Here is a 288,358-nt window from a genome sequence, read left to right on the forward strand (position 1 = left end):
ATGCATCTAGGCACGTGGCTGCAGTCATCTATTGCTACCTAGGCACTCTGCAATACAAATTAGCCCTGTTTTACATTATGTTGTCATATCTGAGCACCTTTGGCTTTTCATAGCTTAGCTGGGGGCCAGATACCCCATTCACGTAACCTGGATTCTGGATTACAGCCACAGGAGGAAGGAGATACTAGTTTGTTTTAGAGCAGTTCCTTTGCCTGTGGAAGATCACACAGGGATTTCCGTCTTTTTCCACCACAGCTTAACAAAGACTGAGATTTTGAATGAACCTCTGAATGTATACAACACAACTTGCACTGTGTATACAGGAAGGAGAGAGTGGGAGTCCTCTCGGTCTTTTGGATAAACTCAAGTGAGATTCCCAGTGGTGATTTCAGTAAAACCACTTTGAAATCCCTAGCTCTGGCAAGGACGTTAATGGCATCCCTCACCTGCCAAAACTCAGCAGCTACATCCTGCAGCTCTGCCGCAGGTCAAAGCTGTCCCTGAAGTCATCAGGAGCTCTGAGCTGGACTCCATACTCCCTCTGGGCAGCAGGAAAACCCAGAGATAGGCAGCTATGAAGGTGTCTCTGCACCTCGGCAGCCCTTCCCTGGCCCATCTGTGCCCCTGCTTCTTTTCTGATTCTGGTCTCCTTTGCTTTTGGGAATTGCATTTTGCTGTAGGGTGTTACCACAGGAGTTTGCTGGTGCAGTACCTGAAAACCAAGTAACAGGTATATGGGTACATACTTGTATTTTTGCCTTATTTCCTGCGTACTTCCCTCCCCCCTGCCCTGTGCACACACAGGGAACATAACTGTAAAGACATGGAGAAGGAGGTGGGCTGTGAGGTGAGAGAGTTTGCTCACGATGAGATATCCACTGTAGTAAAGACAACAGTTGGCTGAAAAAATACAGTAGAGCATTACGAGTCTGTAGAGTGACAGGATGGGGAAACAGACTGCATGTAGGTGGATGTGAAGTGATACACATAGGGAAAAATAATCTCTGTGTCCCCCCTTCAAGAGCAAAATGTTGGGATTTCTTCCATGAAAATATCAACTCAATGCTTGTCAGCAAGTCAAATGTGTGGAAGTATTAGGAGAGGACTAGAAAAAAAAGACAAGGACGTGCTGTATAAATACTGCTATATGAATCCCTGGGTTTCCTGCTTTCGAATGTGACTCTCATCTCATCTCATCTCAAAAAGGATATAGCAGAGTTGGAAAAGGCCCAGAGAAGGGCAGAAAGGATGACCAAAGGCAGGGAATAGTTTCTCTGTGGAAGGAAACTGTGGAAGTCCAGTGGGCTGGAATCCTTCAGCCTGGACAAAATGATGTTAGGGAGGGTGTAATAGAGGTCTACAGCATTAGACATGCCATAAAGAAGCGACCGTTCGCTGTCTCTGCCAAGAGAAGAATTAGACGCCATCAACTGCAGCTGGCCAGAGGCAGGCTCAGAGCAACCACCGGGAGCTGGTGCCTTGAGCAGCGGTGGAGACCTGGGGAGCCCCTCCATCTGTGGAGGCTGCATTTACCAAAAGCTGAAGTGGCCTCAAGAGGAGTCTGGGCAAGCGCTGGGAGAGCGTGACGTCCTCTGCAGGTTACTGACTCAACAAATCAAACTGAGCTGCGGAAGACCCTGAGCCCCTTTTTGGGCCCAGGCTCCTTTCAAGGTGAGCACTGCTTTCAGTCAGAGGGAAATTTGGGATCTTTGCCCCCCTGCCCCACTGTGGGCGAGTGCTGTACAGCTGGGTGGCCCCTGCAGGGGCTGAGCACAGCAGCACCAACCAGGACCGTGCACTCCCAGGGGACAACAGCCTGTGCTCTGGGCCAGCTGCTGCTGCTGGTGTTTTCCTCCTCCTTCCTATGAGGAGGATGCAGGAGGTCTCCTGAGAGGCCTGTTTGTGCGGAGGCAGCCATGAAGATGGGGAGGGAGGCTGTCGGCATAAACTGCTGCAGCCTTACTTACACTCTCATATGTTTCAGCAGAGGAGAATAGAGTTTAAACTAGGTTTCCTGGGTCATCGAAGCCAAACACTTTCTACTAGAGCCAGCCTGTGTCTTATGCCTTTCACCTCAAGCTCCCCCAGCAAACCAGTTGGGTTTCCCATGCAGGGCTCGGGGCTGGGAAGAGGACGGGGTGAGGGTGGCCACAGCTCCTAAACACAGCAGGGCATGGCCCCGGGAAGAGGGAGGGATCCAGACTATGCATGGAGCACTGCGCAGGAGAGACCGCTTGGGCATCTCAACACAAAGCTACTGCTGGATGTGCTTCAGGCACCATCACAGCATCCCCCAGGCTTGACCTGAGCTCTCGCCTCGCCACAAAACTCACACCGCTTGAGCTAACACAGGTTTTGATGTTGATGTCCTTAAATTGTTTGTCTCTGTTCGTAACAGGCTTGTATTGATTTAGGCTAATTTGGTTACCCAAAAAAAGGGTTGTGTTGATTGCTCTAAGTGGATTAAATAGTGATTTTAGCTAAACTGATGGCAGGGTTGTGTGTAGACAGGGCCTGGAGCTTTGTAAGCTAATGACTTGGCAGTAATGCAATGAGTTTTTTTAGACAGCTGAGACCAAGCTGTTGTTTTAAATATAAGACCGTTAAGTGTTACTATTCCAGTAGATGGTTCCCAAATGTGATAATATTCTACTAACTTGGGCCCCTTCTGAACCCTGGCAGATCTCTTTGCTAACTCTCACTTTTCTGATAAGAATTTGGCGAGTACTTTTACTCCAAATGGATTTTGGATTAAATCCAAGTGTAAAACATGGAAAATTTCAATTTTTTTGGCAAGATTTTCTAATTTTTGTTCACCTTCCCAGCCTGCTAAATTTTCCACATTTTTGGCAATGGAAAAAAAGTTTGTATTCATTATTTATAAAAAATCAGATGGAAGAAAAATGCAAATGAGTCCAGCTCCTGCCAACAGCAGTAACCTTTCCCCACAAGTGAGACCTGAGAGGAGGACAGGTCCAGAAGCAGTCACTGTTTAATTTCTTCATTCAAAAAAGAGCAAGGATAAGATTAGATGAGATTAGATTTATTAGGTCATTAAATCTTTCATGCCCATATCATCTCAATGGGAAGAAAACACTGTCTGCATAAAGTCTTTCCTGCCTGCCTCTGAACCAGCCAACTGAGCTTCTTCCAAGTGAATCAGCTTTCACAGGTCTTTTCTCTAGAAAACTGCAAATTCCATTTTGATCCATCTGCTTTCTCTGTTGATGTTTTTGTCTCCAGGTTAGGAGTGACATTTGAAGAAACCAACGAGTCACTGAGCCTTGGTTATTTTCGATTTGGAAGGAAGCCTACTGAGATACTGAATAAGCCTTAGCTCAGAAAACAACAGTCCAGCAGGTAAGCTGTGATCTGTTCCTGTCTTAGGCAGGTTTATGGAAACAGAAGCAGAAAGTTGGTGGCAAGAATGAGAGGACAGAGAAAACGAGGAAGGAAAACTCAGGGCTACCAGCAGGACAGTGATTGGAGACCAAGGATCTGAATTACCTAGAGAAATGAGTACATGGTAACCTAGCGTGCACTAAGACGAATTTTTGGCAAAGAGGTTTCTATACCACTAGTGTATGTTGGATCCTGGACTGCTTTCTGCATTCCTGGATCCTGGAAGTTGGATCCCAATAACCTCTAGCATACATAGAGTTGAAGCTATGGGAGAGGGCCAAGACACAAATCAGGCAAATCAGGGGTTAGAGCATTTCTGGAGGAGCTGAGTTACCCTGAAGGAGTAACAAACAGATTCTCTGTCTAAACCGTAAGCCAAAGAGATCAAGGAAATAAGCACCTTAAAAGCAAGTGGGTTGTGTGTGACCCAAATGCAGCAGCTTCCGGGGGGTGGTGGTCAGTAAGGGGGAGGGAAGCACAGTACCACAACTATAAAGTTGCAGTCTGTTTGTAACCCTTTGGCAATAAGGACTGTGCAAGCCACCCCCATCCTCACTGACCCCTCACCAGAGCAAGCTGCTGGTGGATGAATGCCCTTTCTCCCAACCTGCAGTGTGTCCTCAGCCAGTTGTGTAACCCCTGGGGCTGCGATGGCACTCATCCCTCTCGAGTACATCCTCAGTGCCTGTGACCAGGGTGTATCAGTATCACAGGAGCACTGACACATTGTCCTCATGCAAGGGAAAGGGAGATGATGCACTTAGGATACAGATACAGGAATACTGTGGCAACACAGGGCCCTGGATCCACATCCTGGATCCCAAAGCCCTGTTCATTCCCATTCAGCACCCATGATGTAACGTCCAGCACCCATAAAGCAAACCTCCAGTAGAAGCCAGGTGCTCTTCCCCATCTTGTACCCAGCAAGGCTCAGGGGCTGATCATTGACACATCTTCTCCACAGACCGTGGAGTCCAGGGGCTTGGGGCCAGAGATATTTGTCAAATAATAATTACAATATCATCGTCTCACCTTGAATGCCTGAAATGTGGGTGGATGAATCTTAACCAAACTGACCAAAACACAGAGCTGATGGAACAGCTAGACTGGGAATGAGGCCATTTATCCCCTCTTCTCATTTGCCATCAGGTGGTGTCTAAGAACTCCTTCTGAACAGCTTCAAAGCTATTCTGGCCTCACAGCAGCAAACTGCTGCCCATGGGGGATGCCCTGCCCTGGAACACAACCCTTCCCGGGCTATGAGTCGTAAAATAAACTCTCAGATCAGAATGGCTGGCTTTACTACAAAAGACTACAGAGCTCACAATGAGTAAAAGAATATCCTACAAAATCCTTCTTCAGACTTCCCTGAACCTCTTCCATGAAACAATTAGTGGATGCTCTTGTTTTGAACTCTGTGACTCACTCCTGTAATTCAGTTGTGGCCTGTGATCACTGAGTCGCTTAATATGGTGTGGGGAAGCAGGCAATTGTGAGAATTTCCTCTCTCCCTCCCTCAGCCTCTCATTGTAGCTCTGTGGCACGTTATACTGCAGTTCCATGCGACCGCAGTCTGGATGCTCGCATCCCAGATGTGCTGGCTCACCCTTCAGGCAACACTCCCTCACAGTATTAAATGGTGATCAGGAAGGTTTCTCAAAGAGAAAATGCATCTCACTATGTTTGACAGACTTCATAATCCAGCTGCAAAGGCAGTCCTTTTATCAGTGGTCTTAATAGTTACATTGTGGCTTGGCTCTACTAGAGTTTTATTTCTAATTTGGTGTCTTCTCTGTGTGTGCATGTGTGTGCGTATTTATAAAAACTCCATTAAAGATAATAGACTCTATTAAAGCAATTACACTGTCTCATATCTCCCACATTCTTTTCTATCACCCATGTTTAACTTTGCCAGTCAGCAGTATACTTACTGTTATGAACTAGTAAGTGATTTTTAATCACTGGAGTTGCATAACATTTGTATAACTTTCCAAGTACATGGTAGATACAAAAGACATTTAACAATTAAACCAAAAGCATTTCCAGAGATTGCCAGCACCCACAGAATGGGTTTGGAAGTGCTTACTTACTCTGTGCTTACCTTGCCTTGGTCACGCTGTGATAACTTTGGCAGCAGAGTAAGGAAAAAGCCCTCAATAATTTGCCAACTTTTTCACGTCTAAAAGAGAATGAAAACGGAAAACTAAAAAATCCCTCCTGCTGGTACCATGCACCAGAAACCCTGCCCTGTGTCCATTAAACAGTGCTGTACATTTGTCATGAGGAAAAGGCTACTTCATTCTCTGGCTGCTGCCTCCCAAGTGCTAAATTTCAGCTGTTAGGAGGAATGGGAGAAAAGGCTGTCACAGAGTGGCCCGGACGGAGCAAGCTCAGTGTCCTGGACGCAGGGCTCCCTCCGGCCCCTCAGGAGGGCTGAGCCAGTGACTCCTGCGGCCACAGGCAGCAGCTGCTCCCTTGTCAGGGTTTGGGGACGAGGCCTTCTCCACGTGATGCTCAGGCTTCTTGCTTGTCTGCTTTTGACTTCCCTCTGCTTGATCTCTTCTCTCAGACACTTTTCCCCCCTTAGTCTCTATGTTATTTCCTTTCAGTGATTGCTTTCCCTCTTACCACCCATTTTCATTTCTTTCCATTTCTCCCCCTTTTCCTCTTTTAGCTTCCCTATTTCTCTTGTTTTCCCTCTTGCTTTCTGCCAAACCATATTCACCACTTTCTCCCTTTCAGCGTTTTCACAAGTGCTGAATCACAGCAGCTCTGTTTGCGTGGCTGTTTGTATGGCCCAGAGTCATCTCCCACAGCTTGGGGCACTCAGCTGAGTGAGGCAGGTGATCTTCCTTGGCTCCCTCCGTAGTCACAGTGGAGATACAGGAGCCTCTAGAAGGTGACCCAGATTTTAAAGGTGTTGAAAGACCTTGTGAAGACTGATCTCCTGCCATGGTTTGTCTGTAAGACAGAGGAATATCCTAACTTACGGGCTTCGAACTGGGGACCAAAAGTTATTTAGTAGAAATCCTGCTTTTGCACAGTATTTTGGCACATGTCAGATGGATGGGGAGCACAAATCCAAGTGCCAGAGTTCTGCCCACACCCTGATGGTCAGCACAAGTCCTGCCTGCAGCACAGCAGCAGCCTTGCTGACAGAGCCTTGCAGCAACTTTCAGCCACCCCAAAGTCCTGTCTCTATGCCAAAGACAAAGCAGTTGGTCTGACTTCAATAAGCCAAGAGAGCATTTTTGCTCCTGTTCCTTTTTTTTGCTCTAAATATAAATATCATGTAAGGAATAAGGAAGTAAAAGTGAAAAGGGAAGCAAGACTTTCATTCTCACGCGACCATTTAAAAGCAGGCGTCTGCACAGTTTCCACGGCTTTCGTTTTGCCGGCAGAATGTCTCCCAGGGGCTAACTTTAACATTTTGAATGGAATCATGTTTAGCCTTTTCAATAGCAAATCACACAGGAACTATAAACTGCAAATACAGCCTTATCTCCACCCAGACATTTGTTCCCAAAGAGATTTTTCCAGTTCTCTGTGAAAATACAGGTGACATTATAACAACCCTCCCAGATTTTCTCTGTAGTCATGCTCTATTGTATACTGAGGTTGCTGACAAGCTGTTGTATGGTGAAGGTCTATTTTCTGTGTAGAAATCTGGTCCTACGATCTGCCTGTGAGATTTTGTCAATGGCTTTCCTAGGATTTCACCCCCAGCCTGGATCACAGCTTTTCTGGATTATAGCTTTTATTCCTTGCTCATCCAGGAATGCAAAAATCTGTCAAAGTCACATGCCCCCTCCCCTTCCCTGTGCATCTCTGCCCTCCCTTCCCTTTTAAACACTTGTGGGCACAGGAGGGATGGATGACCACCATCCTCATGAAGATCCCTTGTCCCCCAGGCAGGCTCAGCGGAACACTGTTTCCCACACTTATCTCTTCTCTACAGGTCACTGTCAGAGGGAAAACTGGGTCCATGTCCACATGTTCTTTGGCCCAGATAGCTCTTGGGAGTATTTTTGGTTAATTTTTATTACTGACCACAGGACATGACGTAACAGAAAAGTGTAATACCTTGGCCTTGTGTCTGACCAAGGTGGCTGTTGTGGCATCGGCTCCTACAACTCACCCTCTGTCCCCCGACTGCCATTCTGTATGCAGCTGATCTGGTGGCTTTGGTAATCAAATTTTTATTAGCCTGTTAAGTAAAATGCTGGCATTGAGCCACTGGCAAGTTGTAAAGCTAGCCAAATAATTGGAATAATAATTCACTCATATTGAATGTCGTCCATTTAAAGGTGGTGCTTATTTCCTGAATGGAAATTAATCTCTTCTAAGGATTTGTTTTAGATTAGTTCACTGCATGGTTTACTTCAGCCCTATAATTTTACCACTGATACGTGAAGTAGGTTCATAAATAGAGCGATAGAGCCTTGGCTGTGCTAGGAGATAGTGCTATGCACTAATGTAAATTATAAATGTAGAGTTAGAAAACCTAACAAGCCCAGCTGGCAAACTTCCATGTATTATCTCACAATAATTGCTTCCAGCCAGTAGCCATTTTTTGTACAGCAGAAGACGGGTTATTTATATCATATATTTGGCCTAAAACTGTAATAACATCCTCTGGCAAAGGTATTATCTGATGGTGTCTGAAATGGAACCAGCTTCCCTCTTTCCAGGCACTAACAAATGAAAATCTTTGTGTCATCTCATGGCATTTCCTGAATTGGAGAACAAAATGAGGAGGATTTTTTAATTCATATAGTTTATTTCTTAAATAGTAAATCTATTTTTGACAACAAGGTTTCCCAGAATTATTACGTGTGGTTTGTATCACCGACCAGAGAAATATTTCCTTTATGATTCTAATCAGGCAGAAACAACAGTACCACTAGCAGGACTGGCTCTTGGCTTAGCACAGTCAGAAAAATACCTGTGAACAAGCAAGGCATGCGAAGGTCACAGAAGAGAGTATGTTTTTTCCTGTTGCCACAGAAATGCCTGGATGCCTTCTATGTTGCCCATCCACACATTCTCAGGCAAGCACTATAGTAGTGAGGATGTGAAGTCAATGATTACGAAGACTTATAAGGGTATGTTTTAGAAATCCTAGGCAGAGACAAATCTTAGTGATGGGCGAGGCTCACTACTCAATGTAGCTGTTCAATCTGCTGGTGATGACAAAGAATGAGAATGCAGGAGGATGGTACTTGGGATTTATGAAGATCTCTCAGGTGCTTCCCAGTTCTTTGGTAACTTGGGAGTATGTCATGAATATTAAGAAGCTGGTTAGCCTGAGTTGCCTGCTCCCTTCCCAGTCACAGGTATTGGCTGAGGAAGTCCCTGCCAGTGTTCGGGTTAGGTGTCTTTTGGGTCCTGGCACAACCCCAGAAGGTCAGGCTGTGCTAATGACAGCCTCTGTCTCAATAAGGGAGGCTGGCCTCAGGGAACACTAGGCAGGTTGACTTAACCTCTGCCCTGGGCAAAGTCACTAAAAATAATTTAATTACTGGTAAAGGACCCAATCAGTTGTGAACTGAAGATGCTGATGTGGAAAGTGTGGAAGGCATTAATGAAAACAAGCCTTGTCAGGCCTGAGGCTCAGTATTCATTGTTGATGAGAGCACAAGTTAGGTGGTTATGGACCATCGTTAAGTGTCAGAGTTTTCTGTCAGTTATTTGAACAAGTATCACACAACAGCCTGATTTTTTAATTTATTTTTACTTTTTAAAAACAGGTAGAACTATGTAAGATCAAAATATTCAGTGGTATGAGACCTGGTAGATCGAAAAGGTACAGTTGTCCAAGGAGAACTGTTAAGGAATGGGAGTTACTGTAGTGAAGTCTGCATGGAGCAGTATAAGACTTATTGCTGTTCAATGTTTTTGTCAAGATCTGAGAATAAACATATTTCTGCTAAGAAATTGGATAGTGCAAACACTGGCCAGGTGACAAATAAAGACGAAAAGACAAGCTACCTAGAGTGGCCAGGATTGCTCAGTAGAGAGCCCACCCGGGCAAGTGATGTCTTAGTACAGTCCTAAGATATCTAGCTAAATTAGATATCTAAAAAGCAGGAAGAGAGGCTGTACTTACAGGAGGTGAGTTTCAGAAGGTAAGCAGTGACTCTGAAACACTTTGGAGAGGTCAGAACAGAGAAGCGACTCAGTAGGAGCTCACAGCATGATGGGAGAAAAGGTGTTGACTCTCTTTGGATACACAATTGGTGAGAAGTCGGTAGGGATCAAAAGCCCCACATGAAACCATTGCTGGAATATGTATTCCGCTGGAGTGTTCACACTGAAAGAGAGCACTGAAGAATTTTCTGCTGGCACATCAAAGAGTCACAGAAATAAATCAAGAACCGCAAAAAGAAAAAAAAAAAAAAAAAAAGGCCAGCTGCTGTAGAGTTCACTTTATTTAGTTTGTTCAAAGGAAGAAGATATCAGCCTTCATCACTAGTGTATAAACAGTTATATTGGGGTAAAACCCCAGGGTGAGACTCGATCATCTAACCACGTCCACTTACAGCATGTTAGATGCCAGGTGCGTGACTCTTCCTTCGGGCAGAGGGAAGGATGTGATAAACTCTCAAGGCCCTGCTCAATCCTGTGTCCCAGAATCTGCTGGATATGCCACAAGCTCAGAGTTAGCCACAGTGTGCACTCCCTGTACTAAGCCCTTCGGTCTTCCCATGTCAGTGAGTTCCCCCAGCTGCTCTGCAAGCTCTGCAGGTAACAGAAGAGTTGTTTTAACAGAGCAGCAAAAATCCTCTGCAGTTACTACTAACGTAGCCACAAGCAATCAGAGGATAACCTGCAGTTCCTGCTGTCAACGCCAAGGACAGTCTCAGGACAAACATACATGGATCAAGCTGGATTTGAAGCCAAACCCCAGCCTCCAGCTGGAGACACAATGCCTGGACTGCAGTCTTGCTCTGGCACCCCTTGGGTTCCTGGCATGCAGTTCCCTGTCTGGCAAGGAACATCCTTTACACATTTGCACTTTAAATATCTTGTATTTGTGTTTAATACATCATTTAAACGCTCCTACACTTATAAAGTATATTGGCATGAAAATGGGAAAAACAAATGCAGCAGTAGCTCGTTGCCAAAGCTAACATGTTTGAACGCTCTGTGTGGCTGAGTACGTGAGCAGCTCTGAGGGGCTCCGTACAACCCAGGACACGCACCGTGTCGACCAGCTGTGGGCAGGTCATTCCTCAGCCAGCATTTTCCCCTGCACCACGGCACCGGCAGGCCATTCGATAGCACTGATGCAGTTAGCCGGGGACCAGCAGGAGCATGGGAAAGCCAGCAAGAGCAGCCATGTCCCAGTGCTGCAGGATGGGACAAGCTGTTGCCACAGCTCCGTGAAGGTGTGAGGTGTCTGTGTGGGACCCTGTGCCAGAGTCACTGTGACTGCCCAGACCCCAGGCATGCCCTTCTATGTCATCCTCTCAATCCACACAGGAAAATGGATGTATACAATGATCCTCCTATGGGTAAGGTAAGTTAAAGGGGTAAGGTCAATTAACATGAATGCTACAGCCAAATAATAAGTTCAAATCCAAACATGTGTGCTGTGAAAAACAACATCATAATCACAGTTCAACAGAAAACAATTCCAGATCCAGATGCAAAAAGATGAATGCAGGAATAGTTATTTACTTAGTGGGTGTACTGTAATGTTTAAATCCCAGTTTCTGACAAGCAGTAGATACTGAAGACTGTGAGACAAATAAATTTGGGGCAGATAGGGATTTGGGGGAGTTAGTATGGTAAAAAGGATAGTTGCCGAGAAAAATATGTTTATTCTGCTTTTTAAACCACCAGTGCTCCTGCTTTCATTTCTCCCAGTTTTGTTCTTAGTTGATCTACTGACTTAGAATCACCGTTGGTCCACAGTACTATGAGTAAAGGTCCCTAAAATCCATTTTTGAAGCCCGGACAACGGCAGTATGAATCCTCAGCTTGTTTGCTAGTGATGAGGTGTCTAGGGAAACTGATGATTTTCTTGGAAGAATTTAAGTTTATAGGAAGACATTCAGTCAAAATAAACATCCAAAGACTTTCGATTTGTATATCCACTGGATTAGGATTTCAAACATTTTGAATTATATATAATACATGATTCTTAATCCCATAAACATTTTGCACTGAGTGGTAATGAACTATCGGCTTTACTCTTGCTTTGAAGTCTACCCTGACACTTGAGTCACTGTCTGTGGAACAGGATCAGAAAATGATGCCAGCAGAGTCAACCAGCTGCTCCGCAACAGCTGTACGTGAGAAGCCAAAAAGATGATATGGAAAATGAAATGTATTCACCGGTAACAACAATCACATTAAAGTCTTAGCAGTTTCTTTCAGATTTTCATGAGTTTGTTTTAAAAAGTTGTTTAATTTTTTTTAACAAAATCCTGGCTTAGCTGAAGTGTCTGGGAGTTCTGTGGTTTAATAACTGGGACAGGGACTTTTACCTTTTGCATTAAGCACTCCAATTTATTTTATTTACTTATCTATTATGAAGATTACCTTTATGCTAATCATATCACAAGTACGTTCCAGAGTTATTGTAAGTACCCACAGAGTTAATTAAAGTGTAATCAAATTTAGAACATCTCACTTTGGAGAGAGCATGATCATATATCGAAGATAAGTACTGATTAAAGCTGTGCAAAAAAATTTGCTTCAGTTCTGTGGATGAGCTAAAATAAACATAGTTAAAAGTTCTTCACAGATTAACCCAAAATGCCCTTACTTTTACTGGTTTTTGATGGAAAACAATCCTTCGGGGATGAACTTTACCACTGAAAGTGAAATGAGTTCTTCTGGTTTTGGCCATTTAAAGTGAAAATGAAGGAAAAGTGGAAGAAAGTGTTAGTTTTCCCTGCAGAAGATGTTACTGAGTGGAAAGAAAAGGTGGTGAGCTGAGCTGTGAGGGTGTGCAGGTGAAAAGGAAGCAGCTCAGAGGTTGTGGTTTCAGCAGGACCAGACAATGGAAAAGTATTGGCCAGGTTCTGGCTTGTGCAGAGGACAGCAACGTGGGGAGCAGGAACCTGCGGCCATATCAAACCACAGAGCTGAGCTGCTATCTCCCAGCCTCCTGGCCAGTTATGGTTATCGTCATCCCTTGTTCTGAGTCTCCTGGTGTGATATGGCAGCTTGGCTGGCTGCTCTACCTCCCCATGTGCACATCTTCCATCTCAATCTGGTCTGCACCAGCCCATGCTGCTGCTCTGCCCCAGCCACCCCTTCCTGGCCTCCCACCCCATTGCAGCTTCCCTAGACTATGCCGAAGCCATGCTTCAAAAGGTGCCATGTAAATGCTTTGTAAAGTGAAGGAGAGATGAGGAGAAGAACAGCTTGAGAAAATCTATGTTGGAACATAAGGATATGAGCATGATGGTTATTTACTCTTCTGCTTTGTGGTAGATGCTGCAGTGCCACATGTGAGCCTACATTAAAAAGATCAAGATGTCTTGATCCTGGCGAGATCAAAATTAATAAGTCTAACATGTCTGGGCTTTCCTCATTTTTATGCTAGGCAAAACCTTTTTTTTTTTTCTTCTGAATTTGACTTGAATTTGCAAGTAGAGTTGGCTTCCCTTCAGCAACATGTTTTGGTGAATACGTTATTTACTACTGAAATAGAAAAGGTCTCTGGTGCAGCAGTGATGGGATAGGGAGTAAAGAACAAAGATGAATGCAAGAAGAAGAAAAGCAGGGCTTGCAGCTGAGCTATGAGATGAACCAGAGGTCATAAGGGACAGAGCTACAGGAAATCTGTTCATGGTGGCAGCAGGTGCAGGGGGAGCTCTCATACACTAATGTCAATTGGAAGCGAAGGTACCACACAAAGAAGCAGCCATGCATAGACAATGAGAAGCAGAGAGGCTGAGATGAGGAGTGGAAAACAGAGGGGGCAATTCTGAGCTGGCACGAGGGCTCAGGAAGTCATTTTGAGGAGGAAAGAGGCAGCAGCACTGCCATCAGTACACAGGAGGGATTGTCAAAATTTGGTGGGATTTCTGATGCAGCATGTAATGCTGTAGTTTCACAGTCGCTTTCAACTGGAGAAAGGCTTTTGGTGAAAAAAAAAAGAAAGGTTTAAATCCACATCTGTTCCCAGTTTACTGTAGAGCCAGAGAAACACTCTTGCCAGCACAAAGCAGGCAGTAGCATGGGGGAAGGGAAGGAAGGCACAACTGGAGAAGAAGTGGAGGGAGCAGGCAGACTGTTTCTTTTGGCAAGTGTGCCTGTATATGCCATCAAAATGAAAACTGGAAATTAAGAAATAGCAAAACACTCCAGCTCCCTCCTGTGTAATCTAAAATAGAGGATACCCATATCATATCTGCTGTTAGGTATGCTCTCCTGTGTAATTTCTTACTTCATCCATCTTACTTCATCCATCTCACTCCAAACACCGAAGTACTGCCCAAAAGTGCATTAGGGGAAACCGCAGGTGGATAGATTTCTTTGTAAGCTCTGGATGTCTCACTGAGTCATTTGGATCAGGTGCATCAGAAGGGCACAATTCAAACAGCATTAAAACCCAAGAATTCTATTCTCACCTACTAGTATTTGCTTCAAAAGTCTATCTGCTTCCTGCACCTTTTTCTCCAGGTATGCTTAAAGTCCTCTGTAGAAACTATACGCCATCTCCCTCCAACTCCTTTCCAATGGTCTGGCAATTGAATGAGGATGATGGTCCAAAAGCATCTCCCCTCTTGATAAAGGAACAGATTGCCATGTTGAATATACATATATATACATACACACACACATACATACATTCAGACATACTACTGATTATCTAACAAGGCAATGCATTACAGTCTGCTGAGTATTCTGTTGTGGTGGGACTTTTCTGTTAAATATACACATTGATGTGAGTAAACATGAGGTAAAGCAAAGCCACCTGAAGCAGAAGGGTTGAAGGCTGGGATAAAGTTTAATTCTTGGAGTAGAATCAGAGCAAACACAAACAACCCATTAACAGGGCTTCTTTCTGAGTACAGATTATGCCATGCTTCTTCTGAAAATTAGTTTAGAGAATAGTTACCTTTTGGTAGCTTTGGACTGATTAGCATCTCCAGAACCTTTAGTTGTTCACCATAAAAGCACTTGAAGCAAGTCTGCTGATGACGCCAAGTTATTTGAAGTAGCAAGAACATGGGCTGGCTGCAAAGAGCTACAGAAGGACCTTATGAGGCTGAATTACTCAATCAAACAACAGATGAAATTCACTGTGTATAAATTGAATCACCTACTGGTAAGGACAATCCTAGCCTCTCATACAAGCTTAAAAGCCCTGAGATGGTCGCTGCTACTGAGAAGGAAACTGTGGGATCAGTTACATATCAGAAAATATCAGCTAAGTGTGTGGCAGCAGCTGGAAAAAAATCCAATGTTACAGACTATGGTAAAGAACAAAACAGGAAACATGAAGGTGACACTGCTGCAGAAATCCATAGCTAACCTGCACCCTTACTTAGCCCTCTCATCCCAAAAAGCAGAAGTAGAGAAGGGCAAAAAAGATAATCAAAGGCTTGGAGCAGCTTCTGCACAAGGTCAGTCTAAATAGATTAGCACTGTGCAGTTTGGAAAAGGGATCGCATCATGTGATAACACATATGGAAATCATCAGAGGCACAGACACATAGGGAAAAACCTGTTTCTTCAAGCATAAAAATCTAGCAGCTCTCAAAGGCAGCTGGCCACAGCCAGGCTCAGAGCAAGCACCGGGAAGTGGTGCCTTGCGCAGTGGATGGAGACCTGGAGAACCCCTTTACCCATGGATGCTGTGTGTGCCAAAAGCTGAAGTGGGCTCGAGGGGAGGCTGGGCAAGCACTTGGAGAGCATGAGATCCAGTGCAGGTTACTGACTCGAAAACCAAACTGAGCTAAGGAAGTCCCTTGGGCAGAGGGTGGGAGAATCCAAAGGGGAAGTGGTGTGTGTGCTGCCTTGTTCCTACTCTTGCTGAGGCTGGAGTTGGAGGCAAGGCTGTGCTGGATGGGCCCTTTGTCTGCACCACCACAGCTGCCCTTTGATAACACGTCTCTCTCTGACTGATGGAAGCTAGCACTGACATCATCTGAATCAGACACACAGCAGCAGGGCTGAAGGAAGAAGGAGAAGGATGTGTGGCTATTTTTGGCACACGAGGCACAGCTGCTCGCTATCTTCTCTTACAAGTCAGGAAGGGCACGGACTGGAACATGAGGTCAAAACTCCTTTAGCGTGTCCTGCATGTCTTAATAAATGAACTGAAACCTGGGAACATCAGTAAGCTGTCAGTTGTTAGATAAAACTGGGCTTTTTTTTTAGCAACTTTTCTGAATGTTGTGAAAACTTCCCAGTGCATAGGATGGTATTTTAAACTTACAATAACATTTGCTGTATCTGATAGAGAGAAGCATTTTTGAAGACTAGGATGCACGGAGGTCATCTTGAAAAATGCTGATTCCATGTACATAGCTAATATAGTGGATATGATGATCCATGACAGAAGCAGGTACTACTTCAGCCAAGTTGATACAAAGCTGTATTCAGTGGAGAGTTATAAGTTTATATAAAGCTCCTACGTGTGGGTATCAGTAGAAATAAAACTGGCTGTCAGTAGAGAAATGCTCTAGTGTGTTTCACACTAGGGATAGTGTGAAATACCAGGTAATACATGTGTTAACTAGGAAGAAGAATCATCGAATCATAGAATCATCTAGGTTGGAAGGGACCTTCAAGATCATCTACTCCAACCATCAACCTAACTCTGACAAAAAAAACATCACTTAACCATGTCCCCCAGCACCATGTCAACCCGTCTTTTGAACACCTCCAGGGATGGTGCCTCAACCACTTCCCTGGGCAGCCTGTTCCAATGCTTGATAACCCTTTCAGTGTAAAAATTCTTCCTAATATCCAACCTGAACCTCCCCTGGCGCAACTTGAGGCCATTTCATCTTGTCCTGTTGCCTGTGACTTGAGAGAAGAGACTGACCCCCGCCTCTCTACAATCTCCTTTCAGGTAGTTGTAGAGAGCAATAAGGTCCCCCCTCTGCCTCCTTTTCTGCAGGCTGAACAACCCCAGCTCCCTCAGCCTCTCCTCATAAGACTTGTTCTCCAGACCCCTCACCAGCTTCGTTGCCCTGCTCTGGACCCGCTCCAGCACCTCAGTGCCTTTTTTGTGGTAAGGGGCCCAAAACTGGACACAGTACTCGAGGTGGGGCCTCACGAGTGCCGAGTACAGGGGGACGATCACCTCTAGAGTCCTACTCACCACGCTGTACCTGACACAGGCCAGGATGCTGTTGCCCTTCTTGGCCACCTGGGCACACTGCTGGCTCATGTTCAGCCGACAGTTGACCAACACCCCCAGGTCCTTTTCTGCCAGGCAGCTCTCCAGCCACTCTGTCCCAATCCTGTAGCGCTGCATAGGGTTGTTGTGACCCAAGTGCAGGACCGGGCACTTGGCCTTATTGAACCTCATCCCATTGGTGTCAGCCCATTGATCCACCCTGTCCAGATCCCTCTGCAAAGCCTTTCTACCCTCCAGCAGGTCGACAGTCCCACCCAACTTGGTGTCATCTGCAAATTTACTAAGGGTGCACTCAATCCCCTCATCCAGATCATTGATAAAGATGTTAAAGAGAACCAGCCCCAGTACCGAGCCCTGTGGGACACCACTCATGACCAGTCACCAACTGGATTTAACTCCATTTACCACCACTCTCTGGGTCCGGCCCTCCAGCCAGTTTTTAACCCAGTGGAGAGTACTCCCATCCAAGCCATGGGCAGCCAGTTTCTCCAGGAGGATACTGTGGGAGAGTGTATCAAAGGCCTTGCTATAGTCCAGGTAAAAAACATCCACAGCCTTTCCCTCATCCACCAAGCAGGTCACTTTATCATAGAAGGAGATGAGGTTTGTCAAGCAGGACCTGCCCCTCATGAACCCGTGCTGGCTGGGCCTGATCGCCTGGGTGTCCTTCATGCACTGCATAATGGCACTCAGGTTGATCTGTTCCGTGACCTTCCCAGGCACCAAGGGCAGACTGACAGGCCTGTAGTTCCCTGGATCATCCTTCCGACCCTTCTTGTGGATGGGCGTCCACAAGAAGATACATGGGAAATCATGGGGGACTAGGTTTACCTACAGAATGAAATGGAGGAGGAAATTTTAGCAGAAATTCCTGTTGTTGCAATGAACTTCAAGAGGACAGCCTCAGAAAAATCTTGAAAAAAGGACTATAAATGATTTGCTGTATATTGTTGTGTGTTAACCCAGCAGGCAGCTGAGCCCCACACAGCCACTCAGTCCCTCCCCCCCAGGGGGATGGGATAAAAATCAGAAAACTTATGGATTGAGATAAAGACACTTTAAGAGGGAAAGCAAAAGCTGAGTCTGCAAGCAAAGCAAAATAAGGAATTCATTCACTACTTCTCATCGGCAGGCAGATGTTTTGCCATTTCCAGGAAAGCAGGGCTTCATCACGCATAATGGCTACTTGGGAAGACAAACGCAGTAACTTTGATCATCCTCCCTTTCTCCTTCTTTTCCCTGACCTTTACTGCTGTGCACAATGTCACACGGTCTGGGATATCCCTTTGGTTGGTTGGGCTCAGATGTCCCAGCTGTATCCCCTCCCAACTTCTGCATCCCCAGCCTACTTGCTTCTGGGCCAGCGCGACAAGCAGAAAAGGCCCTGACTCTCTGCACACACTGCTCAGCAGTAACTAAAACATCCCTGTGTTATCAGCAGTGTTTTGGCCACAAATCCAAAATGCAGCACCACATTAGCTGCTATGAAGAAAATTGCCTCTATCCCAGCCAAACCCCATACATATATATAAATGATAGCACCTTGCAACAAAATGAAAAAGCTGTGTTTCCCACCAAGAGATGTGAAGCTGTACAAAAGTAATAAAAATAAATACAGAGTAGAGATTGATTCCACATTTAAGCTACAGAAAGCAAACGAATACCATACTATCTAATTGTACGCATGCCTTACTGAATCCAGCAAGTATCTGACACATAAGGCTGTGCCAGAGAAGGGCCCGTGAGCAGTCACCCTCATGGCTGTAAGACCCAAGCAACCCACAGTATGGCTACGTTTGAAAACTAATTGTTTCACAGTGGTGTTATTTGGTATGTGTATTTGGCATAGCCATATCCCCATGATGCTGGGACTGCAGGTCCCCAGGACATGTGGGATGGAGGCCGCACAGCTCTGCATGTGTGGCAGAGGCAGCTTTTTCTGGTGTGCTGGTCCCTTCAGGTTTGGCCCCCTCACTACAGGAAAGACTGAGGTTCTGGAGCGAGTCCGGAGAAGGGCTACGAAGCTGGTGAGGGGTCTGGAGAACAAGTTTTGTGAGTAGCAGCTGAGGGAACTGGGGTTATTCAGCCTGGAGAAAAGGAGGCTGAGGGGAGACCTTATTGCCCTCTAACAACCACCTGAAATGAGGTTGTAGCGAGGTGGGGGTTGGTCTCTTCTTCCAAGTAACAAGCAATAGGACAAGAGGAGACAGCCTCAAGTTGTGCCGGGGGAGGTTTAGATTGGATATTAGGAAATTTTTTTACACTGAAAGTGTTATTAAGCATTGGAACAGGCTGCCCAGGGAAGTGGTAGAATCGTCATCCCTGGAGGTATTCAAAATACGGACAGATGTAATCCTTAGAGACATGGTTTAGTGATGGTTTTTGTCACTTTTAGGTGGATGACTGGACTCGATGATCTCAAAGGTCCCTTCCAACCTAGACGATTCTATGATTCTATGATGCAGATAGAGAGCAGGCTTGTCTTCCCCCCTAACTTCACGCTGGTGTCCTGCAGACCTGGGGGAACAGAGGCCGGACAGCCTTAGACAACTATACGGGCCTTGACATGGAGGACACCCCTCCTCCCGCCCCGCAACACCCTCCAAAGCCGGGCCCGCCCGCGGCCCTCTCCCTTCCCCGCGGCGGTGGAGCTGCCAGCGGCCCGCCCCCGGCTGGGAGTGGCCGGCGCCACCGCCGCTTTCCGCTCCGGTGAGGAGTGAAGTGGAAAAGGGGGGGGGGAGGGACCGGGATGTGGCGGCCGCAGCCCCGGCCGGGCGGTACCGGGGGGGAGGCGGCGAGCTCAGGTGAGAGAGGGCGGCCTGAGGGGGAGGGCGGGCCAGGCCGGCGGCGTGAGGGGGGGAAAAAGGGAGGGGGGTAACGGCGAGAAACTCGAGTTTCTCGCCGTTACCCCCCTCCCTTTTTCCCCCCTCACGCCGCCGGCCCGGCGGGGCAGGTGCCCGGCCGGAGGGCTGGAACGGGTGTGAACCGCCGAGCGAAGCCCGGGAACGAGTAGGGGGCGCGGGGGCGCGATGCAGAAGCCCTGCGGGGCGGGGGCCGGCTGCGCTTCTCCCGGCTGGAGGGGCCGGACGGGTCGGCTGGACGCTTCCTTCAAGCGGGGAGGGACGGCAGCTCTTGAGGCGGGGAGTCGTGTTGAATGCGGGGGAGTTGAGGGCTTTTAGGTGAAAAAAAAAGATGACTCTTTCATTTCGCAGTCTGAAAGTTTTGCGGTTTTAATTTTTTTTTTTTTTAAGTCCCTAGTGAAGTTAACATTTATTTTACAGTAGATGTAGTCTAGGAAACTGTGTTACAACATTGAAATAATGTTATTGTTATTTTTTTAAACTCAACCTCTCTGATTTCACCTCTGCCGGTGTGGAAGCAGTTATATTGATAGAAAAATGTATAATATTTCTTTTTTTTCTCCTAAACAACCAATTGCAAAGAGGGAAGTAATAGTAGAAAAGCCACCCACATAATACCTCTAAGCGTGGCTTAAAGGAAGAAAAAGGAAACTGTCATCTTAATGGAGAAGCAGTGCTTATATACTTAATGAATAACTGAGTTTTAAAAGACCATGACCTCTTGTGCGGATGAGCTGCTCTCCTTCTCCTCCCTCAGAGTAGCACCCATCAGCTGCCCCAAGCCAGGGCTGCCTGTCCTACCAACACTGACGCTGGCAAAAGGCTGGAGCTGTGGGGAAATTCTGGCAAAAAACCCCACTTCATCGTTCCCAGGAGAGCTGGAGAAGGCAGGCGTGTTGCTCACCGGGTGCATCCGCTGCTTTTTGGGTTGTTAGAGATATATGGTTCTCCGAGCTCCATTAGTCCAGCACCACTTTCTTCGAATACTTCAATTGTCCTTGCTAACGCTTCAATGAAAACAGCTCATTCATGTTTTAATGGTCCACGTTAATCTTTGCGTACAAGTGCTTGTGTATTTTTTTGCTATGCTTCTGAATAGTGATTGAAGACCTCTGCAGTGAAGTGCTTTTATAATAAAGGCTTTTGCAAAATATGCTGTGGAACATATACTAGCAAGTGCTACTGGTAATTAAAAGTAAATGAGAGTTTTCAAATAAGTGAACAAAGTCCACTGGGATGCATTATCTCTGGTGTCATTCTTTGGTATTTGTTCGTTTACTTGCTAATTTGCAATAGGCTTTGCACTAACTCATGAAAATGGGAAAAGTTCTACTTTATTAAACTTTTCTTGTTGTTTAAGTACTAAGTCCCTTTAATTATGTTGTATGCATATTCGCTCATCTCATTGCTGAAGTTAGAGTTGTTGTGATTCCTTCTAGAAAGGGATTGAGACTGGTTTTCCAGTTGAAGCTACAGTTGATTTTTACTATTGATAGGGCTTTTAGGCATGTATGAAAGTGAGAAGTAGGGATGTTTAAAATAAATATTTGATTTAAAAAGAAAAAAGTGAAGTTTAGGGGTTTGTGGTCACCTAAAATCTTGTTATCATGGTGGGTCGAGGGAATGTAAACGAAGCCCCAGCTGCTTATGAACAGTGTTTTTTATGTCTGAGATTAAGATCATGTCCAACTACGTCTTTTTTTTCTTACTTCCTAGTGTTTATACTATCAAAGTTACCAATTTTCTGTATGGATCTTTGAGATTGGGCAGTGAAAATAATCTGTTCTCATACCTGATACTGATGATTACAGTGTAGCCGCATAGACCTCTAAAGTGTGGTCAGAGGCGAGTATTGTATTGCCGCTGGCTGGCTTCCTCCCTCTTTAAATTGAGATAAATCAGCCTTTGTTCTCCTCAGTAAAGTGAAGCCAAAAGTTTGGGCCTAAGCTGCTGCTGCTGGAATTGTAGTGGGGCCATGTAAGCAAAGAGGATTTATTAGCACTAGGATAAATTGTGACAAGCAGGGAGACAGAAAGCACTGCGAAAGATGTTTTGTATGCACAAAAGCAAAACCCTAGAGGTTAATTCTGACTTTGTTCACAAATTAGGCACACTCGGTTAGGCTTTTTTTGCTCGCCATTACCTGGGTCTCTGACAGCTACTGAACCACCTGACCTTTCAAATGAGATCTACTGGAGTGTGTAAAACCTCTGGAACGCTCCTTGGGAGATATGATTTTTTTTTTTCATTTTAGCATTGGGTTTCCTCGAGCAAACCTTCTTTCTGATTGAGTTGCAGTCAGGCTGCAGCCTTTTCTGGTTTCAGCCATAATGCGTATTAGCGACTCCTGTGGAAAGCGGTTTTCTTGCCTCCTTTGGAGTATCGACCTCGAAGGTGAACAGAAAGGAACCTGCGGAGTTGCTATAGCGATTTCCAAGTTCATCCTTAGCATCTTGTGTCTTTTTCCAGAGAGCAGCCCTTTCATCCCGTGTCACTTAGATTAGGATTGAGCCCAGGGTATGTTGTAATACTATTCAATATTCTTGAAGGAAAACTGCTGCAAAACCCTTATGTATTCGGGATGAATGTGCCCTTTGTAAATCAGCAGTCACATGAGGGAAAACTTGGCCCTCTGGCACTGAACAAAGGCTACTGTGCTTATGTTAAGCACGGTAGTATCCTTATTTGGAGGTGTTTACTTAATTCTGTATAATGTTAACTATTTAACATGCCATTGAATTTTCTTTTTTCTTCTAGCATATAGGCACAGATTCCATTAACTGCTCACCTGAGAAATGCTTTCAGGGAGAAATGTTTCTTTCTCAAGCCTCCTAGCTACTGCTGCTGTGGAAGCTGAGGTCTGCTATCGACATACTTTGTTTGTTAAACATGGGTTTTCTGTATGGAAATTGAATTAGCTATTGACATGGAGTTACTTCCCTATTTACTGATGCCGAGAATGTAAAGTGGCTTAATGACTAATCTGAAGTCTGCAGGCAGAGGGGTGAGATCATGTGCTTCCCTTAAGTGGGGTTTCTTTGTTCAGTGCGATTCCTTTGGGGCATGCAGAATCTGGGATTCTGCCTCCGCTTTGTACATACTGTACAATCCTGTTCTCTCTTTTTCAGACTCTCCTTCATCTTACAGCCACACTTCCTTCCAGCACATCTCTTGTTATCTCTGTGTGATAAATTACTAATTGGGACCCTGCTGTCTAATGAGTATGATCGGTGGCACTTTCTCTTCTTTCTCACCCCCTCTTCCCTTTCCTTCCTCTCTTGCTGCCTTACAAATAGGTGTACTAGTTGTGACCCTGGTGTCAGAGAAAATCATCTAGTTAGTCTGTTCTTTTTCCCTTCTGTCAATATATTCATATGTAACAAATATAAAAAAAAAAATATCTAGATTTTACCTTGAAAAGTAAATATTTACTACATAAATGTCTGTGTATGCAGAATTAGGGATGGAAATCGGAAAATGCATTTTGTTAATAGTGCTTAGCTAGCTCCTTTCATTTCAAAGGTGTATGCCTTACCTGTATTTATAGATCAGATCAAACACCACCTGAGTTGGAACCGTGAACGTAACCATAATTTGCTAAACACAGTGTATGTATGCTCAGATGATAAAATCTCCTTGCAGAGAGCTGCGTGGGAAAAGAGGCCGCTTGAAGCTCGGAGCGGAATGGATGTGATACATGTAAACTTTCCCTGTTCTCTGTGATGGCAGAAGACTTGCTTGTTTGGAGGGGTTTAGTGGACTCTAGTTGAAAGGTTTCTTTTGCTGGGCTGAGAGGTCAGTGGGGCAGGAAACCATTATGGAGGAAAATACCTTAGTAGAGCGACTTTGAGGCAACCTGTGGAGTGAAAAGTCAAGAAGTTGAAAGTATTGTAAAGCTGATTAAGAATGAAAGGATTAGTATCTGTGGGAAAGGCAGGAACTGGGAGTTGATATCATCACATTTTCTGAATAGTTTTGCAAGTCTCCAGATCTGTGTAAGGTGAGGCAAGCGGCATTGATGTAGCTTTTCAAGACCTTGCTAAATTCTGCATCATAATAATAATAATGGAAAATTAGAATAAAATTATAGTGATATTTTCAATATGCCTGTAGATAATGAAGTTTGACAATGGCTTCACGACTTTGCTGATTGATGGGGTGAGCAGAGTAGTCCCTAGCTCAGCTCGTCTATCTGGCAGCACTTTGAGCTTAAATGGCCAACCAGGCCTTTGGGTCTGAAAAGTGTGTTTTGAGCATTGAAGGAAACCATTCTTGGGGTCTTTCTGTTTTGTTTTCGGAAAGCCATAAAATCTCCAGAGAGCCTGGGAATTGGAAAGATGTTTTTTTTTCCTGCTAGTAAGCTGCTTTCTTGCTTTTTTAGTGGGTTACTGAAAGTATTTTGTTTCCCATCTGTAGTGATATGGTGGGAAGCATCCTTTCCACTGACATATCATCTTAGTTTTATGGATTATCACTACTGCACAGATACACAGGCACCTGGAATGGTGCTGGTGGAGACTACTTGCAAGGCCAAATGCTCATAGCTGCAGGCTTTTTTTCTTGTGGCTGTCTAATTCTTGTGGTCTGGTGGTTCCCCTTCCCACACACATGGTTTATTTCAGGGAGATACCTTGAGGTTCCAAGGAAGGAGCATCACCAAACCTGTTCTGTGTTGCAAATCCAGGCAGCCTCAGCCCTGTAAAATATCTTACGTTTTGTTGCTAGGGCTAAACTGATCATATCAGAAGGGCTTGCTTTCCCCTGTTGTTGGAGAGCATGGCTTTGGGAACAAGAGCTTTCCCTTCTCTGTTAAGATTTTGGCCAGAGATGATTACTGAGGCAGGGATGAGGTTGAATTTCATGTGCTGGGCTGAGGTCCAGGTGCTTCCTGTTGCTAATGGTCCATGGAGACCCAGGTGCTGGGGGGAATGGGCAGCACAGCTGTTTGCTGGGGCTCGGCTGTTGCCATTTATTGAACAGCGCATTAACCTGTCAGTATTTGCACTAATAGCTCAGGCTGTGATCTGCAGGAGCTGAGCTGTGGATGTGTTGTGTTCCCAGCTCCATTCTTGAAGAGCGATAGGCACGCCAGTCTTGGGAGAGTGGGCCAGACAACTGCTGAGTTTGGTGGTGTTTTACATTGCTGTAGGAAGATTTCTTTAATTTTAACATCTTTGTGGTTGTTGTGTCCCCAGTGGGAGTGATGCGGAAAGGGTGCCGACATCTGTGCACCAGCAGTGGTGTGGAGTCCCAGGGGCATGAGATGCTCTCAGACACCCTGGCTATGCTGCCGCTGTGGTTGGGCAGCACTGTTTTGACAGGGCACCATGCTGAAACTTTGCTCCTGTCCTGCCAGAGCCCTTGTTTAGGAGAGCAGTATGTTTTTATTTGCATAGAACCGTGAAAACCTCGAGAGACCCTCCTTGAAATTGTGTGAGAGAGGCCTGGTTGCTGTTGCCTGGAGTACAGCACCGGTGCAGCTGGTCCTCCATGTGGTTTTGCTCCCCAACTAGTTAATGATCAACAGGTATTGCATTTCCCCTTTCCCTGGGAAACCTGAACATGGTCATGGTGAGAGAGCTGCTGTAGTGTTCTTATGCTGGTAGTCCACCAGGGTCTTGCACAGACTTGACCGTAAGAAAGGCTGCTCCAGTTCATGGTTCCCCCGAGCAGTGTGCCAGTGCTGGCTGTCTGCTTCCTGTGAGAATGAAGATGGGGTAAAAATCCTGCTTTGTCAGAGGGTCTCAGGTTGCTCTAAGTAAAGGAAAGACACATTTCTGCTGCTTGTTTTGTATACAGCAAGAACTAGTAGTAGGGTATTTGTTGTTTTGTCAGATTGAGAATTTTCCTGATATGGCAGCAGCTTTTACCAATGACAGAATTTTCCATGGGATCATCTGCTCTAGGCCCAATTTAAGAACGTTTTCATGTTAGCCAAGGTATAGTTATGCTGCTTAGTTTTTCAGAAGTACATTTGTTATCGTCCTTTTCTGTATGAGTTAGGACTGGGAACTAATAACCAGTGTTGCCGTTTTGGGAAGAACAATCCATAGGACTTTGTGAAGTCTGGTGGTTTGCCCTGTTCTTGTTCAGGGCCTTCTGTTAATCCCTTAGAGCGCAGCTACTAAGGTTTTTTTCATCTTGGCTGAGTTGACCAGGCTGTGCATAGGGATGCCACTCGCTTTCTGAATTAACTTTGTATTGTTTTAAAATAACTTTGTTGTAACTAGTGATAACAGTGTACAGCAACATTTTTGCTGTTTCTGGCGAGCTTGGTGTGGCACTGGATTTCTTGATGAAAGTCCAGAACTTGCTACTGGGTCTGGACACACACGTTTCTTCTGTTACTGCTCTCTGTGCTGCCAGGTCTTAGTGAAACTCTGTGCTTTGCCTAGGCATTAAGTGTGGCTGTGGTTTTAATATTGAAAGGCCAGTATGACTGTTCAGTTCAAGCCATGTGAAAAATATGTGGGATTGCTGTGTTCTTTCAGGTCTCATCTTAGGAGCAGTTGTTCTACATGTTAGCCGTCTAACAATGGGCTCTTGTGACTTGAAAATCATGATATAAAATATGAGAGAAGTTTTTAAAAGGAGGATTACAATGCAGGGAGCTAAGTAGGGAATAATAATAGTAGTAATAACAATAAAAAACCCAAACAGACCAGGTAAAGACATTGTAGAGGACAGCTTAAGGCTATTCTAAGGAATTCTTAGCAGCCTGTGTATGTATTGTAAACACCAACATTGCAAAGTAGTAGAAGAAACAGATCAGCCCCAGAAATCCCTCAAGTTCTAAATTAAACTGAGTAAGTGAAGGGGAGATACATAAATAACTATATTTGTGCATTCAGTTATATAGAACATACATCTGTGGCACGGTTATGGCTGGCTGATACAGCTGTGTGGCAGTGTATTCAGGTTTGCCTTTTTCCATGCCCATGTTATAATTAGACTTCATGGACTGGATAGGGTAGAGGCGGTATTCCTTGGGGAGAGGTGGTCTTCCTCCTTCCTTCACCAGGAAATTTGTGCAAGAGGCAGGTTTTGTTGCAGCTGTTCAGAGATGATGTTAGGGGGGTGTGTGTCTGTAATGCTCCTGGCACCATTTAGGCATTATGTTTTTGAAAGGCAAGTGTCTTCAGACAGTTACAGTCTAGCAGATGTCTCTGTCTTGTCTTCCAATTGGCACGCAGCCTAGGAAAAGGTATCAAAATAATTTTTAATATAGCAAACTGAATAATGCCTTGAGAGAAATGCTCTCCAATGTTTTGGCAGCCAATAAAAAAAGCCTCGGTAATAAACATTTTGTGAAATAACTGCAGTAGATCAAAGTGACATTTAAGTGATGCTCATGAGCATCATTTAATCACCAGCTAAGTACTAAATGTCTGCTGCTGTGGAACAATAGGAGTTCCTATGTTATTATGTCTTACTGTGTCTGTCTTGCTTAAGGCATTGACCATCATTGAAGCTTATGATTTCTGTGTGTGTGTATATGCTGGATGCTTAAATGCTGGCTGAGAACCTATTTATTTCAAGTACTGAACTTTATTCTTAATTTTGTTAATAGAAAGTCAGCTGTTTCCGGCTTCCAGGATGTGATGAAACTATTGTTTACCAACTTCCTTGTGACTCCTTTGTAGAGTTAAATCAGATAAATTGCTTTCTTGCAAAGTTGGATGCATCTTCATAGATGAAACTCTTGAACCTTTGTTGTGTGTATAGGTAACTAGTGGAATACTGCAAATCCCGAGATACATATTTAAAGCTTTGATGTGTGATAGGGTAGTTTGGGTTGGAGGGCACCTCAGGAGGTCTCTGCCCAACTGCCATCTCAAAGCAGGGCTGACTCTGAGGTTGGACCAGGTTGCTCAGGATTTTATCGTATTTGCCTTGAAAACCTCCAAGGACTGCATGTCCTCTCTGGGCAGCCAAGAAGTGGAGCAGGCTGCTCTCAGGGTGAAAAGTTATTCTCTGTATCCAGTCTGAATCTTTCTTGTTTTAAGTTATGTCCAAATCTCTCTCTCTCCTTTTTTTTCTTTTTCTTTTTTTTTTTTTTCTTCCTCCCCGCCCCTGTGCACTGCTGTGTATGGAGTGCTGTTATCCTCACTATTGGTATGTTGTTGCTAGAAGAGGGTCATCAGATGCCACTTATAACATCTTTAAAAGTTTTAGAGTAGCACACATTTTTATTTACTTTTCGTCCTATAGCATAAAATAGCAATGTATTTGCTGGTTTACTGTTGCTGCAAATATATCTTTACACCCAAAGAGGGCATTCTAACCTTAAAGATGTCCTTAGTTCTGTCTTCATGGCTTTCTCTGGTACAGAAGTGCTTGCTTATGACTTGGACTTTAAGGTAATTTAAGACATTTCCTATTTTTTTGTTCAGTAAAACACTATGACACTGTACAGAAATGAAAATCCATGTGTCTTCTCAGTATCTCACAGTTTTATTGGCACCTCTTTGTTTTTGTAAGGCTGTGCGTGCAAGATGTTCCTGCTCTCTGGGGGCTGGAGGGAGAGGATGCTTTTTAGGTTGTGAAGCTTTTGCACAAGATCCCTTCAAGATCCTGCGAGTTTCCTTCCCCCCCGCCAAAGCTGTCCTTCAGGAGTCCTGTGTAAGTCCTTGGTTCTGTCTTGGGTGTTCTTTGCCACTTGGGTAGGTCATGTAGCTTCTCATGTGGTCTGTTTTGACCATGAGCTAATGCATCAGATTGCTGCTGTACCTCAGGACTGATGAGATCAAGTGTCTCTGATAACACTTTGCTTTCCTTGAAAGGAAGCTACAGCAGTTCTGTCTGCTGCTTTTTAATACTACTGCTTGTCAGTACTGTGTGTAAATCTGAAAAAAGCAGGGGAAGAAATCCCCTGCTGCTACGACACAATGTTACCCAGAGGCCTGTCCCATACAACTGAAAGGGATAGGCAAATGCAAGTTACCTTGCAGAAGACACTGATAATCCTGGATTTCTAAAGCAAGTAGTAAATGTAAAAAAAAAAAAAAAAAAAAAAAAGAAGAAAAAAGTGTTGGAAATAACGAATTAATGATCTATATTTATTCTGAAAGACAATTTGAATGATGCTCAAAGTTTTCCTCTGCCAAGCTTCTTGTTACTGAAGCAGATCTTTTCAGGTGTGCACATTTAACACCATATGCTACAATTGCCACCTTTTTTTATTCATTTAAAATGCTAAGCTGAATCCAGAATATGCTGACCCGAAAAACTGTTTCATTGGCTTATTCAAGACTGTCTCCTTTTTATTTAGAGAATATTTTTGAAAGGTCAGTCTGATTTTTGTGTTTACTTCTCATTATTTTTTAATTTGAAGTATTTTGCTTAAGACTTTGTTTCATTACAATATCACACAGTCCTTGGCATGCAAGAAACACCCTCAAGCTAGCTCACGAAAGCATACGGTATTTTTGAAGACTAATACTATGCTTTCATTTACTTGGGGAATAAGAGCAGACAGGTAAGGTTCAACAAAAGGTGGCAGATCCTATGGCCTTGTACTTAGATAGGAATACTTAAGTGAGTTACAGATAGCATGTGACAGAAATACGCTAAAAAAAAACCTGTGGCAAAAAAGTGTGCATTTGTTGAGCATTGTAGGCATATGTTAATAAGTGTAACCTGTATTATTAGCTGATATATGTTAACCCAGGGAGACTGTCAGAGTAAATTGTGGCAGGTAATTGTCTTGATTTCCTAGACATGAATAGCAGTGATTTACAGTCATGAGGAAAAAAAGCTCTTACGAGAGTGTTTCCATTGAGATGATCTCAAGGGGATGAATGGAGCTAGTGTGCCTGTAGAGCAGGGTTTAGTTTAGATGCTCATACAAACTATGTGTGTGCTCTGAAAGAGGTAACAGAAGCCCTGAGAACTGTCTGAAGACCTGGTAGCCAAAAGGCTGAGCACCTGGAGGCAAGCAATGAAATCAGTAGATACAGCTGAAGTGGGGTTGGGCTCCTTTTAAATGCACCTGGAGAAGCCTAGAAACTTCTGAGCCCTGCTGATGGGGAGTGTGAAGTAGGAAGGATCCCTACCTAGGAAGGGATGGGGTGGTCTGAGGGCACAGGGGAGCTGGAGGGCCTGGAACCTCATGTGAGGAGGATTTTGGGAGGTAAGTTGAGACATGTTTGTTTGCTTTTTTGAGGCGAATGTTGTGGGGGAGACTTGTACTTGTTGGGGTCATGACAGAAAGGGTAAACCAAAAAGGACCAAAAGGTGGTATTGAGGGGCGATACTGGGGAAGAGGGTATCTCTGTGTGGCTTTGAAAGTTGTTTGGGAGCTCTGTGGATGGCTATCATTCTGGACTGTGTAGCGTTAAGTGTTGACCCACGCAGAGTTTGGTCAGAGGTCCAGAGCAGCAATTGGAAAGATTTCTGGTTCAACTGTCTTTTTCTCTTACATGAAGAGAAATGAGCAACTGGTTTGTGAAAACTAATTAGGGACCAAGAAGAGAAGTTGGTGGAAAAGAAGGCAGGGTTTGATGGGAGCAGTGGAAAGCATGGTTATTGGCAGAGTGGGGATGAACAAAAATGAGTGAATGACAATCAAAGTAGATCTGTTGGTGTTGATGATGCCCTCCCTCAGCATGGGGGCAGGCTGCTGTATCCCCTTGACTGTATCCTCTGCTCCTTGTCTGCCTCTAGTGGTCGTGGCTTTCAAATCTGTGTGAAGACAGCGCTTTAGTTCTATTGAGTCTTTGGTCTCCAGTCATGGTGTGAGGCACACAGTTTAAGTCTCAGCTTCTGCCTGGAGCTGAGTAGGCAGTCGCTCAGATCTGATGTGAGTTGTCACTCCGGTAGTCTGGTTATGGAGGCAATGTTCCTGCAATACCTGCTGACATGGGTAGGAAATACCATGTTTGGATTCTAAAGCCAGGGCTCTTATTTGGGGTGGTATGGGCTGCTAGCTATCTAGTGCTGGTGGGTGCCGCCTTTGAGTTCTCTCCAGCCCTTTCTTGAGGTCTTCTCATCCTCCATATCGATTGCCATTGTGGCTCTGTGCCGGTACCTCTGCTAAATTCTGTAATTCAATGCAGCTAGCTTCTAGAGAGAAACTGTATTCTTTCCTGGAATGTTAATTTTTTGGCTTTTCTTTTTAAAAAGATCTAACTTGCTCTAGAAGGAGTGACTTCTGTCCCACCTTATTTAGAAGGAGCTGTGATTTCTGCTAGAAAAGAAGTGTTCGTGCCTGTGATTAGCAGTCTGCTGCAGTTTCAGCAATATCTGCTATACTACTTCTTCCATAGCTCATTCATAAGGTAATCTCAGAATTTCACCTGAACCATCTACTTTTCTCCTGCATGCTACAGGAAAAGGATATAGGTGATGTCTTCACTTTTGTGCTCTCAGGCCCAATAAAACAAACTTCCAACTTCTGTTTTGTCTGTCTACGGCCTTGGGTAAGGGTTGTAAAGGTCGAGCCATATTCTCATTGAAGATCTCAAAAGGGTTATCGTGTGCATCTTTCCTGCTTGCCTGTGTAGGTCTCTAAGGGAACTGTGCTTGCTTTGCTGGAGCACAAAGTTTGACCCCTAGCAGGCTATGGCATCTGCAGACTGATGATGCTGAGGAAATCTGCTGGCCTTTAGTAAGAACTTGTATTAACTGAAGTCTGTGCAGCTGTTGAGGACAGAGAGCAGTGCTGCAGTCTGTGCCTCGTGGTTCACCTGAGAATGTTCATCTCACCGCTTGGAGTGGTGATTTGTTGTCAGCCAGCAAAAGCACAATCCACACAATTGCTGCTGTAAAGAGCAGAGAATACCCAAGTACAGAAATTTTGTGGGAGCATAAAGAGTTGCAGGGGTTCATGCAAAGCCCTGAGATGTTCTTTCTAGGGGAGGGAGTGAGGAACCAGCGCTGCTCATTTGCCTGCCTCCTCACTGCACGTGGGCTCTATGTCCCATGCATTGCCATAACTGCAGTCTGTGTACATGCCTGGCTTTTGCAGTATCTTGTCTTTAAGCTGCATCCTGAGATGCTGTGCTTTCTGTGGGAAGTTATTGCTCGGCTTTCCTCATGTCTGGAGCTCCATTCCATCTCCATTGTTGTCTGGACAGCATTGACATCCCATCCTGATGGCCCAGCTGGGGCTGTAAGGTAAACTTCCTTCAGCAGGCAAAGGAGGAGTATTTGTCCTGGGACTTTGATACTAAATTGTAAAGCTAAAAGCATTCTGACTCCTCACCCTTGGCAATATAGGAACTGCCACGTTGTTTTATTTTCATTATATGTGATCACTACTGAGCTGTTAAGAGAAAATTACTTTCTATTTCAGTAAACTCAATTCTAGTTTCAGACTGACTGTGCATCAGATGCTTAATTTGGAACCCACTCTCTTGGTGAAATTAAAAATTCAAATCTCCAAGCTGGAGCACTCAAACTGTGCTTGAATTAGAAATTGACTGCTGTCAGTGTGCTCTCACACTTCACTCTTTTTTTTTTTTTCTTTCTTTTTTTCTTTTTAAATTTTTTTTAATTCTTCCTTCCCTCCCGATGAGTTTTATATTAGAGTCTTGCTGTAGACGATCTGACTGAGCAGAAGTAGTGGGAATCCACACTGTCACTCCATAGACAGAGTGATGAAAGAGAAGTGTGATGTGTTAAATAGACCGTTCTTGATAAGGACTGCTGTGTACTAATTTCATAATTACATGCATGTTTTGTGAAATACTTTTATGGGATATGACTGCAAGCCTATTAAGTGTGTTTTGAAAATTAATTTAGGACCTAACCAAACTTCACAGTTTCTATGCAAAATCATCGCTCCTCTATTTTTGTGTAATATTTAAAGCTGTTTTCAGAACTTGACTGTAAGAACTGGAGCTCTTTCTCCACTTGAGACATTTGCATGGACTGTCCCTACAGACTTTTGTGCTGAAACTGGGAACAAGAAGTTTTTTCCCTAGGAAGAAAAACAGCAACAAACCTTAAAAACCCCAAAATTCCTAAAATAAGCTTTAGTTCTCTGTTGTGAATGTGCTCTGTATGCTTGCAACTTCTGTGTCCTCCTGCCTCTTTGGGAAGTGGATCAATTATTCTCAATTATTTACCTATAAGTTAAAAAGAATTATGTTGACGGGTGTAAAACAGATTTGGGCTGGATATTTATGGGGAAGCTAAGTGTCTTCTGTTATTGATTGTGTTGAAGGCACACAGTGATGGTGCTGGCTTGTGTTCTCCCTGGTGTGCTTGCTTGTCTGTTGGTGGTTGACAGGATGGATTGCAGAGATGGGTGTAGGGTAGGTGATGGCTAGGGAGGCTGAAAAGGTAGCTTTTGTTAGGTGGTTGATTATGTGCCTCTGGCAGTTCCAGCTATCCTAGGCTGATAGCAGGTGGGTAGGGTGAAATACGTGAGTGAGCTGTGTTAAGGAGGTTTGGAGACTCCTTGGGCTGAGGCTTGTCAACCAGAGATGAATTTTGAATGTGAGATGTAGTAACATAATAAGATGTAGCTGGAGAATGAGATGTGTTAGGAGTGTCTGTGACAGGAGGCTGAAGTTTATTGCAAAGATCTTGGGCTTCCCTGGCTTTATTCTTTTTTCTTTTTTTTTTTTTTTTTTTTCCTTGGGACTTCTGTAACAGTAGCTGACTGCAAGAAAACAGAAATGAAAAGAGCAGAAATGTAATTTTTTGACAGTATCATGCTATCTAAGTGGTCCTGCTTTCCTGAAACAGCAAGGAGTCATTTGACTGTTCTACAGCAAGTCTGACCACTCACTTTTCTGGCCAACAAAATGAGTTTCCTTGTAATCCTGCAGTGAAGTTGTTGGGTGGTGTAATTTTCATTCAGCTTGGAGGAATGCAGTTTTCTATAACAGCTAAGCCTTGGGCCTTGGGTCGCCAGCCATAGGGTGTTGATTAGTTATCAGATAGGCCTTCACAGTGCAACTGCATGCTTTCACAGGTTGGGTAGTTAATTGTATTTTTAAAAAGGTCAGGAAGGCATATTTCTTTTCCTTTTTGTCACATCAAGGCACTTAGGCCCTGATTCAGCAAGGCGCCTGCTTGTGTGTGTAGTCAATGCGCTGCTGAATACTCATGGATGCAGACAGGTTTTAAAGTGTTATCAGTATTGAACACAATTATAATATGTAATTTATGAAAGGGGTGCTTCTTGTATTCCACCTGACTAAAGAGGTAATTGTTACTGACATAAGAAGTGTTTCTGGTATTTACCAACTTACTTTTTAATGTTTGGGTTTTTTTTCTTTTTTCGTAGTGTTAAGGCAAAACCAGATTTAAAACACTTTTTTTCTTGAGGGTAAAAAAGTTGATGGGCTTATTGAAACTGGTATCAGCTAATGTGATTCTTACTCTTGAGAGAGGTGCTGTAATTTCATCAAATGGTTTAAAATGAGTTGTTGCATTAAGGAGGTAAGTGGCTCAAATGTAACAACTCAATGACATGCACTTTATGGGCATGTGTCGATAAAAATACAATTATTTAAATACTGGCTAAGAAAGCCCACTCCAACTTCTAAAATGCACAATGCTTTGAAGTGTTGGCTTTTTTTTTTAAATGAAGAATAGAAACTGATGTGCATTTAATGACTTCAGAGAATATTTTGTACATGATGTCTTGGAAATTTAACAGTCAAATAACTGAACCCAGCCTGCAATCTTAGAAATCACAGGAAGAAATAATTGATAAATGGTATCAAATATAACGTGGCTCAGCCATTGCTTGTCTTCTATAGATACACTTTGTAAAATGCTAGATAAATCAAGGTATAATTAACATTCAGTAAATAAGATGAAAAAGCTGAATGACACCTTTGCATTTTAAGAGTTATAAAAATCTGTATTCAAAAATAACTTTCTTTGAAAGCTTACTTGTGTAAAGAGATGGTGCTGGTTTGTTTTAACATAGGCTACATTGACATCAGTGCCAACTTATTTTGAAGATTTTTGTGGTATCTTTGAAATTCAGCAAATGAGTCAAAATATAACTATTTAGGAAGCTGCAACATTTTATATGTTTTTATGATGCGAGAACTGAACAGTAATGGTTATTGTCATGTCAGATTGGTTTATTTTTGTTAGTGCTAGGTTAAGCTTTTTTTGTGTCTCTGTAAATGATAAATATTTTCGTTTAACTTACTTTTGTTTGCATACAGTTAATGCAGGTGTTTAAGGCTTCCTTGACAGAAACACTACAGAAATTGCTTAGAGCAGTGCTTTGATAGTTGGCTTTGAATATGACCAACTATCTTTTCCTCCACACCACGGTTACCACCCGTGAATGCTCTGAAGGTGAATTTGTTATTCTAATAAAAATCAACCATGTGTAATATAGGTGTATTCAGATAGTCGAGCTCTCTTTAAAACTGCATGTATAATTTCTCAGTTACTTTCAGGGAGAACTTAATGAGCTTGGAAGCACACTGTGTTGTGCTCTTAAAGTGAGGTACTCACTTCAGAGTTTCTGCACCAATCTATAAAATCCTTTGTGGACTTTACAAAAAAGTAAGGTAGTTATGCCTGTCTGTCCACAGATGCTACTAGAGCATTTGATTAAAAAAAGGGAACTGCTACTTTTATGGCTGAAAACAAAGACTGATTAGCTAAAATAAATGAGAAGACTGTTCTACTGTCCTTTAACATCAGGTTGGGCACAAGAGAATGTGTTCTTTCCATCAGTGGGAAATGCTCTTTGGTTTCACCTCTCCCTCTTTCATCTTATCTGCACAACTAAGACATGAACAGCATTGCTGGTCGTACCTTGTTTTGGAACGCTAGATTTTTAAAAATTCCTTTCTTTTTTTTGTGCTCTGGCTCTGAGCTGTTACTCTTTATGAAGCGTTGGCCATGAGGAAAGATTGCTATGGTGAAAAGAGATGTTATAATTAAGTTCTTTCTGAGCTTTCATAATTTGGATTTGAAGCAATTTGCACATAATCTGACATTAAAATAAACATTGCATCTTCTAGGATTGTAACATATTTTTAAAAGTTGATTTGTAATACTACAATTGTAAGAACCTTCTTCCATTTTTGATTTGTCAAAGTGTGTGTCTCATACAATGCATGGCATGCTATAATGTAATTTTTTTAATTACCTTCAGTTGTTTCACAGCGTTCCAAAGTGCCATTTTGATAGTCCTGTAGTTAAATGCCATGGACTTATCAGTTATTTGACATGCTTGAAAGTAAGGCAATTAAAAGAAAAATATGAGGCCTGTATTTTTTAACATGCTAGCTGAATTGTTTCAGTGTAGTTTGTCTGATATGCAGACAAAGCAAGCTGTGGTTGGAAGGCTATGTGGAAAAAAACCCAACCTTTGTAACCAAGTTTCACATATGTGGTGATAAACAACTGTAATGATTCTAAACTTCCGAAGAGAGACATGTCAGAAGGGTAAACAGTGCACAGACAGTATAGCCAAAGTCGTAGTAACATCCTGGCTGGCTTTCGTGATGGCTGAGGGCCCTGCGACCGCTCTCTGGCTGGGGGACAGCGGTCTGGCTGCGGCCATTTCTCCCCTTCCTTTCCTTTGGGGAAAGCATATATGTTCATGCTGAGGTGCTGGCCCCAGTACTCTGTGGGTCCACTACTTCTCTGCTTTGTGCTCAAATACAGGTATCCTGGAGCTACGGACCTGCAGCCCTCTCCTGGTAGCATCCTCTGAATGGCTCGTGGCTTGGACTACAATCTTGGGTATCATTCGGGCAGTGGTGGCACTCTGGTAGCCAGGTGAGGGACTTGTGCTGCTGGACTTGCCAGGAGGCAGACCTGGAGCCCACAAAGGAGCTGAATGGTAAACCTGTCTAGACGGATACCTGCAAACGTGGGGAGGAGTGTGGAGGTGTGCGATTCTTGTGTGGACTAGTTCAGGATGCTGGAATTGTACCACTTCGACCCAAATAACTTTTAGAATTGTGTCTAGTTCACTTGGTGTGAATAGCTAACACCTCAGCAAATTTAAACCTTACTTAGCTTAGCTTAGTTTAAATTTGGTTTTTAAGGAGCTGTAATTATCTGTCTGCTTTAGAAATTCATAGTGATTTAGTGAGATCAATTTTAAACTGATTTTAATTAAACTAAAGAACCTTTTCCATTTTCACAGACGAAGCCTGTGACTAGCCTTTGTAAATGGCAATAAAGTATGTCCAATCTTAGAATGACTTTTTTCTGCATGGCTGATTTCTTCTGCTGAAGGCAAATTTAGACTGTTATTTTGTATATAAACTAAAAGAATGAAATTCTAAAGAACATTTTGTTCAATTTTTGTTCCCTTACTCCAAGAGTGGTTCCTATTTGTTAAGACTTCTATTACATTACTCCCAGTAGAGCATTTCACTGTCTTTTTACAGTAGGCACGCTTATGGACTCTGTGACCCTTCTTATTTCTGATTTCTGTGATGCTTTCTCCTCTGACAAAAGAGAACGTAGGAGACAGCTGGGGTATTCTAATTTATGGTGATAGGAAGCAGAATACAGAAGCTTAACTGCAGTCCCATGGTGAGATGTGCTGCTATTCTAGTATGTGGAAAATGTATAAATTGCTTTTGTTGAAGGTTATTTGGAGAGAGTGTAGTGAATGTTGGGAAAAGTCTCCTGGGAAGTTTCAGATCTAATGCTTAAATTTTTGTGTAGGATGTCATTGTAGTGAGGTGTGTATGAGACCTGTGTTAGAAACTGCTGAGGTGCTTAGATTACGTGCACATCTCTCAATGTAAAAGTTGATAAAGGGTTGTCATTAGAGATGGATGTTAGATATATTGCATGCAAGAAATTTTTTTTTCTAAAATGTGTTTTTGAAAGAGCTCAGTGTGGGTGATGAGAATATTTCTAACATCTGAGATTCTGGCATTTGATTCTGTTTCAAGTGAGTACAGGGCAGCTAATCGAGGGCATAATTCAGCTAGTCAGCAGAGCCCTTAGAAGAGTGATTCATGCAAATAGGCCCGTTCAATATGTTTTTGTGTTACAAAATGGATGATGATGCAGGGCTTGTATTCCCATTGATTGTGTGCAGCATAGAAGAATGGAATACCTCTTTTACTAGTAGTAAATCCATAAGAAACTGAAATTGTCACCATGTAATCTTGTAGATCTACACGTAGGTTTTTTTTGATGTTGTGTTTTTTTTTTTAGGTAGAAATGTACAGAAAACAAAGACAAGATATTACATTCTGATCTCCCACTTTTAATGTTTTTTGTGGGTTTTTTTAGTCTTGGTTCTTTCTATTCTGCTCTGCAAGCAGGAAATCTATCTTTTCATCTCCATAAGTAAGGCATATGTGGGGAAATTGAATAGAAGGCCCTTTCTTAATGGTGTTAATACTACAGCAACGGTAGCAAGCTTTCTGGGACTGATGATCCTGTGTGCAAAACTTTTCCTTTAACTTCACATTTTGGTCAACAGGTAGTACCGTAAATCTAAATGAAAACTTATAAAATATCTCATTAGACTGACAGATATGCAGCCATGGAGTGTCAAGGGTCTTGCATCTGTTCTGGAAGCAGAATCTGAAACACTCGTATTAATATGAGCGTTTCATATGAGTGATTAATATTATCGTATTAATAAAGCAAGGATATGAACACAAAAAACTGGACATGAACAACAACAGATTATGCATGAAGTTTCTTTGCAAGTATGGTTCTCACCTTTTTGATGCAGATTCAGTGCTATCCTAGATGTGCTTGTACGTCTGAAAATCACTCTGGATCAGAGAGACTTGAGCAAGGTCTGTGCTTTGGTGTGCTGCTAAGTGAATTGAGAATGAAAGTGCAAAGCATTGCTACGAACAGGGAAGATGATGTGGTTCATCTTACCCAGGTTTGTGTCCTGACGGATGTGATTATTAGTGAGGTCACTTAAAAGCAGGTGCAAACTCTTTAGAAAGTGGGATGAACAAGCAGTGTTCTCTGGTAGCAACATTTTTCCTCTATCTGCAATATGGTCCATGTCTTTGTTTTGTTGAAATGGAAACTGATGTGCTGTTTGACATTCCTGAAACAATTATTTTCAGATGCTACAATGTGTTAAGCCTAGAAAACTGCAGAAACACTTTAATGACTTTTTCTCTTTCCTCCTCCCCCCTCAGATGGTCGGGAGCAGTTAATGCCTGCAGGCTCTCTTCGTAAAAAGAAACTGGCAAAAAGACCTGGATACATGAGGCCAGAAGCTCAGCAACAGATAGAGTTTCAGTCCCTGGGTGCCTGCAAGCCATTCAAGCCAGAAGAGCTCAAACATGGCAGGCAGTATTGTGGAGACTTTGAGAACTGCTCTCTACGCAGACAATACAAAAATAACTTTGAATTCTTACACTGTAGTTCAGTTGCAAATAGTGCTGTAGTTCCCGCTAATGGGGTAACAATGTTGGCCACTACTGGAAATATGCCACGGAGCTGCAAAAATCTTTCACGTTACAAGAGTCCGCGATCAGAAAACTCAGTGACACCAGTTTATCCTGCAGCAGCAACGAGCAAAGATGATGTTTCTGGTGTATGCTGTACGTGGCAGAAGAGTCATGGTGCTAAAGTGAGCGAGCCCCAAAACCTGTGTGCTTTGGATCAGACAGAAGTGAATAACAACTGTGAATATCAAAACAGAGATGATGTTTCTTGTTCTGTTGGTACACACGATAGCTTTAGTTCAAGTTTCAGCTTCATACAGCTTTCCTTGAACTCATTTTCTGGAGTAAGTGTTGCTGAAGGCAAGTCAACCATCAAGGAAGCTGAGTATGTTCTGCATCCCGGCACCACAAGAAATCTGCAGAAGCCAGAGGAGACAGCGCAGACTCATAAGCACTCACGAGCTTTGCATTGCTTCTGCAGGCCCAGAGAGGGTTTGGAGTATGAAAATGAGACCACAGTGAATGATAAACTACAGGACTGTGAGACTGTCTCTCTCTCAGATACAGATGCAACGCTTTCATATTCTACAGATTCCTCAGATGCAGCATCTGCTGGATCTTCTGTCACCTCAGGCTACGAGAGTAGCTTTACTGTTAGTGACCATAACTGGGATACTTTGATGAAAAAATATGAACCAGTGCTACAGGACTGCCTGCTTGGCAACCGCAGTACATTAAAGGTTAGTTATCTCACTTCATCTTTGTCTCCTCCTCCTGGCCCCCAAAACATTCATGTTTATAGTGCCAAAACCAAAGTTGATGTAGGAGTTGGGATATTAATGGCATTTGTGACGTTTGTTCAAAGAGGTTTACAGTAGCAGTCTGGGTGATAAAAGTGAGACAACCAGCTTCCTTTTCTATTTGTTTGTTTTGTTTTTTTTTAATTTAAAAAAGTCGATGTTGTTACAGTACCTGATTACTAGGGTCTACTGAAACTGTGATCCTCTCATTTGTAATACGTCACACATTAGTTTCTGAATTCAATAGATACCACCCCCAAATTTTCTACTACATATACTCCAAACTGCAGGCAAAACAGCCACCTGTGAAAGAAAATGGTAAGAACTCTTTTCTTGAAGCACCATGATTTAACAACACTGAACTTTGTAATTGGAAATGTGCAAGTTTAGCCAAAGGTTTCTTGGATTGAGGCACCTGGATGAGAGTAATCTAGTAGATGAGTACTCTCCCCTCAGGAAGAAAAATGGGGATCAAGTCCTTGCTCTAACTCAAACTGGGAAATGAACCTTTTTTTTTTTTTTTTTTTTTTTTTAATTCAAGCCCAGAGGAGTTCTGGGCTGTTGTTGAATCTGGAATTTTTCTTTTTGCGCATGTGTATACTGACATGTATACCTACCACAGACACTCATTCACTGTGCTCTTTGTGGAAGAGGAGTGAGGAAGTGGAGAAACTTTAAGAGGGATCAGTTATGTTTTGTTATGCAGTTTTTTGGAATGGTGGGGTGGGCATTGGAGGGAAACCATTCTGAGCTTACCTGTGATAAGGAGCCAAATATTGGCTTTATTGTGCATGCAGTAAGCAGTAATGTGGAGATTAGTGTGGACATGATGGATTTCACAAATTTGTTCAAGATGCACTAAGTGGGCAGTGGGATTTTCTTGGTGTGGTGAGAGTTTTTGGTGGTGTGGTTTTTTTGGGTTGTTTTTTTTTTTGTTTGTTTGGTGTCTCACTAGTGCCCTGAATTTCTGGAATGCCTTTCTGAAATCCAGGTTCTTGTCACTTCTCAGCATAGATGTACCTGCTGAGATGCACTGTATTGTCTTTAGGCCTGTTGAGACAACCTGCTCTAGGAAGGCTTTGCACAACCCTGCTGTCTGTGTAAGACAGAAGATTGAGAAACTTTTATTCTTTCCTCTCCATGACATCTGACCTGGGCTTACCATGCTCTCTAATACTTCCTTTTCTTAGAGGATGCATGAAGGACTCAAACTAGGTTATCTTATTTACAGACTTCACACACATTGACATGAAGCAGTTTCTTTGGCTTCATGCCTGGAATGACAACGTGCCCGTATTCTGGGATAGTTTGAGAAATTAATTTGCAGCAAATCTGGGAATATATAACATAATCAAAAATAGGAAATTATTTTTCTGTCTTTTCAGTATACTTTATTTGATAGGCACAAAAGAAACATTGCTATCTTTAATTTCTGCATTCATTAATTCATTGACTGGAGACTTGGGGATTTGTGCCCTCAGATGTCTTTGCCCTTGGTTAGCCAGTCGTGTATGTTTAATTTGAAGCACCTTCCTATTGTAATGATAGTGAGCAAGTCTCAGACTTTTCATAAAGGAACAAAGGCAACTGTAGTCAAGAAATAATACTAAAGTTGTTAAAATTATGCTTTTTCTGTATTTGTTAACAAAAAAAAAAGTGGTCATCACATGGTACAGATACAGGACATGCTGTGCTGAAGCAGCTCTCTGATTAGTTGAGCTCCAAACATCTTCCCAGCCTGTAGACAGAAAGCACTTTACTATGACAGTATCAGCCAGTTTGCCGTGGGCATGCCTGGGCTGTGGTACCCAAGCAGACTTCAAATGACCTGCCACCGTGAGCGTGTGATGGGATAAACACTGCAAACGGCAGCAAAGCTGTACTCTTGGTAGAGATTGTTGTTATACATCACGTATATGAAAAAAGTGTCATTTGAACCATTCCTACTGCAGGCTTCTTTAAAACTCTATCAAAAGTATGGCGTAAAATACAGCTTCTCCAATATGTTATGTCTTCCTCACCAGCCTCAGAGAAAAAAGATTGGACAAAAAAAACCAAAATAAAATAAAACCTTGAGAGAAAGGGAATACATACAATGTTGGTTTTTGTTTGCTTTCATTTTTCCTCTAGGGCATCCTATAGACTATTATTAATCAAGCATTTTTTATTCTTTATAGTTAATTTCTAACTAGTCCACTTTCACATATTATGAAGGGATACCATTAATTTAAATGTCTTGCCTAATTTGTGTGTTGATTGTGTAGTCATGATAACTGAGTGTTCCTATTAAGTAGTTCACTGGCTGTACCTATTTTTCTTTATGCAATTTAGAGCTTAAATACAGGTATTTAAATATGAAAGAGTTTCAGGGAGGAGTGAATTTTTTTTATAAATGCAGAATGTCTACAGTATGGATTTTCTTGTGTTGGAAAATGCTTTCCCAAGCACTTTTGGGCTTTGGGCTATGAGAATGAATATATGCTGCTGCTTTTTCCAACCTTACCTTTTGCAGTGATGATAGTGGCTCTTTTGGTACAGGTCATGTATAAATTTAATAAGAAGAAAACATTTTTCAGTCTTTTAACTGCAGCCATGTTAGGCTGTGGCTGGCATAGCAATGAGGAGAGGATTGCCTACCTTCTAACCAAATTCTCCGAACAGTAAAAGCTTGTAATGGCCTTTGAATGCACACCTGGCCTTATGAATTTTTAGTAAATTCAGAACTTTGGTCCAGGCCCTTCTTGGGTTAATAAAGAGAATGTTAATAAAAGAGAGCCAGTAACTTTTGAAATAAAACTTTATGGTAAGGGTTTTTTTGGGTGTGAAAGGGCACTCTCCATGTGGTATAGGTGTTTTTGGTGTTTTGCTTTTTTTTCCCATCTAGCACATTTGCACTGTGAACATTTCTGAAAATGTAAATGCCAATGTTATGTAGATGAGGCTAAATTATATTTTAATGAAGCTTCATTGGCTGCATGTGAACAGTTTTCTGTGCCATAACATGAGTATACTTGTTCCAAAATATTCATACTGTATTTCCTTTTTTACTTACAGAAGAAAATGTGGTTTGAATATGGAAATTCTGGATTTGTTCTGTGCGAAACTCATATAGGCAAAAAATTGTTAGAATGGGCTCAAGAACACACTGAGTACAGTATGATCAAGTGTAGATGTCATGCTGACAGAATCCTCTAATAATCATTAGATTTATTCAAAGGGTGAAAAATATCCTACAATCACATGATCTCTTTTACTTTCCAAGAAATATTGTTTGTTATTCTCTGTATGTATTTGGACTAAAGTCATGCTTGGCTCAAGTAGCTGCAGTTCAGCTGACTTCCTAATAGGTCTGTCCACTTAACAAATGATGGACTTAAGTCTCAAAATTGGTCCTATGCAGTAATTCATTAAATTTATATTATGTAGAGGTTAGTAGTCTAAATATTTTTAAATGCTGACTTCTTCATAATGAACTTTTTTTTTTTTCCTCTTTGCATAGATAAAATCCTTGATCTTACGGCTTCAGAGGCTTCAGGAAAAAGCAATAGAGGAAGATGACTATGATAGAGGTGAGAGTTGCTCCCCCCTTCTCCCCCACTGGATCATGCTGTCTTTTTTTTTTTTTTTCCTTCTCCATCCTTCCTCTATTAATTTTATTTTATATTTGCTGCATAGCAATGGCTAGCTGTGGAAGACTAGTTCAATGAACTGTATCATTTATTCTGTTGTATGGCAGGAAACAAATTAAAGAAAGAAGTAGGTCAGCAGCAGGTAGCAACAGTTTTTATCTTCTTGAGCCACATCACCATGTGGGAAGGTTGAAATCCAAATATCCACCATCTGGATCAGCTGTTTTGAAGCAGCATGACTTTAAAATGCAGAAATGAATGAAAGCTTTGAAAGGAGAAAGGACAGGCACTGGCTGCTGACGGAGTGTGATTTGTTGCCTGCCACATTTAGTCATGACACTACAACAGGGCTCAAACACAGAAATGAGGTCAGTAGCTATTATAAAAGTGAATGATACTGTCCTGTGGGATTAACTTGATGTCCAGTGAGTTGAATCAAAACCAGCTAGAGAATATGATAGTGATACAGCTGCTACAAAAGTCTGTATTTGAATAGTGCTTTTCCTTTCAAATGCCTTGGCACTTCTGATAAGCTCTGTGTATGCACGCATTAGTAATTGGAGCATCTATTAACACACATCTCAGGTTTCTTATTGTTTCCTGTTACGGTAGTCTGTGTTCAGGTATTCATATTTTGATAGTCTTGAGGCTCTAGATTAAATTTTTCCCACTAGATGTCTCTTCAGTTGGTAAGCCCTGCAAACATTTCAGTAAAATCTGGATGGGTACTTCAGAGAATAAGGCTGGAAAAAGATAGCTGAGAATAAAAGAGTGGCAGGAAATGAACTTTTAGGGGTTGGGGAGTGATCAGACTTGTGCTTTGCCTTTCAAAATTAATGTGTGAAGCTTTGCAGCTGTACCATGGCTCTGCTTCCCTGCTCGCAAGAGTGTCCCTCAAATCAATTAAAATGTGTTTTAATAGTGTCTAGGGTTTAGGTATGTAGCCCTTTTGCAAGAGTGGTTCTGTTGGCCTCTTAAAGGCTCACCTATGTATAGGAGAAAAGTCTACTACTGTCACAAGTTATTCTTTTAGTGTTGCATCTCCCAATGGGGAAAACCTTTAAGTACGTTAAAAGCTGAGGATGTTGTACATATTTGTAGGTTTAATCTCTGTCAAATAGACATTATTGATATGTATGCTTTACATGTGTAACACTCATAACTCTTCAAGTGCCTGTGGGTTGAGTTCTCAGTTGGAGGCTTCCCGACAGCTGTGTACTCAGTGCGTGTGGTTCCCACGGACTCCAGCTGGGATTCTCTGGGCAGTCAGCCACTCTGACAGCAGTACTTTAGTATATCAGGTGTGTCATGTGCATGTGATGTGATATATAGTTGTTGAACACAGTGGAAAATGATGACTTGTCTAACCTTGCACAGAAAGTAGTTTTGTAGTTGTGTAGTTTTCCTGGGTGCTAGTCTTGATTCTTCAAAACAGGGCCATTTTTCTGTTGACCGTCATTTTATCAATTACCCTTTTCAGTTTTCACCCTAGGTATCAGGTAGATAGAATGGGCGGTTTGCAGAGTCTTGCATTAATTCCCCTCAGGAAAATGGTCTGGCTGAAATGTGATTTCGCCAGTTATTGCAGAGAGCAAAAGTGGCAGAAGTACAAAGGTGGAGAGGTACATCCATAGGTGACATTGCTGCTTTCTGTGCTAAGTGACATATAGGCATATATAGGCAGAAAGAATTTGTCCTGATATGGGACTAGGTACTGGGATGCTTGAGACCCTTTGCCTTGGATTCCTCCATCCCTTTGAAAACTGGAACTCCGTCTTCACACAAGTGTTCTCAGAAAATGCCACATTCTGTGCATACACGTGACCATGTGTCTTTAATTTTATCAATTCCGAATTTCTGAGTCTTTGACTCACTTTCTGTCATACTGGTCTTTGTTCCTCTTCTAATACAACTGTCAGCTGGGCTTTTTTTTTTTTTTGTGACTGCTTTTCATTATTTTTGTTATATCTGAACTGGCTTCCTTAGTTTTTTTGGAAAGACTCACATGGAGAAGGTGCAGGGCTGCAAGAAGAATTAGAGCTGTGACCTTCCCTCCTCCTCTTGTAGAGGCAAGCTTCCCACCTCTGCTTTTAGAGCTATGTCGCTGCTCCTGGTGGAGAACAAAGTCTTGCCTGGCATGAAGTAAAGTTTGAAAGCTTATTAAAGAGCTTACAAATTGGCCCAGTACCAATTTCTGTTCAAGTGAAATATGTAATTAGCCTTCTTTAAAGGGATCTTATTGCCAAATATTGCTAGCAGGGAATGGAATTGCTAAATGTGCAGAGCTATGATGTGGGGCATAAATGGAAATATATTATCAGGGAGTGGGAGAAACTGACACGGTGTATGCAGAGGGCTGAGGACGTTGTAACTATAATGCTAAAAAGAAAATTACTGTCCTTGTAATTTGGGGGACTTCTTTGAGTACAGAGCAAGTCCTCTGTTAAGAGCAGAACTGTTTTGAACTGGAGTCTGTGGTAGTGCTGGTTGTGGTGGCAGAATGGGTCTTGCTGATTTGGGAGGGCTGCAGGAGAAGGGGAGATCTAGTATGATGCGAGTAGCTGCAAAATGCCTTGTATGTGGAAGAGGTGAGTAGAGGGGAAGGACAGCAGGTGGAAGTGGAGTGTAGATGGCTATACATCTGAAAGGAAAACTAAATTGTCAATAAATATGTTATCCTGTGTAACTATGTTATCCCTCCAGTGATAAAGGCTCTTCTCCAGCTTCAGCCATAGACAAGAACTCAAGAGATTTTCCGACTTTGGCTCTCTAAGAGCCACCCAGTCTCGCAGGAGAGGATTGCTCAGTGAGAGGGAGATGCGTTAAAACTTAAAACTCCTCAAGGTGCTGAGCACTGGTTTCTGCTGTCTGACACTGCAAACTTAGCAACTTAAGGAAAGGCAAGCATCTACTGTCTGCTGCTTTCCTGCTCTCCAGAGCTTTCTGAAAGTTCCCATAGTTTATAGTAACTTTTGAAGCTAAAGTGTAAAGGGGTGCCCCTACAGAAAGGGGAAAGTGGTGCACTGTGTTTTCCCTTGCGGCAAGGAGACTAGGAAATGGCACAAAAATAAAGGCTCATTTTTCCCACTTACGAAGTCATGAACAGATACCTTGTTGCAAACAGGTCAGGCATAAGGATATATTTGTTTTTCCCCTTTACAGAAACACAGAACAGGTGCTTGCTGCTTGTGTCTGTTAGAGAACATGTATGTTTTCCAGCTGTGTGTTAATGAATTAGCTTGTATTTCCTGAACAGGTAATTTATTTTTTTTAAGGGATATTTGGAACCACAACCCTCCATTGTTGTTTAGGAGAGAAGTGAAAGTTTTCCTTCATTTAGATTAATCTATTTCTCTGCCTTCCTCTTCCCCTTGAGCTTGGGAGCTGAACAGCAGAAATGGCTTTAGCCATTGCTTGTTTACCTGTGCTGTGCCTTCTTAAAGACCTGCCTTGGCATGGTTAGTGTGTTGGTGTAGAGGAGCTTCAACCAGTCATTCAAGCAACTACAGTTTCTTCCTATACTTCCTGGCAGTGCCGTATGTATGGAGAGGTGGGTATGTTCGTTCTGAGTGTCGGGGGGCAGCTTTGGGAAGGGGCTGCTCTCCTGTCCCATGTTAATGGTCATCAGAGCGTGGTGCTGTGGGACCTGCAGGGTGCTCTCTCTTCATACTGTAGCAACTGCGGGTTGTTTCAAATGCAGGTATTCCTGGGCTGCGAAATGTTTGTATGAAATGCATATTCAGTGAGACAAGTCTCTTGCTCACTCCTGGGTTTAATTTTAAATAGGATGTTACATGTTTCATTGCTTGTTCTCTGTTTGTAGGTGATGAAATATCAGAAAGTAGCTTATTTTTTCTGTATTTACTTGTGGTCTCCTCTTGATGGCCACATTACTGTATATTTTCAAAGCAGGTACAGTACCATGGGAATACAATAACAGTGTTTTGCCTTGTGTAGCATATAGTAAAAATTGGCCTGTTCTCCAAGGATCACTTGGAGTGTTGTCATGGCTCATTATTCGTGATGGAGCTTGACAGCTCCAAGGTTAAACACACTGCTGAATACAGGAGGAAAAAAAAACCCAACAAGCCAGCATATTTTTGTGTCTGTGGGAGTTGTGCTTGCAGTGGAAGTGAGTGCATTTTGCTCAGTACAAATCTATTGCCCAAATGTTTAAAACCCCTTTCCTGTTCTTTGCTTCTTGAAGTCCTCACCATTGCCTGGTGCAAGGGGCAAATAGGTTGGTAACTAGGTATCAGGACTGAGTCTTGCTGCTGAACTCCACTGCTGGTTCACATGCCCTCTTGTTACTCAGAAATAAGTTTCTGCAGGACTACAGACTTTTTTAAATTTTTTTTTTTTTTAAATTATTATCTGCAGGAACATGAGTACAGATTCACTGCTTGCAACTGGTATGGAAGGGCAACTTCCCTATGCAATTAGATTATATTCAGAGTTAGGCTTTTTTAGTGAAGTTCATAAGTTCATTGATTTGATCAGAGCAACTCCTCATCAGTCCAACATGGCAGCCAGAATATAGAAACTTTTACACTTGTCATGGCAAAACCTATCCTATCTTGGCAATGAAAATTCGTGCTGTAAATACATTTAACATCATGTGACCCTTCAGTTATTTCAGTTGAGGTCTCAAAGCCTGAGCTATATGAACTGGTGAGGTGCCATGGGCTTGTGCATTGTGTGCTCTGCAGAAAAATAGTGTTTGTATGTTGTTTTCTTTATCTTTGTGTGTGCTGTTTGAGACCTCCTCATACCAATTGTCCTTTCCGTGTCTCAGGATCTGCATGACATCGAGGACAAAACCTTGTGCTGTGTAGGAGTTGAGGAACCTTATTTCACACATTTTCCATTGATCTCAAGTGCAGGAAGGGAAAGGAAAGACTTTGTAGCAGTTTGCCTCCCTTACAGTTATATTGGAAGATGTGCTGTTGCTCACTTGAACCAGCTATTTGTTTTAAGGCAACTACAAAGAGAGAAAACAGTAGAGTATAATGTTAAGTAATGTCTGGGTTGAAAATATCATTTGTTAAATGGTATCCAGAGGGAGGTCTTGGCCACTTCTTATAGTTGTGTTTGCAAATGCTGAATTATGCAATAACCCCAAACTCCTGGCGAGATGTATAGTTGTTTGGTCTTTCCAAATTTCTGTTTGAAGTTTAAAGTGAGAGAATATTTTTCCAGTTTAAAGTGCTATTTCTAGTCATAGCTCTTAAGCATTTGAACCAATTTGATCTTCAAGCAGGTGGGTGGTGTGTTTTGGTTATTTTTCTTTCTTTTTTTTTTTTTTTCCTGGAAGAGCTATTTGCAGACGAGGATTGGATAAGTCCCTGTTTCACTGTACTTCTATTATTTTGAACAAAAATGCCTGCTTGACAGATGGCTGTTATAACAGGACACAGAAACGAAGGCAAGTTAGCTTCTTTCTGAGGAAGGACAGTGAATTTGAGAGAGAAGCTGTGTGTGGAAATAACTCAAAGAACCTGTTACTTTGGATTGTACTTTTTTCAGGATGGTGTGTACCTGCAGAAGTAAAATCCTTAAACCTAGCTGTATATGAGCTCTATATCTGAGGCTACTGGTTAAATAAATGGTGGTGGATGCTGGAGGGCCAGAGCTTCTCTGACACAAGAGACTTACTGGGAACTTGTAACTTGCAGTTGCAGGCCATTGAGTTGGAAATGGGTTTGGGGTGGATGGGACAAATAGGGCTTTCTGTTGTGCTATACTGTCAGAGCCTTGTTCAGTCAGAAGCTTGTAGAAGCTTCCTGAAATCTGTGGATAAGTCTCTCTGGGTTTCATTTTTATAACTTTCTGGTAAAGCTATTAAGAGGATGGGGGGAAGGGCTTGTGCAAATTCTCAAAACCAAATCTTCTTTGCATGGATCTTGCTTATCCTGTCTTTCTCTGACAAACTCAAATAACCTCCACAAAAGGGCTTGGGTGGTTAAGGAAAATATGTGCTTATGTGAAGTATAAATTAGACTTAATTTTCCTTGCGACAAAACAGAAGCAGCACAAGCCTTGTAACTCTTTCACTTTGCCTGGGTTTTGCTGTTTAAGACACTAGTCTGAAATGAAAAGATAAGACTTTTTTTGTCCATATCCATTTATTGTTTGGTGCTAGCTGGAACTGTGGACCAAGATGCTGTCATTCAAATACTTGGTCTTGGCTTCTATCTACTAGCAGCAGTAACGACATCACCATTTCTTTGTATGCAGTCTGTATCAAGCTTATCTAGTTGCTATTGATTTTTTTTATCTTTTTATTAAAAAAAAAAAAATCACATAATTGGGACAGGAGTTGAGCCAGTCACAATTTAAAGGTCTGAAACTCCTTATCTTACTGCCAGGTAGATAGCTGGAAAACTGTCAGACTTTTTTTTTTTTTAATACTAAAACAATATAGTAATGACCGATGTTTACCAGAGGGAAGTCTGCTATACATTTCTGGGTACTTTCACTTCTTGTGTTTGCTTATTACATGTGTAGCACATACATCTTCATCAACTCGTGGAAACATTTTTGATGTGAGCCCTCATTTTAGCCCAGTTGTTCTGTTCCCATCACATAAGAGTGCATCTTTGAGGTCCACCAGGATTTTGCTGTTGATCTGCTTATGCCCACACATTGAAAATGCAGTCATGTCTTCTGCATTTTTAATTCCCTAGCCAATATTGGAGAGGAAGCTGTTGTAGTCATGCAGTATCTGACTTAGACTGTACAGCCTAAATATTTTTAGGAAATGGTAGTATTTTATGGGATTCTACTATGCTCTCTTATTTTAATCTTGGCCAGCGTGTAGAGGTTCAGCTACATCTTGTGTTTCTGGAAGCTGCTTGACAAAAAGAAAATTGCTGAAGTTTTGGCATACCATGTGCTTGGAAGCTTTCTATACTCCCGGCCATCTGCTGTCTAAAACTGACACCGCGGGCTACCCCTCCTATGATAGTTGGGCTCTATTTCTCAGTCCATGATGCAGCCAAGCTGTTCCCAGACAGCCTGGCTAGTCTTTTACAAACAAACAAGCAATGAAAAAATCTGAACAAAATAAGCAATTATGGATAATTTAAGAGCCTACTTGCTGAATTGCAGTTTGAAGCACAGAGCTCGGATGGGTGTAACTCGGGAGAAGTGTTGATGTGCTATCTGGACAGTACCCACTGAGTGAGTGACATGGCTCTCCTGATACCCAGCCCATCTGCTTACTTTGCACTTGCAAAATCATGCAGCCCAATTTTACATTCAGGACAGACTTATCTTTCCCTTGCTCTTTAGAAATATTAACTCCAGATAAGAAAATTGTCTTTCATTTGCAATGTGACCACTGGAGACGGTAAGACTATTAATTCAACCAACAAGTAGAAATTGGTTTTGCTGCCCTTGTCTCACACTTAGGATATAAACATTTTAAGGGGTGGGGGGACACCTGCTCTTTTTAATTATTGTCTGCTTAAAAAATGATTGGACATGGACAGAAGCTTCTAGATGGCATGGTAATGTGACTTCTATGTAATTGGGGATTTAAAAGATGCTGAGTGACTGTGACTACTATTTGAAAGCAAACATGAAAGTCTTCCAGCGTGAGTCCTCTGTGGGGAACTGATAATGCTCCTTGCTGATTGCAGGGTGGTATCTGGTCAAATTCCTTAATAGGATGCTTTTATTGGAGACCTCTGCGGACCTTCCATCGCTTGTCAAACTCCTCTGCAAAGTGGGATTGCTTCTAGTCAATTAATTGCTCCTTTCTCCCAAGGCTTCCCTCCTGTCCTCCCTGCCCACATGCCCAGACCCAACTGCCCACGCTCGAGTATGTTCATAATACCGTAGGCACGTGTGTCCTCTCTGATGCTTCCCTGCGCTGCCTTTGGCCTATGCAAGCTTTTGTGCATTTCTTTGCTATCTTTAGCACGTGGAAGGTAAAAGTAGTAAAAAGTGCTGTTTTATGGAGATCTTTAGATCTCTTAAGAGAGTGAGAGGGTTGTAGCAATAAGTGTTACTCAAAAAGGTGAAGAGGGTAATTTTAAAATTCCTAGCACTCTTACATGTTAACATGCTTTGGGCAAAGAGTTACTGAATCTGAAGGAAATGCTGTCAGTGGGAGCATCCAGACTGATGCGAGGTAATGTGAGTTTTAAAATTCTACTATTGATACCATCCTACCAGTGTAATACTAGTCAGGATTCCTGGTAGATGCTGATTTGAGGAGTGAGAAGTGATTGGGACATCTCCAGGCTCACTGAGATTTTTCAAGCATGGAAAAGTAAAAGAAGTTAATGAGTTGGATTGGTTTGATGTAAAGAAAAGTTGAACAAAAAGCAAAATGGTGCTGTATATCAGAGACATAATTCAGACATGACAGTGGGACCAAATACAAATAAAGTTGTACAGCCTCTTCAATAGTAGAATGTACTATTTATCTGACTTACTTGTGGGTGTTAATTCATGCACACCTCTAGTGTTCCAGAGTGCCTCTTTTTCTTTCCCTTTTAGTGATATTTCACTGAAGAGTTAGCATCTTGGAGAAAATACTACAATGTTTGAGTTGCTAGAAGCTGTCCAGGATTTGTTCAACTTTTTAAGGAGCTGTGTCAGTGGGGGGTAAAGAGAAAAACTAGACTGGGTTTGTGTATGCTATGGCACCACACAAAGCATCTGTTGCATTGCACCAAAGTGTCAGGAATAGTGTTGTAGACTAGACCACCTGGGATAATGGTCTCAACAGGAAGACCTGCTTATTGGTGGGTCTCTATTGGATTTATTATCTTTTTCATTATGTGCTGTACCTGAAATACTTCTACGCTGTTGTAGTGTCCAATCCTAAACTTGGAATAGGTGCAGCTAACCTAAGATCTAGAATTACAATATATAAATTTCAGACAACCTTGTTTTCAGTTTCTGCCTCTACTTGAACAAACTTTCAAAAGTATCTTGCAAGGAGGTACTAACTGATGCGTCCAGAAAAGCCAGTGTATGTGAGGCATGATAAGTGAAATAACACAGGAGACAAAGGCTTGAATTCGATATGCATAACGATATAACTTCAGTACTTAATCAGCACTCTTGAGTAAATGTTCTTTTGTAACTTTATTTTTTCCCCTAGATTTAAGATTTCAATAGTGCAAAAGATGATGTCAGAAACTTTTTCTTCGTTCTCTTCCTGTTTTGTTGTGAAGTAATCAGGTAAAATTAGTCTAGCGTTGTAGACACAGGTGTTGACTTTCTGGAGTTAAATACTCAGGGTGGTATTTTGCAGGGCTGTTATGATTTCCAGAAAAGGTTTGTCACTAGGGGAAATATCTTTAGGAGTCTGACCATAATCAGACAAGCTTTTGGACATACCAGCTTGAGGAAGGGCTTGTGTGCCTGGAATTTTGTCATCTTGTTCCAACTTAACTAGTTGCCCTAGCTGACCAGTTAGCAGGTCAAGCCTTGAGCTACCTATTTCATGGTGTCATGGTAAAATGCTTTATAAGCAATGTTGTGTATGGTGTGGTACTGTGATGGGAGTGGGGAACAACAGTTCCAGCTTTGCTTTACAAAGTGGTAGGCTCAGTGCTTACCAGTGAGACTTCATGGTGAAAACATGGTGGTTGCTTCTGTAAAAATGTCAGCTTGGTACTTGGCAGTAGTCATAAAAGCTAGTCATGTTAGGAGAGTAACAGGGGACAAAACTGAAGTCTTGTCGTGCCACTGTTGTACTTTGTGCATACAGTTCTGGTCGCTTCATCTCAAAAAGGATATAGTCATCCGTTAAAGGCCCAAAAGGGGACAGCAAAGATGAGCTAGCGCAGCTCTTTTTGTTACTACTTAAATGCAGCATGCAAAGTGAGGTATATTTAATATATGTGTATACAATATGTTCTTCAAATGAAAAAATAAATCATTAAATATTTTTATAAGAGTAAATAGTTAAGAAGGGGAAACAATTCTGGCTGGCTTGGAGTAGCAGTTGATAATATGCAAGTTACAAATTTTACCTGTTTCATTGTATCTGCGTAACCAAGAGAATGTATAGATAACTAAAATCATCAAGTAAAAAAGGTTTATTTTTATGAAAAAGAAATTCTGATTATGCTTTAGAAAACTGGAAATTCAGAATCAAGTAGTTTTGGAATTTCCTGTTATGCATACCAGTACCAGTAAAAGAAATGCTGCTGGAATTAAAAAGATTTTTTTAGGCACTTCTGAATGAATTATTATTATTAGAAAACTATTTGTTTTGAAGTCATGCATAAAGTTCTTGGGTGTAGCAAGTACTGGGAAAGCTGTTTCAGTTTTATTTTCAACTAGCATATGTCTTAGAAAATGTTTGTTTAAGATAAAATAATTATGTGGAAGTAAGACCGTTTAACTTTGAAAAACCAAAAAACATCTGTAGATGAGAAGTACGTCATTTAGGCTGCTGGATTTCTTCTGAAGGCACAGATGGAAGAGGTGGTAGCACTCAGTGTGTGACTTTTTCATGTTTAGTTTTCTTTACGGGGTGAAGATCAGCCATGCAGTCACACCAACGATCTGTCACTTCTAGAATTGTAGCTATTTTGAAATGAGTCATGGTATCAGAAAAAGGCATATGAGTAGGTGTGTGAATATCAGTCTAATTCTTGAACTTAATTCTGCTTTATCTGTTTTTGGAGTAATTCTTTTTAGTCCCAAGAGATTTTATAGTTTTAAAGGAAAGCATATGGTTTAAACCCCCTAAACAATACAAACTGTAAGTGAATTTTTCTCATCAAATGCGTATGAAATGCTCTCATAATTTTTATAATGGAAACATTACAGGTGCTTCACTATTTTCATATTTCACCAATGAAACTGTCCTCTCTTCATGTGTGGTTCTCCTGTATTTATTTTTTTTTATTTTTTATTTGTATTTATGTTTTGAGATAACCATTTTTTTTTCAGGAAAAATGCAAAGCAACCGTCTAAATATGTACGCATACTGTCCACTGAGGATGTATGCCCAAACAGTATGTCATTTAGTAATGTGATGGATAGCAGAACACTTTTTCTTTTTTTTTACCCCCATAAAAATTAATATAATGGGGGCTTGTGAAGTACAGTATAAATTCACAGGGAGTGTAGGTGATATAGCAGATAGAGATGCAAAAAGAGGACCATCAGCCTCATCACGTGGAGGAGATGCTTGCCTTCTGGAATGAATTGCCATTCTGAGAGTTCTCTTCTGCTTCAGCTGTGGGACTGTGTGCCTGCCCAGCCATCGCCCTTTTCTGTCCTTCACCCTTAATTGGCTTTATTCTGAATCATTTCAGAAAGATCATGACAATGTAACTGCTCAGAAGGAGGCAAGAAGAACACTTTGAATAGAAGACTCGCATAAGCCTTCAGTCTCAGGTGGAGCAACCAAGAGCTTTAGAATGGTAATCTTCTCCAAAAGGCCAGCGTTTCTTTAAGCTGACTGTACTGATGTTCCCACTGTGTATCTCTATCTTCCACATAATGTATAAAGTCCCTGTGAACTTGAACTGTGTGTGTTTAAGTCCCTGCATGCATCATCCCATCCATTACATCAGTTCTTGGGGAAAAAAAATGCTTTGTTTGCTTGCCACAACCACCTCATTAGTGAGACTGATGGCAGCTTCTGGAGCAGGATATGAAATGATTGCTGATGGAATGCTTTAAAATAATGGAGAAAAATGGCAGAGGCAGTAGGCCTTGCGGTACAACAGAAACTACGTTTAGTTTCTTCCGAATAACCATCGAAACCAGTCTGTATTTGTTGGCTGTGGTACTGCATTGAGTGGTTTGATCACGCTGTGGTTGGGCCTGGCATTGAGGAAACTTGGTGTAGATTTGAGCATCGAGGCCCTTGTTAGAAAAGAGGAGAGGGAGTCTAGGTGAGAGCTATAGGTCTGTGGGCATGTGTGCACTGGAGCAGATGGCAGGATTTGAGTATCTCTTAGGATTGTGGGAGGAGAGGAAATTCTTTAGCCAGGAAGGATGGTTTAACATTAAGTTTAAATCCATGGGTCGAGTGAAGTCTTGTATATAGCTTAGCACTGGATGGAGGTGGCAACTTATTTCCACCTCTAAATGAGGTCTAAATTATGAAGAGATGTCACAGCTAGGCTTCAGGAAGGAAAGCGATGAAGTTGAGTTGCAGGAAATCATCAGTACAGTTGGATTTTGTGGAGGCAAAGAAGAGCTCAAGAAACTTTAAGACTGCAATGAATCAGGCCTGCATAAATGCAATGTATGTGACTTACTATTTGTTGGAGCTCAAATAGCTGAGGGTGTGGTTCTGCCCCCAAAATGACATTCAAATGTTTTACCAAATGAAGTTAGTTTTTTTTCTTTCTATTTTTCATGTTTTGACCTTTGCCTGCTCAGTCTCAAGGGTATGGGTGACTCCTAGTACTGGCAAATACTCTGGTGTTGTAGTGGAATGACTTTCGGTTGCTGTTCTGTGCTAGGCTGAAGCTGTGCTCTTTTCAGTAAGAATCCTGAGTGACAGCAAGAACTTTCTCAGTGGGAGTCATCTGAAATTAAATAATTCTCTTAATGATGACCATATAGGAATATAGAAAGAAAAGGTTCCTGCTGTATGCCATAATGTAGTGCAAAACCTGGTAGTGGGGTTTATTGCTGAAAAAATCCTCATCTATCAAATACCATTCAAGGGCAACAACTTCTCAACCCTTAATCTGAGCAAGAGTCAAACTGGTGAACTGGAAGCAGAAAGCTCAGTAGTGCATCAGTAATTCTACTGAAGTCTTGTGTTTACAGGTTTAAAAAAGTCACTCTGGTGACTTAAGGGTGCTACACTGATCCTGACCTTCTCTAAACATGTGCAAGCAGTATCTGCTACTCTGTATTCATAGACCAAATGTCATGCTTTGTTACCCAAGTTCATAGAGAATCTGCTGTCCTGCCCTTTCAAAGAATAAACAAAAAGAACAAAAAAAGCTGTGCGCTTGGAAGAGCTGAGCAGGAATTAAAATCAAACCCAAATTCATATTAAAGTGCAGGGGGTGTTGGTTTGAAATATTTTAATTATGACCTTTACTTGCTAGGGAAAACGCTTGTGAGCAAGAGCTGAAATTGCCCCAGTCACGTGCAGGCTTCAACAGCTGCCATTTTAGTACCATCTAACTAATAACAAGAATGAAAATAGTGAGTTCTGAACAAAGAGGTTCCAATCATGCTGTGTCACCTACCTTGCCTCACAGGACCTAGGGCAAGAAGAGTCAAGATGTATGAGTGTATTTAAAAAAAAATAAATACTTAAAATTTTCCATAATGTTGTATAGAACGGCAAGATCCTCCAGGGAAAGAAACACTAAAGATGTTGAGGAGGAGAAAGAACGAGAAATACTTGAGGGAAAAAAATACCCAAAAAAGAAGTAGAGCTATTCCAGAATTAAAATTTAATTCTGTTTCAGAGCACTGTGCCTGCAGAAGCACTGCTACTGGAATAGCTTTCTGATATTAATTATTCTGCCTTCACAAGTCTGTTCATGTCTGTAGATAAGTCTCCTGAGTTTTGTGCAGTTTTATATTTCCTGTCTCAGGTGCTTTCTTTCCCACCTGTAACTCCCAGGACTTGTAACGAGGAATACAAAGGATCCAGTAGGATCTTGTTTTTTTCCTTTAAATGGCTCTTGTGTTTCTTCTTTTGGACGTTTTCAAAAACAATCACGCAATTCCAAATAAGGAGGAGGAGATAAATCTGGCAGAGGAACAAATAATCTTCATTCCCAATGCCATGTACTGTGTTTGTGTTATTATCAAATGTCTTAGTTTTTGTCATTTATGTGCCACTTGTTGGTTGAACCTGCCTGTTATTGTATACAAGGGGTGTTTCTCTCTTCCCTCCTCCTGCTTTCAAAATACTTAAACTCTGATTACAGGTGTTGCATTGACTGACCCATTCAATCTGAATATTTAGGGGCAGCCTTACATGCTCAGCAAAACTACTTCTCTTGGGCTGGGGGGAGGGAAGGAAAAAAAAAAGGAAAAAAGCCATTTCCTTTTAAATCAAGCAAGGATAAGGCAAGGCTGCATGTCTCTGTGTGGATGGCTAATGCCTCCTCAGTGCAAACAGATGGGAGTTACTCAGAAACAGTGTGGGCAGCAAAGCAGCTGAGCTGTATTTGATATACTTGCTTATCCTGTGGCACACTTATTTGCTTAATGTAGGAAAAAAATTCTTCATTATGTCAAAAAAATGTGAAACAAAGCTTTTTTAGTTGTTGAAGTGTCCTGAAAAATGCTGCTTTTGCTCATATGATGAAAAAAAAAAAAATGAATTCAGCTCCTATCCAAGCCAGAGCTCAGTTATGTGATGGTAACAGGAGGTGTATGTTGTGTAAAGGCTGGAGTCATATGGGGGAATAACGCAGCAGGCCTGGTTCTGCTGGACGAGCATCTCCTGGGTTATAACTTTAAGGAATCAAACTTGGACTTTGCCTTCAACAAGCCTGCGGTGAGAGATTTTCTTGTACCTCTGTGTATGCTCCTACAGGGACTGTGCTATTAGTGGTGTCAGCCGTGTTTCCTGGCCTCCCTTGTGTGCCAGCAACAGCACCATGTCTCCTGTCTCTCTGGAGTTAGAGGCCAAGTCTGACTTGCATGCCGTGTCTGCTTTAATTTGTCTAGAAGCCCTTTTTTCACTGTTTTAATTTTACAGGGTATAATTGCTTAATAGAAACTTCCTTGCAAAGTGCCTCTAATTGTTGTTCAGAGTGAATGCTGTTAAGGGCAACTAATAACAAAGTGAATGGTTGCCTACAAGATCAATTTTTATTTCAGAAGTTAGGAGGGATGGAAAATTAGTTTTTCAGAGAAGTTTACCCTTGTTGCTTCTAAAAGCTTTCCCAGCTCTCCCTTTCCTAAGAGGCAGCCTTTCCTCTACTTCTAATAGAATAGTGAACTTCTGTGCTCCCAGCTCCCCGCTCCAGGGTTCAGTGTGCTGCCTGGCCTTCTCTGCTCTTACCCAAGTTATTTCTTTCTATAACAGCTGTGGGCAGGTCAGTGGCTTTAGTGCCTTCCCTACTGCTGAAGAAGGGATCCTAGAAGCTGGGGTCTATTTAGCCAGGATAGATGTAGGTTTTTTAATTTCTTTCATGTAAGTCAGATGCCTGTGGGGGTCATTTTTTTTTTTTTTTTGTCTGTAGGAAGATCTAGGGGGTTGTTGTTTGGATAGTTGGTTGTTCAGGTATGCATAGTTGATGCTTATTCGTTCTAAGTAACATCTTCTTTCTCATGTTTTTTTGTATGATCTCAATTTCTTTTTCCCCATCCATTACAAAGATATGTTTATGTCTGCCTAAAATTACTAAAGTCCATTTTTAATATTCAAGATTCATCTGTCATGTAATGCAGCAGTATACGTTGTTCATAATATCTCCAATGCCTACTTAAATGAAGAATTGCTAAATGTTACCTGTGATGCAGAATTTCTTGAAGTACCATTGAGAAAGCAAAGAAAGCATTGGTAAGCAACCAGAAAGGCTACCTAAACCAAAGTACATTGGATAACCTTTGGAAAAATCTAGAAAGAAATGTGAAATACTGGATTTTTTTTTTTCAATTCTCATCTGCAGGCCAATTGATTCTTGACAGTTGGAGGTCTTTTTTTGAAGTGATGTATAGCACACAAACCTATCATCTCAGCTTCCAAGTGAGTAGACAGAAGATGCTGAGGCCAGCTAAAGGTCACAAAAAATACCAATTGTCCCTTCTATGCAAAGGGGTTTAAAGAAACAGCTCAAACTTGTAGAAGACAGATACAGAGAGGCTGGATCTTCCTTGATGGTTAATATTCTGCTTGGCTAAGATTAACTAACTGCCGCAGATTTCTTTTGAAGGTTAAGATGAAGCTGTGGCTGGCAATGCTTATTTCTAGTCAGAGAATATTCTTCTTGGGAGCTCAGGGTAAGGTCAAAAAGTGGAATGAGCATTTTATCGCTGCCAACTCTCAGGAAATTCATGAGTGTCCTGCTTCCTCCTGTTAGTGAAGAGGTCAATTTGGCCTTGAATACCTGTTTGAGAAACAACCTGTTGATTTGGAATATGTTTAGCAGTACTATGATGTATTCAGTGCCGTACTACCTATGCCATGTATCACTGCAGGTGATGCTCTTGCCATGCTTGTTTTTAATAGATATTTAAACTGCTTCTTCCTTCCTTATTGCTTGGCTGCTTCCAAGCATAGGTGGCTGCTTGCTACTGAAATCTGTGGGAATAACCATAATGAAAAAAGGAGTGTTAATTACCAGGGTAACCCCAGTGGGAAATAAGGATCTGTCAGAACTGCTGTCCCCAGGTGGATTCTGTTACTCTGAGGTTTTGCACTTGTTCATTCGGAAATGCGCTGCTTGGGGTTCCTTTCTGGTGAAAGGGCTAACAAACGGCTATTATTTTGGCCATGAGGAGTTTTCAGGGTTCCTACTGTGCAAATTCAGCTCCAGCAGATGATGTTTTAAAAATTAAGATTTCCAGTCTTTGAGACATGGGAATTGTGCATGAAGAGCGCATCCTGCATGCACAGGACGATATGTGGAACTTCAGTGATTGTAAGGCAAGAAGTTTACTTTCCCATGTCTTCCACTCTGATGTCCTTTGTTCCCATGCCCTCATCTTACAACATTAGGATATCTCCTAGGAGTAATTTTTCTTCTCTCCACTTTGTGTTTTAGGAAGGTGCTTGGTGAGTGTCTTTTGTCTCCTCCCCTCAGTTACAGGTTCTTCCTCTCCTGTGCCCTTCTTAGGTATTTATTCAGCCAGCAGCCTTCGGTAGCCCGTGCTACTGTTGTTTCTGTTTGTCGTCTGATGAGCAGGGCTTGAATTTGCCTCTCACCTGTTAATTGTGGTCCCCTGGGGTTGGTAGTGGATATATCAGCCTGCTGCTGTGCTGCATTTCTCTGGTTGTAACAGTCCTCTGGGATCCAGACTCCAAGATAGTCAGTCTGCTGCCTCCCTGTAATCTGAAGTAAAGATTAGGCATGATGACAAGGTGCATCTTCCTTGTCCTTTTCTCTCAATGAGTTAATTTTCACCAGACTGGAAAGCTATTGACCTTTTCTTAGCAGATGGTGTTTCTGGGCATTCCTTTATTTGCAGCAGCCCCCCAGGAGCCTGAGGAACATCAGTGTATGTATGAAAGGAGCTGGAGGTCAAACCACTCTGCCCTTTAGTATGGGAGGGAGCCTCACACAGTATATCTACTTGCATCAAAATTAGATGCTGGTGGTTTGAATCTGTGCCCTCTGGAAAATAGTAAAACTGAGTGGTGGGGTGTGTGTGTTTGTGTGTTGTTTTTCTGCTGGCTGTGAATAGTTTGGGTCAGATTCTGCAAGGCCATCCTTGACTCCTAATGATATTTCCTGTCCCTTCCTGAGGCTTCAGGCTTTTATCTGCGATCACAGGAGAAGAACTTAGCCTTTGCTGTCCTGGTCTGTTGGGAGTGAGAGAACAGGATTGTACTTCTGGCTTGCTCTTTGCCTATACTTTTTGGCAAAGACCTTTTTGTCTTTGGTCTTGTCAAAGCTTCCTACTTTGGAAGAACAGTGGGATTTTTTTTTTTAAAAAAAAAAAAAAAGGAAATATTTACATTGAATCATATACTTCTTGCTTTCTCTTTTTCCAAGAGACTAAATGTCTGGCCTCAAATAGTCTACTTTTCTTCTAGTTTTCTTGCTTCTTTCTGTTATTTCCCAGCCTAACCTCTTACCCCAGAGTGCATTCCTTGAAACCTCTCTGCTCACTGCCTGCAGTCATCCTCTTTTGTGCTTTATGCCATACTTTCTGCTGCAGCTGGTACCATTTGCACCTTCTTAGTCATTTGCATCACCGTTCCTTTCTTTCCTTCTCCGTTTCTCTTAGTCCCATGCAGTCACTCTTCCTGCCCCAAGTATCTCCAGGAAATTCCCAGCTACCTTTAGTATTGTGAGTTGAACACCTGTATTGAGCTATTGTGGGACATCTCCCTCAACCTTGCTCCTGAAGCTCACACATTTTTGTTTTTTCCTTTCTAAGTAGCTGCCTGGAGCTAAAGCTACTGGTGATCTGATTGTGTCCATAGGCCTGAAGTGACAGCAGGTGTGCTGGCAGCCTGCAGCTCTGGGGTTCAGCTGGAATCGCCCCTTACTCTAACCACACTGTGTTAGTTTCACGCTCTACCCTGATAAGAGCCTCATGACCAGCCACCAACAAGATTTTAATCCCGTTACAATCTTTTTTTTTTTTTTTTTTTTGTCAGAATTTGAGGAAATATCTGTACTTGTTTCACAGCTAGGGCTCATTGTTAATGGATTTAGGTAAATAAGCTGAAGAGTTGTTTATATGTGAGGGGAAAAAAAAGCTGGGAAAGGAGAAGAAGCCATAGTGATAGAGCATATCTTAATATCTAAATATCTTAATCCTTTCCTTAGAAAATAAGTAACTTACAGAGCCAGGTTAGGTGTAAGGACAAATGGTGGTTTGTTTGGTTCCCAAAGGAAGATTTGTGAAACTGGATGGAGTGACCAGGAATATCTGAATTGGAAAAGAGATATTTTTGTTACTTATAAAAGATTTTATTTATAACTTTTTGGGAGTTTTATGTTACTTCTCTTGTACAATAACAGTGGAGGAAGAAGGTGAATATAAATTAGAATGATGACAGTGCAAATTTTGCAGCATCAGGGAGAACTGTAGAATTTGTTTGAAAAAGTAAGAAAGGCTTTTGATCATCAGTGAAGATCAGTAACAGGGATAAAAGTAGGAGACAAGGTAGTTGTACAGAGGGAAATATTCTATAGGAGTTTTCTGAAAGAATAACATTCAGACTTTATTTGAAACTTTATGCAAATACTTTGTTGCATTTTTATTATACTCTCATGTATTTGACACATTGCCTGTTGTACCCAATTGCACCTTCTGCTTAAATCTGTTTAAAAAAGTATTTCTGGAAGAGGTTTTGGTTATATAGCACAATGGGATTTTGTTTGAGGCTTTATTTTTTATTGTTCATCATAGCATAATTGCATTAAGTGTAAGGTAATTCCTGGAGCCTCCTGAAGGGATCCGTAAGGTTTCCTGGCACCAGAAGCACGTGCAGCATTCCGGAGGCTGGCAGGCTGCCCCTGTAGGCCTTTCTATCCTTTGAAATGTTGAAAAATCCAGTTGTCATTGCTGCAGGCAATGATGGACGGACCTGAGTCTGATCTAGCCTGGCAATTCTTGTTGCTTCAAGACTGTTTCTGTTTCTTCTCCTAGTGTCATGTGCCCGTTTTTTGTTGTAGGTACTTACGTGCTGCTGGATTGTGCTTGGAAAGGTATAAGGTATTGTCTGTATACTTTTCTTTCTAGCCCTCTAATAAAAAAAAATAATAAAATCAAATATTTTTATACCACACCTTAGGCCTTTATAACCACTCCAGCCTGAAAATAGGCTGCACACCCAAGAGTCACAATGACAGTGGATACTAGATTCTTTAGGTTATGGATTTTTGAGCTTTTGCCTCTTCAGGTAGGATACAGCTGGCCAAGGGCAAATTTTATTTACACAGTAATGCATCTATTTGATGAAGTTTCCAAGTGAACATAATGTTCTCCAGAATGGGGGGGATATATTATATTGTGTTAATGCAGTTAAAGAATCCACATTTCAAGGGGCATTTGTCAAACATGGTGCTTTGTTAACCTAAAAGTAAAAGACTTTAAAATGGTATTTCCTGTCTGTTACTGAGCAGCAAGAAAACAAGGCTCTTTGAGACTAATTTTGTGTGTGTGTGTTTTGTTTTTTTTCTGGATGTGCTTTACTGCAGCTACTTGCAACCTAACGCTGCAATGCTGCCATTGTTCATAGTGCTTGTCACTTGCCACACCTCATTATGGCTTTCTAAGGTCTTAATAGTGTTGTTATTGAGTATCTTTGAATAACTAGTTGAATTTAACAGGCTTAGGAAATGTGCCAGAGGGTAAAACAAACATCACTCCCGTTCTTGCATGTGGCAGTGAAGAGGTCTGTGAAGAATGCCACCTCGTCCCTTGGCCAGCTTCCAGTCTCCCCTTCCCTGTGGAAGTGAACATCTATGAAAGGAGTTATATGTTACTATGCTATGGCAGATTATTGTTCCATTTAAAAAAACAAAACAATGCTTTGGAAGAGAGGTATGTGGCTTCAGATACCTGGACCATATCTCTTACAGTATTTATTGACAGGATGGCCTGATTCTGTTATTAATGTTGATGTTATAATTTCCATCAGCCTCATTCTGGAGACAGGTAGTTAATTTTTATTCTCTATCTTAGGGACAGAGTTGCAGCTGTCTGCGGTTAACTTTTTGTTTCTTTAACAAAAAGTTATTTCTCCTTGTTTTAACTTACAGCTTGCTTAGGATGCACAGGGTTTTTGGTTATATTCAGCTGGCATCTGGGAAATCTAGTAGGACCTAAGCAACTTTGCAGCAAATCCAGAAACCCAGTGCTTGCAATCAGAGCACTGATTGCACACTATGGTGAGAAAGGTCCTTGGGTTTTTTTTCCTTTTAGAGTCTCATGTGTAAAATATTTCTGCTTGTTTTCCCACTAGCTGTGAAATTTCTTCCAAACTTGACTTGATGAAACAGGTTCTGAATCTTATGTGCTAGTGTTGTTTTTTAATCTTTTATTAATAATGGAAACTGACAGTACACTGAGTTGTATCTGAATTGCTTTTGTATTGATGTAGTGAGACAAGGTGAACCCGAACAACTTTCTTCCCCTTCTTTTCCATTATTGCACTACACAACCCAGGCTTCCTCAGGTGATTAGGGCTGTACATCTGTGTAAGGCGGGTTGTTGCCGACTTAGCCGTAGAATTTCAGCTCCAGCATTGAAGTGGCCTAATGTTATCTTCTGTATTTGTATACATGACTTTTACATTTTTCCAACACACTGACGATAGTGACACTTCTTGGAGAAGCAGAAAAACATTTTGATGAGAGAGAATGAATTATTATATAGGAATAGGGAACTAAAAGAAAAAAACCCAAACTGCAACAGATTTCCTTTTGTGTTTTTTGAGTTTTGGGTGGTGGGGTTTGTTTTTTTGTTTTAGACTACACGATCATGTTTGCTTCTTGCTATTCTAAATGTAGGCTACTGCAGTCTGTTTCAGATGAGCTTTCCATAAAATGGGTATATCCCCAATTGCCATACTACAGTATTTGGAGTTTTATTAAAAGACTGGAAAGCCCACTGATCTCCTATCATGATTGGCGCCTAAGAGTTGTAAAGTGTTACTATCAATTAATGCTGACATTTTAATTTTCATGTCTTTACAGAAAGGTTGTCCTCATGTAACTTCATGTATTGTAATTGATGTACTCGTGGAAGCTGTAGAGTCTGTAGGTTAAGCTGTTCTCATTAGGCTGTTTAGGCTGCAAGGAAAGTGCAGTATTCTGTTTGTCATGTGTTGGAAAAAAATGAAGGAGTTGAACTGCTTTTTTTGTATATCATGTATATTACAACAAAGTTATTTCCTCTAGTAGCAATTATTGGATAGAGTGACCTTTACCGATTTATGACATTGATGTAGCGGAAGGGACATTTTTCCACTTGACCTTTATGCAATGTGTCAGCTTGTCCTGTAGCACCAAATGAGTTGCAATTGACAGATTTGATGGAACACTAACTTGACGGGAGCTTATTGTTGGGAAGAAGATATGTGCTGAAATGTGGAGCCTCTAGTAAATAACAAGTTATTTGCATATCTTCCATCACTAAGGAACAACTTGCTTAGAAACAACCGCTGTCTAAATTGCAATTTGAACACTGATTAACTGAGATTCTAGCAAAACAGTCATCAAATAGTGTTATTTCAGAGTAAAATCCATTGCTTTAACTCTTTTTCCTCTCTTTGTTGTTCTGTAACCAAAACCAATGGTTTTCTATATTTTTAACCTTGCTTCTTGTCTCAACACCTCCATCCATAAAAGGCAGAGGAGTAAAAGTCAGATAAACAGTTGTCAGTATATAACAAGGAAGACATGTCTCCCAAGAGGATGGGAGTGTGTGTGTGTATGTATGTATGTGTGTATATATATATATGTGTGTGTGTGTATGCATGCAGATGGATATTATAGAATACCAGGTTGGGAGGGACCTCGAGCATCATCTGGTGTGACCTTTCTGGCAAAAGCATGATCTAGACAAGATGGCCCAGCACCCTGTCCAACAGAATCTTAAAAGCGTCCGATGTTGGGAAATCCACCACATCCCTGGGGAGATTATTCAAATAGCTGATTGTTCTCATTGTAAAAAATTTTCTTCTTGTGTCAATCAGAATCTCCCTGGGAGTACCTTGTACCCCTTGTCTTTTCCATGTGACTCCTTGTAAAAAGGGACTCTTCATCTTCATTGTAGTCGTACTTGAAATACTGGAACATGGTGATAAGGTCTCCCCTAAGCCTTCTTTTCTCATGGCTGAACAAACCCAGTTCTCTCAGCCTTTCCTCATATGGCAGGCTTCCCAGTCCTTTGGTCATCTTTGTGGCCCTTATCTGGACCCTCTCCAACCTGTCCACATCATTTTTGCATAGTGGGGGTATATATATGTTTATGAGTAGTTGCTTTGGTTATTTATTAATATATTAAATAAGTAATGGTGAGATATAATTCTGGGAAGAGAGAAGCCCTGGTTGTGGGGAGGAACGAGAAGCCATAAGCACATGTTGGGGTGCAGTGGATAGTGTAAAGAAAACCGTAATGGAGGGCCAAACTGTCTCTGCCCCACTGCTCCAGCTGGGAAGTGCAGAAGTCAGCTGCTCTGCAGATCTGTTGAAATTAAGCAGGGAGAGAATTATGCTTTTTGAGGAGAAATTTAAAAGCAAAGAATATAAGCCAGTTATTTCAGGTGTCTTGTTATAATGCATTATTTCTTTCTGCCCTGGTTGAAGGTTCTGATACTTCTTGTAAGTAACAAATTACAAAATGGGTAAGACAAAGTTGTAGTGGAACCCAGGATCTATCTGAGACTATTCAAGTGATGAATTATTGTGGCTTTTTAAAACTATTGAGCAGCAGGATTGATAAAAGAGCAGCAAATACCATCTGTCTGATCCACATATTTTACCACAGTTCTTCTCGAGTTGTCCAGTTGAGGTAAAGTAAAAAGGAGCTGAATGGGTATGGGAGGAGAAAGCAGCTCAGCTATTTTCTGTTGCATTTGCAAGAGGTATTTGGAAGGAAAAAAGATATTTATAGAGGTTGCTCTTTAGACACATTAATGTAATCCTTGCTTCATATTTCAAAGACAATCTGCTCAAACAGTTTCAATAGAAGGGGATGTGGCTGGACGGAATCAAGGTGGGAAGTCTGGATAGAAATGTATATTTTGCTATGCTGAAACAGGTGTTGTGGGTGTACTAGCATAGAGTGAAATTCATAGCAGGATTCACTACTGTAGCAATACTATTTAATTGTAACTCACGAAGAAAGTAGAGATTAGTTATTGTGAAGCTGTATGCTGATAAAAACTTATTTCTTGCAGTGTCTTCATTTGTAGTTGACACATGCTACAGAAGATAGGCTTTAATGCATTTATTTTATGTGCTTGCGGGAGATGCATAGAAAGCTCAGCTGCAGGGCTGGAAGGAGAACCTGCATCTGGTGAGCTGCAATTCTGGGATCACACTTGAAAGACGTCCTGTCTTTTGTGTGTGGGTACATATTAAAGTGGCAAGTCCCTTGTCCATGCTGGAGCATGTTTTTTTTTCCTGAACCCCTTCTGAAGAGCATGGGAGCAGCCAAACCTCTCTCTCCAAGCTTGTTTCTAGCAGGTGCTCCTGCCCTTGCCTCTACTGGCCAAGTCCCATCAGAGTTCCACTCTGCTCCTCTTTCCCCTTCCCTCCTGGCTCTGATTCTCACCTGGCGCTCAGTCAACACACATACTTGTCTGGCAGCTTTAATTTCCAGCCTGAGGAGGCTCTGATGAGCAGGTGGAGAAGCTGCTGGAGGCAGTGAAACTTCGTGGGGTCAGGCTGGAAGGCAACAGTGAGCCTTACAGCAACAGTGAACTTTAAAGTTTTCAAGTCTTGTAGCTTTGAAGCATGGAGTCTAGTGAAGGTGCCTGAGCTGCTGCGCTCCTCTCAGGTTGGACATGTGAGAGGCTCTTCTGTGGGTCTGCATGCTGGAGGTGGTTGGGCTTCTTTGCAGTGGCTGTCATTGGGTGGGCTTCACTGTCCTTATGTAAAGGCAAACCAGCCAGGCCTCTTGACTGCATCTCGTGGTCGATGCGATGTTGTCTCATTCGTAACTGCTTTGCTGAAGGGAGACCAAAGTGGAGTTAAAGGGCTGTGGAACTTGCTTAGAGAGCCTTTTGGCCTTCTCCCCACTGACCTCTGCAATATCTTCCTGGGCAGCTCTGCCTGCTGCCCTGTGTGCTTGAGGGGTAATTCTGATACCTGAAACACTTCTAGGAGCTCTGTGCTGGGACAGTGGGGACAGCTGCAGAGCCAGGGTGAAAAGAATATCATAGATGTGAAAAAAGTAAAGGTGTGTGAAAGGGAGGAAGGTCAAGAAACAATGATTAAAAAAAAAAAAAAAAAAAAGGAAGACTCCAGGATCCCTTTTGTTCAAATAGGAAAGAGAGGCTGAGCTTTATCTGCTTGTGAAATTAGAAAATTAAGAGGTGACTCCAGGAGGTAACAGTCTTTTATAGGAAATAGAATCCTATAAAAGAGCAAAAGGGCACTAACTTTTAAGAAAAGGTCAAATTACGAAAAGGATAATGCAAAGTTTCTTATGCAAGAAGCATTTTAGATTGTGTAATTACAGCAATCCTTTTATCTGAAGATCTCACACAGGTGTTAATTAAGCCTAATGAGGTCCCTATGGAGCAATTGTTACTATCTACATTTTTACAGATACAGAGGACCTAGAAGCTGAAAGAAATGGGGCTATTCATCTGAGATCGCATAGTGCAGCACTAGAATCCGCTCGCGAAAGAATATGCAGAGTGTAACTTGAAGCCACCTGGCACAGTCATAGGCAGAACCCTCTCCATGAAACCGTGCTGTGTATCCCTACTGCCTTTTTTTTTTTTTTTCCCTGAAAACATAGGTACGTGTAGATACATAAAAATAAACTGTGGGCTAAGAAAAGTTACTCTTTCTAGATGGGCTGTCTTGATTATGCTTGTGACTACTCCTGGTTTTCCAAATTTAATTTTTTTTTTTTCTAACACCGATTTGTGAGTTCCTGTGATATTTTGGTTGGCATTCAGTGTTTTGAGAGCCGTATGGGAATCACCAATAAGGAAAATATACCTATGTTGATGAAGTGTTGTATCTTAATTCCTTTCATCTGTTCGTGTCTGCCTTTCCAATGCAGAGCAGACAAATAGATTGTTTTGTGAGCTCCCTACAGGGAAATCAAACAGTTGTTAATTGTTGTTTTTCTTCCTATAATACTCCTGAGCTGTTGATAATTCCACAAGAAATTCTGTGAAAGTACTGGTGGATGGATGAGGATGCGGAAACGGAGAATTTTGAGGTACTCTTACAATGCTTGCTTTGTAGGATGCTGGACTTTTAAGTGAGTCATGTAAGCTTTTCCTCTGTTTCTGACCATACCCTACATAGAATCACAGAATCTTCATGGTTGGAAGGGACCTTTGAGATTAAGTCCAACTATACACGAAAAAAACCAAACCAAAACAAGAACCAAACAAACACAAAGCAAAACACCCAACCCAACAATCTCGGGCACTATAGCAGGGCATGCTATATAGAGCATATATTTGCAGTGAGATATGGCTTTGTTCCAGTTCAGCTTCATAACCTGTTTCTGTAGAGAAGTTTACTTTGCACAGTGCTCTGAACCCCACAAACTTTCTGAATTTTTTACGGAACTTTGGGAATGTCAGGAAATATTCAGTGTTTTGAAATGGGAGATCAATTGGATGAAGTTTGCTGGAAATAAAATTCCTAGAAAAAAAAAAAGTGGGGGTTTACAGCTTTTGCATTTGATATTCTATCCTTTTTTTTTTTTTTAGAGTTGGAGGATCCAAATGTAGTTGTCACTGCCCAAAACTATTTAAATTATTTTGTGTTTACCCCAGTTAAGCTTTGGTACCCAAAGCAGTCTAGGAAAGCAATGTTGAAGGTGGTACTTAGGAAACAAGAAAGAGCTCAGTATTTGTATATGTAAGCTAAATAAACTGCATGTGTAGGTCAACTCCTGAAAGCTTTATTTTGTCTGGTTTTGTGTCTCTGTGCCCCACCAAAAGTTAACTTTATTCTAACCTTTGATCACAGTCTGGAGTGTGGTGAGGGAAAGGGAAGTCTGTGTAAATATGGCGGTATAATTTGAAGTCTAGCAGAAATCCAGGAGGAACTCAAATCACTTCCAGGAAAGAAAGAAGACAAAGAAGCAGATGCAAGCCTGAGGTGTGGAGCATGTGGGAAGGGAAGAGGATGAAGGCACAGAAACAGAGTGAGGAGAAACTGGGATGTAAGGGTGCCTGTGAGCTGCTGAGGAGAGGGACTTGGTTCGTGAGGCCAAGTTCAAAGGGAAGGGCAGGAAATAAGTCGCTAGATATTAACAGTCAGCAAATATTGTGTTTAAATTATTTCCTTCGCCATTGAATTCCGATTCCTTGATCTGGTGGAAATTATCTGATCTAACTAGATACTAAGGAAAAAATTTTTTACAGTGAGGGTGGTGAAACACTGGAGCAGGTTGACCAGAGAAGTGGTAGATGTCCCATCCCTGGAAACATTCAAGGTCAGGTTGGAAGAGGCTCTGAGCAACCTGATCTAGTGGCAGATGTCTCTGCTTATTGTAGGAGGGTTAGACTTAGATGACCTTTAAAGGTCCCTTCCAACACAAACCGTTCTATGTTTCTATGACACTTCAAAATTTGTGAACTGCTTTTTGACTTGCAGCAGGCAAAGTAGTCCCAGAAGAAATTGCAAATGTAAACCATTACCTCTTACTGCTTGCTTTCTTAGAATATGGCCTTTTCTGGATGAAGTAGAACAGCATAACTTCTGGGCGCTAGAACAGTGACAGATGGTGGAAATTGGAAAAGTGGCTAGGCCGAACTAAGCTAGTACCTTTAGTAGTTTTTAAACAGTTCTTGGGTTTGCATCTACTGATCCAGAATGCTTGGGGAAGGTATCAGCTTAATTCAAGGGTCAAGTTTTAATTCTTGAAGCATTTCGTATAAGGAAGGAACAATGAAAGAGGAGATTAGATGTATGTACTTGAGATCATGTAGACTACTAAATGTGAGAGTGGAGACCTGGAATACAAGAAAACATTGAGCATTGTTTTGGGAAGTCATGAAGGGAAATGCAGGGAACAAAAGATGAAGACAAAATATTTTGCTTAAGCAAAAGCAAAATTCTGGCATCCAGGTACTCATTCATAATGAATGGATGTACTGTTTTCAGCTCAGTTGCCACAAAGACTTCCTTTATCTTCTCTCTCTCCTTTTGTTTCTAGAGCAAAGCTTCGAGTTTCCTTGTAGAGTTCCCCACTGCAGCTTTCAGAGCAATTTTCTGGGATTGTGTGCACATACTTACAGTCTTTTTATAGTTCCGTGTGTAATATCTATTCTATAAGAGAGTATTTGATAATTTTTCATCAGTGTGCCTTGCCACAGAAGAAAGATAATGTTGTCAAATTGCATTTTGGTGGTGCTGATCTGTAGCCAGTGGCTTAAGCAGAACTACAAGCTGATTTCTTCACATATTGTAGTCCTTGGGGAACATTGCACAATTTAATATACACCACATTTAAAATCTGTGTCACTTTCTTTTAAACTTAAAGCAACTCTATACCTACTCACTGGTGTTCCTTAGCCTAGACTTTGTGCTGCTTTGTGTGTTTTTACAGCATGGCTTTTACAAGTATGAAGAAAAGTCTTTGCAAAATGCTTCTTATATTATCTATGCTAGTTTTGGACTTCCATCACAAAAAAAAAAATCTTTCAAATGGTGTGCTTTAGGATGGTATTCTCAATATATTCAGGTTAGGCAATAACAAAGGAGCCTTTTCTTTGACAGCTAGAAAAAAGCATGTTAGATTCACAATATGTGCTTAAATAAAACCTGGTACCATAAAATTCCAACATAACCTGACTGTGTCTCTAGTCATAAAATCATTGATATAAAAGCCCAGATATCATCCCTCAGACTTTTAAATTTCTTGTTAGAGCATTTGGAACTTTCTTTATAAAAATGACTGATATCTCACAATGTAATGCAGTTAGTTGTAGAGTGTTGCATTGTTTCACTATTAATTGACTGGCCTGTCTTCTAATCAACCCATAGCATTTATTCAGAGGTGGTAAAGAAAGGCAGATGTTGGCTTAGAGATTCCTGCAGCAAGGAAAGGGGTATAGTGAACTGGGACAGAATCTTCCACAGTCGACATTAATATATAGCTGACAGTTGTTCATGTATGTGAACTGTGCTAACTGGAAACCTTTACCAAAACTCTTCCTCTACTATCTCCAATAAAAGAAGGGTCTGTATTGCAAGCCAAGGAGCTTTGCATTGCTTTCTGCTGGCTTCCTTGTCTTGAGGGATCTTTTTAAGAGTATAAATTAATTCACAATAGGCATGGATGCCATTGTGGTGCATAGCCTTCCTTTTTTTAAAATGCAGATTCAGCCTGGAATCAGCGGTAGGTGTTTTTCTTTATTTCTGTACAATTTCATTTGTAGTGACAGTACTGTCAGCACTGCTTAGAGAATAATGTTGATATCAAATAATGTGCACCAGTAATCAGCTTGTTTTTTTCCCTTAATGTATCTTTCGATGTTATTGTAAATTATTTTTATTGTAAGGTCATATTGAAAATGTAGGCATCTCAGTGGTTTCATTGGAAACCTGATGTTTATGAAAGACTGTGCAAAGCAAACAGTTAACAGGGTATTAACTAAATTGACTAAACCAGAAATGATGTCTTCAAAAAATGCCTATGATTAAAACTCTGGTGGTGTTTGAAGGAATTTGCAAATGCAGCAAATCTGAAGATAAGGACTATATGGGATAGACACTACATGGAATTGTACCTTTATTTTAGTGCAATTACAAAAATGAGTAAGGTGTTGCCATACACAGAAAACTGTCCACTATTTCAGCAACTTTTATGTACGTCAGGTGCTTCAAAAAATCTAATTGCTCCAACATTTAGAAAATTATGAAAGTAGCTAGTTGATGCTGCAATGTAAAATACGAAGCTCTTTGCTATAAAAAATAGTATAAAAACTTCATGTTTTTCAGAAGTGTCAGATTAAGAGCAGTGGAGATTAAGCTACTTCTGGTACGCTGAAATTACATCATTGTACATCATTTCACTCATATTGTATGTCTGATGCTTTGTCATCTCCATTTGTCTCTTTGGTTGCCATTTGTTTTGTTGATTGTAAACTTATTGGAGTAGGATTTTTTTTTTTTTTTTGCTGTTGTCTGAGCCTAGTATGACTGTGAGATGTGTAATGGCAAGTAGTAACTACTTTGCTTGCAGGATAGTCGTGTAACAGGAAATTGTAGTGTAGGTTGATCCAGATAGTCCTGATGTGCCTTAAACACACCCCAGAAAGAACAGCTGTGAGGGTAGTTCAGCCTACATCATTGCCAGGTGATAATGAGAAAGAAACATGGGAAAGCAAAATTTTTCTAATGCTGGCCAAATAATTTAAGAGATTAATCACTCAAGTCAGGACTCTGACATTTCCTGCTGGGCTTGCCCTCCTCCTTTCCCAGAGGTGTGCTGTGCTGGAAGAACCTTTCTGGCTTTGTGGCTTCTTGCTTATCTTCCTGCTGATGTTGAAAGTAACTGTACCTACACCATCATGAAACCCACTGAGTCCTACAGCTTGTGTTGATAAATCACTGTTCCCTTTAACCATTGTTACAAAGAGACAGAGAATGTTATAGATATGAGTGGCAATCTGTCAGCCCTGTTGCTGCTATGGATGTTCTACGAAATAGGGGCACCTGTCAAAATTTATGCTGAATGTGTACACTAGGCTTGCACCAATGCCCTTCTGGGAAGAAGTTTCATACACAGGATAGACTTTTTCAGTGTTACGATATAAACTGTAGGTGGGAAACTTGGTGTTGTGCTTTGGGGGAAGCATCAGTGAAACTTCTGAGGACTTAAGCTTTTTGTTCAGAGCCTGAATGAATGCTCTTAAATTCAATATGAATTAGAGGGGAAAAAAATCAATATCTGCCAATGTGTCAAGCTTCTTTTTATAAGAAGTATAACAGCTGAAATGTGTTTGTTCTTGTACTTTTTTTTTTTTTTAAAGCTTTCAGATTTCCCAACTCTGCTGCAACACTGACATTTAATACATTAAATTCTGAAATGTTATATATGTTTTAAGGACACAGCAATTTTCTGGCTTGTAACTGGCATGGACTGATGGTGGCGGGGGAGGAAATGCAGAGCTTGCTGGGAGGTAGAGAGTCTGCTTGAGCAGTCTGTGTAAGAAATCCTTCAGGCACTGTTCTCTGCTTCTCTTGCAGGGACTATTCCAAGTACCAGCTTTCCATCTCTTTCCTTCCCTACCTGATTTATGTATACTGGTCTCTCATTACTACGAAAGAAAAGGGAGTGGAGAGACGGTAGACAGCTGATGTTACCTACAGGAGAGGAAGCTTGTGGCATCAAATGTGACATCAGGTCATCACTCTGTTTTGGCTATTCTGATGTCTTGAGTCTGGCTGGGAATGTAGGAGACCTACTCTTGTATTCTTCAGGTTACTAGTCTTTTAACTTTAAATTGGAGGCAAACATTGATCTAGCATCCTGGTAAGGAAAAGCAGGAATTAGAAGGGTTTGTCACCTATACTAACAGTGTCAAATAACTGAGGAATACATAGCAAACAAAGAATTATGGAGTTGTAGTACTCCATACAGATTTTGGCCCTCCTGCTTTGAGGTGATTTCTGTAGCAGTTGCTTCCAATTCCAAAGGATGTTCAGCAGCCAGGAGTTTGATTTGCTCAGTTCTTCCCCAAGGTTGTCTTGATAATTCAGGAGCACAGGTAGAGTGCTGAATTTCACAAAGGTGCCTTTTTGCTTGGAATGGAAAAAATTAAGTGGTGGGTAAGCAGGGTAATTTAATTTGCATTTTGCTCTAGCAGCCATTATACTCTAGCTTTTTATGAACTCAACATGAATGCTTTGCTGTGGTACCCAGGGGTCTTATAGTCTTGTCAGGAGAGCTTTAGCCTCTGCTTACTGGCCTTTCCAGGAGCTACTTTTTCCACTGGCTGCTGGAATTATTCCAAGGACCCTGGCCCATATAGCATTTTAGTTCGGATTAGGTGTGAGCCTTTGAAGGGAGTCTCCCAGTTGTCCCGTTTACAGTACTTTGCATTGTAGAGCAGTCTTGGAGTGCATGGATTGGCTTTCTTTCAGGTGGAAGAAAGTCTGAAGATGTGCTCTAGAGGTGTACCCGATTGGGCTCCAACCACTCACTGGCCTTCGGTCCATGGAACTACACTAAACCTAGTCTGAAGCAAGACCCTCTGAACTGCGGATGTTGGTTGCTCAGTGCTGAACTGTTTTGCTCTGCAGATGTGGTCCTATTAGTCTACATAGTAAGGGTAGGCCTAGCTCTGGGGTACAGCTGCTGCTTCTATCACTCCAACAGGGTCTTCCAGTGTCTGTCCCCAGGCCCATGCCTTCTTGGAGCCAGTCTTGCCTGGGTGTCCAGTTTTACTCTGCACTGGGTTAATTCTGTTGGTTTCCATATGCAGGGCTGAATGGAACTTAGAAAAGATTCTGTTTTGTACCAGTGACCAGACAGGACACGGTAAAGGCTAGCTGTTCAACTGTCCAAATGTAATCTGAAGCTCTCTTTTTACATTATCTGGTGTGTTAGGACTTGCACTGAACATCTACTGTGTGTATGTCTGGTACTGTTAAATGGTTAATTATTTTATTCTTAAATTTGGAGAGCATGCATTCTCCAGTTACTTGTAATGCCTTAATTTCTGATCATGGTTTATGTCTTTACATATCAATATGTTCTGTAAGTCATTTTGCTGGACACCAATGCTAGTATTTGGGCTGTAGCTCCCTTTTTACTAGACTATTCTCCAGCTGTATTTCAGTCACGTATTCAAGCTCTGAATTAGACTCCTTACTTTCTAGCCTTTGCAGCATTGCTTTAGCTAATCTAAGTCTCTCTGTCCTGGAAAATGAGTGGTGCAATTTAAACATGATAATGCCTAAATTATTAATGTGTAGAGAAAGTGACGAAGGAATGTTTTGCTTTATTTCCAGTAAAAAAAGAAGAGAAAGGAAATGCCTGATAAGGCCATCAGACTTTAGGTTTAAACTTACCAAATAGGGTATGTGTTTATGTAATTCGTAATTCCATTTTAAAATTCTCTGTCATAGTATATTTTGGGGACCAAAAGCATAGATAGCCTGAGAAAACAGAAGCTTCTTGTGGATAGATGTCCACCTGTTAGTGATTTTTTTTCTTTTTTTCCTCTCAAAGCAGTGAAGTAATCTACGAGTAGTGTCTTGCTCAGGAATTCTTTCAGCTGACAAACATTAGAGGTTCAGGAGCAGTACCAAGGTAAAGGGGCGCTTTGCACCCTGGTTCTTAGTCTTCTCTCTAAAGGTCCGCTACTGTGTGCGGTTGGAGACAGACAGCTAAAAGAGCTGTCTTTGGATCTGAACCTGGGACTTCTTTAGTTCTTAAAGAATAGGTGACAATATCTTTAATGCTGAGCATACAAAAACACTGCAGTCATCTTGGAAGCTTTAAGTTTTTAAGAAAGTGAATACTGGGGAGATTACCCAGCTCTGGAAGTATCTAGCAGGTAAGAAGAAGATTTTTAGGGCTGCAGTGTGTGATTTATGCATGTAAACCCTGCATAAATCCTGGTTTAGATCCTTCAGATTTTTGAGGGATGTGAGCGAAAGAGGGAGGGGGTGGTTTACAGGATTGTGGGGCAGGATCAAATGGCTTTCTATAGTTGAAATACCTGAAGAACCACTTCCTTAATGTCCAGCAATTTGTAGAATAGCATGATTGATTGTCTCCTCACCTGTCAGCAAAGAACAGACATAAATATATGCAGGAGGTGGCAAATGAGGTTCTACCCTTACTGTCATGATTTTCTTAAATGTTTTTTAAATGATGATAAATAGTTCTGATAGTGAGCCTTCTCTTCAAGGGAATAAAACCAGTATCAGAATATGTAGGAAGTAGAGGTAGCCAGATGTTCTCATATGGTCAATTAAAAATTATGGAAATTGCTTCCTTTGCTCAAAGCTATTACAAAACATGATCTTTGGAGACAATGCAGTTCTCTGACTGCTGTCTGTTTAATTGAGAACAGCAGTTAGCGTCTTCCAGGTCTGTACCCTGGGTTGGCTTTAAATTGAGTGGGGTGTCTGAAATGCATGAGGCAGTAATGGATTGGGATGGAAGGTAATTTAAGGGTTGACTTTTGCTGTTTACACTGAAGTAGAAGCTTCTTCTAGGGTATCCATAGGACTGCTGCAGGGCAGCAAGCTAGGGATAGAATACAGTGAGATAAAAGGCTGGTAAAGAAAATTAAGCCTTATTCCAAATGCTTGTCTGTAAAACAGTATGTATTGAATACATTAAAGTTCCTTCATTTAAGAACTTCATCAAATGGAGGGAGTGCTTTTTTTGCATATAAGCTGTGTGTTAAATGACTTATTTTGGACATGAGCAGGCAATGTGCACTCGCAGCCCAGAAGTCCAATCACATCCTGGGCTGCATCAAAAGAAGTGTTGCCAGCAGATCCAGAGAGGTGATTCTGCCACTTTGCTCTGGTGAGACCTCACCTGGAGTACTGTGTGCAGGTCTCAATATAGAAAGGACATGGACCTGATGGAGCAGGTCCAGAGGAGGGCCACTAAAATGATCAGGGGGTTGGAGCACCTCTGCTATGAGGACAGACTGAGGGAGCTGGGGTTGTTCAGCCTGGAGAAGAGGAGGCTCCGGGGAGACCTAATAGCGGCCTTCCAGTACCTGAGGGGGGCCTACAAGAAGGCTGGGGAGGGTCTGTTTACAAAGGCCTGCAGTGACAGGAGGAGGGGCAATGGTTTTAAGTTGGAGAAGGGGAGATTTAGATTGGATATTAGGAACAAGTTCTTTACTATGAGGGTGGTGGAACACTGGAACAGATTGCCCAGGGAGGTGGTTGAGGCCCCTTCCCTGGAGATATTCAAGGTGAAGCTCGACGAGGCCCTGGGCAACCTCGTCTAGTTGGGGGTGTCCCTGCTGACTGCGGGGAGGTTGGACTAGATGACCTTTGGAGGTCCCTTCCGGCCTGGACCAATCTATGAATCTATGAAGTATGGGACAAAGGAACAAAGTTTTAATTCTTTGTGTGTGATGGAGGTATCTGAGTGCATGAGATTTCTTTTGGTGTCTCAGTCCATCAGTGAGATCTGGGATTCTATGAAGGTCTTTTCTGTGTTGAAATAATGTGCTAAAAACACTAAAATGAAGGTAAAAGAAAGTGGTGTCCTTGAGTCTGATAGCTTACAAACAGCAAAGGCCTTCTGTGTCTGCTTCTTGGCTGGAAAATCCTAGAAAATATGGTGGGAGGGGATCTCAGGAGAACACATTTCATCTTGCTGGCCTCAACCTTATAAACTATGCCAGAGCTATTCCCAAGAGGCATTTGACCTGAAAACCAAGGCTCGTGGAGACTTACTGGATGTTCCAAGCGGTTAGTGCTTTACTATCTCCAATAGTTTTTCTTCATCTCCTTTGCTGCACCTCAGGTTTGTTACTGAGGACTCAAGTTCTGAGGAGAGGTGAAAAATATTGCTGCTTTCTTTGCAGCTTCCTGGTATGTAATAGTACTAGAAATTACTCCCTTCAGTTTTTATCTCCACTAGATCGAGGAACCTTGTTTATTGCCGTCTTTTTCGTATGTCCTATTTGTTAGACTTTTGATCGCTTCTGTTACATCTGCTTGATCCAGATCTCTTGAGTTGCAGCACCAAAAGCTGGACTGAGATAAGCCTTATTTGCATGGTTCCATGCTCTGCAGCTGGCACTGGGGTGCCTTGGTCCCTTCATGCACTGAACACGTCAGCCAGGTCAAACCAACGGGTCTCCTTTCCAGGAGAGGAGCCTAAAAGCTGAGTGCTGCAGTGTTCAGCTCAGTGGTGGTGGAGTCTTTTGAGATGTGACCCCTAACTGTAGTGCTGAAAGGGTAAACCATCTTTTAGTGCTGAGTGATAACGAGCAGATATGGCCAGCAATAGCACTTATAAAATGCCAGTGAAACAAATTATTTAGAAACGTCTGTTAGTAGAAACTAATTGAATTCTGTGTAGACTGGAGTATGTGAAGCAGGATGCAGCCAAGAATTAATGAGAGAGAGAATGAATTGGCGTGTGGATCCCCTCATCTGTTTTCCTTCTCAAAATAGCCTGTTTCTAGGGCCAGGATGGGTAGGAGTAAAATGATGAACAACTGGACACACAAACACAGCGTGAGCATAATTATGTCGAAGCACAATTGTTTATTGGCTGTAGGGTGTTGTTACAACTACTTGGTAACGCATGAAGCCCAGTAGTGAATGGTTTGAGTAAAAGGAGGTGTTTCCGTGTGTTTTGGCATTCAGTAGTCATTGATCACAATCCAACCCTTACTTTTCTGTTTGTAACTGTGATACTTTTGATGGCCGTGTTTGAAATTCCACACAATGTAAATGCTGATGTTTTTCTCATCAAAGTATGGGCTGAGAAGTCTCTTCTGGGCCCAAATTCCAGTTTCCTTTTGGTGATAGGGATAGAACAACTCTGTTCAGCCATGGTTCCTGAGAAACGCACCACAGATGTAGTTCACCTCCACTGCCCTGGAGTGCCTCCCTGCCTCCTGCTGGCCTAGGGATAAGATCTAGTCTCATTAGTATGTTCTGTCTTTATTCCACCCTGTTGGCACAGAAGCAGAAGGGAGATCAATGCTAATGATAGATTATTGTAAAAAATGGATCATCTCACTAAACCAGCAAATGTAAAAAACCCCTCTTGTTAAAATTCTTTTGAGGATAAAGAAAGAAAATAAGCAGTGAAAAGCATGCACAGATGGATGTTATTCTGATAGTAACATGTTGTATTGAAAATGTTAGAAGGGACGGAATGCTAATCATGCAAAATTGTAGACAGCGAGGTCACAAGGAAAGTACCGATCTGTAAAGGTTTTCCATTTGTGAACTAGCTCAAAGCTCTCTGATTTGACTAATGTATCATCAAAGATGTTCTGGCTTGGACCAGCCAGGCTTGTTATCTGTCATGTATGTAATTTTGCTAGTATACTGGCACTACAGAGAATAGAGAATATATATACCAGAAATAATAATTTGTAATTGGAACTATGTTCCTTTGTTTTCTACACAGGGAGAGAAAACAAATAAGAACTAACTTACTTAGAGAAGTGTTTAAGAAATTTATAGAGTTATGGTAGAGTCAAAGCAATCTCTTAAGAACCACTGTTATTTTTATTTAAATTGAAAGTAAACATTTTTGTTGGATGATAAAATAAGCATAATTCAGGAGAGCCTGGAATGAGATAACTGTTTAATTGCTATAATTGCACGTGTATTTTCTGCTGGAATGTATTGCTGAGAAACCATATGTGATTCTTCAGTTTTTGACCTACTAACAATGCAATTTTTTAATAAGTCAGACTTTAAATGTGTAACTGCCATCTAAGATTGTTTAAAAACTGGAGGAGTGAAAAGAAGGAGTTTTCATAGAATTGAATTCAGAGCTGTTACTCTAGGAAGAGAGAACAGATGAAAACTTTGAGCAAATTCTTTGGAGCCTTACCAAATTAAAACTCTGTGAAAGTGCTAGGAAGCCTGCAGTTTTGTCCTTGTCATAAAAGAAAGTAGCTTAGCATCCTGGTTATCTGATGTTTTCCATTGTAGTCTTAGTAATTCATCTTTGAAAAAAACAGACTGATATATTTTATTAAAAGGGGAAGAATTGTCTGTGAGGTGGATTTTACTTTTTGTTTATCAACCTTTTTTCTTCTTCAGGTAAAATGGAACCTTTTTGTCACTGTTAAGTAACTTTTTTTCTTAAATTTAATTTCTAGCTGATAAATTTAGACGGAAACTGGAAGAACTGGAGAAAGAGAAAAATTCTTTAAAATTTCAGCTTCCTTCAAGGCATCCTTCAGTTAGCAGTTTTTTGGATAGGTTCATTACCCAGGTTCAAGCAGCATTGCGCTGGGCTGCTGATCATCGGTAAGTTTTTTTATTCCTTATTATGTAAAGTGCTGCTTCTGTTTGTGTCAAAATGTGGAATACAATTTATGAATAATTTTAATAGAGAGTTTTAAGGACCTTCTAACATATCGATATGGAGCTTGTTTATGAAAATCTCCCCCTCGCGCCCCCCCCCCCCCTTTTTTTTTTCTTTCTACAAGTCTTTCAGAATTGCCCTGAAAAGCATTGTTCATGAACTGGTGAATTAAATGGAACGCTTTTCACTGATGTTGAGTGGGAATGGGATTGAATCCTCAACGCAGCAGCTTGAGCATATGACAGCAAGGCAGCTTGAGCAATGGTTCCCTGTGGAGTTAATTCTGATGCTCCTTTTCATGCAATGAAAGCATATTTAAATATAAAGTAAAAACAGATTCTTTTTTGATATGAATAGATTTTTGGGAGCTTCCTTTTATGCATCGCTTGTTAGGTGGCAGTAATGTGCTCAGCACTGTACAAAGTCACAAAAATAAATTCTCAGCCTTCTCTTGAAGGGATAACAACTTCAAAGGTTGGGGGAATGCAAGATGCGTTGGATGACCCAAGGGAGGTAGTTAGCTTAGGAAGAAAAAGTTGTCTCAATTTCTAGGTCTGTCTTCAGCTATGCTACTGGTTACTATTGTTAGAGGATTCTTCATAGGTATTGGAAGCTGTCCTCAAATGCAATAGCACAAATGAAAGAAGAAAAACCTTTTGTTTTCTGGCAGCTTGTACATATAAAAGCTGCAGTGTGCTAGCCGATACATTTGGGTGTAATTTTTGATAGACATGAAAATGGGATAAAATCAGAAAATAAGATTTTATAGTGAAACTTGAGAATTTTAAGGGTATTTTTAGCCTCTATTTATATTATATACTAGTGAGGCAGGTTTAAAACAAACTGCACTCCCTCAGAGCTGTTTTCTTCTACCTTCTGAGGCTCTAAGAAGCTGTTTTATCATTTCCAAAAGATTAGGATACAACATTCTATATTTTGTCATTAAGACATGTTTGCTGTATGTATTAATATGTAATAATGATTTTGGCTTTAGAGGTGGTGTTGTCTTCAGTTTCATAGAAATTGAGTCAATAAAGCATGTTTGAAATACATAGTCTGCTTATTTTTTCCTATGTATTATATTTTTATATATAAAATATAAAATTTATATTTTATTATGTTATTAAAATTTATATATAACATTTATGAAAGTGTTTCTGTTCTTCGGATGATTATATCTGTAACTCTTCTCTTTGCACAGGTCTGAGAGCAGTGCCATTCTTCAGGGTCAGATGAATATCCTCTTTGCTTTTCTGTCTTGTGCACACTCCTTTCTTTGAGCTTGAGTTTGACTGTTATTATGACACCTGTTCTTTTTCTCGCTTGACTCTTGTAGCCTTTCACATGACTTTGTCTGTGCTCTGACACTCTTGTTGATGTGGCAAGTGTACCCTTTGTCTTCAGTTGGGGTGTTGAAAATTTTTCTGTTCCGACAGTATTTTTTTTTTTGATAGTACAGGGTGGAAAACATGACCACTTCTTCAAGGAAAATTTGAAGGCTTCAGTTTTTATTTTCATTCTGAATTGGAGCAAAACCAATATACCCAAGGTTTCTTTTTTCACCTGGATGATCAGACTAGCGCCAGAAGACCAGATCATTGCAATTTTACTGTGGTTCATCCAGTCTCATCTTTTTCCAAATAAAGAACTTTTAAAATAAAAAGTGTGTATGGCAGGTTATTTGTTCAATACATGAGACTGAAATTCATGTCCTAGTTTTGTTTTACTTGATTAGATTATGAGATAAATTTTTAGGTGAATGTATTTGGTGTTGACACAGGATATTGGGGGCAGGTGGTAGGAGCCAGGTTTGGTTAGGTTTAGCTTGGGAACAATGCTGTGTTCATGCAGTCACCCAGGTTTGGTGAGATAGAGAGAACTTGTCTCTGTTTCCTTAGTACCAAGTAGGCAGGTGTATGTGGGATTTCCAGTGAGGTTCTGATAACAACCTATGTTTATTGTGGAATGTTTCCTAAATTTTGACCAGCCATTCATAAATTTCTGTTGCATACAGCGCTCAGAAAGCTGCAGCTCTTACTAAAAGAAGGCGGCTTCAGAGCTGCTGGGAAGTGTGGCTGGTTGGAGCCACAGCAATCTATAATGATTGTACGGCACAACACAGTGATGGCCTAGCACCTCACAATATGCGTGTCTCATGGATCTATTTTATTATTACAGAAATACAGTTACACTGCAATTATGTCTATTTTGTTTAACTATTAATGCCATTTATTTTAGTGCCAGGGTTTTATTTTGCTTTTTCAGTACATTCTTCAGCCCATAGAGAGGGACCGTTTCCTCATGGTCCTGCAGAAAAGACAGGAACCTCTTGTTCTACACACTTGTTAAACAGCTGTGTATGGAAATCATAATTGTGTGATTAATCATGCTTAAACCAGACTTGTGAAGCGTGTTTTGTATATGGCATGGATGTATTTGCTTTGCAAGATTACAATGGGAAATCATGCTTCAAAAACATTCTTTGTTTAAGACAGTGTATATATATATTTTTTTTTTTTTAAAAAAACCAAGATATTGAAATGCATCTGTATCCTTTATGTGGAAACACACGAACTTGTCTCTAGAGCTGGACATAAGAATGCAACTGGCTTTGCAAACATGCTTGCCCTTATGCAGGAACATGCAAGACAAAATAGGTTTGCGTTGTTTGCAGGTGCGTTTTGAGAAGCTGATTATAGACTTGACTGTTAATGTAATGCACTAATTACCTTGGGGTCCAATCATGCAAAGATTTACAGCTGAGGGTTGTACCGACCACTGTGAGGAATCCCACTGACTGCGATTTTGAAAGAACTCGCTGTGCAAGAGAGAAGTAAAATTTGGCATTGTAGAGCAAACACTCCAGATGATCTCTAGTGTAGTCTCCAAAAGCTGACAGAAGCTGCAAAAATGGTTTTGGCAAGTTTCTAAACTTCTGTCTAAGAGAGTTTTCTCTTAGTTGATAGAAATTACATGCCTTAGTTTTGTCTCTTTCAAGGCAGTGATGGATAAATTTCTGAAATATGAAAAAGCTGAGGGAAGCCTGAAGCTATACAAGTTTTCCTTTTTCCTCCTTCAACGTGTTGTAAAAACAGTATAAATGTTTGAGATAATAAAGGAAGATATGCCAAGGAAAAATCTCTTGTTCTCTAACTGTATCTGTTTAAGATCTAATTGTTCTGGTGATGGGGTGTTATGACTTTGAAGGTAATATCAGAATACCATCTCTTTAAGACATCAATACTCAGTTATAATGCTAATTTTTAATTTCTGTCACTTTTTTTTTTTTAAGGGTTAGACATGAAGGAACCCAGCTTTGGCATGAAAACGAATATAAACTTTTGAGATCCACTTACGAGGAGAGGATGCAGGTTTCGGCCACAAAACGAAACCAACTTTTGCAAGAAAAGAAATGGCTACAGGTAACAGGACTGCAAAGTTGTCTGTAAGAACCAGTGCTGTGTGGGAAAAGCTTGTAAGCTGTCACACAGAATTAAATAAATTTATTGTAATACTGACTTTGCTTCTGTGCAGCAATTAGAGCCTTGGCTGTAGTCCAGTTGATAATCTAAGTGATGATTGGAGATGGCAGCCACAGGAGTTGTGTTAATCTCATTACAGAGAAGCAGAACTGGAAGGCTCGGTGGCTTGTGTGCATGCTTTAACTTTCCTCATTATCTTTTTAAGTGTGCTCTTTATGTTCTAATTTGCCATTTTAATATTTCACTGATCTTCAGAAGTTTTTATTTGAAGACAAAAAGTTTTGAAGGAAGCGATCTTTCATCCATTTCTGGTTAGAATTGGCTATAAATACATGATTTACCAGCTTTTGTTCCTGAAAGATGATTGATGCATTTCATAAGGATGAAGGAATCATCATGGAGCAGTTGGCATTTGCCAACAATAACTTAGCACTGACACGTGATGTCACAATGTGGTAATTTGGCAAATGGAATGTTTTTAAGATGGCTTCTGTCCAATTTTAAATTTACAAGCCTTTTAAGCAAAATTTAGCTCTTTCTTTACAGTGTCCTTCAAAAATCTTAGTTTACTGTCTAGTGCAAGTCTTGATCCACCGCTTAAACCTTGGTGATTGCACTTGGCAGTGTGACATCCTATAGAACTAGTAGGTATAGTTTTCTTTTTTTTCCTGTGTTCTTGTCTTGAAATATCATTATATTTGATACTTTTATTCCTTTGGTGGATCTGATAGTATAATGTTCTTGAGTGCGTACGCATAAATATATATTAAAAAAAAAAAAGGAAAGAAATGGAGAAAAGCATCTTAGATGGCCATTGCAAAATATTACTTAGATGAAGAAATATTTGTTGGTTTTTTTTTTTTATCCTAGTCATCACTTTTTGTATTCTTTGGATTTATTTCATCAACATAGAAGAGGAGACATAGTCTAGTTCAACATTATCAGTGTTCACAAAAATATTTTGGGTAATCTAGACATTAGTCAGTGACCTCAAGATGTTCAAACTGAAAACTGCTTCCTTGCAACTCCATGCCAGCTAATGTTTTTGTACTTGTTCCAGGTGAATCTTTATTCCTAGGTAGTTGTACTAGGGACAAATTAGACAAACTGATGTGCAGGCCTGCTATTTATGAGCATTTGGTCAAAATTATCATGAATTTCAGGTTCTGGAGAAGTCTGACCTATGATGTGTGGTGGCTTCCAGCATCCCCTAAGGATTGCTTCTGCCCCAAATCAACCATGATCTGGAATCATCATTATTATTTTTTCTTTTTTTCTCAGCCTATTTTCCTTTCCTTCTCCCTCTGCCCTCTCTCCTGTTGGTTCTGCATTTGTCTTCAGGGATTTGACAGTATCTAAAATTTACATATTAATCTTTCTACTGCAATCTGTACTTCATGGAGAATACCAGCCATAAGTGAAGCTGGAGGTTTACAATCAGTACTGATTAGCTATCGTGTCAGAAATTTCAGTTCAAATTCAAATCCAAAAAGTAAAACTTCATCTTATGTTTAGCGAGCTGAATATCATCTGCTGCTCCATGCTGAGACTTTTAAGTCCTGTCTATCTGTCCCTGGAGGCTGACCAAGAGCACATTAAAGGCTTCTTGGAATTTCTGGGAAAGAACACAGGAGAATTCCAGTTTACTGACTAAAATTTCTATTCTCCCAAGAACGCCTGTGAACTATTCCCGAGCAGAACAGCTTTCTTTCTGTGAATGCAGATTATGTGCTTCTGGTATCTATTTATGTTGTAAAAACATTTCAGTACTAAAAGTGTGTTTGTTAAACCAAATTCTGTTCGTCTCCCTTTCTTTTCCCGTGTAGGTTGCTTATTGCAGTGATTGCAATTACTACGTTTTCACAGAATATGAAGGTCTTTGTATTAAGTAGGGCCTATTAAGATTTTGGCAGCATTCCCAAACCAGTAACACAGAGACAGAATTGTCCTTTGTGCGCACTAAAAGCCTAATTTGAGACTGAAAGAAACAAAACTGATGTTTTTGGCGTGCTGACCTTTCTGTCCTTGACAAATGCCTGTGGGTTGAAACATGGGCCACTCTGTTCTCTTGTCTCTAAATCTAAAACCAAAAAAGGAGGAAAATAATTGATCAATCCAGTGTGCAGCACTAATAAGTCGAAATTTTTGAGCCAGTCAACCTTTTAACATGCAAGGACTGTTTCTTCTTGTTTAAAGTGATACTTAGGGAGCTTGTGGTGCAGCAAACCTGAAAGTATGTTTGTTGACAAAATGAGCATTAGTGAACTAAACTTCACTTAGATTACATTGAAAACATTAAAAGAACGTTAAAGTTTCAAAATGAGGTACTCCAAAGGAAAGAAGTGCCAAAGTCAGTTATCTGTGCAGAGTATGTCTGTTTTATGAGAGTCTTTAAGCATACCTTTTTTTTTTTTTTTTTCCTGGATCCCTGCCTCATACATTGCTGAAGATGGAAAATGCTTGTTCAGATATTCATAATGGCATTTTATCTTCATTACTTGGTATTCGGCCCCAAAACCCTTTTACTGTATCCACTCAAACACTCTTTTCGATGCAGATTTATTAATTTGTGAATGGGCTTGTTTTACAGCATTAATCAATGTGGCATCTGAGTGATTCAAAACCACTTAGTTCTATCTCTGTAACATCTCTTCGGGTGAAGAGATATTCTTAGTGCCATTTTACAGATAGAGAAAGTGAAATTAGAGAATAATAAAGAAGTGAATTGCCATAAAAAGCTACGTGGTCGTTTCTAATATCAGTTTTGTAATGCCTAGTTACTTACCTGAAAAAGGTTTTGTGTGTGTGGGTTTTCTTTTTTTTTCATTTTTCTTTTTAGCTGAATTGAATATGGTCAGAGCATGGAATTATGAGCTTTGACTTCTGTTGAGAGTCTATAGATAGCACTTCAGAGACCTCTCTTGTTGGTTGTATGGAAAATGGTAAACATCCACTCTGTGGCTGGGTATTGAGATAACAGTTTAAGTGGCTTGGGAAGTTTCACAGAGACTGTAAGAAATGTAGGAATAGAATAAAATTCTCTACTATGGTATTTAACTACTGTGATAGCAAGTAGCCCTCCTTTGAATTTTTTTTTTTTAAACTCACTTTTCAAATTCTGGGACAAATGAGCCAAGGGCCGTATATTAAATAACTTTATTAGCTTGCACCCAAGGAAGGAGCACTTCCTAGAGGAGTCTGGGTTGCTGAGCTATCTGCTGGGTTTTCAAGGAAAAATTAGGAAGTGCTATTGCAAGAAACATCAGTATCATAATGCACAGAGTTTGGACTTCTGGCAAGATGAATGCAACTGAGATTGAAGCTGTGGCCATTTTAAGTTAAGGGACAGATTTTGTGCTTTTAATTAAAATTAAATATTAATAATAAAAAGGACATCCAGACAGTCAGTGATTTACCACTTGCATCCTGTGTCTGATGTTGGATTTGAAGCCAGGAGGAACCGTTGCAGGGATATTCTGCAGGAGGGCAGATAGATGGTTGATCACTTTAGCTGCCAGTCTGTAGAAAGATTCTGTTGTCATGGTGGAACTGAGATTTTTGGGGGGTTTGGGGAGGGATTTTTTTAATTTGGGAAATACCCATGTATTTTAAATGTAAAAGGTGACTAACAGTTGGTTTTGGAAGAGGAACCTGGAATTTGGTGTTGGAATGGAGGTAGGGAGTTTCAGGCTGTAGAAGCACTAGAGTTTCTAAATACAACAGACCTAAGAATTTTTTTCTGTCAACAAAAGAATGTCTTCCTGTTTAATGTTGTGCTAAATTGTACAACCTTAATTCATGCTGCTTCTGAGACTTATACTGCATTTTTCTAGGGGCAGAAGGGTTTCTTTTACAGGGTTCATAGTAAACTCAGGTTTCTGTTCTATGCAGAAAGAAATTGAAGACCTCCGAGCAAGACTGGCCATATTAGAAGCAAAAGATCAACAGCTGAGAAGAGAAATTGAAGAACACGATAGGCTTATTCAGTCACAAGACTGTGAACTGACTGCTTTACTTGGCTGTGTTTCTTTGAAAGAACTACAGGAAATAAGCAAGGCTGTGGATGACACTTTAGCATCCTCCTATCAAATTCTATTCACTCTGGATCTTCCAAGGACAATAAAGAGGTATTTAAATTTCAACATGTTGCCAGTGATGTAGAGTCTTTTATCTTCTCAATGTACTGTTGAATTGGCTGTCAGTTATTTTCTTGATAATTGTGCCATCTAATTAGCTGGATTCAGACACTTTAAAATTTTTCTAAGAACAGATGCTGAAGTTCTAATGTTAATATACTTTCACAGGAAGGAAGACTTTGTAGTTATTTGAAGGTCTTGCACTTTTTTTTTTTATGGTATAGCCTCACCTACAGAAAGCATATGTATCCATCAACTCTTAATATCTATTATGAGTTTAAACTATCTCTTGTTAACTGGTGGAATTTTTCCCCAGCTTGGTAATACAGTCATTACAAGGTATTTCTCACAGCCTGAAAGTGTGTACTAGTTACCATCCAAATAAATATTAGAGATGCTTCAGTAAACTTCCAGTCATAATAAAATCTGATGTTATGAGGGTTAGGCTCAGGCTGTGGACTCGAGGTAGTGGGGGAAGGGATGCAGCATGGAAGCTTCCAGGACACCTACAGTTAAATGCACAGTGTATGGCTCTTTTAAATGGAAAGGTAGCTACTCTTGGTAACCTTTTGGAAACCTCATCTTTATTTACAAAAGCAATAGAAGCACTTTGAGGCCTAAATTTTAGTGGCAGTCAATGGGATGTTGGTGATGGAACTTTGAAAGTGTTACTGCTGCTGTGTTACCAGGACAAAATAAAATTCCTGTTTATCCTAACTTGCATTTCTTCCAGATAAGCAATAACTGTGTTGCTTGCATTTTTTTTCCTCTCTTCATGTTTATTGGATTTAGTTCAGTTATATTAACATTCATGAGAAATTGCTGCTCGTGTGTACCAATTTATACATACTTTTTTTAAAGTCAGCAGAACTTTTCATAGAGGACACATTCCTCTTTTTTGAGGTTTGTTTAAAATTTGAAATTAGGTTATGGGAAACAGTTTCTTGAATTAAGTTTAGCTTGTTTTAATAGTGTCTTACACCTGTGTTTCTGAGATTGGGGAATAAAAAGTCTCAAGCAGTCTGTCTGAGAACCTGTGCTTTGATTTGAGTTTTCTCTTAGTTTTGGATTTGCTTGTGAAAGAATATTCAGATTTTTTTTTCTCTCACATTGCTGATGCAGTATTTGACTTGTACTTAAATCTTTGGGAAATTATTTAAAGATGAGTTAAATTAGTACTGGTTCAGGAGGAACTTGGAACAAGTTCTTCACTCGCAAACACCATGAATAGCACAATCACTTGAGGGAATACAGGCATTCATTATTTGAAGTGGGTTCAGAACTTTAATGAAGACTTATAATTAATTTATTTCCTTTCTGTTCATTTTTAAAAGATGCCTTGAATGGAAATTTTCTGGTTTAGTTTTGTTTGTTGATCAACTTAGTGTCACCAAGCCAATGAGCAGGTGCTTCTGCTCTCTTTACCATAGCTGGAGTTCCCGTATTGCAAGTGGGGACAGATAAATGCTAGTTTGGGCTGCACAAGTAAGCACACTTAAGTGGTCATCTGTGACAGTCTTCAGGAACAGTTTAAATCTCCTACGTCAGGTTATAGCTGTGTGCTTTTGTCAAACCTCAAAGCCGTTTCTGATCAGAACTAGTAGCAATGATTGTAGATGCCCACCTATGGCATGGTCACGTGGAGGTTAGAGTCCTTGGTTCAGAATATGGAAGCTCTGCATTTAGGTCCTCTGCAGCCTGTCTGGATCTGAACCTACAGCCCCAGAACAAGCTTTTACCTGCCAAGGATATCAGTGTCCTGGCAAGGAGCATGCTCCATCACAGTTCTTAAGCAGGGCCTTACTGTATCCAGGAATGCAAAAACAGAAATCTGGCAAAAGGCCAGAAGGCTAACAGGCAAGAGGAGATCTGACTCTGGGAGAGTGAAAGTGGAGAGGACTAATGGTTATAGCACTCAGCTGAGATGAGAGAGAGACCTGGTGGCCATAGTTGTGGGGGGAGTGGCAACTGTCCATTGATGAAGTGCTAGATTTTTATTATGTTTTTTCTTCTTCTTTTTCCCAACTTAAAAGCAAAGTGAGCTGGTAGGAATGTGTCACAACCTGGCCAATGCAGCCTTTCAAAGCAGCAAGATAGAAGTCACTGCCTATTCAGCAGCTTCTCTCCTTTCTGCAGGAGATGGTAGCTTTCTCTGAATTAAACACACCTTGGAGGTGTTTTCTCTACATGATGTGGCTTCCTGGTCTGGTAAATTCCATTCAAAATCTGCCTAAGTCTTGTGTACAGGGCGTATGCTATGCCTGTTGATCTATTGAAAAATGCGCAAAGTGCCTTGAGAGCACAGACTGAAGTCTCCAGTCCAGGGATGTGATTCAACCACTTGACTTTATCATGTCTCCCCTTCCTTGCCTTTGGTTCTCAAATCTCTTCCCTCAAACCACTTGCTACTTTAGGTGGCTGAAAGCATCCCATAGCTGCGCTTATGTGATGGTCAGCAGGCACGTTTCCAGCATGGATTCTCTGCCACTTCTTGCTTTCGGGGCAGGCTATATATCCAGAAGGGCTGGGGGGGAAGGATATGCTCCTACAACAGTTGTGGTTAATTAGCAGTGAGAGTTAGGCTCACTTTTAAACTGAACAAAGTGATGAGTGTCTTCCTTTTAAAGCTGTGAAGTCCATCATACCTCAAGCACAGTAATCTTATGTCTGCATCCAGTTATGTTCTGTTCTCTTTCTGTAAGATGCAAAAGCGTCAAGCAGGTATTAAGGCACCTGGTGTGGATATACTTCCTGTGTACCTATGGGCATCCCCTACACTGTCATACAATTATAGAATAATTTAGGAAGTCATCTTGTCAAACCCCTGCTCAAAGCAGGGCCACAATTTTCAAGAGAGATCAGGTCACCCCATCTCTCTAAGCTTTGCATATCTCCAAGAATGGAGATTTTGCAGCCTTGCTGGGCATTCTGCTTTTCACCACCCTTGTTGTAAATTTTTTTTGTCTCTTACCTACCCAGAATTTCCCTTGTTGCAACTTGCATTGGCTTATCCTAAATCTGTACTTCTTGTGAAAGGCAATTGTATATTAGATGACAGGTTAAAATACTTGATGAAGCCAATTCAGCATATTAGTGTTAAATTCCAGAGTCTTGGGATATTTAATGTGAAAGAGCTTTTACTGGAAATGTACACTTTATTTCATGAATCACTGCAGAGGAAAAAAAATATTAAAGTTTCTAAAGTTAGGGTTATCTGTGTGAGAAATAAAGCTATTACTCATGCACAATTACTAATGATCAATGCTTATGTAGAAAGTTGTTCAGTATTGATGGCCTGTAAATGACAAGCTCCTGGGTATTGGGTTGCAAGATACTATGTATTTATTCTAAATGCATTGTGCTAGTCAGTAAAGTACTGCTATAATGTGCTTTTGCATAATTATTTGTAGAGTACATGAATTGCATTGAGCACTGCAATAACACAGGGCTGATGTGAAGCATCTCTTAAGACAACCTGTGCTATAATAAATCATATTGAGTGGCTTACAGCTCACTATGAAATACAAATTATTTTTATTTTCTTGGTCTAAATGCTATTAAATAGCAACTTATTAAAGCAAGCTTCAGGGAGTGTAAGAGAACATCTTAAATGAAGAATAATTGTCCAGGTGTAGAAATGTGCAGAAGCAAGAGAGCAAGTCAGTGTAACTTTGGGCTGAGCATTGTTTCTAAGCTTATTTTTCTTGTCAAACGTTATATTCAGGAAGATTAATAATGCTTTGTTTTGTTTATCTTCAGTGCCTGGTGGACTTTTTGAAAACAAAAAGCCTTTGTCAGCATGCTTTGAGTCTGAAGAACTGCGAAATGTTAGATACGTTACCCTAGGACCTTTCTTGAGGGCTGTTGGAAGCCAAGGTTAAAACCTGGCCGGTTAACGTGCTAACAAATATGTTGGCTTATGTTTTGACAGGGATTCTCATTGAGGCTGAGACCACAGAATGTGGTTGTTTTGCTCATCCAGACAGGCCTAAATGCTAAACTAAAGGGCATAATCGTTATTATAAAACAAGGAGATAGCAGTGCAAAATCTCAGTTTGCTTGTGTGGGGTTGTGTGGAGGTGTGTTTAAAAAGTGGGAGCAGCTGGTGGTGTGTGCACCATGACATGTCTGTGTTTTAACTAAAGACGACATACCGAAATCAGAGGATAACAGGTCTGAGTATTTCAGTGTGAAGTGCTTTCTCCTGGAGATTGCAAAAGGTGGCAAAATATATAATTTCTGTATCCTCTACTGAAGAGGACACCATTTCAGAAATATATGTTTTTAACTAGTGTAACCTGAATCTTCTAATTATAAAATAAGACCATGTTAATTATTTGACTTACTCTTTTCAATACCTGTTGTTTCCCTTTCTTGTTTCTTTTCATTTCACAATGAAAACTGATGAAGTCTGTTATACTTCTGTTCATATTTAGTTTCATTTAGCACTTTCTGTTTTGGTTTTATCCATATCTACAGATGCATGTGACTGTATAGCATGTCACCATTAAAATAAATTGCACGGTTCCATCTGGACTATTGTCTGTGCACTGAATGCTGGTTGAAAGAAAAATTCAATTAAATATCTTTCAAAATATTTGAATACTCCACCTCTTCTTCAACCCTTCCCATGGAACCATTTTAATTAGTAGGAATTTGTTCCAGAGTGGGCGTGGAGAAGATAGGGTAATTCTCTATTCTGTGTATTAGTTATTATAGTACTGTCATGGCCAGTGGCGCAAGGAACTGAACTTGAAGTTTTATGTAACCAGTTTACTCTGTTTTAGTGATGCCTGGAGCTTATCTGACAAAGATTAATTCAAAGTGAAATACAAATGCTCAGGGGGTTGAAAACCTGATTAGTTGGAATATACTCAAAGGGTTCAGCAACTTCAGTTGACGCCAAAGCCTGATAAAGCCAGAAAAGGTGAGTTTTTTAAGAGGAGTTGGTTTACTTGGGAAAAGTTGGAAGAAAAAGACTTATATACAGTTTCACGTATTAAGTTAGCAAAAGTACCATTCAGAATGGGCTGTCACGTATTGTCATTAGGAGAGATGGCTTTGTGCACATTTTATTATTCTTCAAAGTGTGTGTCCACATGGAATTTCTAGTCAAATTAGAGGTTAGCAAGCTATGTGAAATTACTGAAGTCTGAATGCAGCCATGTTTATTCACATCAGCCTTTCAACAAAAATCTTAGCTTTAAAGAGTTGTATTTAGAAGCAGCAAAGCAAATTGCACCTTATGCTTTCAAAAAAATATCTGTTGTTTGCTAGATAACATGCAATCTTGCCAGGGAAGTCTTTCTTAAATATGTGATTTGAGGTTTTCTTTGGCTATTTCTGTGAAAATGCATACATATTAAAAATATCCTCTGGGAATAGAAGGGTAGCACAAATACAAAGAGCAGATGGATGAAATGGCTTTATAGCATCAAAAAGGTTTTAACAACAGTGCACAGGCTGCTAATCATAGAATCATAGAATGGTTTGAATTGGAAGGGACCTTAAAGATCATCTAGTTCCAAGCCCCCTGCCATGGGCAGGGACACCTCCCACTAGACCAGGTTGCTCAAAGCACCTGACTGTTTGCTGGACCTCCTGTGGGACAGCAGAGAACAGAATTGTGCTTTTAATGTCAGCTACTTTCAGAGTCTTTACTTCTGGATTTACTTATTGGGTTTTTTGGTTGTTCGAAGCTTTCTTGTTGTCTGCGCTTTCCTGATTTCAGAATCTTAGTGGTGCTTCATTACAAGTAGAAACCGATGTTGGTATGTTAGAGGCAAAATAGTCTAACTTTTTTTTTTTTAAATCTTCCTGAATATTTTTCAGGAGAGACTCCTGTGCTGTGTTATGAGTCAGATCATGAAGACCCCAAAAGTTTAGTAGACCTCTAAGCACATTGCATCATTATGTAACATCTGGCTTCGTTTGGTGCTGGGGAGGTTTTAGCTTGTCCTGAGCCTGGGTATACGTGGAACCATTTTCAGCAAGTCACTGTTGCTTTCCCCTCCTTGTGCTACTTAATTTATTTCTGGGTCTTTCTCTTGGTGGATGATGTTCACAGGCTGCATCATCATGTTCTGTTCTGGGAGGATGTCTGCAATCCAGTGGTGCTCCCTCAGCAGAAGGGCTTTCTGCCCTTCTGGCCAGACTTTCTCCCTCCTGCTGTCCGTTGTCACTACCTGATAGCCATTTGCCTTCCCAGGTACAGTTATATTTCACCAATAATGGTGTAAGCATGTGTGTTTGTGTGCATATGTGTCTGATCTGTGTAAGGTTTTTGCTTCTGTGCTGCGTGAGATGATAAAGCTTCCGGGCTTCTTCTGTACTGTTCCCTGCTTCTTATGGCAAACTTTCTTCTTTTTCGCCTTCTTAAAAATATCGTGCTCCCTCTCACACCCCTACCACACTTTCTGCCCACATGGTATTGCTGTAAAATATCAGAAGTCCAGGAAAAGGATGTTATTAAAAAGGAATGCAAATAAGTAAAATAGATAAGTAAGAGACGAGAATTTTGCCCTTCGTTTCCCTCTTATAAATATGCATGATGAAATAAGCATCTTGAACTGTCAGATGTGCAGACAAAACAAGTAAATTGTGTAGTGACCACCACAATTAGGTCTTCATCACTGAATAATAGGCACGAAGAAGAGAGAGCTCTCAGGCATCTCACTAGTTCAGTTATTTTAGCTTTGCAGGTCTGCAGAAATTCTGAAAAATAGTGTTTGCATATGAAATACACCACATGAAGAAGTGCTGCACAGCCCCAGAAACTGCTTTTCTTGTTGTTCACTTCTGTCCCAGCCATAAGCTCTGGGCATGGGAGTCTTCAAGGCTTCTGACAGCTGCTCTTCCCCTCCAGGCCTGTTTGTGTTGACTTAATTTCTGTGATGAATCATCTTCCATGACATGAGGACGATGCACAGGTCACTTTGAGTATTTTCCTTGCTGCCTTGACTTAGGGCCCTTTCATGCTGCTCTGATTTTCTTTTCTTTTTTTTTTTTTCTTTACAGCTTAACACAGAATTTTAAAACTATTCTCTGTGGTAGGAAACATATCTCTGTCTATGCTACATGAGATGAACGAAAATTCAATTACCGGGTTCTTAACATATAGCCAATACCACTGTTGCTACTATAGCAAGCTCTAATGAAGGTGGTACGGTGCCCTTTCTTTTTATTTTTTATAGTTCTTTTGTTTAATGATCCATTGATCTATTTTATTCTGCTTGCAACAGCTTCACAAAACCTGCAGCAGTGGGCTTGCTGCAGAGGAGCAGAGCCAGAGAGGAGGTTCTTCGGCACCTGGGGAGGACTCTGCCCTGGGAATTCCCCAGACCTCCTGCCCTTGGAGTGACTGGCTGCACAGCCTCTGCCACAAGGGGCTTTTTGAGGGAAACTCCAAATTTTATGTCAAATGTCATAACCCAACCCAAGCTTTGATAACAGGATTTTCTCATTTTCAGCTAGTCCTATGGCTGGGTTTGTGTTTTAAGGAGGCCATGGTCTCAGCTTCCTCAAAGAAGTTTGCTGCAGGTTTTTGATAGATGTTAAGGCAGGTGAAAGAAGAGGTCTCTTCCTTTGTGATCTGACTGATTAGGAGTCTCAGCTTTCTTTTTGTAGATGGATAGGTGTCTTCCTCTCCACTTTGTCTACCTAGGATTAATTTCATTCCTTTGTTCTCTGCCTAGGATTGAAGGGTAGATTCCTTGGGCAAGTGGCTTTGATTTTTTGGGTTTTTTGTGTCTCACTTGTGGGAGCAACTCTAGAAGAAACTCTGTGCTGAAAGCTTGGCATGACACACAATGTCTGTGCTTCAGCACATGAGGTGAATTTGCTTCCTACAAAAGTCACTGGACAAGAACTGCCAGAGTCTGAAATTGTGCCAGAGGACTTCTTGATTGAGTTGCCTGTGTCTGAGCAGAGTCCTTTGTTCTGTGGCTCAGCAGTTCATAGTGACTCTGATCCTACCGGGGCTAGTGGAGACCCCTGTTGTAGGGAGGAAAAAGGGATTCTGCAAAGTCTGCTCCCACTGTAGGCACTGCCATTCCTTGGGAAGAACAGGAGGGTTTGGGAACACAGCAAGGAAAGGAGAAAGCATGTCTTCCAGCTTGGAGGACAGAGCCACTACTTAGCAACTTAGCAACTACTTAGCCACTACTCAAATTCTTGAGCAATCTTAAAAGCAGGTTTTTTTTCCTTCCAAGCAGCATTACAGAAGGAAAAAGTCCCAGCAGAAAGATGAGAACCGCCCGCTTGAGTACCCACATGTGCAGTGTAGTGAGGAATCTGTTTTTTTCCTGCTGAGCATCTGGTTCCCCCTGCTTGCCTGAACAGCATCTAGTGGGATGTAGCAGCCTATAAAGTCCAGGCTGCATATGTGCCTATTCCTCTGGGTATGCATACGGTGAGATTTATTTCTCTTTAGGGAAAAATGACCGGCTGTCCCAGTCAATACTGAATTCATTTGTATATAATAAAGAGAAATAGCTAACAACAGTATCCAGGGACAGACCCTTTCAGTCAGTGAAGTACAATGGATGTTATTCTTGGGAGAATAATTGCAGCTGCTGTGGGCAAGCTCTAGTTTTTGTGCACTCCAGACAGATGTAGCAGAAGAACGGGCATCCCTTGATACATCAGAAAATGTGGGGAAAGCTTTTGGATGTGATGAACTGCTGCTGCAGATGCTGTTTGATTCTGCCTTTGTTTTCAGTCTGATGCTCCTGTTTCAGGTAGCAGCTGGAGCAACAACTGCCATGACCGCTCTGTGGCAGCAGCTGACAGAGGAGCGGTGGAAAATACAGCACCATGCGAATGGTTGGTTGAAACAGACGGCCAGTTCAGCTGTCTGAATGGTGTGTTGTAGGACCAGAAGATTTCTCAATATATGGCAATGAAAATTCAACTTGGAATCACCATTAAAGATGCCAGCAGCATCTTGAAATGGACTGTGAACTAGTTGCTTCTGTTGGAGTGATTTTATCTAAAAAAAACCCAGCTACTACACTATGCGGACTGAGGTGCTGCTTCAGTCCTCCTATTGTGGGCATTTAAAAAAAATAAATCTTGATTAATCATTCTTACAGAATGTTGTGAAGTCTCCTCTAATGCTCTGATATTTCTGCAAGCTTCTCATAATTAGGGCTAGTCTGATAGCACAGCAGGAAATAAGGGTCTTCTCAGTTTAGAGTTCTTGTGTAAGAGCTTCTGGGCAGGATGACGAGTTAGTATAGTCCATTTCCTATAGGTATGACTCTTCAAGAGTCAGCAAAGACAAGTGCAGTCACCCAGCAACCTGTGAGTCAATGGGAAACCTTACTGGTAAGCTGAGGTTATACAAAGACATGGGGAAAGTGTACTTCTGGTTCTGCTTCTTGATAAGTTCTGAGTGGGGGAGCACGTGTATTGAAGCAATCCTTGACACAGAGGAGCAATGAAGAAATACTTCTCTGCAAATGATAGCTGGAAGAAGAGCAAATTGCTGGAGCAAAAGCTGCTCTCTGATGGTTCAGAGCTAGGTGCATAATTTTGGGTTCTTGTTCATGTTCCTTGGAGATCTCTGTAGATTGAAATGTGCAGAAGGTTCAATGCTCCTGTACCTTAAAGTACATCTCTTGATAATTTTTGTCTCAGATCAGATTAATTTTTGAGGTTGGAAGCTTTCCAAGGTGACACTTTGCATTTTACTTCTAATTCAGGTGACTAGTCTTTGCAACTGCTACAAATTTCATTTTCAGTATGAATTAAACACAACTTTTTTCTCCTATTTAGTGTCAAAGTCCATGCCTCAAGAGCACTGACAGGTTTAGATAGAGAAATTGGATTTTCACCACATCAGTTCAGCAGAAATTTTGTGGTTTTGTCATTGTTTAACCAGCTCTGTCATATTATATAAGTTTTCTATAGCCTGTATTATCTAGGGAAAAATCAGAGTTTGTTTAGAAAGCCCTGACTTATGTTTAAAGCATGATTTTGCTTCCCAACACAAAGATATGCTACTGTGAAAATCTCATTGTTTAAAGTCCTATGGATCATTGCATGAATGAAAAGGAACTTATGTGCTGGTCTGAAAAATTGCTTTCCTGGTATGGTAATACCCAGATATGTACCCTAGCCAGGCTTATGAATAGATCATGTAGAATGAAAATCTTGTTAACCAATGTCTTCCTTGATAAGGTAGAATCCAGCTTTGTGGGGGAGAGTTTAAAAAGAAAACAAAGTAGTGTTTCCCTTCAGTGCATTTAATGCAGTCTAGCTCTGAATGTTCTTAATTGAGCAGAAGTGTAGGACCAGCAACACCCTTGTAGCTCTTGTGCTGGTAAAAAAACACCATATGGTATCTGTAATAATGAATCTGTTGATTTTACTCAAGAAAACTTTGGGTACAAGTATGTTTCCTTACTTTTAGTCCTAGCTGCACATGTTTAGCTTAAAGCTGCCTCTTGTTAAGTATAGTTTTGTTCAAAAGCTTTTTTTTCTGACTTGTCTTCAAAGATTTCTGAGATACATACATCAAAGGAACTGTAAAAGTGCAAGAAAGCTATTGATTGCTTGATTTGATTTTCTATTGTGGATTTCTTCCTTAAAGGTCCAGTGAAGACCCTAGGCTTAAGATTTTTTGGGGATTTTTGTTGAATTTTTGCCTTGATGTGGGCTGTAACAGATGTTTACAGCAAATGTTTCCTGAGTAGCACTTCTGATTTCTTCTGCCAAGGACTATACGAAGGGTTTTTTGGAAGGTCAGCTTCTGTTTGCTGTTAAAAGCAAGATTACAAGTGTGGGACTTGGTTTATATATTTTCATCTTCTGAGAGAGTACAGCTTCTTGTGACTTCAGAATCAGAGAAGGAATCATGTTAGAAGACTTAAAGTTGGAAAAGTTGTGCTCTCTGCAGACTGTGACCGTTAGAATGAGGTTATCCTTTGCAGGCAGTCTCCTTATTCTGGGCCAAATTCAGACATACTGTAAACTTGTGGTGGGTTGACCCTGGCTGGATGCCAGGTGTCCACCAAAGCTGCTCTATCACTCTCCCTCCTCAACTGGACAGGGAAGAGAAAATACAACAAAAGGCTCATGGGTCAAGATAAGGACAGCGGGAGATCACTCACCAGTTACGGTGACAGCCAAAACACACTCGACTCAGGGAAATTAGTTTAATTTATTACCAATCAAATCAGAGTAGGTTAATGAAAAATATAACCAAATCTTAAAAATGCCTTCCCCCACTCCTCCTTTCTTCCTAGGCTCAATTTGACTCTTGAATTCTCTATCTCTTCCCACTGAGCAGCACAGAGGGGTGTGGAATGGGGGTCTTGGTCACTTCATCACACGTGTCACCTCTGCTGGTCCTTCTTCCTCAGGGGGAGCACTCCTCACACACTTCCCCTGCTACAGCATGGGATCCCTCCCATGGGAGACAGTTCTCCACAAACTTTTCCAATGTGAATCCTTCCCACAGGCTGCAGTTTTTCATGAACTGCTCCAGTGTGGGTCCCTTTCACAGGGTGCAATGGAACAGACTGCCCCACTATGGGTCCCCTGTAGGGTCATAAGTCCTGCCGGCAAATCTGCTCCAGTGTGGGCTCTTTCCCCTGGTCCACGGGTCCTTCCAGGAGCCTACTCCAGCATGAGCTTCCCACAGGGTTACAGCTTCCTTCAGGCATCTGTCTGCTCTGGTGTGGGGTCCCCGAAGGTATGCAGGTGGCAGAGGGGCTACAGGGGTTGCTGCATGGAAGTGCTGTCACCCTTGCTGACTGGATTGGCTTTGGCCAGTGATGGGTCTGTCTTGGAACCGGCTGGCATTGGCTCTGTCAGACATAGGGGAAGCTTCTAGCAGCTTCTCAGAGGAGCTACTGCTGTAGCTCCTCTGCTACCAAAACCTTGCCATACAAAGTCAGTACAATACCCATTAATAATCATTTGGGATTATCATCATCTAGGAGGGAATACATATTCATGTGAATTGAGGGTTCGGCCCATCATGCTTTCTTATATGTATACAATCTGAGTGTAGGCTTCTAAGCTGCTGCTCTTGAATTAGAAATTCAAATATGAGTAATTTTAAATTATTCTGACTTGTGCTTAGTTTTAAAGAAATGTAAGTGCTTTTTTACTTAAGCACTGTATTGTGGTGTGGAGATAGGGAGTGAAGTGACAGGATCTAGAATAATCTTTTAGGTGACAGTAAAGTAAGGAAGAATATTTGCTGTTAAAGGGCATCCTTTGGTCTTTCACTCTCTTCAGGCAAAGATCAGAGATGGCTGCTTAGTTTCTGTATGAAAATAAGAATTTACAGAATTTATTTATTTTGCACTGGTACCACGTGTGTGGTATATTCAGTTATGCAGTTATGGAAACTGCATTCTGAATATAGTTTTTTGGGGTCGCTGTATATACGTTTTGTCATTAACACAGGAACTGTTTCTGTTTAAACAGTATGTATATTTATATATCTTGAATGTAAAGAATTTGGCTTTTGCCTGTTTTCATTCTTTGAATTTTTTCTTAGGAAGCAAAACATAAATACACAATAGCCTGGTATGCCAAGGGAAGTATACTAGCAAAGTGGAAGGAAAGACATTGAGAAACATGCCTTCCTTTTGTAGAAAGCCATTCTTCCCAGTATAGCGCTACTCAGCCTTCCTCTGAACAAAGCCACTTCCATAGTATCTGCAATTCCTGCATGTAAATCGTAACTTCTCAGAATATTCTTTAAAAGGCTTTTAAAACATTATCTGTAATATCATGACATGTAATATCCTCTGCAGTCATGTATGAACCAGACCTCTCAATTCGCGGTCTTCCTTCTGTCCCCTATTGCATAGAATTGGCTTGCTTCATTTTGCCAGGGCACCATTCCTGACTATGAACATTGTTGTCTCAGCAGGCTCTCAGCTGTGTTATTACAATTCAACATACTCAGTACCTATATTTCTTTAAGCTCAGTAAAATGAGGTACTTAAAAGGCACTAGCTGTCTTTAAAGCATTTGGATCTTAAAATTTTTCCCATAGTTTGTTATTACATGCCAAGTCAACCTCAGCTCCTGAATATGCAGCATTCCCACATCCTCCTGCAGTTCTCCAGCTGAAGTCCGTGTTTTGCCAAAGTACTATTTCATTCATCATCCAGAAAGGGTAACTCCTCAGCTCACGCTTTCCTGTTCTGGTCTAGTGTGCATACAAAGAGGCTCTAGGATGTACTAAGTCTACATTCCATTTCTATTCTTCTCTCCTCATTATGGATCTTAATGTGTGTAAATCCAGTGCAAGCCATTTAAATGATATGCCTATATGGCCATCTGTGTGAATGAAGAAATTACACATAATGTATAGATTGCTGTCAATTCTGCAAGTGTTAAAAACCTTTATTTACCTGCCTTTAGTCAGCTAAATTTGTGTTAATTGAATTCTTGTCTTATTCCAGTCCTTCCATCCACTGGCTCAAGAACTTTGCTTTCTCTGTGATGGAGTTAGCTTATATTGAATTTGAGAAGTAACTTCTAAACGGTCTTTATAATAGATTGCAGAGCCTGTGAGGAAAAGCAGTCAAATTCTTGATTAGATTTTCTGCCAGAGAAGAATAGCAATGAGTCAAAACTATGGATGTCTTCCCAGGCAAGAATTTAGTGTTGTTCCAAGGAGCTCTTTTGAAAACCATTTTCCCTGGTAGTAATAAGTAAAGCAACTTTTAAGCAGACAGAATACCTCTCTTAAAATGAAATACGGTGCTCCAGGGTGGTGGTAAAAGAAAATAGTATTTATGGTTCAAGTCACATGTAACAGATCACGGCTGTTAAAGCCCTTTGTCGGTAGAATGAATTGGTATTGACTGCCTGGTTTCTCTTGCGGGTCATTAGCTTGTCAGTTAATTGGAAAGCTTGTGAGGGGCTTCCCCATGACAGTGTTTTGTGGTAGAAAAAAACAACCTGGGAATAAACTTAGTTAAAAGCTGTTCTTAGTTGGTAACTGTGGCTGGTTCGTACATGGTTTTGATTGCTGTGTGTGAATTGTGTGGTAGGTTGATCTCTAAAAGGGATAAGGGATTCCTACGGTATCGCTCTGAAGGCTAACAAAGATTCAAAACAGGGATACTACTGTGAAATTTATACTATAAGTAATACAAATACACTTGTAAGAGTCTGTGTGAATGCTGTAACTGTAACAAAAGGATTCTTCAGGTTCAAGCCCATGGTTAATGTGGCTACCACTAGCTTGAGTCAAAACGATGATTTTCTAATAATATTCTTTATTGATGTGTCCCAGATTAATATAAAATTCTGTTAAAACTACAGTTCTGCTATCATTGAAATGGCAGTCTATGATTCCTTATTTATTTCTCAGTGACTTGATAGATGCTTATGAAAAAAGAAATCTGGGTATGAAGGTGTTTTTTCCCACTCAGCACCTGGACCTGAAAGCCCACATGAGCTTGTGCATCCTTGTTAGTGGTATGGACTCTACAACTGGGTCTTAGTTTGTAATGTTGTTTTGGATGTATGCTTTAAAAAGAAACTGATCTCTTTCTGTTATCCCTGTGAGTTCTGCAGAGGAGTGAAATGTTGTATAAACCTGGGGGGGGGGGGGGTGTCTGTGAAAAAAATAAACAGGTAAGAGAGGCACACAGAAGAGATTTGTTAAATAGAGGTGCCGTCTTTATACTGTTGTTCTTCTGGCTATAACTGCACTTTACATTTTATTATGGCCTGGGTCTTCAGACTTGAATTTTATAAAGCAGTTTCAGAACAATTGGGCCAGTCAGCCGTTATCCATTCAATTACACACCGCAGCCTTGTTGCTCCCCGTTGACATCTGTGTACACAAAGCCCAGCTCTTTTTTACATAACCTGACCAGCTCAGATGCTGCTTGTGGGAGATACTGAAAGTCCTTGGAAGCTCCAGAGCCTGAGAAAAGAAATGGCTAAATAGTTCGTTCCCTCTGGCATGCCCAGAGGCAGGCGGGAAGCTGATAATGACATTATTGCACATGTAATGTTTTGTGTTTTGCCCATATATTGCTGTAGAAAAGGGAGAAACAGGAGGCTGCTATGTGGGAAATGTTGTTAATCCAATTTTACGTAGCTAGCTAGCTGTATTTTTGTTTGTTGCCTTAAGCAGGTGTTGACTTACACTGTGATGAGCTATTTCTGGGGGGACTGCCTTGTCTGGAGCTGGAGGGACCCCTGTGTGCTGTGGTGGTAATGAGGTGACTGGCCTTGCTGGGCTGTAGATTGAAAAGGTGTGCGCTCCGTGGAGCAGAGCATTAGGGAAAGCAATGCAACTAGCTGTCTCATTAACGCGATTAAATGATAGGCTGGACAGCTAGATTCTGCCTCTGAGGCCGTCTCACTCCTGTGTGCAGATGGTCCAGCCAACCTTCCTGTAGGTGATCAGTAACTGACTGCAAGTCCAACTTCACGTGGTTTGGGGTTCAGACTTGCATAAATGCTGACACTTGAAACAGGACTCAGTAAGTGCTGTGCATGGAAAATCTGAAGGAGCAAGTTCTCAAAACTGAAATGCAGAGAGGTAGGCAGCAGGGACTGTGTGTGTGTCAAAATGTGTTTTCTGAATAACAGTGACTTGTGTTTCTTCCACTTGTAAAATTAATAAAATACTGCCTCATCTTGTGAGAGTATCCTTGAAATAAATCCAGTGATGTTTCTGAAATGTTTGGATGCTTCAGTGCTGAACGCTAAAGAAAAGCTCAGAAATAAATTATTAGTTCTTTACTTGGGAAGAACACCAGTGGTTGGTTGTGAAAGACATACAGTTTTCACAATGCAGCTAAAAGGAAGAATGGCGATACTGCTGATGGGGAGCACTGACTGTCATGTAGACAACGATAAAGTAATAGAGCGCTGTATAAAAGTGTATGCCTGTGAAGTAGGAGAGAGGGAAGTATTAACGTTGCAAAAATAATCTCTGTACTAACTCCTAATGTTTGATTTGACTTGGAAATTTGAACTTTATGTTAAAAATGTAACTTGTGAATTAATTTACAAGCACCAAAGGCACAAGTTTATGTTAGGTTCGGTAATACCAAAGCAGTAAGCCTACCTGTTTTCACATGTGGAAGAAAACCTTGAATTTGTTCATATATGCGTGGACGATGCCTCAATTTCAGCCCACTGTTGAATCAATTTGGTACAAATTTTTTTTAGGTTTTTATGAAACTAAGCAAACTGAGTAGTGATATTTCGTACAAAATTCCATGAGAATAAGTGACTGCAGTTGAACTTTTCCTGGCAAACTTGGAAACTGGGTTGTAAGAAACTCCTTTGTGTTAGGCATTTGGATGGTAGCTTAGCGAAGCACCGGTCCTGGACACTGCTGGGAACTTCTAAGATTATATGGTTACACAAATAATCATAATTGTGTTTCAGATGGTAAGTAAAATACATATGAACTCATTAATTAAGAACTGTAAAGCTAGTGTACAAAATATTTTGTAAACAAACAGGATTAATTGACTAGAAATTGGGTGGGAAAAAATGTTTGTTAGTCACTAGCAACACTGAAACCAGATATACGGATTTTATCTTGGTATTGGCTCTCTTGGTATTAGTATGAATCATCTTAAAGCCTATGTGCTTCCATATGAAAATGTATCTTGTGTAGCAGATCGTGATAAGCGAAGAAGGTCAACTTTATTTTATTTTAATCCCTTCTAGCCTTCAGGAAAAAGAACAATTGTTCAGCATGTCCATTAAAGAAACTACTGCCAAAGTAAGTACACATCAGTTTTCAGTTCTTCAGAACATTTAGAGAAGCAGATAATAGCTTGCATCTTAATAAACTGTCCGTGTTGTAGAAATTTGGGGTTGTGTTGTTTCTTCTAAATAGATTTTGCATGTAAATATTTTTAAACACACTCCAGGAAAAAACCCACCAACTTTTATATTTGAACAGGCCACAGAGATTATGCCTAAGGAAGGAGATGGAGTAATCTATTGTTTCTCAGTTTATGTTTACTAATGATCAGTCTTCTTGCTGGTCTCCATTTTAGGAACAGATTCCTCAACCTCATGAAATGAAAGTGAACTCTGGTCACAGCTGAATGTTTTCATTCTTGATACAGTTTGTTACTTTTCTAGCTGATTAGTTTTGTTGGTGTGAAAGAAGAGCATAAATGACGTACCTCTTTTCCCCACGCTTTCACTAATAATAAACCAGCAATCTAATTCTTACCCCCCTTTAAAAATATGAAGAAAACTGATGTAGCATATCTAGCATACCTTTTGTTTCTAACCAGAGATATTAGTACTTTTCCTTTACTTTTCTCATTTTTCATGGCCTCCTTCCAAGAAAGAGAATACTAAAGTTTTTGTTTCAGATTGGCTCAGTGAGTCACAGAGCATCTTTGCTCCAGGACAGCTCTAGGAAAAAAGGTCCATTTATTGTAGCTAATTCATATATGTCTATATGGAACAGGGACTGGAAAATATTTCTGGATTCTGATCAGTGATGAATTTATACTCTGAAATAATTTTATTTCTCATGTTTTTTCTCTAATAACCTTTATAGTCTATTCTTCCTAATCTTCTTGACCAACACTTTTAGCATGCACTGTTGAAAAGACCATTTAAAGACTACATCTCAATATCCTTCTCTCCTACTTTCTTTTGAACTCATTCATCTCTATTTCTTGCTTATGCACGCATCCTGGGAAAAATTAGTATAGACCATTATAACATGATGCTTTCCCCTGTATTTTTTAAATGACTGTGAAGGAAGTATCAAGAAAAAGTGTGTAATTGACCTACAGCTCATTTACTAAAATGAATGTTATGTTCAGTACCTTGAAGTGGTGTGTTATTTCAAGCTACCTGCAAGCTAAAACATGTTACAGATTCTGCCTTCTCCCCTGAAAATGTGTACCTCTTGAAGGTTTATTTTATAACCGTAGTATCTAGAGACTTTTCTGATAAGAGTTGAAACATTGAGTCACAATTGAGAAATCTGCAAGGTAGAATTCTGCAGCCTGTTTCTTTAAATATTCAATAGATAAAATACTATTTTAATTTTGTTCCATTCCTGTGTGATGTCTTTTATTTATTAGAGAAGATAAGCAGGAAACATGTAATGAGACTCCTCCAAATCATGTATTTTTTTATTTATTCAGATCATCTCATCCTATTCTTCTCAAACTGAACAGTGCTGGTCTTTTAAACCTTTTCATTGTATGGGGAAAAGACTACTTTGTCAAAGTTCTTTTCTTTCTCCTGTGCCACTAATATTTATATGGCCTTTTCTGCCTCATCTGTGTTTTCAGCTGAGGCTGCAAAAGCTAAGATTCGCCTGCTAATGAAGGGAACAATCTCCCTTATTCACCTTCCTTCAAAAATTAATATCTGCTTGTGCTAATGGCAAGATTGTGCTGTATGGGGAGATACAGGTGGACTGTTCTTTTCTTCAGGCAGTGACAAGAGAATTTCTCTCTCTCTTCCAAGCTGATGCTGTAAAGAAATGTGAAGGTTACTCAAAACTTATTTTTCCTTGAGATGGTTGGAGGAAGAGTAAACTTCAGTGCTTTAGTCAGTGTCCTTGTCCCTCTTTCTGCCACTTTAGATTAACATCATATGCTGGAAAGATGGAAAAGGATGACAATGGGCAAATTTGCTTTTGATATTTTGCTGCTTTTCATCTTGATTTCACATATCTTTGCTAACCAGCATCCCACTCGTTTCAGAAAGACTGCTTTTTTGAGTAGTGTTTATGTGTCTGAACACAGATTTGTAAGGTGTATTCTTAAACAGGAGCGCTTTTTTTTTTTTTTTGGCAAGTCTGCTTTAAAAAACACCCAAAAACCATTAAAGAGGATTATTAAATAGATACAGTAATATTAGTGAAGAACTCCCCTGAAGCTGAAAGGGAGTTTTATTTAGACTTGGAGCTTGTTGGTCCATGGGCTGCAGCAGAGCTGGTCACTGACAACAGGGAAAGGGCTTTGCTAGGGCCACAAGCAGAGGCGCTTGCAACCAGACTGGTCAGGGAAGGATGGTGTGCTCCAGGGGAGAAGAGAAGGACACTGGCTTTGTGAATGTTCATCATCTTTGTTAGCTAAGAAATAACCTTTCCTCAGTGGCTGAATAAGTTACTGAAATGAATAATGGTAGCTGTTATTAAGATAAAATAATTAGAAAAAATGAAAAGAATTGGAGCTTGTAGGGTAGAACTGATGTAATGTAGAAGCAGTGCTATTAGTTTAGAGGACGTTACATTATTTTGCCTCTCCCAGTTGCTCATTTAGTTTTGTCGAACTGTGCCATGTAGCTCTGAAGATTAATGTTGTTCATTTATCTACAGAAAACACAAGACATAGATACAAGCAGAGGCTTGGTAACATACTTATCTCGTGTTCCAGAAGAATCATCTATGTGAGCTACAGGAACTTCCTTTCATCCTTTGGTTTCCCTGCATTTGGTCCATTAATGAAGAGTGCCAGTGAGCTTCGTTCTGACAGTAGTGCTTACAAAATTCCTAGTGTTTACTAGGAACTGATTAAACCTCCCAGCTTATTTTGCGTAATTGCCAAACAGCTGTCTACTGGTAATGACTTTAAGTTACTACCAGCATGGGATATATTCATACAGTTTTCCTGGAGCTGAAAGATTCCCCATCTAATTGCAATTCACTGAGCCATTCAGTACCCCTAAAGAGAGTGCTGCTTAGAAAGAAGTCATTAAAAACTTTCAGATTTATTTTGGATGTGTGAGACAGAAATGGCCTTTGGGTTCTTTGGACACATTTATTCACCTCTGACAGGTTTGGGTTTTTAAAAACATTTTAAGTGAATTAATAGGCAAGTGAAAAGTGAAATATCTGGGAATTGAAAAATTATAATAGGTGCAGAAGTGATGAGATATATGTGTTTTTAAACTAATAGAAAGACTGAGTAGTCTTAGATGGTAACAGTTACTGCTTGGAGGATAAGTGTGTTGACTCACGAGAAAATATGACCCATTTATGTCTAACCAATGCTCTCAGCTAAAGCAAGAGGGTATTATCCATTTAAAGGGATTTACAGTTAATGTCATATCTGAATTATTATACTTTAATTGTACCAACAGATAAGCCATTAGAGCTGTAAGGCTTTTGCTCTAAAAAGTGAAGCAATAGGTGTGCTTCTGTTAATAAAGATGGTATGTATACTTGTTTTTAACAAGGGAAAAAAGAAGTCAAGGAGGGCAGGGAAACTTTCCTCTGGAGATTGTTTTGCATGTCATCTGTTCATAACTGGCCTGTGTCTTTCTTGACTGTTGCTTTATCCTTGGTTCCAATGAATGCAATGTTTTCTCAAGTGTCAGTTACAATTTTAAGCAAATGTTTGACGTGTGCCTTCAGAACGAGAGGTTTATCCTTGATGAGGGATTCTTCTGTTTGCAATATGGAGTAAAAATCAACATATTCAATATGTGGGAATTGTATGAATTATATATGCTATATAAGGTCCTCCTGAGGTGGTAATGTACACTTAAATGTAAAGTAGGGAAATAGTTGAACTTTGGGTTTTTTTTCTCTCTCTCTCCATGTTTTTAATACCAGTCCTGATTCATTGCTGAAGGAACTTCCAGTTACAAAGATAAAAAAGAGAGAGGAAAAATCAGAAACCTAAACCCCAGTCAGCTGCATCTCCTGATTGTGAAACAAAGTACCGTATTGAGCTGGTATAGCCTTATTTATTGCCTGTGCGGAGAATTAATGATGGCTGCTTTGCCTTTTTTCAGTTAAGATGTGCTGCATGGTATATTTTGTATAAAATTTGCTGTACATTCTGTGTTATGACACTTTAAACTCCAAACTCTGGCTTAATTACACTCAACTCCAGGTATCACTGCTAATGCCAAAATTATACAGAATTCGTAAGATGGCCTTTCTTCTATGTGCAGCCTTAGTATCTCATAGTGAAACGTTCTTTCTCCTGCAGGTAGCTAATGCTAATACCATTCCTTATTTTTATAATAGAGTGTGCGACAAAGACTGGAAATTTTGATTCATGTTGGGTATTTCTGTAAAGACATCACTTTTTATTAAGCTTCTTCACCTTGCTGTAGGATGTTATGTCATGTCTGTAAACCAACAATGTTTGAAGCCCTGTTTAAATTGCCTTATACTTTTACATGAATGAATTATATATCATGGCTGTCTGCCTCAATCTAGGTTTGTACGAGTCAGAAACTCTGCAGTACTTTGAGGAGGAAAGTGAGTGATATTGAGACCCAACTACCAGCTCTACTGGAAGCCAAAATGCTGGCTGTTTCAGGTAAGTTTTAAGTGATGAGAGGACTAATGTTGAGTGGTGTGTTAGAGCAGTTGTTCACCTTCTCATAGCTGAGACTTCTTAGGAAATGTCATTGATATACACTTGTCTAGATTCCTTGAAGTCACGGCAAGTCCAGCAGAACAAGGCTGTGTCATACCTTGTGCTTCAGGCTCATCTCCATGGTTGGGAACTACTGACAAAGTGGCTGCTGTGTGGTAGGCAGTAAATATGCAAAGAATGTGATATTTGCCCATAGGTGAAATGGATAAATAATTATCGATACCTGTTCCTGGACCTTACAAGTTATATGCCTAGATCTCTGTAGCTAAAAGCATAAATTTAGAACAAAGGTATAATAATTACAAGGTGGCTTTAAATGACACTTTAAAATGGAATACAATAATTGGCAGCTTCTGCTGTTCAGTTCATTAAACAACTAATGTTGGCAGCGAAAGAGCAATTTGGTCCTTGGAGCACTCGTGCATATTATTTACAACCAGTAAAACATTTAAATGTGATTACAGAGCCTGATACGTAGCAGCTTTATATGTCACTTACTTGGGACTGCTGTGCTTTTCACTAAGGAAAGAAGGCAAAGCATGGTTCTGTCTCAAGTTTGAAAAGGTTTGTTTTCTAATTCAGCAAACTGTTTGCAGATGTGTAAGTCGGTGTCTCTTTGCTAGATGCCTGCCTCAGAGGAAGCTGAACAGGAGGGAATATAGACTTGACTATAAGGAGTTTTCCAGTGTTAACCAAGTAATGAAAGGCTAATACGTGTCAAGGCTGTGTGTTGTAGCTATCTGTTGATGATTTACCTTCTCAATTAGATACAAGAATCTAGTACTGGCACACACGAATTAGTTTAACATGAAACCTTTTGCAGTGTCATATGATTTGTTTGCCAGAAGTGGATAACATGAGTTTTGGGTGAAATCATGAAGGAAGTTAAGGACCAGATGTTTTGTTGGTGCTGAGCTTGCTCAATTTCCTTGCTTCTCATAACACCTTTTCAAAATGGAAACCCTCTCTCTTTCTCTGTGTCCACCTGGGAGAGGTAAGGTGAGCAATCACCCTCTTTGCCTGTGGGCTGTTTGAATGTAGGTGATTTTCTCGCTTTCAGAAATGGGGTCAAAGTTTTCCCCAGCCATTTTATGACGCCCTTGAGAACAAAATAGCCCATAAAGTGGATGTACAACTGCTTCGTGCTGCCAGGAGGAAGCAGTTGGCCAGAAAACATGTACCTCAGTCTGACACTTCAAGAGAGTAAATGAAAACTTGAGGACTATTTCCAAAACATTCATAACAATATTTTATACTTGTTAGCTCTTAAAAGATGTTGCTTGTTTCAGGAATGAATTCAAAGACAATTTAATGCTGATGTTTCTGTAAACTGTCTGCACAGTACTGCGACTATGATTGCCTTTCTATGCTTTTTAAGAAGTATCGGTGTTGTTTCTTAGTAGTGATAAAAAACATTGTTTCTTTTTTTTATTGTTACTTTGAAAACCTCTTACTTCAGGGAATTTTAATGACTGTGAATGGTACAATCCTAACTTGTTACTAAGGCAAAATTCTGGAGGGAACTGGTTGAAAATCAAGGATGAAAGGAAACTTGGTGACAGTGGATACTGTAATTTCTTTACCTTATTTTAAGAAATGGATAAAGTTGGGATTCGTTAATGCGGAGCAGTATGCAGAGGATACAGGGGAAATACAGGAATTAAAAAAAAGCTCTCTAAAGACCTGAAAGTTAAAAAAAAAAAAAAAAAAATTCTGAAATAATGGAAATATTTTAGTCTTAGACCATGAAGTAATAAAATCAGAAAAGACAGGATGCAGGATGAATTGCAGCTAGCAGAGAAACAAGTTGGAAAGAAAACACTTGGTAAATGCAGAAGAAGAAAGAGGAAGGAGTAGCAAAAATACTTTTTTCTTTTTTTTTTTTAGCTTAACAAGGCAAAAACAGTGAGTAGTAGATAATTTAGAGAAGGCTGAAGTATTCAGTCTCTGTGTATTCTTGTTTTAGAACAAGAATAAATGAATGGCAGCTCTTAAATAAGGCATAGTTAAGAAGTAGGTCTCAACTTATTAAATACTGGTTAAGATTTAAGCAAGATACTGTATATATGTATCCCCTGAACTGTCAGGCAGCTATCAGAATGTTAATCAACAGCCTGGATATATTAAATTGCTAGGAAGTGGGAGAATCTTCAATTTGGTAATATGCAATTGTTTAAGGGCAGCCTTGGTATAGCATGAAATTCAGAATTATATTGTATATATATATACAGTAAGAGTAAAGTTCAGTGGTCATAGAGGTTTTCATTCAGTTTGGAAGCATCAGGCAGGGATAAATATCTGTCATTTCTGCTTTTTTACCACAGCAGTTAGATCATTTGTTCAAACAATTTCCTCAAACAGCAGTACTAATGGACACTGAGAACAACTGTTTTTCACTAAACAGACGTTGCGTCATTTTTGTTTAACGTAGCATTTTCCTTCAGGAAGCAGTCAGAGTTAAGGGATTTTGGAACAGTGTCAAAGCAAGAAGGTAACTGAATGCAGTTGCACACATCTGGATTCATGTATCCCAAATGTTAAATTAGAGGAGCTTAATATTATAGTTAAGTGATGTATTAGTTTCAGAGCACACATGTGATGACTTAATGATGTGGTGACTTGGAAAGCATGATATATACCTCAGCCTTTGATGGCTACCTTGATAGCTTCAGACAACATTAATCTTCTATGTGAACTGTACTTTCTATTCCAAACACATTAATTTACAGTATTCTTACAGAAAATGTAAGAATATAGCCATTCTTGTTTTGAGATGCAAATACTACAATAAATACAGTGTTAAGCATAACAATTTTATTAGTCCTGTCAATACAATTCCTTGGATTTTAAGACTGTATAATAAATGATACTATAAAGACATAAGAGATGATGCTACATATGTAAATCTCTCTTCTCCCTATTATTTCTTCCTTGGAAGAAGTGTAAAATTAAAATTGGAGGAGAAAGAAAGGTTTGGGAATCTTTGGATTACTGAAGGTTGTAGAATAAATACAGTAGACTAACTAAATCCCAGTGCGATTTCATACGAAAAAAAAAAGCGCCCATACATAACTGTTCAAGAGGTATTTTTATCAACAGTAATAATTCAGATCCTTTATATCAACAATTCCCTTACCTTCTGATTGACACTTTCCTGTTGTGATAAATAACTTGCAGTTAATACTCCTGAGATGCTAGTCCAGAATTTTTCTCCAAACATAATTAGTGGAATGTTATTACATTGTTCACGGTTTTTAAGTCAGTAGCTTTAGGTTAATTATAGCTAACAAGTACTCCTGATTGCATGTGATGTTACTGTTGACACACACATTTGTAAATACTTATCGATGAAATCTTATGGTTTAGCATCTAGTAGATTTTAAAAAAAGAAAAAACAAAAAAAAACCCCACAAAACACCTTAATGTCAGTACTTGGAAACCTGCATGTGATTATTATAACAGTTGCTTCTTAACACTAGCTCTTAACATGCTTATAAAAATTTTGTCATCAGTTATGGGAAGAACATGGTAGTACATGATACTCTGTCCTTTCTCTTAGCATTACTTCTCTATTTAGCATGAATTTTGGTGGGGGGGAATAAGTTGCAGATCAAATAACCCTAAGCGAGTAAGAAAATTCAAATAGGACGATATGTAAGCAAGTGTGCATGGAACTGTAGAAATACTATTAAAATTTATTTTCCTACTTGAGGCTGTTTTTGTAGGAGAGCAAATCATATGTGAGAAATGGTGTGTTTCTCATTTTTCCTTAGTGAGAAAATAACTTGGGAATAGGAGGGAGGATGTAAACTGAAAAGAATTTTTAGTTATTGTGTTGTCTGTTTCCTATATTTGAATAAAAGAGGTTGTTTGATATATTTTACAGTGTTTTCATATACTCTGTATGATTTTTTTTTTTTTTCTCTTGAGAACATGTATAGTGTGGGACTAGATAACCAGAACGTGGCTAGCAGGGAGCTAAGCAGATGTGAATGAAAACCTGAATTCATTATGTAGTTATCTGAGATGCATGTCATTAACTTTCCCTATGTCTTTACAAATACAAATTCCATCCACAGAAGTTAGAATGAGGCGACTTGAAAGTAGTTTAAAAAAAAATAGAAAATTCTGTTCTTATCTCTTACTGGTGTAGACTGGTGTTTTCTTGTGTCATTGTTCTGTAATTAGGACTATCTCTATTTCATTAAATACCTGCAAGTGGGAGCTGACTGGAAATACTGTTGTGGGATGATTCCAGCAGTACAACGAAAAGGGTTTTTGCCTTATGTCAATGTGTAGTTTATAAATAGCAAAATAAGTGTTGTTTATAAATAGCAGAAAATAAATAGTAGATAGTGTATTTTCACAAAACTTAATTCTGTTGCCTCTTTGCGTGCTCTTTGATGCTCATTTAGGGCAAGTTCTGCAGGCTCAGAAAGCATCTGTAACAAAAAAGCCCCCAGTTTTCCAGCTTTGGTGCTGAGCATTCCAGTTGGGAAGGAGTAGGATAGAGAGGGGACAGAACAGTCAGGCTGGAAGATGCCAGTGCAGGCTGAAGGACATTTTCAGCCATACATACGAGTGTTTTGGTAACGTGGATGTCTTGTTTTCATGCCTGTGCTGTATTCTGTCACTTCATGCAGAAATATGTATCGGTTCTTGACATGATGTTGAGATCCTCCCCAGATGTTGTACATACAGCTCATAATTTGTCTTTCACTGGAAGGCAATGGTGCTCCTGGGTTTTTTGTTCTGTTGTTTTTTTGTTTTTTCATCTTCTCTGTATCTGAGAACTGTTGTTTGTTATTAGTTGGAGAACTTGGCTAGTCTTAGAAGCAAAAACATACCTCTTTGTGCCTTATCATGAAGGCTTAGTTTTTTTGATAAATTGGAGTTTGATAGACCTGTGTCTTGTCAGATGGCATAGCTGGTTCCCCGCTTTCAGATTCTTACTTCTAGCAGTGGTCTTGGTTGATGGCTCAAGGGCACATTGAGATTAATTCTTCTTCACACCTGTATCTCAATGTCTGGCTCCAGCATACAAGGCTGTATATTGGGGTGTCTTCCCACAATGATCACTTTGTTCTGTGAAATAAAATTTACTACCGCGGATTGCTGCAAGTGATGTACTTTTGGGCAAGCCTGTTAACTCATTTACAGAACAATGCCAGTGACCCCCACTAATCCAACTCCCAAACAGTCATGAAGGCTGCAGACAGCTAAACTGTTTGTCTTTTAATCTCATTTCCAAATGAGACTGCTGGATGTTACAGGCTTTCGGTGAACTTCAAGGATAATTTGTTGTAGCTGAAGTTCCAGCATGATATGTGACCAGACAGCAGAAAATCATTGCTTCCGTTGCAGAAGTCAATCAGTCATGTAGCAACTTACTCTTTTTCTCCCCTGTTACCTAAACTACTGTCCCTGAAGGGGAGAGACGGTCAAGTAAGCTCATTGGCAGTTCCTTTTCTGGGATTTTGTGGTCAAAGGAGGAATGTTAGATGGGGAGAGCTGTGAAGGGAAGGTGCTCCTGCCCCATGGAAAGTCTGTGCTGTGGTCTGGAGGGGACGTGAGAAAACCTCTGTGCAGTCTGTGGAAGGGAGCAGTGATGTCCTACTTTCCACTGACTGTCCAGGGAGCCAAGGTGACAAACCTCTGAACCTTGGTGCATACACTCTTGGTACCTAAACCTATATGGCATAAATATTTCTCTCCCTGATCCTTCTCTGGTTGGTAAAAAGGAGAGTGATGATTTCATGCAGCCCTCAAGATCGTGGAGATTGCTTCTGGGCTATTTCCCTTCTTTCAGCGTGTCCCTTCCTCTCCACTGGTGGCAGTAGTGGGTGGAGGCAAAGGCAGGAGAGAAGGGAGGTGCAAAAGCACCAGAGATTGAAAGGCATAAGGCCAGTGGGAGCTATGAGGAGGGGGAAGTGATCATGTAGGGAAGCCTATGTGCACGTGTCTGTGCTGTTGGGTGACCCTTGAGCCTTGGAGTCACTTCAGTTGGGCATCCTTTACCATGTTGGAAGAGAATTATACATGACTTGCAAGAACCATTTATTGGCTAACGGACATAGTAAATTGCTGGGACTAACGTAATCCTGGGCTATACTTGTCACCCCCAGTGCAGGCACTTGAGAGCATCTGGTGGCCCAGCAGTTATTCACCAGTAGCTATTGCTTGTTGGAACTGGTTGTGTCTCAGTATTGCTGAATTGCCGTCTTCCAAACCTCTGCCTTTTAATTCAGGGGTTTTGTGCTTTTTCTCACTGAAAGTTTCCACTTGAGCCTTTGATTTGTTATTACTGATTAAAAATGTTATTGTTGTTGGGGTTCCCCCCCTCCCCCCCTTTATTTTTTTGGAATTCCTGGTTTGCTCTGTGGTAACTGATTCAGGCCAGGTACAAGAGGCTTTCTGTGGCACAGAAATCTTCCTCCAAACGCAGGCACAGAAATCCTCCTCCAAATGTATGTCTGTGGGGTCTTTTGCCTGCTTCTTGATGGGTTTTCTGACTTTACTGTTCAGGATCACATCAATCATTCAGTTACATTATGCTTCATAAAAATGTTGGCACGTTTTATTGCTTAAAAACAGTAATTGTTATTCAAATATGCTGGAATTCTGCAAAATGTTTCAGGAGATGGTAGACTGTCCCCCATTTGCTATTTATTTTTCAGAGGTGCAAAAACACTTGGCAGTGCTTCAAAAATCTTACGTTTCTGCCATGTTTTTAGCTTTTTCTCTTTTCTTTGTGCGCAGCTGAATGATATTTATTTTCTTCAATTTCTTTTCTGGTGTTGGAATCAGTTTGTATTCTTATTAATCACAGGGATTCAAGAATTTTCAGCCTTGAATTCCAGTGTTATTGATAAATACCGTGGTGGCAAATGCCCTAAGCTCTAAACTGTAAATTTTCACTTTCTTATGTATTATTAAAGGTACTGTTAGTTTATGAAGACATAATGATAAATAATGACCAGTCTATTCTTTCCTCCATTCAAGCCAATATCCAGTATGTATGCTTTACTGTTATGCAAAAATTGCTCCTTTACTTGTACCACAAGGAAGATAGTTTCAGTAGAGGCGGGGCATATCTCTCAGCTTCAAGTATGGATAACGGAAACTATGAGCGTATGCAATTTCTGGCATAAATATGAGAAAAAGCATGAGTAAAAAAGTTGTGGGCCATAAATTTTGTCTTATATTTTGAAGGGGAAATATTTAACAAAGCTTAAATAATAACACATTTGTTGGTTTTTACAAAATGGGACTGATGTCAAACCATTTTTTTTAGTCAATTTGTTGCTGGCAAATGGTACCAAAATAATGGTATGTTAGTTTGAGGCTACTAAATGGGCAACGATCTGCCCAATATAGTAAAATCTGACAATGAGCTGTTATAATGGACACGAGTTTGTTGCATGTAACTATGTATAGAGAAAATATATGTAATATGCAGAGTGCTATTTAGCTGTACTATGTAGCTATACAAGTAAAACTTTGGGAAAAGCAGAAAATAAGTAAATATGCTATTCATGTTTACAGTGAGTAAAAGCAATTATGTAACTACATTGTGCCTGGGGCTAACTCTTTTTAATTTTATTTTTCCACTTGGGATGGTTTTGCTTGATTTGGCTGGTACTTTTGGCCTTCATATCAAGCTGTTGGAGCTTACCTGATGTTACTATCTGTAGAGAGCGGGGAATGAAGGATGTATGTGAGTAGAGAGCCCCAGAGGGCAGAATTAAGGAGGAAGTTTAAACTAGGTTTTTGTTGCTGTCTTTTGAGATAACGGTAAGGTTCAGCCCCTCAAAGCAAAGTGTATGTACTCCATACTCAGCTCCTTACAACAGTGTAACGCAAGCATGTTATTCAACCTGTTCGGAGCACTGGATACTTCTAATTAGCTAGCTGCAAAGTGAAAATACGACTTTCCAGTGTTGGTCTTGTAGAAATATAATCAGTTTCACCAAGTTCATGTCAAATGATTTCAGATTTTATTATAATCCCAACTTCACTTCACATGGTTATTCTTCCCCTTCCCACCCCTCCTGCCATTTTATCCAAGCACTCTTGATTCCCTGTATTTATTCAAGTTAAAATGGAATAGATTTAAGATTCTGATAGAGCAACAGACTTTCTATCCTGGCTGTTTTCTGAATTTGTGGGTTTGCCCACTGGGTGTGCCAATTTGCACCCAGTGCGTTTGTATGAACATGTATGCAGTGACTAAAATTGCACTTTGCTAGTAAGCGTCACTGCAAGACAGGAGGAAGGATGGGAAAAGTGGCATTTTGCCCTTCAGTCCACTTCATAGAATCTCTGTCTCATGTCTTGATTTAGACCAGAAGCTCAGCTTTGGTCTTAGACTCTTAATTCCTCTTTTTTTTTTTTTTTTTTTTGTTTGCTGTGTACAGATGTTCTGAGTGAGCAGTCCTGTTAACTTCAGTGATGTTTTTTCAGTTTCCTGGGAAGAGTTAGGAATGACTTCATTTATCTAATGTCACCCAACTAGAACTCTCCCAGCAGTATGGCTATATAAAACATAGCTCTGATGAGTGGTTGACAAAGTAACAGTTATTGTGTTTGTTTAAGCAAAATAATTACTTTGTCATAAAAAAAAAAGGATTTTAACATTTTCAGGATATTAGCAGAACAAAATATTTTGACACATCTTCCAAATGTTTCTACAGCATCCAATGTGACTTTGTCTCTTAACAAAAAAAAAGCCCCAGGAGGGCATGTTTTTTAATGCTGGCAGCTAGGGACTATATATTAATTTTTAAATCAACGTTCTTATGGGTTTTAGAAAGCAGTTATTTTGGTTGCTGTGATTGAGGTCACTGATGGCACTTGTGGTGCATGAGTTTGTATATGCTCTTCTGACTTTTTGCTGCAGACTTCCAGATGTCTCTGCTGTCAGGAGGAGCTGCATCAGGCAGTTTTGGCTTTGGAGTATATATACTTGATGCCTTTTCCTCATAGCCTCAGTTTTGTTATGAGCTTCCCCTCTGGGAATTAAGATCCATTCAATATGTATAAAACTTTCATATGTAATATCATACCTTTTTCCTTGCTGCCTTCTGAAATGTAAGAGCAGGCTCTAGATTCTAATGAAGAATCTCTTGCCTTCATGTTTTATTAAGGCTCTTGTGCCTTGATGCTTCGAATGAGTTCAGGTGAAGTAAAGGAGCACTGTTTAATTTTAAATCTTGTTGCCTTAGAAGTATCTGAATATCTTCCATTTTTCCAATGATTTTTGCCTTGCTTATCTTGCTGCCATGTTTTGCCCATTTGGAAACATATGACAGATTAAGATAATAAAATTTGTGCTACTGTTTCCCAATAAATGGACTGGTAAACCATAAGATGCTAGTATGTGTAAAGCATGTTTATAGTTATTTAATTGTGTAATTCTTTATAAGATAGAACTGGCAAATGGGGTTTTCGCTGAGGAGTAGAAATAGGGGAGTTTTGAACTCTTAAAAAGAAACAAAAAAAGGTCAGCTTTAAGCCAAGAAAAAGGTTGACTGAAACTACCATAGGCTCAGAATTAGTTAAAAAAAAAAAAACAACAAACCTCCACTAAACAAGACTACCATATTTAGCAATGTTCAGTTGTTAAACCTGATTTATTTGGTACAATCTTTTCCAAATTTTTTGAAAGCGCGGTCTCCTTTTGGCATACGTGTCCTCACACAGACACTTGAGCTTGCAGCATCTTTCCTCCAGGAGGATGGTTGTAATTATTCACTGGAAGTGCTTCCATTCACTCTTATGCTCTGGAGGAATGGATCTGCTCTCAGCAGCTCGTGGTGGTTTGCCATATTCCGACCAGTGTAAATACTTGTGTCCAATTCTTGCTCCTCTGTCCTGAAGGAAATGAACAGCACCCAAACCTTTCCTGTTTCAGACTTTGTGACTAACTCTTTTGAGACAGCAGGTAAAAAGGATGTAACGCCACAATTTAGGATACTGTAATGTGGATTTGGTGTTTTGAATTATGTCCTGATTTTCAAAAATAAATTTTTAAATTGATATCTTGTGTATAAGCAGTAGTTTATTGGATTCCTGAAAGGAAAAAACAAGCCGAAGGATGCCTTTATATCTGAATAATGCTGGTAGTATTATAAAATTATTTCAGGAGTCTGAAGTCATCGCACATACTTCAGAAGCTGATGAGACATCTTATATGTGTGATGGGATGTGCTTTACATTAATATTTGCTTGAAGGCTAAATTTTCTAAGTGCATTTACTTATTAGATGCCTTTACGTATTAGATCATAACACCAAATTTTTGCTAAGTTAGGATGATGCTAGAGTTTACATCTTCTGCTAGAGATCTTTTGTGTTGTATTGGGCAAAGTCTAGATGGAAATTATTTTTGTCAAGTATTCTTTAGATTGCAATTTTTTTGGTAGGTTTTTGTTTTCTTTTTTTTTTGTTCCAGACAACTAGCTGAATCATTGAAAAGACAGAGGTACAGCTGTATGAATGTAGCACTGTAATAGTTACTCTACTGTTATTTAACAATCATTTAATAGCTGAGCATCTAACTGTTATTGTGCATTTAGACTTCTCTGTGAAGTAAGGAAGCATTCCTCTCCAGGTTCTTATAAAAATGGTTTTAAGAAAGGTTAAGTGGGCAAGTGTTACTAGACTATGCTGTAAACCAGTTGGGAACTGAGCTTTTGCCCCTGGATCCCTGTCCAAAGCAGCCAAACATTTTTAAAAACTCCAGAGCAGTGTGAGCTGGTGATACTGAGGTATTCTGCCCGTCTCTGAGGCTTCATGCTTCAGGGAAAGCCAGAAGTGGAGAGTTTTGACTTTTAAATATATTGTCTAAAAAGAACATCTCCTGATGATCTTTGCACTGGGTACATGCTATTTAAGAAATGCAACCTGTCATTTATAAACAACCTTCTCATGCTTGTTATGAACAATGGCATAGTGCTGATTTTTTCAAGGAGGAAGTACTTCAGGATGCAGCAAACTGATAGTATCTACTTAAAAAGTATTGTGAGCTGAGGTGTCCTCCAAAACAAGCAAATGGTCTGACAGATCACACCACAGTGATCAGTGAATTACAGTATAACGCTTTCTGAAGTGTGGACCTCACAAAAGTTTTCTCCAAAAAATGTAAATTGTATCAATAATGATATTAATAAAAAAGATTATTTCTGTGTGTATAAGGTTAAATGTGTTACAATTATGATTCTTTTTGTAGTATGTTAATGAAATGGATGCTTGTAAGGCAGTTTTGTTTGTAGTTCCCCCCAAAATTAGTCTTTCAGTTGCTGTTGGGAAGTATGGTTGCTTCATTTCCCTTGTTTGCTGTGTAACCTACTGATGTTGCAAGTGCCTGCCTCATTGTCTCTTCCTTTCCTCTTCCCCCTGCCCCCACAAAACATGTAGGAAGTAATTTTGGGACTGCAAAGGATCTGACAGAAGAAATAAGATCATTAACGTCTGAGAAGGAGGGGCTGGAAGGACTTCTCAATGAACTGCTGGTTCTGAGTGCCAGAAATATCCGAAAATTAGAGAGAATTAAAGACGACTACACCAGACTTAAACAAGAACTTGAACAAGGAGAAGCTGCCTTTGGTAAGTAGCTCACAGCCTGTTACAGCTTTTGCTCAGTCATGAGTGCCTAGAAGTCTACTGGGTTTGATAAACCATCCTGTGTTTTGCAAAACACTGATTTTTCTGAGGAAAGCTTGGCCAGGGCCTATATAAGCAATATGCTGAGTGTTTCTCAGCTGTTTCCACTAGAAGTGGGAGAGTCTGAGGGGGAGAAGGGATATCCCAGCAATATACAACTTTTTAAGGTCTATCTTAGCCCAATTCTCAAAAACTTTCTTTTCTAAGCCCATTTTTCTAATAATGGTGATGGTACTGTGCATTTATTCATATACAGAGAAATACATGTAGTCTATATGTATGTTGAAGCAGCACATGCAGTTTGCCACGACAATAGAACCATATTTAGTATCTATAACTAAATATTTGGTATATATAACATTTCATGATGACTCTGAACGTATGAGGTGCAAGGGATTCCTGGTTCTGAAGGCATGAGATTCTTCCTAAGTTTATGCTTGGGGGTGGGGGGGGGGAGTTAAACAGCTTGCCAAACACAGCTCACACATAACTCTAAGCAGTGTTCTTGGGTTGTAGTGTCACAGTGGAACTGGGGAAGTTCTATGCAATTACTGGGAAAGCTACTGACAACAAAATAGCAAAGTCATTCTTAGGCTTGGCTTACCCTCTTGTCTGCTGTACCCTCTCCTGAAGTTAAGCCGATATAAGTGGCCTTGCTGCTTGATTAAATGAAAGGCTGAATAACATTTAATTGACTACAAGTGTACAGTTACTATAGTTACCTCTAAACAGCTAAGTATAAATTTGAGAGCTGCTTTAAAGCTCTGGGGGTTTGAAATGTCTTTTCAGGATCTTAGGTGCAGTAGGTCCATTGAAGAGAGGAAAACGCCTCTGTTTTAAAAGTATATGAAGTTTCTTCATAGGCGAGTGAATAGGCAAGAGCTATTTTTAGAAACAAAGTTTTGTAGGCAATGGAATAAGTCTAAGACAATATTTTAAAGATGCATAGAGGATAATATATATACATACACTTTACTAGATAAGAACTTAAATTAAAATTTAAAAAATGATTCCTCGAAGTATTGCATTCTTACCTGAGTGATTCAAACCCACATCAGGCAATACTTCCTCATGGCTTGTATTTGTAAGTAAGTTGAAGGGGGTTCTAACCTTGCAACCTGTCCATTTTGTTGCTCCTTTTTTTCTAGGACAATTAAACTTTCTATAATACACATATACTTCTCATTTGTATTTTTCTTCAGCAGGGTTTTAAACAAAACCTGTGCAAGACTGTTGCTGAACCAACAGAATTGGTTGCATTTCGCAGATTGGTTTGGTTTTTTTTCCCCCTTTGCATTTATGTAGCTGTAATGAGGTGTTGTCTTGGTCTGACCTCTCCTGTCCTGTAATTTATGACAATAAATTGCAAAACACTGTGTTTACTATGTGGATTGTTCTTTTAATTAGTTGTGATTCTGTAGGCATAAGAAGAAATTTATCGTTGTGTAAAATAAAATGCTATCAAGCACATACTAGTCAGAGATACATAAATTGAAATCTGAGATCTTCCCTTTTCCTCGTCCCTGCCCCCTGGCATGTAATCTACACCATTTTCTTCTTTAACAAATGGAAACTCACTTAGGTTTGAGAACCCTAGCATGAGTTTGATACCAATATGTTTAATTGAATAAAAGCCTTCTGATAGTCCCTGGACAATAGCAAACAGATTGTATCTTAAAGATGGCATCCACTTTTACAGAGCAGTTGTTGTTTTGTACAGTACTTTCATGTATGGGGAATAAAGCATAAACAATTGGAATATGATTTTGTTATCATTTGTTCTTGCTGTTGTTCAAAAGAACTAGAGATAATTGTTTTGGTTTTGTCTGTTCTGTGAAAGGTGTGATTTGCATCAGGGTAGCTGAGCTGACTTACTGCACAGCCCCAGGTTTTGTGGTTCATTTAAGCTGGTAAAATCCGTGTTGCTGCTGAGACACATGGTTTTGCCTTTTCCTCCTGTTCCTGCCCCATCCCATGAGCCAGCTCAGTGCTGAACCAGAGCGGGGCGTTAGCACGCCCCTGAGATGCACCAGCATGTGGTGGGAGTGCTGGCATTGGACTAAGGGACATGGCAGGGGTGGGGGATTGTGATGGGGAGTGGGTTGACCTACTGCTGTTGGTGACACTGTGATTTTTGGGAGAGTGTAGTCTGGCAGGAAAACGGCTCCTAAAATGCTTCTGCTGCTTGAGCTCTTAGTGCAGCGTGGGCTTAGCTGTGCTGTGGGTTATGTTAGTGTGAGTGGCTGGTCCCACTTCTTGGTGCAGCCCATTCCTGGTTAGTTTGACTTTTCCCTCTACAGCTAAGAGCCAGGGAAAGAAATCCTTTCTCCATCTAACTACTAACTGAGGGATGTTACTGTCCTCCAGCTTTTTTTTACTCTCTCTCTGCCCAGAGTTCATTAGGGAGCCCTTCAGGCCAAATTAGCCATGCTAATTTAAACAGCAAAAATGGTCTGGGCTAGGCTGGCTGATCTGTGTCAAGGCATGCAGCATGGATGTACCTGTGATTCCTTTTTGTGGCACAGTTGTGCTACGCTTTGGCTAAACTCTTCATGAAACAGATGTCCATCCATAAGCTAAACGTAGGTTACCGAAAGTAATGTAGAGAAAGAGGTCCCTCGGTCATCTTGTCTTTGAATGTTTATACTAGTTTAATAAATTAGTGGGTTTATATGCCTTTCGGTGTAGAAAGGAGATGTTTCATTTTTCTCCAGGAAAGGTAATTGAATTGACTTGGAGCTGTTGTCTGCTCTTATTCTTGCTTTCATGTTGTTTCCAGGGAATAATCATCATCTTTCCTGCATCAGGAGCCCTCCTTCTGTTTTTTAATACAGCACCTTTAAACCTTCTGCACCGGCATACCCACACGTAGCTCTTTCTACATCATCTGGCACTTGAACAGTTACCTTTTGTGTCTGTGAACTTCCTGAAAACTTATGTTTTTTTCTTTTTTTTAAACTGAAGATAATATCACTTTGTCTAGAAAACACTAAACAAAGAGATTGAAATGCTGAAATATGTGTGTATGTTTGTCTTGTGTGTAAATTGATCACCTATTTTTTTACTTCATTAATAACTGTTGATTTCTCGCAGTAATGCAGATATAAGGAAGCAGACGTCAAGGGAAGAGACTTAATCACACAATAATCAGAGCTGGAATTTTAAATAGGACACATCATTAGCATGTTAATGAATTTTCTCACTTTGTGCCAGCTGCCCAAGTATAAAAGATATTGCAGATGTAGTGCAAAAATCAGGCTTGGCTTACTGTGCTGAGAGCTGTCAGTGCTCCCTGTAAAGGAGACTTGACAAAAATCCTTTCATATTTTTAGAGATGCTCAAGAATGTTTTTTCCCCATTTGATAATAGAAGCATTGACAAGTAATGTTATTTATTAGCGTTTTAGAATGAATAGTTTTGATCTGCCCTTTAGACAGTAACTTTCTTCTGAGGGCATCAGAACACTTCTGTAAAGGATGAACTGTTATTGCCCTGGAAAAGCCAAGGGTACAGAGGCCGTGTAATTTTATCTGAAATAGTGGTGAGACCGAGTTTCCTGATTTGGTCTAGCATCAATCATGATTGAATTAATCACTTGCAACAAACAGATTTGAAATCAAGTGGTACTCTGTGTAAACTTTACATTCTTCTAAGCTGAAGGTATTTCTATAGCCTAAGACATAACGGTTCTGGGAAAATCGCTGAAGGTCTTGTGCTTTACTGTCGAGCAGATCTGCCTTATAAAGTCAGAAGTGAAAAGTATAGAGTACCTGTTATGGTGAGGAAGAGAGCTGCTTTGCAGCCTAAAACAACCCAAACCATGTTCCAGACAGTGAAGCTTAATTACTTGCCTGTCTGCCAAACTGCTGGATTGAGTTTATAAATCCTGGTTTGGGTTGATTGGCATTTGTGACCCAGGGCTGGAAATGAAGCCTACCCTCTTGTCTCGGTTTCCTCATTACCGGTATTGATGGGCAGGTTTTCCTGCCTCATTTGCTGAATTCCTTTTCTGGCTGCGCTCAGCCACTTTCTGCCCCTATTACACTTTTGGGAAAGCATCTCCTGGTAAATAATGTATGTATGCACAAAGCTAGGGTGGCTGTATTTCATGATTTAATTGCTAGGTTGTTCTTGCTGAGTGATCCTAAGTAGAATTTCTATACTGAATTAATTTCTAAAGGAAATATAAAATAAAGACTATCAGTCACATCAAAATGGTTTTTTAACCACCCCACTCTTTTTTTTCCACTATTGTTTGGAGGCTGATACTTCAGTCTCTACTGCTCAAATCTAATTAACATATTTGAATTTTATTGTCTTAGAAATGGCTTATGTAAGTCCTAAAACTCTTACCAGACTGCTTGTAGAGTGAAGCTTTCTGGAATTGAACAGATATATTTATTAAATAATTAATTAGACGTTACAGAGGGATTTCATAGGAAGCTGAAATTTTCTTTCACATTGTTTTTTGTTCTCTTGTTCAATGCACATACTCTGCACATTTGCGCAGAACGTCTCATAGCTTTTTGTCCTTGAACAGAAGAGAAACCTATCCAAGGCCATTTTTAAAATTTGCTTTTTAAATAAATGTATGTTTTGGCTTAGCTACTTATGAATAAAATGTGTTCAGAGTTTACTTCAAAGAATAACAAAAATTCTCCTGATCTTTTTACAGTCATTGTTCAAAAAGCTGCATATTTAGCTGTAATGGAGAGTGCAATTAATTAGTCTAGTCTAAAGCTTAATATCATGTGGGCAGCAGAAAGCACTAGTTGTGCTGCTTAAGGTAATACTGGCTTTGCATCCTGAAATGTTTATGAAAAGCAGGTTCTGTACTTCATATGCAATTGTATAGGATGTGATTTACCAAACTGTTAATGTTAATGACCATTTACTGCAAAGCGTCTTTATTCTTTTGAAGACACGTGTTTATTCTGACAGATTCAATAGTGAACGTCCTATAATAGGAGCACAAGCAATGTGCTTCCTGCTGGGAAACCCTTCTCTTTTTTTTGTTTTAGTTTTAAATATTTGTTTTTAATAATAGTTGTTATACAAAAGCTTCCCTTTTTCTCCTTGTAACTGATTTTTCTAATGCTTTTTGAAAATATCTAAAGATTATTAAAAACTTTATACTGATTTTAATTCTTTCAAAAAATACCAACTCGGTATCTGCCTATGACGTGACAAAAAAGATTCCATGTTTTGCTTTACTGATTTTTTTCGGGTGGTGGTTTTAATTTTTTTCCTCGGTGCTTTTTTTTTTTCTGCACCAAATAGGCTTTCCATATTGTTTCCACAGTTCATCTTGTGTTTGAGTGATTATCTTATTCTAAACTGAAAAGCTGAACCTTTTGACAGGTTCTGTTTAAATAAATCATTAAAGGAGAACCACACAGTGTGTAACAGATGGGCTTCCATGAGGAAGAAGCTGTTCTGAGTCTCATTGTGTGTCCACTTTTGATTTGTGCAAGGTCATTACGTTCTGCAGGTCATACCTATATGAAATGCTCGTTGTTGTTCAAGTGAGTGGTGAAATGGAACGGCTTATTGCTTATGTCTGTGGCCACCTCTATTTAAACAGCGATCCTGTCAGATTTAGCCAGCGTTCACTCTATTTAGCTTTCACGGGAAGTATAAAACCCTCAGTGGTGATGCAGGATTGGGATTGGCACTGCAGCTTGTAGCATCCTTCATTCTGAGCTGACATTCAACTGATCCTCCGAAGTAGTGCTCTGCAGCATTCCGTCAGGCAGCATGTAAAAGTCAGGTCAATGTAAGAAAAGAAAAGGAAAAAACAACAATAAAAACCCCAAGAAGCTCAACGTTGAAGAGCTCCTTTTGTGTTGTCATGGCCAAATACAGCATGAGTAATTGCACTCGGCTCATCAGTATTCTCTCTGCTGTATCATTTGAAAAATTGATATTTCTGCATTTGCTTGGACTTGTACTGTAATGCATATTGCGTGCTTGTCTGCATTTCATGGATTGTGAGCATTATTCTCACTTTCCTGGGTCATTTTTAGAGCACTGGGGATCTTTCAGATTCAGTATACCTATATACATCTTTTGGTCTTAGATTTCTATAATGGTAGTCACTGCATTTTGAATTGTTACCAAGCTTTGAGGATCTAATCAGACTGATGTTTTTCATTCCATGTCATGGGTCAGCAAAATCTATATAAAAATATTAAACCCATTTTTTGAGTAAAATATCTGTGAAATACTATTTAATTGTAAGTAGTAGAGGGGTTTTTGTTACATAATTGCCTTTTTTGATAAATGTTATCTGTAGAATTTAGTAACATATAAAGAAAAAGTTCTGCTAAGCATTTCTTAAAGCTAAAATGTGTAATACATTTTTATTTTAGACATCAATTTTTGTCAGGATTGAAAAGATTGGAAGCCAGTCTGTTTTAGCGTAATTAAGTTTGCCGTATGTCTTGAGTCACTTGTAATTGTGTTTCATATAATGGTGATTATAAAGGTCTTCTTGTCTGGTGTTGTTCACTTAAATACGTAAAACACTTTATGATTTTTCACTTTGAGGATAGAGGTTTAGTTTATATAAATGCAATGGAGGTATTAAATTTAATCTGGCTGTTCTGTATAATTAGATGCAAATATCTGTAATGCAGGAAATATGAAATATCTGTTCAGGCAACTTGAACTGACACAGCAGCTTGGTTCAAAGCCCACTGGTATCTGTGGGGGTCTTTTTATCAGGCCATTCTCAGTTGATGCTCAAAGGTGAGCTTCTCTTCTGTCTCTTTCTTCTGAAATCTGATGGTATGAACTTTACTGAAATGTTTCATACAGCTATGTAATAGTCTTTCTTTGTAGACAGCAGTATGACCTAATTACACACAGAATAATAACTCCTGAAATGGCCCGGTGCTGGTTTTGCAGTTGTAGAGGTGGTTATGTACAAGGTGCAAGAAATAGAGCTTGATCTGAAGATTTATGCTGCCTCTCTTCAGCGAAAACGATGATCTTATTTTTAACTAGTAAAGACATCAAGGTTTCCTAAGTTGTGGTGCAGCAGAAACAGAGTGGCTCTGTTGGAATTGTGGAAGTGCAATCCAATGGTGAAAAGCATTACTGACCAGCCTTCTGCTGCAGTGAGAGATGGGCAACCTCAGCCCTGTCATGCAGCACACATACTCCAAGGTGCAGGTGTACAGACAGACAAACAAACAAGCAAGCAGGAAGTTCTGATAGTATGCCCGGCAACTTTTTCCTTTACACCTCAAATGGTATTGTCAGCTGTATATACAGTGCATTAAACTTTTGAGGTGTGTGTAATATCAAATCATTCCTGGTTTGCCCTCTCTGCTCTAGGTTTCTGCATTACTCCATTTTTTAGCTCAGCTGCTTCAACTGATTGGGTTGCAACAGGATAAATATGAAGTAACACAGATTGAGTGAATTTGGAATAAATTTGGAAGTGTATACCACCAATTTTAATCATTCTTCATTAGAATCTAATTCTGCAGCTGCATCTTCTGAGATACTGGGCTCAGATTAAACTTCCACAATTTTTTTTTTTCTTTTTAATGACTATAGTGAGTTTCAGAAGGAATGAGATGCAAAGATGTCAGAAAGCTAAGATTAAAAAAGGAAGAAAAAGATACAGCATCTTCTGCTCATCAGGCAGATGTAACACGTTCCCCTATGCAATTCCAACTACTTTAGCACAACACTATCCCTGGTGACGACCAACAAACACTCTTTAAGGTTTGCCTCTTCTGGAGCTTGAGCAGATAGTACTGTCATGCTACTGTACTTGTTTTATTTCATTGTGAAGCTCTTTTTTTTCCTGATGGTGTACAGCTGCCATTTTTAGATCTTGCATTAAGAGAATTCCAGTTTAGGCAGAAAATTAAAGTTGTGTCTTTCTGGAGCTGCTCAGAGGCAGGCAGAAAGGTAGAACCTGTCTGAGGATAGTGGCGTGCTCGGAAGAGGACCAAGAAAACTGCTGACATATGTAGTCATACAGATAGGATTGAATTACTTCTCAAAGAAAGATAAATGCTGCTTTCCTTGTCTCACAGATGATGTAACTGAGACACTCAGGCAATTGGTTTTGTGGTTCTGTTCATTTTGCTGTTTCTTATATGTACTGCCTGTATGGTCAGGACCTGTTGGATGGGATTACAGCATGTATTTGACAACTTGATCCTGAAACATTAACAAGTTGGAAGTATGAAAACAGTGTTTAGCCTCTTAAAAGGCTGAAGTTTTATTGAAAAAGTCAGTAAACAGTTGGCCTAGCATTCACAGGTTTCTTTATTTTAAGTTGTATCAATTTCAGTTTTGATTCTCAGTGTCCTACAGCAGGGTTTTACTTGGGTTTTTTTGACATTGTTCAAGTTACCTTAACATGATATGATATTTTCAGGTCCCAAAAATGTGCAAAGGACTCTTTGGGATACTTTCCTCATTTACTTTCTATTGAGGATGAATATAGAGATGGATAGGATATTTAAGGAATAGTGTCAGTTTGTTTTCAACTATCACTTCAGTAAAACCAGTCAGTCAGTTACCCTTCCAAAGATTCAGGCTTTCTGCAGATTGAAGGTAAAAATAGTACAGCATTTTACACTCAGTTAACGTTTTTGATTTTTATTTCATTTTTTTAGGCGTAAGCAAGAAAATGTTGTTTTAGGTCATCTGGGATCACTGATGTAAAATCAATATCCTAGAACAGTATTATACTGCAGCAGAACCAGAGAGTGAAGATATTGTTTAACTTTTTAGTTACAGGTATTTTTTCAGATTTGTGTATTTTGATTCAAGATCTTAGCATATTAATACATTTCCATCCAAAAGTTTTCATTCAAGAGTTTTGGCAGTGTTCTCGGGTTACAGTGTACAAGTCTAATTCTATGCTTGCATAAATGCATGCAATTTGTAAAGAATTACACCTCTTCACATTCATGGTAAATTCACCTCAGCGACGGGATGAAAAGTCAGATAATTTTCTGAGACATTATGTTTCATCTTTGCTTTGATATTGACTGGCAATATTCAGATACAGCATCTAGGAGTATGAACATCTAAGCAAAAGAAAGCCCTGGGATACCATTCCATTTGGAATACAAGATGTCCCTCAGGAAATCCAGGGGCTTTTTTCCAGTTTTTGTTCCTGTCGATTGTCAGATGCAGAATAGCTAAATCTCTCTGCTTTGTTTGTTCTTGATGCTGGTTTAAGGTTTTCTTTGAGGTATTTGTAAATACAGTAGTAAAGGTGCAAGCTAAATAAAGGTTTCTGTAATTAAGATATTGTAAAATAGTTTAGGATGCTAACATTCCTGACTTTTCACTTAATTATATACTTGAAATTAATGAAATTACTATCTGCTGTATAATTTGTTACCTGAATCACCACAGGGTTCCAGGTATGCTGGAGACTTTATACCTGCAGATATGCAGAAGTATAACCAAATTTGGAGTAATGGAAAATATATATCGGAAGGTGGGGCAGGTATAATATCCAATGATAAAAACACTGAAATTGTCAGCCTCTCTAGAACAGCTGTTTTTTTGTCAGCAAAATCATTTTAATGCTGCATGCATTATCCTAAAGAAGGCTTTACAATATAAAACCTCTTCTAATTCACACCTTTTACCAAGATACAAAAGTGGAAATGCAGAGAATTTAAATGGAAGAATGAGAGATTATTTATTCTGACTGTGATTCCTCAGAGAAAATGTATTTACAATTCTTGGGGTTTTTCCTCTAAGCTTTTTGTCTTTTTCTGTGCTTTCATTAAATCCTAACTGATTACTCTGAGGCAATGGAAATCTTATTATTTAGAGCAGAGTTAAGTACCTTGGATCTCCTGTTCAGGAATTGAAAGTTTTCATCCACAAATTTTCTTCCTCCCTCTGCCCTTGGAGACACAAACTGGAGTAAAAGGCAGAAACCCAAGGAATTGCTAATGCCTGGGGTCAGGAGCTGGAGCTCTGTATCCTTTGGTTTGATTTCTCTTCTTACTGGAGCAGGAACAGAGAGAATTCGTTCATGTTTTAGTTGATTTGTGCCACGGTTTCCTTGTATGAGGAGTGGAGGTGACAACTGTTTCTGTTAAATTATGTTGTGAGGTCTGTGGTCCGCAGACTCAATACTTAAGCACAGGAGATGGTAGTAGCAGGCTATAGTATAAGACCAGGGATTTTGTCACTTATAATTGCACAGAATCTGTGGTCTGTGTGCAGCCGGTGCTAGTGATTACTGTTATTTCTGATGACATACCAGATTTCAACTGATAGGCTGAGACCACATAAGAAATACATCAAACTGAATATTTGAAAGACTGCTCTTTGTTGTTGTTATGTTCAAACCCTGGTTTATTTTTTTTATATGAAAATATTGTAGTAGTAGACAGAATATAATTAAAACTTTGAATGCTGCTAACTGAAATGAAGATTCAGTCATTGTATTTGCGGAAGATATGTCTGGTTTGATGTGCATGTTGAAGTCTTGGGTGAAGATAAACAGGCAGTGTTTGCCAGGCTGTATAAGATTAAACAGTTCGTTACCTGTTGGAATTATCAGCTGGAAGACACATTGCATAATTTGGACTACAACCTTTATATGCTTTTGGCTGGATTATACCTCTTATCTAGCGAGGTGCATTGAAATATAATTAACGGTGCAAGCTGGTAATGACAGGCTGAAACTATGTGTATTTTTGTGCAGATAAACAATCCTATATCTAGATCAGAAGTCATAGTAACATTTTCTCTACTAATTTTTTTCCAGTTCCTGTATTCTAAAACATTGTACAAAGAAAAAATTATTTGTGGTTCATGCCAGAGAAAAACAAATCATAGAATCATAGAATGGTTCAGGTTGGAAGGGACCTTAAAGATCATCGAGTTCCAACCCCCCTGCCATGGGCAGGAACACCTCCACTAGACCAGGTTGCTCAAAGCCCCATCCAGCCTGGCCTTGAAAACTTCCAGGGATGGGGCATCCACAACTTCTCTGGACAACCTGTTCCAGTGTCTCACCACCCTCACAGTAAATAATTTCTTCCTAATATCTAATCTAAATCTTCCCTCTTTCAATTTAAAACCATTAGACTTTGTCCTATTGTTACATTCCCTCATCCATGCACTCCAGCTGGTTGTTGACATAGAGGGCAACACCCTCTCCTCATCTCCCCAGCCTGTCCTTCCTGAAGAGTCTGTATCCCTCCTTTCCAAGTCTCTAATCATAAGAGCCATCCCACCACATCTCTGTGATGCCAATAAGATGGCCCTGGAGGTGTGCGCATTTCTCTAACTCCTCTTGCTTGTTCCCCATGCTGTGTGCATTTGTGTAAAGGCACTTCAGCTGGATGCTTGACATAGCTGACTTACTGGCTGGAGTGGCTACATCTCCTTCGTGCTGCTCTTCAGGTGGCCTTTCTTTGAGGTGTTTTATCTGTGACTCCCTGGTTCCTTTTGCCTCAGGAGCCCCTGGCTCGTCACCATAAGACTTTGAGTATACTGCAGCGTACCCAGCACACCCAGCAAATGCCTTGTGTCCCATGGGATTGACTTTAAGAACCTTTGGAAAAATGGTAAATCCAGCAGAAAAGAGGGGGAATTACAGATCTCTTGTATTCTTGATTTTTGAATGTTTTGTTTGAGAGAAAATTTTGAAAATACATGGAGGTAGAAGTTCTGATCCATTGGTATCAGTAAGACATTTGCTTCCAATTTCAGCAGAGTTCAGGATTTCACCTCTGGCATTCTGTTATATTGAAACTGCAGCATCCGTTTCTGATTTGAGCTGCTTTGATGCAGGTGGTCTTCCTTTGATGGAAGTGATGTCCACATAGGAAAGATCAGAACTTGGTCAGAAATTCTTTTAACTAGAAAATCCTTCAATTTTATCACCAAATGATACATTTTGCCATTGGTAGACCTCTCCCGTTAAAGAAGAAACGTATGTTTTATTTTGTAGTTTTTAAGCTAAAAGGCAATTACTTTGATTTTTAGTTCAGTGAACTTATAGCCCGTTGACTTCTGCAATGAGTTTTTTATTTTAGGGCAGTGTTCCTCTGTAGTTAGGAGAAAACCAATTTTCTTTACAAGTCGGAGCATTTGGAATGTGGCATTTCTGACAGAATCACCTATAGCATTCATTCTTGTTACTGCAGTGTAAAAGAATGACCCGAATAAATTGTGTTGCTCTTGTATTTTCAGGTTTCCAATATACAATCTTGTGGGTATGTAAATGTTCTTCCTAATTCCCATCTAGTAATAAAATAAAATAATAAAAATAAAAATTGGCACATCCCAGCAGAAAAATGTGAAACCCTGGTATGAAGTTTATTCCTTCTATTCAGTACCTGTGAAAAAAGCTGTGTAAGTATCAGTGTAACATACCATCATTCATCATTTCATTGGTCAGCCACATTCTCAGATGGCAGGATATTATTGTAGCGGGAGAGATGTCATTTAAATAAGCCTTAGACATTGACTGAACTCTCCAATGTTGTATTGTCCTTTTTAACGCCTTGGATGGAATTACAAGCATAGGTGTGAAAATTTGTTGGCTTAGCTTTTTTTCTGTCTGTCTGCTTTCTGTTTATGAAGCGACAATTTTGGGAAAACTTAAAAATAACAGAACTGTAGAGAGGGACACAACTATGCCCGCAACTTTCTGTGGCTGAACCTAAGCTTTTGATAGTTTCCGCGAGTACTTGGCTTAGTCTTTCACCAGCCTAAAAAAGCATGGATGGTGTGTCCGTGAAGCCTGAAGATGCTTTGTGAGCAAATTGGTCAATAGTCAAAAATTGATTTTGCCTGCAACCTATCTGCAGTATGGGTTATAGACCAGAGGAAATGGAAAAATAAAGCTGTATATCCAAACAGTTTTTGCCAGTGAGGCTAGGTAAAACCAGTTGCAGGTTTGAACCCTCTTTGTTCTGCCACCACCGGCAGCCTGAGACTGTATCCTACCTTTGTTCCAGTGGTTAAGAGCATTCTCCACTGCCCGGAGTTTGTCTTGAGCGAAATGTGAGTGTATTTGTACTGATATTGGAATTGGTTTGGGCAGCAGTTGAAAGAAAAAAAGACATTTTAGATTCTCATTTGAACTAGTCTTTCTCATTTTTTTTATATTGTGAGTAGTTCTTTCCCTAGTGTTGACAAAACATAGAACTTGTAATTTTTTTTAATTTTTTTTTTTATATTTCTGTTTCATATCTTTCAAAGTGTCACAGATGACACTCAATGATGGAATGAAGTCTGTACTTTCAACAATTGAAGAGAATTTGTAGAGCAGTTGTGGGAGGTTAAAGGGTTGGGAGACAGGTCTAGTCATGGAAGGCTCAAGGTGCTTAGTGCATCTGAAAAGAAGTCTGAGATCATTTGATGGCAGTCTGCAATTGCGTGCTCGCAGACCAGAACTTCATAGCGGAAAGTTCGTTATGGTAAAAGACAAAATCAGGCGTGATCACTTCTAATGACTAGCAATTGAAGCTTGACAACTTCAGATTAAAAGGTGAGTCATTTACCTTTTAACTGACAGGACAATTAGCTTTTGCCAAAGTTCAGCAAAGATTATTGTAAATTCCCAGTAACTGTTTGTGTTTTTAGTATCTAGTTCCAGCTGGAATGAATTCTGAGAAATCTTACTGCCTGTGTTTTGCAGATGACCAAGATAAGTGAAAGCAATCATCTCTGCTAGGCTCGCAATCTGGAACTGTTGTTTTATCAATATAATAACTAAAGAAGCTATTCTTATTTTGAATATTATTATTTTTTATTCTTCTTATTCTTATTTTTTAGATTAATGAAGCCCAGTACAGAATGTTGTTAACATTTACTGTTAGTTTTACAATTCACTGGGTTCTGTAGTAACTTCTGGTTCTCTTCCTTCCCCCTTTTTTTTGTTTTTAATTTACTAGCTCCTGATAGTGTTTTTTCAATCTTTACTTGTTTTATTTTCTTGTCCAGCTTATACTATATGAAATTGTTTTCTTACAATTCAATAATTCATTGAAGTTTTGTTCATCTGAGCTCCTAATCATGTGGAGCACAATTTCACACCTCTTCCAGGGCAGTGCAGAATTCACCAAGACCACTCACTCTACCTGATTTATTTATTCTTAAATGAAGCTGCCGTGTCCAAGTCTTCTCTGACTTGTTTAATTCCTCAAAGGCACAGTATGTAGGTGTTATCTCATTCTTATGCTGCTTGCGTTTTGCCTCTCATGGTGACCCCTGCTGAGGTTACTTATGTAGCGTATGAGTGGATTGGTTAGGGAAATGGAGACTGCAGGAAAACACAGAACGCTCTAAGAGCATAGAGCATTTTACAAGCTGTCTGCCTGACCTTGAAAACCAGTATTCACTGGTCTAAATGGAAAATGTATTCACAGTTTTGCAGGATAAAGTACCAGGGCACCAGGATCTTTTCCTGTGTTAGAATACTTTGTCACAGTTCTAAAATGCTGAACTGCAGCTGTGAACCATCAGGGTATACATTTATTAGTTCTGCTTCTGTAGCTTCCCCCTAGGTAGGGTACCAGGCATCCTTTTATGCCTTTCAAAGAAATATAAAGAAGAAAATCTGTATCTTTTAAAATTCTCTTGGGTTTGGGGAGTTGTTTTAAAAGTTCTGAACCCCCAGAGTCTGTTGTCTTGGCATTCCTATGTTTATTTTATATTTTCTTTCTAACATTTGGCGTCCTGAGAAAGCACATGCTTTAATACTTCTCCATCTCTGATAAACACCATGTTTCTCTACAGCAGAAGAAAAGGTTTTAACCTCTGAAATCTGGGCCTTAAGTTCTTTACAACTTTTTTCCTTTTTTTTCCCCCTTATTTTTTCTCCTTTTTTTTATATGTTTGCTTTCATTGTAAGCCTTCACCTTCTTAAGTACAGTCAGCAGATATTTTTCCTTTGTTTATCTTTTATTTTTATATTTTCTCATTGCTTGTTGAAATGTTTTGTGTTTTCTGTCATCTTTTTATTTGTATCTGTGTATGTGCAAAATCATTTAATTTATTATGCTGTTCTCTCATATCTAATAGTTTTTCTGATGCAAATGGTTCCTGAAGTAAGTTGTGTGGACAGACTTTACTGCTAATTTCATGTTCTATTCTGTAAATTATTATCTTTATTTTTCCCCAGTTTAACTGAGCTTTCCACATTTGATGCTTAACATCACTTCTTTTTAAAAAAACATGGCAGGCTGGTTCCTTGTTTCGATTCACGCATAGCAAACCTGAGTTACAGAAAGATTCTTCATTCTACTTGTATCATTTGTGGACTTGGTAGTTAGATGGTTGCTCTAAAAATTGCCAATACTTGCTGACAAGTATTTTTCCAGCCTACAAATTTAGTGGAAGAGGATAAGCCAAATGGGAAGCTATTTCTGCTTCTTTCTCCTGTGTTGTACATAACTTATTCTTGCTATCCCAAGAAACTTCTTTAGGCTGTATTTTACTGTCTGTGCAGTTTAAACCAGCAGGGACTAATGGACAGTGTTTGACTCTCCACTCCCAGCAGCAGCATATCCAGAATTCTCAAAGGAGAAGGAGACCCATCTCTGTTCAGTCAAGTATTGCTTTATACTGCCAAGTCCTTTCCCTGTCCTGGAGCAGGTGGGTGCTGTGATGAAGCGTCTTCACTCAAAATACTGCTCCCCCTTGCTATTGGGTGGTCTGAGCTTGTTAATGAGACAACACTGCGCAACTCTCAGGTGGGCATTTGCTGTTCTACAGTTCCCTTACCAGAAACCTGCTATTTTTCTTACACTGCCCATTATCCCTGTTCGATGTGGTGCTTAAAGGGTTTGAGGCAGAGTAACCCTGGCTTAGTTGTGCGATCGCACATCACAAACGTGTGTTTCCTTCAGCAGTGTTTTCCAGGTTCCCATCTGTTCTTTCATTTCCCTGTTAGAAAAAGAACCATGCTGAGCTGTGATGAAGTACTAAGCTCTCAAGGCAGAGTGTGATGATCCCACAGAGGAGTATTTCTCCAATGTTAAGCATCAGGGAGCCCAAGATGACTTGGCTTTGGAATTATTATTTCTTTCTTTCTGTCTTTATTTCCTCTGTGGTGTTTTGCTACTGAACAGTAGAACTGGTGATAAACTTCTATACCCAAGATATTTCTGAAAATTACATTAGCTGTAAAGTTTAAAAAGGCAAAAAGATTCATTTCTGGAAATAACCTGCCTCAAATGATTGTTTAATGAAGAATTCTGCTTTAGTACATAAAGTATTCTTCAAGGAATAACTTGAGTCTGAGTATTGTGAGCTTTTAATGTTATAAAATAGGTAAAAAACACGGTAACAGAAGAGTTGCTGTCCAAGAATAACTTTGTAATATAAGAAGCTAGGAAAAGTTATCTGACTGTCTAACAGTCAAAGGTCACTAGCACTGGCAAAACTCATTTAGCTTTTGTTCCCCATTCCCACTGCAGGTGATTGCTTTCTTCACACATTGTTCTTGTTATTTTGGCACACTATGTGTGAGTGACAGCAAGCTCTTTAGCTCTTCTCGTCTTCAGCAACCACCCCCCACCTCTGTGAAATGACAGTCTCTCTGTAGGTTTTGATAAGGCGTTCTTCAAAAGGTTTTGATAAGGCATTCTTCTTCTTTATCTGCCATAATTTATTTTATTAGGTTGAAATATGTTCTTGCTGCCCCCTTCGCTGAGAGTTTATTGCTTCAACAATCACAGGCAAATCTGATTTACTGTAAACAGTTATAACAGCAGAGTAGATGTGTGGGCCGTAAATTGGTCGGAAAACAGGAGCAATTTGCTAGCAGAGAGAAAGTAACATTAAGTTAAACTGTTGTAGTGTTCACTGGAGTCTTGTATCATCAGCTATGCCAGCTTAACTAAGTATTGCGAGAAGCCTTATGCCAGTTGTTCTGCCACTTTGTGCCTGCGTTATCAGAGAGCACAGAGAAGACGCTTCCCTGCCTGGCAGGGTATGGTACTGGCTCAGCTCAGTTGTGTCTGCTAGTAAATCAGCTGCAGTGAAGAAGAAAATGGGAAGGGGGCTGTTCTTCTGTTGTCCTGAGGGGGCAGCTGTGATTTGGATACTGCAAATAATTTATTGTCCGTTTTGTCTAATGAACTGGAAAATTGAGGGAGGGGAAAAAAAAAAAAGCTTCAAAGGAAGAATTTAAGCAAGGGCAGAGAGGAGGCATGAAAACCGAGGATATGTTTGAAGAGAAGGTACTGTAGGCTGGAAGAAGCTCTTGTTTTAGTAATGCTTGAAATGTTTCCTTCAGCCAAAAGCAAAATTTAAGTCTCCTCCCATTGCAAGCCGCCAGAATCAGATGAATTCAACATTTTTCCTTCCCCCTTTAAGAAGACATAGGAGATCAGTGGCCCAATGGTTAGGGCTGTCTCAGTGTGCCATATATGGATTCAGTTTCTTCCGTGTCTAGGATTTGAATCCATCTCTCTGGCTGCCCTGACCCACAGGACAGGGGTAAGGCTGGAGGGGGTGGTGGGCACCCAGTAGTTGAATGTGCTCTGGAGGAGGAGTGACTGTGCTATCATCTCTGTGTGCTGACTGCCATACTAGAGCTTTCACCTTTTAGGCGTTATAAAACTCATCCGGCTTTGTCATTCATTGCTTTTCGTCGTGCAAACTGTCTCCGGAGCCATGGGAATTTGTAATTATGCAATTTATATGATTTATTGCTTGCACTCAACGGTCACTCTGCACTGCTCTTTCCATTACTTCTGAATTGGATCCATGTAAAAGTTTGGTGTTCTTACAAATACCACATAAATATAATTACAGGTGGCGTAATATTATTAGCCAGCCTGATTTGGGAAAGAAATACTTTCAATAGAAAATATTTTCAAGAATGATTTAAAAGCCTTATGTTCGCTGAGTTTTGTTTGGTGTGTGGGTTAAAGGGTCACTATTTTCATACACGAGAGATGCCTTACTGCAGGGTTTTGCACTGGGAGAGGCAAGCTCTGCGCTCATTAAGGCACCAAATGTCAAATTTTACATTAAAAAAAAAAAGCAGCAGCTTTTTAACATTATGCATTTTCTACATAATACCCTATATGCTGCCTCCCGAATGTTCCTTTTGACCTTGGTGAAAGGCTGTAATTAATCTGCAATTAAAGTAATGATAGCCTTTCTGAGGCCGGCAGCCCCCTCCGCTGCCCCGGCAGCCACGAGAGGGCGGTGCTGCCGCGGGAGAGGCGCCGCGGTTGCGAGTGGGCTGCGGGGGGACCCCCCCCTCTCCCACCGGAGACCCTCCGCAGAATCCTGCCCTCAGCTTCTGATCACCAGCCTCCCGCCCAGCAAAAGGCAGGCTGGAAGAAGATAACTCGGCAGAGCTGCAGTATTTCTTGATAGCCCCGCGTCCTCTTAAAACCTGATTTAAGATTGTTATTCTTGGGTTTGAATTGCATTTTGTTCTGTCTGGGTTCTTCTTGAATGCACACCTTGCTGTAATATTCCAGATGGCTGTCATCTCAACAATAGATAAAAATTAAGAATGGTAATCGGGGATATATTATTTAAATCCACTTCTTTATCTTTCATTACTTATTCACATTCTATTATACCCTGGTGCTGTATTCAAAACACTTGAGGATTTAACAAGGGGGAAAATAACCATTTAAAATTAGGATATTATGTCGGCATCTTTCTTGATGGTAAATTTTTAAAGCAATAGTGCAGTATGGAAGAGTTAGATCTGTTTCACGTGGAGGAGAATGCCTTACAAACTTAAAATTTTTTTCAAGTTGCGCTTAGAGGCAAAGAGTTAATTCTGAAAGAGGAAAAGACCAACTTACATAATTAGGTGGGAAAGTTGCACAAACAGGTATGCTCATAGGCCATGTGTCCTGCTAAACTGATAGGACGAGCTGAACCTTGTTAATCACACTAATAATAGACTCTCTTAAAATTATCATAGGAGCACAGAAGGAGGGTGACACCCATGTATTTCATGCTACTTCTGCTGCTGCATAGTGGAATGATATTCTGCATTTCCTATATAGCTACTCAAAAAGAGAGTACTGAGAAGTGTGAGGCATTTTTTTTTTCTTATAGATGCTGAATGGAAAATGGCAAGGTACAGTCTGTATAATAGGTAGAACTGGTGAGAAGACCTATTTGTAAAAACTTTTGAGTTTTTTGATTTCTGGGAGCATCACAGAATGTTTTACTGAGACTTCTGACTAAAACTTCCTCAAGCAAAGGATGAAAAACAGATGGTAAATACAGTGATCTGGGAAATGGGATATCCATGTACAGGTCCATATGTGGCTTCATTCAGATCGATCTTGGATACTGATTTCTTCATAGAATGAGGTGGTGGAGGAATAGAGAAGTCATGCTGAGCCTCTAGCCCGCCTTGTCTCTGCAGCAGATTTCCTGGGGGGATGGATCCATCTTCTCGCTTATAAACTGACACTTTGAGAGAATTAATATTTCTTGAGACAGTGACCATATGAGTCTGGACATTGTCTGACCTAACCTCAAAATACAAGAATGCTGCTTTGAAACCAAATTATTATCCCTAGTCAGTGCTGGTGAAGCTGCCACATGTAATGAACTCAAATTTTACAATGTCTTTATAATAATGAGTGATTGAGCTGCAGAAAGTGCTTTTTCATAGAGGAAGAGTCTCCTCAAATGTCAGTACAGGGAGGAAACAAGTGGGTGCATTGACACTGCTGTAGATTTGTTTGTGTAGCCACTATGTACATAAAATTAGCCTTCTGTCCATGATAATTTTTACTGACAATAATGGAAGTATAGTTTTTCTTTGTTGCTTGTGGGATTTGAACTTGCTAAGACAGTTTATTTAGTTCATAACAACCATGCTTAGTTTCAGAAGGACAGCTGAATGTGCTTCAAGTAATTGCTAATGAAAGGTGGGCCCTTCTATGCCTTGATTTGTGTCTTCAGGATGGATCTGCTCATGGCAGATTTCACAGTTGTTGGTAGTCTAGATAAAATGAGTTGTTGGTCACTGACCACTTTCCTACAGCTACAGCTCAACCTGCCGTGGTATTTTATCCCTTGGTGGGAATTGCACGCGAGAACTAGCACTGCGTTATAAGCATGGTACTTGAATTCTTAGGATTGTTCCCTGAAAGTCAGGATTTAGGTTTGTTGGAGTAGTGAAATGGAATCAGGGGGACGATGTAACTGTGAATACTAATGTTCGTGTTGTGATGTGTATGTACACTGACTCTAGAGTGTCAGGTTTAAGATCTTTGTAATCCTTGAATATAACATATGTTGTTAATGATTTTAATAGACCTCAAGCATCTGTCTCTTGACTACTTGCCTTAATACAAACTTTTGATTTCAGAATCTGCATCATAAATGCAGTTTCAGTTTTCATGAGTGTTATTACTGACCTGTGTCTTGATATGCCTGTGCAACATACCTTGCTGATATGGTCTCAGACTTACTATGTCAGTAAGAGTTAATGTATTATCCGTCAGTCTGAATTAGAACTCAGTGACAATATGCTAGAATGAAAAAATATCTGGACCTGTGTCAATAAGGAACCTAAAAATATCAGTAATTTGCCAAACATATAAAACGTGTTGAGAAAAACCTTCCTTTTCTATACAGTTACTCTCTTGTAGAAGACATAAACAGCTGATTGTTGCTGATAAATCTAGTGTAGCACGTTCTTAGTGAGGTAGTGGATGTATAGAAGGAAACAGCCCGTAACAAAAAAATATAGATTCCTTTTATTTAGCATGTGCTACCTGTGTGCTTTTGGAGCTCAACAAAATTGCAGGATGCGCATGTGTAGCTAAAAGCCTCATCAGCCTGATCGAAGCATTTATAAAACACTCCTGATCAATGGAGTGAAGACAATATGAAATATGTTTTAGGGGGAGATGATATTATCTGTGAGAATCAATACAAATGTTTGCAGGCAAATTATTGTTTCAGAGTATGATTTCTTATGTTGAGTTATGCAGCCATTTTCCTTTCAGTGCTAGTGTTTAGCCATTTGTTTAGCAATAAGAAAATGTGAATTTTATAGTTGACCTTACTGGGGTGTTTTTTTCCTTTTATTTTTTTATGAGTTCTCTTTACTAATTCTATTGAATGGAAGATGAAAAAACTGGTCATTGGACTTGCAGTTGGATCGCGTTGCTCTCTGGACTTCTCTCTTGTTTTTCTTTGGAGAAGAACACCTGGTATAAGATGAAATGTGGACAGTTCTAATGAAGGCAGGTTTCTGAACCCCTTTTATGCACAATTAAAATGACAAGTAAGGAAAGAATAAGAATAGCTCTTTAAAGTTAAGTCATCATCACCCAGCTATCCTGGAAATATTGTGTTAAGAGAGTTTCAAAACGGTGGGCAGGATCTAGAGCCTCTCTGTTTTTTTGAACCCAAAGCCTTGCAGTCAGCAATTTCTCTTCCCATGGCTTTTCATGACATGTCATGAGCTATTTAAGTCTCTTCTTTACAAAGGACTTCTTTCAAGCCTTTTTTCTCTTGACAATTTAGTATGGCTTTTTGTCTGCCATCCAGAGAAGTTATCTAGGTGGAAAGAAATTAATTTAGATGATTGTCATTAAAAGGGTGCTATAAGTGTAAGTCATTTGATGTGCGTGCATGCAAACAATTAATCTAGCATGTCCAAAATGCCTACCCTGCTGTGCCCTAGGGTCTCCAGTTCACGCTGGGACTGGACAAAGGTAGGAATATCCAGTCAAATTTGTGTTATGTGTGGCTACTGGAAAAGCATACATCCGCACCCCTGCCTGTATATGTGCAAGAAGTTTTGTCTGTTCAGAGTGCAATTATTGATGCAGCAATACCATGCAGAACTGGGCTTTTTTTGGAACATAATTCTACAGATTTGGCAGTTTCTAACTTGCCTTTCCCAAGGGAAACAGACACTTCAGCAGGGGTTTCTGTGGATGTGCTTATGGACCTGTGACAAACAGCAAGATTTCTACCACAATCTTAAAAACTAGGATTTGTCCTTCTGTATCTCAGTTTTGGATATTGCACTGTGAGCACAACTGAAAACAAATTGTGAGGATCAGTTTAGGAAAAAAATCAATCCTCAGTTATGGTTTCACCCCCTGAAACACTTGGCTATGGGTTTGTTTGGAGATGATGGGAACTTCTAGTGTAAGGGTGAAATAAGGGAGTTGGGTATGAATGGGACAGAAACATTAGAAGATGATACAAAAAGATGTTGGTAGTCTCTTGTGAAAACCCTTAGTAAGCAGGTTAGTGTGTTACAGTTCTGGTTTCAGCTGGTTTTGATTTCTCAGGACCATGATGCAAAGCAAAGTTCCAGTGGAAGCTGCTGTGAAGACACTGCTCTTTCATAGTTTGCCCAAGCGGTTAGTTTTGTGTAAAGATTTATAAAAGTCATTCCAAGAGTTTTGTTACTACTTTTGCTGTCAGATATGGATGAGATTAAAGCCGTGAAACTATTTACAGAGATCTCTGGAATTCAGGATATAATTAAACTTCTCTTGAAAGATTTTATGACAAAAATGCTTTTGGGGAGGAGTTTATGGAGTGTCCAGAGCTTATGCCTGATAAACTAATATGTCTTATAAACTATTTTAGCATGTGATGTAATATGTGCCTACAGGACATTAAATTGTAAAGTTATAGTCAAGCTAAAAATGATGGTTTGGTCTTCATGATAAGTTTGAAGGGCTGCAAAATCTTTTGGAAAATGCTTATTAGTATTCATTGGTTTTGCCCAGAGGACTCCGCTGAAACATTAAGTAATTTTTGGCTTTTTCTCACTTTAATCATGAAGGTGGTGTGATAGCTCAGAACTTGGAAGGCCTAAATTGTGTGCAGAGGGTCTCTGGGGCTGTCAAAACAGTGGTGTTAGGTGGGGGTTTTGCAGGCACTGCAAATTGGTTTCCCTCTGTCTCTGAATTGTCTTCTAGTTTTTGCAAGAACATGTATATCCTAACAGCAGAACAGATAGCATCTCTTTCTTCCACGCTGCTGGTCACTGCATCCTTTTACCACAAGTAAGTTTTGGTTTAGATTCCCTCCTGATAAAACTGAGTTCATGTTAAATGCAGCTGTTGCATGTTGGTTTTCAGACAGTTCCAGGGTGGTGGCAGCAGGGTCCTCCTTTGTGCTCCAAACCAGAGAGCTCTGAGCAATGTTCAGTTTCCTTGTTTAATTCTTAAAGGTCATGATTTGAAAGCAACAAAATAATATTGGCCTTTATATGGAGAACTTTTCAGTTGTATGTTGTCTGTAATATCCAATACCTTAAGCGATTGCTGCCACTTCTCTTTCCCTTCACCCATCTTCCCTCCCTGCATTATTTTTTTTGTCTTTTCTTTCCCCTGATAATCAACTCATTCAAACACTGATGGTCCTCGTTGGGTCTTTAACTGACTTCTAAAGATAGACAGAAAAAATTGCTTTGGGAATCTTGCAAGGGTAGGCTTTCCAGTGGAATCCCAAACTTGGATTTGTTTGTTGGGGTTTGTTGCAGTTCTGCTTTTACTTGTCGCTGTGGTAGCAGTATACTAAGAGTTTTTGGTTTCAGTGCAATTGGCATATATTTAAGGTACCCTAAAAAGTATTTTAAAAAGCTAGGAAGAGAAATCACACACACACAGACACCCCACCCCCACTCCCCAAAAAAAGATAACAACAGTGTAGGTAAATTTTTAAAACAAAGTTGGAAGGGTGGCTTTAAATTTCCTTTTTAGTCTAAATTATTTAGATGATCAGCTACTCTGTAGCTTTCTAAGTGGTTGTTACCACAAATGTCGAAGTCAGTTGCAGGACAACATGAAAGGTTCAATTAGGCTTGACAAAACTGAATGTAAGGTTCGAAGTTGCTCATCTTCAGCTGGGTTTCTAATTTTTCTGACAGCCACATAACCACTGTAGATGGAATTTCTAGTTAATATTGGAAAAATACTACTAAACAATCTTAGAATCCCTTGAGATGACAAAAATTCTCCTATCCTTTACTTAGAGCTTGTTTCTCACCAGTATTACAAAATCTCTCTGTCACTGTGGTTGGTTTTGCCCCTGACTTTTAGGAATTCCAGAAACTATATCTGGCTTCAAGTGCTACATGACAGCTGAGGTGGGGAAGCTGGCAACAAGGGCTACTATCCTGTGTCTTTAGAGTCTCTCTTTGCTTGGCTTGTCCAGTGGAGCATATTATCCCGACTGCTGAAGTCCTATTGACTAGAAATTAGGCTGTTGAATGACATAAATGATTATAAAAATAAGATTTGCATCTTATTTTCTATATATTGCTTCCAATATCTATTCAGACTTGTTTTTTTAATCTTGGATCATTAATTGTTTAATGAAAAGTGAGTAAAAAATGTATTTTTCCATCTCAGTAAAGTCTTGCAAAATTTAATTTTAAAAGTGTAGTTCTCATACTAAATGAAAATTTGACAGGAAAAATAAATTTCTATGAACAGAAAAATTCCAAAGTTTTCCATCAAAACCTGGGATTCATTTGTTTGAGTATTAAGGGTTACAAAACTGAGCCAGAGAAATGCAATTTTCTGAATATGTATTTTAAATTCTTCTAGCTAATGTTATCTTTGGAAAGAGAATCAACAGTACAAATGTTTCTGAAGATAGCAAATCTGTAAATGCACACAGCGTTTGAAGGCTGTGGCAAATGAGGTAGGAGTGTTCATCTCCCTCATTGTACTACTTTAATGTAAATTACTTTCCTGAACGTCCATTTTGTGTACAGGGAGCAGTACACAACAGATGCTTCATACACTTAACTGGGATCATTTAAAAAACAAAGCATCTCTGTAAAACCTGTCCATTCCCTGACCATTAGCATTTGTCACTGGCATTGCTTCTCAGAAGAAAGTTCATCTAAAAGCAGCACAAGACGCATTTCTGCCCAAAACCAAACGCTTAAGATGAGAGTAGAGTTGTTAGTGGTACGTGATTCAAGCTGGAGTTTATAACCACGAGGAGTCTGTAATATATTAATAAGTGGATGAAATATTAAATATTAAAAGGAGGAGTTTGTCAGAGGAGTATCCAGGTGTGCTATGCAGGCTGCCAGCAATAACTTGCTCCCACTGATCTTATAAATAGTCTGTGGCTTGCTATGTTTTAATTCAGAACACCTTAAAGGGCAACATATCAATATATAACTATGTGTGTCCCTGTATGCTCTTTCGAAAATTAATTTTGGCAGATACTGAAATGGAGAGCAGACTTGTTGGCTCCTCAGACAGGACCTGCTTCTACAAGAGTTTTGCATGAGCCAAAGTAGCGTCAATAAATAGTACGAGTTCTGAATGAAACATTGCTTAGGAAATGAAGTGCACTGATACGGATTGTTTTAAATGTATCCCTAGTGATGAATTGTTGTTATTTGAGAAGTGATGCCTGACTGTGCTTTTAAAGATGGTATCACGATGCATACAAACTGTCTGTATTTGTCTTTGAAGAGGGTCCTTCCTCACAAGTGCTAAACTTTAGTCTCAATATTTAATTTATTTTCTTCCTTTTCTAAATAAATTGTATCCTCTTTGTCACTGCTTCCTGCCAATTTCCATACCTATCCAAATGGTGGTAGTTTTTTTGTTGTTGTTTGGTTTGGTTTTGTGGTTTGTTTTTTTTTTTTAGTGTTCTGATGCATTTTCTGTGTTTGTAAAGTTCTTTTTCTTTCTTCCTGAGAGAAGCAGGAGTTGTTCTTCTACTGGAATGCACGTGAAGCCTCCCAGCTCCATTACTAATGTTAAGGGGTCATCCCTTGAAAATAACACTGCACAGTGTGTGCTAGCACAGACTTCTTCCCTCCCCTGGAACTGGCTATTATTTGTTGAGCGCTGTCAACACACCCGGCACTGTGTAATATAAAGAAAAAGGAGGATGGGATTTCTGCCCCAAAGGGTTTGCAGTCTGTTAGATGCACAAAACAGATTAGATAATGCTAAATATGGCACCGGTCAGATGCACAGATTAGTCTGAAAATGCCACAGATCTTTTTAATATAGCTTCCTTCTTTGATGGATGTAGTCTGTGTTTTAATGAAAGTACAAAAATACTCTTGGCTTCCCCGAAGACTTTACAAAAAGCTACATCTGAATAACTGACAGGTAGGATCTATCATGCCAAGCTTAAGCTTATTGCTAAGCCAAAATATCTGATAAAGATGGTTTGCCTACTGGCAAAGAATTAATTGGATTTCATACTTTGAATCCTTTCTTTCGCTCCATCATTATTATCATGGAGTTACAGGAGGTAGAAATACAAAAGACCTATTAAGTCATCCAGGCGATAGACTTCTCAAAGCCTGCCTTCTATTACCCTTCTTTTTTTCTTGAGAGTCAGGCCTTTCTTAATTTCTTATTATTCCTAATCGTATCTAGTTTTTGCCAGCGTAAATAATTCATTTTCCTTATTGGCATACGTATCCTTCAAATATTTACAGGCTGTTACTCTGTCGCCCAGAAAGTTGTTCCTTAGCCAACCTTTATGCAGTTAACTTTTAATGTCTTGATGTAATCAATCTCTTCAATCTCCACTTATCATTTTTCTTGCTTCTCTAATAACTCTCTCTAATGTGTTATCTTTCTGGTAATGAGGTGTCCAGAGCTGAATGCAATATTTCATATGTGCCTGTGCCCGAGCTCTGTGGAGGGGGGGGGACTTTTACCCCTCTGCTCTGGGAATTGATACATCTGCAAATGTGGACAAACCCCTTTGAGCTTTATTGTGCTATATTGTGTAGCAAACAGGAGGCCAATTGATTCAGATGACAATGGCTTTGTGTCATTTCAGGTGATAAAATGATATTATGTATGTTTTTCCATGCGAGTGTGAATGGGATCCGTCTAAGATTTTTATCTCTGCAGGAGTGAACTATATTCACAGAAAAGATTTGTTTCTTTTATCCCCTCTTTATAATGTAGACAGTTAAAAGCTGAACAGACAAGTGAGGTTAAAATAACACCGAGGTGATTGGCAGTGCCCTGCTGCTGATCTCTCCTTTGAACATCTGCTGGCACCCTCGGGGGTGAGGTGGGGAGGGGGTGGTAGTCGGGATAGGAGTGCTTTCTGCTGACTCATTATGGTTTATTAACACCAAATTGAATATATTGGCAGTGGAGATGTCCCTGGGGAAGTGGCAGCTAGAAGAACTGGTGCTCTCTAGGTGTGCTTTATTTGCTTGTGATTAAAAATAAATAAATCCTCACACTGGAAAGGGTGGGGGCGGGTTGCCATCAGGATATGAGGCCTTGGGAAGAATAAAGGGAAAGAGCTCTCGCAGTAAACCCTCATTATTTTGAGGTGCCTGGAGGGAATTGCAGCTGTGGTTCATATCCTCCATGTAGCAGAAGATACAGGGCAATGAGGAGGGACAAGAGGCCGTGGAGGTGCAGCCTGTCCTGGAGGCGTGCTCCTGGCTGGTGCCCCCGCAGTCAGCTGCAGACCCCCAACAAATAAATCGGGGTGGATTTAGAACCAAAGGTGAGAACAAATGGTCTGAAATGGGATTTGGTATTATTATGAAGCAGTAAAGAACTAAGCTTGCTATGATGTGTTAAATACGCTCTTCATATTTAGCTTCTCGTGCACAGAAATTAAAATTTTAACAGGAAAGTGCAGCCACTGATCTGAAAGGGAATTTGGACTCCAAGCACCTGGGGTCCCAGTTTGTTGGAAACTGAACTTTTGACAGCACCTTATCTTTCTCTCCTGTCCTGCGGGAGTTTTCTCTTTCAGATCACTTTCTCCTTCAGTTTATTTGACTGATTCAGTTTAGTGGTCAGTTTATTGAACAGTGTGGAACTGACTGAGTTAAACTAGTTAAAAAAAACAACCTGTTTTCCTTCTTCCAATCTGGAAATAAAAGTGATGTGTGGACACACAGGGCTGCAATCTCAGAAGGATTTGGGACCCGGAACTGGTTCTATCTATTCCCTAATTTGAGGCAATGTTTCCTTTTGATCAGTTTCAAATACAATTTTGGATTTCGTATGTATACAAGTCATTGAGTAATATATTTTGTGAATTAATACCATTTTGCAGTGTTCTTTTATGCCTTTTAAAAAGGAATCACCTTTCAAGCAGAGTTTGGTATAAATGTATTAAAATCACTATGGAAACTTAGCGTACTAATTTTTAATAAAATAAATATGAAGTTAATAAATATAAAGATACAGCTCTGGTAGGTTATAACTGTTTAAATAGTATTTGTGTCATGTGCTCTCAAAACATACAGTATATATTCTGACAGCATGATTTTTTTGCGGATGAACATATTTTAATGATTGTTATCCAAAGAGGATCATCACAGGTGATAGGACAAGAGGAAATGGCCTCAAGTTGCACCAGGGGAGGTTCAGATTGGATATTAGGAAAAATTTTGACACGGAAAGGGTTATTAAGCATTGGAATGGGCTGCCCAGGGAAGTGGTTGAGGCACCATCCCTGGAGGTATTTAAAAGACGGGTTGACATAGTGCTTTAAGACATGGTTTAGTGATGGTTTTTTTATCAGAGTTACGTTGATGGTTGGACTAGATGATCTTAAAGGTCCCTTCCAACCTAGACAATTCTATGATTCTATGTCTTTTGAAGATTAGCTAAAAAGTAGAAGTGCAGATTAAGACTAGTTTAAAGACAGGATTTGTTCTGTTCATAATCCAAGATTAAAACTGTCTGAGAGAACAACATGGTAGATTTGCTTATTCTCCAGTTGTGTGTTTGATGCAGTGGGATTTGTAACTATAGTCCCTGCGTTCCTGTGCGAGGCCTATCGCCTTGGGTGACTGGCAGGATAAATTGTTCTTGTACTGCTCTCTTCAGCACACAAGTGTTGGTGGAGAGTGTCTGACCAGTCTCCGCACTGGTAAACCATGGTCCTTGCTAGTACTGCTTTGGGGTAGTTTTTCCCTGCACCTGGGTTAATATCTCGGTATCTGGAATAGTTTCCTTCAGTGTTTAGTACTCTCCTTTGAGTACCTAGTTAGAGACAGATCCTGTTTTTGAGCAGGAGGCATGGTAGGAGGCTCCCAATGTTTTATTTTCCTCTAATTTGGACCAAGCCTGCATCTCCTGATAATACGAAAGGAAATTAAGCCTCCCAGCTGTACCTGGTTCTCTTTTTGTTGTAGGTGATCATGATCTGCCACAGATGAGTCGGGATGTATTGTTCCCAACCTTCTGGCATATTGAGGACAACAGAGAGGAACAAAGGGCAAAACCACTTGCCTCGTTACAGTATAAAGCTTTAATTTATTTCTGAGCTTTTCAGTCAGCCTAGCATATACAGAATATAAAAACAATGTATCGAAGGAATATATTCAATCATCAGTCTTGAACTGCAAAGCATCTTCTACTTCTGTGCTTTCTTCAGTGTATCTTGCTGGGGAACACACTGATATATGCTAAGGGAAAAGGAGTCTGAATTAAATTACCAAAGAAGAATGAATGCTTTGCAAGCAGAATAGCATCATTCTTCCAAGTTTCTGAAGGATTTTTTTTAAAGCACAAATTAATTAGTCTCTCAGTCCCGCAGAGATAAAGATCCTTTTACACAGGGCTGAGGCCAGGAGAGACTGTTACATCGTTAAGTCTCACTTTTCCCTTGGTGTGTGCCAGGCAAATGTTCTCTGAATATCTCTCACAGACAACCCAATGTGTCTTTTCCTACTGGTCTTTAATAAGTTATTGAGGACTTGATCTGAAAGAACTGGATGGTGCAGGGCAGATTGCTGGTTTCTAGATGCTGGACCCGCCAGTGTATGTTGGAGCACAGTGTCATGCATATGGGCACCCTGCACAGTGCTTGGGGAGGATTACTGCCTTGGATAGGGATCCGCAGGAATTCCTTGGAGCTAGCCAGTAAGAAAGGCAAAAGAGAGAGATGAGTCTTCACTCCTGTGTCTCTCCAGAGCTTAGGTATATAGCCCAGACCTTCTGGGAAATGTTTCTTTCCATTTAAGTTCATGGCCTGCTGCCCTCTCCTGAAGACAGGGTGAGGGGTTTTTTATTTTTATTTTTTCCCCAAAAAATCCCAAGCAAAGCTGGTTGTCCTTTAAAGTATAGGCAGTACTTAATTTCTCTTATCATCTAGAGGGATAGAGACCGACAGATGTCACTTTATTGGAGAATATCCAGACTGCCAGGGAAGGAAAGGGAGCCTGGGTTTACTGTTGGTCCTCTTTGTCTCTAACCAAGAGGATAGACAATAATATTTCCTGATGATCAGGAACAGAACATTTTAACTAGACTGATAACTGAGATAGACACTGAGCATCGTGCTCTTGCCAAAACAGGGATACTAAACTCAGGAAGCTTTAGCTGATGGTCGAACTCAAAGGTTAGTGAACTTGGAGGCGTGTTGGGTGGTTTAGACCACCAACAAATTACCAGGATGATATACTCTGTGCCCTCAGAGAGCTTTAGGTTACGTTTAGGTTACGTTTTAGTAGAGATGAAAATGTTTGAAATGAGTCCTTTACGTTTGGCTATGACTCCTCTTGGTTAGAAAGACCTAACAGTGCATTAGGTCAAATCATTTCCATACAAGGCTTTCTCCAAGGTTTCAATGCTACAGGTTTCCCAAGTCCTTAATTGCTTCCAGTTTAACACTTAACGTGTTTTTAAAACATCAAACAAATACTGGAAACAAAAAGTAATAGCATAGGGAATGCATTTGCAAAAAATTAGTTTTCCCTAGACTTTTGCATGAAAGTATTTTTCAAGTTTGTATTTTAAACAAAACCTTTGCCCGTTAATCTCTACTGAAACATCATCAAAACTTACAGCACAAAGGATTGGTAAATTACTTTTGAATCTATTCTGTTCTTGCTAACTACGAGTCAGCACTGTCTATCATTTTTTCTAAGATAGCATTGTATTTCTTATATGACTACTGTAATGTCCTATCTACAAACTACTGCAGAAATTACAGAACAAATTAAAATTATAATGTAGAAAAACATTCCCTGTAAAGAGGACACTTCTAACATAAGACACAGGACTTTGGTATCAGGATATACTGCACAAGGCTTGTCTTTTCCTCTTTTGGGAATTAAAGTTACTGTATTCTCAATAAAAACAGTTAAACTACATGGCAAAAAATGTTGCTGTATTGTTGGAGGTAGAGAATGGGAGAGGGGTGGAGGTTTGTCTTAACGACAATCACATCTATCCTGAGGAGAGTTTTGTTCCAGTTAGGGGTGGCCGTACAAAAGCATGTCTTAGTGACTGAATGAAGAAGTCATGGCTTTCAAAAGGTCCAGTGCGATTTGGAAGCTGAAGTCGTATCTCTTTGGATGTTAGTGGCGGTCAGACTGCCTAGTACCTACATCACTTAAAATGAGAGCAAAGCATTCTGTGGAAAATCTGAACCTTGATTTTCATTTCTTTAATTGCTGCGTTTCACTCCTGTCCCTTTGAATAACTTTTTTAAACACTCTGCTGTTTGGAATGACTTTGAGGCTCCCTTCCAGTACCACTCCCTGCTTTCCCGCTTGTTCCTCTGGGCTTGTTCTTATAATTAAGATGTGGGGACTTTGGGGATTTGGGATAATTACAACATGACTTCTTGGGATGATGACAACTGATATTTCAGAAGCTTTCCAAGTTCTTAGCATAGTAAGGTTCTTAGCATAGTATCAAAAATCAGCATCTGATTTATTTTTTTTTTCCTTCTTCCTTTATTATTTTATCATTTGAATTGTCACATAATGATTTTGTTGCGTTCCAGAAGAGGCAAATTGTGTAGCTCTTTATTTTCAATAACTTAAATGAGACTTGTGGGAAAATGAATCTTATGGTTATGTTGAAGTTTGCTGATCCCTGCTACTTATTTCCTTGCTAAATTCCATACTGTGATACTGAAGAGTGATGTGGCGGAAATATCAATACCATTATAGGTGAAGGATTACAACTTCAGAAGATGAATGACCAATGGCAGACAGTTAATACCATAAGAAATTAAAAATCAGGACTTTCAAAGTGATCTCTTAAACTGTCATGATCTGTAGGAAACTGTTTCTAAACAGATCAAGTTTCCTGTTAAACATCGAAGTGTAGCATAAGATTTTATGGAAGAGGGTTTTGTACTTGAATTTTTTCCCCCTACTTTTTTTTGTCCCCCCAACTATAACTTGAAGACTTGTGCTGCTAGTTTTAACCATTCAATATGTGGCTTAGGGAAGCGTGTTCAGATCAGTCACTCCTGAAGAGAAACAATGTTAGGGACATCTCAGTGAAACGTATTTTTCACATCTGATAGGTCTTTTACTATTACAGTAGTTGGGCAATCAAGCGACTTCTAATACGCTGGTGACTGTTTTGCTATCACTTCAAAATGTATGTATCAATTTTCTTCTCATGCTCTACATTTAATGGTCAGATCAGCCTCTGCACTGTAATTTTAGTTTGTTTTTAGTGTACCCTTTTTAGTCGTTGTTCTAGATGGCATATTGCTGATGAAGTTGCTTTATTGAATCTCTTTGGGGAAATTAGGGGAGAAGGAGATTAGAATTGAATTGTTAGTGCAAAAACATGCTTTGCTAAGTTACTAAGAGAACTACTTTCGGGATGCTTATTGCTGCAGCATGTATGGCTATGAATGTATTGGTAATGCACCAAGCAATTTTTTGCAGACCTTCCGTCCTTTTTTTCCACAAAAGAAAAAAAGAATATCTATTTGTTTGTATTAATATCTTTTTTCCCCTTTGGAATGTTTTATTTCCATTCTGAATTCTGTCAGTCTTCGCAGTTGTAGGTTTTGGTTTTTTTGCTTTCATTCCCTTGTTGCAGAGCATGGCATAGACAGGTTGTGAGTTATCCTTCAGTGAACAAGTACAGGCCACTTCTTTCACTCAAAAAGTACTGAATGGATCATCCTTCTTTCCTCCGTCTTCCTTTTTTCCCCCCAATCTTCAGCATATTTGTATTGCCTGAAAAACAGCCTTGCTGTGAAGTTTTGGAGAAGTTCATTATATAATCTCCAAGCTTGGGTTGCCGTCAGCATTCTGCAGTGAACTTGCCATGGTTGCTTTTGTTCTTCACCAGTTTGCTGTGATAATCGTTTTCGGTACCTTTTGTGATATCTTCTTCATTTATCTGGAACAACAAAAGGGATCGTAAGAGATGAAGCTGTTGTAGTGGTTCAAACTATGTGGTAGGTGAAACCTGTCACTGTATTTGCCTGCCCTGGTGACAGTGAAGTAAACCCTCTTTTTCTTTTTTTTTTTTTTTTTCTTATTTTATAAACCTTTTGGTGATTCTCTTATGTTAATGAGAAATTTCCCTGCTCCTCTCCTGGGAAATTGCTGTGTGCAGCTCCAGGATGAAGACTTTCTATGCGTTTGATTACATTGATTATTTAAGCAGAACTCATGTCCACAGCAGGAATCTGTTTTTCATCTTTGTTGTTCATCACTATCAATTTTGCCTAATTAAAATCCCCTCGACTTACAAAGACTGTGTAAAGTCACCAATTTTGCTATGAACATTTGTTTAAATGACCCACTCCTTATTTACCTTTAAGATTTAACTACTGGTGCAAGCAATAATGTTCATAGTTAGTAATAACCTAAAAAAGAATGAAACTTGGAGCTTCTCCAGATTTAAACAGCATCAAAGCACCTGAATTATAACTTTTTATTCTTTTGAGATGTCTTTGCAGTTTACTTTCGTGCTTAAATATGTTGGAGGTACTTCTTGTTTGTTTAGGCTAGTACGTAATTCTTACTGCTGTCAATCGAGGCATGGTGTTCTAGTATTGCGTTTCATCCTGTCAGTCTTGCATCCTGGTTGCTTTCCTCACCTCAGCATCTGTGCCCCTGAGAAGTAACTACCATAGTTGCTGGTGTCGACCCCTTTCAGGCTGTCTACCCTCTTGCCCTAACCCTCAGTTACCTTACTCTCTTCGGAACTTCTCCACATCCCATTAAAAAAAAAAAAAAAGTCTGACGCCCCAGTGTCTGAAGAGTAATTAATTTTTACATGTGTCTCAATATTTTTTTGTAATATTTGTTTCAATATTTTTTTTGGTAAAATGTGCAAACAGAGTGGGAATTACTTGGAAGATGATGCAGGCTGCTTTTTTCAAATAAGGAATTTTTTCAGTGTTTTTGAAAAAAATGCAACAGTGACTATAATCTAAAGCATGATTAATAACAAATTAGGCATGAAAGAATCCTGTGCACCAGCACAAAAGCTTTGTGATGAATATAATGTTCATGTTGCAGCATTATCCCCTAGTTCATGGTAATTATTAAATTTCAAAGTATCTGAAAGAGAAGATGGAGCAACTGTGTTTCTAATGAATCTGTAATGAGTTCTAAGGCTGGGTAACCATGCGGAGTTGAGGGATTTGCATAATAATTATTATAACTGGACTGAAACTTTAGAGATCTTTTCCAGAAGAAATGAGAATTGTCTTAGAATTTAGTGATAATTCAGGTTTTGTGGCTTGGCCAGCAATACCACAACTGTAACTAAGGAAAAAGAACTATAAGGAAGATGAAGTGATGGCGCTTCACCATGCATGTGTAAAAGCGTGCCTGAAAGCAATGGATTTTATGGGCTGTATAATTACAAAGAAATAAATTTTAATTTTATACTAATTGGATCTTCTTCAGCCAGTATTAGGATTCAGAAGAGCTCAATAACCGAGAAGCGTAGAGTGTAGGTAGAAACCTCCCTAGTATCCTTACTCCTCAGTAAGCTGAGACAATTTTTTTTTAGAATGAGGATCACCAGTAAAGGAGAGAGATTGTTTAATTTCAGTTGCAGGAGGAAGGTCTTTGCTTAGCTCTGAGGTGTTGTATACTAACTTTAGCAGGTTTCTTTGTTTTGTTCTGTTTTACTTTCTACTTAGATTCTTATACAGGGAATGGTCCAGAACTGCATTTATTGATTTTTCTGTAACATAGAAAGAGCTCACAATTTGTATTTTGACTAGGACTAGAGGATTTTGAGGGCTCTAAAACAATGAACTGAAAATTCTGATTTTCTTATGATTCTGACTTTGAATTTACATTTCAAAAATACAGTTGTATTTTTGAAATATATGAATCCAGGCAGCCAATGTTTTACAACAAAAATGACTTCATCTATATGCTGCCTGTCTTGGTTTCTTCCAAGAAACTTCTTCCTGGTTTCTTCTTCCTGGTTTATTCTGTCAGGACCCATTTTTTAGATTGTAAAAGTGAAGCATTTTCTTGCTGATATTAAAGGGCAGCATTAAAATGACCCGTGTATCATCTCCATGTGTTATAACTGGAGAACACTTGGTACACAGTATTATGCTTGCAACTGAAAGCACTGTGCTTGCCTAATCATTTGCAATCACTACTGTGACTGCAAAAATAAAGTTCTTGTTATTCTTCTCTTTGGTTTCTTTCTGCTTCTGCTCCAGTGGGTGGTTGGTTCATGCTGCTTGGCCTCATCTTGCAGCTGGGTTGGTTCTCTTTCTGTCAGGATACTTTCTGCTTTAGTTTTCCCCTAACATGTGCTACTGATAAACTCACAAGCTTTCTATGACCTCACTGATCTGATTACATTTCTGCTGCTCTCTATCTCCTGCTGTTGCACCATTTCCATGTGTCTTGCTTTTTCCTGGTCTGACCCTGGGTGACTTCATTGGATGTGAGGTGCTCTGACGGTACAGTCAGTTCCTGGGAAAAATTGGTAGACAGTGAGGGAAAGTTGCTGAGGTTCACCTCCCCAGAAATCCCCCTTGATCTGTAGGGACAGATAGGACTCTCTCTACAGCTCAGTTCTAGGCCTCTCTTACAGAGTGAGCTCCTTGTGAAGGGAGGTCATTGGACAAATAGTGGGAGTAGTTCACTCATTACCCATATGTCCCAGAAAAAGTTCTTGTTCTTTTCTCTCAGGTTTGTTCTAATCTTGGGGAAGAGTGGTTGGAAAGCTGCCTGGCAGAAAAGGACCTGGGGGTGTTGGTTGACAGATGGTTGAATATGAGCCAGCAGTGTGCCCAGGTGGCCAAGAAGGCCAACAGCATCCTGGGCTGTATCAGAAAGTGTGGCCATCAGGATCAGGAAAGTGATTGTCTCCCTGTACTCAGCACTGGTGATGCCCCACCTCAAATATTGTGTCCGGTTTTGGGCCCCTCACTACAGGACAGACATTGAGGTGCTGGAGCATGTCCAGAAAAGGGCACCAAAGCTTGTGAGCGGTCTAGAGCACAAGTATTATGAGGAGAGGCTGAGGGAACTGGGGTTATTTAGCCTGGAGAAAAGGAGGCTGAGGGGAGACCTTATTGCTCTCTACAGCTACCTGAAAGGAAGTTGTAATGAGGTGGGGTGTCTTGTCCCAGGTAACAAGTGATAGGACAAGAGGAAATGGCCTGAAGTTTCACCGGGGGAGGTTTAGATGGTACATTAGGAAAAATTTCTGCACAGAAAGGGTTATTAAGCATTGGAACAGGCTGTCCAGGGAAGTGGCTGAGTCACTATCCCTAGAGGTATTTAAAAGACATGTAGATGTGGTGCTTAGGGACATGGTGGACTTGGCAGTGCTAGGTTAACAGCTGGACTCAGTCTTAAAGGTCTTTTCAAACCTAAATGATTCTGATACCGGTGTTGGCTTAAAAAAAAAAAAAAAAGAGAGAGGAAATCCAAAGAGATCCAGCTGTAGGATGGCAGACATTGTCCAGCAGTGCAGGGGCAATCACTGACACGTTATAGAAGCCTGTGTGAAGTCAGGTGCTTCCTCATCAGGTGTAGCAAGTGTTCCAAGTCTGGAGCAGCCTGAGTCCAGACAAGGTGATTTGAACTCACAAAAATATGTAATTCAGATTGATGTACCTTTACTGCTGAGCTAAAATGATCTGTTAATAGTGTCCAAAACAGTGAAACACTTGGTTAGGAAAAGTCTGATTTACAAACTTTTTCTTTTCTTGAAGAATAATCTGGCTGCATTGAAATAGCCTTGCTTTTGAATCCTTTCTGTGATATTACTTGTGTGTGTGTCTCTACTCCAAACCCATATTATTTTTCTCTTTAAAATGTGGTATCTAACACGCTTTATCAAATGCTCCTTGCTTACGTGCAACTTTAGGAGTATTTTGAGATAGAGATGGATGTGTTTTCTACAAGTAAATGGTAGTGTTTTTAAGCTGCCCATCACAGTTTTAGTTTCTCTCAACTCAAAACAAGACATTAGCAAGCAATGATTTTTGTCCCTAATTCCCATATCAAAGCTGTTTGTGTTAACTAGATAAAAAGCATTCTGAGACAGTATGTGCAAAGGCTTGTTTATTAGCAAGAAGGGATAAAGTTATCCTCATTTGACCTGAAATCTTTCTTTGTTTTGTGCTTTTTCCAGATGCTTCTAAAGCATTTAAAGAGAAAAATATAGTATATTTGTACTGCACTACATAATTGTTTCTTCATGTTTTGTGTTTTGTTGCTTAATTTATACAAAACTGTAAGAAGTAATGGTACTATTAATAAGAGTGCTGTTCTCTCAAAAAAGCAAATTAGTGCTACTGAGAATCATACGTTTTTAAGTTTCATCTGAGAACAGTGTTATTCAGTAAAGAAAATTGTGAATTCCTACTTCTTAAAACTATTATAAACATAAATCCATCTGTACTTACTTGTATTAGTGTTGTGTTAAGGTTATTACACAAGAAAACTATTGCTATAGCACTGCTATCTCATATGAGCCCATTTTGTGTATTCCAGTTGAGCCCCAGAACCACTACATTTTGTATTTGACTTCCCTTTCCATACGGGTTGTCATTAAGAGGAGCTCAACCCTCTGACCCCTTGCTCTATCCTTGTTACGTCTCCTTGTACCAGTTACCTACTGTGAACCATGAATGCTCATCAGGAGTTGAAGCAGTAGGCTTCCAGAGTCTGTCTTCGAGTTTTATGCAGGTGGACAAAGGAGCTGTGATTGAGGTAAAGAGATTTCTGCTTCTTTTTTTTTTTTCCGGTGGCAGTACTGTGGGCGCTATCTATTTGAACTCTTTCATTCAATCTGCAATGCCTCACCCCATCGGTAATTTGTTCCGGCGGTTCTCTATGTCAAATCTGATACAAGCTTCATGGAAAAGATGAGAGAATTTTAAATTCTGGAATGAAAAGACTGTTTCTTTAGAAATTCAGTTTTGCTTCTTGTTCCTCACAACAATTTAAAAAGGGTGCTGCCTTTAATTGCCATTATTTTTTATGCAGTTTGCTGATGTTTTGGGGCTATTTTGAAGCAGAGCTTTAGTGAGATCACTCAATACTATGAAAAGCTTTTGAACTCAAAATCCATTATTATTAGAGAAAAGGTTTAATTGCTTAGGAAAAGCAGTTAAAGAGATCTTGGAGCTGTAGTTTTGTTCCACAAAAGCTGGAAGGGCTAAGAGGTGCTGATCTCAGCAGATGACCAGGAGAAAAGATTCAAAGCAGAAGACCATCAGTGCGAGAATTAGTAACTAAACTGACTAAAAATGAATGTCAGAGTGAGTAGTGGGGTAGGTGATTTTTTTTTTTTTTTTCTTTCTTCGCTTTTCCAAGTGTGCATGTGCCTTCTCTGGAAGGAGAGGGCTTTCTGTCTCTCATGAGGAATATCACACCTAGATAACCTAGAAGTGCTTGAAACTTGTTATCTTGAACTTAGTTTGTGGGGTTTTTTTGAAAGATTTTTGGTGTTTTTAAGATAAGTAATTTGTGAAGACACTTGCTTCTGCTAAGGTGGGTCCCCCTTCTTCTTTGTGTTTTGTGTTGTGTTGATTCTTGAGGATGTTCTGTTTTTCTTTTTACCTCTTTGTTCCACTGATAAATCAACAAATATTTCAACTTAGCTAAAGTCAATCAGAACAGAAATAAGTTTTTTGAGGGATCTCTTTATCCTTTCATTAATTCTACTAAAAAGTTTGAAAATATTGTGCTTGGTGGGGGAGGGGAGGAAGAATTTCCATTGACATTATAAAGGGAAATATGAAAAATTATAGCAATAGGAAGAAATCTAAACAACAGCCTTGAATTGAAAAATCACGTGGCTTCTGCTTGGATTGGGTGTTCCCAATCATGTCCTATGGAAAATAACTTGACTGTGGTGGACTGTGCTGATGCAGCACTACAAACAGCTGTTCACACTGACATCAGCCTTTGTATGTATTGACCATTTAAGTACATGAGGGGACAGTAGTGTTAAGCTGGAAGCATATTAAAGGAATGTAGCTAGAACAGGATTTTGCTGAAGTTATTTTATATCAGCTTTTCTTTCAAAGACGCAGAGACCTTAATGTCCGTACAGAACAGACAGGGAAGTTTGTTTTGTGGCAGGGGATCTTCCCATTTCTATTTTGCTGTCTTCTCCCTTTTCTTCCAACAGTTATCTATCAGCTTCAAAATGAAGTGCCCTGGTACCTCCTAACCCCTCCCTCTGCAGCAGTTCCTGTGCTATGATATGCCTTGATGTGACTCCTTCCCCAAAGGCTGCCTTCCTTACCAGCCCACCTTAGCTGCAAATGTTCTGTATGTGGTTTCTGGGTTAAGGTGAATGCTGACACTAATGCTACAGGAACATAGACAATTCATGCAGATAGTTAATGCTGTGACTGCAGATAGACATGCAGATAGACACCTTTGTTAACAGTCTTTTGAAGAAGGGTGAATGGAAGTGGAAGAAAAAATGAGGAAAAAAGCAGGTTAGAAGCAGAGCCCTGCTGAGAGGATGAGAGGAGTGAGAGTGTGTTTCTGTGGTATGTACCAGCTGATTAACTTCTTGCTTTGACCTCTGCAAGTTACACACTCCCTTTGAGCAGAGTTTGAGGGCCCCCTTGGTAGGCATTGTCAGTCAGAATCGGTTGACAGATCTGCCACCTAGGGTGCCCTGCCGTCCACGAACTGTTCCCATGTGACAGGTCTCCTTTGGGGAGCAGTGGCGTATCCCTGTGCAGGAGGCTGGAAAGCAATCTTCCTGAACACTGACTATTTCTGGTATCGAGGATATCCCCACTGAGCTTCAGAGTCATTCCGGTCGTTTAGGTGACACAAAGATCCAACATGTCACCTGTGGTGAAACGTGTGTTGGCAGGATGCAGCGTATCCTCTTTTACAGCTGAGGGATGGGATCTGGTTTCACCTTGGTAATGCTTTTAGAAATGAAACTCCAGAAATAACCTTAATTTTGGTTATGTGTTTAATAGACTTAGACTGTGGGTCTGTTGAAGCGGTGTACAGTTTGGAGTAACAAACTGAGCAGTTGGACACACAGATTCAGCTTCTGTCTTGGCTGACGTTGACACAGTACCCGTGTCTTTCTGGGTCTGTTCATGTAATTGTGAAATGGTGAAACAGTTCTCTCTCCATGAAGAATATTACTTAGTTTCTGGAGTCCAGCAGTGAATGGTGCTCATTTAAAGGCAGGATGCTGAGCATTTCATTGCCACAGGAACTTCCTCATGGAAGAGGTAATGTGCAGCCATCATCTGGAGGCTGCTGGGTAGGCATCATCTGATACTGGGCAGAAAAAGCATGAGTAGCCTGAGAGCTGCTCTCTTTTTGCCAGGAGATAATTCCTAAAGGAGTCTTCTATTAACTGTTCTGACCAGTCCAGAAGACATTTCATCCACTCACTGTTTTAGGCAAAAATGAGAATCCTCACTCTGTTTCAGCAGTTGCAGTGGACAAAGCACACTTAGAAGAGGCTGAGATTTGCCCCTAAATACAGTCCAGACATGCAAACTGTCACTGTACTCTCAAGCTCCTTGATTGGAAATAGTTGTGGTTCTCATCAGCTAGAATTCCCATTGCGCTAGCCAAAGTACATTGCTGCCTCCATGCTTTTTGTAAGTAGTTTTTTCCTGAAATAGACTTTTTTGAACAGTGAAGGATTCTTTTTTCTCTGCTGTCCATCTGGTCCCTTCCTCTACATCTGGAATGCCATGATTACCAAATCCACAGCACCAGAGATAATTTAAGAGTCTTAAAGAACCAGCAGAAGTTTGTGGAAAGGATTTATAAGCTATTAGGGTGCCTGTATATTTTTCCTCTGTCTGAAGAATCTTTGCGTTACTGTGTTGTTTCTAAGGATGAAATTGCCCTTAGGGAAAACTGAAGTCCATCATAAAAAATGTACTTGAGAGTAGCATTCCTTTCCTAGAAATTACTGTAGGAAATTCCTTTCCTAGAAATCACTGTAAATAAAAGATGCACTATAGGTAAACACTGAAACTGTAGAGTCTGTTTCTTGGACAGTTAAGGTCAAAACAACAAATATTCTTCAAATAATTGACAAGGTAGGATAAGGACTTTTGTTATGGATGGAATGAGTTATATCTGTTATATTTCCCATGCCCCAATAGAAAGCAGATTACATTAACACCTTTCAGAACTGATAAAGTCTCAAAACAGTGCAACTCAAATCTAAGAAATCCAATTTCATTTAATGCCTTTGTTGCTAATTTCTTAGCTAAGGACGTCAGGAGATAAAAGGTTAATCAAAGATGATTCTTTCTAGACTACAAGGTGATTGTTCTGGCAGGTTGACAGAAGATGCTATGCAAGGGCTTCTTTCTGTTTGCCTTTGTTTTTTCTGCCTCTCCGTTCCTTCTTGCACTGTGCAAGCTGGACAGGTCTGTCCTGCCATCTGAATCTGGGTAAGTCATTACATGCCTGGCCGACCGCGGGAGAAGGCTGGCATGGCCCAGGAGCCTCAGGGCAGTGGGTCAGAAGGTGGCACTGTTCACTTTCCGTAGGGCTCAAGTCCTGCCAGGGTGCTCTGAGCTGGAGACCGTCCCCTGGGGTGTCTGCTGCATGGTATGCTCCTGGTCCTGAACTTTCAGGAACGAGAAGTTCTTGTTTTGCAAGTAGAAAATGGATGACTACAGTAGTAACTGAAGACAAGATGGAAAAATTTTTGAGGACAGCACCTCAAACTATAGAGAGTGGATTTTAAGAAATCCTTAAGAAGCCCAGGAAGAAGAGATGGTAACTTCAGGCAGCAGCAGTAGAATTGTCCAGGTTTTCTGAAATTACCATACCTGGCCCCCTGTTGTCTGTTTGACCAGTTCAGCTGTCCGAGAACTCTTTCAGATCATCTGATTTGGTGGGAGAACAAGAGGTCAAAACTCTGTTAAAAAAAATTTATGAAAACATCAATATGTTTATGCTTTTCAAAGAATCATAGCTGTCCAAATGTCGTGTGACTTCCCACAGGAATATATTTTGAGCAAAGATGCAATTCCAGAAATCAAAGTTAGGCAGTTGTATTTTCCTTTGCTGACATGTTCTACTTTCAGTCTTAGTGAAGCAGAGCTTGCTTCCTGCTGCTGGTTGCTGTGTTGTACCCTGCTTAAATATCTTCTGGGGAAGACCAAGGAGAATGAAGCTAATTAAAAAAAAAAAAAAAAAAATTAAAAAGGAGGTTCTCTGAGATAATTTGAAATGAATCATTATTAAGCAATTCTGCCTCACAACTTTTTAGAAAGTAAGTATTTAATTGCTACGACTCAAATGCGTTTTCTTAGGGAATGGTTCCCCTCTGGACATCTCCTTTCTCTTTGGATAATTTGGTTTTAAAAATGCTGAAAATTGGAATAATGCACAATTCGGAATAATAGCTACACCACTCATTAGGGAAGTCATAGCAGACTGACAGTCTCACATGAAACACAGAGAAAGCAGAGAAAAGCTTTTTTTCCCCTCAGTGCTTGCCCTGATCCTGAGTAGATGCATCTTGAAGAAAAGTCTGACACAAATTCCCATACGTTTGTGTGCCTGTACATGTTAAAGAGAAACTTCTAATTGATGTTTCTGTGGGGTTATAAAAATGTGAAACAACAGAAAATCTTCCTCCCCACTCCCAAATAAATTATTTGCCGTCTCTTTGCCTCTGTAACGGATATAAAATGTGATGGAAGAAACATTAGCTATCAAGAACCCAATGGAAAAGAACGGCAAATTGAAATGAACAGCTCTAATTGAAATAAGGAAAGAAAATAACTCAGGAGTTGATTTTACAAAATTTGGAGAATTCCAATTCAGCTGAATAGCCGTTTAGAGACAGATTTTCTTCACACTAGATCCTACTGAATCTTGCAGTAATGTTGCTTCCCTGCCTCTGCAAATTCATTTGTGTTTATAATCTAATCCTTCTAAGGCTAATCTAGGCCTTCCTACCGTACTAAATAGGTAGATATAATAAGCAAGCTGTTGATTTTTGTTACTCTACCTGGTTTCAGATGCACTTATTATACCAAATAGCTTTTACTTTGCTGGGCACTGTAGCTCATCTGTTTTTGCTGCTGAGTTTTCATGCAATAGTAAGCATCTTACAGTGCTTTCTTTCTGAAATATGCCTTTTGTTTGTATTCTAACAATACATTCATTTTCTTTCAATTTATGTATGGTTTCTGATTTTTCGTGTGTTACTGACTTCCATATAAAGCATTTTTCACCCAACTGAGTGTTCATAAATCCTTACCAGCTGTTTATAATTCACTAAAAGCCTATTTTCTGTTTCACACATCAGTTTACATTGCAGGTAGGGTGGAATCTGTTATGTATTTCTGTGTTGTTTTCTCCCAAAAAGCATTCCCAGTGTCTCATACAGGCAAATCCCTTTGTTCTCATCGCTTCATCCACCAGCAGGTTTACAGCTATTTAGCTGGTCATGTTCATCGACCTGGAAGCATTTCACAGAGGTACTTGACTCAAACATCCAAATTCATTTTCCAGTATCTCTTTTTTATACCTCTCTACCTGGTTCTGTATATATCACAGTCATTTCTTCCAGGGCTTGTCAGAAGCTTTGGCGAGTTCAGCAGCTATAGATCCATTAGGCAGTTTCCAAACAGGTGCATATGTGATACAGAAAAAGGAGTTATAAATATTAATGATTAAATCCTCCTCTGTGTCACAGCTCTATCCATCTCAGTGTATGAGGAATGACCATTTTTATGCAGTTTACTATGAAATCTGTCCATTGAATGATTTCTTTTGTATAATCTCAAATCCCATAATTTGATTTAAGATGACATAATTTTTGAAGTCATCTAGCTGTTACTTCCAGTATGTTTCTGCAGAGAATAATGTATTATGGGTTAGTGTTTACAGAATAGGCAGCTTTATAAGGCCATTGTTTAGCTAAAATTTCAGAAGCTAACCACAAAATGATCCAAGGAATGAATCTTAAGATCATCTTTGGCTGGGCAGAGGTATAGCCCATGTACTGTGCTGACTTGGTAAGACTGACCTTGAATTGACTAGAGGGTTTAGACCAATCAACTGACTTGACCAAAACAATATCCTTTGGCGTTTTCTTTTATTTTAAATATGACATGCTTTGGCTTCATCAGAGTTGTAGCCTGAGGTAGAACTTCCTTAGGGTATCTCTTTTCCTGTTGTGTCTATATGCTTCTGTTCCAGCAGTTTGATCCAAAGATGCTGTTATGTGGTCTCTGGGAACTTCCTGCCTTAATTTGGTGTGGGCCTCCTCTCATCATTATTAAACTGTGATTTTTTTATTTTATTTTATTTTTTTTAATCTGTGGCTGCAGGCTTGGTTGTGCAATGTTTATCTCTGTGGTAGAAACTAAACAGCTTTTCTGTGTTAGTTGCATTTTTCATGTAAGTAGTATATTCTACGATAAATTCTCAGATCCTCCAAGTCTTCCTCATGTTCACCTATTCTTCTGATTTGGATGGGGAAGAAAGTGGGATTCTGAGGATTTCCACACCTCCTGCAAGTTAGTTTTGCCCCCTCTTTTAGAACAGGCCAATATTGCTTATTGGGTATTGGGATCACTGGCATCAGACCATGCTGCTGAGGCCTTCTGGTCTCTCCCAGAAGCGAAGCCAGACTTCTTTTGAGAGGCACTTAGCCCAAGAAGGGAGAGGATTTCCTTGAATTTTATTCATACCCCTTATGTTTTCACCCAAACTAATGTGCTTTAGAGCTGTGCTAATTGACCTGATGTTCTGGTTTTAGATTCGTGGTAGTAACCCTCAGAGCTAATTTACTCAACGTGCTTTGAACTGAACTTGGTAATGCAAATATAATGTCCTATTAGCAAACTATGAATGGTTCCTACTGGGATTTGTACAATGATTCTGAGCTCATTATTACTGCCATTCAATACTGTGGATGAGTAGAGGAAAAATAATTAAACAAAATAGTAGTTTAAATCCCAGAAGGAATGTAAAATCAACAAAGTTGAAAACCCAGAAGTCTTAACTTGTGTTTAATATATACACTCTGTGGAAAGAGAGGGGGAAGCATGGGTATGTGTTAAACACTCAGCATAGCTGCCCGACCTAATTGGATGGAAAAATTGATACCCAGTGAATCATGTACTTTCCCCAAATGATTCCATATTTCTCCAAATGTAAGACCGGTAACGTTATATGGAAAATGGTGTAAGGAGTATTTTCTTCTAACCCTCCTTTAAATAAGTCATCTTCCAAAAGCGTTGCTTGGGGATTTAGCTGTGTGACTTCTACTGATATCACTGGAAGTTTCACGGTTAAAAAGCACAAGCACTGCTTTGAAAAAGCTTCTTGCAATCCAACACTGTGGAAACATTGCTGTGTAAGCATTTATCATTTCTACAATTTGATGTGGTATAAGCAGCAAAATTTATGGGAAACCTTAAAGTTCAGAAAACTGTTGCACGTTCCTTAACTTTGCATAAACATACAGGTTGGTACAAGTCCACTTCTATTAGACTGTGGGTATTTTGGGCCAACCTTTAAAATTCAATGGGGGTGGGTGGGGAGAGGGGAAACAAGCAAACCACTCTAACTGTTCAACTGACAGGTCAGTCAGTCAAGCAAAGAGCAGCAGATAAGCTGAAAAAATGTTGTGCAGTCTGGTGCTCTGTAGCGCTTGGCTCTACTCAGAACCATACAGAGTGCCCTAGAAAGTGGGCTGTGATGTGCTCATCAGCCGCAGACCACCTCAGACCCAAGAGAGTTCCCCTTGGGCTCAGTTCTTCCAGCAATCCCTTTCCAACCTGCTCTCATTATTACTTTTTCTTTCCCTATTTGACTCCATCCACTTCTTTTTCTGGCACTACTCTAGTCTGCTCCTGGGCAGACTGTCTCTCTTACACTGTTAACTGCCCAATACTTAGACAAGATACTTGAGCAGGAAACCCAGGTCATCCTCTCTATGTTCAAGCTGTGAGACTTGAGGAAAATTTCACACCCTAGACATCACAGCCCAAATTTGGTGTGGTTCAGCTGGTGGCCTGCAGACAATTCCATCTACCTGACAACCTTTTCATTGAAGGAGTGATGAGAAATGGGTGGATGTTGTCTGAAGAGCTGATTAATTTCTCCTAAGAGCGGCCAGAATAAGTAAGAGTTATTGCAGGTCTTGCACCTTAATGAAAAGAGAAGGTTGAGAGAGGAGGCATAAAATTCTAATTTTGTATGTTTTGGAGCAGCCTCATAATACTGCTATTGCTATGGGTTTTGGAATGTCCTGAAGATTTGGACCTTGGCTTTTACCAGAGTTGGTCTTCTAGTTCATGTCTTCAAAACCTAAGAAATTAGAACTTTCCAAGTGCCCCTCGAAAAATAATTTGGGTCATGAACATTAGATCAACTAAGCGTATGAATTCATACTTAAAGAAAATTTGGCATTAGAAAATGTTAAATTAAGCTACTGTAGGAAGAGTCTGCACCAGCCATTGGGAAGTTATTTCAACATCGCCAGAATGACCACTAAAGTGTCCACAAACTACTGGTCCTTAAGGGAGTCCTTATTAGAATTGTGCTAAAAGTTTTCTTTTCTGTCAGTAACTTAAGCACTGCAAGTTTGGTGTGGAGAGCAAAACCAGAAGTAAAATTCCCTGTGGTACTGAATGATTTACAGCTTTAGGAAAAGAGCAAAGCAGACAAGAACTGAAAAAGAGGAATTTGAAAGGCAGAGGAGTGAAAAGAAACAAGAAGAATGGAGGAGAAAATGAGACACAAACAATGCAGGAGTCAGAGAGGGAGACAGCTGGGGTAATATGGCAAACAACATGTAAAAAAAAAAAAAAAATCATAGTCAAAGAAAAAGTATCAGCTCCACCAGAAATTGTTATTTTCGGTGAAGAAGAAAAAGAAAAAGTAGTCACTGCGTTAAAGCATTGTGCTGCTTTGAAGATTGAATCCACTCATTATACTTACAATATAGCAATGCTGAGACTCCATGTGAAGGGCAAGGTCTTTTATTCCCTTATTTTATGGGCATTACTCAAACAGAGGTCTTAGAGTTTAATTCAAATAAAAGATTTTTCTATTGATGCTGAAACTGCTTCAATCTAGAAAGAGATTTTGAACTAGTAATAAGGCTGGTTTTTTTATAATCTCTCTAAGCAAAGTATGAATTAAGTATTTTATTTTTTTTTTTTAAATGGTTACAGATAGCTCAATTATTTCATATTTTACCTACGTAAGGGGAAGATGCAGGATTATGTCTGACTGGTGACAGAAGAGGATATCAAGGAAAGAAAGTATGAAATATAGAGTAGCATAGGTGAAAATTACATGATCATCTGCAACGTAGTATGTTTTGTCTTCCATTGGAATCCCTTGTTTATTGTGCAGTTGGAAGTGGTGTGTGCAACTCACTTATAAAATCATAGAATCAGAGAATGGTTAGAGTTGGAAGGGACCTTAAAGATCATCTAGTTCCAACGCCCCTGCCATGGGCAGGGACACCTCCACTAGAGCAGGTTGCTCAACGCCCTATCCAGCCTGGCCTTGAACACCTCCAGGGATGGAGTATCCATAGTTTTCCTGGGCAACCTGTTCCAGTGCTTCACCACCCTCACGGTAAAGAATTTCTTCCTAATATCTAATCTAAATCTCCCCTCTTCCAATTTAAAACCATTACCCCTTGTTCTGTCACTACTTCTCCTGGCAAAGAGTCCCTCTCCAGCTCTCCTGTAGACTCCCTTCAGATATTGGAAGGCTGCTATGAGATCTCCCCGGAGCTTTCTCTTCTCCAGGCTGAACAACCCCAGCTCTCTCAGCCTGTCTTCATAGGTGAGGTGCTCCACCCCTCTGATCATCTTCATGGCCCTCCGCTGGACCCATTCCAACAGGTCCATGTCCTTCCTGTGCTGAGGACTCCGAAGCTGGACACAGTATTCCAGGTGGGGTCTCATGAGCGCAGAGTAGTGGGGTAGAATCACCTCCTGCGACCTGCTAGCCACACTTCTTTTGATGCAGCCCAGGATGCAGTTGGCTTTCTGGGCTGCCAGTGTACATTGCCGGCTCATGTCCAGCTTTTAATCCAGCAGTAGCCCCAAGTCCTCAGCAGGGCTGCTCTCAGTCCCTTTCCCCTCAGCCTGTATGGGTACTGGGGATTGCCCCGACCTAGGTGCAAGACCCTGTACTTGGCCTTGTTGAACCTCATGAGGTTCACATGGGCCCACTTCTTGAGCCTGTCCAGGGTAACACCAGGAGGAGGCCAGGGTAAAGATTATTAGGGATTAAGAAAAGCAATCTATTATGGCTGTCTACTCCTTGTACCTGGTATGGCTACAGAATGAGCTCTGCTCAAACTCTCTGCTGGGCAGCTTCACGTTTTTTCTTGTTTAGAAGCTCTGTAATTGCGTTGCAGAAAAAAATGCCTGGTATAGCCAACAGCAGTCAAGTAGTTTACAAAGCATTTCTGAAAACTGCAGTATATCGGACTATGTGGGACACTTGGCTTCTCTGTATCACTGCCCATTGTCAGCTATTTTTCAAAAAAGAAATTGGTGCTTCTCTGTAGTTTGAAGACCTGTTCTAGATCCTTGGAGAGAACAGCAGCGCAAAAATGCGTTAGTGCTATTTGCAGTTATCATTTGTAAGCGTTGGTACAGCAAGTTCACCACTTTATTTGATGTCATTTTAAGGTTGTTAAAAAATAGCTTGCAATGCTGAATAGTGCTCTTTCTCATTGCTATTGCAATTTGTATTACTTCTAACCTTCAGTATATACCTTTCAACTCTGCTTTCTTTAAAATAATCTCAAGAACTGATGTATTAGCAGCCATTTGTTCTACTGGAGTGAAGATGTGTGTTTGTCATTTTGCTTTGTCAGTGGCCTTTTTTTAACACCTGTTTTTTCCTTTTTTTGTTGCTTTTTCAAAGCTTTCCCTTTCATCTCTTTTAGTAGCTGCTGCGCGGAAACAAACCTTACAACTAGCAGAGAGTTATAAAGCAGGTATGTTTATTGCGGCGCCGGGTGCAAGGGGGATTGCTCCTCCAAACTTGCACACCGGTTTGTAAAACAAGCGTCTATTTATGATGAAAAGCATACATATTCATTAATGTGGGCTGGGTTATTATAATTGATTCTAAGAAAAGGCGTTACTATTCTTATTATTTCTAGGAACTCATTATCATAAGTCTCCTCCCCTTGCCGCATGCATACTGTTGCCTGGTGGTCGTGGGCCGGGGTCTTCTGGAGGAAGGCTCACAGTCTTCTTCACCGTGTACCTTTACCTTTGTCCTAGAATGCTGGGTTGGCTGGACCCCAAACCGCGAAACTGGTCCCGACCAGATGGACACTTTACCCAGACAGTTAGGTTCCTCCTTAGCATGCAGGCTGTTCCCGCTATCTTATACACAAGGCCATTTCTTTATCTTGGAATGCTGGGCTCCTGGGCTCCGAGCTCTGTTCTTTGCCAGGCTGTACTAAATCCACACTAACAACCTTTAACCATTCATTCTCTGAATCATAGCCCGGTTCTGTTGTAGCATTTGGAAGCAAATTCCAATTTATTTTTTTTTCAGCTGTGCTGTAGTGTTGTGTTTTTCTTCCATAAAGAAATGTTAAGCACAGACATCTTCTGCACTAAATAACTGTATTTCTTGAAGTACAAAATCTATTTTATCCTCTGGCCGAGAGCTCACTCTCTCTATGTAAGTGAGAGAGTTCTCTATGTAAGTGCCTGGGTTCTTGCTAGTTTGTATAGCTTGACTAGCCAACATGTTGAGCTGGAGAAAAGAGAATTAGCAATATTAAGACTGGCATGAAATTTTGCAGAGTACTTTTGGAAAAAAAATTCTGGAGGGATTGGAGTGATTCAAAGAAATCTTTGACTGTCTTTCCTTTGTGACCTTAAATTAAAAAGCCGAAGCAGGTTACTAATTTAATATCATTTTTGGTTGCAATTCAGGGATTAAAACATTAGGTGTAATTATGAATACTTAAAAGTTCAGCAAAACAGCCACTGTGGGAGAACTTAAAACAGCTACTGTGAATTTTAGAAGCCTTGATGTTGTTGAATGGCTGTGATATATGTCCCATGGTCTATGGATCATCCCTATTAGCCATAAGGTATCTTGTTAAGACAAAAATTGTCTTATAGTTTGTCTGCTCAGACAAAAAATTTTGAACTGTTCCCCCTTTTCATAATATAGGCATTAGCTGCTGTCAGTTACTGTCATGGAGCTTAGCTCCTGCATAAAGCCTAATTGTTCTCTGTTTCTCTTGGATAGCTGTATAAATGGCTAGTTCTCGGACTTTTTGTTTTATCTAACAGTGTTAAAATAAATCCTACTTTCAGGAAAAAACTTGTGGCAATTCAAGTCACAAGTTTGAACTCTTTTGGTGCCTATGCACATGTTGAGTCTGGTTGCCTTGTTAGCTGCTGTAATGGTTTCCAGATGATTTCATGTGACTGCTGACAATCCACAGAGGGCAAGCTGGACACATGGCTCTCCTTGATGTTCAGGATTTGCTTTATGAAGAGAAATGAGAAAAGAGAAAATGGGGGGGTTTTGGGGAGGGGGATGTGGGGGGGGTGGGGGTCTGAACAGATGGTCAGCAGAGAACAGAAGTAATAGGTTGCAAACATACAGAGAGGACTGCAGAGGATCGTACATGCAGGAGAGAAGGTTAAGTTGGAAGGCCTGGAGGCTACTCCAAACCCATGGCTGGACGGGTGGATAGTCTTGCACTAATCACTTTAGAACCCCCCCTACACTTTGTATAACCTCTTAACGTATCAAGGCAGGTCTGTTGTCATGTAACTCCAGTGCTCTGGTCGCTGCTAGGCCAACATTTCACCTACAGGCCCTTTAGAAGCAATACGCTTGCTTTGATGCTTAATAATAAAACAATTCATAAAATTTCAGTGGACTTTTTTTTTTTTTCCAAAGGTAGGTTATTTACTGGAAGTGCTTAGAAAGTAAATTGCCTCCTTTCCCCCTGACTGCCACACACATGTAGCATGGGAGGAACTGCTGTGTGTCTCATTCACTAGATTTTACAGAAATCTGAAAGAAGCTTAGCAAACCTGTGAAGGTATGGTAATTCCCTTCAATTTAGGCAATTTAATCATCACAGAACTTGAAGGGTCACCTGTCACTTTAGATGAAAAGTACCACATACAATGGAGAAGGTTCAGGAGGTAAATTCTGGGAATGTCTATTTTTCAAAAGCAGCTTTTTCTGCAGGGTGGGTCCCCCCCTCCCCATCTTCTGCCTTGCAAACCTTTTGTGCCATGCCCAGAGAGACACAATTGTAAGTTGTTATAGGCAGAGCTGCTGGCACTTCCTGATATTTCTCTTTATAAGGTCTAGTTTTCTGCTTTTTATTTCTTTGTCAAACTCTTGTTCATGCTGAGATTTTTCTATACCTTATATCTGCCCTGACATCTAACTTGAGGGCAGGACGTGTTTTCTGTTAAAATCAGTAATTTCTGTATGCTATATAAGTTTAGCTGTAATTTTTTTACATCACAGGCAAGGTATCACTTCACTAGTTGCAGGCTCAAATTCCTTGTTGCACCAAGGGCTACAAATTGAGCCAGCTGTAAATATGTTGAGGGCCTTGTAGGCAGACAGACAAGCAGATGGAGTGTGTTCATTGCCTGCTCCTGTTATGTGTAAAACACTTCCATCTCTCAAAATGAGCTGATACATGGCCTTTCTGGGCTCTTCTAAAGCGAGAAAGCTTGTTGTCATGGGTATTGTAGTGTCCACCCACTCCCAGCATGTCTAGAGGTTAGACTGTACTCTTCCTCCTGTTCAGGATGTACCCATGTGTTTGAGAGAAAGTTAACAGTAGACCCTCTGTGTCAACAGCCCCAAAAGAAACTTCTTAAGGAAGATGAATTGTTCACTCTGTACTTTTCCTCTTTTCCTGGTTCAGTGCAGCACATGTGGGGAAAATGCTATGCTCTCCTGTCTGCCGATTTTGTATTTCTTTATTGCTCTTCATATATTTTTATTACTTCTCATATTTTTACAAAGATAGAGGGTGTGAAATGGTAGCATACTACAAGATTTTAAATGTAAGAGTGAGCAAAACATTTTAAGACAGTGATACTCAAGCTAGAACCTTTAATTTTTTGTTTCTATGTATCAGAAGAGTTGCGCTGCGGTATCAGAGCAGTTGACCATCCAGTGCTGGAGAGGCAACTGAAACTGATGGCAGAAATCTTCATAGGGACAAGATGCAATGTACTGCATCCCTCTGGGAGCTGTGAAAGTAGTGGAGTGGCATTTGACAACAGAACCCTGAAAGCCTCCTGTCCTCTTGTGGAATGGGATTGTGTTAAAATCAGCATTACCGAATTACCCAGCAGTTGCTGCAGACTCTCTTCCATCCAGGGGGATTGAGGCTGTCTGGGAGCTCCATATAGTGTGGCCTTACTGCATTCACACAACTCAGGTCCAGCAGAACTGCTGTGCTTGAACTACCCACTGGTGGCATGTCACTGCAAAGCGCAGCTTTGCATTTGTGTGGCAGGGCAGTATTCTATTCTCTAGGCCAGTTGTTTTCAGCAGGAAAAAAACTTGTGGTTGAGTTACAGCACCATCTCCAATTAGGCAGATAGTGTCTTCAACTCCGTCAAGTACGACTGGGTTATGTCTTTAAATGTGTGGCTTTAATGTCATAGATGTTCGATACCAGTTTTTGTTTTTCCAGTTCACCTTTATGTAGTCTTTCTATTCACAGAATACCCAATCCGTTTAGACTTCCCCTAAATTTTGGGCACCTCATCTCTGGTGGCAGTAATTTCCAGGGATTAACTTTGTGCCATTCTGTAATGATATTTAGAGGATTAGCACATTCCTTAGAACAAAGCAGGATTGCTGGAAGAGATAGGTAGCAACTATGTATCTCAGGATTTTCCTTCGTTATTGGAAGACAGTCAGTGAACCAGAATAGAATTTGGTTGATTGACTTGACCCCGAATGTTAGTCTTTTTGGAGTATTTGCACGTCTTCATCAAGCCACCTATTTTCCTCTCTTTAATCCTGGCCTTTTCTGTTCTTTTTACTTGAGTTCCCTGGGAATAATTCAGTGGATAGAGGCAGTTGTTCTTTACGCAGAGCTTGTTCTTTGGGTTTTTCCACTGTCTGTCTGCAAGATGCAAAACTCCTTACCATTCTGTACTCTAAAGTCTTGTTACTGAGGCTTGGTAAATCATCTTGACATGTAGTTGAGCAGCTGAGATGTCATCTCTGAAGTTTGACTGGCTTTTCAATTTAACCTTTCAATATATTGAAGTGTTACCACAGTTTTTCAGACCACAACTTCACACATTAATGCAGCACATCTTCCATGACAAAACATCAGATGTTTTTAACTAATCATGTTCTGGTTTTGCCTTTCTCTTAGAATTAATGATAATTTCTACATTTAAAAAATAAGATAGTGACAGGACAAGCAATCTGTTGACCTTGTTCACACTCAGTGCTGCCCTCAGAGTTTACCACAGGTGGATCAATGCATGTCCATGCTGTTACTCCTATTTTTATATCACTCTTAAGAGCCAGATCTCATCCTAGATCCTTAAATTGGCTAAAAGTCTTATTAAAGCCAGTGGGAGTTTTGCTTTACCTGACTAATAAAGTATTTGAGAAGGAGTGTAATGCTTGTGGGTCAGAGAGGCTAATTGCATAGGCTTCAGGTTTGACATGCAGGCAGGTAATGTCTGGAAGTTCTTTTAATGTTTTAATTTTGTGTCAAAATGTGTGAGACTATTTACACACATGCACACCCCCACACCCCCAAAAAATAAAAAAGAAAAAGTATGTGTGTGTGAAGATTGAAAAGAAATAATGCCTTTTAGAATGAAAGGCAAAAAATTAACTTTGGACTTTGTATCTCCGGGACTCAAGATGTGGATCACTAGTCTGGTAGAGGACTATAGACCTGTAGACTAGCACTTAAAAACTGCTGTGATACTGTCTGCCAATTTTTTGAGGGACCCAATGCAATTTTTGTTCGTCTGAGGTGCCAAGCTCACAACACGTGACATTATTTTAAAAGAACTCTGTGTAGGTTATTTGTTGGAAGAGTTTTATGCAGGTTCTAAAATGGCAGTCTTATGCTCTGTGGCAACTATAAGCCCACCACAGGAGCTCACTGCTGCCCCTCAGCTCTGTCTCGTTCCAAGACTAGACTTTGCTGCTGTAAGCAGGAAGAAAAATATATGATAAAATAAGAGAAAGAAATGCTGAATCAGTTTTCTTCAATTAAGGCTTCACAAGAAAAGTCTATTTTTTAATCTTAACAAAACCCACGGTGTCTGATCTTCCATGAGTGTATATAATTTTTTTATTTTAATAACTCCCCTCAAGGCCAATATGAGCTAAGCATGAAAATCCCCAGAGAAATGATGAAAAAAGCAATCCCATTCACTTAAATGTAAAAATAAACCATTTGGCATGTTTATGCAGAACAGAATCTCATAAATTATTATTTTTTTTCTGTCATCTAGTACTTTCTTAGCTAGATTGAAGGCACGCACAGCTTCCTGTTTGTATTTTTTTTGCTTTGAAGTGATGGTGAATAGATTCATTAAATTAGAACAAAAAAATCTGCTAATTTGTTGCTTGTCTTCTGTTTCAGATGGATGATCTAAAAGGCTGAAAGTATTTGTGTATTTGTTGCTGTGCTGCTTGCAGTTTGTTACGAGTGAAGTAACCTCCATCAGATTTTTAAGCAGTGTTTTCCTTCCAGCAAAATCTTCAGGTCAGAGCTCTTCCAATTACATGCAGAAGGCGGCAAGGAGACAAAGCTAGTCTGGGTAGCTTTCTCTTTCAGCAGCAAAGTTTGCATTTCTTTTAATGTAGTTAAAACATTTGACAGGAGAGAGTAGGGTTTAGTGATGTGAGGTGATTTCCAAATGAGTGTTAGCTTTTTACTGACCCACTTTTGACTAGTGGTGTATTCTTGTCCATTACTTTTTGTCATTGAATAATGCTGATATATTAAGCTGTGTGCTTCAAGGGCATTGTAAAATTGCATGTAGGGGCAGGACTGAACTGTGAAAGCGCGAATTACTCTATCAGATCATGCCCAATTAAAAAGTGACAAGCACAGCAGGAGAAATTGAAAGCAAGGTTTATCTTTCATGTAACATAAGAAGTCACTATATCGGTTAGAAACAAAGTGAGTGTGAAACAGATTCTCCACCTCTTCTCATCCCTCTCCAAAAATTAATAATATCTGCTGACTTCATTATCCAAAAGAATAAGCCCCTGAGTTGTAACAGCTCATGTTGAAGGATATTATGACAATGGCAAGAGAAGGGGAAGTACAGCAGCCAGACGCCTTTAAGCTCTCTGCTTAAAGGTCTGCGCTGGACCTCAGGTCAGTGCATCGGGGACTGACGGATAGGGAGTTTGGAAAAAAGTGGTGGTAGTCTACATAAAGCTGTAGCCTGTCATTAAAGGAAGACTTTCAGTCTTGCAGGCTCTCTGCAGTTCCACAGGAAGCATAGGAATAAAAGCATGGTAAGGAAACTGAGAACTTCTACTAAGCCCTGTAATTGTTATAAAATTCCTACAAGCTAAGGAAACTTATTTAACTCTAGTGCCATTACAAAAATCCTTTTATAACATTTTCCATAACATCCACCAGCACTCCTCTAATGGAGAGATGTTTGTGAATGTATAAACTAATGCACGGCACCTAGGGACATGGTTTCGTGGTAGACTTGGCAGTGCTAGGTTAACAGTCGGACTCAATGATCTTACAGGTCTTTTCCAACCTAAACAATTCTATGATTCTACGTTCAATATAATCTTCCAGAATGAATCCTACTGACTCAAGATGTTGTGTTGCAGAACCTGTTCTGGTGGTCAACCTTGATTAAAGATGTTCTGAACAAAATGTGATTCTTTCCAGAGTACTAGGGTTGTGGTGGTTTGGGTTTTTTGTTGGGGGGGCGGGGGGGGGGGGGCAGGGCAGGGGGAAGGCTTGTTGGGTTTGGTTTTGGTTCTTTGGGGAGCAGGGGGTTGCTAATCTAGTAAACTATCTCATAAAATAAAATAAAAAACAACAAACCTGAAAAAGTAAATCAGCTTTGCAAAATGTGTCCTATATTTGCTATTGGGATGCAGACTGCTTCAATGATGTGTGACTGTTGTGTGACCGCTGTGTGACCAGGTCACCACCTTCTGCAGACAGTCAATGTTACATTGACCCTGATGCTTGCTGCTAATGGGTATTACTCGAGTGGTTTCAGTTGGTGAACTCCTGTGTATGCAACTTTAACACAGCTGATTTGGTTAATGCTGAGCTTTCAGATTAGGCTTTAGTGTGTGACGTTCTATTTTGTGAAGAAAAAAAATATACAAAAAATAAAAGGGGAAAGTGAGAAATACGTGAAGCACTTGATATGTGTACTGCTTGGAGGCATTGTATTGTAGGGAAGATAACGGGGAGATGAATTTGCTAAATTCACAGGGTACCTGATCCATGTAGCAAGCTTTGCCCATAAAAATGGTTATGCTCTGTAGAATGCTTCTTCATATAAAATATACATTTAATAGATGTACAATGAGTTAAGATTTTAAAAGTGAGAACTGATTAACAGTCCTACTAGACTTGGAGTTGACAAGCAGCTGTTAGGGAGGGGGAAAAAAAGTAGTCATAATATGAAAATTATCCTCTAAAAGCCCCCATTTTCCTGGAGGAGATTTACCTTTTCCCCTGTTGGTACCCATAATGGAGTACCAGGGGTCACTCAAAAGCATGGCTTTATTATTGTGTGTTATGATGAGTAAGTAGTTTATTGGAGTTTATTCGGAGTGAAGGAATTGTAGGGACTCATATGAAGACAATATTTATGTCCCAAGTTTAAAAACAAACAAAACACCTGAAAACACCAAACTGCAACACCTCCATCTCCGCAATCTCATAACAATCTAGAGTGCTAATTCTTTCCTTTCTATAGTGTTTTGGTTTTATCAGAAGTAGTTTGATATTCTTAGATTAAGAAGATTCATAACATTTTAAAGGACTCTTGTGTGTGGACTGATGAATCAGTTAGGCTTGCCTGCTTCTCCTGAACATAAAGGGGAGGACCTAGCTTGGTGGGTTTTCTTTCTTTTTTTGTGTGTGGGGTTTTGGGTTTTTTCCTGGGTTTGGTGGGGTTTTTTTCAGTCAAGAGGAAACTCCTACAAACTGTGCCTTTGTTAGTGTCATCATTTTTCTGTCACAGCTAAGAGGTTAATGCCTTAGTTACTGGATATATATAATAGACTTTCAAGAAAAAAAAAAAAGAGAAGGCACACTGTAATTTAGGTGTGAAAAAGATTAATGGAATTCTCATTTCTAATTGATATATGTAAAATTTGTGGGTAAGAAATAAGTTGGTTTAAAAAAAAAAACAACAACAAACAACACCCCTCCCACCCCCAACTGTATGGTTGTACCATTAGCTAACTTTGACTTTTATTTTGTAGTGACCAATGTAAAAGAAAATGCTGAAAAGTACATGGAGATGCTGGAGGATAAACTTCATAGGTAAGGATGATATAATGGAAACCTTTTGAAGCTTAAAAATGCTTGTTAATGCAGCATTAAGAAACATAAAAGCATTAGGGAATGTTTTGGAATTTGTATTAGAATAATACCAAAAATAGGTCAAAGTTGGAAATCCTGTAAGTGCTACTGTTAAGACCTCTGTGGCTGTGTTCAGCAGCTTTGCCACCAGCCTGCCAATGGGTGCAGGTTAAAAGGAAGAATCGCTGTGTTCCACGGTGCGTAGGATGGCTCTGGAGCAGTGTTGGTATGGCCAGAGAAAAGGGAACATGTGCGTTAGTGTGCATCGCTCCAGCTCTGCCTGCAGGTGCTGTAACCCGTAGTGTGAACTCCTGAACACCCAGAAGCCCTGAAGTACTGAGGATGTGACAGATGATTGAAAAATTCCCGCTCTGTTCCTATGCAAAACCCAATTCTGAGCAGAGCCAAGTGATCCCTTACCAGAATTCTGGGCATCTCTAAGAAGTAATGACTCTTTATATAACAGTTTTGAAAGAATGCCATTTGGGGATTGTGGAAAGCAAATAGAAACCAAGACAACAATAGAGATATTTTAAGAACTGAATCCTAATGTGGAACTTATTTATTTTTAGGGCTTTTTTTTTTTTTTTTTTTTAACAAATGCTGGCATTTATATTTCCTTCCCTTGCTGTGTGAAGGGGGCTCTAGATCACCCTCAAGTTTTAGGCTGTTCTTTGAAATATGGTTAGTAAATGTTGCTCTGCTGTTTTAATGGAATCTTCTATTATAGTGGACTTTGCTTTGCACAACTGTATTTATATTGGAAAAAGATTTCATAGGAAATAATTGGAGATTTTGTTTTAATAAAATGCAACCCACCATATTTTAATAAAATGCCACTTCTTTTTCTATTACTGAGCATGTATAATTAATAAACTTGTTGTCCTCGTTATTTTTTGTTGTATTGATAAAGAGAAGTTTCTAGATCTTTGGATTTGCTCACTCATACTTTTGAATACAGAAGTAGTTATTTTACATAACTCTTAGATTTAAAAGTCATTTAGAGAGCTAAGTGAAAAATGATGGAAATAGACCTCGAAGATCAAGCTGTTTGTCTGTGTCGTGCCTAATCCCACCTTAGTAGCATTTATACTCCAATCCATAAGTGCAAAACAAGCCTTAAGAACTTTCAAACTATGGTCTTTTTGAAAACCATACTCTTTATTAAAAAAATAAAATATAAGGTATAACAACATGTATTGATGCTTCTAGGATGTATGGATTTAACTGACGTAACAGACTCCTGGAAAGAAGTAAATTAACAATTAAATACTTGGAGAATCTGTATAGACATTTTTTCTCTTTCTGAGAATTTATGAGAAAAAGCACACCACAACTGCAAATTCTAATTTATTTATGCCTTTTTGTATAATTGGTCTACTTGGTGGTCTACTTGGACTTCTCTGCATCAGTATCTTAAATTGCACCACATTTTTATGTGTCTTGATAGGTATTGTTAATGAGCTTGCAGCATACTTTTTTCCCTCTTCCTGCTACTTGTGGGAGAATTTCCATGCTGAACTGCTGGTATTCATCCTGCTTCCTTGGGGAATATCCTTTCAGGGGAGGGATTAAAAGTTAAACCTTCTTTTTGGCACTGCTTTATATTTTGGAAGCATTTTTTAATGAACAGTAGTTGACCATTTCAAATTTCCCTTAGCAGATTTAAGAGCTTTCAAATATTGTAATATAATTTGTTGCTTTTGTATGCAGGGGTTGCCTTCCTCAGTACTACTTAGACCTGGGCCTTTTTCAGTCTGGGTTCTCTGTTGCAACCAGGCTACAGGCTTCACAGTTTTGCTGTTGAGACAAGTGTTCTTCCTAGCCTTTGCTGAGGACACAAATGTATGAAGTCCACGTATATCGCTGCAACCGTACTAGTACATTTAACACGTATTTCAGCGCTTGCCATCAGCTTCGCTGCCTCTAACAGTGTGTTGTGGTGTTCCCAAGCTTCTAAAATTTCCCTTTCTGCCCTTATGAAGAAGAAAAAAAAACACCAACCCACAACCCAAAAAACCCAACGTCAAGAAAACCCCCTAAAGCTCACCAAATAAACCCAACAAAAAAATTATCCCAAAAACCCACCAAGTGCTGGCCAAGTCCCCAGATGGTGAAGATTCAGTCCTGAGCCAGTGACAATTTTTCAATATGTACAAATGGCATTATTCTAAAAATAGTTTATACCAAGTAATTAAGGGCTAAGAATTTCTTTTAATATTGGTGGGAAGAGAAAATGTCTAATGTTTTTACCAGAAAGCAGTCTCTAAGATACTACGTCTTTTTTTTTATTATATTTATGCTAATAAAGTGGTTATAGATACTTGTTTTTTAAAGGTTCTTTGGGCTTTAAGTAATTATATGCACCTGCTTCACAGCTTGAGTAATTAAAAAAAGGAAGTAAGAGCCCAAGAGGTGGCTTTTTTTCCCCTCTCTCTTAGAGAAGTAACCTGAGAGACTGTTTTCTTTTTTTGGTCTTCATATAGATGCTCGGATTACTCTTTTATATATATCATAACATAAAGAAAGATTCTCTAAGGAAAATTTAAAGAATAAGTTTTAGCTTTGCATTGTAGACAGAGGTAGAATCTGCATCTGGCTCATGGCTGCACTTTTTTGGATGCCTTTGCAAACCAGTAGAGGATCAAGTCTGTGCAGCATGAATTCACTGAATTTCACTGAATTTTTAGAGTTGGAAGGGACCATAAAGAACATCTAGTCCAACTCCCCTGCTGAAGCAGGATTGCCCAGAGCTCGTTAGAACATGTTGCTCAGGACTGCATCCAGGCGGGTCTTGAAAATCTCCAAAGAAGGGGACCCCACAACCTCCCTGGGCAGCCTGTTCCAGGGCTCCGTCACCCTCACTGTGAACAAGTTTCTTCTCATATTTGAATGGAACCTCCTATGTTCCAGCTTGTGCCTGTTGCCCCTTGTCCTGTCACTGGGAACCACTGAAAAGAGTCTGGCTCCCTCCTCCTTCAACCCACCCTTTAGATACTTATAAGCATTGATAAGGTCTCCCCTCAGCCTTCTCTTCTCCAGGCTAAAGAGTCCCAGCTCTCTCAGCCTTTCTTCATAAGGGAGATGCTCCAATCCTTGAATCATCCTCGTTGCCCTTCGCTGGACTCTTTCCAGTAGTTCCCTATCCCTCTTGAATTGGGGAGCCCAGAACTGGATGCAGTATTCCAGTGGTGGCCTCACCAGTGCAGAGTAGAGGGGGAGAATGACTTCCCTCGACCTACTAGCCACACTCTTCCCTATGCAGCCCAGAATTCCATTGGCTTTCCTGGCCACAAGAGCACATTGCTTGCTCATTGTCATTTTTCTGTCTACCAGGACCCCCAGATCTTTTTCTTCAGAATTTGACTCCAGCAGGTCCACACCTAACCTGTATTGGTGCCTGACATTCTTCTTCGCCAGGTGCAGGACCCTACACTTTTCCCTGTTGAACCTCATGAGGTTCTTCCTTGCCCAGCTCTCCAGCCTGTCCAGGTTTCAAATAAGCTTCTAGAGTTTTTCTCCAGATAAAACACATCATTTCGCCAGCTAATGTTTCAAATAGAAACAATCTAGATTCAAAACCCTTCAATATAAGATATAGCTTCAAAATAAGGTAGAACTGTTAGAAATTTAATTTTTGACCACTAATATAATAGAAGAAAATTAATGAAGCAAACTTCAGGCCAAAACAGCTTTAATGACTGTTTAAGAAGCATCAATTTTATCAATTAAAATGTGTTTTTCTCCTCCTCTCCTTTCGTCTTCTGTTTATTTTCTTAAGAAAAGTTTGGAATCTATTCCTCTTGTGATTTTTATTTTTTTTTATTCTTTTTTTTGGGGGGGGGGAACCTAGCTTATTCACTGGAGTGCTTTTTTTGGTGGGACGCGGGGTAGTTTGCTTTGTTTCATTTTAAAACAAATGCAGTACTTTTGACTGCACCCTATAGATTGCATCTGTTCTCAAGCAGTTTCATAGAATGTTACTCTATTTGATTAAGAACAGTACTCTTTTAATAACCTTGCACCTACAGGAAAAAAAGGGGAAATACACATTGACAAAAAAGGAAATATTTTTAGTATCTAATAATTTCACCTCAAAGAAGGCTAACCACCCATTAAGTACATAGATTACTTGACATTGGTTTTACCTTTTAAAAGACAGCTTGTATTCTGAGCAGTGGATTGACAGTTGTAGAGGACAGTATCCTTCAAGAAAATAATAAATAAATAGCAAGTTTCATAATCCTGCAGGCTGTGTCTTCTCCGGTCACCAATATACATCTAGCCAGTCCTAGAGTTTATACATTAAATCTGTGGCTGCACTTTTGAGAATGTAAATACCATTGCTATCACTTCCATGGCAGACCTTGCAAATTGCTTACTCTTTGTTAGTAAACAGACGTGCAAAAGTGGTCAGAGTTAGGATAATGACACTGTGTTCAGTGAAGTCGTCTGTATGAATATCTGAAGTGCAAGGAGTTTGCTTAGATAACTTCAGTTCATCGCTTGAGCCGTTTGCACAGAAGTTTACCATAGCTGTCTGATCTGGCTCACTGAGTCAGCTGAGCATCTTCTTGTGGGACCCTTGTTCTTCTACAGAAAGTGTATTTCTTCATCTCACTTCTTCCCACTCCAAGTGAGGGTTCTGCTGGGGCTTTTTATCACTACCATAACTGAAGTGTGTTTCAACAGCGCAACTCTTTTAAGGACCACCAACTTCTGCCATAAGTGAGCTTACGTCATTGTAAATGGTTGAGGGTCATGAATTTCAGCCCAGGAAAGAGTGCTATAAAGCCATCAGAGCAGAAGATTTGGGTTGGGATTTCGTCCTTAAGTGCTGTCTCCTAAATCAATACAGATTTTGCAAATGTGTGGGGTACCAATAAACACCTTTGAAATCAATGGAGATGGAGAGAGAGTACCAAGTTACGTGTGTTTAGATACTTAGATGTGAGAATCCAAGTCCAGACTTGGAGTTTGTAAATATTCATTTGTTTTTGAAGATACCAAAAAAATCACTTGCCTTTTTAAATGGATAAGAAACCTTTGATATGTATTTCTGCATGAAAAGTCATAATCTTCTGAGTTATTTGCTTGCTCTTGTATATCTCAATGAAAATCATGCAACATGAGCAATTGTGTATCTATCACATTTTACATGCACCCTGTATCTCATTAAATCTCTGTCCTAGCTTCAGTCTATTTCCCTTCCTGCGCAGAGGGTGTTGTGAGAATGCGTGTGCATAAAAAGATTGATCTGTATGAGAACTGTATTTGATAGCTGGAGGAACAAAAACAAATGTATGGAACAAGGTAAAATTTAAAAAAAAAAAAAAAAATTTATCTCGCAGACCATTGCTCTTGCAGGCGCTAGTAAATGTTCCACAGCAAATACAGTTATCTTATAAAGTGCTGTGCAAAACCAGGAATTCAGTTGCATCACTGAAACGTGTAGTAAAAGGCCTTGCTTCTTTCAGCTCAGTCTTACCTTTGGAGACACTACTGTGCTATTCCTGCAGTAGCAGAGGGAAACAAGCCATTTTATTAAATAATTAAAAAAAAACATAACCAAAAACCCCCAATTTTTTTAAAATACTTTCCATACTTTTAAAATATTTCTTTATACCAAAGAAAGCTAAGATTAAATTAATGGTGCGAATCAGCTTAACAGGATTTAGGATGAAATAACAATGCTTTTATTTTTCAAGCATCCACCTGCTAGACATCCATAGAAACATATTTGGAATACATTGCCCTTGGAAAACTTATTAGAAACTGATAATCTGTGAAAGTTTGCACTCTTAAGCAGATGGAGTAAATGTAGTGGAATTGTTATAAAAGAGCGTCATCTGAAGATTTCTTTTTTATATGCTGTGAATGATTTGACATTTGCCCTAAGAACTGGGGGTTTTGGCATACCAACTATTTCCTGAGTGGCATTTCACATTAACATGAAAGTTATGCCTGAATCATAGCCCGAGCAATTAATAATATGTATGATATATAATGAAGGAGCATCTCACAAGTGAAAATACTTCTTGAGAGGGTAGGAGGCAGAGAGCAAATAAAACGTCAGGAGAAACCAAAGATCTTGGGACCATCGTTCATCCTTCTGCATGGACTCAGAATGTAAGAGCCAGACCTGTCATGGAGCATTGAACCCTGAGGCAGCAGAAACCCCAGAAGGAGCTGCCTTCGTCGCCAATTAAACAGGCATTTAAATATTTTTTTCAAAGCTGTCGTGGTTTGCTGCAGTGAGATGAGGTCTCTTCATCCAACTTGAGCTTTTTAGTCTCCTGCACCCACCCAGAGCCCTGTTTGAAGACTGAGGCTGCTTTTAAAGAGCAGCCTATGGGGTCTAAGCCTACCAGTACAAGCTTGCAAATATCAAGCATTTTAATGACAAATCCCCCCTGTGGCTGTCTACAGACTCTTCTGTAAGGGTAAGGTTTCATCTTGGGCTGTTAGTGTCCTGTATGTCATTGTGCAGAAAGCCTGGTGCCTGCCAGAGGAGAACTGATGTGCTAAGGCTGCTGAGTAAGGCTTTTCAAAAGCTGTTCCCTCTTGTGTAGGCAGCAGCATGGATGTGCTTGGGAGTGCCAGATGGCCTGCGGGGATTCTGCGTAACCTGTGACCTGCCTCTGTTGCACCCAGGGCTGTTTCAGCTGCTGGTAGTATGTAAGTGCACAGATAGGCAAGGATGGTATCTCAGTCCTACCTCCCCCCAAGATTCTGTGTTTTTCTATTGAGCTTCCAAGAGAGCCCACAGCCCCATCCCTTGCTGGATAATGACTCGATCTTATTTTGCTTACCAACAGTTCTGCTGCAGGAGTGTTAAATGCAGGTTAGACAAAATATGAGATCCTTCTGGTGACTCATTTAGTCCCTTTCTTCTTCCCAGCTGGTCGAAGTCATACACAGCTGTGAGAACATTAGCTCTGAAATTGTGAGCAGCAGACACTTTATATGCAGTGATGCATTCCTTTATATCTCATGGCCCACATGGTGATGGCTTCTAAATCCCTTATCATAACTGCCTCAGGCTGGAAACAATTTTTTTGTACCAGCTGATGTAAAGATGGCATTTCTCGAGCTGAGGGAATTTAATGTGATTGTACTGTTCTCCAGGCCTCAAAAAGATTATGCTGTGACTTCCATTCATCACAAAAACGGAGCTTTTTAGTTGCTTTTTCTAATTCCCAGATAGGAATCATGAAATTATTTTGGGGGAATAATGTTGTTCAGGAATAACTGGTGACAATTACACAAAGGTGTTTTATTGAGCTATTTTCTGTGCTGTTCTGCAAGGATGGGGAGACGAATAAATATGCCTGCTAGTAAGATGTAATACTGCAACGACTGTGCTTCACAATTGTTGGTTGTTGAATGATACAGCACCTGGTAACTTTGCAAATATATGCAAAACCTTCCTTCTTTAATTGATTCTTTTTTGCTATTTGCCTTGATTGGTTTTGTGTTCAGCAATGTTTGTTTTCATGTTATCAGTGGCTTTTTTTTCAACTCATGGATGCACAGTGCAGGAGATGTGGTGGAGTCTCTACCCTGATCTGAGGTGTGCTCATCTCCATGGCTCTTTGTTCACTGAGGTGTGAAGGGGATTGTGTGTGTCTAGGACAACTTGCTTTTACTGAAGAAGCAGAAGTCCAGCCCAAGGTGTGTTTTGCCTGATCTCATACATCTGTGACTTTTTTTTTTAAAGGGTTTCAATCAAATGTCACTTAACTAGTTCAGAACACATGTAGCTGCTTCCTGATTGCTCAGGCTGCTAGTGTATGCGTGTATTCTGCATTGGACATTTGTGGTTTTCCTTTGCAGGCAGTCTTTTTAATGTGTTTGAATGTGTCATCTTCACTGACGTCTGTCCCTTCAGACAAGATGCCAATGTCCTGAGAGTCCCGTGCCAGAAGAGGACCAGTCAGGATTAATTGCTACCACATCACATTCCAGCTTGTTTGAAAATGAGCAGTCTTAAAACAGTTATTCTCTTCCCTTATTATTCATCTTGTTAGTTCACATATCAGGCGTATTAGGTTGTCTTGGGTCTCCTTTATAGCATACTAAGTTTCAGAAATGGTTTTGGGAGGAGAGTGGGTATGAATGCTCTGAATAGCTTGGCACATGGGAGCAACATCATTTCATACTGCTGATGGTCTTAAAGCTGGTCTAAGATGGTCTTTGAGTGCATCAAAAGGGCTGAGCGTCCTTGTGGATGCATAGATCTCTTTCTTATCTGATTACCACTTCTCTACTATTCCTGTTTGTATGGGATATTTCTTTTTTTTTAATATAGCATAGACTGTATAGGGGTAGTTTCCTGAAATGTGGTGTTTGCCCGTGATTTCAAGCTGTTGTTTATGAGTGACCCTTAGCTCCCTGAAAAAGCTCCCTTGGATGTCAGCGCAGTCACTTACATTGCCTGCCTGTGCAACAAAGGGCTGCAGGACTAGGCCTGGTGTGATTATCTAACATACTCAAAATTGGGAACATGGTTAGAAGTTGATGCCCCTGGAAGTCAATATGGTAAAAAAACTTAGCAGACTCACAAAGCTGGAAGAAATTTTTGCACACTTCTGTGACATCTGAAGGTATTCTGCCTCCACTTGTAATTTGCTGTTCTTTAGAGTAAATCAGTTTCTCTTCGAACATATTGTGTAGTTTTAACATACTGATGGGTTCCCAAAAATCTTTCAACCACCAAGAAAAAAACTTGTCTGGGTTCAGTAATGTTGAAAAAGCAGTGCAGTGTCACCAAACCCACCTGGGCACAATCAAAGACTTTACTTTGGAGAATGAATTCTCCTTGTTGTGAACAATAAATTTGCTTTGTTGCAGTTACCTTATCCTTCAGTCTACATGAGAGACACTGTCATGAAAACAGTATTATTTCTTAAAGGCTCATATTTTCCTGTTACTCTTCTCCAGCCTGAAAACAGCAACTTACGTCATAGCACTTACTTTACTGCGGAAAGACTATGATATCAGACTTGGAAGGATAATCACTTCAGCTGTGTAACTGGTAACAAGATCATAGGAACTTGCGAACAAAAATAACATTTTAAATAGATTTCTATAGGGGAGGGGAAAATAGGCAAAATGGCCTGTATACGCTGAGTTGCTCCCACTCAATATTCAGAAACGGTGTTCAAGCTTTTTTACTATACCACTGATCTTTTGTTTTAGTACTGTTATAGTGAGGGAAAGTTCACTTGCCCAAAATTTTCATGAATAATGTGAATACAGGTGATTTGTTTTGGTTGCTATATTGGCCCGGCCTTATTTGGGAGATTCATGCTCTTTTTAAAATAGTTTTGAAAACTTAATTTTCACAATGATGAATCCAATTAACAAAGAATAAAAACCTAAGTATCCTTTCTTACTCTATTTCCTTTTTGTCCTCTGCTTTAAATGTTTGTGTGCTTTCTTGTGTACTGTTCTTCTTTAACTGCTCTGTCCAAAGTCAGCATTCTTAAAGAGGGGGCTTTCTGATACTCTTCCTGGTCTTTCCTGTATTGTAACTTCTCTGTCTCCCTTCCACTTGTCTCATTTCCACTTTGTAAATTTTATTCTTACCTTCTTTGTTTCCAACTTTATTCCTTAGCACACCTATTTTTCTGTATCTCCTCTCTGTGTATCATCAGGGGGCTGGGGGAAAGTGGAAGTTGGACAGTAGGAATATAAGAAAGCACTTGATTCACAGAAAATTTATTCTCACCTTTAAAACACAGCAGATTATTTTTCAAGGTATCTTGGAGTGCATGACTACAGTACAGGTTCTCATTAAATGTTCTTATTGTCTTCACAATCACATAATCACTTGCAATATATTTGAAAATGTCTGCGATGTCCTGACAGAGTATAGTATCTTGGAAGCTCTTAGTAAATTTAAATAATCTCACGAGAAATTTGATGTTATTGCTTCATGGAAATGGATTAGCCTAGATTAACTGCATCTGGAGGAAAGGGGAGAATCTTTGCTGTTCCTTTTGTTTCCGGATGTGGAAAGTATAGCTAATGCCCACAGGGGATGGAAACTGAAATCATCTCTATGAAAGTGTAGCAGATAGAGTCTGTAGTCATGACTCTGCAGCATAATGTGCATTTCATCTTCAGGGTGGTTTGGTGCCATGTGCTGGTAGAGATCCTTCGATAGACAAACGCACGTCTCATGCCAGGATGCAACTCTTGGTTCCCATCTTGTAACTCGTGTCTCTGAGAGCACCAACAGAACTATTATATATACCCACCTATAGATGAAATGCACGTTGCACAGGCAGTAAAAATGGAGGAAGGCAAAGAATGCAATCTGCTTCTTCCACTAAGTGAGAAAACCATTACTGTTTCTGTCTGTGGCCTCCACAAGATAGGAGATAATTGCATTGATGGAACCCCCCATGTCTTTTGTGGCAGTAGTAAGGATCTTCTGGGTCTGCAGTGATAAAATGAATGCTTGCTGCAAGGGGAGGAGGACTTTGTTTTAATTCCTGAGGAACCATCTGCTGGCTGAAAGCGTGGATGGAGATTTTTCTAGAAAGCAAGGGATGTGATGGGGAGGCTTTTGAGCCTAGCAGTTGTCTGGGGGAAGGGGACATTACGGAAAACTTACATTTCCACTTAAAGTCCTAGTAGAGAGTTAGTATTGCATCCATGTATATTTGGTATCTATTGTGCTCTGAACGTCTTTTAATGACTATTTGACTTCTCTGTGAGATGGTAAGAAGCGAAGAAGAACACAAGAGTTACAAGCTTAGCAATTGTTGCTATCTTTTCTTCCTTTTTTTTTAGCATTTTGCCTGTTTGGGGCTTCTGGGTCACAAATATTGATTTCTTTTTTCCATTTTTAATTGGGAGGTAGGGGAACTGCAGCACATGACTGTACTCTTTTATGAGAAGTAGGGGAAAAGCTCTGTTGTTTTAAAATCTAATCTCAGCATTGAAAATGGATCTTTTTAGGAAAAAAAAAAAAGGAGGTTGGGTTTGGGGCCAGTTTCCAGTGTCTCTTAAAGCTTTAGAAAAAGCAAAGCACATGGTTGCACAGCCTTTAGTAACTCTCTGTCCAAATTAATTCATGTTTCATCCAGGCTAGGGCTTTTTCAAAGCTACTGAATTAACTTCAGTAGTTAGTGTGCAGCACTGGCAAAGAGAAGGTGACAGGGGATTTTGACGCTTATTCATGGAAGAGCTTTCCTGCTTTCCCCCCTTCCCTCCAGGCGTTTTGTCTTCCATTCATTTTATACTTAGCATAGCAAAAATCATCAGAGGGCAAGGCTGGGTCTCCCCTTCTAAAAACAGAAAGTATTGCTCTTGCTTAAAAAGAGAATGCGCTGAAAGTTCACAGCCTCTCTAGCTGGTTAGTAATTGTGTATTTTGTTAGGATCTTTTCTTATTCTGTATGCTTTTTTTTTTACACTGCATTGTTTTGGTGCTGGTCAGTCATGCCCGCAAAGCTAGAGCTCAACACTGCTGAAACTCATTAATGTCATGGTAGTCCTCTCCGCTTCTAACTCTTACCTCATTGCTGCTTTGGTGTGCTGAGGTTTCCCTATTTTGGAGCAGAAGTAATGTCTTGGTTTTGTTTGGTTTTTTTGTTGTGGTTTTTTTTTTTTTCTTTCCCCAATCACTTGTGCTCTTCCCTGTTTTCTCATCTCTTTCTATTTGATGGAGTTATCATAGAATAGTTTGGGTTGGAAGAGACCTTTAAAGGTCATCTAGTCCAACTTCCCTGCAACAAGCAGGGACATCTTCAACTAGATGTGGTTGCTCAGATCTCCATCCAGCCTGACCTTGAATGTTTCCAGGGATAAATTACATAAATTTTATTAAGAGTTCAAAATTAATCTGTTGTTGTTGTTAATCAATGATACTTGTGAATGCGGAGAGGATCCTGTTTTGAGAACAGCAAATATCTAGCATGACCGACATCAGTCACACTCGCTTCCTCTTGCCTGATTGCAGGCTGCATGGCTTTTTGACCTGGAAGCCTATACAATTTTTCATGTAGATATCTATGCTAATGTATGTTTGCATTAATGAAGGGAAGGTTGATATACTTTTAATAGTTTTCCATTTCCTGTGCAAAAATGCTTTGGTTGTGAGGTATTTCTACCTCACAGCTCCATTGTGTTTCAGAAAGAGTATTCAACTGCTGACCTCATCCTAGGATTTTCAGATAAGGTCCAAGACTGTCACCATGAGGATGCATTTCCAGGCGCTATAACTGCTGAGGGGTTACCTTTGGATACTCTGTCAAGCTAAAGGATAGCGGTTTCATCATCCCATCCAGATAATGGAGAAAATGTGCACCAGCAGGTGTTAACATTATTTGCAGATGTTTAGTAAGAGCATAGTGTCAGTTGAGAGGCATTTTAGAAACCAGGGACTCGGTTTGAAAAATTACATCTGCTTAAGCAGAAACCATTTCTCATAATTTCATGGGATTTTTCCCAGTCTTTTACTGAGAAAAAGGTGAGTGCATCATGGCTGTAAACTCTTCAAAGAGCTTTTCTTTACCCATCAGCATCACCTGTGCCTTGCCTGGCCCTGCCCTGCTGCTGTCATCTTTGTGAGCCAATTTCATGCAAATCTCAACCTATCTTAGTTGTGGAGATATGACTATGTGAGGGGAGGGATGTGCAAAGCTGTTTGTTGCCTCTGTGTCCGTGACATTAAGGTTTTGCTATCTTACCAGGTCCCCGTGGTGACTGCATGTAGGTTAATATCCATAGTGAGAAAAACCTTCTGAACTTGGCAAGAAAATTGTTCAGAGGTGGATGTGTATTTTCCTACTGCTGCTGTTTTTGAGTGCAGCCCTGAAGACAAGGCTTGAAATCAGTTTGTGCATTTCTCAGAAACTTTGTCATCTCTCTTGAAGCAGGATTGCCATCAACAGTGATAATGGGTGTAGAGCAATGAAGGAAAGTGAGAATGGATGTCTGACATCATCTGCCTGCTGTCCAGCCGTGCTGCTAAATCCTCCTGTCCTGTGTTTGGATGATATTTTGCACAAAGTCCCCACTGGCCAATTATATACAAGCATCATGATAATTGAACAAGTAGAAAATAAATAAAGTATCACCACCTACATAGCATGAGTATGAAGATGTAGGATAGCTCTATCTTGCATGCAACTGGGACAGTCTTTCCCACTAGCATTTGGAAGTATTTGTTACTTAATGTGCTTGCTGCTGGGAATGTACTCTGCCGGTTTGAGAAGACACGCAGGCCCCAGCAATTTAAACCGTGCTGTCAGCAGCAGCGCTGGTTTCCTTGTAGCTAACAGGGTCCAACCAGGGAGGATCTGTAGACCCTGCCCTTTCTCCTTTGCTCTGTTTGAATCAGAACAGGATTTGGCTCCTGACCTTATTTGACCCTGCAGCTACAGTGATTCATACTGTGCCCTCGGGTGTTTCAGAGGAACTCCGTAAGCAGGCGGCTATTGACATCAGTATTTGGCCAGCACTCTCATTTTTCCAGGTGTGCCTTCCTGGTTACAAAGGTTGAATTTCAAGGTACATTCCCACATGATGACAGTGTCATCTGTCCCAATTGTATCTCTTCTAAAAGGGCATTTTTTTGTCCTGTTGTTTTTAATTGTTATGTATGGTTAATTCCTACTCAGTCAGTAGCACACAGGATGATTCATGTTCCCAAATTCACTGGACACTGAAAGTCTAAATCTGTTATCCTTTCAGAGAGGGGAATATATTATAAACTGTTGAATTTTGTATCAGAGAGCAGCGGTGAATAGAAATGATAGGAGAATTCTAAATTCCTTCTATATGCTTCCTAACACTTGTGATCAGAGACTGTAATAAACAGTAAGAGATCAGGCTCATTATTCTAATTGTTTTGTGATAAGAACACATTCTTCTTTTGGTATAAATAGCCATTGCTGCTATCACAGCAACGCGGATTTGTGGCAGCTGAGAATGTGGCCTCAGTGCAAACCCTGTGCTTTCTTCCCGTGGCATACTTTTGGAAACAAATGTATTTTCTTGGATTAGAACTGTTTGTGACTTTGAAAGCCGCTGAATACCTTCAGTTTCAGTGGAAGTCATTAGAAATTGAATCCTTTGTGGGGTTCATGCTCATGACAGTATTTAGGCTTGTGCAGCAGGTCAACTGTATGAACAGAGCTTAGACAAATACATAGATCCTGAGATGCATGCTTTCCAAAATCAGGGTCTAATTCATGCCTATCCTTCGAATTTGACTTGAGATCAAATATGAAATAGTGCAGAAAAAAATATCTAATTCTGGCAATTCCCATTCAGTCAAAAAAACCCCAACCCAACTCTTTAACGACGTTGTGGGGCTTTGCTGTTATTGCAGGTGCCAAAGGCAAGCAGGATGCAGACTGCATTATCAGAGTTAGCACCAAACTTGAAGGTGCTTTATCAGATTATGAATGAGGTGAATGATAAACTAGGGTTGAGAAGCTGGCTTTATGTGACTGCTTAATAAGAAGAATTCCCTAGTAACTTACTTCTCATCTATCAAAGTTAAGTTTTTTACTCTTAGAACAGATTATTTGTAATAGATGTTTCAGTGGAGGTAGGGGCAGAGGACCATTACTCTATTCCTCTTTTAAAGAGAAATAAATAGCCCTGAAAGTAGGTAGTAAATTTTTACATTATAGATTAGGCAATATAGTAAAAATAAACTATACAGTAAATGTAGGGGCAAAATTGAGTAGTAAATTCTTACTACAAGGTGCCTTCCTTCTTCCCTTGTAAATTACTTAATTTCCTGCATTCAACATGCCGGTTCCGTTCCCGCACCCACCTTGCATTAAGAATCAAAATGAAAACCATCAGCTGCAGCAGTCTATCATTTTGTGTTTCCAGTGGAGATAATTTAAGTATAACACAGTGACATTGAATATTGATAGAAAGATGACAGACTGTGATTAAAGTTTTGTGCTGGCTAAAATAAATGGCTGGAGGATTGAAGAGAAAATGATAAAAATATTGTTCAGTATTGTGTGGTATCTTATTTTTTAATAACACTAATCAAATGTCCATTATTGGTTTTAAGCACTAGAAAGTTCTTCCTCCTAGTTCTTCCTCCTTATTTTGAACATGCCTTTCAGAAAAGAAAAAGAAGAAATAAAATATATACATTTCACATAAAATACAAGGTGTTAGTTCCGTCCTTAAGATGCTGATATCAGGGTTTTTTTTCTATGGGCAAGGGAAAGATGTCATGATTTTTAGCAGATTGTTTTTAGATTTCAGTTTAGATTCTAATCCTTCACTATCCTGGATACTGCAGGTAATGCTTTAGCGTGAGGGGATATTTATTTTTACATGAATATTATTTCTTATTTGTTGTTATTAGGCTCTTCTTATGAAAAATTCTGAATGTCTTAATGGGAAGGAGTTTTTTAAGAAATTTTTTATGAAGTCAGTTCAAGTTAATAGCATTTGAAAAGTCTGAGAAAATTCCATAGGAATCTTAGAATCCATCCGTCATAATAGAATGCATTTAACCATTTTTTCTTAATTATACAATTTATAGAATTGGTAGTGTAACCTTATTATGCATATGTACAAAATGCCCAAAACTGATTTAAGGCAGTAATGTGAGAATGTAATGAATCTTCATGTGAGAAAAATTTTGACACATTATATATAATTTAGATTTTCTTTGTGTGTGTGTGAGAGAGTGTGGAATTTATGGGAGGTGGTGCAACTTATATTTGGTTCATCACTTTGTTTACTTACAGTTATTGCTGTAAAACATAGTGCCTCCTGAAATCAAAATCTATGGAACGAGAGAGAAAAATGGAATTCTGGAAGGAGATCTGATACACTGGTCCCACTTGCAGTTGGTCTGGGGCAGTGATTTGCTTCCAGCCCTCCCTCCTAATGCACGATTTGTCTTGCCTTCTGCACTAAAGGCTGTATTCTCAATAATGTATCTCAGCTGCTGATAGAAATCATTCAGCTACAAATCCGAAGTCGGAAACCACCTACACTCACAGCTCCCCTTTGTTTATCCTGCTTTGACAATTTGGCACACACATTGGAAAACTCTGTCCCTCATTTTGTAGCACTGTGAAATATATGATAGTTACATGGTATGTTGATTTTTCTTCAACGTCCCTACCATTATGTTAAAAGTATTTATACAAGTTAAAAAGGCTTATTTCCTTCATATATGCATGTCTTCACACACATACATCCACCTTCACATACTATGAAGTTCTACACATGAGGATAAAACACAATTAAAATTGCTTACAAATAGAACATACTATAAACATAACACGTAATTTCGATGTTCTCAGCTAGTTAATTCAATAATGCAGCATATGCTTATTCTGTGCACAATCTTCCATAGGATCTCCATTCAAAGACGTGACCTGGAACTATCAGAAGTAACAAAATGGCAGTTTTACCTGCTAGATAACAGCACAGGACAGAGGGGAGGATAGAGGCAAGGAAGGAAAGAGTTCCATTTTCAACTGAAAAGAGTATAAAGACCTGTAGAGGTTGTCCCTGCAGAAATACACTGTTCCTGGAGTGAAAGTTCAGAAAGGGGCAAGGAGAGATGTGAAAGCAGCAAGGTCCATGCAGCAGACAGCACCATTCTGAAGGAGGTTGTGCAGCGTTTGAGTGGTGGTGTTCCAGTGTGGCATTTTTCCTTCCAAACTGGTTTTGTTACACTTCAGCTCCATTCTGTAAGTGTTGTTTTTACTAGGTGTCTACAGTGTTAAATATCTCAGATGAACAGGTGTCTGCTGGTATTTAGGTTTCTCCAGTAGGACACATATGAAATTTGGCAGAAGTGGGCAAGGAGGGAATTGAACTGTTACTCTTCTTTTTGCTCACAATGCCAAGAAGTGATAGCTCCTAATCCCAATATAATTTAAAAGAGTGAGGTGGGTATTTTCTGGCAATACCATAGAGGATAGATCACTCAACAAAGATTCAGGAGACCTGGCTCCAGTTACTCTGCCTGCTGCCCCTCCATCTGCTAGATCCCTGAGGAGAGGAGAATGCTATAGCCACCACATTGAGGGCTGGGCTGGTCATGTATTTCCTCAAATCTGTCCCTCTCTGCACATTTGCCTTTGGTCCTGGGATGCTGTAGACCCATGACCATGCATGAAAGTAACGTCTACATCTCTGTGCCGCACTGTCATGTACTGTCTGGGTGTGCTGGATGTCTTTTGGGTAGGACTATTGTGCAGAGGACTTGTCTGTGCCTTATAAAGTTTAGATATTAGAAAAGTCAGCCCAGAGCAAAATATTTACATGTCAAAAATGTAGGGGTCTAGAATTTAGATGGGGATTGTGAGGATTGCATTCTTGGGCTCTCGTGGTTCTGTATTCTCCAGTAGGTCAAACACCACATTTAAAGAGGGTCAGCTACTTGTTTTCTAGATACTGTTGTATGTTTTATAAGGGAGAAAGCAAAGTCAGAGAAACAAATTGTGCCTGAGAAAAGTATTGCAAGCTTCAGACTTTGCCTAGGAGTTCTAGCTGGTCTCCAACGTAGGTGTTAGAGCAGGTTGTCATCTGACAGGGGTGTGTGGAGTCTCCTGACCTCCTAGCAGCAAGTCTTGTTTTTACATGGAGAAGTGCAATAATAGTGCTGAACAGCAAACAAGTGTTGTCAGTGAGCTTTGAAATAAGGGAGTAGAAAGAATGTCTCACACACTGGGGGACAACCACATGATCAGAACAATATGAAGTCAATTCATGAGATTTTTGCCTCCTGAGGAGATTGGAGAGAAAAGACACAATGCAAGGAATTGAATTGTGAAATTGAGGTTATATGAAGGGGTTTATAGGATTAGGGAGACTTGCAAGAAGAAAAAATCAAATGGTTTTGATTTCAGATATTTAGAAAAGGTGATTGTCTAGTGTGCAAGTCAAAGAAAAAAAAAATTTGGTGTTCAAGCAGAGTCAGGGTTTTCTTTGCCCCTTTTCCTGCACCTTCTTTGTTCTTTCTTTGTTCATCAGCAGAGAGCTGTGATCTGATGAGCCCTAGCTGTACTTTTTCCCTTATCAGTCTGCCAGTGCACACCAGCCAGGCAGGGAAAACAGGGTTATGTGCCCCCCTCTCCTTAGAACCTCATTTGACCCACTGATATGAACATTGTAGTCCTTGGTTTGTTCAACAGATTGGTTGTAGACATCTTAAAATATAACCGCTGAGGTTAAGGATCAAGAACAGATCAGGCTGGAAACATTTTAAAAAGGACAGGAGCAAAGCATATTCCTGAAGTAGTAAATACTTGTTAAATGTAAGAAGGCCCATTAATGCATGACAGTGAATTAATATGATAAACCAAATCAGAGGGGTGGATTTCTGCTAACAGTAGAGCCATATGATTGCCTGCCTTCCTCTAAGTATTATTATTCCATACTTTCTTTTGCTTGCCTCCGTTCATTGTATGGCTGTTGCCTTAAGAAAAGGCAACAAAGACATAACTAAATGTAGCATAGGAAGAGCTATTTCCTTCCCTGTGGTGCAAAATATAAATAGAAGTTACCAAAATACAGAAAAACTTTCCCTAGTTTGTAAAATAAATCAACAAAGAACGGGGATATAGAGCGAAGACTTTTAACTTGCATTGCCATTTTCTGCAAGCCTCAAAACTTTCCAATCATTTTAATTGTAATGAAAATCCCTGTTGTTTCTGCCAGAATATTTTTGTTCATTTCATTTGCTTTCTTGCCAGAGAAGACTGTCTTTAGGGTCAGTGAATGCAGTGTTAACATGTGTGCCAGGTACTGGGAAAAGGTAAGTACATGCTTTCCTGAATATGCACCTTAGCGTGGCTCACCTATTAGAAGTTGTCCAGAGTATTTCTTCTTAGTGATAGTTCATTTCCCCTCATAAGTTAGCTTTTGTTTATGCAGTTTCTAAATAGATGTCTTAATACTTTTAGCTTCAGTCTCACTCCCTTAGCTTTCAAGAAGTGGCTTCTTACAGGGTTTTCCCTTAAGGTAAGCAACAACTTCTGTCAACATACAGTGTTGACCTCAGGGTGTTGTAAACCATTCTTACCAATTCACTCACCAAGGGACATTCCTAAAAACTAGAGATGATGAGATTTATCTTCCCCTGTTGATTACGATTTTCTTTTGAGGAGATTTTGGGGGATTTGTTTTGTTTAAGTAGGGTTTAATATGAAATCTTTTTACTATTTTTACGCAGACATGTTTTCATTTAGGCTATAATGTTCAGGAACTGAATGTGCCTTTTGTATGTCTGCAGAGTGCTCAATAGGAAAGTGGTGTTCTCGTAGTTCCAGTTAGCACTATAAATAGCTTTAGAATAACATTGTGCTGAGACCCACATAGACAGTCCCCATTGATATCTCTGGGAATCTTGTAAAAAGGCGGAAAAGCTATTTTCTTTGGACTTCAAGGAATAGGGAGAGAATCCTTGCTGGGTATGACTCTCGACATGAATTTCACCCAACGTTACATGCAGATTGAAGATATCCTCTAGTTTCTTTATACCCTCTCATCTCCAGTGTTGTTTCACAGAAAACTACTTGAGAGTTGGTAAAGACATCTGCAATTACAATTTCAATTGCCACTTTATGAAGAGAACTCAAGGATAAACCTCTCTGTTCCACATTCATTTCCTCCTGTCCATAAATAGCTGTTTCTCTGACAGCTCTTTCATCATCATCAACTTGACCTAATCCAGAATTCTCCCTACTGTGTCCTTTTGTGTTGCTGTGGATGTCTCAGCCATTCTTCAAGTCAAGTTAGACCTGTTTTTATAGATACTCTCTGCATAGTATCCTTGATATAAGACCTGTCCCAGCTATCCATCCAGCTAAAAAAATGGATTGAGTATTGTATCTTGCTTACTTCCATTTCCCTGGCCGTGACTTGACAAAAGCAGTCTTGCCCTACTCTCACTCATTCAAAGTGTTGTTGCCACTGCAATGACTGTTCTTTCCCTTTCTTTTCGCTTTCCTTCTTTTTTCTTTTTTTTAATAATTTTAATTCTGAGTTTCTGATCATTTCACTTTGATTTTCTCCACTGGTTCCCTCTGTCCTGTCACATCAAACATTACTAACCTTCAATGTCAAGGCTGCTCACAATTGTTTACCACCTACTCAGTCTTTTTTTTTTTTTTTTTTAGTATCAAAAGACTGATTTCCATCTACAGCTGTTAAACCACATTGGTATCAATCACTTAGACATTATGTTTTTATAGTAGCATCTTTTGCCTTTCTATCATGATTCCTTTATAGAGGGATGGAGATCTTAGATATCCACTGATGTATTTCATTGGTATCCTGCAAGTCCTTAAAATTCTCATTCACTGTGATATCTCAGTGTGCTTGACAGTGAACACTGATCAATTAGTTACTGATGTAACTAAGTCAACTTTTGTACTGTAACTAAAGTGCCATGTTCAGTCCACTGTCGTCTCAGTGTTTCTTTGAACATCCTCGTCTGTATCCTAGCTCTTGTTGCTTGTTTTAAACGTTAAAGTCTTTCTGATAAAAGGGGGGTCATCATAATCTGTTTGGTGTTTGTACAAAGCCTGGCATTTTGGACTCATAAGAACTCTGCCGCTTGAAAGTTCCCACCTTAGTAGGTGATTGAGGTGTACTTTCATGTTTCCGAGTCATATAAATGGTTGATGGGTTGGGATTTGTTGTGGCTACCAGCAAATTGTTCCTGGCACCTCCATTGAACTTTCCACATATACCAGTTTGATAGTAACATAGACAGGTGTATAACCCCTAGAGGTTGATACATCATAAAATATTTATAAGTATAGGAATAATGTAAAATCTGATCCAATCTCAATCCATCATTTTGAAAAGCTGCATACCTGAAAAAACTCCTCATGTTCAGTACAGGCATCCACACAATTTTGACTTCTTGGAGACAACAAATGCACTTTTAGCGTGGATTGAACATGAATAAACCAAACTCTGAAATTCAACTGAGCTTGATTTTACACCTGATGTGAAAGCTAAAGATTTTTGCGTGCTGGGGACAACATAATTTTTAATAATTATTTGGTATGTGTTTCTGTGCACAAAGCTATTTGCACCTTTCAAATAATTTTCATCTTAAAAGTGGGTTTGAAAAATGCTTCTAAGCACTGAATTTCAAAATACAGAATAAAAGATGCAGAGTCCTTGGGCTTAGGTATGTTCAGAATATCCAAGTATATGTGCATTCACTGATTTCAGCTGAAAAATTCAGTAGAACATCTTAGTATCTTAGTTCAAGTTGTATCAGAGTTTTACAGATACAATGTTAAAAAAAAGATGTGCTTAAAATAAAAGCAAGCTATTGGCGGTATGCTCAGTAATTGTTGATTACTAAAATGAGTGTAAAAGATGCAATCAAAAGCATGTTGACTGATGAGCTGAGTCATGGCTGAATAACAGCAGCCCAGGCACTGTTACGCTGTACTTTTATATATGCTGTTCATCTTCTCCACTGTGAGTACTGCATACCTCACTATCTCTGCCCTAGTTTTGTCAATAGAGCTGTTCATTAAAATGAATAGCCAAAACAAGCTATCCACTGGAAATTATGATTTAGGTCTCTAGTGCATTTTCTAAGCCATATATAGCTGCAAACAAACTTTTTTAAAAAAAAGAGTAAATGGGCTTATCTGTGTCTGCAGGGAAATGTTTTGACTGTGTAACCATGATGATGTGACTGACAAGTAGAGAAACAGTGGGGGTTATTTTATTTTTCTGGCTTGGCAAGTGAAATGCTACCTGGATGGAACACATAAGTGTAATCCAGTGAAGATTTTTCCCTTTCTAATTAGTGATACACTGAGCTCCTTGCGGGAGACCAATTTGTGGACCTCATGCTGAATATTGCCTTCACTAAACATATATACCGACTCTAAGCACAGATCAAGTAGCTCAGCTTCTGGAGCTTGATTTTTCTCTCAGTCTCAAAATAACTGCTGTGTGAATTCTATAGCTTGGCATCTTACAGAGTTTGTAGTGTTAAAAACATACCTTTGTTAGATTAACAAATTCATTGTGAGCAGTGCATCTCTTTTATCTTTCATTTAGAATAAAAGATAACCTGGTATTTAATTTAGTCAGAAAAGTTAAAATCAAATAGTTATTTTCCTTATTTTGGTCACTTATAATTGCTTACCATTATACAGCAAATGATATAATTTGAAGACCACTGTGAAAAAAATATTGTGGTTATTAGATAATAGCATTCAAATCTGTCTGAAAGTGTGTATTCCCATGGGAATCGGTGCTTCTGAGTCCTGTCCCAGGTTCTGCCACTGATCTGCTGCATTTTAGCAGGCAATCTAATCTTTGTCTTCCTTAGAGACAACATGTATTAAATGGAGATGTGACCACATCTCTTACGAGCAATGTGATGTTAGTACTCAGTATCTTGTTCTGAAAAACTGTCTATGCCTAGAATTCCCATTTACTTCAGTTGCAAATATCTATTGGATACATCTGTGTATCTACTGGATGCAGTATTGTAACTGGACATCTATGAGAGGCAATCAATGGATTAAAAGTATGAAGTTTGGTATTTCGAATTTCCAATACTTTTGGTTTTTCTTTGGTGGGATAACAAAGTAGAAAAACCCAAATCACGTTAGTGAGAGGTAAGGACAACACTCAAAAGCATAAGACTGAAGGAAAGGAAGAGTGTTATAGTCTAATTTGATTTGCCAGAGTTGAAGCAAGCACACTTCAGTCTAACAAAAAATTTAGTGTACATATTTTCCAAAAATTAGAGCTGATTCAGTGCAGTAAATAGTGTGATTGCTCATACATGATCTTCTACATGAAATTCAGGAAAACCACATGACTGCTTTTGGGATGATAGGCCTGTATGTCCAATAGCATGAGGGAAGCTCTGATTGTGATCTCAAGACCCCTAAACTTGTGTCCTGTCAGGAGAAGGTCACATGCAGCCAGTGTATGCTGTACAGTTGGAAGCAACATCTTAGCACAAAGGCTTTTTATGGCATCAGCTTTGTAATAGGGCCATAACTTTACAGCTTTTGAGTTTGAAATAGCTTGTGTTATCTGAGTATTTGAGCTGCTGTTGTTTTTTCATTGTTTTTATTTTCCTATCTAATAATAATCAGTCACCCCAGAAGTTACTTGAAATAGTAACTATTCTCCCTGAACTGTGGTTTTATTTTCTTTTGGCTTTTATTTCAGCTGCGGGAGCCAGCTGCTCCAAAGAGTGTGGGAAGCTGACTTGGAGGCCTGTCAGCTGTTGATCCGAGGCTTTCAACTGAAAGAAACCAGTTGCTGTCTTTCTGAGGAAGAGGAGAACCAAATGGAAGAGATGGAGATGACTGCTGACTGCCCATCTGATTCTGAGAAAAGAAAAGAAGGTCACTTTCCAAAGGGCACGCAGTGGGGCACTTTTCCCTGCCCCAAACACAGCGAGCTAAAAGAGGTATTGGAAGTATTCTACAGCTGCATTTCAAGCAATACTGCTGGTTTTCCTTTTGAGAGGAGGAGTTGAATCTGGGTGACGGGTCAGCAGGGCAGGTTAAGTATGAACTGGGACATGAATAAAATAGCTTATTAGCTTCTCAGAAGCCCTTCAACTGTTTGTCCTTTCACCATCAGTCTTTTTAAAATGTGGAAATTATTCAGGCAATGAATACGGAATGCACATCAGGATTTAAAGAAAAATGATTAAGTATTTAACATGAATTATCAGCTGTTCCTCATCTCACTGATGAGTTTCACTCCAAGTTAGTTCTGCTGACTTGTTAGCCTGGATGAATGTTAGCTGAAATGGGGAGAGAGTAAGTTTTCCTCCCCTAGTGAAATGGTCAAAGGCTTCCTTGCTCAGATGCTGTCAGATGCTCAGATGCTGTAGGCTTCCAGTGTCCAACAAATATTGAAAGGAGGAAAAAGTCATGAGGCTTAAAGGGTTTGACAAATTTCTTTGTAAGTTTTTGTGTTCTGCTCTGTCCTTGATTAAAAGTGTACAGCTACTTAATAATCCTTTAACTGCACTGTGAAAGTAATCAAGCTGTTAAAAAACTTCATCACCCAACTGCACCACTGTGACAAAAAAGCCCCTCCAGCAGGAGTTGTCAGTTTTATTACCTTGGAATTTGGTTGACAGAAATTAAAAGTGTGCTTAATCACACCTGATGTTAAGAGCCATTACGTTGAAAGCTGATGCCTAATTTTGCATTTATACTGGCTGAGACATAGTGGAAAGCAGACCCTTCCCTTACTGTAAAATCTGCTCTTGTTAGTGAAATTCTGCTTTTAATTTGGGCTAAAGTAGTACTTGTAGCCTTTTCCTAGGGAAAATGGTTTATGGACTGACTCCACAGAGAGAAAACTTGGAAATGGTCAGCTGTGGCTTTTGATACTATTTTTTTTCCTTTCATCCTCTCCCATCATATTCCTGATGAGTCTGCTGAAGTAATATGAACAGCTCTGTTGGTTATGAAAAGCTGTGCTCCCCTTTCAAAAGAGCAGCTGAGAAGCTCTGGAGGGTTTGGAGTTTTGTGACTGTTTCTGTAGCACTCTTGAGATTTGTGCTGTAGATGATCACCTATTTCATCCCTGCAAATCCAGATCGTTTCCCTGGAAATCAGGATTGCTATGCTAGCATGACATCTACGCAAGTGACATGTGGTGACTTCTGGTTCTGGAGAGAGGGTGCAGGACTCAGAGGGACAGGTTGCCCATATGTTTAATGGAAGAGGAAAGCATATTTGCAGTGCTTCCATTAAGCTCCTCCATCCGAACTTGCATTTTGATAATTTCCTCTCCGTCTCTATCAGCCATAGAGGGAACGTAGGGAGACTATCCACCTAACTTCAGCTCTTCATGTAGGTGCTTAAACTTTGTGGTATAAATGCCTTTGCGGGGGATCTGGCCTATTCTGGTACCCTGAATAAACTACATTTTGAGAATGTGCCAAAATCCATTCAGAAGCTGATGTGCAAATGTAAATGTGAAAAGTGCCCATCAGTGATGGACCTGTGGAGATATTCCTGCGTCTGTTCTGGCAGCACTCCTAGACTGACACACCTGAAAGAAAAAAAAAGAACTAGTTTTGTTAATATGAGAATGTTAATTTGTTTTCCAACTTTTAGGAGTTGAGCAATACAGCAACGTTTCATCACAGCTTACTCAGCTTGCCTTCCTCTGTTTCAGTGCTGCCTCCATTGAGGCAAAGTTATGCATCAGTGATGATTGCAACCATAAAAATACCCCAGCATATAGACTGCATTCTAGGTTCTGGAATGAGGGTTAGTCAGCTTGCTTTTATACTTTCAGGAGCTGGGATGTTTTCCTTGTTGTGGGGTATAGAAGTTTTACCCAAGCAAGTACACTTTAGGTAGTAAAGATGGTAGGATCTCAGTAGGAGGGACAGACAGCATCTAAACTTTTAGAGAAGAGCTATAGCATAACATTTCCTAACATCTCCTAGTAATTCATCACAAGGCAGAATATAAAAAACAAACAAAAACTCTCACACGTTGCTTACAAAAGATGCTAACTTCCAGGTTTTAACATGTTGAAGTACAGGAGAGAATATGTCTTCATTTGTAAATGGACTGAGTTGAAAGACAATCCAATTCTGTAGCATTAACTGCTCTTTTGTATGGTATTGTATTTTTTTATTTAAAAATAATTTCATGCTCGTGGCAAAATATTAAATAAAATAGTGGTGTGTCTTTTAGTCTCTAAATTTGGCCATTCATGTGACTTTCATGGAAAAACTTCTGTTGTCTATTAGTAGGGAACCTTTTTGTAGCCATTTATCATCAAGTGGGGATACGTAACAGAAAAGCATCTATTTGTCAAAATACTTGGCTTGATATTATTTAACAAGGCTGTGGTGTTCCTGTGAGAGGAGTAGCTTGATACAGTTGACGTTTCTAGAATGACTGTTCTCTTCAGCTGCATCACCTCTGTTCTCCATTAGGGAATTTCTAGAGAGCGACGTTAGTCACTGAAGAAAAAGAAAAGTGGCATTCTTTGCATTGAGAGGTTACTGAATTACTAGCTTCAACACAGTATATAGCAAAGGATAATAATAGTATATGTGCATATATGCTTTGGAAGGTACCTTTCATTCCCAGGTGATGGATTTACTTTATGATGAAATGCTATAAATGAAGCTCTCCAGTTATTTAGTATGCCATATCTGGTGAAGTATAACTGTGGATATTGGTTCTGCTGATGTATACATAAGTACAGCTTTCTTACGTATAACTGTATCTTACTGTATGGGTTTCATTAGAAAACAAAGAAACAAATAAGAAACATAATAATAAGAAAAGCAAAATAGACAAATGAAAAAAACCCCTTCACTTAGATCCTCAGATACTGCTTTGCAGAGGGGCTGTTTTTCATTTTTAATTAAATAACCTCACTAGATCATAAAATATGACATGTTCTGGTATAAAATATGTAAGGTATAAATTCTTTGAAAGTTCAGATATTTTACTGTCATGTGTGAGCACAGGTTTATTAACTGCCAGCAGTTACTTTATGGTCTTCATAACTGTGTTTTCTAAGACAGTATAGATTTTTTTCCCTCAGTTTGTTTATGTGGTAGACTGTGGCATTCCAAAATAATCTGGTAAATCAGGTTTCCTTTATAACACTGACAACCAGGGAAGACAATCTCATGCTTTGGCAGCTCAGCTTGTTGAAACATCATTGCTAATTTTTGGGGCAAAACTAAATAAAGTGAGGCCAGCAAAAATCATCCTGTTGAACACTCTTAAGTGGAGTTACTTAAAAGTTAAGATGTACTCCTCTCAATTACAGATAATTCATTAGTTTATAGTATTTTTAAAAAATGATGAAGCAAAGTTATAGAGTGTATATATATATATAGTTATATAGTATTACTAGCCTCAGACATGTCAAAGTCAGCTTGTTGTCTAATGTATTTGTGTCCTCAAACCAGGACAATTTGAGATAATTCTGGAATTTTCATATAAGCATGTACTTTCCAGCTGGTAGCTATCTTGATGAAATTAGGGTTCCCCATCATTGCAGTTCTAGATTGTCTTTTCATGGTTAATTGGGCTTGATTGTCTCCTAAGTCTCTGAGGAATTAAAGACGGGCTCTAGTTCTCATCCCAGAAATGTTCCATACTTTTAAACTGACTGCAAATTATTTTGTCCAGGTGACATGTGAGTGAGGTGGAAGTCACTATGATCATTACTACATAGTTCAATACATATCTGGGTGATTTCTAAAATATACTGTAACATTTCATTTCTCTTCAGACATTAACGCCTGCTTGCTCCACTCCTTATGATATCTTGCTTTGTTTTTTGCTTGTTAATAATGTATGTGTAAGGAAAGTATAACACCAGAAACACCGATTATAACTAAAATAGAGATGTGTGTGTGCTGGGACCTCCTTAACACCAAGTGTCTTGATGAACATGAGTATGTGTGCACCTGCAGGCTTGAGTTCCTGACCTATACTTTTTTCTTCTTCTTCTTCTGCTATCTGGCATGCTGTGCAGTGCTCCCTCTTAATCACTATGAAGGAAAGAAAGACCTACTAGATTTCAAGAAAATTGAGGTGATTAAAGTTACAAGGTAAAAACCAAAATTCAGTAGTGTTACATTTTTTAAGTCAGCGTTTTTGGTAGCTATCCCATCAGGATTCTTTGTAGATAATTTCTCGCTTTTTCACCATAAATAAGGAGAGAGCAGGGGTAAGAGTAACCTCTAAATACTTCAGCTTTGCTATCTGGGATGATGTTTCAGGGTCTTTTGTAGAGCACTCTGGTGTTGGAAAGATGTTCTATAATTGCAAAGCCTTCATTTGATTCACTTTTTAAAATATAACATTCTAAGTGATTCTAAGTGGACAATCATGAAAAAAACAATAATTAATATTTAATGTGGTGTCTGTTATTAAAAAGAAGTCATCACAGGATATGACACAACATTTTTCAGCATTTAGCAATAGCAAGCACCAAGAAAGCCTCTGTCAGCAGACTCATTAACCGTACGTTGACAGAGCCTGTGATCCAGGAGGCAAATGTGCAATGTGTAAAGGAAAAAGACTTTAGAAAGCTAAATAAGCTGTGCATTCATTAGAGTTTTAATTAAATGTTTTATTTGTAGAGCTTCAAAAATAATTTGGAAACTTTAAATTTAATCTTTGTTTTAAATGTCAGCATTAAGCATCAGTGAAAGTCATTTGAGTATTTTTTCGTATTAATCCAAGCTGGAAAGCATTTCTGTAGCAATAGGCTGCTGGCTTGTACACAATGGTCAGATCATCGTGGTTGTGCAGTAAGATGCCCCTTAGCTGCGTGTGACACTGTTGTATAATATCTATTTGTAAAAATGCGAACTCTTTAGCTTGAGATTGTAGCATCTCGGTGAGCTTAATGCTGACATGTATTTTGCAGGAAAAATATAATTAGAAATTAATATTACAAGTAAAAGAATCTAAGCAACCTCTTTTCAGATAGATTACTGAAAATAGTAATAATAATGATCTTATGGCAGAGTAATGATTTCGCACTTTGTTATTTATATGCTTACATACCTGTGATATTAAGTATTGCCCTACCAAAGCAATATTCCTATCTCAATTTATTTAAACATTATCAATACTGTTATGTGTGATAAGTATTAATGACTTTCCAATAATGTTAACATCAATTTTCTTTGCTCCTCAGCCAATCAATGAAATGTTGGCTAATTTCTTATAGACTTTACAGATGAAGAAAGTTTTTAAAGAGGAACTGCCTATAGTTAGCATGTGTTAACAATGCAGAACATCAGTGGGGTCTTTCATTTCTCCTGCCCAAAATCACTTACAGTGTTTATGCCAAAGAAAATTTTCTGTACACTCTTGAATGGTTTTTGAATCTGTAGATAGAAAAGTTTGTCTCAACCTATAGTTAGTCCTTCAGTTTTATAAGCAGTATTCCTTGAGGGTTTTAATTGGGAAGCCAAAGGCAGGGTTTAATAAAGTGTATTCAAATTTAGCTTTAAATATTGGGTGGCTGCTACTGCTCCATTATAAACGCAATTGAAATGTTTCATGTTTGTGAAGCGAAGTGATGTAATTGTTCAGCTTATATAACTTTTTAATGTGCTATATGGTTTTTATAAGTTCCATTGAAATCTTACTGTTTATATAGCATGTATCTACTGTATACTTAATAATTTATCTCTAACAGGTTATGGAAGACATTTCATTTGGAGTAGAGGGTCATTTATCTGAGGTAAGTGTTTTCTAGGCAGTATAAAGTGGTGATATTGTACAGACTTCTCTGGGTCTCAATTAGAACTAATGACACTTGGTTTTATAGTATTACCTTTGGGTAAAAATTGCTGGAGAGTGTGAGAGCACTTACAAAAGCAGCATAGGCACAACTAGAGCGGGCCTGTTCTTTTTTTTTCCATTGAAGATAATGGCAAAATTGCTGTGTATTTCAGGGACTTCATAGTTAAATCCTGTGCTGGGGCTTTTAATGCATACCAACAACAGGATTAATAAGTTGGGAGAAAGTAGGACCAATAATATTTAGCCAGCCTTACAGTAGTACTGTAATGATGCTTGGGAATGGAACAAAATCATGATGTTTTACTTGTTTCCTTGTGTACAACTGAAAATACCTTTGAGTTTACTTTTGAAGTATAAAAGCACACTGCAGCAGAATACAGGGCTATGGGAATTTTGTCTGAATAAAAATACGGGGTGTTTGTCATTTTACACTTTTTCCATAAATTAAAAGATATCAGATGCTAGTCTATATATTTAAGAAAGTATAGGATAATTGACTAACTAACATGAGATACATTCCTTATGAGAGTAAGTGATGAGAAAATTCTACTTGCATACAAAGACCTGTCTACATACAAACTAAGAGTTTAGGTAATATTAGGTAATAAGTAAAGAGAGTTATACTGGTTCAAAGAGCTGTTCTTGATTCAGTCTGGTCCATTTTTATACTGGTATGCCTTGGATTGCAACTTACATATTTAGGAAATTTAGTATCCAAGCATTGTGCCCAGCCAGAAAATTAATTATACGCGTAAGTAACCCCCAGTTCACCTTCCATAATAGTATACATGCCACCTGTCAAGTACAAGTGACAAGTGCTCAGCCAAGCAAATATTAAATAAATAAATAAAATTACAGTTTGGGATAACTATTCAGATGAGGCATTTCTTTGGATTCCCACCAATGAATCCAAAGACTGTGTAGCAGCTGGAATACTTCAGGAAAGATTATCTAACTGCAAGACCAAACTCAGATTGTTGACCTTGTATAGAAGGAGACTGTGATATGAGAGCATGCCTAGGATGGACTGCTTGGCTGTGTGCAAGTTCAGCATAAATAAAAACAGGAAGCCTTGAGAGTGAAGGTGAACTTCGCAGAAAATGCAAATAGTCTTTCTTATCAGTGATCTTTGCTGTGAATTAAAGCAAAACTGTACAGGTGCTTGTGTCCATGGATGACATGAAATAGGGGCAGGTAGTCCCATGGGATAAAGGTAGCAAAAAGCCTTACTGCCAGCAGGGAAAAAACACCAAGGGCATGCTGGTAGTGATGGCTGCTAAGACAGCTGAATATTTGCTGGAAACTAAAAATTGCATATGGTCTGTACCAAAGTGAATGAGAGTACAACCGCATGTTTGTGTCCAGCAGTGATCTATGCTGTAAGCTGTAGTACAGGCCAGGCCTTGACTGAAGAAGTTGGTCTTTTTCTTAAGAGGAGGTGTGCTCTGTAGAAGTATTCACTAAGAACTTAATGTCTTAGAGTCCTCACAAGCAGAGGAACTTTGCCCTTTTGAAGTTTTGAGGGGGGAAAAAAAAAAAAAGGCATAAAGAGAATAGAGAGGAATGATACAAATAAAGGAAATGGAAATTTGCTAGAAACCCAGGCTCTACCACACTGCCACAGCTGGATTGATGTTGCCTTGTAGACAGCTCTATAAAATCTCTATGAAACTGTCAGCACCCTGTACCATGTCAAGGCTTTGCCTAAATGTTCCTTTGATGCTCTTGGCCCCTAATCCACTCCTGTCAGCCTCCCCACTGCCTGCAGGAGAGCACCCTGTTAGTCACTCCAGATTTTTGTGTCTTAGTGACTCGGGAGCAGAGATGGGGGTGAACAATACTAGGAAGCACCTATAAATGATACCCAGCTATGCTGACTCCTAACATAGCAGGGTGTGGACACTAGAAAACAGTTTGATGCTTTTGTTTCTTTTCCAAGTCCTGGCCCACTGAGAATTTTTATTGGTAACTCAGTAAATAGCCTCATCCTCCCACAGCAGGAACTGGAATTGTCCCGATTTTATTAAATGAACCAGTGGTCTGCACTGATTTTGGGAAGTCTTCACTCGGGCAAGATCTTCAGTCTACTAGACATGAGAACGGGAAGACTGCTGTCACCCAGACCTCAGGAGGGTGCTGGAAGGCAGTAGAAAGCTCTGTTCCTGCATAGATGCTTTTCCAAGGACCCTACTCCATAACTGTAGTGGAAGATACATAAAGGGAGGAATTGCCAACATCAGGCTGTAATTTTGATGAGTCATTTAACACTCCCATGTGGCGGTGTATCCCTGCAGAGGAGGGAAGGGGATCAGTGCAAGCAAAGGGAATATGGGAAAAGCATGTGATGATGGGGAGGAGGTAGGTCACTGTTGCGAAACAGCTGTCTGGGAAGCTTTATGCCCACGTTGTTGCATATAAGAAACCGAGGAGTGTGTTATGCTGCTGCAGTTTCCTAAGTATACATAAACAGGCTGATGGAACAAGCTAGCAGTCTGTAAGTGGAAGGTGATAAGGGCAAAAGTAGTTGGGAAACAGCCTTAATCCCTCTTCTGAGAAACTGGCAGGTAACCACTCACCTAAACAAAATCAAGGAGGCAACAGGTGAGTTTCTGTGGGACAAACTCTGTAGGATTCATCTTCAGCAGATGATCTTTGGTACCCTTCAGAAGACTGTTTATAGTACAGCACCATCTTCTTTTGGTGCAGAAAAGAGCAAACACAGTATCAGACTACGTATCCATGTCAGCAACTCTTCCGTGGCTCCAAAGAATTTTGAAAAGGAAAGTACAAAATTGCTCCTAAGGCTGCGCCTGGAAGGGTACTGCAAAGCCTAAGAGTGAGCCAGCAAGACCAATGAAGGGCAAAGGAGTTCAGAGATAAGCTGTATGTAAGGGGTGGGTGAAAGAAAACATGCATTTCATCTAATAAGAAAGGTGAATAACAAAATAATGAAATGAGAGCAGAGGGCAGAAATATTTTTTTTCTTCCTTATTTTCTTTGCCTTTAGTCTTTCTAAAAATGATAAATTGTGTCCATATATGTAGTGCTCTTAGTATTCACTACAAGGTAGCAAGAGACAAACACGGTAAAGGGTCCTAAGGCAAGTGAGATGTACTCAAGTCAGGCTAGACTGATGAAATTTCTTCTGAGTGCTCAGGAGCCAAGAAAAACAATCTCCAAACCATTAACAAGCTTCTTTGAAAACTCCTAGAGGAAGCTTGAAGTACCCGGGGATCGGTAAAAGGCAGTCTTGGTATTTGCCTTTAAAAAGGAGGTAGGCCAGGAGTTTATATGCCAGTCAACATAATTTCAATTAGGATTAGAAGTCCAAATGCCCTTGATAGATCGAAAGAATAGCCTGAAATCAGTAAGATGGGATATGTTAAAAGACAGGTGCAAATGACATTTGAGGAAGTACAAAAGTTGGATTTATGTATGCAGATAGTAAACAGCAGCTAAGATGACAGTATTCCGGAAGAAGAATCTAGGGTTATAGTGGACTACAAATAGAGTGGGATTCATTACGTTCATCCTGTTGCAGGAAAGGGCAAATGTCATTTTCAGCCTTGTTAATGGGAATGTCAGTTGAAAGATGGAAATAATTACTGTGCTTAGCTGAGAATGTCAAAGCCTTCAGAGGACTATGGCACTGGTCTGGGCACCTCACTCTGTAGAAGATAGGGACACACTGAAGAAAAGAAGGAAAGGAAGAGAAATAAAAGGTTTAGAAATTCTGGTCTGGTTGAAAGTCAGTCTTCAATCACATTAAAAATAATGATAAAGAGGACAATGATTAGCTATCGTTGTGTATGTGAGGGTAAAATGAAATGTAACTGTCTACAAACCGTGGTTTGTAGCAAGGGAAGTTTGCATTAGGAAAACTTGCTCACTGCAAGGGCAGTTTAGCCCTGGAGCAGGTTCTACTCTGCAAAATGAGCCACAAAATCCCGGTCAGCTGCTAAGAGCTGTGTAGACAGACAACAGCTGAGGACAGTCATAGTCGGCTTGATATCACTACAAGTCACAGAGTGGGCTTTGGTCCCTGGTTACTTCCTGGTCAGCCTTGCCATGATGCTAAGACGGTTTTGGTCATGACAAACATGTATTATTTTCAGAGTTAGAGATTAGGCCAAATCAGTGGCCACTTTGCCCTCCTCATCTACAACACCTGCCCAGGGTAGTGCAACACAGGGCAGGAAATCTGGGACACAGAGCAAGGGCAAAGCTTCCTCCATCTGCACTTGGGATGCTTTGTGGCTGTGTAGCTCATTATTTGAGGGCATGTGCGCTTGGCCTGCATGTGACTAAAGCATCTTCTCAAGCAGGACAAACATATGGATGGTTGCCTTTTGTTTCTAGAAATTATTTAAGAGATGTCCTGGCCTGACTTTATATAGTTTCAAGTGCTCACAATTTCTGTTAGCTTCGGCAAGGGGAGAGAAGTGCATGCAGCACTTCTGCCAACAATAAGCCACTGTTCTAAGTGTTTTGCCATAATATGAGGTGTCTCTTTGCAAAGGCAACTTTTCATAGTAGTTATTCATGTTATTTTGAATGATTTTAAATATTATAGGAGAGAGAGGATTTAGCACAGGTGAAAGAAATCTGGCTTTGATGTTCTGCAGAGGTTTCTTAGGGCTTTTGTTTTACATATCTTATTGGGGTTATGATATTGCTATTTTGAAGAAAGACACCTCCTTTTTACAAGGTTCCTCTGTAGGAAGAACGGATTTTAAGGATGTAATAGAATAGACTATTTCAGTTGGAAGGGACTTGCAACGATCACTTAGTCCAACTGATTTACCAATTCAGGGCTGACCAAGTTAAAGCATGTTATTAAGAGCATTGTCCAAATGCCTCTTAAACACTGACAGGTTTGGGGCACTGACCACCTCTCTATGAAGCCTGTTCCAGCATTTGACCACCCTCTTAGTAAGCAAATGCTTCCTAATGTCCAGTGTAAACACGCCCTGGTGCAGCTTCACATTCCCATGCATCCTATCACTGGATACCAGGGAGAAGAGATTAACACCTCAATATATATATATATATATATATGTCCGGGAATCCTGCTTCTCAGCGCGGCCACCAAAGACTCTATTAGAGACTCTAATCCCTAATAGTTAGATTAATCTAGCTCCCAGAATACAAATTTTTCTATATAAAATTGCTGACCTAGATCCAAGGGAGCATGGAAGGTGTTTGCACCGGAAAAGCTAATCAAACACTTTCCTTGAGTAATGCTGTCAAGGAGCTGTTGCTCATCAATGACTAAAATGACTTGTAAAAGAGTAAATTGAAATGCAGAAGACCAAAGTGGAAACATTCCCTCTGCTATTAATTCAGTGTGCTGGTGCTCCAGCTGTGCATCATCTGGAACATTGTCTGTTTCCTGTTTCTCACATCAGACTCGCATCTCTGGAAGAGAATGAGAATTTCTACTTTGCATGAGAAGGCAGAAGAATTTCTTCATTTACCACCTTAAGAAACAACAAAACACACCCACGTTTGTGCTGGTTTCACCTGCTTAAGGATTTAGGGGGAACAAAAATAATAAAAATCCCAACCAGCTACATCTGCTGTTCACAGAAAAATCCATAAAGCAATATTGCATCTCAGCTCTTTCCTGACTCCTGCAATTTCTCCTAGCTGCTTCCTAAAAGTGCTGTTAGTGCAAAAATAACCAAAGAACTCTTAAGACTTACAGCAGCTTGTAGCATTGACATAACCTACAAGCTTGGATGAGTTGTATTTTATTAATGTGTTGAGCTGGAGGCAGAGTCCACTCTCCTCTCAGAGATATTGTTGATCAGTGTAAAGTGCCACTTTCCAACCAGGAGCTGTTCTCAATAGTTTGTGTGTCACTGACAGCGGTTTCCCTGCCTACATAGACAAACGTCAAATAAAAATGTTACCAATGACGTTACTAGGCATGAAAGGTACTGAGAGAAATCTTTCCTATCTACTTCTCTGGGTTATCAAACTTTTTTCAAATGACAGCCTGGGGACAGAAGATGTGGAATTGGTTGAATATTTAGAATTATTCTTGTATATTTTTTGAGAGCAGTATATTTTTTCCCATTGCATTTATAACTCTTCTTGATGTCAAACTAAAGTTAGAGTTCTCTGCATGGCCACATTTTTCCAATCCAAAATAAGAAAGGCCACATATACATCTGCTGGAAAATAATAATTTACGTGATGGCCCTCCTGCATTTTTCATGTGACATCTGCAAGTAAGTTCCTGATAGATGGTGCTTCTCTAAACTATGGAGGACCTTCTCATTTCAACTAAAAATGCAGCTGTGTAATGGAGATGCAAAAATACTTTATCCATACACTATTATTGCTGTATTAAAGAGGAATTAAGCTGCAAAATACCTATTAGGAGTTTAAGATTAATTGAATATAGCCCCTATCTTACAGAGTTATTTTAGTTACAGTGCAGTGCAGCCACAGCCATACGGTTATGATTAAGTGGGTTTTAAGTGTTTAAAGACCTAAACCAGTTTGATCTAATTTTAATTACTCAGATTTACCTGCCTTCCCATATTGTTGTAACAATTCTGCATTGAGCTCATTTTCCTAGTACTCGTTGTTCACTTATCTTAATTTCCAAAGTAAACAGGATTCTTGTTACATTTTTAGACAATTCATTATGTACTCAAAATGTGATCATTCAGGAATTTTTTCACGAGATAGACTAGATGTTTTACTTTAAGTGAGAATCTAAGTGTTCAGTTGACAAAGGAATTAAAGCCAGTGAGTTAAAACTGATACTCTCTTATTTCTAAACACAGTTCATGTGAGACCAATGCACCATTAAAGTCCTTCCCTGGAATTTCAGCGGGGTAGAGACTGCTGGCCAAAGCTTAGAACCCCAGAACACAGGTTAGTACTGATGCAAAGCACCATGAGATGCTTTTGCTACAGAATGAGTGTTCCCCTGAAGTCCTAGGGTGTTGGGGGCTCATGTGTTCCTTCTTTCCATCCTTCCTGGGATGTTTCTTTACCTGGCTGTAAAGTTTTATTTAAAAAGGAAAAGAAAATTCCAAACCATGAGGTCATATTAGGTAACAGTATGTCGAGAAGTATAGTCATCTAGCTATCCTGTGACTGTAGATTTCAGGCTGTGGTTTTATTTTATCTCAGGTTTTCAGGATGTGTGCACGCTAGAGCGAGGCCACAGTTGCAACCTGGAGTCTGTTTGGCCAACCAGGTATCTAAATGCTGTCTCCCGTTGCCAGCATCTTTCAACCCAGCTGAAGTTCAGTGAGGGGGTGGTTCTAAAAGGCCCATTTTGCCCTGAACATTCACTGACATGGTGAACAGGAAAAAATTTCCACTGTGGATCTTCACTGCAGGGCTAAGCAAATCCAGCCAATGTGCTTATCGTTTAGATTAGCTGCTCAATAAACTCCTTGTATTTGCACATACAAGACAGGAACCATGAGGGCAGTTTGAAAGTGGAGGAAATGGATCTTCTCTTACAGCAACTAATGACAGTGCTAATCAGGTTGCTAATTAGCTGGATAAATGTTCCTGCCATCAACACTACTCTAAAAAAGAAAGGGATACCCTACTGTAATGTGTATCTTTATAATGGTTTGTCTATTTAAATATACTTAATGGCACAGGTATTCAGGAGTTTACCGTAACATGTACTTTCTTTTATTTGCTGTCTGTGGTAGCTAATGATTTCAAATCAGGACTAGAAGTGACATCCTTCTTGACAGCATGAATGTGATCCAAAATCTCATATAGTGATAGTTCTTGGTAAAAGCAGTGACTGAATCATACTAAAGTATTCAGTACAGTGATGTTATAAGAGCAAGAATCTGCATTGTATGTGTCACTGGGAGAGACCTATTCTTCAGGATCTGCACATGACTAATTCGTTTTGTTGAAGTACGGAGTCTGTAGAAAGAGTCTGGTTTGAAAATTTCTCTTACGGCTTTTGTCTACCAGAGCAATACTTAGGAGTTTGTACATTAATTAAAAACTGTTCTTCCTAAATTAACTATTCAATGATTGTATAGCACTGAGTGGTTTATGTCTTGTTTTTCTTGTTCATCATCTTCAGATGATGGTTATGTGAAGACCTGATTTTCTTGTGTGTAATTAACTGTTAGAGAAAAATCAGTGTTCAGAGGTGGAGCTCTCCATAGATGGTCATCATTTTAGATGTGCTTTCCGAGTACTAGGTTTTTGCAATTTAAGGACTCTTGTAGCCTGAGACCTAAGTTCTTTTAGACAACTGTCATCTGTTCTTGCATGCATGTCACAGAGTGATTCCCAAAAATTTCTAATGATATAAATAGCCTGGGTTATCCCACTCCCTAAAAGCATATGTTGTCCTGCTGCTGTACTGAATAATGATTTATCAGCTGGATGGAAGACTTTTTCCTCATCTTCTGTCCCTGGTCGTAAGTCGAGGATGTTCCTAGTTGCTGTAGGGAGAAATGCGCACCTTCTCTTCCCCTGTACTCATTTAAAAAACAATGGTTCATTTTTATATCTATAAATTCTGTGTAGTGCTGCTGTAGATTCTGAAGTTTGGTAATGATGCTGAAGATGGCTGCTCAGGTCTCCTGCACAGCACCAGGGACTCAGCTAGGTGGTTCTCACATTGTGCTTCTCTGTGTCTGAGCTGCGGGTGTTTGCAACATAACCTCTCCTACCCAGCTCGCTCCTCCAGGCTTTGAGCTGCAGCTGATTGTGCACCCATGCGATCTGCTGGAGAGCCCTGTCTGGCAGAAGACCTAGGAAGGCAGAAAGGTCAAAGCTCTGCGCTGTAATGCAGGATGTGCCAGCAAGCAGAGCTCTTCTGACATTTGATTCTGTGTATGCACTGTGTGACGCCAAGTAAGGATAGCACAGAACTGAGATCTAGTAAATGTGCTTACCAAAGATCAGATTGTTTCACAATGGGCAGTGTTCCAACGAGTATTAGCACGATTTCCTTGGAAGGTCTTTGATTTGAAGGCTCGATTTCTGTTAAACAACCACTGATGGCTGCTATGATAGCAACAGATCAGTCCAAAGGGCTCCAAGTACTTTGTGAAAGGAGAAAAACTTTCTGAAGATTGTGTATGGCCACATGTGCAGCTGGCTTTATGGACGAGTGCATAAACTAGCTCTAGAGAAAATCCAGTTTTCTGGATTCCAGCTGATGAATGACTCCAGCTTTTTTCAACATGGCTCCAGCAGAACTTCATCTTGGCACCATAATCTTTTCCTTACAGATAACCCCCATAATTCACTGTAGACAGCACTGTGATGCCTTGGGAGGGAGAGGAGAGGCTCATCTCAGTGTTGCACAAATTGGTTGATTTTTTTTCCCCTTCCCTTCTCATATTTGCTGCTTATTTGGGCCATTTCTCAAAGAATTACTTAATACAAAAAAGAAAAGATAAAAATTACCCTTGTGCAGTGTATCTGAAAGCAGGCAAACTTATGAGAAGGACTTTGCAACTGGTTTAAAATACTCAGTTTAAAATAGAAAAAAGTGTTCGCCAGTGTAAGTTCTAAGTAGAGAAGCATTCTTTTTGAATATTTAGTCTTGTTTCATGATAACACAGTAAAAAAGGGTAGTTTCATCTTGTAATCTCGAAGACTTTGATGCATTTTCTCTGATCAGTTGAGCAAAGTCCCTAAGTATTCCAGCCAGATTTTTCCTCAAAAAAGTAAGTACATTTTGTGTTTTATAAGAGATACCAAAAGTGATGCTGCTTGAAATATTTAAATGGCCTAAAAGTTTAAATCATATTTACATGAAAAACTTGAAATTTAGGAACCTAAGTGGTGTAGTCAGCATGAGATTTCCCTCCCCTGCTGTGGTGAGACAACAGGGAAGAGGGAGAGCAGTTCAGTCTTCACACTCGTTTAATCTTCTCCTGAAAGTGAGATCATGACTTTTTTCTGCTGGGAAATAGACCGAGACCACAAGCTCATTCCATTTCATATAAATCACCAAATTATTAAATAGTAACAACTTCTTGTTTCTCTAATGGAAATTTCCTTTCAGGCAACGTCTTAGCACTGCAAAGTATCATATCCCCTTACTAATATTTTATTTTCCCCTTGATTTGATGCAAATTTGATATAGAAACAGTGAGCAGAAAACACACTTTCTTTTCTTTGTCAACTTCCTGTAGGAGTTCTTCATATTTTCTGCGGAGTTGGGAGAAAAATGTGAAGCAATAAGTGAGAAATTGGTGCATCTGGAAGATCAACTGCAGACTTCCTCCTGCAGAGTTGATGAAGGAGTTATTCATATCCTTTTTGATATAGCTACAGATATGTATCAATCTGTGTAAGTATGTATGTGAAATACTTGCCTTTCAGATTCACATGAAGTACTAGTTCTTAATGTAGATTAAATACAGTAAGCAGGGGAGAATTGATTGTCTTGCTAAAGTGGGCGTTTTTGTTGTAGCAAGTTTTCCTACAGTGCATTTTCACTGTGGTCTGATCCAGCTTTAATTGATTTAAACAGAAGTTAGTTCCTTGTGAATTGAGATCAGGCACTGAAAAGCCTTTATTTTACTGTTAAAATCCTTTTGTTTGTAATGGTCATATAAGCAAATACCTAGTGCACCAAAAGCTGCATGGGTACAAGCGTCCACGCACCTGCATTTCCCAACATGATTTAGTAAAATTAAGTGCTACATCATTGACACAGACTGTGTATATTGTCACATGTAGTTTGGCTTTTTTTTCTTTTTTAAAAAAATTGGCAGCAGATGCATCATGTGGTGTCCTATGCAATTTAGCCTACCTCTAATGCTCCATTGTAAGTAACCAAATGGAATGTTGTCTTATAAAGCACCCTTATCTCTCTCTGTGCTTTATCTGTCATTCAGTGTCTGATTGAAGATTGCTTAACCTTTATGTGGCATGTGTTTGGCCTACATCTGTGGACATTTTTCAAAATTTAAGAGCCCAGAGTATTGTTTCATTTGTAACTTTCATAGAAAAACTTACCACAAAAGAGATTTTGTTCTTCTAAGAAAGGGGAAAGAGAATAAGAACAGTGAGGCTTGAGAAGATGAGAATACTTATTTAGTGGAGAAGAGGTCGCAGGCAACGGCATAATGAAGAAAGATGAATACATTCAGGTTGGAGAGATTCGCAGAGAAGCCCATACAGACACCTGAAGGTGAGTTGAGATGATGATGGTGCTAGGAAGGATTCGGTTCCTCCTAAGCTGAGGCAGGTAGTCCTGCAGGAGAGAGTTTAGAGAAAGGATAATAAACAGGGTGGAAGTACCACTGTGTTTTAGGTAATTGGGCCCCTATTGCCAGCTCATTGCAAAATTCCTATTTTAGAGACTTGGTTTCTATAAAGGTGTCAGAATGATAAACTTGGGGGGGGGTGGGAGGTTGGAAGATGCTGGGGGGCTTTGCATCAGAGGGGGGAAATCCAGTCACTAATTTGTTACTATTTCAAATCTTTCTTTTCTAAGTGTTTCAATGAACAGAGAGATTATTTTCGTGTTTACCACAGGCCAGTTTGTAATATTCTTTTCATTATATTTACGGTGTGTGCGCTAAGTTTCAGTTGTGTTTCCCCACTGTTGTTTGTGAGCGTTCTTTTCAGAACTATATGGATGTGTGCAGAGCACCTACTTCCTTTCTCCCTTATGTATGTTTGCTCTCGAATGAGAGATTTTTCTCATTGACCCTAATAGTAGAACACTGAGGACTGGAGTTAAGTGTTCTTTGCGGTGGACTTAAGTTCATATTCAAACAAAAAGGTCAGGTCTGATCATAGTTACAGTTTACTAAGTAAGGTGAAATAAGATGAAAAACTGCTTTTTTGATTCCTGATGAAAATACACTACAAGTATGTAAAATAGTAGTATTTATATTTTCTATGGACCATGCATATTTCTTTGTAGCTGTTGAAACTGCAAGAGTTAGTTGAAAAAATAAAATCTAATCATTGGAAGTTTGAGAAGAGTTGTAGATTAGTCTTGTTCTAAGCCACAGTTGTCTGATATAGATCTGATTTCCCCATCAGTGAAATTTATCTCACTTTATCTAAATACAGAAGTGAACACTCTGTGATATCTTGGTCCTCCTAGCAAGACCATCAGCCACAGAATAAGAAACCATGTTTAAAACATAGGGACATACAGAGAATCAGTGCAGTAATGTAACTACCCCTCATTAACATTCAGTTGCTATTTCAGAGGTAGTCCAGATCAATGTGCATAAAATGGTACCATCTGGTACATGTAATCGCTGTGCTATACTTCAAAAAGGAATGAGAAAAATAGCTACCACAGTGCTACAGACCTGTAAATTGTTTTTTTAAATAAAAACGGCTTAGTGCCTATAAAATAAACTTTCACTCAAACTATATTGCAGGAACTAGCACTGAGATTGGTACCAATAATTAGCCCCAGTAGAAGAATTTATGAGTAATAGATGGATCTATTTTTTGCACAATAGTTTATTTGGTTTTAAATAAAACAATTCCTTATCCCAAACATTAGTCTTCATTAAAAATCTGTAGAATTCTGAAAGCAGGAGCTTAAAGATCTGGAATCATAATGAAAGCAGGATAAGTTTTTCAAACTCTTGTTCGCTGGTTATTTTCACCTTTCCTCTCATCCCCCAAAAAATTGCCTTACACATGAATGTTATAAACTGTATTAGGTCAAAAATCTGAATGGGGGCTGCACAGATGTAGATTAGTCCTGTCACCTGATTATTAAAAGAATTTTAAAGACTCCAGTGAGAAAAATAAATTCCTGATGCTCTCGAGCCATTTGCCAATGTTTAGTGTGTCATAGCTTTGATTAATTATTAAGCTTGTATTATAAGAAAAATCCCAGATGTCATTGTTTTTCATTCTACGTTTTGATGGCATGGAACACTTAAATCAACCATGCTGCTCATAATTGCCAACACGACCTGAACAAAGGAGAAATCCACCAATATTTCTTGGTCCTTAGTATAGGCACAGACCTGCTTGGGATTTTCATTTATTATTGAAGCCTTTCACAGCAAATATTAAGCTGTACTTTTGTATAAAAAGCATCAAACAATAGGAGGGGAGGGAGGAGGGGAAGAGCTCCTCTGTAACAGTGTGACATATTTGCTAAATTCTACGTAGTATAACCAAATAAACCCACAAAACATTCAATTACGGTTAATCATTGGTGAGTGCATGAAAGCAGCCCACATTATTAATTGGAAAAAACAAAGGACGAGAGGTGACTCATTCTGATGTCTACAGAGCTGATGAGAGGTATTACTTTCCTGACAGTAAAGGCCTGGAATTCCCAGTAAAATTAAATGGACCCTATATTGCAATTTCACAGTCATTTTTGTTCTTAATTAGCAGTTACATTTTGATAGACAATTTGAATGCATGTAATAATTTCTCCCGGTGAAAACACTTTTGTTGGAAGAAAACCTGGCTGGACTATTATTATAAAAACAATCCTCATTCCTTGCCCTAAAACAGGCATTTTAAACGGTTATTTTGAAAACAGAATTTTGTGTCTAAATGTTCATTAGGCACTGCAAGTCACTTGGCTAACCCTTCACCTTTATCATATGGCAGGCTCTCATACAGGTCTTGCTTTACCCCAGCACAGGTTTTTGACAGACTCAGGAGTGTAGAATTCAGCCCCTGAAGGTACCTCACTGAGCAATCTCACCCTGGGTAAACTTGCAAGAAATTTTGGGATCCCACAAGAGTGAGAGGTGGCAATGATGCCCTCTTTGATTTTATTTTGGATGACAGGGGGTGAGCCTTCCCAATATGTGTCATATTAAGAGGATGTGGTTCCAGTTGTATTGTCCATGCCGTGATGGAGGTAGGTCAGTGTATTTCCACCCATGTGCTGCAGCTTCTTTGCTTTCCATTTTCTGCTGGAATAAGTGAGCTGGAGACAGCTGACCTCCAGACCACTGAAGTGACCTATTTTTCAAAATGTGGCTGTCTTTCTGTTGGGTTTTTTTGCATAGCAGTTTTTGGGGGGAGTGTTTTGGTTTTTATGTGTGAGAGATACTATGTTATTTTGCAGAAACACATTTGTGGATATGAAGGAGGGAGACAGCAATGGAGGAGGGAAATGGGAAATTCTTAATCAGGTTTCAGTACCACAAGCATCCCTGCATTTTCTAAGGAGAAGTAAATGATCTTCCGAAGGCCACTTTTCTCTCTTGCTGTGAGAATACACAGGCTTCATATAGGATCAGTAGGGACTTCTTGGTGTCTTTGCTTCATTCACAAGAGTGCACTTCTAAAAGGCCAAAACCCAGGTCATTCCAAATAAACATTGAACTGTCTTGCCTCTTTGCTGGTCCTTTGGCACATAGCACACCCAATCACAGAATCCTCTAGTTGGAGGTGACCTCTTGAGATCATCTGGTCCAACCCCCTCCTCAAGCAGGGTCACCTAGGATCACATCCATTCAGGTTTTGAGTATCTCCAAGGATATCTCCACAAACCCTTCATGCACCATGTTCCAGTGTTAGACCACCCTCACAGCAAAAAAAAAAAAACCAAAACAAAACTGATTCAATTTCGTATTTTGGAATTTTTGCCTTAGTGGACACTAAGGGAGAAGAGTCTGGCTCCTGCTTGTCCATTCTCACCTATTTATAGCCATTTATACACATTGATAAGATCCCCCTGAGCCTTCTCTTCTCCAGGCTGAACAGTTCCAGCGCTCTCAGCATCTCCTCATGTGACAAATGCTCCAGTCCATTAAAGCCACCCCGTTCTGGACTTGGTCCAATAAGCCTTTCTTGTACTGTGGAGCCCAGAACTGGACCCTGCACTCCAGGTGGAACCTCACTAGTGCTGAGCAGAGTGGAAGGATCAGCTCCCTCCACCTGCTTGCAATGCTTTTCATAATCCAGCCCAGGAGGCTGTTGGCCACCTTTGGCACAAGACACATTGCTGGCTCATGTTCAGCTTGCTGTCCACCATGACCTCAAGTTCCTTCTCTGCAGAGTTACTTTCCAGCTGGCTGTCCTCCCTGGGTGTGTACTGGCACCTGGGATTAGGAGAGAAATGTGCATTACACAGTGGGACATCCACCTGAGCTTCTGTCTCCAGCCAGTGTAATATTCAGCTGTTAGAAACAAGCAGAATAGTTAAACAGGTTAAAAAACTCTCTCTCTGATTATTTCTGTTCTTCAAGTCTTAATTTCCTCTTCAGATGTCCAAAACTGCTGTTATTCTCCAAAATCCCATCGGTCCTTACCTCAGCCCTGTGGTAGTCCTTGACTGTCCTTCTAAGGCCTTTTGTCTTACAATATACTCTTAGTTTTTAATCTTTCCTATACGAAGGCAACTGGTTTGTATTATCTCTATGTTTTCTCTCTTTTTTTTCCATAAACATCTGTGCTGAGAGAACAGAAGATACATCAATGAACCCATTCTTTAAAAAAAATAAGTAAGTCTACAGTACTTAGTTCTGCTTTTTATCTCCTTGTACATCATGGACTCTGTTACGATGCTCAAGTGTGTTAAAGCGAGCAAGTCAAATGGGTGAAAACCTTCAACCAAGACAACGTCAGAGCTGCAGCAATGTTGCAGGATACAGATTGTGGTTTTGTGAAGCTGTTCCCAAATACTTTAATGCTTATGAGACATTGGAGAGATTTTGCCAGTTTTTCACAGGAAGACACCAGGACCAGAAAATGTTCCTAGTCGAAATTTGATTTGGTGTATGCCTTTGATACTGGCTCAATATTTGCAGCGCTGGATAGAGAATTTAAGCATGAAGGACGCATCTGCCTGTGGACCCATGCAAAACTTGGCTTTTTTCACTCTTAAAATGGTTGAAGCTGTTTATCCAGACATAACCTCTGTATATGAATAGAGATTCCATGCTCAGCCCTATAATATATATTTTGCCAAGCCATACAGACTTGTTTGACAGTTACTGGTCTACAGCTGATTGTGGTATTATTTATGAGTTTATTGAGACTTGCTGTAGGTAGACTATGCAGTCATCTTTCTTGTTGCTCCATCTTTCTGTTGCTTAAGAGTTTCTTTCCCTGTCTCCTTCATTTTCCTCTCTCCTTCTGATCTACTGGCAGGGAAACATTTCAATTTTGCTTTTTCTCTCTATCTGAAAAGAATTTTGTAATCACTTGGGATATTACAAATAACAGCATGTAGTCAGAGACTGTATGTAGAAGTAATTAAATTTCAGAGGCTTCACGGTGTTCATAAACTGAAGAATTTATCTTTTACCAGTTAGGTTTTCAGCAGAGCATCATGATTAAATTGCAGAGTGGTGGACAGTCTAGGACTGCTTATAAGAGGATAATAATGTTTCTTACTTCAGAGAAGATGCAAAGCATAATTAATTTGTCCTTGTACAGTGCTTTAAGATCCTAGGATAGGAGAGGTTTTGCGTGTGCTGCCATTACTTGCAATCAGAGGCAGATTCTCTTTAGATTAATAGAGCTGTCCAGAAATTAGAAGTGTGCGTGAACACCCCTGGTGAATGTATTAAGAGTGAAACATCATAGTAAATGTATGTAAATACATAAAGATGAAATTTTGAGGAACCGATAACAGAATGGAAAGCAGCCAAAAAGCTTTTCAAAGGCATAACTGTGGCTGCCTGAAATAGCAGTGATTTGTATAGCTTTCCCATAGTCTTCTCGTAGTCTCATTTTTTTGAAAGTAGTACCTCACTTTTTACAGTCACATAACCTGAGGGTCTTTTTTTCTTGACATTGCATTGACCTCAGGGTCAAGTAAAACAACATTTCATAATGGATGAGCTCTGTAAAGGATAAAGCATGTCCTTATGCGTTATCCTTCCTGTGCATTGTACTTTTGAAATTGAGTGGTTTTGGTGTCAGGCTGCTTCATTTCCCTTGAAATGAGTTTCTGTGTCTCTTGGAGATCATTTGACCACTTAGTGCTGGAGATGAACTTCTCTCTCCCTTGATCTGCTTGGGTTAGCCTTTTGGGGCCTTGCCCTCCAGCCATATCTGTACAGAGGCCTCAGTGAGAATGGGGTGGGCCTAGGGCTTGTTCACATCGACTTGGTTGTTGGTTTAGAGCTTCAGCAGGCTCTGACATGGCTCACACTTGCTTTGCTCTGCATGTGGTGTAAGCTATGGAAGAGAAGATATGGTTGGTTGTTTCACTGAGCTACACCCATTCCTTGCACTTGATCCAGCAGTGGATAGTATCACTGAAGTAAGATTATCAGCAGAAAGGCTGATGTATTGATGGTGCAAGCTGTGTTTATTCCCAGGAGAGACTAGTCATCAGAACAAAAAGCTCTGCTGCCTAGGAAGCTTAGACACTTAAAAACTTTTGCATGTCTCAGCAGTTAGGACTATCTCCATGGAAGTCCTGCCTTCATCTGCCAGTCTGCTCACTGCTGCACCCCCTCATCTTCTTGTTACCACCACCTGACACCTTCCCTCTGTTATTTTTGGAGCTGGAGAAGAGAGAGTAGGGGAAGGTCTTTTAAGAGGTGGAGCCATTAGCCATCATTTTCTTCCTGGGTGCCTTGCCGGAAACCTGAACTAAACAATGGCAAATAAAATGTGGAAAATTCTCCTTTCTTAATGAAATTAAGTATTTTTACTGAATTATCAGATGCTTTTCAGGTGGCCCTTTTCCTTTTAATGCACAGCAGTGTGACCTTGCTGCTGCTAATCTCTTTGCTTTTCAACTTGTTCAAAGCATTCACTGTGGAGCCTCATATTACTTTATATTTGTGTTTTCTGTGCTATAATTATACTGATAATTCAGCTAAGATTAAAGCCTTCTGGCAGTAAGTAGAGCAGAAACACTTTCTCTGCTTTGAGTTAATTTTGCCGCTTACCCAGATTCCCACCCTGCCTTGCACAGCACATCGTGCCGAGCTCGCTAACGCCACACGAGCTGTGGCCACTTGGCTTGTCTCAGACTGCTCCCAGACCCCTGTTGCCTTCACCAGGGCTCTCAACTCCACCCTGGTCTGCATCTGTGGCTTAAAACTCCACCCTCCATCTAGCAGGGAACTCGTGGCTAGTGCTGCTGCCACCATAGTGCAATTTCTTCATCTCCTTCCTTCCCACGAGAACAGTACCAAAGCAGTATCCCCCATCCCCTCCCTTTTTTAAAGTGCTAAATAATGCCACTTGAGAACTTCAGTTTGCCTGGATTTTTTTTTTTAAAAGCAAGTGTGAGAAATGTATTAATATTTAATCCAAACAATTTGGAAGAACTTGAAGCTACAATTAGATAGCCATGGCCATCTGCTGTGAGCAGCAGAACAAGAATTTATTTAATAACTTGGAAAGAGAAAAGGGACTGCCAATCACCTATAGATTTATTCCTTAATAAAGCTTGCACAGTCTCTGCAGAGGGAGATCCAGGTGGTGAAGGAGACACTCCAGACCGTGCTGGTGCAACTTCAGCCAGCCAGGGAGGCAGGAGAAGAAAAGGCTGGAGACTTCCTCTGTGACAGCTGGTGTCCAGGAAAACAAGACTTGAAAGAATAATGAGCAGAAAGAGCTGGTAAGATGACATTAATTCACAAAGGACTGCTTTTAGTAACTGAATACTGTTTTACCAAGCCTCAGGGATCTCTTCTCTCCCTGCATAACTAATAACTAAATCAATTATGGAGAAACAGAGCCTGGAGGTCTATCATCAGAAGAATTCTACACAGCCTCACATGTTTTGGCACAGATTGGGAAACAGCTTTCAGAGCAGAGCATCCCCTGTAAATGTGTAGATTACAAATTGATACATTTCAAGTGAGTCTGCAAAGCTGCCTTTAATGTCAGTGAAATGTTCTCCTTGAAGACTCGTAAACAGTATCTGTCTTCCTTACTCATGCATTTTTTTTCCCGATTTAAAAATGTAGTGTTAAAGCTGGAACATCTAGTATTTCTTGAAAAATAGCTGTAAGAATAATAAGAACTTTTTTTTTTCCTTTGGCTTAAACAGCTTTCTTACACTGAATGTATTTTCACATTCCTGCTAATAATTAAATCAATAGGATGAAATTCAAGCTAACCAAGTTCTTTCAATTGAACTTTGGACCTCATTTACTCAGTAGTGTTGAGTACAATGGAGGTAACTAACAGCAGCCCCTATAGGAGTAGTCTAACCCTTTCATTTAGGTATTAATATAAATTTGCTTTAGTATTACAGGGGTTGTAACACACAAAAAAACTACTGTGTTGGTGGTGTGTGTTCCTTATATTTAAATATTGTATGAACAATGTCATATGATTTAAATCTCCTTGTAAAGTTTATTACTATATTACTTTGATCTTCCTTATAAACTTCAGAACAAATGCAGATTTTTTTGCAATAGACACATGTATATATACATACACATACTTAAACATGTATTTTTATAGGAAATAAAAGCAATGTTCAACTGTTTAACAAATATAAATTACCTGTATTTAGATCATTGTTCTAAACTAAATGCTTTTAGGAATTCATTGGATACTCTTACTTGGATACTAGGATATCTCTGATGTCACAAAAAATTTTGCTTCTGCCATTTGTTGCAGAGGGAGAATTTGAAAAAAAAAAAAAAAATCTGACATTTTTTTTAAGCCAGTAGACGAAGCAAGTTAGTACTATACTTTTCAATACTATTTTTCTGACATTTTTAGAATTACTTTGTTTCTGCTGTTTCAATTACTCGTTTTATAGCCACATTGTGAAGGTTTTTTGCAAATTTTGAAGATCATTGGACTACTAGCCCACTAAGATTGTGTTCTTTTTCTTTGTGTGTTTTAATACTAGTTGGAACTTCTACCTCAATGTTAAGAACATAGGGAGGGAGGGCAAAAAAAGTGCCAGGCAGCTGAGATGGACAACTAGATTATAATTGCATCCAGGAGTATGAGGTTGTCAAACCGGGGGAGCAGAGCTCAGGTGGTTTCTGTAGTCATCAGATCCTCGGAGTGGAATTACAACCCTGTAATTCAGAACATGGTTGACTTTTCTTATTGTATGATATATGGGTCAGGATCCGTGTTGTGGTAAAGACTCTTGGATCTTTACCTTGCATGGACACTGCTACTTGGTTCCCAGTTCCCCTCAAAGGAACTCTCTTGCTGCTCTGCTGCTGCTCTGTTTGACAAGTTTCTTCCTTCCAGTTTTGCTGGACAGTCCTTGTTCAATACCTACCTCCCCGTAGTAGATTTGGCACTTTCTGGAGCTCCCCAGACAGATGCTCAAGGCATTCAGTTCCAGCTCTAGGCAGCCCAACAAGTGCAGGCAGCAGCCTGTGGCATGACCCCCTTCCACACACTGAGGGGTGTGTGGAGTTCTGTCCTCTGAAAAGGTAGTGCCTGTAACATAAATAGTTTGTGGGCACTGTGTGTGCCTTAGAGCCACAACTGAAGCCTGAAGGCTTCCTCCTTGCATCAGCCAGGACTTAGAAACAGGGAGAGTAACCAACCATCACAGGGGCAGGAGAGCAGCACCCTCCTTCTCTCACTAGCAAGATTTCTTGAACACATTCCCGTTCAATTATAAAAACTGCGTGGCTTTTGTGTTTCACAGCTTCAGAGCACTGCTGCATTTTAATAAAAACTCAACTTTGGCAACCACTCTAATAAAGACACTGAACTCCTGAGGAGAAGGGAAACTGAATCAGTCATAATTCATGTCTTATTTGTAGCTGTTAACATATATTTTATACATGATGTGGACTACTACTACTTTAATTTATTATTCCATTAACTTCTCTGTTTGTTGTGGGAAGTTAGAGCCAGTAATCGTTCCTTTTCTCAGATGTGCTGAATAATAAGCACCCTGGAAAGAAAAAAAAAAGGTATACTATGCAATGTATCAGCTGTCTTTTATCTGTGGATAGAAAACTTCCAAATAAAAAGAAGTATGTTTTTAACTAGCCCAATGTCTGTTTGCATTCTGTGCAGTGTACAAGATTTCATAAATTTCATCCTGAGGCAGGGGGCTGGATGGGGAGGGGAGGAGAGGAAAGGAGAAACCATGTGTGTGACTATTACTCTGCTGTTGACAGCAGCGATTCCTCTGCTTGGGAAAATCTGTGATGCCTTCTGGAAACAGTCTAAAGACACATTCAAGACTAGAGTCTCACAGCAAAATGTAGCTATTTTCAGTGTCAAAGGGAGAGAAATATCATGCACTGAGCTACACAGACAGGTAAAACCTGTGCTTGAGTCCTAGCTTGACTCAGCCAGTCTTGCTGAGCAACCAAATCCTTCCTGCCTGCCCTCCCTCAGTTCCTCACCAGTGTAGAAGGATCAATGGAAGGCAAGTATGACTGCACACTGGCTACAGCAATATCTGAGGTCAAAGTCATGCTCTCAGACACCCTCATTGCCACAATGAGAGGTAGGAGAGTGTCTGTGGTGTCCCAAAAAACAGTTTCACACATGCTTGCTAGGACTCTGTCACCTCCAGGTGGACTGGTCTCCCACCACCTGCAAACAATGATTCTCACCAGAAATAAGGCACTTTCCTGCCTGAGACATGTGATCTCCCTATCTAAAACCAGAACCCTGAAACATTTGAAGAGTACATAGAGGCATATAGGCTTTGTGTGTAGAAACCTCTGCCACAGCAGTGGAATTACAGAATAATTTAGGTTGGAAAAGACCTTTAAGAGCATTGAGTCAAACTGTTAACCTAGCACTGCAAAGTCCACCACTAAAACCATGTCCCTAAGCACCATATCTACACATCTTTTAAATACCTCCATGGATAGCGACTCAACGACTTCCCTGGGCAGTCTGTTCCAGTGCTTGATAACCCTTCATGTGAAGAAATTTCTCCTAATATCCAATTTAAACCTCCCCTGGTGCAACTTGAGCCCATTTCCTCTCATCCTATCACTTGTTACTTGGGAAAAGAGAACAATGCCCACCTCACTACAACCTCCTCTCAGGTAGTTGTAAATGAAAGCAATAAGGTCTCCTGTCAGCCTCCTTTTCCCCAGGCTAAACAACCCCAGTTCCCTCAGCCATTCTTCATAAGACTTGTGGTCCAAACCCCTCACCAGCTTCATTGCTTTTCCAAAGCACGTGCAGTGGACTGCTGGAGGAGAGCCGCAAGATGAAGACACAGCTCACCTTGAGCAGTCCATTGCATGTGCTTTGGAGGAGGAGCAGTTGGTTGTGTTTAATACGCACACACATACCCCCAGCGCACAAACATATTCTCAAGGGACTAAAGAAGACAGGGAGGAGGGAAAAGCACCCCAAGTGGTGTTTAGCTCCAGCCTAATATTTCTTTTCGCAATCAATTAGCTAATCCATTCTTTCTAAAGTGTGACAGCTCAGGCTTTTGCTATCATTACTTGCCAAATCAAGATAAGCACATTTTTTCTAGAGCACTGGAGAAGGCAGTTCAATAATGGGTCCCAGATAGACAGTAGTGCTGGAGAGAGCCCCAGGGCAAGATTAGAATAATCCTTATGTATCCTCTTAGTTTGCTATCCTATTAAAAATGAGACTGAGACCAAGAGATTTCTTTTTTTTTTTTTTAGTCTCAGGGATTAACGTGCTACAAAGAAGCTCTAAAATATTATGCACATGTGGATATTTTTTCTGCACTGTTAAGGAAGATAATACAAGTTTCTAGAGAGATATCAAAGAAAAAGAAAAGAGGGCCTATGAATACAGAAGATTCTTTCTGAACCTGAAAAGCAGCCAAGCCAGCAGCCACAGTAAAGCATTTCTTTCTAATGAAGGCTTGAATATGAGGTCTGGGAAAAGAACATCTGGGGTTGAGTGAGTAAGGAAATGTCTGAGTTCTTCACATGCATTGTATCTAATCTAGTCACTCTCTCCTTGTTTCCTTGTCTGCAAGAGCAGTGTCTTAGGGAAGGGGGCGTTGGGGCATTGTCAAAGACACATGCAAAGTCAATGCAGCACTAGGATATTTGTTCTTTTAATCGCCTGCAAAGTTGAACAAATAGTTTATAAGCAGTACAGGAATACTAAGTAGAGAAAGAGAGAGAATATTAAAATAATCAGAGTCACATCTAGGAGACATATGGAGAAGTGGAAAATTAAGAGACCTTTCCACAGTGACAATCCAGTTTACAAGGGGAAGAAATACAACCTTAAAATTTATTACATTTCTGACAATGAGACTATGAAATACCAAAGCAAGCCCCTCTGGGTTTTCTTGCCAAGTAGGCACAGGATTTTAAGTGTATCAGCTCAATCCCAAAACCTAGAGATTTGTGCCCACTCTCAAGCTTCCCTGTAGGAGCAGCCCCAGTGCAAGACTCCGGAGTTGCAGCCTGGACCCAGGCACAGCTCTGCACATAGGAGCTCCTCCAGGACTATGCTGGCAGTCCGCATCACAGGGATTGGGTTAGAGATAATAGGACCAACCAGTTCCACCTCCTTGGGGGCTTAGGTGGTGAAAGGGACACATCCATCTTACTATTTCTGTGCTCCTTCAGAAACATAAAAAAATTTCTTTTCCTATTTTTTTTTCTTTAAAGTATAGTTTCAGAAAAAGTTCCTCATGCATCCTCCATGACCTGAAATTTAAAAAGACCAGGATTGTTTAATTTCTTTTGGCTCAAAAAAAGTAGGGTCAAGCAATGAGACCTATTTGTTCTCAGCTATTGTCTGATGACTTTAGATCACAGTCTACTTCTTTACTTTCAATAACATGAGACCCTGGAGCAGCAGCTGACTGGTTGACCAGGCTCTTTCCCCACTTAGATGGGCAACGTTGAAGAGTAGGAACATGGCATTGCCATCCACACACGGCTCTGACAAGACTTTACGAGTGCTGCCAGCTCTGCTGCCCCCACAAAGTAAAAATGGACAAGGTTTCAGAAAAAAGAGATACAAGAATGGTTGGAGATTAGGAAAAACTAATTTCTTTACACCAGAAGACCAGCAAAGCTCAGTACAAATAACTTAGCCAACAGCCAAAAGGTGACCCGCTCATGTCCTTTAGCATTTACATGGAGAAAGATTTTCCACTACCTACTGACTGTTTCATTTAGCAGAATCCTCCACAACAGAAAAATAAGGTGTTTCTAGCAGGGAGAGTAATTGACCATTGGAATGAGAAACTCTGTCTCTCAAAGTTAAAGCAAGCTTAGGATTTTTTTTTCTTTTCCCCCAGAAATTGTGAAGAAAGCCCTCCTGCATCCCAGATGTAACACATTTGATTCAGAAGACACCACAACACAGAGTTTGTTTATACAGCCTGCGTGATATGTACAGCACTGAGGAATAGTCACAGTGCTTTACCTTAAATATTGGCATTTTCTTTAATTTAAAAAAAAAACAAAACCCACACAAAAAAACCCCAAGCACAGAAAGAAGAAATGCTTTGTAAACTGTTGTTTAGCTGCAGAGATGGAGTTGGAGGACAGGGCAGCTGAGTGTCTGCAAGTTGGAAAAGCCTATTTACCTACTCTCTGATCTTGACCTTAGCTCAAAAGGGCAAGTGAAACCAAACGTTAAGGAAGGGCTTATTGTAAATCTTTCCTGGGATGACAAGACTGAAGTTGTTACAAAATGGTTCAGAGCCTGACTAGGCAGAAGCCTAGGGTTTCAAGCCAAATTTCCTCCGTCCCAGGGGCAGGCAGGTTAAACAGGCCTGGGGGCACATTTCACAGTGCAGCACCAGGAGGACAGGGTGGCCAGGGAGCAGAGGCAGCACCACAGCACTCACAGTACACTCCAACCTAAGAGGCAGCACAGCCGTTTGCACCACGCACAACATCCTCTGCGAAAGAGGAAAACCCAAAGAAAGAGGAAAACCCAAAGAAAGAGGAAAACCCAAAGAAAGCCAACCAGCACCATAGCCACCAGGCACTACTTGTCTCAGCTCATGGTGCTGGCATTTGATCAGTCTATTGCCATTTGTTTTCATTAAATGAGAAGGAAAAGGTGAAAAGAGCACCCTGCCTCTCACAGCCATACGTGATTTGTCATTGCTAATTTTCTATAACGAGCTGTAGAAAGTGAAGCCAGTCTCTTTCCATTAATCCTGATGGGAAATATTTCTTCTTTGTCTTCCCATCAAGTGCCCCAAATTCTTTGAATGAACATGTGCTACAGCTGTACCAAACCCCCAACTCTCCTTGAAACTTCTCCCTGGCATCATGGACAGAAGGCAGCAACACACAGCAGCTCTGCCAGCAGAGTAATACTCCCTGATTAGGACATGGGAACAGTAAGGCATCACCAGCTTTATTTCCTTCTTTCTACTGTGTGTGCTTTTTATTATCCCAAATTGGAAATGTAATATTGATTGGGTGTGCTTAAATGTCAATGCTTAATAATCCTATTGAAATAAAGAAGATCTTCTGTAGTGAGAAAAAGAAAAAAAAAGCAGCAGCAGTGTCGTCTCCTGAAAGATAAATAAATCACCAGGCCTGGTTAACATCTCCTCTTCTGAAGTTCTGGGGCTTCAGAAAGTTCTTCCTAGAAGATATATTGAGGCCAGGGGGGCAATCACTCAGGGATTTCTTTATTCACTTTCCCTATAAATTGGTAACAGAGCCTGTTTATCTTTCACAAAAGATATTGTTAAGTTTTGCCTCTATAACTGTAAATGGTTACTGGGCCATTTATATGGAAGGTGATATTTAGCTCTAGGATTTGAATCAATAGGAGAAAATAATCCCAAATTCTGTGTACGGAGAGTCCTCTACAGCAACCTAAGCAAAGTCCGCTGATGTCTCATGCTTAGGAGCTCCCAGGTTGCTTATCCTTCCCTTCAGTTAGTCTACCCCTGGGTAAAGGCTCAGGCAGACACGTGCTCCACATTCATCCCTTTAACACCTGCAACATATGGCTTATGCATGTCCTAAACAGTGCACGGGTTTGAAAGAAAGGAGCAAAATTCATACTGGAATTCAAAGATTTTTTTCCCCCCACTGCAAGTCATCTCTTCATTTCAGCTCTCCTCTCTGATCTCTCTGCACAGCATCCTGCCTCTGCCAAGAGCTGGCACCTCTGGTCCGGGACATGGGTGGTTGTGGCAGTCCTCACCCCTGCACTCCGCACATGTGCACGGGCACACACACACCCTCACACACACATTCGGTCCAAGGGAAAAACAGAGCCCAGATGCTTCACCCTGACTCCTTTGGGCGGAAGCCTGCTGAGAGCCTGTTGCTCAGGGGAGGCAGGCAGGCAGGCATGCCTGTCAGGGATTAAGGATTCCCAGAGGTCAGCTCAGAGAAAGCTGTTTTCAGCCGTCTTACACGCATCTACCTCTCCAGAGGCTGAGGCCAGCCAGGCACAGAGCAAAGCCATTTGTCTCTAACCACACACCCAAAGCGTCTACAAATCTCCCTATCTCTGCAAAAAACACTGACAAAATTCCACCAGATAGGCAAGAAAGGTTAGTTCCACTTGTTGAAGCGGGAGGCAAAATGTACTTTTGGGCAGGCAGGGGCTCGCCCTGGCAGTTCCCCCGGAGGAGGAAGAGCTGCATGATCCTGTCGGCACGGCACAGACCTGAGCTACTGAGCTCAGGCTCTCACAGGAGCTTATCAGCTGCAGTAATATGGTCACACACACCTTCTTTCCCATCTTTGCAAGGCCAAAGAAAATTCATCTGCCTGAAGATACAACAAAAACAAATTCAGGAGTCAAAAATAGTCTGGTTCTCCATCCGGCCCTACGAAAGCTCAGCTGTGTGATTCCAGGCTTTCTGCACCTCACTCTACCAGGCTCAGCTAGACTTAATATACCAGTCCTGTGTGGTTACTGCGTAGCTTGGTTATTAGTTGTGAAGGGCTTTAGAGAAACAGGAGAGGGGAACCTCTCATACTTGATAGGTTGGAGTTGCCTGTCTCAAATATGTAGTAGTATATGTAGCATTATACTATCAAATATGTAGCACTATCCCCACTAAAGGAAGATGAAAGGGCAAAGGTCCCTGCTTCTCAGGGTTTTTAAGCACATCAGTGATTTTGAGGATGCAAACCCAAGTCCCTAGTAAATTTTACCAATATCCTTCCTATAAAAACATTGCATGCTGGATAGCAAGGCTGTTCATGCTGAGCTTTCTAGTCAGTCTTGCTTCACTAATGCTAGGATGAAATCCATGTGCCTCTTCATTCTTGGTAATCACGTCTCCTGGCCAGTCTGTGGGAAGCCCCTCTGCAAGGATGTACTGTGTACCTGACACAGACTGTTCATCAGGCCCTTTTTTTTGGGTCTACATCTCTTCTGACTTGGGGCACCAGTTTGATTTTGAAAATGCTAAAGTGGTTCAAGGAGTTTTGAGGTAAAAGAAAAAACATAGTGATCAGCTATAGTTAGGCAGGGATTTGTGTAACCCCTGGGCTGATGAAGAGGAATGTTGTTCACAAGATATCCTCCATGAAGCATGTGCTGTAGGGAAAAAAAAAAAAGAAAAAAGACTCTGTGTGACCACACAAACTGCAAAACTCAGCGCCCATTAGAGGTCAAGTCTTCCTTATGACTTGGTGACAAGATTTCAACCGTATGCTCTTGTAAATCTCTCTCATTACATCATTGAATGCAGCTAAATTCTCACCCAGAGTGAACAAGTTGCCCTAGCAGGAGCCTCAAGTACAACATCAAATGCCAGTACTTCAACCCCCAGCCATTGGCCAAAAGGTTATGGTGCTATCATCGTCTCACCAAGAAGTGAAACAACTTTCCCCATGCTATTTTTAGGTAAGAGAAGGACTCAGCTCTCATGGAGGAAAAATATTGCTCTGGAGCAGCTCTCAAGTTGGGAGGGACCTTGATTGAGTTTTGACAGGCACCACTCACATGGGTGAGTCCAGCAGGCAGCTCTATTTCCCACAGCCTCAGCTGCTTCCTAAAAGCCTGACACCGATTTTTAGCTCCTCTTTCCACCTACTGTTGCCCTCTGGCCTCCTTCTTCAGAGTTCGTCCTTGCAGAAATCCAGCCTCTTCAACAGGGGACATGGTAAAAGAATTTATATCAACAGCTGTCGAAAGGACAGCTTTGTCTACACCTCAATACACACATTCCCACCCCACCCTCTCCCACACTAAATGTTGAGTTTTGAACTGCCTACCAGGCCTGGGAGGGCAGGTGGGTTTCAATCTAACAGCTTTCAAACATAAATAAGAGGCAAAAAAAAAGCCCAGAAAGCAAATTGCACTGCTTTGTTGAGAGTCTCAGATCTGCCAAGTGCTCCCTGCCACTTTTAATCTCAAGTCAGAGTAATCCTTTAAGAGGTTTTGCTGGAGGGAACATTACAGCATGCAGGATCATGTAGAGCTCTCCAAGGAGAGTCAAAGTGATACCAGGAGGAAAACTGAGGCAAGAGGTATGCCACTGAAATGGCTCCCAAATTCTGCTCTTAAAATGTTAGGGAAACCTGAGATTAGACAGACATTCACACAGGATGCTTGTAATGGCAGCAAGTGCGTTTCTGTTCTGAATTGCATCTTTACAAGCAGCACTGACCCAAACACAAGATTTAAACACACGGAAGAATCTACTGCCCCTTTTGGAGTAACAGCTGAGGTGCTTAAGGAAAGCTTGACCTATGGTGACAATAAGATAAAGAGCTCTGACATCTGCAACCACATCCCTACAGCATCTGAACTCCGCTAGGGGTCCTTGTGTGTCTCTCCCCTTTGAAACTGGTATAAGACAGTCCTCTCAGTTCATCTGTTTCTTGCTCATAAAATAACAGGAACGGTGACATTTGTCACTGAAACTTTGCACCAGAAGGTAGACATTGCAGAAGTAAAGTACAAGCCTGGCTCCTCCAGCTCAGAGACAGATGTGAAGCTTTCAGAGGGTGATAGGAACTTGCTCTTCTTGCAATAAACAGAAAACAGACTCAGGCCAGCCACTGCAGAATTTCTACAAATTACCCGTGGGTCTGACATTTTTCATCCAGTGAGCAGGAGGTAAGAGGCAGGTCTCTTCAAAGGCACAACTTCGCATGGCTTATTTAATAGTTCCCTCTATGTAAGGGCTTGTAAGACCTCAGAGCCCACCATGCATTTGAATGTAGCAGCATGGCCATCATTGGATTCTCTAAGGAAAACACTACATTACTTGGATTTTTATATTTCACCTCCCATCTAAAAAATGTTGTGAACGTTTTCCCCCCAGCTGAAACAAAGTCTCTTTTGCAAATGGTGTGGGAGTTATTCTAACATAATGATACTGCACAACTGTTTTAAAAGGGAAAAGGAAAGATGTAGTCCTCATTTTTAGTGACACTATGGGAATAAAATGTAAATCAGCAATGCTAAAGATCATTTGGGAAGAACAAGGTATTTATTTTTACAAAACAGGATCTGTCTAATTAGTCTAATTAAATATTGACAGCCACAAAGGGGTATGGATCCATCTTCTCAGCATCCCTATCGTGACAGAGGTGGTTACATATTCGTATGTAAAATCTGCCTACACTGGTCCACAGCATGAGTCACTAGCAACACTATGTCAACAGCAAGACAGTGCAGAAGGTGGTGTATGTCCCATTCCTTGTGTTAGGGGATTAATAATAATAGAAAAATCCACCTTCCCCCCCCCCCCAAAAAAAAAAAAAAACCAAAACACACAACCCAGTCTTCTTCATGAAAAGATGAGGTGAGGTAAGGAGTTCAACCACTATCTCCTCACACACTTGGAGTTAACAGCAATATTATTTATGCCAGACTATTTTGTGTGGAACGAGTTTTGTGCTTTATGCCAAACCAAGGACAGTAACTTCTTTCTCCCTCACAAGATCGGCAGTCTTGCAAACCTAATATAAAATAGCAAAACAGCCTTCTTCACCCAGGCTCATGGACCAAGATGGAAAAACCTGTGCCTAAGCACAGAGCCAATCCAAAGAAACAAGGATCCCCCACCATTTGCCTGGTCTGCACAGGGAGCTCCTACTGAAAGGGTTTCCTCCACCTACTGCTCCTTTCCATTCTGCACCCCACATTGGAGACCTTTCTCACTCCCTGGATATCCTCTAGCCCATTTGATAAAATGACTAATGTGCACTTTCCAAGCAGCATCCCACTCCAAGGCAGCATCCCACTCTGTGGCAGCTGCTCAGGGGCAGGAGTAAGGAGCTTGCCATTCCCACCACTGGCTCTCATCAGTTTCATACCAAGAAGAGAGGGGAGGGATTATCCCACCACTGACCCACCGAAACCAAGAGAAGTAAATGCAGAGATCAGCAAACATCAGCTCATAGACAGGTGTTCCTTGTTTCTTGCAGCAATCAGGGCAGATATTATCTAGATGAGGGCAACAATCAGGACTGGCTGGCAGACCCTGCAATACCCTCTTCAGAGGAAGATATCCCCACTTAATCTGCAGGCTCATTTCCTCCTTCTCCACCTCTCAGCCCTTTGGTACTACTCATTCCTGTCTGCACGTACAAGACCCTGCTTTCATCATGATATGGGCTAATTAACCAATTCTAACACAGTAATTAGCTGGTAAAAGTAGGTCTACGTTTTCTTATTTAACACATAAATGCTGTGGTTCGTGCACCAGGGAAGCTGCAGACAGTGGCTGGGCACATGTTGGATGGCCATGCCACCTGCCACACTGCCGCTTGCGCCTTTGGCACAGCTCCATGACGCTGAAGAGCTGCTGTGCACATGGTGACAGTGTGCTCTGTGTCAGGAGAGGCAAGGAGACGTGGCCGGACCAAGGGAAAATCCATATCTGCCTCAGAAATCACCCCACCAGTGCGTCCCACGTGTTCTATTGAGCCAGATCACACTTTTAACACACCAGACATGTTTTGTGTGAGAGCTCTGGCATGCCCATATCTGTGTCAGATAACATTTAACCAGTTTAAAAGTAGCTCTGAGGGTTGGGGAACCTAGGAGCTTGTTTTGACTCAGTAGTCACGTCACGGGTGGTGGTGCCAAATAGTCTATAGACAGGGAGTAACAGCTCTATTGTGCCCCACTGAACCAGGGAACAGGATGCGCATCTCCAGGAGTGCTGGCAAAGCAGCATGTCACATGCCACTTTGAACCAGAGATATCAGCTTACTCTGCAAATGCTGCCAAGTTTCAAATATCAAATGCTCTGCACGAACATGATATTTCTCATCACTTTCCTAGGGCCATATTGCCCAACCTCAGGGCCATATTGCCCTTCTCTCTATTTCCAGCTCGCAGACTTCTTAGTGAAGTTTCAGTACTTCTCTTAACTCTCTGGTCGCACTGGATAGAGAATATTGAGGAACAGACCCTGTCTTCTGCCCAATGCAAATGCACTGTGTGACTTAAACTAAGAGAATGTTTTATTTTGGGAAGGTACTTCTGAAGTTTCTCAGGATAGATAATATTGACTATCTTGGAGCAAGACAGGACCGGAAGACCAGTATCCACTCTAACACCCATCAGTCCACGTACCCTGAATTAGGAAGTGTGGCAGTTAGGAGGCCATTAAGTACTAGACAGGTCCAGCCACAGTTCTGCTAAGCCAAGCAGTGCAGGGTTGTCTGCCTGCACCCCTGTGCTGGGTGTCTGACGTGTGAGCCAGTCTGGATACATCTGTCTCTCTCCTCCTCCCATATCCCTAACCACAGGTATTGTATCCCAGTGCCACTGAAATGAATGGCAATTTATAACACCTAGTGTCTGGGACAAAGGCACACCATGCTCTGGATCGGTTCCTGCCTTTTGGCCCAACAAAGGACCTCTGGGGAGCCTGGGGAGGGTACTGAGGGCCCACCCACATTTCCAGAGGAACACATGAAGCTTGCTGAGAGAAACCCCATTATTAGCCCCTATGAAGATACCTCCACCTCATAGCAGATGGCAGCATCGCATGCTGAAGCATTTTTTGAAATGCTGTATGTGCCAGGAAGCAGTCATGTCAGGTTAGCAGTTCACAAGCACACTGGAGTTCAGAAATTCATTTACTGCTGTTCCAACACTTCCCAAATGGCACTTGCGAGACCTGCTGCCCCTCCATGACTATTTTGCTATTTCCCTGCCCCCAGTAGCTGGAGGATGCATTTTTACGTGTTTTCTCCCCCAACATGGATTCCTACAAACACATAACTTTTCAGAAATACTCTGAAAGGTGAGTTACTCCACAGCACAGCTCATCTGCCTCACCTGGTTTTGTACGTCTTTAAAGAAAACACATCAAATAGATCCAGGGTCCAACAAGTTATGGTTGCAGAATCCACAGGAATGTGAACTCCACAGGCTGGCTTCAGGCCACATTAGCACGTAACACGTGCAATGCAAACCATGCAAACAGCATGCAAACCACGTAACACAAAGCATAGTCCAGACAAATATTGAGCTGATGTTATCAGGTGATGCTATCTCACTGCTGTTCCCCAGTTAAACATGAAGTGTTCAACACTACAAGTGTTAAATGTTCACATCGCAAGCCCCTCTAGCATCCTCAGTTTCAGGAAGTATGGAGGATGCTCAACAGCTTAGTGGAAGGGTCAGTTACTTCATTGCATGCCCTGATCCCTTGAGGTTGATGATTTTTAAATTTATATTTCAGTCCCATTTAATAATGTGTAAGGTGTTCCAACTTAGCCACAGCCTCCTTTGACTACAGGTTGCAGGTGGACATTTAAGTAGTCACATTCCTCAGCAGTCTCTGTAGCTTTTAAAGGCTTGGACGAGTATGAAAGAGTGTTCCCTCTGTCCCAGCAGAGGCATTAGCAAATTATGTCAGACAAAACATTTTTAAAAGGGTACTGTCAGGGCTATCCAAGCAATTGCCAAAGCTAAGGGGGAAGAGCTCAGACTCAAATGGTGAAATGCCAGCGAGCAGCCTGAGCTGAGCTATCCCCTATGGGGACTGGGACCCTGAAATTGCAGCGTTAAGCCAGATAATAAGAAACATTAGAAGTCAAACTGATGAAGCTGAGGTGAGTTTATTCTCAAACGTGAGCAATGTAAACCATGATCTGTGATTTTAAGATTGCTTGCATTTGCAAAACTAACAACACAGTAAGAAAATGAGAACACGTAAGTAAATTCCTGAATTATATTTAAGTAAATCCCTGATTATGCTGTCCCTTAAGGCAAGGTGAGGTTTTCCTGCCTCCTAAACGTACAATTGAGGTTATGCTCCCAAAAAGACAGAGAAAAATTGTCACTATCAACCCGAACCCAAACTGTCGGAGGGCAGCAGCACCTTACTAGAAAGGTCCTACTGGGGTTAAAGAAAAAAGCCACAAGACGTGTACTAGCACATCACAAAGCAGTGTCTGATAATTCTGTGTTTCTCTAGCCCAACATGACCAGGTCCCATGGGTTACAAATTCATGGATTAGTATAATCCATACAAATGCAATTACAGATCTTTATGGCTCTTAGCAAGCTCTGCATACTGGCCACATGCAGAACTGCAAGTACTTCTCTAATCTCATTTTCTGATATTTTTTTTCCCCAAAAGCACGTCTCCAAGTCCTCCTTTATCCAGACTGAAGTTCGATGCTTTTGATCTGTCGGGATTGAAGACTATATGCTGCTGCCCAGCACAGAAGCTTATTTTTCTTATCTCTTCCTCCACATCCCCTTTAGTCTGTATGGCCACAAGAAAACATTCAGAGCAGACGTCAGGCAATGAGGTCTGTAACACCAGTCAGATTTTAACTACAGGCCTGTCCCAGACTTTGCACAGACACCGTGCTCCTCTTAGGCTAAGTGCCATGGCAAGACTTGGACGTTGGGACTGCTGCCCTAACGGAGGCAGTTGTAGTTGGCCCATGCCAGCAGGCTGCACCGAGCAGAAGGACTGTCTCTCTGCCCTGCCCTCCCAGCTCAAATGCCTCGTGCAAGGGCTGGCTCAAGGCAATGCAAACATGAGAGCACGGGCACAGAAGAATCAGCATTCCCCTCCTCTTCTACAGTCAGGGAGGAAAGTGGCTGCCTTTCCAGAAGAAATCTCCCCGGAGGGCACCATCATCTGAAAAGCCTTCCAGTGGCCAGTCCAAGACCCAGACAAACCTGTGCTACACCTTCCTCTGGCCCTACATGCATCTAGTTTAGGTAATTAAAACCTAATTCCTGTGGGGAATTACTAAAACTCCTGTGGGGTTTTCAGGTGCTGCAGCTAACTCAGGATCTTCCTTGTAGGACCTGCAGCTTCCTCCTAGAACAAGCCCTTGGGACTTCACTATCTTTATATTTTCTCCACTAAATCTGTTTCCAGTCCCTCCATGTGAGCCCTGGACTGATATTTGGCTTTTCCCGGCGCCAGAGAGGAAGATGAGACATCGGTGTGCTCTGTCACGCCACTGCAGGAGGGAACACGCTGTTCAAATTGGCAGCTCACCCTAGCCTTGGTGCCTAGTTACTCTGGGAAGGCAAAGGAGAAAGGCAAGCTCCAAGGGCACTTCAGCATCTCTTTTACCCACTGGCTCTGCAGAAAGCCTATGGAGGCCACCCAGGTAACAAGCTACTGAGCACTGGTTTGCCCCAGAGGCTGCTTCAGGAGCAGGCAATTAAAGACCAGCAGTCAGGGAAAGCTTCCAGCCTGTCACCCGTATCACTCTCCCAGACACGTGCACGAGGGTTTAAATGCTGGCGAAGGATGCCTTACTGACAGCCCCAGGTCTCAGCACTCCAGAGCAGATGGGGAGCTAGTCCAGCTCCCTCTCACAGAGCCACCACGCTCCATCCCCATGCTGCGGGGACAGCTTTGAGGGGCTTGGGCAGAGCTCCCTTTCTCTGACCTATTATGTTAATGGCCCCTGTGATGGAGACAGACAAGAACTATGCCAGTTAATAGCAATTATAATGAGGGAGAGAAACAATCCTTTTTCCAGTTGAGGTCGATAACAAGACTCCCATGGGTACATATGGGAAGTGGATTAGGACTGTTACAGGAAATTAAGATGTATGCAGAAGAGCATCGGAGGAACCCTGGAGAAGAGTTTTGAAACTCTTGTAGCCTGATGAGAAATGATTCACTTATTTTCCCAGATGGATTTTAGGAGAAGAGGCAGACTTGCACGTACAGAAGAAATACCATGCAATCACTGGAAATAGGTAAGCCACAGATGTTATTTTCTCAGCCTTAAAGCTCTTCTCCGTACCCCAATAGGTGTAATTGCAGATAGTGTTCCCACCTTCCCCTCCAGCTAATAAACACCTCACTTCCAGTGAGCTTCACCTGAAATAAGGGCTTGGGACCCAGTAACAACTAGCCTTATTCCCTACCAGTTTATCCAGTGCAGAGAGTTCCTTTAGCACAGGCTCACTTATTCTGAACAAACAGCGGTTTCTGCAAGCAGAAAGGTTTTTGTTTCAATAAACTATGACATACTCTCCCAGCTGGGGAGAGTTTATCCCTTCTCAGTCTCTATTGGCCTCCCCAGTCTGGAGTCAGGGCTTCTCACTTGATAAATCATATCTCCAGCAAGCCTCAATGGCTATTAAAGCAAATTCAGTGCCAGTCTGACTTCACTGCTTTCAGTCCAGTCAGCAGCAGAGGCAGCATCCACAGCTCAGGGTCATCCTCTCCCAGCCCGTGTGCTCAGGGCCTTCTTACCCTCCCTTCATACACAGATGGCCGGCTGCTGTGCCAATTAGTGTGAGTTCTGATTTTGCTTCCTGATGTGAACACGTGCATTTGGGACAGAAACCAAACAGCCTGCCTTACTTCACTGAGCAGCCAGGTCCCAAACAGCTGACGCTGCATTATCAGTGAGGACCACATCTGAGTGCTGGCTCATTACATACCAGTCCTCCGAGCCATTCGGCACAAACTAAACAGAAAACGCCTCTGGTCTCTGAAGAGTCGGTCCCCTTCCAGTTCAGGACTCACCTCCATTCACTGTCTTCCCAACACCTGCAATATGTTTGCTTTTCCTTTTGAAGGAGAGCTTTGGTCTTTTGAAAAGCAGGTGTTAGATGCCAGTTTTTCAAGTAGCTAGGTCAGGACAGTCATATAGCTCCATTTAAGCCAGAACAGTGTAGTTTTTCCCATGATGATGAGCTCAACACGTCTGCCCAATAGCTCATTGAAAGAGGTAGCATTTATAAACCCAGGAGCCCCAGAGAGTGCACTGATACTCTGGGCTACTACCACCTCCCAAATTCTGCATGAACAACAACAGAAAACCACAGTTCGAAATTCACTCAGCAGTATTTCAACGAAAAAAGCAGGACCTCCTTTGTCCTACATGGTAGTTCCTTATCCTCCACACCTCAGGCTGCCAAACATAACAGCACAGACAGGGGGCTGGAATAAAGGCTCTGCTTTTCTTTTATTCATGGAAGTGGGACAGCACAGACAAAATGGAATAGAGTACCCACCCTCCAAACAACAGTAAAAACCTGTGATTAGATTTTCTCAGATACATCTCAGTAGCAACTGAGATCCCATCCCTTAAACGGACAATTGCTATGTTTCTCCTATAATGTCTCCTGTTTGGCTTCAAGGAGTCAAAAAGGCTGTGCCGGTTTTCTAAGAGAGGTTGCTTGGGCTTCTTATCAGTTTCTGTGGGAGCTGCAGATGCTATGGCCTGTGAAGATCAGGATCCTTCAGGTCAGGTGTTTACACACATACTTTGAGTCAAGTTTGTTCAATCAGGGCTCAGGAGGGAAATAAAAATGACTGTAGGGCACAAAAAAGCATGGCAGTCCCAGGAAGAGCCACCCCCTGGAAAAGCACAAGCTCCTATTTTTGACCGTTCAGTGTCACACTGAAAACACCTCCACTTTTAAGAACTATTTCATAGAGGATGCTCAATGAATTAGTGATGGAAAAATCCTGCAAGTGCCTGCAACCTTTTAATCTGACTTCAAGTCCCTTCAGATTGAATTTCCAGGTATTGTTACACTTGCATGTGGCACCTGGAAAAGAACTTCAATTACAAGGTTTTGTTCCGTCTCAAAAGTCACCTCCTATATTTTCTCTTTTATTGTAGTTACAGTGAAAAGGGATCTTTGGAGCCTTTTTGAAATGCTGACATCAAAGCCCATCTAAGATTAGCAAAGTACATGGTTGCTATACAGCTTTAAGGACTCCAGCAAGCTTCTCCCTTATTTGGCTGCTATATTCAGCTCTAAAGCATTGAGTAGTCTGTCTTACTCCTATAGATATCACGGGCAGATAGAGCAGAAAGGATGCAGGGGATGTCTTATTCTTTACCACACAGAATAATAGTAGGTTTCAGATGAGAGCTCCCATCTACTCCAGCCATACACAGCAAATGCAGCTGGTAAGGGGAAAAAAAAAAAAAAAAAAGCACATTTGCAGCATGCAGGTCGGAGGCAATATGGCCCTCTCCCCCTTCCTCCATTGACTCAGTCACAGATAGAGCATCTGTAACAAATTAATTTCCCTTGGTGTGTTGCAGCCCCCTTGGCTGCACACAGACCGCCGCTCAGCATCTGCTGCCTTTCCTCAGAAGTTCGTGGCATGCTTTCAGCCCATCGTCACAGTGCCTGCAACTGCAGACTTTCAAAGGCTTTTACAACTGGATACAATATGGATCTTCAAACCCAAAGTCAAGACAAGACCAATATGTAAATTTTCATACACTGTCCAGATGAGAAATTGAACCTCGCTCTTCTTACAAGAAAAGCTAGGTACAAAACTTCAAAGGACTCATCCCTCCAAAAGCCATAGCATTATATTTTCCCCAGGAGGCTGGATGGTTAAGCCCCTACTGTGGTACGCTGTTTTCTTAAACATCTCTACCTTTTCAAACCCAAGGTGGGATGTAAACAATTTCAATGTATTACATGTTTTTGCTGCTGTAGAGCAGCAGCTACGAGTAATGAAGGAACAACGGTTTTGAAATTGCACGCTAGAAAACTACTGAAAGCACTGTTGTCTACAGCTTGGGTTTCTCTCCCCCTTTAAGAAAAAAGTAGCTTAAAGCACTTAAAGCTTAAAGCAACTTTCAGAGAGGTCATTAACCTTTGAAGATCCTTTCGCATGCAAGGTGCAAAGCTCAGATGAAGCTGGTGTAAACAGGGAGAAGGAGTAAGATCTATAAACACAGAACTCCCAGAGATCGATGCAAGTCACAAGTCAACCAGAGATGACTTTTCATCCCTTAATTTCCTACTTTTTAATGCTTCCTGCTGCAGACAGGCCCTTCCTCCTTTGTTAGCACCTCCTGTGTGGTTTCCTCTGTCGCCATCTCAGAGGAACACCCAAGGACACCCTGCAAACACGCTCCAGCTAGGAATTAACTCATCGAGCACTATGTGCCAGAGGGATGAGATTCCCCTTTCCAGGGGAGGGTACACTGTTCTGTGCATCACCGTGCTATTGTCACTGGGAGATGACTGAGGAGTCACAAAGGCAGGAAAGCAGCTAGTGAAGGACAGGGGAAGAGAAGGAAAAACTAAAACCAGAGCGCTCACTTGCCAGAAGGCCAAGGCAGCATGCAGCAGCCCTCTGGAGGCCAGGGCTGTGAGCTCAAACCCATGGGCAGGAAGAAGCTGCCTCTAATATTTGGTGTCACACCAAGCCAACTGATGTTCTTGGGCATTATACCAGCCGGCCTTGATAAATCCACCTGTTAAGACAACGTTGTTACGGTCCTGTCCCCCAAACTGGGTGTGGGCACAGAGCTCCACGCACCACCCCTAGACTGCTGGGGCAGGCTGTGGGACATGTCCTTCCCTCTGCTTCTGTCCATATGTTCAGTTTTCACCACTGGGAGCTGCTGCTCCAGAGCATCACAGAACTGCCCTTCCTGGCTGTTTCTCCAGCACAACCTTGCAAAACTTGGGACTATCTTCTTGCCCGGCACTTCACAGTGCAGCACAGGTGGAAAACTTTGCTAGACAAAGAGGAGAGAGGCCTCATCCTCTTTTGCCAGGGCCAGCAGGCCAAGAGGTAACCCTGTGCGGATGTGCGTGCTCTTATGACTGCAGAGAGGTACATGGTGAACACTTAAGAACAAACAAACAACAACCAAAAAAACAAGACCAAAAGATATACCACCAGTAGTATCAGCAATCACCAAGTACACGCATGTGACAATTTACACAAAATGAGAGAGGTAGAAGATAACATTCTGAGTTTCACTGGTAATACAGATATAAATTGGCCTACCTTTAATGACTTTCATTTGTCATCTAATACTTCAGTTTAGATCAGCTAAGACTCCAACTTATCTTTTTAATGACATTTATTGTGTTCCATATTCATCTTTTCTGTACACTAGGAATTGCTATCTGGGGGAAAGTTAGCAGGGCTAAGCTCCAAGTAGGGGAAAAAAGAAATAAATTCAGCAACAAAAACATATTTCCTTGGGGTAATTCTGTGAGCAACAGGAATTTCTATTGTGGAGGATCTCCCCAGCTAAGCACTGAGGCACAGGATTTGTTTGCAGGTTTGTAGGATGCCAGCACCTGCTTGAACCAACCTACACACGTGAACATCTACAAAGATGTTTCCTACCTGGCTGGAGCGATCCTGCAGAGACCAGAGGACGCCCTGTCCTCCCTGTGCTGCAGTAGGCTGACCCCACAGCGGCGCACGAGCACCAAGCAGCAAACCAGCATGTCGAGAAGCTACAGACAAGGATGGGACAGAAGCAACAACACCCTCCAAGTGCCAAGTCATCCTGACTCCTCCCTGTTACTCATTGCCCTTCTAGAGAGCTTTCTGCTTTGCTGGTGCTTGCTACTCTCACCCAGAGGCAAGAGCCAAGTTCCTATCATCTTTGAGGGAGTTGATGGCTTTCTCTTCTCCACTGACAACAGCACCTAGGTGCGGGCTCCTATAAATCGCTTTGGTGAACCTGGATGAGGGAATTGATGTTGACAGAATAAGAGCCATTGGCCAAAACAAAGTGCAGATCAGACTGAAGCTAAGCCGACTTTCAAGCCTGGTTAACCACAAATATGAATGACAAAGCCTTCCCTTCCTGTGCTGTGCACCTCCTGCCTCCCTCTGGGTCCTGCAAGAGTAGAGGGTGGATGTAGATAAGAAACCATCTTTGAATAGTTCTAGACTTGAGCAGGAGCCAGAAAATACTGGATACAGATGTTTTTGAGGGGAAATATTTTTTTTCTTAGAAGTTTCCCAACCGCCCAGAGACACTGCTTACCTGAAATACTGTCTGAACTACTGGAATATTGCTATTAGAGCTGGGCAGGAAATTTTTTTCCTATCATATGAAAAGAAACCTTCCTTTTGTATCCCTCCTGAGGAAATCATGCTTTGTTAGTCTTCTTACTCAAGGAAAGGAAAGCAAAACAACAAACACCCAAAATTAAGAAACCACCTGTGCTTCCCACCATAGCTAGTAGACAAGCAATTGTGCACTTCCTTGGAATACAGAAGAATCACGTTCAAATTCTTGATCTCTGCAAATCAGAGAGACTTTAGTCTTGCTCTTTCTGCATCCCTGGTAATCACATGGGTCTCTAGGCTGTTGATACTTCACTGACATTTTCAGGAGTTTTAGACACCCTGAAATAACCTGCAGGATGGCAACCTGCTGGGAGCCTGACATGCCCTGTTGAGTTGGGATGTGGAGGTTGGTAGATCACCTCTTGCAAGTAACTCAGAGCCATGGAAACACCAAAACAAAACCCAAAAAGCCTTCTGTGGTGCTGACAAGATAATTCCAGACTGCTTATAAACCATGTCGTGAGTAACAAAGCGTGAGAGATCACCAGACTTATGCAAAACACCTTGCATCTCATGAGGAAATAACTTATCATAGACAGTTAAGAAAGTGCCCCAGCCTGTTATTCCCACTGTATTTCAGTCCAAATGTATTCATCTTGCTTATGCAACTAGAAAGGGAGTTTCACACCACACAAATTCAGACATTCTTCCAGCTCACACCTGGCTTCGTAAGCTGAAATAAGTAAACTCTGCAGGCAGGGCGAAACCAGTTTGGCAGCTCTGCACAGGGAAACTGGTTATATTGATAGGCAAGAGCTTTTGAAATGTCAGAGGCACATAACCAAGGTGTACAGCTACTATTATAACCAGGGTGCTTTGGAAAGACTTCTGAAACTGCTGACCTAGAAGAACAGTGCTGGAAACTAGTTGTCATATTGCTTTGTAGTTGTACAGGAAATCTGATAAGGCAGAACTTTGCTTCCCTATACGCTTATTTCTGCCTTCCTTTACTCACACAAGGGGAATGCCAGGAGTATTCTGGAGCAAGGACTTCTGTAGGTGGCCACATACAGCACTCGAGCAATTGCCACTTTTTGCCTTAGACCTTTGCCTTATATCTTACTTCGGTAACAGCACTGGAAGGACAACAGTGCATATTCCAAAGCATATAATGCTCCAGTACAAACAGGTTAACATCTACAGGTAGAGGAAGAAATGCCTTACTGTTATGGATAGCCAGATCCCAAGAACAGGTTGAAGTTCTTGGTTTAAGGAAAAAAAAAAAAAAAAAAAAAAAAAAAAAAAAATCTATTTTCAACATCCTTAACCAGCCTGTGAAGCATAAAGACCTTTTACACAGATGTTGTCATACAGGCAATTATAAGTTGCCTGATCTAGATTGAATCAGATTAGTGCCAACCTACCACAGCAAGAACTCAACCTACAGGCTATCTTCTCCATCACAAAACTGAAATAAAACTTGCACATGCACACAGAGAAATGTTCTTTTATACAACTTACTCAGTTGGATCTAAGACTGCACCAAAAATGAACTCAAGTATTAGTTCATCCATATGTTTGATAATGAAAGTATACATCAAGTTGTCACAGATATCTATTACCTCTACTTAAAAAAAAAAAGGAAAGGTGACGTTGTATGATTTTTGATGGGGGATATCTAGCTACAGACCTTATTTTTTATTTGCCATGCTAATGTGGCTGTAGAGTAGTTAAAGGCATTTCTGGTTAAAACTAGAATAACTCTTGAAAAAATCTGCAAAATCCTAATTTGCATATGCTCAGCTGAGAAAAAACATTTTCAAATGAGCAAGTTGAAGGTTGTTTTTTCTGCCATCGTGAAAGAGGTTGGAAAAACAGATTGCATTTTTGTTATCTGTTCACAGGGCCATTTACTAGAGCTTATTAAAATGTAAGGGCCCATGATGGCATGACTGAGCCTTGACTTCTTTCCCTCTGCCAGTTTATACTACATGGAAAGTCTTTGTCCGCATTTTAAACTAAGGAGAAAAAAAAATTGGTGGGTTTAATAAAAATAAATAAATAAATATATCATTGACCCACAGACTTAGAGTGCAAGTTTCCAGAGGTTCTAAAACCTGACAAATTTGATTAAGTTAAAATCACAGACACTTAAGCTCCCTGAGAAACTAGCATCTTAAACAGAATACCTAGAAGATAAGCTCATTTTGTAAACCCCAGTCAGATAGTCCTCTGGTCAGCCTTCCTGTTTACCATTTGCATGGCTGTGGCAGTCTGAAGCCAGAAAGTTTGGTACATGAGCCCCTGGAGACCCAGGCTTCATTACCAAAGGCTCACCTGTTGCCCATCATCGTTACTGGAAGCCAGGAGAGCCAACACCCCTTCCTGCCCATCCCAACCTACCATGTACATAGCATGAGTTTCCTTCATAAGCCAACCAGTAACAATAGTCTCTTAAGTGATTTTTATTTTTAAGTTTGTCCTATCTTTTTTTTCCCTTATCCCCTCTCTCGGTAGGCTAATTCTTTTGTTCAAGCCTTGTAGGGCACAGTCTCGTTAAAGGCTGCAGCAGATGGTGAAGATGCGTTATGGGAATGACAGCAAAGACAGCAGGATGCGAATGAGATCAACACGAAGGAGCACTGAATAGCAGCAATACCGAACTGTGGCATCATTTATCATTGTAGAAGGCAAGACATAAGGTTATCTCGAGGGATTAATTGTTTTAAATCCCACTAGGTCCTTCCAACCATTGCCCTGCAGTTTCAGCTGTTGAGCAATTCCATTCCCTGTCCTTCAACCTGGCTAGCTTGGTATTGGGGAGGCACTTCATCGCCCATGTAGTTCTTTATACAGTGAAATGAGCAGTCCTATACAACACTAAGAGATAAGGAAGTGAGTGCTCCTAAAAGTAGGAAAAAATGGCAGGAAGCAAAATTGTCTACATAAAACCACAAGGTGAGAATCAGGGGCAGAGCAGGAAGGAGTTAACCTGGCCCTCAAGCACTGCTAATTCCGCTGGACAATGCTTACCCCCACTTGCAGAAAGATTGAATAAAAGGAGGTTTCCTTTGAAAGCCAATCAGCTCCTTTACCAGATACTCTTAAATCTAACTTCATCACCTGATTGCTGCAATTCTGCCACATTAAAGTGATACTCTGAAGTAACTCTGATTTATTCACAATACTGCTATTTAGCAGCCAGAGCATCAGAGCAATACGGTTATGTTTTGATTTCAATTCAATTACCAACAGAGTGGAAGTCACAGCACAAAGCTGAGATATGCACAGCACAGCTGGGGCTGTGGTCACACACCAGCACCTCCATGCCTCCCTGCCCCCAACTTAAAGCCTTTCTGAAAATACCCCTCAACCTGGGCCAACGTGGGGGGGCTCACAAGATTTAAATGGGCACACCCCCCAGTACAAGGGGGCGGTCTCATTTTCTGAGGGACAGTTTGAGACCCCTCCTCACCAACAGGGACAAAGCTGGATACTGAAAGCAGCACCAGCTGGAAAGACCACATGAGCTAGGGTTTGAGGGAAGGGAAATGCCACATCCCAGGACGATGAGAGCTCTTCACATGAAAGTCCTTCACTGATCTAAAAGCTGAGATTAAAAAACAGTTCAAAAGAAGCAGTTCTCTTTCCAGAGGAGAAAGGTAAAGTCACCTCAGGCCAAGCAAGAGCAGCTCTTCCCACAGATCTATTTCAACACGGCTGGGACCAGTCCCTCTGAGCAAAGGGGATGGGTGCCCAGAACAGCAAGGTCAAGAAAAGCCTGACCGCAAAAGATAACTCTCAGATTTAACTCTACTGCAAACTTCAACCATCAGAGCACCAGAGCTGCAACTTACAAAGATACAACTACCTCCTCTGAAAGCAACACGTTTCAAAGGACCCTTCCAATCAGGCACCTAAAGGGATGCTCATATATAATTAAAAAGGGTACAGACACTTTCTGCAGTCAACTCTTACCATATCCTGCTCTGTTAATTGTAGCCAAGCTGCTGCACAGAGACTTAACAGGTAGAAATCAACACTCACCAGTAATTTTCAGCAGACATCTACAAAGCTCAGTCCACAAAACTCCTTCTGTCGCTCTCAGCACCCATCATAGGAACAGCTTCACAACACTTCACCATCAGCCACCCAAAGGTGATCAGAACCCACCTTACTGCTCAGCAGGACTGACCTCCTTGCTCTAGGCTGTGTGGCCAAAGCACCCTTGCAGAAGCACCTCATCATTAGCCACAGCTGAGGAGCAGCCACTATAGGTTCCACTGCTTGCAAGTTATAAGATTAATTACAGCTTTGGGTACCACATGGCAAATTCAATTACCTCTTTCAGGTGGTCTGAAGGAGCAGAAGTGCCCTCACCCCCATGCACAGGGAACAAAACCAAAAAAACCCCAAGCCTTCTAGAAAGAGAACAACAATAGGAGCCCAGGTTAATAGCTCAGTTTACCACTCTACCAAAAGTCTTGGTGCTTGTTTTAATCTCTTTTTTTTTTTTTCAATCCATCTGAGCAACTAAGGAGTCAAATTTGCATGTCCTAGACACTGTTTTTCACAGAGAGTTGAAGGATCTTTCGGTTTTGGGAAGGTCTGTATTTTACTTGGAGGCATGAGCTGCTTTTAAGTAGAGCCTGCTAATGTGACAAAGCTGCAGCACCAAGGACTTCACCAGCGCTCTTTGGGGAAGCAGCTGCATTTCTTTACAGCCTCCCTGGAAGCTGTGTCAGCTCTAATGGCTGTCCCAGAGCCACTTCTGCAGTGCCGGGAGGCTACCGTGGGCTCCAGAGAGCCACCACCTCTGTCCTCTTTTTTTATTCCCTCTGCCTAGGAAAGGCCTTTTTACTGTAACGCTGAAGACTGCAGCTCTAGCTAGGTTATACCTCAGGTTTTGCCACCCTCAGTTCAAAAGTAACAGTGTTGAAATAAAAGCAGCTTGCCTTGCATCCCTTGGCGACAGAAATGAGGCCAAAGCCGTTAGTTAATTCCTGTTCTGGGGTCTCTGGGAGTTCTCGGCAGCTCAGCATCCTGCTCTCAGGGGCCATCCCCAGCCAGCTCCCTGCTGGTTTGCAGCTTGTGATTTACAGGAGCAGTTGAAATCTCTGAGAGTAGACACAATTGTTTTATTTTGCATCTAGGTTTCTGTGCGTCTTGTCCTCCATGTAACAGAATGCAGTGCTTTTTACTGGGTTGAAGGGTGTTTTCTCAGAGCAGCACTTTATAAACCAGCTGATTACTTAAAGTAAATTCAACTAAGGAGCCACAGAAATTCCCCTTACTAAATTTTTGAAGTTCTGAATTGCCATCTGGAGGAGCCACCCGGCTGAGGGGGGCCAAGGGATCAAATTAAGATTGGGAGCCTCATTGGGAAGTTAGGTAAGAGGAATCCCAACCAAGACGCTGCAACAGCTGCCAAGAGTATTTGTGGAGCAGCCACCAACTGAAATATAACACGAGGTTTTTAACAGGGTATGCTGCTGATTTTAGAAACACAGCTTTCCAGCCCTGTTCCTGTTTTGGAATTCATTTAACTGCTGGAGATGCACAATGTACTTGGGTTCATCACCTCAAAGGAAAATGGGTGCCTAAATCCCAGTGATTTCAGTAGAGCTGAGATCTTCCAAGACTGGGGCTTGGTAACCCATTTAATTTCTCTCTCCAGTGACCAGTTAGTCTGCACACTTAACTAAGTGTGAGATTTAAATATTTACCTAAGGGACACATTGGTAGTTTCCATGAATTTTTTCAAGCTGGATTCACTGAAATTTGGAAAAAAATAAGTCCCATCCTATGAGGTGTGGATCTGCCAGTGGATGGAAGGAGATGTTGCTTGCTTCATTGCTACCCCTGGTTGAGTGCACTGGACCAGGCAGGGGCAAGCAGCAGTGGCTGGGTGCTAGGCAGCCATCCTCTGGCACCCTGCAGCTAACCTGGCTGTGGCCAGATCTACTAGGTCCCTGTTGCCAGCTGATATTGCCAAACTTAGTGTAAAATATGTAGATTTTTTTTTTTTTCTGTTGTGTCATTTTCCATCCAACCACACTTACCACTATTGCTGGAGAGTAGCCATAAGTAGAGTAACAGATTATGGTATCTGTGAACCCTGAAATTAGCTACTGTTAGCAGCCATCCTACATGTCCTGTAACTGCATTGATATCTGTCTGGTTTGTATTCTGAACTCTTCTTTTTTTCTGTTTTATTCCCCCTTATGCATGCAGCCAAACAGGGCAATAGCATATAATTGACCAAATTGTTTTCTGCAAAGTATTTCTGTGTTGAGAGAAAATGGGCTGTGCACACTAGATCAGCCGCTGCCAGTCCAAATACTCATAATTGGGATGTACCTGAGCTGTTGTGGCTACATTTGCTTACTCTGAACACTGAAATGTTCACATGAGAGCCGTGCTAGAAGAATTGTTATCTCCTACACAGAATTTCTTGTAATATGACTGTTTACTTCTACGCTTGATACCCACTGGGGTAGGGTAAAGGTTTTTCTTAATTATTATTATTTAGAAATTAAGAAGAGGGGAAAAAAAGGTAATTTTAACTATCTTTGAAAATTTCTTAACTTCATCTTTCCTAGGCAGCTATTTTGGTTGAATTTTCTTATTTCAAGTGGCAAGAGAAAAAAAAAACAGAAAAAAAGATTAGGCATGTCACTCTTGTGACAGTAGGTTAAGAGAGACCCTGAGCTGACAATTTAACTTGCAAAATCAGACAATGTTGAGCTGTGAGGTAAAAAAAAATAAATCTCAAAAATGGTAATTCCCTGAAATGTTAACATTATTGATTACTGGCATGAAACCAATGAATAAATTCATGGAGTAGGAAGCAGTGGTTAGACAGTAACTTATCTTGGTAGACTATCAAGTGTTCACCAGGTATTTGGGTAAACCAGCTATCTATCAGGCATGGTGTCATACAGTTGCTGGATGTAGCTCTGCACAGATGGCTGTGGTGTTCTGCTTATAAAGTAACGTAACATCTATGATTCTATGATCTTTATGTATTTCCTGCATTACACCAGACCGAGGATGACATGGTGGCGGCCCTTGTTTCCCAGTGCTTCCTACCAGGACACAGCACAGGCAGAGGATGGCAGCAGCCCAGAGTCAGGTTTAAATGTGAATGGTAAAACAACAGCTACAGAAAGAGACACTGTGTTGTAAACCATGACAAGTTGCGCTCAGAAAGGAGCCCAGCTGGAGTTCAAATAAGACATGACTGCAGATTTGAAAAGACCTTTTTGTTGGAAAACAGCTTGATCTTGCCTGAAAACGCATACCAGACTGCAGAAATTGCTATAAACAAAAGGATGAATCTGGCTGTGAGCAAAGTGATTAAACAACAGCTTTAAGGTTTGGTGACAAATGTCTCAGTGGCATCTGAAGGCATTTGAGGGGCCTGATACTCCTTGTTTTACAGAGTGCCAAGGAGAGAAGAAATTCCTTTAGAAAAGCAATGGAAATCCGCTGTGTCTGAGAGCAAAACTGGGCTCATTCTGATGCTTCGGCAAAAATCCTTATGCTCTTGCTTACTCTCAGCCACCAACTTTGCTTCCTAGGGAAGGTCCTATTTTAAGCTCCCTGAAGCAGTTGAACAGCTACGCAGCTCGTTGTGTGCCAGAGCATGCCGGAGGCTGCGGTGCCACACACAGTGGCAAGACAGGCTGGAGACCCAGCTGACTCCTCTCAAGCCACCAAACTTGTCTTGTTAATTTTTGACGATTCTGTGAGTTCTGTGGAAATTTTCTGGTCTTCAGCTGCTGGAGCAGGGAGCAGAAGTAGGAGCAGGAAGGTACACAATGGAACAGGGAGAAAATAAATTATTTCCCTCTAAAATAAAGAACTGGCTGATTTGTCTAAGCTAAAAACACATACACGTGCACTTATACATGGTTGTCACTGGCACGAGACAAAATATATGAAAAAATATCTCAAAAGTAGTTTAGCATTTGTAAGTAGTTAAATTAAGAGAGTTGGACTTGAACTTGATTTTAAAGTGGATACTAGACAGGCATGATATAATATGGTCTATTTTTTGATACTTAAAAATTTTCACAATCTTTCTAAGCCATGAATTCCTCCAAAAAATGTCTTGCCCTACTTGGGCATGAACACTGTGAGGCTGGATTCTCCCCATGCATCCCTCCTGATAAGGGCAGCATTTTGGGGCTGAGAGTCTGTCTGAGCCTTTCCACAAGCAGGGAGCGCTTCAACGAAGCAGCTAAACCATCTCTCTCTGGGCATCACAACTCAGTAAGGCTCAGTTGACATAACAGTCTGTAGGGTCCAAGGTTGGTGGGTGTGATTTAGGACACGCCTTTTATTGTTCTGAGGGATGAGAAATAGAAAAACTGGTTCCTCAGTCTCCATCCTGAAAGGCCACTGATTGAGCTGTGAGTCACCACGGTGATTGAAAGAGTTGCTGACATTGGCTTCTCAGGACAGAGGAGACTTGTCCTCTTTGCAACGACCGGTATCACAGACTTGGCAGGAGGAAAAGGAGATTTCTGTCTGTCCCTTACAAGCCTCAGCTGCTGGGGCAGGCAGGGCATTGCTCAGCCCTCAGTGTGGGCTTCAAAGTAGTCCAGCTGTCCGTTCGGGATTCAGTGGCTGCAACACATTTTGAAGTACTGAAAAATGTACCTAGAGCAAGCCCTACTTTGAAACCCCTGTCCTCAAGTCTCCCTGGACAGATCTATCCTTTTGGTTTTCAGTGGAGCAGAGCTGAAGGTGGTGGCTCATTGGTGACAGGACACCCATCTGAGCTTGGGCTGCCTGCCTTGCCCAAGACAGACCACATTTGGGATGAAGTATCTTTGAGGCTTCTTCCCTGGGGCTTTGGCAGAAGGGGAGCATCAAGGACTGGCCATTGCTGTAAGTCCCTTTTATAAACATTGTTTTATAAACAATGTTGAACGCCCTTATTTGCTATTTTTAACAATTCCACTTGTTCAAGTGCATTTACAATTTAAGCTCCCCAGCCCAGGCTTTTCCCTGTTGCCCTCTGGATGGAGCTTGGCACCGTGGGTTTCCACCCAGGGCTGCGGCCGCAGGCGCTGCAGCCACACAGCCTGGAACACCTGTCAGACTTGCCGGTGTGATGAGCGTCTGCCTGTTTACACAACCTGCCTTTGTGCCTGGGTGATGTTGAATTAAATCCTCGATACACTCAAAGGGTGACTGGGATATCCCTGTTTATAGTTGCTTAATTGTTTTGCATGGCTTAGAACAGCAACTGCAACAAGCACAAACAAGCAAACCATGACAAGGGATGCTTCCTACCAGCTCCAGGCAGATACTATGATCTTTCCACAGTATGCGTTTGTTTTGATGGGGAAATGAAGCATCTAGGTCAGGGTATGCTTTTAACAGGCAGGACTAGTACAGGGAAGCCTTGTAATATGCTGCTGGTGACATGCTAGGCAGAAATGACAGTAAGCTCATGGAAATATATGGAAATTCAACATCCCGCCTCTTCATCCCCCTCCACTCCCACCCTCTGGTATGTATGACTTTGAATCTGTTTTCAAGAGCCCCTGCGCAGCAGGGGCTGTCCATCCATCTGGCAAGGTTACAAACACATTTCAGCGCTGTCTACAACATGCCTGATGTAACCTCCTTTCTATAGCCTCTGCTCTCCTCCTCGCAATCTTTGTTTGACGCAGAGGAATGAAGCCCTGCAAAGCAAAACCAATGAACCGTGAAGAATCGCAGGGCCCAAACTGCTGGATCCCAAGAGGGGAGAAGGGGGAGGAAAAAGCACAAAAGGAAGAAAGGGGAAAGGAGGTGGAAGAAAGAGCTAAAAAATACAAAGACGATATTACAAAGGAGGGGTGGGGGAGAGAGGATAAGGAGAATGCCAGCAGAGATGGGCTGCGCCCTCGCTACGGGGGTTTAACACTCAGTTATTACTTGCTTTGCAGCTAAGTTACATCTGTCAAAATCTCAGATTCTGCCAGTCGAGGTATGTACATTATGCTCACTTATGACAGCAGTGAGCCTGTCTCCAGCTTCCACTCTCCTCTCTGAGGCTGTTAAGGAGGGAGAAAGCCTTTGTTTATTTGTCAATTGTGATTTTTTTTCTACTGGGAGACAGTCTCTAACCAGGCCATGGAGTGGGCCCCTGCTATAGAAAGTAGACACAACAATATTGCAGGTGTTGGTTGTTATGGCAGTTGGGACACGATGCTAGAAGTGCCTGTGCTAATCAAGAATTGTGTTTACTTATTTAGCTAAGAGCGAAAGTGTTAATTTAATTGTTTGGTAATTTATTTTGGTTTCTTTATGGCACCGAGGCAAACTATTCTGTGCACATTAATCAGAAGTTCCACGGCCTATGACTTAAGGACATTTTATTGCAAATTAAGTAAGAATTAAACGGGAACAGTCAAATCTCTCTGTGATATGACTCCATGGAATAGCTGTTTATATGTTGAGAGCCAGTGCGCTGAATACAAAATACATGAGTCAGAAGCATTTAAGATTGAAACAGATTCTTGGTTTTGTTTCTCTAAGAAAGACATTTAAATTGTCCTGATAATTTATGAAGGAAGCCTAGGCCTTCCTAGCTTGATGCCTTTGAATGAGAGCATAAACAGGGGAAGCTTTCCTGAAGAATCTGCAGAGGGAAAACTTACCCTCAGGAAACACAGAGTTTTCCCAGCAGTTTACTGAGGGGTGGTGGGACACTGGGACACTGGCAAAGGGCTGGTGTCCAGGCGGCCAGCTTCTGCTCTGGCATGCAACTTGTAGCAAAGGTAAGTGCCAGTCTAGGCAGTAATACATCTGTAGCACGGGAATCAAATATGTTAGCAACTAATTCCGGAACACCTTTCCACTTTTCCATCTCCGATTTTTTCAAGAGCAAGTCACACTCTGACTCAGCCTCACCAAAAATATGCCCTTCAAAAATAAAATATTCTCCTGTGACCCAGTTCCCAAGTCAGTGGAGCTTCCTGACACGAGACCTCACGTGGGCCACCGGCAGCTTTCTAACAACTTTTAAAAAGAAATTCATTTTTTTGACCTTCACTATTCGTACGTTGCACTGCTTGTACTAAAAAATGGAGCACCTAAAAAGGCAGGGAGAAGGGCTGTATGGCTATTGCTTTTGCTTTTATTTTGAGCTTCAAAGGCAGTTTGAAAAGGAAGGCATGGGCTGCAAAACTCCCAGCCAGGTCTGCAACCTTGAGAAAGCTGAGAGTTCAGCTGAAGCCAGTGAAGCCATCTCTCTTGGTACCAGCTCAAGATCTGGCCCCAGGCTCCTGCCTTTCAAAGGGAGCTAATATGGAAAACATTCTGCACTGGTTTTTCAGGCTTTTTTTCCCCTTCTTTCTAAAAGGAATCAAAGCTGAGTTTTGGTTATTCTCTGCTGAGGCACACGGGTTACTGCAAAGTCAAAAACTGCTTACATAACTGTAGAGGAAGATCATGTAGCTGCTTGCAGCCTTTCATATCTATTAAACTTAATCAAGTTTGCCAGGCAACAAATAAGAGATGGGATCACTCGTGTGCTGTATTACTCCACTTAAAGGTCTTTTAACAATTTGCTATTGTTTGAAAAAAATTGCATGTCATCTGTATTAGTCACACTCTTCCTCCCAGGAACATAACCTTAATTACTGTTACTAGGTTTGTGTGCCTAATGTGTTTGGTCCCACCTATTTTGCTTGTGAACCTGTTATTTTCAATCACTGCCTTAAAAAAGCAGCACTTCATTATTACAACTGTGTTGCTTCTTCACTAAATGCCATGATGTTTATTTTCCTCTAGGCTGGAAAGATGAGCAGAGTGTTTCGACTGCTTTGTTTGGCACGGTAGCATCTCTGGTTTTCTCTGTTATTCACAAACTATAAATATAAGTGGTTCAAAATAAAAAAAATTTTAAAAAGTGATGCTGGATCGTGCTCATTTTATGACTGGCTGAAAATGAAACTCTCGTTCTGGGAATGGGAGCCTGGGAAGGAGCACGCTGGCACATGCCCAACTGCAGCAGCTACGTGCTCCAGTGAGGCGCTCAGAAATAACCCCACTCACCTACAAATCATACGGGCTTCTCATATGGGACTCACCACGTTCCCCCTTGGCTCCTGGGAAGCTACTTGATAAAGAGGTGTCACTGTGATTCCTGCTTCAGGATGTACAGTGACAGACTGTTTTTCTCTCCGCGTCTGCACCATACAACGGTCATGACGCCCGGCTTCTTTACCTCACTGCTGGGCTTTGTTTTGTTTACTTTCTGACTATAATATCATCACTTTAGTATGTGGCCTGAGCACACAGGACAATCTTTCCTCCTGACTTGAAGCTTTTTTATGATGGGTTTTCAGCTTTTGTTGACTTTGTCTATGAGTGTTTTGAAAGACATTCATACTGCTGCCACATTGGCTGGGTCTTTACTTTTCCTTTTTCTGCACTTAATAGGAACTGTGTATATAGATGCCACAAAGACTAGTTAGCTGGCCATCCTGTGCTGTACAGAGACAAAAAGGCTGGAGATCACAAATTCTCTGACCCAACTACTTTTTTTTTTTTTCTGAAATTATCCTGATTTACAGTGTTCCAATTAGAATTTGTTACCTTAGTTGCGTAGCAGAGATTTTCTACCTACCAGTACATTTCTTTCTCCCTACTGTGAGACATAGGCAACTTTCTGAAGAAATTTCCTGTCTAATGCCAAATACCAAAGGTCACAGGAGAAAAGGATCTGGAGAGCAATGTTTGCTTTTCCATAAGACAATACTTTGGATTGGTTTTTCCTTTGTCCCCAAAGATGTCAGCTTTGGACTCCATTTTCCATCAGCACTCATTGCAGCTTAAAGCCTGTTACAGTGTCATTAATAAGAAGAATTTCTTTAGGAGATTAGATCATTTAACATGGAATTCAGCAATACTGGTACTTTTAACCTCATTCCATCCCAAAGGTGATAAATGCCTAACTGTGCTTAACACAGGCATTGCTTGTCTGAAGTCTCACTATTTTCAAGTGAGTCCGGCTGAGTGACACTGAGTATGTTCTGCTTTTGTCCTAGTCAGGTGCTAAAAATTTCCAAATTGCCAGTCATTACAAGGAAAAACAGCACTGAAAAGCATTATTAAGTTTGCCAAATTACATGCTCAAAAATTAGCTAATAAGGAATGCATCATACTTGAAATCACCTTGCCCATATCTCTTTTCTTATCGTAGAGCCCATTGCAGTGACTCTACACAGTGGATTGTGCTCCCTTGATGGGCAGATATTCAATATTTTCTGTTTCAAATGCAGCCTTCTGCAAATGAAACCTACTTTTCTGTGCACTGTACAAACCCTTCTCAGAAAGCTGGGTGTTTCCTCAGCTGGCTGTCTGCCAGTTGAGCACTGCAGTCTTTGAACCCATCTCAAATGTTGGTCCAACAATTCCCAAGATGCTTTTCCCAGTACAGCCTTCCTGATGAGCCCTGTAACACCCCTTTTCGTTCACACTGTGCCTGAGGTAGCATGGCATCCTCTGCTGTGCAGATCCTCCAGCTCTGTGGCTGGGCTCCTGGCCTTGTGGTGTGTCCCGTGGGCCACCCACCTCCCTGCAAGCTGTTTCACACCTCAGGACCTGCTTGATTTGTGTGTGACTTTGCACCACAGCAGCGCTATGAGGGGTGGAGGCTGTCTGATCCCTGTTTCACAGCTGAGGTATAAAAAGGATAAGGTCAAAAAGCAGCATTGATTTCAACACCTTGTTTGAGGTTATGAGGGTGTGATGATGTTTTGGGCATATTCAGCAATTTACATCATGAAACACACCTACTAGCATCGTCCATTGTCAGCCTCCACAGCTGGGAGTGCTCCAGCATCTCAAGTCAGGCACCAAACAATAGAAAAAGAAACACGGTATCAGTGATCAGCAATGCCAAATTTGGTTTAAGTGGCATGTCAAGCATGACACAGGATCTCTTTGATGATTGCAAGGACAGAATTGGATTTCTCAGAGCAGCGATCAGTTGACTCAACCTTGAGATAAGCTTTTAATTCCCTGTACTTCAATGCTTAATTTGCCCTGTACCTCCTGATTTCTACAGCAGATGAGGCTTCTTTCTCTTCCCCAGTCTTCCCCTTTCCATCAAATCAACTTTCCCTCCCAAACACAGACTTCAGAGTGCAGACTATTTTCATGGTGGTACCAGCCACTGATCACTTGCTGCACCAGGACTGCAGGGCTCTGACCAAGTCATCCTGGTGGATAGTCCTGAGCCAGTCGAGACTTTGGTAGGCTCTGATGCACGCTGTTGCCAAGACACCTACCTTCCTTCTGATGTTCAAAGTTTGGTGATGCTTCTACTGAAGGCTGGCTTGTACTAAGAAAAATGGTGTGAACTGAGATTTTATGAAGGCAGGCACCTATTCTCTTCTGATGAAAGAGTTATCTCCAAGAAAAGCTCATTAATCAAATGATGGGGAATTGTAAGGAGTTAAGCCACTATAACTGTTTACTGTATGAACAATAAAGTGTCCTGAGTCATTACAAAGCCTGTTGAAACACTGAATATGCAAAGCATGCACTGAGTAACTGATACAGGGCGAGACCAGACCCTAATGTGTCCTCTGAAAGAAGCTGTATCTGGCCTAAAAGTCCAGGAAATGACCAGAGATGAAGATGCATGCATCACTTCTTTGGTACCCCTCCTATGGTTACACCTGATCGAGGATAGAGCAAAGCTCCTCAAGTCTTGCTGCTCCTTTCCCAACATAGGACTGGGTCAGTATCAGTGACAAGAACGTTTCCTTGGCAACTCTTGTCCACAAGAGCACAGTGTGCTCAGTAACTTGCCCTCATCTATTTGGTCCGTAACACCAAAGGCAGGTGGATCTTTAGCGATTTGTGAAGATTAGAGCTGCAGTGCTACAAACTTGTCTGTCACAGGTGCATTCAGGATAGTGAAAGCAAGTCAATTAATGGTACAAAGTCAATAGTCACAAGTTAAAGTGCATTAAACTCCTATGCAGATGCCCTCATCTGGGAATAAATTCATCCTCTAAAGAGGACTATGCTGTAGTGAAAATATAATACACATCTGAATGAGTCTACTGGCCTGAGGATTTAGCACACTCTACACCCCGTAATTTAGGTGCATAAGCATAACACATTGAGTTGAATCACTTTGTAGTCATTGACTGTGTCCCATGTTTACATGATCATGGTGTGGTCAGAGTGTACCTGTGTGCTCTCTCCATTCCTCCACTTCTGGGTCTTTTGAAGGGAGATCTTCAGAGTGAACGCCAGAAATCTCTTTCACCATGTGCATCTACACTGCCTACCACTGACTCTATATAGCCCCATGACACTACAGAAGTACAGCCAATACATGTGGTGACCCTATTTCATATTAGTAATTTTGGGAAAGTGTCAGAAAGTGTCTCGTATGGTATCCAGCACACATTTTGTATATAGCACTTGCAAGCATAAGGAATGGAGTTAAGGCTGAGTTTGGTGTGTGAGAGATGGCACGTGTGCAGCATAATGGCAAGTAGAGCACAGACACCCATCCACACTAGCCCCAAAACCAGAAGCCCTATTGTCATATCATTATGCTATCACTATTGCTATAGCTGATTAGTTCTGCTGACAGGCAAGGCTAATTACCTTAGGTGCAGCGTTGTTATCTTCCAGCTATACATCCTTAGGGAATCAAACTACCATTCGTTATTGCTAATAACCTGTAGCCTGTGTCATAAGGTGGCCTGAGACCAGTCAATAGGACCTGGGACCAGACTGGGATACCTAGCACTGTGCTTATGTGTAAAAGAGAGGTAACCCCAAGGTCGCCTCCGAGCATTTCCTAGTGGCCAGCAGCAACGCTTTCTCTTTATCAGAGTCTGAGTGCTATATTTTGTAGCATTCACAGTGACATAATTTCAATCTGCTGGACAAAAACAAGTCTCATATGTGACTTTTTATTCTGGCAGTTCCCCTAGACATGATCAGGTTATTTTTTTTCCTGATGATCTATTGATCTAATGTACTGCAGTTTCATTGATATTCCCATGTTAATTCTACTCTTGGCTGGCATCACAGAAACTTTTTCTTGCTCATGCAGTGTAAATTAGCTTCAGCTCAATTAACCTCTTGACATATGTTGTTTTTTCCAATTTCTCTTCAGACCTGCTAGTTTTCCTTCAGACCAACAGCACTCAGCTCCTTTGGAGAACACTTCTCTGCATTGCAGTGCTGTGCTGTTTCAGCAGTGGCTACTATGATACAAGGGCACACAGCCACTTTACAGCACTGTTTTCTGAGGACATCAGCTGTCTGCCCTGGTCCATAAAAGCTCCTGGCCTCTTGGTCCAGAAACTCTGCATTAGCTTAGTGAAAACAGAAATTAGAGAATGGAGGAGCTCAAGAGCCAGGGGCCCTGTAATGAAGCTTGTGAACTTGCATTTCCATTTAATGCCTATGTCTGTATAAGAAGAATTTGACCCAGTACTATCAGGGTTAGGGGTGTATAATATGCAGAATACTGAAGCAGTTTACTCTACTTATCTTCAATAGCTCCTTTCCTTTAACTTCCCCCTAATTGAACAAGGGAAGCTCCACTTATTATGGTCAAGAAGGGTATTACTGCATCTGAACACCACACAGATTTCTAATGGTGAGCTCCTATTTAATTGAACTCAGTGAATGACAACACCATGACATTGCTAAGATTAATGACTCAATAATTTTTGAGACAAGGCAAAACGTGAAGTAAATTGATTACGTTAATTTTATTTTTTTTTTGCTTGGAAACAGTACTGCACACCAGCTCAGCAGTATCCTGGAGAGGACACTTTGCAAAAGTAAAGCCCGCTACCCCTTCTCCACTCGACTCTTGCACTCTGACATCACTTTGGAGTAACTCTTAATGTAATTTGCTAGTTGCAGAGATGCAGGCTGACAATAATTGAGCTGAGATCTCGACAGACCAAATGATTAATGCAGGGGGTTTTTGGAGTGGAAACTTCAGCTTTTATTAGATTATTCAAGAGAAGGAGAGAAAGTGTCAGAGCATGCAATGGAGGATTGCAGTGATTGCACGTCTCACTCTTGAAAAAGTATGAATAGATTTTAATTTCTGTCGTCTTGTTACTCTTATTCACATTAAAATTCAGTTCTTGCCTAAATGCAATGTCAGATGTAACATCTTGTTTAAAAATCCATTTGCAGACAATGAGATAGCTGCTTCTTTCCTACATGTGGCATAAGTTGAGATGGCTTTTCACATAGTATCTCCGACAGTGTCTTTCAAAAGTGTCTTTGTGAAGTATAGAGAGTAATGTTTGGTATCACTCAACATCATCTGTAGTATCACTTTTTTTTTTTTACAAGATAGTCACTGAAAAACAATGGTTATAAGTCTAGCGAGAAGATTGGACATTATTACCCAGGCATACTGTTTTGTATATCTGCAGAAGACAGTGACAAAGACAAGTATTCCAGAACTAGGATCCTACCAATTCGGATATAGATCAAAATATCAATCAAAGGATCTTGAGAAGAAGGGAAGACAAAAGTAAGGTAACTTTTTAAATGATGCCATGTGAGGTCCAGAAACTAATCACAAGTGTTGACAAGAAAGTTTTCTCAAGTAAGCTATGTGAAAACTGGAGTATTTGAACTTTGGATGGCATAGAAACACGGTCTTAACTTTTGCCCTCTACCCTTCCCTCCCTTGGGTGAATGGGGAGTGACAGGGAAGACAGTAGCAGCAACAGCCATCTCTGGCAAAAAAACTCCATCTTATGTATATAAAGGGAGATTCTGGTGCCTAGCATAAGATAAAAGAAAAACATAAAATGGCCAAGATCCACCAAGGATCTTTACCAATAAGTGTAATCATAACAGTGAGATTTTTATTAATTTATCTGTTTGTATCCTACTGCATTTTGCAAATACTTTTCCCTTAAATTTTGTCTAATAGTTAAACTTACCCAGAGTTAAGTGACACATGACAACATGTTCCTCAGCCAAAGTTTGGTGACCTATAGAGCAAGGGTCCTGGTAGCAGTGCCTTGCTTCCCTACACTTCCCTTTCAGGAAGAGAAGGCAGCTCAGGATCACAGAAGATGTGCTCGCTCCTACAGGATCTGCTTCCTCAGGGCTTAATAGGGAAGAAGTACCTCTTGGAAAGCAGGCACAAAAGAAAAGGCATGTCAAAAGGGGAGCACTCCTGAACGCTGTGAGTCCCAGAGAAGGTGATAACAATGCCATATTTCTTGCCATTTCCCCATTCATTCTCTGGGTTTCTCTGCTTTTAACCCTAGAACAGATCCAAATGCTGTGTAATGGTGCAGAACAGACACTGTTGAACCAGAGCCTGAGAAGATCAGAGCTGGCCACCACAACAGAGCTCCCAGTTTCAGCAGCTAAATTTGGAGAGGGTCAACAGCATCATTCCTGTGACAACTGCAGAAGAGCCAATACCTCTGAGAAACTAGGTCCTTGGAGACTATTGTCTTCTTGCAGAAGGGCTCTAGTTGTAGGCGTTGGGTGGTACCTCAGGAGGAATAATAACACTGGAAAAAGATCTGAATTCAGGCCTACTGCAATGTGATAGACCTTTGAAATTTAATGCAAAGCAGCTGTTCATTCAACTAATATTTGAGGGCACTTGCAGCTTAGGATTTCATCTTTCTTCTTTGCTGCCTGACTGAAGGGAATTTCATCACTGTAGACATTTATATGAATTGCAATTATGATTCTGCCCCAGCGTGGCTTGTTTTATAATGGCCAATATTGGAGGAAAAAAAAAGCATTTTCAGTCTGAAAACAGATTATTTTTCTACCTCAATGGCTAAGCGTGATCTTCTTGTTTTAGTGCTGTATCATTTACCTTGACGTCCAACTGCAAACCACCTCACCCAGACCTAAGTGCACAAGAGATGACATGAGCAAGGAAAACTGCTTCTTTCAATAATATTGCAGGAACACAGAGAGTTTATGACCCTAAAATGATAAAGTTTTACAGTCACAGAATACTGAATCATTACAAGTTTTGAAGAAAAAAAGGCAAGGACAAATTTTTCCTGAACAAGAAGAAAATTTACGAGGTTCAAATACCTTTTGGTATGAGCTGATGATCAGGTCTCAGTGTCTGAGACTCCACTGCAGAGGCAGAACGTGTGCATTCAAGGATTTCTGCAGCATTGTTCTCACATGCCTAGACAAAGGGTCATTGCACACTTATAGTCACATTTCCATGAATGCCTCCTTCTCCCTTTGGGGTACCATCAGCTGTGCAATCCCAATTTCAGGTACAATGGCCTGTCTCTCAGTAGTGCTGGAGGTTCAAAAGTTTGTATGAAGTTTACAAGATCTGAAGTTAAATATTGTTTCTGCAAATCAGAGCGTGGGTGCCACAAGCCAAGCATTCAGAGTCAACCAAAACCATTTTGAAAATTACGACCTTCGGGGATATCATAGAATCATATCTTCTCATGTGCAGACTGACATGAACTTATCAATGTTTGGCCAGGAATTTCAGCCATCTGAAAGGACTGTTAGCCAAGGAGTATGCTAACAGTCTGCCTTGCTCTTAATCAGAGGGAAAAGTGCTTAACTATAGCTCATGGTCAGCAGAATTTGCTCCAGTGAGTTCAGGAGCAGCTCTAAGGCATGCTTGGGGGAAGCAGGGAACACTGGGAGGGAGCAGAGTCATCACTGGGCAAAGTCTCCCCAGGCATGTAGGGAATCTATAAAACCACTTTTACTGCTCCTCCTGCTACTGGGAAATAGGCAGGATGAGGGCAATGACCACCCTTGTAAAAAGAGCTACCCCAGCAACAGCCATTGCCTCGTACACTCTCACCTTCTCTTCCTGGCAGGAGGACCAGGAACCAGCCTGGTTTCCCAGGGTGGTGGCATGGGTAGAGCCATGGTAGAAGGGAAACCAGCAAAGACCTGAGCTACAGGGGAGTTAATGGCTTAGAAATGCTGTTCCCTCCCACCTCCATCAAAGCTGGCTGTATGATTTTTCTACTCCACCCTCTTCCTTTTCTCCCTTCTATTGGAGTTAAGGATTTTGGTAAGAGCTTGGTTGCCAAAGAAGAGCATATCTAATGCATTCCTCATTGAAGTGGCACAAATGGGCAGCACTTCAGGGAAGCCACACACAATATATAGTACTCTGGGTTTTATTGTGAGACAAAAGGCAGGGATCTCACTGGGTTACATTTGCCATTATTAATCAGCAGAAGAAGAAAATCTTTAGCAGTGCTGACAGTTCCCGTTTTGTCCTCATACTAGATTTAGACCAGATGTGACTTGAGGAACAACACAGTTGTGGAAAAAATAATAATCCTTCCTTCTTATTTTGTAAGTGAGAAACCTGCAGGTGCTCAGTTCCTAATTAAATAATAGTGATAGTGAAGTGTGCAGGCGCAGGAGACATTCAGATGGATTGCTGGTTCTCAGTTGTATGTTACCACATGCCTGCACTGACTTCAGTTCAGTCAGTGGCAGTTTAGATGGAGCTTTTCCCTTTGCTTTTCAGCCTGGACCAGAGGTGGCTGAGATTTCTCCCCATGGGAAGAATATGGACTACATGTACCCTCCTGGGAAGGAAAGCCTGAGCGACTTCCATCACTAGAATTTTGGGGACTTGCTAAGATAACCGAGTAACCCTTCTCTTTTTAGTGCTGACAACTGCTCTTCCTGCTTTCCACCTTCTCCCCGACAGAAGCAGCAGCAGCAGTGAATCTTCAAGACTCTGCCGTGGGCAAAGTAGGACATAGGGCCAGTCTTTTTGCTGCGTGCTCACAGACACCTACCATAGATAAACCCTTACTGTGATGACACCCAGTCCTGGCCACACTCTTTGCCTTATTTTATGATGCAGCTACCCTGGAAGGAGATGTCTGAGAGAGTTCAGTGAGTCCCTTCTCCCTCTTCTTTGAGACCTTTGCTAAAAGTGGAGTGACATCACCTATTCAAAATGTTGTCTGCATACCTTCTGAATGGGCCTGCACCCTTCAGGGCTTCATGGGCATTGGGGCTTGTTTGGGGTTTTGTATGTACTCAATTTTATTGTGCCACAGCTCAGGACCGTAGACAAGCCAGTGCAGGAGACTTATAGAACTCCTATGGTACAAACCAACTGCAAACCCATCTTAATGTGCTGTTTAAGGTGGGTTGGCCTTTGCTTTGTGTCACCATGTAGAGCAGCACTATCAGGAAGTCTTGGTGAGTCTTGCCACACCACTTATCCAATGGGGAAAAACAGCACCTGTACCATCCCTCTGTTGTACTCACCATGAAATCAGTAGGAATCTGTGAGTACTGACTTATTTGAAGTCAGACATTGTTTTTAAATGTGCTGGTCTTACACTGATTACACTAAGTATGGGACTGAGTTTACCAGTAAGAAAATGAAGTGGTTTTCAAGATGGTTTTGTAAAGATTTTTGGCATCAACTTTCTTCTTGACAGTGTCTGCAGGACTCAGACTCATGAAGAGCTTTACACAGCCACAATAATTTCTATTTTTGTTTGAGATAATTTGCATAGATTTTTCCAAGTTCCTGAAACAATAGGCACAATATAATTGGCTTACGAGGAGTCTCTGGATATATTACAACTAGCAAATGATGGGGATGTTGTTATTATATGGTGTCTTTCATACAAAAAAGACAATGTTCTCAAAACATTGAACAAGTCTAATACAATTGTACATAGTTATGAATTTCCTGGCTACAGAAATATGGTCTATCCTGCAACCCATGAAGAAATGTGGAGAGAAAGGTAGGAGGAGATGTGTCCCAGAGCAGTGGGTCTGCGCTGTGCCTGGCAGCATTATGAACACACCCAGCAGAATGGAGAGCAATGGCTTGTGCCAAAAAATATCTTCCAGCTTTGAAGTAAGCGGCAAAGGGCCAGGTCAGAATAGGAGATCTGAGGCACACATTGGAGTGTGTGCCTTGACTGTGTTCAGTGAGACTGTAGATGAGGAGTGATGTCTGTTTGTGTGTGATGTGTGCATGGGTACAGCTCACTCAACCATCACTAAACCACAATCTGCTCTGAAGTGGTAGACAGATGCCTCTGAACTGGATGCACGTCTACACAAAAAGTTTGAGATCAGTACTTCATACAAGTCATAAGGAAACCGAGACATGTAAACTGTAATAATGTAACTGGAACTCACCCAGGACACTCAAGGCAGCAACCTTTCATTACTGCTGTGAAGATTGACGTGGGAGCTGGAAGAGCTCTACAAATGGCTAGATGTTTATAGCTTGTTCAAAAGACTGCACCTCTCACAGCCAGCCGTCCCCTGGCACTATTTTATTGCACTGAGTGAGAAGGGGAAAAAAAGGCCAATCGCTGACCTACTTCTCGTGGCACCTACATTTGCTGTGTGTCATTCCAGGGACTGAAGAAGGCCCAAACCTGCCTCATTTATGGTATTTAGCTGTACTTCAGTGCTAAGCTGTGGAAGAGAAAGTGCACGACTGTAAAATATATAAAATGTGCTACAAATAAAATCAAATAACTGAGGCTAGCGAATAATGGTAAATGGCCAGGTAGCACAGAAATAATAATTTTACTACTTTGAATTACAACATATCAAGGGAATTGTCACTGAGTCCAGTTTTATTAATGCAATACATAACTGATTCAGAGGAGGCAAAATGCAAACTCCCTTCTGAATTAGTTTAACCAGTATGAATTTGTGGGTAGACCAGGCCTCAGTCAGAACAAAAGAGAAAATAATCCCCTTGTAATGCAGCATTTAACACCTAGCAGGCAGGTGATAATTGCTTCAGTCCAAGGGGATTAGCACATTGTAACCTCATTATAATGTAAAATGTAACTTCCCTATATGGGGTTGTCTACATGGAAAACTTACAGTGGCATAAACAAAGGTATGAATTCAAACCGATTTAGTTTTATTGGAATAATTCCTAGTGTAAGTTTATTTCTTTGGAGAAAAGAACGTGTTTTGTTTGCGGTGCTTGGGGTTTTTTCTGCTTCTTTTTTCTCCTGCAGTTTAGTCGGTAACATTTTAGAATTAATTCACGATAAATCAAAAACAACAACTATTATTCCTGAACAAGAATGTCCATACAAAAAGTCCAGTCTGATGTAAACTATATTATTTAACTCTACATTTTTTTACCAATTCAACCAATAAAATCTTCCTGCATAAACAAGCTTTAGGCAAAATCAAACTTTGCTTCAAACGGTGCAGTTTCATGACAGGCTTTAACAGCCCTGGATTCAACTTGCCACTGCCCTTAGTGATGGCAGTAGCATTTGGGGTATGTGTGTGTATATCCAGACAGATTAGGTACTTTTAAAATTATCTTATAAGTAAAGATTGAAGACAAGAAGAGGGGAAAAAAAGAGGAAGGATTCCTCTTCTCCATCTTGGGGAAGGATCAGTCAGGTTAGGGAGCGAGAGATGGCAGGTTGCCTCCAACTAGCTGGGGTTTAGACTGATGTCAGCTGGCTGCAAAACCACACAATATTTTTCTTATATCTTGAGTATGGTAACGTAAGCTGTCTGAAAACCAGACACCCTGGTCTGAGTTAGTCTTTTAGGTTTTTTTCTATTGTCAATGGAGAGACACAGGTCTCCCAAGCTCTTGACCTTCCTGAGGCACTTAGCTTAGTGGATCCTGTGTCTTTTCATTATTTGATGTTAGGTGAGATGAACCCCACCTTAAATGTCCAATGAAATATGCTGAAGCAGTTCAGTCAACTTCACTTCAAGTAGTGTGGTTTTTTAAGAGTTCACCCCAAATGAGAGACACTGGATGTCACCCAAGTCCCCCACCACTTAATGACACCAAAGCATTCCTAAACTAAAGTATATGGTTTGGGGGAGTCAGTTTTTATTAACTAGCAAGAGTGCTTAATTGTATGTAGCCCTGACTACAAGAAAGACATTGATGTTCCGGAGTGTGTCCAGAGAAGGGCAACAAACCTGGTGTCCTGGTTTGAGGCCCAAACCACGACAGCTGGTGAGGGGTCTGGAGAACAAGTCTTACGAGGAGCGGCTGAGGGAACTGGGGTTTTTAGCCTGGAGAAAAGGAGGCTGACAGGAGACCTTATGACTTTCTACAACTACCTGAGAAGAGGTTGTACGGAGGTGGGGGTCAGTCTCTTCTCACAAGTTACAAGTAGTAGGATGAGAAGAAATGGCCTCAAGTTGCACCAGGTGAGGTTTAGGATGGATATCAGGAAAAATGCATTCACTGAAAGGGTTATCAAGCATTGGAACAGGCTGCCCAGGAAAGCAGTTGAATCACTGTCCTGGAAGTATTTAAAAGACGTGTAGACATGGTGCTGAGGGACATGGTTTAGTGGTGGACTTGGCAATGCTAGGTTAATGGTTGGGCTCAATGATCTGATAGGTCCCTTCCAACCTAGACAATTCTACGTTTCCAAGTAATACTGCATTTAAGGAATACTCATACACAGAAACAGTAGACAAACGTGCATTCTTGCTAAAGCAAAATTATTTCTGACCTTGGTGGGAATTTTGGCTTAATTGCTGGTGCAGGATCAGATGCATGGAATACTTGCAACATGAAGATGTATTAAAAAAAAGCAATTACCAGTGGTTCAGTGCAGAGTGAAGTCCCACCACTAGAGCTGGTGCCTGAGCCAGCTGCCAGGGCCCCCTTCCCTGGCTTGAGTTATCCAGAGCATGGCTGGAGCTGGCAGAGGGGCGAAATTCTCCAAAAGAGATGCATGGTGCTAAGAGCCTCAGTAAAAGGTGCTGTTGAGGAGCAGATACAGTCACAATTTCATGTCAGCCTAGTCACCCTCGTACTCTGGGACTGCTCTGCTTTGTCTGCTGGTGCAATAAAACGCTAATACATTTTTGTAGACACGTCCTGAGGAGAGTTTTCAGATTATACCTTATTCTTGAATGTATTTCTGTTGTTTATTGCATCAAGCCACTTCAGTAGCAAATAGCAAAAACTCATTTTATCAGGGACCCTGAACCAACATTAATTAAGGCTCAAGTCCACTCTAAAAATGTGCAGTGTTGTGCTGATTTTATAAGTGATCTAAGTGAGGAAAAGGGTTTAGAGAGCCCTGGCCCACAGCCACAACACGCGGGAGCGGGGGAGTGCTGGTTGTGACGGTCTTTTCCCAGATAATGGCAGAATCAAGAGTTTTATCACACACTTCTTTCCATTTCTCCCTAAGGAGCAAGCTTCAATGAGGTCTCACCTGGCTGTCGTTTTATGCATAGCCAAGGTCACAACAAAGAGTAAAATATGAAAATCTAATCTGCTTTGCTAATGCAAAATAACTTCTTTCTGTATGTAACCTCACACAGAGTTCAGCCACTCAGCTCTAAGAGACTAAAGATTGCTTTCAAAGGCTTAATTCAATTTTGGTGAGCTTGCTGTGAACTCCCAGAGAACAACGCAGGTGCCTCCCTGCCTTCCCTGAAAGAGAGACATCGCAAAGCTCTCCGGGATGAGCTCTTTGATTTCAGATGCACTCTTACACACATCAGTCGGCTCAGATGCTTCCTTCAAATTTGAATCACCTGGGGATTTAGCTGCCTTATAAACAATGCATGATGCCACTTTACATAGCAGAGAAGTCTAAGGAAAACTCCTCTTCCATGTGTTGTAAGCCTTCTCTTAGCAAGTAGGAGTACACACAAGGGCACATCTTTTTCTAAATAGGACTTTTACTATATATAAAATGGTATGTAATAGTCCAGCTATGGTTTTGCTCTAAACAATTACCTTTGGCCCTTTTTGTACATGGGTGATCAAAAGCATTTGTTAATCGTTCCGTTAACTTCTCACTGCTTGCTGCAGTCAATGGAGTTGGGCACCAAGGAGCATGTGAAAATCCAAACTAGAGGCCTGTCTCTTCAGCCACTCTGAAGATACTGTTTCAAACACCAAACATACAGTTCTTTGCAGCTTCCTCTGAAGAATGCATCATTGCTAGTCCAGAATACTGGCTACATAGGTTAATTTATATCATATTTCCCGCCCCCCACTCCCCCCGTATATACTACTGATGCCAATGGAAGTTTGTCATTTTGAGATACATGGGATCATACATGAGATCAGCATCAAGGCCTGCATTACTTTCTGGGAAGCCAGGGTGACAAATGACCCTAAAGACAGAGAAGTGATGGTATAAATTGATCAAAGTGCACTTCCTTACATTGGAAGTGTAGTTGGGAATGTTTCCTGATCCTCCTGTTCAAGTTCTTACCAGGTGGCTTTATAGACAAATACCTTCCTTTCCAGTGGCACCACTTTCAAGTACTTAGGATTGACAATTCTTTTCATATAAATTGTTATCATCAGTATCTAGCAATAAAGCATCTGTTAAAAGAAACATATTGTTTGATTTAATTGGAAGTATCTAATGGATAGGGCTATCTAGAAAAAGGGCTTTTGCTGGAAACAAACACTTATCTCCCTACAGCAAGTGCAGTTAACGTTTTGCTAATTCTTTATAAGAGGCAGTAATCTTTTTGTGCTTGTTCCCTCAAACAACTGGAAGAAATTAAGTTTCTTTTTAATTACTCTCCAGCATCTTTACTACATTATTCAATTCAGCTTTAACAATAATACTACTTAGCATACACGTAGCATTTTATATCTTCATAGTGGCCTACAGCATTAACTAATGCATCTTAAAACACTCTGCACTCGAATTAAATAGGTATACTACTGCAGGTAAATAACTATTTCCTTTGCACCTTTTATGGTGTAATGTAAGATTACACAAACATAACAGAAATCACATTCCTGTCATATGCCTAAGACCAGACTCAGGTCCTAGGATTTCTTCCTATTCTGTTCACTTTCAGCTGTTGTTTGATGTAACTTTCCCATCACATTCTCCTGTCGAGGAAAAGAGCTCTTTTGGGGTAAAGTATGTGCAACACTCTTTTAGGAAACTATAAACCGGAGGCAGTTATCCAGCCTGGGAAAGGAGATAGAGGGTTATTTTTACTCTTAAATTCCTCTAGGGGAGACACACTCAGATATGAGTGTGACGAGAGCCATACAAGTACATAGAGCAAGAGAGAGTGAGAGAAGGAAAGAAGTGATTAATGTGGCTCAGCTACACTACTAGCTAGAAGATGAAACTGCAACAGCAAAACTAACATTTTGACAGAAAGATGTCTTTCCAGCTATGGCCATTTTCAAGTTAAAGATACCAGTGGTGCTATTAATCCTAGTTTCAAACATCTCTGTCAATAGCCTTCACCACCAGTTTTTCCTAAAGCAAATGACTAGGGATAACCAGTACCAATTGCTCTCCCCAAGCTGCCTGGTATGCTCAAATCACTCCCAGGCTCCTCTCAGGTCTTGCTGGACATGACATGTCTCCAGGGAAGCCTGCCAGAAATCAGCTTAGTGGTGATGCCTCACTTGTGCACCAACTGGGAAAGAGCTGGTCCTCGATGAAAAACAGTACAGCAGTCCCTGCGCTGTGCCACAGCCAGGACCCCAGGGCACCACATACGCTCCCCTCCTGCTCTGCGGGGCTGCTAAGAGCAAAGCTGCCAAGCCAGGCCCCTGCACAGCCCCAGACAACAACACATACAGCTCCATCACCAGCACCAACAGCGCTGGAGACTGCAGAACATACAGGCATATGCAAGTGCAGCCAGGGAAAGGTCATTTCTTCTTGGCTCTTGATTTGACTCTGGAGCAGATGCACTGGCCGCCACTAGCACTCATGATGTAGACCAAACAGCTCTGAAATTAGTAGCAGAAGAGTAAGCATGAAGAAGGAATCTTGTAGCTGATTTTTCTTTTGGTTATTTAAAGAAGACAGAGATGTCTAGAAAATTCAGGCAGCAAAGTCAGCTGTGTTTCTAGGAAGGTTATGTATTTTTATGCTTTGGGGTTTTTTTTGGGGTATCTGTGAGACTGCAAATATAATTAATAGATGTATCAAACTGCAGCCTAAAAAACCCTGAAAGATTTTCCACAGCATGGACATTTCTCCTCAGGAGCTGTTTGTGACTCACTGTTCCTGTCAAGCAGGTTAATGTGCCTCTAAATTTCACCTGACAGAAAATGTATCACAGTGTCAGCTGCATTAGGGAATGATGAACACAGCCTGACGGTGGTACTGTTGGACACCTCGAGGTTGCTCTCAGCAAGCACAGGTGGAGGGACTAACTTGCCTCGGTTCCAATAAAATAAAAGGATGTGGCCAGCTTGAGGACACACTAAGACAAGTTCAGCAACTTCTAAAAGCACTCATTAATCTCTCTAAAATGAGCCTCCCGGGTTCTTGGAGGGAGGGCATGTTGAGGTACAATTTGTGTGACCTGCTTATAAGCAGAAAATCAACTTAGAAACAGTGTTTGGCCTCTGAACAGCGTCTACCATTTCGAAATCGCCTTCCACCAGCCCATGACCCACAGCAGGCACAGCCTGTGCAGCCACAGGGAGCTACTTGGCTCCTATGAGTGACTGGGACATGCTGAAATGGGGCATGCTCTGCAGCACTGGTGGCCAGCATGCCGCAAAGGTGCTCATGTTGCTGTTGACCAGGGGAGTGCCTAACAGCTTACCCTTCTCTGGGCACCCAGCCTCTTAGCTGTCTGCATCACAGATGTGCCAGTATGCATGGGATTAGCTGGAGATAACCCCAGTGTGTCCACAGACTGTTACCGCCTCTAAGTGAGAAGACCGATGCCTTTAGCTTTGGCCATACCAACTTCAGCTTTTGTATTGAGAGACACAAGTTCACTCCCTGTACGTATCCTAAATGGAATTAGGATCATATGCGCCTATCAAGAAATTGTGTTTATCTTTCAAGAATTGGGGTTTCCAAGCTTGTCTTCCTTTCAGCTGAGATAGAGTTAATTTTCTTTTTAGTGGTTGCTGTGTTTTCAGATTAACTATGAAAGGAATGTCAATAAAGCATATTGGTTTAGTCGTTGCTAAGCGACGTTTATACAAGCCAAGGACTTTTTTCAGCTTCCCATAGAAGCTGAGAAGGAGCATAAACAGAACAATGGAATGGCTAATGGAATATTCCATATCACAGACGTCATGCTCAGTATATAAATGAGTATATGAATGAGGGTTGGCTGGGGGGTGGGAATCCATAATTGCTGCTTGGGTCGGGTTGGGAAATTAATTCACTGGATGGTGAGAGTGTCTTGTGTCTTGTATATTCTTTTATCATTATTATTTTCCTTTTCCATTATTGTTCTATTAAACTGTCTTTATCTTAACCCATGAGGGTATTTTTTTTCCCTTTTCCCTGCTTTTCTCCTTCTTCTCCCTACCCTTCTAGGGGAAAGGGGGCATGAGCGAAGGGCTGCATGTTCCTAGCTGCTGGCTGGGGTTAAACCGCAAAAAAGCAGTTTTGTAGTTCAGGTTCTTAGCTGTTACAACCAGGACCAGGTACAGAATGATGCCACCTCCTGTACTGATGGTGCCAGGGGCACACAACACCAGTGACTGAGGAGCTGGAGTCATGGATCTGGAATGAACTCGGGTGTAAAGAGGGGAGTATTCCAGATCATTTCTTCTCTGGCTGCTCTGGGAGTTGTTACAGTGCATTTTGTCTGAACTAAGACTAATGCTGCTAGCTTCCACTGCAAGATTTCAGTTCCCCTGCAGAGCTGGACTTACTTTCCTTGTTTTTTAAAATCCTTTATTAAAAAGTCTGAAGAGTAAAAAAAATATGCTAAATATTGGGGTTCTAATTGACAAGCGGCTGAATATGAGCTGGCAGTGTGCCCAGGTGGCCAAGAAAGCCAACGGCATCCTGGCTTGTATTAGAAATAGTGTGACCAGCAGAAGTAGGGAGGTGATTGTGCCCCTGTACTCAGCACTGGTGAGGCCACACCTCGAGTATTGTGTCCAGTTTTGGGCACCTCAATACAAGAGAGATATCGAGGTGCTGGAGCGAGTGCAGAGGAGGGCAACGAAGCTGGTGAAGGGCCTGGAGAATAAATCTTATGAAGAGCGGTTGAAGGAGCTGGGACTGTTTAGTATGAGGAAGAGGAGGCCTCATCACTCTCTACAACTACTTGAAAGGACACTGTAGAGAGGTTGGTGCTGGTCTCATCGCACAGGTAACTAATGACAGAACAAGAGGGAATGGCTTCAAGCTCCAACAGGGTAGCTTTAGACTGAACATTAGGAAAGAATTTTTCACAGAAAGAGTGGTCGGGCATTGGAATAGGCTGCCCAGGGAGGTGGTTGAGTCACCATCCCTGGATGTGTTTAAGAGACGTTTAGATGTGGTGTTGGGGGATATGATATAGGGGAGAACTTTGTAGTGTAGGGTAGATGGTTGGACTCGATGATCCCAAGGGTGTCTTCCAACCTGGATGATTCTATGATTCTATGATTCTAAAGCAATTGTAATCACCTCTCATTTGTCTATCTATATATCTCTATCTATTCGGTGATATCTTTTTTGCATAGATCTCAAAGAAATGGATGGTGGATGCAGGGTACAGAGTGAGTATCTCCAGCCAGACTCTAAAAAGGATTAGAGGTTAAAAAAAAATAAATCCCATATAAGCAAACTGGTTTTGATCTAATGGCAAAAGTCTCAATCAAACAGAGCAGATAGTCTGGACTACCTGTCTGCACTGTGCTTGTTCTTCTTCATCTCTCCTGATGCAACACAGATGTCCAGCAGCTCAGCAGCACAAACCTCTCTGCCTGTAGTGCACCTCCCCAGATAAGCCGCTGCAGGAGCTGTGGTGGGTAACCCACCGGCTTCAGTCAGATTTGTGGTGAGTCTGCTCTATGAGTAATCTGCAAAGTCTTTGAAATCTCTGGCTTTCTGGATTCCTTCAGAGTCCCTTCCTTCACTCTATAAACAAAGACAAACAATTTAAAAAAGATTTACTGGAACAATGGTATCCATCTGCTGCTACAAACCCACATTTGATAGGTTGAGGTTAAGCAGTTGGCCAGACAAGATAGCCAATGCATCAACAAACATAGCTGTAGCATAAATAAAATGAGTGTGCGAAGGCAATTAATGAGAAATGAGCTCGTTTCTCAAAATCCCTGAAGTTCTCCCCAGAAGCCTAGGGCGTCTTTTACTCTAACTGCATTCCTCCTGACCCTACAACTGCCTTGGCACCCAGCCTTTTCTCTCCCCTAAACAATCAGACTGGCTTAAAAACCCACAAAACAAACAAACAAAAAAGTTGCATTCTTTTCAATGTCAGGGTCTTTTGGGTTATTTTTTTTTTTTAAATGTGAATATCAGAGATGTGTTTGTTGAAAAAAAAATAAAAGAAATTAAAAAATAACACTTAACTGTTCAGGTAACCATTTGTTTCCACAGCTACGCTCTCATTAAATCATCAGCTATCACAAGAGTATGGATGAAAGATAAGAGCTGGCAATGTTGAGATGTCACATTAAATCACAGCTGGCAGAGGAAAGATGGACAGGGTGGCTGCAGGCAAGTCCTTCGAGAGCCCCCACCCTGGGATGGGTCTGCTTGCCGTTTGGGGTGCTGCATTACGTTCTGGGGATCAACAGCACCACAGAAATGAGGGGAAGGAACTGCTGCAACCTCTATCAGACGCTGTGGCTCCAACCCCTTTCTCACTGATCTCAGCCAGGATGCTGCAGAGCAAAAGCAGAAATCATCTCTTCTCGCAAACCACGTGCAGTGCCTTTCATCAAAGCTGCCTTGGCCTGTCTCCTGCCCACATGGTAAAAGTGAAACGGGTTTAGAGACATGCTCATCTGTCCAGAAAGGATGGGGAGGATGGAGCAGGCAAGCCTGCTTATCTGTCAGCCACGATGTTTCTGCCCTGTTACCAGAGGACTACACTTCTTATGCAGCATAACATGACAATAAACAAACATTTAAAGCCTTGGGGAAAAAAATAAATGCACTGGTGCTGGGAGCAGGTTTTAGTCCACTGCTAGTGAGGCCCTGAGGAAAAGATGCCTATTTTCATATCTTTTATCTCAGGCAGGAGGCCAAGCCACTGCTCCGAGACAAGGATGCCACCAAGGCCACTACCTTCCCATCTGCACGTGGCATACGCCACCCCATGTAGAGTCATGGTGCCATCTACCATCTCTAACAGTAGGGTTTTCCTCCTCGTGGTGGGGTAACTGTGTGCAACTGCCAAACACTGCTCATCACAAACAGTTTAAAGCCCACATTTGCATGAGGCTTTCAACCTGCCCACAGAACAGAAAGGGTGGTGAGCTATGGAGCAGTCAAAGAGAAGTCACTTCACAGCATCTTTGGTGGCTGCTGACTTGGGTGGATTTACATTGCCGTATATCATTGCCTCTTCAAAACCCCTTGCTTACAGTTTCTTACTTTGTTGTTAGGACACTGGTTTAACCTTCATTGGCATTGCACTGCCCTCCACTCCGTACACCCTTTACCATAGAGCCATAGGATGGAGTCTTCCATAGCAAGCTTTGCCTTCAGACCACCAAAGTGTTAAACCTCTAATGTGCTCACAGACTGGGTATGCCTTTCCATCCCTGAGGACAGGTTTGTATTAAGGTCCAGAACCCACTCCCTCAGGCCACTCCAAAGGCCATTAAAGTTAGTAGAAAAGCATGTTATAGGCAGTGACAGGATCAGGTGGGCAACAGCTTCATAATTGAAAGGACTTCACGATCAGTTCATCAGAGGTGGCAACCCATTAGCAGGCAACTGATTTTTGAGATGCTGCCAGCCCAGGCTTCAGAAAGCATCCCTAATTCCCAGGACAAGGTGTGTTTGGCACTCCTGAAATGAGTCCCAGTAGGATTGTAATGGTCAGCACTCAAAAGCAGTTCAAGTTTGGAGTTTGTGGAAATTAGAGGTTGAACTCATCCCCAAAACTTCACCTCCAAAACATTGGGGGAAATGCTTTGCTACATATAAGTCTATTTGCTGGAAGCCCTTGTGGTTACCCCCGCTGCTTTACTGAGCACATATTGTTACTATTTTTGAGAAACAGCGTCTCACTAAGTTCTTCCCTAGTCTAAGAATAGGCATTTTTTTGAGAAATGGCTTTATTGTATAGTGGCCTTGATGCAAAAATGTAACTGTCCCTGCTCAAGACAGAGGGTTTCCAAGTTTGTTAAAAAATATATGCTTTTGACAATTTTACTGTAACTTATTGTGAGTGTGAAACAAAATAGGGGGATTTTTGTGGTTTGACTTGCATTTATGCACTTATATATGGCAATTAAATATAAAAAATGCCAATTAAAAACAAACTTTGGCAAGAGATTAGTCAAAATATGTGCACTTGAATATTTTAGGGGCTTGAGGGGGCATTCCTTTGACATTTGCTTTTTTAAAAAATGCCTTAAAATACGACACTTCAAAAGCAGCTGCTTTGTGTGTTCACAAAGCAGTTTCCATATGCAGAGCTCATGTCAGATGTACAAACGTGTATGCACCCAAATAACCATAAACATTGGTAATAGGTTAAATAATTACTTGCATAGTGCCTTCTCAAGGCTGGTGGATCTCTGTTAGTGCTCAGTTTATAAGTAACAATTAAAGAACAAACACCCCTATCCAGTGCAGGGTGCCAGGGAATGAACTAGTGTTTGCTCCATGAAAAAAGAACAAGTGGTCTTATACAACTGTCTGAATTTTCTGGCCTTTCTTACCTATTTCTGTGAATGTGATTGGGTCTTGACCTGGTCATGTAACTTTTCTGTATCTCATCTTCCTCATTTGCAGAGTGGGAAAAATCATCTTTCTAAGTGCTGTCCAATATATCAAAGCAAAGTGTGCGAGGAGCGAAGAAAATCATTACGGGAAAGGGTTGTTCATTGACATACATAAAAATTGCCTGATCGGCCAGCGCTGTTGTAAAAGATAGGAAGGCAAAGTGCTCAGACGGAGTGAGAACTAATCAAGTTTTTTTTTGTTATTGCAAAATATTGTTTTAAATTAGCTGAAGGTTCAGATGTGCTATTGCAGGAAGGAGTTGTGCCCACCCTGCCATGCTTTGTTTCTGGCCTGTGGACCTTTGCCTCTCGGTAGGCAGCAGCTCCAGCTATGATCTGTCCTCTCTCCTGCCAGAAGGCTCTTTCCAGAGACAGTCCCACACCTGCCTTGGGGACCACTCAGCTGCTGGGCCATAACAGTTCCTCCTGCTACAAAAAACGCAGCCTCTGAGAGCAAAACCATCTGCTCTGAGAAAACCCCTGCAGGAAAGCCAGGCAAGCGTGAGGTCTCACGGGGACTGGGAGCGTTAGTGCAATATACAGTCATCACTTGAGACAATTAAGAAATCTGCTCACAGGAGAAGCGATGGTAAACACAGTATTGTGTGCTACCCGGTGTTTATCATAGAGATTTTGAATTTAAAAGATAAATAAACATGCAGGCTGTGAGTAGCAGTCAGGAAGTGGGTATAGAGCTGTGTCCAATCAGAACAGAGGTCCAGTTTCACCAGGGACAAGGAGGCCTGCCTTGCTTGTGCCACTGAGGTGGTGGTGCCTGGGTGAAGCCATGAGCTGCTGTGCAGGATGAGGGGTCTGGGCTGCCCTCCCTCTCCCTGCCCTGGGGGCTCACAGCCGGTACAGGGTGAGCTGGATCTCCTTACCAAAACCAGCCACGTCTTCTCTCTTGTGACTTGGGAATTTGTGACTGTGGAGGGGGCTTGCCTCTCTCCACTGGGCACGGGCAGACGTATGATGCTGTGTCCCCCTCTCAGTCCTAGATCTGCATGACCCAAAATTGGTAAGTATAATCCCTCCAGCAAATTCCTGAGTCACGTGTGTTGTGATGCTGTTTCTCCCAAGTCAGCAGAGGCCATGCCAGCACTGGGAGGTGACAGGCAGGTAAACGTGTTCTCCATCCTGACTTCCCCATCATGTTTTAGGAAGGGCTGGGGTCTGTCAGCACAGACACAGCCTCGGTGAGTCAGCAGCTTGTGGGGAAATACTTACACCTTCCCACTGGGCCCTGCCACCAAGGTGTTCCCCATCTGGACTGGTCTGCAATTGATGGCAAAGGAATCAACAAGATATGAGCATTTCAGGCAAAACCTGACAAATAATTAAACGTCTGCATTAACAGAATTTGGCCTAGCAGATCTATAAAATGTCAATATAAAAATGAAACACCAAATACAATTAGCACTGTAGAATCTTCCAGTCACTATCTGCAGATCAGTGACCCCAGGCATCTCCAGAAATTAGGGTGAAAAGAGGAGGATAGGGGGAGGAAGGAGGAAAAAAACATTCTTTCTAAAATAAGATGCAGACATTCTATTAATTAAAACAGGTATGCAACTTGAATATCTAATCACAGACATGAACACCCAGCTGAATACAGTTATAAAGAAGATAATAAACAAATAAAGATGTAATTGGCCTCAAGCATTTTTGGCACATATCTTCATTGCCTTAAAGCCCAGAGGATGTGATGGGGAATTTTTGTGGCAGTGCCTGTGAGGAATGTGTGGCAGTGCTGGAGGGAGGATTTTTCCATTCAGTTCTCTGCCACTCCAGTGGTGAGCACCATAGGGCCACATTTTTTCCTAAACATGGTTTTGGTTTGTTGGCTTTGGTGACGGAATGCTGAAGGAGCAGGACCTTTTCTAGGTGGCGTTCTGGAGACTGCCTCTCTCCTGGCTGAGCCATCAAAGGTCCCTCAGGAGACAGGAACTGTCATAATGAACCTGAGGGAGGGTCCATCTTGCCCAAGTCCCCATATCGGGCAGTTCCCTCCATGGACTTCTTAGGAGGGATACAGCAGTAAGTCCATGGAAGGCAATTACAAACTGCCTTGCTCCACATTTCTTCTTCATCTCTCTTTGAAAGTTGCCGTGGAAGAATGCTTCCCACCTGCTTCAAAATTCCCTGTTTCTTTATAACATTTACTTTCATCTTTTGGCAAGAATGTGCTACAAGCCCATTCTTTGGGAAAGCACTTTCATTTTCCCTTTGTACTAGTCAGTTCATCACTCATGTGGGACCAGATGCTGAACTAGGAGAAAGCAGTATAAAGCTGGTCCAAACTAAAACCTTCTTTTAAAACTCACCCTTTCAGGTCTTGTCAACAGCTCCAGGCATCACCAGAGCACAATGAAAAGCAATTTGTGACATCTGCATTCAGCATTTAAGTCTGGGTCTTGCCACAAACAGCTTAAACTGGAAGAGCATTAAAAGGTTAAAAGGACAAAGCTGCACAGATCAAGTTCTCCCCAGGGATCCCACATTAGTTAGTCGTGTGGTCCTGGAGGCAGAGGGAGGTTAAGGAGCAACTGCAGACATACCACTGAGCGTGGCTGAGCAAGTCACTCTCACACTGTGTTCCTAACTGGGCAAGGAGGAAGCTGAATCTTGAGAAAGACCAGTACTTCATCTTAGCTGAGCATCTTCACCTTTTCTGAGAAACTTAATTGACTTTGCTTGTAAATGAGCACATGTTGAGGACAGTGCAAGTGCATGGTAGGGGAATCTGATATCTAAGCACAGTGGGCCAAGTTCCCATCCCAGCTCCGAGGAAAAACCACTACTGCCATTCAGGATTTTCCCCCAAATAGTCATGCAGAAAATGAGAAGTGGGAGGCACAGCACCTGCACAGTGGTGGAGAGGAACCCTCTCCCCTCGCCCCTTCCTTCCTTGCATACCAGGCATGTTTTCCTCGAGCCCCACATGCAGCCCTTTGGGCGTGGGGGCAAGGTTGCACCACTGCCCACCAGCCTTCTCCTCCTGAGTGACACTTGCTGTATGGAGCTCCTGCGCCTGTCCCCGGTCCCATCCCATCCCACCCACCCTGGCCACTGTCCACAACAACCTGCAGTCTCAGCAGTGCTCCCTGCAGCGGAGCAGGGCACAGGGGGAAGGCAGGGACCCCCTTCCCTGGCGGGCTGAGCCTGGAGAGGGGAAGGAACTGTTGCCTGATAATGGAGCAGTGATGGCAAACTTCATGACTGTGGTTCCCTGCCCAGAGGGAAAAGGGAAATCAGACACAGTTGTTTTTATTCTTTTCCTCTTTCCCATCTTACTGCCACTGCTGAGCAGTTTAAATAGTTTAAGTGGTTTTTAAAGTGGATTTTACAGACTAGGCTATAATCTTAATGTATAACATTTAGCAAAACTATGTCAGTTAAAACTCTGTTGCCATAATCCTGAACTTTAATGTTCTTCTACATTGTTTGAAATCAAAGCCAGCTTTTTTCTCTGGCATACGGGAACTAGAAAAAATGAAATGTTCAATAAGCAGGAAAGAAAACAAGTCTGTCTTTACTGTCCAAGCTAAAAAAAGCCCACCCAACACTCATAAAATAAAAGAAAGAAATGTCAACAATCAGAGGAAAAGAGATCTGATCTTTAAAGCTTGTCTGTGTCATTTGTAATATGGATAGATAGTTTACTTAAATATATGACTTTAAGTCATATTATTTCCATCCACACAATTGAAAACAGTTTGATCCCTTCTATGTTACATGTAGCTGTGTTACATACACAGATTATATATAACCTCATGGCAACAAACAGAAAACAAAATAAAGGAAACTTGGCATAGGCTCAGTTTTTTCCTTCTGAGAGGTGAATTTTTATTCCCTTGCAAAACCTGATTTCATGCCATGCGGGGTAAAATCTTCACTTGCTTCCTAGCAGGTACAGTTGGGAGATAAAAACAAAGAGCACAGGGTAATATCAAGAAAAGAAAAGTCCTTTTCCACCAACTGCCTGCAGAGAACAGCGCAAAGATCTCTGGACAAGAGACAGCAGGGCGTGCAGCACTACTTCAGATTTCTTCTCTTTCCAGATATAATTTGCTCCACATGCTGTTTACCCACTGATTCTTCCAAACCATGTCTTGGCTAGAGGGCAGGTGATGACAGGTCACGGGAGAAGCAGAAGAATTTTGCAGCTTGTCTTGGCTGTACTGAATATGCCCTCATGCTTGGAACAAATCAAATGCTTCATGCCATTAACAAACTGGCAAGTCCAGTGAGCCTTTCCTCCCTGGCAAGGACTGGAAAGATGCACCAGTACTATAAACAACAGAGAGCTACGGGATGAGTTCAGTGCATTGACGCTCACAGTGGGGAAAATAAGGTACAGGCTGGCTTTCTAAGGACAGATATGCAAGTGTACTTTACTCTGGGTGGGTGGTAGGGGACAGGGAGAGATAGCTCTCCATGACCAGTATGCATCACACATCTTCCTTTACTGCCTGCTTGGGAGCTGCCCTTGAAGCCACAACAGTGCCTCATATTTCTCCAGTGTCCAAAATCATCCACAAACTTCTCCAGTAAATTCCTTGTCCTACAAGCCACTGGGGTGTCACTTGCTAAAGATACACTCTGGGAAGTAGCTTGCGCAGTTGACAAATATGGCAGGGTTTACCTATTTCACTGTGGAAATTTCACAATTAAGCTAGGTATCAAAGCTTCACAGTCAGTAACATCTAACTAACACCACCACAAAAATGCATGCATTATAGCCTATGCTGCACAAACCTAATCTTTAATAAATAGACATGAGGAAAAGCCCTTCTTTTGCGAGTTGTCCTTACTCTCGAACATGCAAAGGGAAGGAACGATACACTTCTGTTTCCATCAGCCCCCTTGGAGAGTAGAAGAGCTATGTGCTTCCTCAGTAGTATCTTCTCTGCTTCTCTGGGCACCACTGAGGGAAAGCCCAAGATTTCACACGTTCAGAGTGTGAGCAGTCTCTGTTCCTGCATGCACACAGAGCATCCAAAAAGGGCAGTACAAGCAATGGGACTGAGCCTGAGCATGGACTCAACAGCAGCTGAATAAATGCGCACAGATTTGCGTCAGTGTGTTATTTTTGCTGTTGGACCCCGCTGAATTTGTTTGACCTGGAAGTCACTGATCATCTCCCCAGCTGGGAACAGAACAGCAGCATGTGGTGTGTTCTGTGTAAAAATCTAAGCTACAATGGCCGAGAGAAAGAGAGGAATTTGGTGAGGTATATTTATGTGTCTGTGTCAAAAGATCAAGTCTACAAAATCACTGGGTTGTTATACTGATATGATATTTCTCTGTAGCTAAAGATCAATAGAGACAGAGATGAAAAAATGCCTGTTGTGCCATGCAGTTCATCTAATTCCTCTCCATGACAATGTATGTCCATTTTCTGCAACTCATTTCATAGTTTTTGGCTAGTTTTTTAATGTCCTGAGAAATGAAACTTCCCCCTTCCCATGAAAAGTTAACTTCACAGACCACGTTGCCTGGACTTGTCGGTTTGGGTTTGGTTTTTTTTTCTTTGGAAGTTCAGTCAAAATTTTAAACTTCCTAATTTAATCTCAGTGCTAATAAACACATCATTCTTAATCTCACTTAATGCCTGAATCTTTCAAAAATCTGCAGATAATTAGCTCTTTACAAGTATGTTTCTTTTAATTAGTCTTTTCACTGACAGAATTATTTTTTCCTGCCTGAATTCTACCAGTTTTTGCCGGGTAATACAATGCAACAGTTCCTTAAACTCCAGCCACCAGCTACTCTGTGGGTTTGTTTCCCACAGCAAGTCAGTGTCTGTCATTGCCTGTTGGCTGGCTAAAGAGTCCAGAATATCTTGGATTTCATTGGAGTTCATCAGGATCTACTTTTAGGGAAAACTAAAATAATCCAGCGCTTCAAAGCTGTTGGAATACAGCCATTTATTTACATGAGTATTCTACTCAGATACACCTCCTTGCCCAGCTATTTGGCATGCACGTTTCCTTCCTGACTCAAAAGCTGTGAGTACGTTAGAGGTTGTCCAAAGGAGAGCTAACGGAATGCTGTATGCCCACATTACCTGAACTTAACACAGCCTTAACTCCCAGTCTTCATCCTTCAATTTTTTTTCACCGATAGGACTTACCAAAGCACCGAAATCCAGATGCAGTCATCCAGAATCCAGCTGTGCTCCTTCTGGAAATAATTCATCCAAAAATGTTTTTAGCCTAAAACCTGGTAAGATTCCTGCCTTCTTCAAGATTGTCTCCTTATCAGGTTGCTATCAGCAGTTTGGAGTCGACGTATCAGTATTTCCTTGCACGTGCCAGCATCAAAGGGAAAGTACATGCTCCTGTCTCCAAATAAGAGACATTTTCCATATGTACGCTCTCCACACTGTCCTGCCTAATGACTATAC

At 40.7% G+C, this 288,358-nt stretch overlaps 1 protein-coding gene across 1 annotated transcript; it reads left to right on the forward strand.

Moving 5' to 3' along the window:
• Window positions 1-19,453: 19,453 nt before the first annotated feature.
• DISC1 (DISC1 scaffold protein) lies at window positions 19,454-226,759 on the forward strand. The gene is made up of 14 exons (XM_074164698.1): window positions 19,454-19,542; window positions 38,673-39,664; window positions 43,224-43,293; window positions 80,438-80,588; window positions 83,939-84,068; window positions 88,020-88,255; window positions 104,942-104,996; window positions 109,431-109,533; window positions 121,010-121,198; window positions 178,878-178,938; window positions 202,164-202,407; window positions 208,161-208,205; window positions 218,425-218,535; window positions 226,604-226,759. Exons 1-14 carry the CDS (start codon window positions 19,488-19,490, stop codon window positions 226,757-226,759), a joined length of 2,598 nt encoding a protein of 865 aa, XP_074020799.1. The 5' UTR covers window positions 19,454-19,487.
• The last annotated feature ends 61,599 nt before the right edge of the window (window positions 226,760-288,358 follow it).

The sequence above is a fragment of the Numenius arquata genome, chromosome 2 (genome assembly GCF_964106895.1).
Source record: "Numenius arquata chromosome 2, bNumArq3.hap1.1, whole genome shotgun sequence".
Classification (NCBI taxonomy): Eukaryota; Metazoa; Chordata; class Aves; order Charadriiformes; family Scolopacidae; genus Numenius; species Numenius arquata.

What these genes read in the sequence shown, in the direction of transcription:
- DISC1 (XM_074164698.1), top strand. Translation starts at nt 19,488, where the DNA reads ATGTGGCGGCCGCAGCCCCGGCCGGGCGGTACCGGGGGGGAGGCGGCG. An exon ending in GCAACCGCAGTACATTAAAG is followed by an intron (nt 39,665 to 43,223) that starts GTTAGTTATCTC and finishes CTCTTTGCATAG; the next exon opens with ATAAAATCCTTGATCTTACG. An exon ending in CAAAATGCTGGCTGTTTCAG is followed by an intron (nt 109,534 to 121,009) that starts GTAAGTTTTAAG and finishes CAAAACATGTAG; the next exon opens with GAAGTAATTTTGGGACTGCA.